We start from the raw sequence: 243,793 nt of genomic DNA, 5'->3' as shown, positions 1-243,793 counted from the left end.
TTCACACCACAGGGCAACCTTTCAAGGCAAGGTCATGGTGCTGCCACACCATCTCTCAATGGATGGGTCTGAGGACAAAAAGTTGCAGCTTTTGTACAAAGGCAGTCTCAGTTCAATATAAATGGATGGAGGGAGATTGTGGAGCACAGTCCTTATGACAGGACAGTGGGGTGGGAGGAAGTTTTGTTTCATGGTCTCTGTGTGTATATAATGTCTTCTGCAGTTTCCACAATATGCTATGCATCCGATGAAGTGAGCTGTAGCTCACGAAAGCTCATGCTCAAATAAACTGGTTAGTCTCTAAGGTGCCACAAGTACTCCTTTTCTTTTTTCTTTTTACAAATACAGACTAACACGGCTGTTACTCTGAAACCAGTCCTTATGACTATAGTCTAAACCTCAGGCAGAAGGTCAGGAGCTGCATCAGTGTCTGTAGTGACTGATCCCAGGAGCCTCCTTCCTCCCACATAGTACAACGGAACCCCCAGTCAGAGACACACACTGAACTTGGCAGGAAGGGGAAGTCACCCCCTTCCCCTTTGCAATGAACTACTCACAACCTATTCTTCATCCCCCTCCCGCCCTCCACAGCAATGGACTCGTCTCCTGCATATGACAGCAGGAGGGGAGGGGGCCAGCCCATTTGGACAGGGGGAGGAGAAGGCTGTGTGGTAAGTATAGGAAGGGGGGGAGGGGTTAGTGGCTTGGGTGCCGTGTTGCTATGGGGAGACCGAGAGACTAGAGGGAGGTGTTGCTGCTGCGCAGGGAGAGAGGGAGCAGAAGCTGCTGCTGATCGCTGCCACATACCCCTGCGGGCCTGCTGCCATATTGTGTCCACTCTCCCCCAGCCGCACAGCTTCATGACTACTGTGAGTATGGACCCCATTATTAACTGGGGGCGGGGGGGAGGATTTTGCTCCACCCCCCAGCAGAGAGATTCCCAGCCTATATTTGCGTGTGTTTTATTTTAGAATATCTGAATCTACAGAGAACATACATGTGGTTAAAGGATGAGCGTGTTTCCTGCTCTGAGGGGTGGCAGCACGGGGGGATCGCTGCCGTCTCTCAGAGGTGGGATGTATAAAGGGGGTTTGTTCTTAATTGGGGCTGGAAGGAAATTGTGATTCAAAATAACAAATGTGGGCAGGGAGAGGAGGTTTAACAGGGACAGGTGGGCTGTGGATTGGGGTTTGTCCCGCTCACGCGGCCGCACAGAGGACAGTCTATGTTTTAAAAGTGCTTTAATAAATATGGAGGGAGATGAAGCAGTTTGCTCAGGGGGCTGGTGCCTCCGGAGAGCTCGAGTGTGACTCGTGAGGGGAGGGAGCCTTGTTTTGTTTTCGCTGCCAGGGTCTGGGAAGAGGCCGGGGGCCGCGCGTGTGTGATGAGAGGGAGAAGGAAGGGCTGCTCGGCGGCGCGCGTGAGCAAGCGCACATGGATAGCGCGCAAAGGGGGAGAGGGTAAATAATGGAGGAGGTGAGGAAGCTGATGCAGATGACTTGGGGCTGCCTGGGTCGGTGTTCCACATGGGTCGCTTCCAGAGAGGCTGGGTAAGGTCCGGAACCCTCACGCCCGCCCTAAGACAAAGCATGTGCCGAGATCGCCCTCCGGGTTTGACATGAAAAGGGGACGCTCTCGCAGCCCCCCAACACTGAGGACGCGTGCCAGGAGTGCAGATCTGAAGTCAGCGCTGAGTGACTCCTGCGCAGCCCCCCCGATACAGTCATCCCTCCAGAGAAGAGAGACTTGCCGTAAAATGACCCCCCCAAAGGACGGATGCTCTCCTCCCTGTTGGAGAGTGAGGTTGGCAGCTGGGCTGCGTCCTGCAACTCTCTTATTGTTGTTGAACTGGTTCTTCCTTCCCCATATGCCCCCGTTTTCCTGGGGGAGGGGGAGGGGAAGAGGCTCTCTAAGGAGCATGTGGCTGGGAGAAGGTAGTGCGCCAAGAATAGCACCCACTGCAGTTCCTTATAGGTGCCTTTCCTGCCTGAGCCAGCCCGATGAGGAGAGGAGGTGTTAGCCCTCTTGCCCGTAAAAACATAACCTTCCCCAACTGCAGGAAGGGCCTCTGGCCTCCCCTCCCCACCCCGCGCGGCTCCATTAGCGAAGACAGCAGCTGATGCGTGCAAGGTGAGTTTCAGGCACCCGCCCCGGATTATGTGCACCTCCCCCATTTTGGTTGGGGTTGTGACAGGCACGTGGCCAGGAGAGCTGAGCCCAGCCCAGCAAGTCATAGGCATTTCTGGGAGAGTGTGTGTCTGTAACAACCCCGACGAAGAGCCAGAAAGTGCCACTCACCGGTTCCCATGAGCTCCAGAGAGAGGGAGATCGCCCCCCAATCTGCTGCTGCCGCCGCTGCCCACCGACTCCTGCGCGGCACCTTAGCCCTCGTTCTAGGTGTCTTCTCTTTTCTCTTGCCTTTTTGGATGAAGTACTTGGCTCACTGCTGAGATCTCTGCAGTGTTAGTTGCTCTTAGGAGACATTAGTGTGTATGGAGTGGGCTTCCTACTGCCCAACCCCCCTTTTCCACTAGGAAATTTTTTCCTGGATGTGATGCTCTCAAACTTTTGAGATACCTAAAAACATATTTCTTTTTGTCAGGGTTTTCAGATGTTTCTCTTAATCTGTTTTTAAGTATATAAAGGGGCTTTAAAAGCAGTATTGTGTATGTATATATATGTACACAAATTGTGTGTATGCATTTGTGTGTGTTTATGATAATAATGTTTGCATTGGTTGTTGTAATGAAAATGTTAGCCACCGTGTCTTAAATTAACCCAGAAAACTGACTGGCAGTTGATCAGATTGCCATGTTCTTCTGTGTTTTGTATCCCGTTGAATATGCTTTTGGGCACATTTTGAATAATGCAGTAGTAGTAAAATGGATTTCAGTTTTTCTTAATCCTCAGCTTTTCAACAGAAATAAATTAACACTGTTTATATTAAATTAAGGGTTTTACTCAAAACAACATGAAAAAATATAACACCATTTTACTGCACTGTGATGTATCCTGCTTTTTGGTGAGCATGGGAAAATCCTCTGGCAGAAGTGGGTTGGTTAAGGCAATGGTGCAGCTATGTTTAAAAAAAAAAAAAAAGTACAGAGGGGAGGGAACCAGGAGAAAGAATGCAATAGTCCTATACTGAGGAGGACATTGATACGAGAGTTCAAAACTAAATTAATAAATTGGTGAGTGGGGATAACATGCCCTCAGCATCCCATCTGAGCCATAACATTGGGGTTGTAGACTGTGAGTCAGAGATGTTACACTGAATGATTTTGATGGTGTAGGAAAAAATGTAACATCGCAATTCTGATCTTTGTTCCGGTTCAAACTTAACTAAATTATATGATGATGAAAAGTTTTGTTTTGTTCCTATAACTATATAAGCAAACTTAAGAGGGTATGGATTATTTTTTATAGCCAGTCGGAAACTTTTCCTTGGTGTCTGGTTGTAGGTTACTTACAAATATCTGCAAAACTGATATCTAATTAACAGCTAGAAGTGCTAAATTATATTTTATTTTATGGCTGTGAAGATAACCTGATTATGAACTGGTACAGTACTGTGTAATTGAATCAGCAGACAGACAGCATGAAAGAATGGCTTGAGAGGTGTGAACTTCCCCTGTTCTTCTCAGGGGTAGTTAACTTGCATTCTCTGGTCCTGAATATATACTCTACCCTGATTCTGCGACCTACTGGGGATACTAGTTGGTGGCTCCTCCATGGAGCTGAAAGCATGGGTGTTTGCCTGGTGCAGTTTACAAATTCACCCAACACCTGTCCCTTTTGGTGCATGAGAGAGACCTTGGCACACATCTGTGTAGGGTTCATCAGGTTGTAGCCTCTCCTTGCATCATCCAGAACCTCTTACTGAAGTTCTGACTGCACTTTTCCCCGCATCTTCTGATCTGTGCACACTGTATCTGTGGCCTCTACAATCACGGGACATCCTCCCCAGCCTCCTCTTGGCACTGGCCAAGGTGGCTATCCATCGCTCCAGAAGTAGGAAGTTGGGTGGTGTGCTCTGTGACTTTGGGGCCTATTCCTGGTCCCTTATCCAAGCATACTTCTGGGCAGAATTCCTCTGGGCAGTGTCCACTGACTCCCTAGACACCTTTGAGGAGCAGTGGGAACTGCTGGGGGATTCTCTGCTCGTTGTCCCCCTTCTGGATCCCGGATTTTCAACCTTCGACCTCACTCCTGCTCCCACTTTTTTTTCATCTGTTGTCCTCAGTAATCTATTGTAGCCTGGGCTTAACTGATGGTGTGGGCCTTTAGTTATGGGCAGGCATAGACCTGCCTGTCTCAGTAATTCAAATAGTACTGCAGCTCCCACTGGTGCTACTACTTGTGCAACCTTAGTTGTAGCACTAGGGGGAAATTCTTTACCCCCTGCTCCCTGGGGGGAAAAAAAAATCTTTAGTGCAAGCACAGTTATTGTACCCATACACACTAGTAATGCAGTTGTATTGGGGAACTTGGTTACAAAACAGCTATCCCAAACATAGCTAAAGCATGGTTTGGTCTAGACCAAACCATGCTTTGATGTGTCAGAGGACAGATATACAGTAGTTGAGGCCCCAACATACTTTCACTGTACCCCATAGCTAGGCTCTTGAATTTCCTCTTCAAAAATGCTATGTATTTGAAATTTCTGGGATGCTTCAACCATTCATTGCACTCACTTTGAATGCTGGCAGTGAGCATATCTTCTGGCCAGTGACTTTTCAAGAGTTGACCCTGGGCCTGCGATAGCTTAAAAACATTGAGAGCAAGTTTTATAGGACTTTCAAAAACTCTCTCTCCTACTTTCAAGAAAGACACATGATTAATTAAACTCCTATTGCTTCAGAGTATCAGCCACTGTTAGCACATCTGAAGGTTCATCAAGATGTACAAGTGAAAGTAGACAAATGAGAGCCATTGCACTGAGCTCTGCTTCTCAGTGAAATAGTATTCCAAACAAACAAAAAGAAACCTAAAAGTTCAGAGAAAGTGGGTGATACACAGGTAGTCAGCTGGGGAAGAGCAATGTCATGCATGAAATGATTACAAGTAGATAGACTTTAAATCATTTTCCCTTCTGGGACTCAATTATCTGCAATTGGAGCTGCTTTTATCCTGCAGGTGGGAGAATGGAACCCTTAATAATTATCAGTAAGGCCCAAAAGAAGCTTGCAGAAATATATACACACACAAAGTATTTAATTTATTTTAAACAGTTCATCTTTATCCCAAACCCAAACGGAAAGAGACAGAGGTAGTCTGAGGTTTCATTGCGGACAGATGAGAGAGGAAACAATGTTGGAAAAGCTTTCAGAATTCTTCTCACCTCTCTCTCCCCCCAGAGATTTTAAGTTCCTTCCACACAGACAATTAAACCATGCTTGCTGAACCAGTTTTAAATATGGTTTGCATAACATATGTAGACAGTGGGCCTGATTCTCCACTGCCTCGCATCAGGGTGATTTAAATCACTAGTCAGGAAGACTTGATTTAATCATGGATTTCTACATAAAAGTACATTCTGGTTGGTTGTTATAACCTTAATACATATTCGTCACAACTCAGAGATAGATGTAGGTTTCATTTTTAGAAGGTACACGCTTTACATTTTTAAAGTGATTTATTTTGAAAAAAAATCAGATTAGTTTTAGAGCTATATCAGAAAATGAATGATTGTTTGGTTATTTCATTTACCAAAGGTTATTGAAGCAGATATTCATGAAGTCATTGGGAGGTGAACTATCTCTGATTCTACAGGTTACTCGTTAACATTTGGGGGATTTTCTTGCCATGCTGTATTAGGAGGAGAACATCACCAGACAGACATTTAAATTATTTCATTTAACTAAAACAACAACATTCTGTATTCTGGATTTTTTCTTCAACAGCAAACATAATATAACAAAACAAGCATATGAATTTTTGAATTTAGTTAAACATTCAAGTTTTGTAAAATCAGGTTTGTTTTTGTTAAAATTGTTTTAAACTAAAATAGTTAAATGAAATATTTTTAAAAAACAAAACAAATTAAATTCACTATGTCAGCGATGTCAACATGAGAAACTTAAAATATTGGCTTCTGCAGCTAACTCAGTTGTCTTCACCTTCATTTTCCTGTTTGTTCGTAATCTGGAAAAGAAAAACAAGATTTTCTGTTTTTTTCAGGTCTCAAATGATTTCTCTATTTGGAATGAATTAGTCCAAAGGAAGAAAATATTCTTTCTGCACTGGCAGAAGAAGCTACTGCTGTTAAAAGTGAGATTATCACTTCAACAGTCTCTGAATCCAAGTGCTTAAGTCACTTCCACCATTTCACTGGTGGGACTTTCTTTAAAACATCATCAGCAAACATATATTTCTTGAATGGTTCATATTCCCAGACTGGGTCTCTTTTACATCCTGCTGCCATTATAGATTTTCCCTTCTAGTGAGAGAATGGTTTGGTAGATTTCAAATCAATGCAGGCTACACTCAGAAAGACCTCAAGACTTCTGGAATATGCTGCTCAAACAGTTTCACTTTTGTTTCTGCTGCCTGTCCCTCATTTCTCACATTTATCTCCAGACTTCTTCTCCTTGTCCAGATCTATGCTACCCCCAACAATCTTATATTCACTGAACTTTTTGAAACTTTGCACTTTTAGAGAGAGGTAAGGGATTGACTCTGTGTACACAAATTTGCAGAGGGAAAATAAGATTAAGGTCTGTTATTTCTCACCTCTATTTCTTTATTTATTTATTTATGTACTTAAAAACATTTTTGCTGTTAACAAGCATGTTATCTCTGGAGACACAAATCCACAGTGTGAGAACTGCAAAACTAAGCATCTCTGATGGTATCTTCTAGACTGAGCACTGAGTCATAGAATCAAAGAATATCAGGGTTGGAAGGGACCTCAGGAGGTCATCTAGTCCAACCCCCTGCTCAAAGCAGGACCAATCCCCAACTAAATCATCCCAGCCAGGGCTTTGTCAAGCCTGACCGTAAAAACTTCTAAGGAAGGAGATTCCACCACCTCCCTAGGTAACGCATTCCAGTGTTTCACCACCCTCCTAGTGAAAAAGTTTTTCCTAATATCCAACCGAAACTTCCCCCACTGCAACTTGAGACCATTACTCCTTGTTCTGTCATCGGCTACCACTGAGAACAGTCTAGATCCATCCTCTTTGGAGCCCCCTTTCAGGTAGTTGAAAGCAGCTATCAAATCCCCCCTCATTCTTCTCTTCCGCAGACTAAACAATCCCAGTTCCCTCAGCCTCTCCTCATAAGTCATGTGTTCCAGTCCCCTAATCATTTTTGTTGCCCTCCGCTGGACTCTTTCCAATTTTTCCACATCCTTCTTGTAGCGTGGGGCCCAAAACTGGACACAGTACTCCAGATGAGGCCTCACCAATGTCAAATAGAGGGGAACGATCACATCCCTCGATCTGCTGGCAATGCCCCTACTTATATATCCCAAAATGCCATTGGCCTTCTTGGCAACAAGGGCACACTGTTGACTCATATCCAGCTTCTCGTCCACTTTAACCCCTAGGTTCTTTTCTGCAGAACTGCTGCCTAGCCATTCGGTCCCTACTCTGTAGTGGTGCATGGGATTCTTCCGTTCTAAGTGCAGGTTCTTGTTGAACCTCATCAGATTTCTTTTGGCCCAATCCTCTAATTTTTCTAGGTCCCTCTGTATCCTATCCCTATCCTCCAGCGTATCTACCTCTCCTCCCAGTTTAGTGTCATCTGCAGACTTGCTGAGGGTGCAGTCCACACCATCCTCCAGATCATTTATGGAGATACTGAACAAAACCGGCCCGAGGACCGACCCTTGGGGCACTCCACTTGATACCGGCTGCCAACTAGACATGGAGCCATTGATCACTACCCGTTGAGCCTGACAATCAGCCAACTTTCTACCCACCTTATTGTCCATTCATCTAGCCCATACTTGTTTAACTTGCTGGCAAGAATACTGTGGGAGACCGTGTCAAAAGCTTTGCCAAAGTCAAGGAAAAACACATCCATTGCTTTTTCCTCAACCACAGAGCCAGTTATCTCGTCATAGAAGGCAATCAGATTAGTCAGGCATGACTTGCCCTTGGTGAATCCATGCTGACTGTTCCTGATCACTTTCCTCTAAGTGCTTCAGAATTGATTCCTTAAGGACCTGCTCCATGATTTTTTCAGGGACTGAGGTGAGGCTGACTGGCCTGTAGTTCCCAGGATCCTCCTTCTTCCCTTTTTTAAAGATGGGCACTACATTACCCTTTTTCCAGTCGTCCGGGACTTCCCCCGATCACCATGAGTTTTCAAAGATAATGGCCAATGGCTCTGCAATCACATCCGCCGACTCCTTTAGCACTCTCGGATGCAGCGCATCTGGCCCCATGGACTTGTGCTCGTCCAGCTTTTCTAAATAGTCCCAAACCACTTCTTTCTCCAAGGAGGGCTGGTCACCTCCTCCGATGCTGTGCTTCCCAGTGCAGCAGTCTGGGAGCTGACCTTCTTCGTGAAGACAGAGGCAAAAAAAGCATTAAATACATTAGCTTTTTCCACATCTGCTGTCACTAGGTTGCCTCCCTCAGTCAGTAAGGGGCCCACACTTTCCTTGACTTTCTTCTTGTTGCTAACATACCTGAAGAAACCCTTCTTGTTACTCTGAACTTCTCTTGCTAGCTGCAACTCCGAGTGTGATTTGGCCTTCCTGATTTCACTCCTGCATGCCTGAGCAATATTTTTATACTCTTCCCTGGTCATTTGTCCAATCTTCCACTTCTTGTAAGCTTCTTTTTTGTGTTTAGGATCAGCAAGGATTTCACTGTTAAACCAAGCTAGTTGCCTGCCATATTTGCTTTTCTTTCTCCACATCGGGATGGTTTGTTCCTGCAACCTAAATAAGGATTCTTTAAAATACAGCCGGCTCTCCTGGACTCCTTTCCCCTTCATGTTATTCTCCCAGCGGATCCTGCCCATCAGTTCCCTGAGGGAGTCAAAGTCTGATTTTCTGAAGTCCAGGGTCTATATTCTGCTGCTCTCCTTTCTTCCTTGTGTCAGGATCCTGAACTCAACCATCTCATGGTCACTGCCTCCCAGGTTCCCATCCACTTTTGCCTCCCCTACTAATTCTTCCCGGTTTGTGAGCAGCAGGTCAAGAAGAGCTCTGCCCCTAGTTGGTTCCTCCAGCACTTGCACCAGGAAATTGTCCCCTACACTTTCCAAAAACTTCCTCGATTGTCTGTGCACCGCTGTATTGCTCTCCCAGCAGATATCAGGGTGATTGCCATCCACAGCCTCAGAAACAACTCTGACATCGTAATCAAAAAGGCTGACAAAGGAGGTGCTGTTGTCATCATGAATAGGTCGGAATATGAACAAGAGGCTTCTCGGCAGCTCTCCAACACCACTTTCTAGAAGCCATTACCCTCTGATCCCACTGAGAGTTACCAAAAGAAACTACAGCATTTGCTCAAGAAACTCCCTGAAAAAGCACAAGATCAAATCCGCACAGATGCACCCCTGCAACCCCGACCTGGGATATTCTGTCTACTACCCAAGATCCATAAACTTGGAAATCCTGGGCGCCCCATCATCTCAGGCATTGGCACCCTGACAGCAGGATTGTCTGGCTATGTAGAGTCCCTCCTCAGGCCCTATGCTACCAGCACTCCCAGCTACCTTCGAGACACCACTGTCTTCCTGAGGAAACTACAATCCATCGGTGATCTTCCTGATAACACCATCCTGGTCACTATGGATGTAGAAGCCCTCTACACCAACATTCCACACAAAGATGGACTACAAGCCGTCAAGAACACTATCCCCGATAATGTCACGGCTAACCTGGTGGCTGAACTTTGTGACTTTGTCCTTACCCATAACTATTTTACATTTGGGGACAATGTATACTTTCAAATCAGCGGCACTGCTATGGGTACCCGCATGGCCCCACAGTATGCCAACATTTTTATGGCTGACTTAGAACAACGCTTCCTCAGCTCTCGTCCCCTAACGCCCCTACTCTACTTGCGCTATATTGATGAACTCTTCATCATCTGCACCCATGGAAAAGAAGCCCTTGAGGAATTCCACCATGATTTCAACAATTTCTATCCCACCATCAACCTCAGCCTGGACCAGTCCACACAAGAGATCCACTTCCTGGACACTACAGTGCTAATAAATGGTGGTCACATAAACACCACCCTATACCGGAAACCTACTGACCGCTATTCCTACCTACATGCCTCCAGCTTTCACCTTGACCACACCACACGATCCATTGTCTACAGCCAAGTTCTGCGATACAACCGCATTTGCTCCAACCCCTCAGACAGAGACAAACACCTGCAAGATCTCTATCAAGCATTCTTACAACTACAATACCCACCTGCGGAAGTGAAGAAACAGATTGATAGAGCCAGAAGAGTTCCCAGAAGTCACCTACTACAGGACAGGCCTAACAAAGAAAATAACAGAACGCCACTAGCCGTCACCTTCAGCCCCCAACTAAAACCCCTCCAACGCATTATTAAGGATCTACAACCTATCCTGAAGGATGACCCAACACTCTCACAAATCTTGGCAGACAGGCCAGTCCTTGCCTACAGACAGCCCCCCAACTTGAAGCAAATACTCACCAGCAACCACACACCACACAACAGAACCACTAACCCAGGAACCTATCCTTGCAACAAAGCCCATTGCCAACTGTGCCCACATATCTATTCAGGGGACACCATCACAGGGCCTAATAATATCAGCCACACTATCAGAGGCTCGTACACCTGCACATCTACTAATGTTATATATGCCATCATGCGCCAGCAATGCCCCTCTGCCATGTACATTGGTCAAACTGGACAGTCTCTACGTAAAAGAATAAATGGACACAAATCAGATGTCAAGAATTATAACATTCATAAACCAGTCGGAGAACACTTCAATCTCTGGTCACGCGATTACAGACATGAAAGTTGCGATATTACAACAAAAAAACTTCAAAACCAGACTCCAGCGAGAGACTGTTGAATTGGAATTCATTTGCAAATTGGATACAATTAACTTAGGCTTGAATAGAGACGGGGAGTGGCTAAGTCATTATGCAAGGTAACCTATTTTCCCTTGTCTCCCCCCCCCACCCCCCGACGTTCTTGTTAAACCCTGGATTTGTGCTGGAAATGGCCCACCTTGATTATCATACACATTGTAAGGAGAGTGATCACTTTAGATAAGCTATTACCAGCAGGAGAGTGGGGTGGGAAGAGGTATTTTTTCATACTTTGTGTGTATATAAAAAGATCTTCTACACTTTGCACAGTATGCATCCGATGAAGTGAGCTATAGCTCACGAAAGCTTATGCTCAAATAAATTGGTTAGTCTCTAAGGTGCCACAAGTACTCCTTTTCTTTTTGCGAATACAGACTAACACGGCTGTTACTCTGAATCGTGAGAACCAGGGCCTGCAATCTAGTAACTTCCGTGAGTTGCTGGAAGAAAGCCTCATCCACCTCATCCCCCTGGTCCAGTGGTCTATAGCGGACTCCCACCATGTCATCACCCTTGTTGCTCACACTTCTAAACTTAATCCAGAGACTCAGGTTTTTTTTGCAGTTTCATACTTGAGCTCTGAGCAGTCATACTGCTCCCTTACATACAATGCAACTCCCCCATCTTTTTTGCCCTGCCTGTCCTTCCTGAACAGTTTATATCCATCCATGACAGTACTCCAGTCATGTGAGTTATCCCACCAAGTCTCTGTTATTCCAATCACATCATAATTCCTTGACTCTGCCAGGACTTCCAGTTCTCCCTGCTTGTTTCCCAGGCTTCTTGCATTTGTGTATAGGCACTTGAGATAACTCGCTGATCGTCCCTCTTTCTCAGTATGAGGCAGGAGCCCTCCCCTCTCGCGCGCTCCTGCTTGTGCTTCCTCTCGGTATCCCACTTACCTCATGGCTTTGGTCTCCTTCCCGCGGTGAGCCTAGTTTAAAGCCCTCTTCACTAGGTTAGCCAGCCTGCTTGCGAAGATGCTCTTCCCTCTCTTCGTTAGATGGAGCCCATCTCTGCCTAGCATTCCTCCTTCTTGGAACGCCATCCCATGGTCAAAAAATCCAAAGCCTTCTCTCTGACACCATCTGCATAGCAATTCGTTGACTTCCACGAGATGATGGTCTCTTCCCGGGCCTTTTCCTTCCAAAGGGAGGATGGACGAAAACACCACTTGCACCTCAAACTCCTTTATCCTTCTTCCCAGGGCCATGTAGCCTGCAGTGATCTGCTCAAGGTCATTCTTGGCAGTATCATTGGTGCCCACGTGGAGAAGGAGGAAGGGGTAGTGATCCGAGGGCTTGATGAGTCTCGGTAGTCTCTCCGTCACGTCGTGAATCCTAGCTCCTGGCAAGCAGCAGACTTCTCGGTTTTCCCGGTCGGGATGGCAGATAGATGGCTCAGTCCCCCTGAGGAGAGAGTCCCAGACCACCACCATCCGCCTCCTTCTCTTAGGAGCAGTGGTCGTGGAACTCCCAACCCTAGGACAGTACATCTCATGCCTTCCAATCGGCGGAGTCTCCTTCTGTTCCCTTCCCTCAGATGTATCATCTAGTCCACTCTCCGCATTAGTACCTGTGGAGAGAACATGAAAACCGTTACTTACCTGTATCTGCGTTGCTGGTACATGGACGCTCCCCTTTCTTCTTCTGCCAAATTTCTTCACCGTCCTCCTGTCCCCGCAGTGCAGCCTGCTCTGAATCTTCAGAACGTTGTGTTCGTAGAAGCATATCCTGACGTCTGTCCAGGAAATCTTCAGTTTCTCTTATGCAATGCTGGGTAGATAATTGTTTCTCCAGACCTTGAACCTTCTCTTCCAATATGGAGACCAGCTTGCACTTTGTACAGACAAAGTCACTTCTGTCCTGTGGAAGAAAGACAAACATGGCACATCCAGTGCAGGTCACAACAGCTGAACTCTCCCCATCCATATTACCTTCCTTCTACGAGCTTCCGCAGGAGTTGTAGTAACTACTCAGAGAAGCCAGAAAGATGTAAGCCTCAGTGGGCTCTCCCCAGGCAAACTCCCCCTGTTAGTCTCTCTGCTGTTTGCAGCTCAGCTGGTTCACAGCTGACTTGCTTTTTATAACAGTCTGGCCCACTCAAGGCTCACCTGGAACAAAGCACTCCCAATTCACGCTTTTCAAACAGCCAATCAAGCAGATGGTCAAACTGTCCCCACAACAGACACTCAGATACTCACTAACACAGCCTCGTCAATGCAGCCCTTAGCGTACCTCCTCTGAGGCAGATCCCAGGCAAACTCCCTCTGTTAGCCTCTCTGCTGTTCGCTGCTCCCATTGGATAGATAGAAAGATTAACCTAAATGATCTATACAGAAGCCCCTGGAACTATATAAGATTGGGTCCCTATTCCATGGACTATTGGAACACATTTACAAAACTTTTCTTAAACTTTCCATGAATATATTGTTTCATACTATAGAATTAGAATTTATAATCTCTCTTACGTTATAGCTCAAAGATATCTCATCATGGATCTTAATTAAAACTATCTTTAGATAGGCTTTTTTCCTCAAAAAGCATTTTATTAAAAAAATGTAATTTGAATTAAAAAAATCATGGATTTTTATCCACCCTGCCTTGCATCCGGTCTAATCATTTTACACTTGTGAAGAATGGATGTTTAAATGCTATTGAATCAGAGTGACAGGGCTTGATTCTCCTTCACTTACGCAGGTGCAAATCAAGAATGATGCCATTGGAGTTACACTGTTGTTAATCAGAGGAGAATCAAGTTTGTAGTATCTGGCCAGGTTAGCATGGATCTTTGTCAAATACATATGATCTTAACATCATTTCTGTTTTTGTTTTTTAGTTTAATCCCACTTTAAAAACACATTTAGTCATAAAGAGGAAACTCCTTTGTGCCTGAACTAGTTTGTAACACTGTTTGGTCAATATGGATGGGGACAAATGGTGTTTTTTAAAGTGTTCAATACTAAGCCCTGATTCCCTGTTGACTTGCACCATATCATGTACGCTAGTGCAAAAAGAGTGTAAAATGCTGCCATTTGAATAATGGCTCACTTTGCACTGTTGAAAATGACTACACAAGGTGCAGGGCAACAGAGAATTGGGCCACGGTCTCTGGCTTTGGTAGGGAACTGCAGTGGTATTGGCAACACAGAGCACTGGTGTAGAAAAGATTCCTGCTGCTTCAACTGTTTTTAACATGGTGATGTTTAGACTTACCCTGGGTAGGTTTAAATAACTGTGTGGCTGTTGCCATAGGCAACTGTGCCTGACTCGGGTGCTCAGACCTGGTCTATATTAGAAAACTTGCACTGGTTTAACTAAATAAATTTTAAATCAACCTAGCTCAACCAGTGCAAATCCCTAATAATACAGAGGCAGTGAAATTAAACTTATTTAAGCAAGAGTTAGCTTGCAATTTACGGACACAAGATAAACTGATTTAAACCATTTTAACGTCTACTTATGTGTATCTACAACAGGGGTTTACACCAGTCTAACTAGATCAATATATTTATATTTGGTGCAGTTTTTCTAATATAGAAATGCTCATTGTCTTGCTACTACTGGTCGAGCAAGGAGGGGAATTTTCACAAATCCCTGGTGTACTAGTCTCTGTTCTTTCACAACCCAGCTGTAATATTTAAAAACATTGACATATATTTGCTTGGCTGAACATGCACAGTGTACTAGTCGGGATTATTCTATTGCTTTGATTGTTCATCTCTAGTGAGAGCATTTAGAAATCTCTGGTAAGGCCTCTGGAGAGTTTGTGTATGTGATGAGTGAAAGAAGTTCTTGCTGTACAAGGTACTTGGGAGTGTGGGAGTTCTGGCATAATATCCTGACTCTAGCTTCTCCCACTCTTACACAAACGAGAGGCTTTTGGTTTCTTGCTTTTTATTTTGTATTACATTTGAACTACCTAGAAACGTCTCAATTTTTTCCCCTTTTTTTAATGCAGTTATAAACTTAGCTATAAAATTACACCTCACAGTTTCAAAACACTTCATAAACACAAAGCCTGATTCATGATAGGTGCTGAGCATCCTCAGCTCCCACTGGAACTATTGGGAGTGAAGGATACTGAGCACAGTTGACTCATTGGCAAGGCTGTAAGAAAGTTTTTTGATTTATTTGTTTGTTTTTGGTTCAAAAATTGCAACCACTGTTTGTTGAAGTTGTGGTTATGGTGTGGTCGGTTCAACCTGGCTCATGGGGTTGTACCACCATTCAAATTTGGCCTGGCTGTGCCTCCATCATGATGGGCAGGTGTATGTAGAGGTGCCCTCAAAGCAGAGAAGTAGTGTAGTAACAGGGTAGGGAGCCCCTCAGGACAGAGAGATGAAGGGTGCAGGTGTGGGTGGGGAGGTGGGGAGGTGCAGGACCTAAACTCTTGTTTTGTAAATTCAAGAGGGGCAACCGTCTGATGTGTTGTGGTATAGACCTACAGGCCTTTCATCCCCCCAAAATAAAGATTATCAGCTTATTGGGTGCAGCAGTGTATATTACTTAATTTATATTAGCTTTTAGCATTAGTTTAAGTTTCATCCATTTTATTTCATTTGGCTGCACAGGTTTGGGACAGTTGTTAATCCATGTGGTAGTATGTATATGTTGGTATAAAAAGATATTATAATTAACTGTCTTGTATTTCCATTTCTGATTTAGCACTTGGTGAGCACATTAACATAGATAGATCTGCTTTGTGTGCTCCCTGCTTGACAGTTAATAAAAAGGTGTTGTGTAACTTCCTGTGCAGAAATTGTATTGTGCTTTTTCACTTAGTGAATCATATAGCATATCTGCCAGTCTTTACAGTTTATATGCAAGTATGCACTTGTATAAGTCCCGTCCATAGCCAGACTTCACAAATTATGAATTTTTATTTTCGAACGGTCACACAAAGCTTCCCTGTATCAAGAGAAAGATCCACAAGGAAAGCAAGAAGCAGCTAAGAGACTTTTTTCATTTAGAAGTGGATATTTACGAATTATGTATATCCCTATATTACAATAAATCCACTTCCCATCATATTTTCAATTTTGCATTGTGGATGTAATCATACTATATAACACAGTACATTATATGTCAGGGGTTCTCAGCCTTTTTCTTTCTGAGGCCCACCCAACATGCTATAAAAACTCTATGGCCCACCTGTGCCACAACAACTGTTTTTCTCCAAATAAAAGCCAGGGCCGACGTTAAGGGGTAGGAAACAGAGCAGTTGCCCAGGGTACCACGCCACAGGGTACTAAGTTGCTCAGGCTTCAACCCCAGGTGTTGGGGCTTGGCGCCCCGGGCTGCAGTCCTGTGCAGTGGGGCGTCAGCTTTCTGCTGTAGGCCCTAGTGAGTTTAATGCTGGCGATGCTTGGCGGATCCCCTGAAACTTGCTTGCGGCCCTCAGGGGGCCCCGGACCCCTGGTTGAGAACCATTGATATATGTGATGAGAAGTGTCTGATTTGTCTTTATCACATTAGGTAAAAGTGTATAGTGTATCCCAGGGTACACACAAAGTATAATTTAAGTCAAGTGAGATAGAATTGGCATGTGGTAGTAAATTACTCACTACAAAAAAAAATGCTGCCTGATGTCCAATGGTGTCTTTATGACCTTTGAGTACTTTGTCTCCTTTCTCTACAACATCATAGCTTCAGAAGCACAAACATACTGGAACATATTTTGTCTTGAAAAGAACTGACGAGTACTATTTAATGCTGAGTGCCCAGATGTCTATGACTTGGTAACTTGGGAAGAGTAGCTATTGTGTTGTAAAGGGTGGACATGTTCATGTTCCGCATGGTGAGTATTGTACAGGAATCATTTTAGAGAAGTTAGAGTCAGAGTATATGGGAAACTTTATACCAGAGATCTCATCACATGATCTTACAATAGGTTTTCTTTCCCTTTTCTTCCTATTGTATGAAGTTGTTTGGCTTTCAGATCAGTAGAAACTAGCTCTCTTTCAGTCCATAGCTCAATTTTTATATGAGGTTAAGACTCTTTTTATTAAATGGCGGGTATCTTATTGCTTCAGTATTTTTCCAGACTTTTGTGTTCTCTGCTGAGATTAAATTTCAAATTCTTCTAATGACAATGGGGTTTCAAATCAGTTCTTGCTGTTAGCAAAGTGCTAATAAGGTTTCTCTGGTCAGTGTGGACAGGGATGACTGAGCCATCTTGTAAAACAGTCATTCCCATCTACACTGTCCAAAGAAACTGTATGCATTCCTTATTATAGGGGTAGTCAGTTATTTTTTGTCAAGGTCCAAATTTCTTGGTCAAGGTATAGTCAAGGCCCAGACTCCAGAGAAAATAATAATAAAACCAATAATGATGATAATCAGTAAATAAAAAGATTTCAGGGTCTGTTCAAAAGTGTCTCGCAGTCCGGATTTGGCCCACGGTTCGCCTATTGACTACCTCTGCCTTATTAGCTGAAATGTCTTTAACATGATTTTAATTTGGGTCCATGAGGGGCCTAAGGATTCTTAATTCCTATGATTAGCATTTTCAGCAGTCTTTGACAACTGTTATCGTGCTTTAAGTGGTGTTGAACTTGGTTTGCCCACATTAGCGGGACAGGTCAACACAGTCCAAAATGTCTTTCAGCAACATCATTGACTATGCTTTGATTTTAAATTGGAACTACTGTGTAATCCATTAACAGTGTTGCCTCTGGTTATATCACGAGTTGCTCCTTGATCCTTGTACTGTCAGATATCTATGCTCACACATCACTTTCTGTGTCAGCATTCCACCATTGCATCTGATGCTGCCTTGCTACTATGTTCTTGCTGTGGTGGACCCTATAGTGTGTAACTTGCTCCGTCCTCCTATAAAACATAATCTTTTGTACCTTCCCACTGTAGCACCTCTAAGCTTTGTTTTTTCAAAGTTATTTTAGCGCATTCCCTATATTTACTACCTAACTTTAGTTTCCTGTTTAAAATGTGGGCCTCTCATTTGTTGTTGTGATCGCAGTTTAGCAGGATGGTATTTTATTATGTTGTTTTTGTATGCTATTATACAGCCGCCAAAGTGATTTTAGGATACTTTCTAAAGAAAATTCAGTGATTTAAAACCCACACCTAGTGGGATTAGAGTGCAGCAGCAGCTGGTGGGCGCAAGTAAGCCTGTTGCCAAACAGCATTGGTAGCCTCTACCACAGACAGTCAGTTTGACCAAAAATAGTCAGAATGGTAATAGGCAGCTTTTCATTCTTTTCAGAGTTATTTAATCCAAATACAAACTGTATTCTTCTCTTCTTCTTTGGTGCCTTTTAACCATGTTGTATGAGAAGTATAGGATATCATTTTGTATTTTCATAGCTTAGCTTGATTAATGCAAGTGCTTTTCTCTTTGCCTTGAGAATACTGTATTTACTATATCTAGCTTTCATTCTAAATTGAGATAGCGTAACTATGTGAGGCTTCATCTCCATTTTACCCAGAATGTAGTGGCACTGGTGGAACTGTTTCCTCTTGTAAATAATTTGGTTTATTTTTTACTAGGTTTTGTTTACATTGACTGGCATAGCTATTTAGTTGGGGATTAGGTCCTACTTTGAGCAGGGGGTTGGACTAGATGACCTCCTGAGGTCCCTTCCAACCCTGATATTCTGTGATTCTATTCTGGAGTAGTTTTCCCCATGTGGACACTCTGTTCTGGAATAATTATTCCACTCACAAAGTGGAGTAATTATTCTGGAATTAAATCACTTTTATTTTGGAATAGATGTCCACATGGGGGAGTTATTCCAGAATAGCTATTCTGGTCAATTTCTCGCATGTAGGCAAGGCCTAAGCAAAGTTACAATCTCAAATCAAGAGAATTTAAATCATTAGCTGTATGAAAATTCTATTAGTGCTAAACAAAACAAAAAAAAGGTAAATTTTTCTCTAATACCAGCACCATTTCACTTTAATCATAGTTCTTTAGTCTGTTCACCTACGTTAATATGTTTCTGATACGTACTTTATTTTGTATGCATGCGACAAAGAGGCCCATTGGTGATTCAATACTGTGTCAGCAACTCTTGTGGTTCTTGACTTATTCATCACACCTAAATACTATTGCCATAATCTATATCTAAAAGGTGTGATGTAAGATATTATTAGAAAACTAATTGTGTAATGTATGTATGGGGTGTGTACAATGTTATGCATATGTGCTAAAATTACGTTCTCAATTTTGGCAAGCAATGTATGAGCACAGTCTGCCTTGGACAAAGGAATGTGTATTTGTTTGGCTGACCAATCTGGTAGTTAGGCAGTGGCAATGAAGGCACATTTACATGAAAGATAAGCAAAGCTGTCAGCCTAGCAAGTGGGGGAGGTTGCTTCTTAGCTATAAAAAAGGGGGTCTGAACCTCAAATAAATAACTGAGTGTACACAATATTACTGTATTATAAAAGTACATCAAGTAAGATCTTTTATGAAAGCTGATGACACACTGGTGATCAACATCATTGTAAAATGCCTGTGTAAACACTATGTGAGGAATTATGAATACTCAGTGGTAGGCATTAAAGCAAAGGTAGTCAGTTATTTTTTTGTCAAAGTCCAAATTTCCTCGTCAAGGTATACTCAAGGTCCAGACTCCAGAGAAAATAATAAAACAATAACAATAATAAGTAAATAAAAAGATTTCGGGTCCATTCAAAAGCATCTGGTGGTCTGGATTTGGCCTGTGGTCCACCTATTGACTACCCTGCCTTAAAGTCTGTGAATAAAATGTTTAAATCAGGCACATCAGAGGGAGTTAGTGAACAGGTTTTCTCCCAGACAACAGGGAAGGTAGCTGTCTATCTGTCTCCAGTGAAATTAAGCAAGGAGTGACCTGAAACAATGGAAGTGCTATTTACATATGAATCAGCAGGGAGATGGGATGTCCACAGGAAGGAAAGAACGGCATGAGATTATCTTGAGTCTGGGGACAAACCAGTGAGTTTTGGAAGATAATATAATGACAGAGAAGATACCATCTTGGCCTCCGTCACTTGAGGGAATGAAGAGGCCAGAGCTCTTGAGATTGCAGAAAGATGAATTCTTCAGCCAAGGTGGTTGAAATCTCCGGAAATTGATTATAGATGAGAAACCTGCTTAGGCAAAGATTGTAATGGGCTCAAATTAAGTTTTAGTCTTAGAAGTGTATTCCTTCTTTTGTTTGTTTGTAACAAGGGACATAATGGTTAGTCAGCTGGCTGTTGGTGTCCAGGCTGTGAGCCACAACAACAGAGCATTCAAGACACCAGAGGTTACAGCGCAGGCAGTGACACAATGACATACTGATCTAGATTGCACCCCCAGAGCATGACAATGGCTACATTACCATTGCGTGCCATAGAAAGCAATCTGTGGTAGAGCAAAGTTCTAGACAGATAAACAGTGTTCTTGACACTTACATTGATAGTAATACTGTGCACTAGGAAAAATACTAGCTTGAATCAAAACATGTCTAAGGATGTATCAATACTAGTGATATAAGTGCTGTTGTCTATGTTTTTAGCTGTTTTCTATTTATGCAACTTTCAAAGTGCAGTCTGAAGCTGAAAGAAGTATAAAATTTAGTTCAAAGAATTTGTAAAAGAGAAATCCAAACATATATCCTGTCTTGGAACCAGAGGTGTTTGGAATGCTGTGATTAAAAATGTAACTAAAGGAAGACCACGAAGGATAGGAAGAAAAATTATGCCTGTGTAGCAGTCATTTGAAAATGGAAACCAATGCAAGCTTTGTGGCCTCAGTAAGCTCTGTTTGTAATGCCGTAGTTTTTTCTGGTATTGTTAAAGTGCTACTTAAAAAAATTATTCTCACTGCAAGGTCATTTCAGATAAAATTAGAGCTTCATGCTTTCAGATAAGGTTCAAGTGGAGTTCTGATATCTGTGTTTAAAAAGGCTTACAAGCTGTTAGCAAAAGAGATAGTATGACATGTTGTAACATTGGGCAATTGTTATTGCTACACTTCAGCTGAAATATCAACAAAAGAATATTCAGTATTGTTTTGAGGCTATCCTGGAGAACTGTGTATGATAGGGATATCTTGGAAATGAAATTAACAGTATTTTTTTTTTCAGTGCAATGCGCTCAGGTGGCACAGTTATATAACTATATCTATGGCTCCCATCTTTTAGTTTTTATTCTTTTACTGTGGGACATGCAGAATTTAAGAAAAGTGACTACTGTAGTATCTTTTCAAATGTCTTTTTCTGTTACAAAAAAAATCAAAATTATTTGTTTTTATAGTAATTTAGTTTTAATTGCTTACTGTTTATGGTGTTTGCTTACTCTTTGCCTTTTTAGTTTCACTGTTCAATCTGATAGTCCATGTCACTTTCCATTCCAATCAGTTACATTTTCAGGTTCTAATGCACATGGAGCCTGATCCAAAACTAATTGAAGTCTGTGGGAAAACTCCTGTTGACTTCAGTAGGTTCTGAATAAGGCTATGGGCAATTTTAAAATAAATAGCCCTGATCCTGCAATTCGTGTGCTGCTTCACTATGATGCTGACCCGCACATAACAAATTACAGGATTGAGCCAATGTTTGCAGCTGAAATGTTGTCAGGGAATGTTTATTTAAAATACCAGTTTCATGGACATTATTGTTTTGCCTTTTAAATCATGGAAACATTTATATTTTGTTTTGATTTGTAAAAATAAACATACAAAACCTAAATCTTGGGCTAAATTTGAGCTGCCTGTGTCCCTGTAAGGTCTCTCTTCTTTCTGATGCAGAATTTTGTAATCATTTCATGCATCTCTCCTGATACTGGTTCTCTTTCAATTTTGTGCTCAGTTTCTCAGTTTTAATTTTACATCAAGGAGTGGAAGAAGACTGGGAAGAGACATTAAAAATGAGAGAAATTTGAAAATATTTTAGTGAATAACTGGAAAACCTTTATTTTATATAATATCCAGTAAATTATGGGAAGAAAGAGTTCCTCCCCACATACGTGAAATGAATATTGCAGAGGTTTTGTCCAGTCACAGGGAGACATTCAAGGCCCCTCACCCCACCAAAATAGACTTGGTTGTCTGATTCTAAAACATATTACAAACTGATTTTAATAAATTGTATCTCCATCTTTAAAGTACCTGATATGCCTTTTTATTTAAAAAGAAAATATCTATTTTGTCTCTGTATGCTGTCCAATGAGAACAATTATTTGGACCTTTTGTTGTAATGTGTTTTGCTGAAGAGTGCAGCTGCATACATTTTTCATTTGGAGACAACGGATCAGTCACATGCCGGGGTGCCTAAATCTATTACCAAGAGATAGTTTTATCCCTAGGAGACCATAATGCCTTAGTTGTCTTGGATACATGACATCATATAGCACTGTAATCAAATATAGACCTTCTGCAGTGCATTTGGGATTTAAATCTGACCTCAATCTGAACAGCAGTTCTTGTGAGATGCACAATACATTGTATAGACAAAGGAAAATGGGAGGGGAGAAGGAAATCAAATCAATTAATTAAATAATTAACACACACACACACACCCATGTTGGGCTGTTGAAATACTTTGATCAGATGAATTCATTGTTTTAACTTTTCCAGCTTCTAAAAATAATGTTTTACATAGCTATGCAGAGATTTTTTTTTTTGACAGTACTGTGACTCGTCTGTCTATTTGTAATGAAGGAAGATATTGAGTTTGTCCTCTGCTATTTGCATGTATTTCCAAGTATAGGGGTTGTGAGTAGTTTCACTTATTCCTACAAGGCCTTATCTACACACAGTTTTTGTACTGCTTTAAGGATGGCTATTTGAAACGAGGATAGTTAAAGCAGTTACAACCTTTTGTGTGGACACAGTTATACCAATAAATTTAGGGGAATAAGCAATAATAGTACACCTCTACCCGATATAATGCGGTCCGATATAACGCGAATTCGGATATAACGCAGTAAAGCAGCTCTCCGGGGAGCGGGGCTGCTTTACCTTGTTATATCCGAATTCGTGTTACTGCAAATGGTTCCTCTGCGCCCCCCCCTTAATTGCTGCGGCCCCCCCCCCTCAGCTTACCTCTGCTCTGCCTCTGCCTCCTCCCACGAGCGCGCCGCTGCTCTGCTTCTCCCCCTCCCTCTGTCCCTCCCTCCCAGGCTTGCCGCGCCAAACAGCTGATTCGCGGCAAGCCTTGGAGGGAGAGAGGGAGAAGCGGAGCGGTGGCGGCACGCTCAGAGGAGGAGGCAGAGTGGAGGTGAACTGAGGTGGGGGGGCACGGGGAGGGCTGCAGCAAGTAACCGGGGGGGAGGGCGCAGAGGAACCGCTCCCCACCCCAGCTCACCTCCGCTCTGCCTCCGCCTCCTCCCCTGAGCGTGCTGCTGCCGTGCCGCTTCTCCCCCCCGCCTTCCTTCCTTCCTTCCTTCCAGGCTTCCTGGGCCAAACAGCTGATTGGCGAAGCAAGGCTGGAAGGGAGGGAGGGAGAAGCGGAGCGGCGGCGGCGCTCTCAGAGGCGGAGGTGAGCTGGGGCGGGGAGCGGTTCCTCTCCCTACCCCGATATAACGCTGTCTCACCTATAAGATGGTAAGATTTTTTGGTTCCTGAGGACCGCATTATGTCGGGGTAAAGATGTATAAAGATGTCTTATACTGGTATAAGCTTAGCTTCCATGCTAAGGGTTATACTGATTTATCTATTAAGGTAAAAAAAAATAAAATAAAATAAAAAATCACATCCCCTCACCAAAGAAACTTCATAGACCATGCCTAAGAATAGTGGTGTAAGTTAGGCTTCATGCACTCTTCAGCTATAAATGAGTCCAGGGCATGGTTAAAATGCTGCTGTCCTTTAACACAGTTACAGCATGGTTCAAATTCTAGCTGATCTGGGACCGAATTATATCCTCATTAGGCTAAAGCCTTGGATGATATACAGTAGAATTTTTAACTTTCAGGGGACAGCTGCATTGTAACCAAGTCTCTTGACTCATTTATATTAGTTGTATACATGGGGCCTTACTCGCATCAGTAGTTCCATAGGAATAAGTGGGTGTACTCATATGAGTAAAGGTTTCCCTACCCTTGGGTGTAAGTATTCTCATAGACTCCTAGATTTTAAGGTCAGAAGGGACCATTATGATCGTCTAGTCTGACCTCCTGCACAACCCAGGCCACAGAATCTCAGTCACCCACCCACTCCTGTAATAAACCCCAAACCTATGTTTGAGCTCAAATCATGGTTTAAAGACTTCAAGGTGCAGAGAATCCTCCAGCAAGTGACCCGTGCCCCACGCTGCAGAGGAAGGTGAAAACCCCCCAGGGCCACTGCCAATCTGCCCTGGAGGAAAATTCCTTCCTGACCCTAAATATGGCGATCAGCTAAACCCTGAGCATGTGGGCAAGACTCACCAGCCAGACACCCAGGAAAGGATTCTCTGTAGTAACTCAGATCCCACCCCATCTAACATCCCATCACAGGCCATTGGGCATATTTACCGCTAATAGTCAAAGATCAATTAATTGCCAAAATTAGGCTATCCCATCATACCATCCCCTCCATAAACTTATCAAGCTTAGTCTTGAAGCCAGATATGTCTTTTGCCCCCACTGCTCCCCTTGGAAGGCTGTTCCAGAACTTCACTCCTCTGATGGTCAGAAACCTTCATCTAATTTAAAGTCTAAACTTCCTGATGGCCAGTTTATATCCATTTGTTCTTGTGTCCACATTGGTACTGAGCTTAAATAATTCCTCTCCCTCCCGGGTATTTATTCCTCTGATATATTTATAGAGGGCAAATCATATCTCCCCTCAGCCTTCTTTTGGTTAGGCTAAACAAGCCAAGCTCTTTGAGTCTCCTTTCATAAAACAGGTTTTCCATTCCTCGGATCATCCTAGTAGCCCTTCTCTGTACCTGTTCCAGTTTGAATTCATCCTTCTTAAACATGGGAGACTAAAACTGCACACAGTATTCCAGATGAGGTCTCACCAGTGCCTTGTATAACGGTACTAACACCTCCTTATCTCTCTGGAAATACCTTGCCTGATGCATCCCAAGACTGCATTAGCTTTTTTCACGGCTATATCACATTGGTGACCCATAGTCATCCTGTGATCAACCAATACTCCGAGGTCATTCTCCTTCTCTGTTACTTCCAACTGATGAGTCCCCAGCTTATAACAAAAATTCTTGTTATTAATCCCCAAATGCATGACCTTGCACTTTTCACTATTAAATTTCATCCTATTACTATTACTCCAGTTTACAAGGTCATCCAGATCTTCCTGTATGATATCCCAGTCCTTCTCTGTATTGGCAATACCTCCCAGCTTTGTGTCATCCGCAAACTTTATTAGCACACTCCCACTTTTTGTGCCGAGGTCAGTAATAAAAAGATTAAATAAGATTGGTCCCAAAACCGATCCCTGAGGAACTCTACTAGTAACCTCCCTCCAGCCTGACAGTTCACCTTTCAGGATGACCCGTTGTAGTCTCCCCTTTAACTAGTTCCTTATCCACCTTTCAATTTTCATATTGATCCCCATCTTTTCCAATTTAACTAATAATTCCCCAGGTGGAACCGTATCAAATGCCTTACTGAAATCGAGGTAAATTAGATCCACTGCATTTCCTTTGTCTAAAAAATCTGTTACTTTCTCAAAGAAGGAGATCAGGTTGGTTTGGCATGATCTACCTTTTGTAAAAGCATGTTGTATTTTGTCCCAATTACCATTGATCTCAATGTCCTTAACTACTTTCTCTTTCAAAATTTTTTCCAAGACCTTGCATACTACAAATGTCAAACTAACAGGCCTGTAGTTACCCGGATCACTTTTTTTTCCTTTCTTAAAAATAGGAACGATGTTAGCAATTCTCCAGTCATACGGTACAACCGCTGAGTTTACAGATTAATTAAAAATTCTTGCTAATGGGCTGGCAATTTCATGTGCCAGTTCCTTTAATATTCTTGGATGAAGATTATCTGGGCCCCCCGATTTAGTCCCATTAAGATGTTTGAGTTTGGCTTCTACCTCTGATGTGGTAATCATAGACTATCATAGAATCATAGAATAAATCAGGTTTGGAAGGGACCTCAGGAGGTCATGTAGTCCAACCCCCTGCTCAAAGCAGGACCAATCCCCAACTAAATCATCCCAGCCAGGGCTTTGTCAAGCCTGACCTTAAAAACTTCTGAGGAAGGAGATTCCACCACCTCCCTAGGTAACGCATTCCAGTGCTTCACCACCCTCCTAGTGAAAAAGTTTTTCCTAATATCCAATATCCTTAAACCTCCCACACTGCAACTTGATACCATTACTCCTTGTTCTGTCATCAGCTACCACTGAGAACAGTCTAGATCCATCCTCTTTGGAACCCCCTTTCAGGTAGTTGAAAGCAGCTATCAAATCCCCCCTCGTTCTTCTCTTCCGCAGACTAAACAATCCCAGTTCCCTCAGCTTCTCCTCATAAGTCATGTGTTCCAGTCCCCTAATCATTTTTGTTGCCCTTCTCTGGACGTTTTCCAATTTTTCCACATCCTTCTTGTAGTGTGGGGCCCAAAACTGGACACAGTACTCCAGATGAGGCCTCACCGATGTCGAATAGAGGGGAATGATCACATCCCTCGATCTGCTGGCAATGCCCCTACTTATATATCCCAAAATGCCATTGGCCTTTTTGGCAACAAGGGCACACTGTAGACTCATATCCAGCTTCTCTTCCACTGTAACCCCTAGGTCCTTTTCTGCAGAACTGCTGCCTAGCCATTCAGTCCCTACTCTGTAGCGGTGCATGGGATTCTTCCGTCCTAAGTGCAGGACTCTGCATTTGTCCTTGTTGAACCTCATAAGATTTCTTTTGGCCCAATCCTCTAATATGTCTAGGTCCCTCTGTATCCTATCCCTACCCTCCAGCGTATCTACCTCTCCTCCCAGTTTAGTGTCATCTGCAAACTTGCTGAGGGTGCAATCCACACCATTCTCCAGATCATTTATGAAGATATTGAACAAAACCGGCCTGAGGACCGACCCTTGGGGCACTCCACTTGATAACGGCTGCCAACTAGACATGGAGCCATTGATCACTACCCGCTGAGCTCGACAATCTAGCCAACTTTCTATCCACCTTATAGTCCATTCATCCAGCCCATACTTCTTTAACTTGCTGGCAAGAATACTGTGGGAGACCGTGTGAAAAGCTTTGCTAAAGTCAAGGAACAACATGTCCACTGCTTTCCCCTCATCCACAGGGGCAGTTATCTCATCATAGAAGGCAATTAGATTTGTCAGGCATGACTTGCCCTTGGTGAATCCATGCTGACTGTTCCTGATCACTTTCCTCTCCTCTAAGTGCTTCAGAATTGATTCCTTAAGGACCTGCTCCATGATTTTTCCAGGGACTGAGGTGAGGCTGACTGGCCTGTAGTTCCCAAGATCCTCCTCCTTCCTTTTTTTAAAGATGGGCACTACATTACCCTTTTTCCAGTCGTCCGGGACTTCCCCCGATCGCCATGAGTTTTCAAAGATAATGGCCAATGGCTCTGCAATCACATCCGCCAACTCCTTTAGCACTCTTGGATGCAGCGCATCTGGCCCCATGGACTTGTGCTCGTCCAGCTTTTCTAAATAGTCCCAAACCACTTCTTTCTCCAAGGAGGGCTGGTCACCTCCTCCGATGCTGTGCTTCCCAGTGCAGCAGTCTGGGAGCTGACCTTCTTCGTGAAGACAGAGGCAAAAAAAGCATTAAATACATTAGCTTTTTCCACATCTGCTGTCACTAGGTTGCCTCCCTCAGTCAGTAAGGGGCCCACACTTTCCTTGACTTTCTTCTTGTTGCTAACATACCTGAAGAAACCCTTCTTGTTACTCTTAACATTTCTTGCTAGCTGCAACTCAAGGTGTGATTTGGCCTTCCTGATTTCACTCCTGCATGCCAGAGCAATATTTTTATACTCTTCCCTGGTCATTTGTCCAATCTTCCACTTCTTGTAAGCTTCTTTTTTGTGTTTAAGATCAGCAAGGATTTCACTGTTAAGCCAAGCTGGTCTCCTGCCATATTTACTATTCTTTCTACACATCGAGATGGTTTGTCCCTCTAACCTCAATAAGGATTCTTTAAAATACAGCCGGCTCTCCTGGACTCCTTTCCCCCTCATGTTATTCTCCCAGCGGATCCTGCCCATCAGTTCCCTGAGGGAGTCAAAGTCTGCTTTTCTGAAGTCCAGGGTCTGTATTCTGCTGCTCTCCTTTCTTCCTTGTGTCAGGATCCTGAACTCGACCATCTCATGGTCACTGCCTCCCAGATTCCCATCCACTTTAGCTTCCCCTACTAATTCTCCCTGGTTTGTGAGCAGCAGGTCAAGAAGAGCTGGTTCCTCCAGCACTTGCACCAGGAAATTGTCCCCTACACTTTCCAAAAACTTCCTCGATTGTCTGTGCACCGCTGTATTGCTCTCCCAGCAGTTATCAGGGTGATTGAAGTCTCCCATGAGAACCAGGGCCTGCAATCTAGTAACTTCTGTGAGTTGCCGGAAGAAAGCCTCATCCACCTCATCCCCCTGGTCCGGTGGTCTATAGCAGACTCCCACCACGACATCACCCTTGTTGCTCACACTTCTAAACTTAATCCAGAGACTCTCAGGTTTTTCTGCAGTTTCATACTTGAGCTCTGAGCAGTCATACTGCTCCCTTACATACAGTGCAACTCCCCTACCTCCATATCCTCATTCCCATTTGTCATCCTGCCATTACCCCTAAGCTCCTCATTAGCCTCATTAAAGACGGAGGCAAAGTATTTGTTTAGATATTGGGCCATGCCTAAATTATCCTTAACCTCCACTCCATCCTCAGTGTTTAGTGGTTCCACTTCTTCTTTCTTTGTTTTCTTCTTATTTATATGGCTATAGAACCTTTTACTATTGGTTTTAATTCCCTTTGCAAGGTCTCACTCTACATGGCTTTTGGCCTTTCTCACTTTATCCCTACATGTTCTGTCCTCAATAAGGTAGCTTTCCTTGCTGATCCCTCCCATCTTCCACTCCTTGTAGGTTTTCTGCTTTTTCTTAATCTCCTCTCTCAGATGCTTGCTCATCCAGCTTGGTCTACAACTCCTGCCTATGAATTTCCCCCCCTTTCTTGGGATGCAGGCTTCTGATAGTTTCTGCAACTTTGACTTGAAGTAATTCCAGGCCTCTGCTGCCTTTAGATCCACAAGTTCTTCAGTCCAATCCACTTCCGTAACTAATTTCCTTAATTTTTTAAAGTTAGCCCTTTTGAAATAAAAAACCCTAGCCACAGATCTATTTTTGTTTATCCTTCTGTTTAGTTTGAACTGAATTAGCTCATGATCACTTGAACCAAGGTTGTCCCTTACAACCATTTCTTCTATGAGGTCTTCACTACTCACCAAAACCAAATCTAAAATGGCATCCCCTCTTGTTGGTTCAGCAAATACTTGGTGAAGGAATCCATCAGCTATCGCATCCAGGAAAATCTGAGCCTATTATTATTACTAGCACTTGTCCTCCAGTCTGTATCTGGGAAGTTAAAGTCTCCCATGATCACACAATTCCCATTAGTATTTACTTCTTTAAAAACATTAAAGAGGTCTCTTTCCATATCCAGATCAGATGCTGGTGGTCTATAGCACACCTCAAGCACTAGCATTGGGGAGGCTCTAGTAGCTTTCTTCCCCAGTGTGATTTTTGCCCAGACAGACTCCGTCTTATCCATTTCATCACTTCTTACTTCTTTACAGTCTACCTCATCATTGATATACAATGCTACTCCACCACCTTTACCTTTATTTCTGTCTTTCCTAAACAGCACATACCCATCAATACCTGTACTCCAGTCATGACTACTATTCCACCATGTTCCTGTTATCCCTGTAATATCTGGTTTCACTTCCTGCACCAGTAACTCTAGTTCTTTCATTTTGTTACCTAGGCTCCTCGCATTGGTGTACAAACATCTTAATTTTTTCTGTTTGGCTTCGCTCACATTCTTTACCCGATAAGGCGCAGACATTCTGCTGCCAGTATTACCTATTAGACTGGTATGTACACTACTCTTCCTCCTTATGTCCATTTTCCTACCCACGGCTGTATCCTTTCTTACTTCGTTTTCTTCCCTCTCAATGTTAAAATCCGGCATGGAGATTACTTGGACATCTCCCACCCATCTCTCCCAAATTCCTAGTTTAAAGCTCTCTTAATCAGTTGTGCCATCCTCCATCCTAGAAGTCTATTTCCTTCCCTACTCAGATGAAGTCCATCCCGAGAGAACTGTCCTCTGTCCATGAATGCCTCCCAGTGGCCATACATCCCAAAGCCCTCCTTATAGAACCACTGCCTGAGACATCTGTTGATCATCGTAATCTTGTTATACCTTTGTTGCCCTTCTCTAGGAACAGGCAGAATCCCCCTGAAGATCACCTGAGCCTCGATTTCCTTAAGCGTCTTCCCCAGCCTGGCATAGTCTCCCTTGATACGTTCCAGCGAGAATCTAGCCGTATGATTTGTTCCCACATGAAGGAGAATCAGTAGATTCTTTCCCGCTCCCGTTAGGATCCTCTTCAGCCTCAGGTCCACATCCCGTATCTTAGCACCCGGCAGACAGCACACCCTTCTGTTCTGTGGATCAGCTCTGGTTATAGGCCTGTCTATTCTTCTCAGTAAGGAATCTCCAATCATGTAGACCTGCCTTTTCCTGGTGATGGTGTGATTCTCTGGTTTATCCCCTGTTCCCTCTGGCTGCAAGTCCTCTTGATTCCTATTCTCTCTTGTAATCCTCTGCAACCCATCCTGTATCCTCCTGGGGCTCATATTTGGTGTTGTTATCTCCATTGACTCTTCCCCTCTTCCTATAGAACTAGCTGCTCCTCTCTTCTTCTTTGCCCTCCCACCTTCAGTGACCACCTGCTGTGCTCCTTCTTCATTTTCCAACTCCGCAGACCTGTTCCTTAGCTCTATTTCTCCTTCACTAGCCTGTCTTTTCTTCTGCCTGGTTCTCTTAGTCACATGCTTCCACTATCTACTTTCCTCACCCAGCAGTCTCCCCTCAGAGTTCTTTGGTCCTGCTTCCATCTGCAAGTCTGAGCTTTTCTCTTCAGTCTCCTCATGTCTTTGCTCCATCATCTGCTCAAACCCCCTTCCAATCTCAACCAGAGTTTCCACCTGCATTTCCAATCCTCGGATCTTTTCTTCCATCAGCTGTATCAGGTGGCACTTCATGCAGATGAACCTCTTTTCAGGTACCCCCTCCAGGATCATGTACATACCGCAGCTTCCACCGTCCAGTCATCTTCATTGTGCCTTCTACTACTTGGGTCTCTACCACTGCTGCCTCTGTGTCTGTCATCGCCTTCTCAGCTAAATCCTGTTAGTCTGGGAAACACAAACCAAATCAAAACACCACCACTCACAGCAAAACAAACCCCCAACGAGCACCACAACACTGCCAGAACACCACACACTCCCTTCACTAGCCTGTCTGTTCCTCTGCCTGGTTCTCCTAGTCTTCCCCCAAACTCCCCTTGCAAACTCCCACTCAAACTCCCCTGTTTACAGCTCTGTTTGCTGGCTCCTTTGCCACTGCAGCTGTCTTTTTTAATATTAAAAAGGATAGCAAAGAGATAGACAAGTTACAGCTCTGTCAAGAAAATGTGTCAACACAAATCTGTAAGTTTTTTTCTTTTGTTTTGTATTTTTTAAATCCTACAAATGTTAGGCCTTGTCTACACTGCAGAGTTTTGTCGGCAAAACTTTTGTCAATGATCAAAAAGCGCTAAAAGAAAATGGATGCTGTGTGTTCACACTACGCTCCCTCTGTCAGCACAGTGCATCCACACTTGGGGCACTAGCATCGACAATGAGAGTGTTGCACTGTGAGTGGCTATCCCACAGTTCAGCTTGCCATCATCTGTTGCTAGGTCTTGTGGGAAGGTGGAGTGGATCGCAGCACATCATGGGTCTGGGCTTAATGTCCCATGATGCATTGCTTTCTGTTCCAGCATTCCATGTGCTTCCATCTTTATGGCATTTTTCAGTGGCCCTTGTTCGCTGTTTGTCCTGCCATCTCTGTGTGAAAGGATGGATCCCACACTGCTGTCCAATCTCTGCTAGCTGTCAGTAGTAACCCATCGCGAATGGCAGTGCAGTTCAGCGTGAAGTTCCTAACTCAACAGTATTCACAGTTGCCTGACATGCGGTCTGACATGGATAGGAGCAACATTTGATTACTTTTGGCATTCATGGAACAGCTGCAAATGGTGGATCGTCGCTTTTGGGCTCAGGAAACTAGCACTGAGTGGTGGGATCGCGTCATCATGCAGGTCTGGGGTGATGAGCAGTGGTTACAGAATTTTCTGATGTGGAAAGCCACCTTCCTGGAAGTGTGTGTGGAACTCATCCCTGCCCTGTGGTGCAAGGACACCCAAATGAGAGCAGCTGCTCACGGTGTAGATGCGCATGGTGATTGCAGTGTGGAAGCTGGCAAATCCAGTCTGCTACCGGTCGGTTGCACATCAGTTTGGAGTCGGGAAGTCTGCTGTTGGGGCTGCATTAACACAGGTGTGCAGAGCCGTTAATTGCATTTTGCTATGAAGGACTGTGACTCTTCGCAATGTACATGAAATAGTGGATGGCTTTGCAGAAATGGGCTTCTCTGACTGTGGAGAGGCAACAGATGGCACGCATGTTTAAATTTTGGCCCTGGACCATCTTGCAATGGAGTACATCAGTAGGAAGGGATAAGGAGGGAGGGATAGCTCAGTGGTTTGATCATTAGCTTCCTAAACCCAGGGGTGTGAGTTCAATCCTTGAGGGGGCCATTTAGGGCCCTGGGCCAAAAATTGGGGATTGGTCCTGCTTTGAGCAGGGGATTGGACTAGATGACCTCCTGAGGTCCCTTCCAACCCTGATATTCTATGAAATCTATGAAAACCACAAGCGTTTCACTGACCTCAACGGGGAGTGGTCCGGAAAGGTGCATGATGCACGTATCTTCAGGAACACCAGCCTGTACAGAAAGCTGCAGGCAGGGACTATTTTTCCAGACCAGAAGATTACAGTGGGGGATGTTGAAATGCCCATAGTTATCCTGGGCATACACCTTAATGTAGAAGCATGACTGTTAAGTACACGCCCGGCATGAAAACAGTATAGAAAAATACGCCTCTAGTAACATACCAATCACTTTCTCACTGACTCTTGACAAGCACACATGTTGGCGAACACCCCAAGAATGGTGAGTTTACCCCAGGGCATGAGGCATTCTACATGAGGAGAAAAGCAATATGAAAAGGTTGTGGTGCAGTCAACTTGGGACAATATTCTAAATTTTCCCACCCTTTTCCATCGGTGGGGGTCATTGTAGCAGATACCTCACTCCTGAGAGGAAGCAAGGGTGCATCTACTGCATGCTTGTGGCTTCGGATCCGGTCCCTATACTGCTTGCCTGTGTGCTGCTTTGGTCCCTGCACAAGTGATTGCAGAATGGTGCAGGACAGTTTCCTTCAATGGGGGAAGGAACAAAGTAGCTCTGCCAAAGAATCTTTGTTAGAGTTGCCGAATACCTCTAGGAAAAAGTTTCCTAGAGATCTCTCTGGAGGATTCCATGAAATCTTGGTGTGCCTCAACACCCTGTTCTTCCATACTAGTTAGCTGCACAGGGAAATGTCCAGCACACAGAAACACAGCTATCTATGTACATTTCTGTGTCCTCAGCCCACCTCCGCACTACACAAAGCAAAACCACCCAATTTGTACAGGTGAACACAGACCCAAATCCTTGGATCTTAAGAACAATGAAAAATCAACCAGGTTCTTAAAAGAAAAATTTTAATTAAAGAAAAGGTAAGAGAATCACCTCTGTAAAATCAGGATGGTAAATACCTGACAGGGTAATCGGATTCAAAACATAGAGAATCCCTCTAGGCAAAACCTTCAGTTACAAAAAGACACAAAACCAGGAATATACATTCCATTCAGCACAGATTATTTTACCAGCCATGAAACAAAAGGAAATCTAATGCATTTCTAGCTAGATTACTTGCTAACTAACAGTTTTCAGAGTAGCAGCAGTGTTAGTCTGTATCCGCAGAAAGAAAAGGAGTACTTGTGGCACCTTAGAGACTAACAAATTTATTTGAGCATAAGCTTTCATGAGCTACAGCTCACTTCATCGGATGCATGCGGTGGAAAATACAGTGGGGAGATTTCTATACACAGAGAACATGAAACAATGGGTGTTACCATACACACTGTAGCAAGAGTGATCAGGTAAGGTGAGCTATTACCAGCAGGAGAGCAGTGGGTGGAAAAACCTTTTGTAGTGATAATCAAGGTGGGCCATTTCCAGCAGTTGACAAGAATATCTAAGGAACAGCGGGGGTGGAGGGGAATAAACATGGGGAAATAGTTTTACTTTGTGTAATGACCCGTCCACTCCCAGTCTTTATTCAAGCCTAAGTTAATTGTATCCAGTTTGCAAATTAATTCCAATTTAGCAGTCTCTTGTTGGAGTCTGTTTTTGAAGTTTTTTTGTTGAAGAATTGCCACTTTTAGGTCTGTAATCGAGTGACCAAAGAGATTGAAATCAAAAATATGTTTATTTTCTCCCCTGCCCCCCACTGTTCCTCACACGTTCTTGTCAACTGCTGGAAATGGCCCACCTTGATTATCACTACAAAAGGTTTTCTCCCTCCCCCCCCACCCCCGCCAGCTCTCCTGCTGGTAATAGCTCATCTTAAGTGATCACTCTTGTTACAGTGTGTATGGTAACACCCATTGTTTCATGTTCTCTGTGTATATAAATCTCCCCACTGTATTTTCCACTGCATGCATCCGATGAAGTGAGCTGTAGCTCAGGAAAGCTTATGCTCAAATAAATTTGTTAGTCTCTAAGGTGCCACAAGTACTCCTTTCCTTTTAACTAACAGTTGTAAGGCTGCATTCCTGATCTGTTCCCGGAAAAAGCATCACACAGACAGACAGACCCTTTGTTCCCCCCCGATTTGAAATTATCTTGTCTCCTCATTGGTCATTTTGGTCAGGTGCCAGCGAGGTTATCTTAGCTTCTTAACCCTTTACAGGTGAAAGGGTTTTGCCCCTGGTCAGGAGGGATTTTATAGCACTGTATACAGAAAGGTGGTTACCCTTCCCTTTATTTTTATGACATGCCCCCCAAATCACAGATAGGGTGAAAACACTGTCTGTGATTTCTTCCTGGAGCGCTAGGAGAAAACAGAGTTAATAAGACACATGCACCTCTAAATATACTACCAATTGTATAAAGACTAACAATATTTTCCACATCTCAAGGACGATTTTAACCAGTTGATTCTGGGAAACTTTCACGGGAGAGTGCATCAGCCACTTTGTTAGAAGCTCCTGAGATGTGTTGCGTTGTATGTCGAAATCAAAATCTCAGAGAGCTAAACTCCACTGATTAAGTTTTTTGTTATTTCCCTTGGCGGTATGAAGCCACTGTAGCGCAGCGTGGTCGGTTTGCAGGTGGAAACGCCGTCCCCAAACGTATGGGCGTAGCTTTTCCAGAGCGTAGACAATTGCGTAAAATTCATTTTCACTGACTGACCAGTTGCTTTCCCTCTCAGACAGCTTCTTGCTGAGAAATACGACAGGATGGAACTCTTGATTCGGTCCTTCCTGCATTAAGACTGCTCCCACACCACGCTCGGACGCATCTGTGGTTACTAGGAACGGTTTGTCAAAGTCTGGGGCCCTTAGCACAGGGTCAGATAGGAGTGTCGCTTTAAGCTGGTTAAAGGCCTTCTGACACTCTTCAGTCCACTGAACTGCATTTGGCTGTTTGTTTTTGGTTAGTTCTGTCAGTGGGGCGGCGATTTGGCTGAATTGCGGTACAAATCTCCTGTAATATCCGGCCAAGCCTAAGAAGGATTGAACCTGTTTCTTTGACTTTGGGACAGGCCATTTTTTGATAGCATCCGCTTTGGCCTCTAGGGGGTTGATAGTTCCTTGACCCACCTGGTGTCCAAGGTAAGTCACTCTGTTTAGGCCTATTTGACACTTCTTAGCCTTAACAGTTAGTCCTGCCTCCCTTATGCGCTCGAAGACTTTTTGTAGATGTTCCAGGTGTTCTGCCCAGGAATCCAAAAATATGGCCACATCGTCAAGGTAGGTGACTGCATATTCTCCCAATCCCGCTAGGAGACCATCTACAAGTCTTCGGAAGGTGGCAGGTGCATTTCGCAGCCTGAAAGGGATACATTAAATTCATACAGCCCGACGTGTGGTGAAGGCTGACCTTTCCTTGGCGGATTCATCTAGCGGTACCTGCCAGTACCCCTTGGTTAAGTCCAAGGTAGAGATGAACTGGGCCCGTCCCAATTTCTCCAATAGTTCATCTGTGCGTGGCATTGGATAATAGTCTGGGCGAGTTACAGCATTTAGCTTATGGTAGTCCACACAAAAACGTATCTCCCCATCTGGTTTGGGAACTAGAACCACTGGAGATGCCCATGCACTGCCAGAGGGGTGGATTACACCCATCTGTAGCATACCCTGGATCTCCTGTTCTATAGCAGTTTTAGCTTCAGGAGACATTAAGTGTCTAACACTGGCTCTAATTGGGTGAGCATTACCTGTGTCAATGGAGTGGTATGCCCGTTCAGTCAGTCCTGGGGTGGCTGAGAACGTCGGTGCGTAGCTAGTGCACAGCTCCTTGATCTGCTGTCGCTGCATACACCCAAGGGTCATGGAGAGGTTCACCTCTTCCACGCCAGCATCACTTTTCCCTTTGTAGTCGACACCTTTAGGCCACTCAGTGTCATCTCCTCCCTGGGCTGTAAACTGACAAACCTTTAATTCTCTGGAATAAAAGGGCTTTAGAGAATTAATATGGTACACCGTAGGCTTTCGGTTGGAGGTGGGGAATGCTATGAGATAATTAACAGCTCCCAGGTGCTCTTGGACCGTGAATGGCCCTTCCCACGATGCTTCCATTTTATGGGCCTGGAGCGCCTTTAAGACCATGACCTGATCCCCTACTTTGAAGGAACGCTCTCTGGCATGTTTATCATACCAGGCTTTTTGCTCTTTTTGAGCAACCTGTAGGTTTCCTTTAGCAAGGGCTAAAGAGGTTCGGAGGATGTTTTGTAGGTTGGTTGCAAAGTCCAGAATGTTAGTTTCTGGAGAAGGTGTAAACCCCTCCCATTGCTGCTTCACCAACTGTAATGGCCCCTTAACCTCGTGGCCATATACAAGTTCAAATCGTGAAAACCCTAAACTGGGATGGGGTACAGCTCTGTAGGCAAAGAGCAACTGCTGCAACACTAGGTCCCAATCATTGGAATGTTCATTTACAAATTTTCCTATTATGGCCCCCAAAGTTCCATTAAATTTCTCCACCATGCCATTTGTTTGATGATGGTATGGGGTGGCAACCAAGTGATTCACCCCATGAGATTCCCAAAGGCTTTCCATAGTTCCTGCCAGGAAATTAGTTCCTGCATCTGTGAGGATGTTGGAGGGCTAACTTACCCTGGCAAAAATGTCTGTTGGTGCCTGGCACACACTTTTAGCCCTGGTGTTGCTTAGAGCTACTGCTTCCGGCCATCGGGTGGCAAAATCCATGAAAGTCAGGATGTACTGCTTTCCTCTGGGTGTCTTTTTCGGAAAAGGACCCAGAATATACACAGTTACTCACTGAAATGGAAACTCAATGATGGGGAGTGGCTGTAGAGGGGCTTTGACCTGGTCTTGGGGTTTTCCCACTCTTTGGCACACCTCACAAGACTGGACATAGGTAGAAACGTCCTTGCCTATTCCTTCCCAGTGGAATTACTTTCCCAACTGGTCTTTGGTTCTGTTCACCCCAGCATGGCCACTAGGATGATTGTGGGCTAAGTTCAAGAGCTTTTCCCAATACTTAGTTGGAACTGCCAACTCTCTTTGAGGATGCCAGTCCTTTCTGCTGGGCACAAGGAGGGTTTCCTTGTATGAGTCCTCCTTCTACAAGAAACCTGGACCTATTGGAAGAGCTGAGAGGCGGTGGGTTGCTCCGTACCACCGTCCAAGCTCCCTGGAGGCTTCCATCCACTTCCTGCTTCCTGGAACTGTTCCCTTGATGCTGGAGACATTAGTTCCTCATTGGATTGTGGACCTAGGCTTGGTCCCTCTGGAAGCGATGCAGGTGATGGGGCTGTTTCCGTTGACAGTGAACCGCTCTCCGCTGGTGCACTGTGTTGGGGTTCAGGCTCCGGCTGAGCCTCTTGTGTAGGGTTATCTGCTGCTGCTGGTACAGGTTCGGTGGGGCCCTCTGGTGTTGGGGTTGCAAGTACTGGATTCAGTGCTGGCTATGGTTCTGGTGCTGGTTGTTCTGCCGGTTCTGGTTCTGAGACTGGCTCTGTCTGGGTCTCTGGGACTGGATCCACTACTGCTGTTGCAGATGTTGGCATGGGGTCCAGTTCCATCAGCTCTGACCGGGTCCTGGTAGAAGTTTCCGGAACAGAGCTAGGTGTGACAGCTTGCTTAGCCCGGCTGCGCGTGACCATTCCCACCCTGTTGGCTAGCTTCACACGATTGGCCAAGTCTTCCTTCAACAGCATGGGGATGGGATAATCATCATAGACTGCAAAAGTCCACGTTCCTGACCAGCCCTTGTACTGGACCGGCAACTTGGCTGTAGGCAAGTCAAAAGAGTTTGACTTGAAGGGTTGAATCGTCGCTTGGACCTCTGGGTCGATTAAATTGGGGCCCACTAAGGAAGCATGGATAGCCGACACTTGTGCTCCGGTGTCCCTCCACGCGGTGACCGTCTTCCCACCCACACTCACAGTTTCCCTCCACTCTGAGGGTATGTGGGAGGTATGTGGGCCGGAGGACCTCTGGTGTGATTCCGGTGCAATGAACTGTAATCTGTTGGGGTTCTTGGGGCAGTTGGCCTTTACATGCCCCGGCTCGTTACATTTAAAACATTGTCCAGCTGATGGGTCATTGGGGTGAGGTGGGTTGCTGGAGAACAGTGTGGCGGGATGATAAGGTGTCTGGAGTGTTCCTTGGTGTGTAGTTGGGGCCTTGGGCTGCCCCCGGTAGTAGGGTGTAGTCTGAGCTTGTCCCTTCTGGTATCCGCTCCAACTGTGACCAGGGTTGTTTCTCTCTCCTCCCTCTACCCGTTCTGTTCCGGTTTGCCACACCTCTCTGTCGGTCTGGGACTGCTCGTATTGATCAGCATAAGAAGCAAGACTTTCTGCTGAGTCCATTTTCTTATCCCATAAACATTGTTTTATATCCTCCTTGGAGATATTCAGGAATTGCTCCTGAGTCATCAAATCACACATTCCTCCAAAGTTAGTTACACCCCTTCCTTTGACCCATTTATCTAACAGATCCTTCATGTGGTTTATATAAGCCACATTACTTCTTCCAGGTCCTCTCTTAAGGGCTCTAAATTTTGCTCTGTAAGTTTCAGGTGTAACTTGAAATTGCTTTAAAACCAAATCCTTGAATTTATTATAGTTAGAAGCCTCATCAATAGGCATCTTATTGAATATGTCCAGAGCCCTTCCAGTCAATTTTGCGACCAATGTGGTCATCTTGTGAGCTTCAGGAATTTGATGGAGTGTGCACAGTCTCTCAAAGGTGAGACAATATTCAGCAATATCACTGGATTAATCATACTGTGGACATAGTCACTCTCATTTGTGGATTGTTGGGTAAGGATTGTTAGGGTTATCTGGTATATTCTGCTGAGCCTTTGCCTTCTCCATCTCCAGTGCATGCTTCCTCTCTTTTTCCTTCTCCTCCAGTTCTTTTTCCCTTGCCTCCATAGCTCTCCTGTGGGCAGCCTCGTGGGCTTTTTCTGCCTCTTTCGCTGCCTCCAGTCTGGTTAACTCCAGTTTGTGTTGTGGCTTGGTTTCTGTAATCCTAGCCTCTCTGTTTTTTACTAACTTTACACCCGAGAGTTAGAAGGAAAACCACAAAACAAAACCAAAAAACCTGGCTTGTAAAATTTTGCTGTGCTGTAATGTGATACCTATATTCTCTGATAGCTATTCTCAGTGTACAGAAAAATCCTTTAAAAAAAACCCTAACACCTCTGTCTCCAGGCAAATAGACAGAAAACCCTCTAGCTGCTCTGAGCTTAAAAAAAAAAAACCCTCTTCAGGTCTGTGAAAAACTTGTGAATTTCCCTGCAGGAGGTTAACTACCCTGCCTTTAGGTAGAGAAAACTCCAGCTCAAAAAAGAAAAATCCCTTTGTTATGCCTGCTGCTCTGTCCCCCAGGCAGAGACGCAGAATTTACAGCTGCAATCCTCTTTTACAAAACCTTTTAAAATCCTGCTGTGCTTCTGGTTCAAAATGATCTCAAAATGATCTGAAAAAAATCTCAAAATGATCTCACCGCTCTGCCACCGTGTCAAGGTTCCTTCCCCACTCTGAACTTTAGGGTACAGATGTGGGGACCTGCATGAAAGACCCCCTAAGCTTATTCTTACCAGCTTAGGTTAAAAACTTCCCCAAGGTACAAACTTTGCCTTGTCCTTGAACCCTATGCTGCCACCACCAAACGTGTTAAACAAAGAACAGGGAAAGAGCCCACTTGGAGACGTCTTCCCCCAAAATATCACCCCAAGCCCTGCACCCCCTTTCCTGGGGAAGGCTTGATAAAAATCCTCACCAATTTGTACAGGTTTGAACCCAAACCCTTGGATCTTAAGAACAATGAAAAATCAATTAGGTTCTTAAAAGAAGAATTTTAATTAAAGAAAAGGTAAGAGAATCACCTCTGTAAAATCAGGATGGTAAATACCTTACAGGGTAATCGGATTCAAAACCTAGAGAATCCCTCCAGGCAAAACCTTAAGTTACAAAAAGACACAAAACCAGGAATATACATTCCATTCAGCACAGATTATTTTACCAGCCATTAAACAAAAGGAATTCTAACGCATTTCTAGCTAGATTACTTAATAACTAACAGTTGTAAGGCTGCATTCCTGATCTGTTCCCGGGAAAAGCATCACACAGACAGACAGACCCTTTGTCCCGTCCCGTCCCGTCCATCCCATCCGTCCGTCGTTCCCCCCCCCCCCCCCGATTTGAAAGTATCTTGTCTCCTCATTGGTCATTTTGGTCAGGTGCCAGCCAGGTTATCTTAGCTTCTTAACCCTTTACAGTTGAAAGGGTTTTTCCTTTGGTCAGGAGGGATTTTATAGCACTGTATACAGAAAGGTGGTTACCCTTCTCTTTATTTTTATGACAGGTCCACTTTCCACTGACTCCAGCCCTGCCAAAGTATCTATGGGGCTCTTGGTGGTGGAGGTGGGGTTACCGCTGAGGATAGCTCCAACTCCTTATAGAAATGGCATGTGTTTGGCCCAGCACTGGAGCAGTGATTTACATCCCTTGCCTTCTGGTATGCGACCTCAGCTCCTTGATCTTTACTCTGCACTGCACCATGTCCTGGTCATAGCCCTTTTCGCACAAACCTAGAAAAATCTGCCCATAGGTATTGAAATTCCTATGGCTGGAGCGCAGCTGCGACTGCACAGCCTCCTCTCCCCAAATACTGAGCAGACCCAGCAGCTCTGCAGTGGTGGAAGCGGGAGAGCGTCTGCTGTGTGGAGCCACCATTGTCAGCTAAGAAGACATAATGTGAGCTCTCCATGCCGAGTAAACAGGAAGTGGAATTTCAATAATTCCCAGGGCTTTAAAGGGAGAAGGGTGATGGTTGTTTACCTGGCTGCAGGGCAGTGGAGTTGGAACTGCTGACAAGAGTGGCCAGGAGGGGCATTGTGGGACACCTTCCGAAGGCCAATTAAAGTGATAAAATCAAGCACAGGGTCTACACTGGCACTTCGTCAAAAAAAGTTTTGTGGAAAAAGTCCTATGTCTTTCTTCGAGATGGTTTCGAATTGTCGCCAAAAGTGGCATTGCATTGTGTACACCTCCAGTGTTTTGCCACCAAAAGCTTCCTTTTGCCGCCAAAACTTTGCAGTGTAGACAAGGCCTTAAGAAAGTCTTAACCCTAACTTCTTTATAGTTGTATGACCTGATTTGTCTTGCACCTCATGTTGTAGCCATTTACAGCTGGCTGTACAAAGTGGGTGAGCTCTGATTTTCGGTGAACATTATATATGCATTTTATGCAAAAGTAAATGACTAAACAAAGTGTAAGGCTCATAGTTTATATGGGGCTTTATGTATGACCATAGTGTGTTTGAATTCATTACTTGTATGAATATGTGTGCAGACTGGGCTGTTGTTTCATAAAAGTCAAGCATGTGCATTAAACAAAGAAAATAATTAATTTAAAGTAACAAAGTTGTGTTTTCATGCATATTTCTTCAAGAAAATTACTCTTTACAGGAAATATAGTGGTGTTGGATATATCTGCAATTTGATGAAAGGTAACTTTATAGTGCGGGTAAACAGTACAGTAATCCACTCTGAAAATAGCAAACACTATATTGAATGCATCTGTATCTAACTGAACCCACATGTAAAAAAACAAAAAAACAACAACCCCCAAACAATGACAACAAAAAACACCCTTAAAACTGTTTTTTTTTGGTAACTTTGGTTTGTATATAAAAGTTTAAAAAAACAAAATGCCCTTATCTTCTGTATTTAATTGTGGTTCTGTTTGTTTTTCTTCAGTGCGTGAAAAACGGAAATGAAAAATCATATTGTATCACTTTTAAAATAGAAGCCATTCAAGACACATGGTTCATAGTTTCTGTATGTGAAGTCTTATGGAGGAAATACTATCTATTATCTTTGTTCAATATCTTTATTAACGATCTGGAGGATGGCGTGGATTGCCCCCTCAGCAAGTTTGCAGATGACACTAAACTGGGAGGAGTGGTAGGTATGCTGGAGGGTAGGGATAGGATATAGAGGGACCTAGACAAATTAGAGGACTGGGCCAAAAGAAATCTGATGAGGTTCAACAAGGACAAGTGCAGAGTCCTGCACTTAGGACGGAATAATCCCATGCACCGCTACAGACTAGGGACCGAATGGCTCGGCAGCAGTTCTGCAGAAAAGGACGTGGGGGTTACAGTGGACGAGAAGCTGGATATGAGTCAACAGTGTGCCCTTCTTGCCAAGAAGGCCAATGGCATTTTGGGATGTATAAGTAGGGGCATTGCCAGCAGATCGAGGGACGTGATCATTCCCCTCTATTTGACATTGGTGAGGCCTCATCTGGAGAACTGTGTCCAGTTTTGGGCCCCACGCTACAAGAAGGATGTGGAAAAATTGGAAAGAGTCCAGCGGAGGGCAACAAAAATGCTTAGGGGACTGGAGCACATGATTTATGAGAAGAGGCTGAGGGAACTGGGATTGTTTAGTCTACAGAAGAGAAGAATGAGGGGGGATTTGATAGCTGCTTTCAACTATGTGAAGGGGGATTCCAAAGAGGATGGAGCTCGGCTGTTCTCAGTGGTGGCAGATGACCGAACAAAGAGCAATGGTGTCAAGTTGCAGTGGGGGAGGTTAGGTTGGATATTAGGAAACACTTTTTCACTAGGAGGGTGGTGAAACACTGGAATGGGTTACCTAGAGAGGTGGTGGAATCTCCTTCCTTTGAGGTTTTCAAGGTCAGGCTTGAGAAAGCCCTGGCCGGGATGATTTAGTTGGGGATTGGTCCTGCTTTGAGCAGGGGGGTTGGACCAGATGACCTCCTGAGGTTCCTTCCAACCCTGATATTCTATGAGTCTATGCTTTCCTGCAGTCTTGGTCGGTGCGCATGCTCTCTGACAGTGTAAGCGTCCATGCATTCAGCTGGGCCCTGTCAGTCTCAGAGGAATGCATCAAATCACAGAACATGTCTTTCCTTGTCTGCTTTTTTCGCCTTCTAATCTGGGACAGCCTTTGTTCTGATGTGGAAGATACACTCACAGACAATGTTGCAGCTGCAAGGGAAAACATACATTGTTGAAAACACAAGGTTAACTCTTGCAATGAATGAAACACCTCACAGCAGTAAATACATTCCTTGAGGTACACGGCCACATTTTGTCTTTTGAAAGAATCGTCTACCAGTAAGGGACAACACATGGCAGAGCGCTGGGCAGCAGATTTAGGTTTGCAGGTAGGCATGGTAAGCACACAAGAAAGGATAGACGGTGTGAGGGCACACCCGAGGACATTTTTTGGTGTGGAAACTCTTGGGACATAAACAGGCTTTTCCGGGAACACCCTTTGCGTGGCTGTACTGGCTGCCACTGTATTCCAATTGTTTACCTCCAATTAAACATTAACCAGAATTGCATTTAACCTGTGTAGTATGATTACAAGTGTGCACTCACCAGAGGTGCCTTCCCCGCCACCACTGTCCTGCAACAGTAGGTCCTGGGAGGGAATTGGCTCCAGAGTTAGGAAAAGGTCCTGACTGTCGTGGAGAATGGCTCCTCCGCTTGCTGCGCATTCTCCTTCTCCTTCTCCTCCTCATCAACAATGTCCTCCTCGTTGTTGCCCGTGGCCGCCTGGGGCCCCTGGGAGGTATCCATGGAGAGTGTTGGGGTACTGGTGGGGTCCCCTCCTAGAATCGCATGCAGCTGCTCATAGAAGCGGCATGTCTGTGGCTCAGAACCAGAGTGACTATTCGCCTCCCTTGTCTTCTGGTATGCTTGCCTGAGCTCTTTTATTTTCACATGGCACTGCTGTATGTCCCTGGTATAGCCTTTGTTGCCCATGCCCTGTGCGATTTTCGGAATAGATGTCAGCATTTCTTCTGCTGGTTCGGAGCTCTGCCTGCACAGACTCTTCTCCTCACACAGCAATCAGATCCAGTGTCTCCTGTATGCTCCATGCTGGACCGCATTTGCGGCCCTGGGCAGTGATGGTCAGCTGTGGTGGTGAGCTCTCCACGCTGATCAAACAGGAAATGAAATTCAAAAGTTCCCGAGTCTTTTCCTGTGTACCTGGCTGAAGTGCAGTGGAGATGAAATTGCTGTCCAGAGCAGTCACATTGGAGCACTCTGGGACACCTCCTGGAGGCCAAACCCATCAAATTACACAGCGTTGTGTCTACACTACCCCTAATTCGACCCGGGAAGGTCGACTCTAGCGCTACTTCTCTTGCCGAGGTAGAATATGGGTGTTGATTTTACAAGCCCTTTAGGTTGGCGGAATGGGCTCGGTAGTGTAGACATGCACATTATATATTCAACCTAATGCGGCAAATGTTGATCTAATGCCATAGTGTGGACCAGGCCTAGGTCAACCTAAGTTTTAGGTATAGACCAGGCCTATGTTTGATTCAGTCTCTTGTACCTCGTGCTGGAAGTATTGCAGCAGCAAGTAGATTTAGTCTGAGGAAAAGCCTGTGAGACTAACAGTGAAGACTGAACCAGTGGAGTAAAGCCACTTTAGGTACCAGTGTTGCAGTGTGTCCATACTGTAAGGATGTTTTAGTTGCAGTTTTGGCCCATGTCCATACTTACACTGTACTACTGCCCTCTGAGTACCCGTGACACAGCAAAACCAGCACAGCTTCCTGAAGCAGTGGCTTCTGGGACATCTTGAAAGCCTTCTTTGACCTTTTCTCCCATAATTGCCCTGATTTCCAACTCCCAGAATTCTCTCAGTACTGGTGCCATTTCCTACCGTCTTCTTAAAGTAGAGGATGGAGTGAATTCACTGTTCTTGCCCTTTAGGGAGAGGGTTTCTGTTGGAACTTTTGGAAAGCTGTCACAAAGCTACTTAAAAAAAAATAATCTCAAATTTCTAGAATTTACTATGAAACTACTTTGAAAGTTTCTAGTTTCCAGTGCTTTCAAAAGGGAAATCTGACTCTCTCTCCTAATTTGGGTTATATTGGGTCTCTGCTGGGAAGTATTTTTACAATGCAAAGAGAGCTTCAGTTGTTGAATGGAGATCCTGAAATAGTGACAGCAGGAGGTTGGACTAGATGACCTCCTGAGGTCCCTTCCAACCCTGATATTCTGTGATTCTATGACACACTAAGGATCTGCCAAGGATCCAATTTGGGGATATCGTCTGTGACCCCTTGATGTTATAGTCTGTTCCTTATTTGGTGGCAGGTTGCTATATAATGTAATGGTATATCTACTTTATTTTTCTTTTCTGTTATGGTCACACACAATTTTTCTTCACTGTTTTTTTTTAATGGAGAGTCTTTTATAATTTCTGATAATTGGAGGAAATGACTTTCTTAAACTCTCCAATATTTTGGACATTGGAATGGAAAATATGTCATCTTCAGTTTCTTCTCTGTTGCATTGGTTACACAGATTTTCATTTCTTTTCATGCTTCATTTTGTCTTCCATTTTCCATCTCTAGTGGAATAATTCTATATTTGGTAAAAGTCTGCCTTAGTTTTTCACATTTAACTGGTGAGATTGGGTTGTGTAGCATTCTGTTTTGTTTTCAGTAGGGCTGTCAAGCGATTAAAAAAAATAATTATGCTGTTAATAATAGAGTACCATTTATTTAAATATTTTTGGATGTTTTCTACGTTTTCAAATATATTGATTTCAATTACAACAGTGAATAATATTTGCACTGTAAAAAAGAAACAAAAGAAATAGTATTTTAATTCAGCTAATACAAGAACTGTAGTGCAATCTCTTTATCATGAAAGTTGAACTTAACAAATGTAGAATTATGTACAAAAAACTGCATTCAAAAATAAAACAATGTAAAATTTTAGAGCCTGCAAATTCACTCAGTCCTACTTCGTGTTCAGCCAATTGCTCAGACAAACAAGTTTGTTTACATTTGCAGGAGATAATGCTGCTGGTTTCTTGTTTACAATGTCACCTGAAAGTGAGAACAGGTGTTCGAAGGGCACTGTTGTAGCCAGCTGTGACATTACGCTCCATATTCTTTATGGAAATACGCTTATGATATGGATATAACATAACTGAGATCATAGAATCATAGAATCATAGAATATCAGGGTTGGAAGGGACCCCAGAAGGTCATCTAGTCCAACCCCCTGCTCGAAGCAGGACCAATTCCCAGTTAAATCATCCCAGCCAGGGCTTTGTCAAGCCTGACCTTAAAAACCTCTAAGGAAGGAGATTCTACCACCTCCCTAGGTAACGCATTCCAGTGTTTCACCACCCTCTTAGTGAAAAAGTTTTTCCTAATATCCAATCTAAACCTCCCCCATTGCAACTTGAGACCATTACTCCTCGTTCTGTCATCTGCTACCATTGAGAACAGTCTAGAGCCATCCTCTTTGGAAGCCCCTTTCAGGTAGTTGAAAGCAGCTATCAAATCCCCCCTCAATCTTCTCTTCTGCAGACTAAACAATCCCAGCTCCCTCAGCCTCTCTTCATAAGTCATGTGCTCTAGACCCCTAATCATTTTTGTTGCCCTTCGCTGGACTCTCTCCAATTTATCCACATCCTTCTTGTAGTGTGGGGCCCAAAACTGGACACAGTACTCCAGATGAGGCCTCACCAGTGTCGAATAGAGGGGAACGATCACATCCCTCGATCTGCTCGCTATGCCCCTACTTATACATCCCAAAATGCCATTGGCCTTCTTGGCAACAAGGGCACACTGTTGACTCATATCCAGCTTCTCGTCCACTGTCACCCCTAGGTCCTTTTCCGCAGAACTGCTGCCTAGCCATTCGGTCCCTAGTCTGTAGCGGTGCATTGGATTCTTCCATCCTAAGTGCAGGACCCTGCACTTATCCTTATTGAACCTCATCAGATTTCTTTTGGCCCAATCCTCCAATTTGTCTAGGTCCTTCTGTATCCTATCCCTCCCCTCCAGCGTATCTACCACTCCTCCCAGTTTAGTATCATCTGCAAATTTGCTGAGAGTGCAATCCACACCATCCTCCAGATCATTTATGAAGATATTGAACAAAACCGGCCCCAGGACCGACCCCTGGGGCACTCCACTTGACACCGGCTGCCAACTAGACATGGAGCCATTGATCACTACCCGTTGAGCCCGACAATCTAGCCAGCTTTCTACCCACCTTATAGTGCATTCATCTAGCCCATACTTCCTTAACTTGCTGGCAAGAATACTGTGGGAGACCGTGTCAAAAGCTTTGCTAAAGTCAAGAAACAATACATCCACTGCTTTCCCTTCATCCACAGAACCAGTAATCTCATCATAAAAGGCGATTAGATTAGTCAGGCATGACCTTCCCTTGGTGAATCCATGCTGACTGTTCCTGATCACTTTCCTCTCATGTAAGTGCTTCAGGATTGATTCTTTGAGGACCTGCTCCATGATTTTTCCAGGGACTGAGGTGAGGCTGACTGGCCTGTAGTTCCCAGGATCCTCCTTCTTCCCTTTTTTAAAGATTGGCACTACATTAGCCTTTTTCCAGTCATCCGGGACTTCCCCCGTTCGCCACGAGTTTTCAAAGATAATGGCCAAGGGCTCTGCAATCACAGCCGCCAATTCCTTCAGCACTCTCGGATGTAACTCGTCCGGCCCCATGGACTTGTGCACGTCCAGCTTTTCTAAATAGTCCCTAACCACCTCTATCTCCACAGAGGGCTGGCCATCTCTTCCCCATTCTGTGATGCCCAGCGCAGCAGTCTGGGAGCTGACCTTGTTAGTGAAAACAGAGGCAAAAAAAGCATTGAGTACATTAGCTTTTTCCACATCCTCTGTCACTAGGTTGCCTCCCTCATTCAGTAAGGGGCCCACACTTTCCTTGGCTTTCTTCTTGTTGCCAACATACCTGAAGAAACCCTTCTTGTTACTCTTGACATCTCTTGCTAGCTGCAGCTCCAGGTGCGATTTGGCCCTCCTTATATCTTTCCTACATGCCCGAGCAATATTTTTATACTCTTCCCTGGTCATATGTCCAACCTTCCACTTCTTGTAAGCTTCTTTTTTATGTTTAAGATCCGCTAGGATTTCACCATTAAGCCAAGCTGGACCTCTCCTGTAAAGATGTACTCTCCTTAAAGATGTACTTTATGCAAGATGAATCATGTAAGGTATCATTGGAAAGGTTATGATTTACTGAATGTGTTTATCCAAATTGTATGCATGCATCATTTTTGTATCTGAAGCTGGGAATATTGACCATGTCTCCGCGGGGACGAGGGATAGCTCAGTGGTTTGAGCATTGGCCTGCTAAACCCAGGGTTGTGAGTTCAATCCTTGAGGGGGCCATTTAGGGGTTGGTTCTGCTTTGAGCAGGGGGTTGAACTAGATGACCTCCTGAGGTCCCTTTCAACCCTGATATTCTATGATTTCAAATGTGCTATGTCGGATGAGGCTTATTGAAAAAATGCACACAAGCTTAAGGATTACCCCAGGAATTGTGTGCAATAGAAACCTCTCAGAGACAGCTCTACACAGTGGGAACTGTTTGACCAAGGTCACAGCAAAGAAACTTTTCAGCAAGTGGGGGGAAGATATAAAAGAGGGACAATGACAACATGAAGGACCTCACTCTCCCTACAACAACATACTTGAAAACACCTGAGGAACAAAGACGGAACTGTTGGAAGTGATGGTCCCAGGCTGGAAGGATTTTTAGCCTGTGTAAGAAAACCTGGGAAAGCCAAGGCAATTTATGCCTTAAGAATCTGCCAGCCTGTTTATCACTCAGTGTGAGAATTTGCTAATTTATATCCTACCTATCTAGTGTGTTAAGATCAGTTTGTGGCTTTTGTTTATTTACTAAGGTAATCTGCTTTGTTCTGTTTGCTATCCCTTTAACCACTTAAAATCTACCCTTTGTAGTTAATACACTTATTTTGTTTATTATTAAACTCAGTTTATGTTATTTCTAACTCGGGGGGGGCAAGAAGTTGTGCACATCTCTCTTCACATTGAGGAAGAGGGTGGATTTCTATGAGCTTGCGCTGTGCAGATTTTCTATACAGTGCAAGACAGTATTATTTTGGGGTTATCTCCCAAAAGGGGTGTGCACGTGAGTGCTGGGGGAGTCCTCTCACACAGAGCTGATTTCAGTCTGTGTCTGCAGCGGCGTGTGGCTCTACCTATATGTGTGTGCTGCAAGAGGCCAGAGACCTTAATTCAGCAAAGCAGGGAGTGGGAACCTAGGTTGCTCGAGCAGGAGAGGCTCAGTGAAATCCCAGTATATCAGGTGGCATCCCAGAAGGGGGGGGGGTCCAACCCGTCACACCACCGTTGCAAGATATTTATGTGCCAGGTGCGCTAAAGATTTATATGTCCCTTCATGCTTCAGCTATCATTCCAGAGGACAGGCACCCATGCTGATGATGTGTTCTGCTTGATAACGATCCAAAGCAGTGCAGACTGATACATATTCATTTTCATCATCTGAGTCAGATGCCACCAGGAGAAGGTTGATTATCTTTTTTGGTGGTTTGGTGGTTTGGGTTCTGTAGTGTTGCTCTTCTAAGATTTCTGAAAGCATGCTCCACACCTCATCCCTCTCAGATTTTGGAAGGCACTTCAGATTCTTAAACCTTGGGTCGAGTGCTGTCTCTGTCTTTAGAAATCTCACATTGGTACCTTCTTTGCATTTTGTCAAATCTGCAGTGAAAATTTCTTCAAATAAACATGTGCGGGGGCATCTTCGAGATTGCTATAACATGAAATATATGGAAGAATGTGGGTAAAACAGAGCGGGAGACATACAGTTTTCCCCCCAAGGAGTTCAGTCACAAATTTAATTAATGAATTATTTTTTTAACGAGCGTCATCATCACAGAAGCATGTCCTCTGGAATGGTGGCCGAAGCATGAAGGGGCATATGACTGTTAAGCATATCTGGCACGTAACTACCTTGCAATGCTAGCTACAAAAGTGCCATGCGAATGTCTGTTCTCACTTTCAGGTGACGTAAATAAGAAGCGAGCAGCATTATCTCCCGTAAATGTTTGTCTTAGCAATTGGCTGAACAAGAAGTAGGACTGAGTGGACTTGTAGGTGCTAAAGTTTTACATTGTTTTATTTTTGAGTGCAGTTATGTAGCAAAAAAAGTCTACATTTGTAAGTTGCATTTTCACAACAGATTGCACTACAATACTTGTATGAGATTATTTAAAAATTACTATTTATTTTGTTCATTTTAACAGTGCAAATATTTGTAATAAAAATAATATAAAGTGAGCACTGTACACTTTGTATTCTGTGTTGTAATTGAAATGAATATATTTGAAAATGTAGAAAAACAAAAAATATTTAAAATAAATTTTAATTGGTATTCTATTGTTTAACAGTGCAATTAAAACTGTGATTAATCACAGTTAATTTTTTTGAGTTAATCACGTGACTTAACTGCGACTAATCGATAGCCCTGTTCTTGCATGTGACTTGTACTTTCATGCAGTAGATCTTTAAGGTCTAGTGGCTTGAGCATCGTTCAGTTTTGAATAAGGTTGTTGGTCAAGTTAGTGTTGACGCCTGGGAGTAATGGCGTATAGGAGTAGATGCACTTTTCATTTGGATATAAGTTCTGTTCCTCTAATGCTTTGCAGTGAAAGAAGGGCATGTTGCTTTAATTGAGGTGGTACCAAAAGTTTTATATTACCTGTACTTCAATTAGTATCTGTACTTCAATTAGAAGAGGGTGTGAGAGGTTACCCCTGGGGTGTCACCTGGAACTGCGGTACCACTGAGCCCCCCGACCCACCAGCCTAGGCTCCCTTTACACTGTACTGCTATGACCATCCTGCACTTTCATCAGCACACATACAGGTAGGGACATACTCAGCTGCAGTTACATGCAGACACTGTGACCAGCCCTGCATGGGAAGGCTCTAGCTAGAGAACTTCCCAGTTACTCAGGCACCCACCCCCTCTGGAGTGCAAATCCAAAATTATATTGTCTTGCACTGCACAGGGAACTGTAAAGCATAAGCTCATGAAATTCACCCCCTCCCTTAAAGTGGAGAGGAATACATAACAGTTTTCTGCCCTGAGTTATGACTCCCACACCCTGGTTTTAGACAAAGCAAAAACAAGTTTATTAACCAGAAAAGATAGCTATTAAGTAATTATAAGGGATAGCAATCAGATCAAAGCAGATTACCTATTAAATAAACAAAACACGCAAACTAAGCTTAATATACTACATAGATTGGATATAAATAGCAATTTCTCACCTTAAGTGATGGTACAAGCAGGCTGTAGATTCTTAAGGGGCAAGCTGCAGTTGCTTACAGCTTCGAAATCCCAGGTGTTTCATTCACAGGCTAAAAATCCCTTTAGCTTGGGTCCAGTACTTCCCCCAGTTCAGTCTTTGTTCCTCAGGTGTTTCCAGGAGTCTGTTTGGGTGGGGAGTCAGTGAAGAACCAAGATGATGTCACTCCCCTGCCTTATATAGCTTTTGCATATGGCAGGAACCCTTTGTTTCAAAGCTTGGTTCCCACGCCAGCCAGTGGAAAAATACTGATATCCAAAGAGTCCGGCACTAGGTGACTTGGTCACATGTCCCTGTAGTGTCACAGTAGCCATCACTCGGATGCTGTTTGTAGTGTCCTCAGGGAGGGCCCCCTCCCTCCCCCTCCCCCCCCCTCCCCTCCCGGGAGATAAGCTTCTTCTAAGGCCTATTGCAGTGGTTCTCAAACTTTGGTACTGGTGACCCCTTTCAAATAGCAAACCTCTGAGTGCGACCCCCCTTATAAATTAAAAACACTTTTTTATATATTTAACACCATTATAAATGCTGGATGCAAATCGGGGTTTGGAGTGGAGGCTGACAGCTTGTGACCCCCCCATGTAATAACCTCGCGACCCCCTGAGGGGTCCCGACCCCCAGTTTGTGAATCCCTGGCCTATTGTTTTCTCCTAATGGCTCATTAACCTGAATGGACCCTTCCCAGCCAGCCATCTAGACTGAGAGCCTTTTGTCTAGTGGGCATTCCCCAAGTGTAAACGCATTTGAAATATAGATACATGGTCAATATTTATAACTTCAGATAAAAAAATGTTACATGCATACAAATAGGATAATCATATTCAGTAAATTGTAACCTTTTCAATGATATCTCAGATGAGCTATCTTGCATAAAATACATCATAATATGCCATAATCTATCATAATAATATTTCTATGAGGAATATGGGGTGTAGTGTCACAGATGGGAATTTTCTTGTTAGTTTTCCTCTGTAGTTGGTGCTTCTGAAATTCCTATTGCATGCAGTATAATTGGAGCATGGTAAGTATAGGGCTTTCCTTGGGGTTTTACCCTAATTGAGGTATTTGGTTATTATGGTTGGGCTCTAGAGTTGGCACTCATAGAGTGTGCTGGACCTATGTACTTCCACTCAAAACATACTGCAGATTTTCTCCACAGATAGTCATGCATGGCTATGTGACATCAACATTTCCACTCTGCTTCTCTAAAATAAGGGCAATCAAGTGGCTATGCTTGTCCTTGAGGCAACATGCTAATTTCTTTGTTGATAGGATTTCTCATGTCTCATCACTAAGGCTAAGTTTTTGTTACAGATATTTTTAGTAAAAGTCACAGACAGGTCACGGGCAATAATAAAAAATTCACGGAAGTGTGACCTGACTGTGGCTTTTACTAAAAATACGCAAGACAAAATGAGTAGGCTGGGCAGCTGGGGTGGGGTCTGGGAGCTCCAGGGTCCCCCCGTTGCAGCTGGGAGCTGCTGGGGTCCCCCTGCCACCTGCAGCGGCCAGGAGGTCCAGGGGTCCCTCTTGCTGCCCGTTGTGGTTGGGATCCCCCCTGCTGCCGGCAGCAGCTGGGAGTGGTGGGGGTCCCTCTAACCACCTGCAGTGGCTGAGAGTTCCATGGATCCCCCCTGCCACCCGCAGTGCATGGGAGCATTGGGGATCCCCCCCGCCACATGGGGCGGCCATGAGCAGCGGATATTCCCCCTCCCGCAGGGTCCCCCTTGCCGCCCGCAGCGGCCGGGAGCAGCAGATTCCCCCTGCCGCCCATGGTGACCGGGAACGGCAGGGGAGCTGTGGGGTTCCCCACTGCCACCTGCAGTGGCCAGGAGGAAGCCCTGCAGCTTTCTGCCTCCGCAGGCGGCAGGGGACCCTGCAGCTCCCAGCCAGCGCTGGCTGAAGTCATGGCGGTCTTTGGAAGTCACGGATTCCATGACTTCCATGATCTCCATGACTAAATTGCAGCCTTTCTCATCACAGTTTGTTTAAGGGCATCCTACCAGTTTCTACCTATCCTCTGATTAACCAAACAATATGTAAGATTCTGGTATGAGTATTCCTTGGTTAACGTTCATTTATTTCAGTTTCTGAGGATCACTTCTATCTTTTATGATCCTGCATCTGCTTGTGAAACAATGATGGGTACAATAATCTTTCTTACAGGGTCTGGAAAACGTCATGTGGCAGCGTGGGTTCACGGTATGATGACATTTTGACACATCATCAGTTGTTGATGCAATATGAATCATGCTGAATTTGTCTCATTGCACAAACTGTAAGAAATGGCTGTGCTAGGAGTGAGTTTTAGTCTCCATAATGATTAAATCCATGGCATCTTTGAGATTTTCAGTAAAGCTATGTTGTCTACTGTGAAAGTCAGGTTGTATGGGTGCAAGAGGGTGCTAAAAGGCAGATATATTAGTCCCAGAATGTTAAAGGCCTTCTTCCCTACTAACTGAGAAGCGGTTACCACAGGTCAATTAGGGACAACTGAATCCAATTAAGGGCTGCCTGAAGCATTTAAAAACCCTCCTTCTCTGGTGAGAGAAAGGGAGAAGAGAGACAGAAAAACAGCTGCCAAGCTAGTGCAGCAGGGAAAGAAGCTGCTCTAGGCCATGTCTACACTACGAAAGTACTCCGATTTTACAGAAGTCGATTTTTGGGAACAGACTGTATAAAGTCGAGTGCATGCGTCCACACTAAGCACATTAATTTGGCAGTGTACCGTGACAGTACCATGGCAAGCGTCGACATTCCGAGCAGTGCACTGTGGGTAGCTATCCCACAGTTCCTGCAGTCCCCCCTGCCCATTGGAATTCTGGGTTGAGCTCCCAATGCCTGATGGGGCCAAAAATTTGTCGCAGGTGGTTGTGGGTAAATGTCATCAGTCAGCCCTCCCTCCCTCCGTGAAAGCAACAGCAGAAAATCATTTTGCACCCTTTTCCCTGGATTGCCCGAGCAGATGCCATAGCACGGCAAGCCTGGAGCCAGTTCAGCTCACCGCAGCAGTTATGACCATTGTAAACACCTCGCGCATCATTGTGCAGTTTATGCAGAACCAGCACCTGAAAAACCAGGCGAGGAGGTGACGGCAGCATGGTGATGAGGACATGAACACAGATTTCTCTAAAACCGCGGTCCCCGGCAATTTGGAGATCATGGTGTTACTGGGGCAGGCTCATACCATGGAACACCAATTCTGGGCCAGGGAAACAAGCACAGAGTGGTGGGACCGCATAGTGTTGCAGGTTTGGGATGATTCCCAGTGGCTCCGAAACTTTTGCATGCGTAAGGGCACTTTCATGGAACTTTGTGACCTGCTTTCCCCTGCCCCAAAGCGCAAGAATACCAAGATGAGAGCAGCCCTCACAGTTCACAAACGAGTGGCAACAGCCCTGTGGAAGCTTGCAATGCCAGACAGGTACCAGTCAGTCGGTAATCAATTTGGAGTGGGCAAATTTACTTTGGGGGTTGCTGTGATCCAAGTAGCCAACTCAATCATTGAACTGCTGCTATCAAAGGTAGTGACTCTGGGAAATGAGCAGGTCATAGTAGATGGCTTTGCTGCAATGGGATTCCCTAACTGTGTGGGGCTATAGACGGAACCCATATCCCTATCTTGGGACCAGACCACCAGGGCAGCCAGTACATAAACGGCAAGGGGTACTTATCAATGGTGCTGCAAGCAGTGGTGGATCAGAAGGGACGTTTCACCAACATCAATGTGGGGTGGCCGGGAAAGGTTCATGATGCTCGCATCTTCAGGAACTCTGGTCTGTTTAAACGGCTGCAGGAAGGGATTTACTTCCCAGACCAGAAAATAACTGTTGGGGATGTTGAAATGCCGATAGTTATCTCTGGGGACCCAGCCTACCCCTTAATGCCCTGGCTCATGAAGCCGTACACAGGCATCCTGGACAGTAGTCAGGAGCTGTTCAACTATAGGCTGAGCAAGTGCAGAATGGTGGTAGAATGTGCATTTGGATGTTTAAAGGGTCGCTGGCGCAGTTTACTGAGTCGTTTAGACCTCAGCGAAACCAATATTCCCATTGTTATTGCTGCTTGCTGTGTGCTCCACAATCTCTGTGAGAGTAAGGGGGAGACATTTATGGCGGGGTGGGAGGTTGAGGCAAATCGCCTGGCCTCTGAATACGCGCAGCCAGACACCAGGGCGGTTAGAAGAGCACAGCAGGAAGTGCGGTGCATCAGAGAAGCTTTGAAAACCAGTTGGCAGTGTACTGTGTGACACTTCTATTTGTTTCTCCTTGATGAAAACCCTCCCCCTTGGTTGCCTCTAAATTCGCTGTAAGCCACCCGCCCTCTGCCCTTCGATCACAGCTTGCTTGCAAAGGAAATAAAGTCACTGTCGTTTAAAAACCATGTATTCTTTATTAACTGATTATAAAAATAGGGAGATAACTCACAAGGTAGCCTGGGTGGGGTGTGGGAGGAGGGTAGGAGGGAAGGAAAAGGCCACTTCAAAACTTGTTGAATGACAGCCTTCTGTCCACTGGGGTGGAGGGCCCGGAGCCTTAATTCCCCTTAATTCCCTCCCTCCCCCTGCATTCTTGGCTGTCTGGGTGAGGGGGCTATGGAAATTGGGGGGGAGGGAGGGCGGTTAAACACGGCTGCAGGGGCAGTCTGTGATCCTGCTACCGTTCATGAACCTCCAACAGACGCCGGAGCATGTCCGTTTGATCCTGCAGTAGCCCCAGCATTGCATCATGCCTCCTCTGATCTTCCTGCCACCACCTCTCCTCATGTTCATCGGCCACTTTCCTGTACTCTGCTATTGTGTCCCTCCACACATTCTGCTGAGCTCTGTCAGTGCCGGATGACTGCATGAGCTCAGAGAACATTTCATCGTGCGTGCGTTTTTTTTGCGACCTTATCTGAGATAGCCTTTGGGACGGAGGAGGGAGGCTTGAAACATTTGCAGCTGCTGGAGGAAAAAAAAGGCAGTGAAGTATTTAAAAAGATACATTTTACAGAACAATGGCTATATTCTTTCATGGTGAACAACACTATTCACATTACATAGGACATGTGATTTTGGTACAAGGTCGCATTTTGCATCTTATATTGAGTGCCTGCGGCGTTGGTGTTAGAGATCACACACACAGTGCCGGGCAACAGAATTCGGCTTGCAGGCGGCCATGGTTAGCCGTAGTCTTTTGGCTTCTGCAACCTTCATAACATCAGCGCCCTCCTCTCCCATATCAAGCAAATCACGTTGAGTTGGCCATTTAGTGCTGCGGTTTTTCTGTTAACGTGCAGCAGCAGAAACCAAACTAACCACCCCCCCATCCAATTCTCTGGGATGATTGCTTTACCCCTCACCCGACTGCGTGGCTGGTATCAGGGAAGATCCCAGCTAGCCAAACACAAATAGCTCAGCGCCAATGCCCCCCTCTCCCCCCCACTGCTTGGTTAACCGCGGGGAGGATTTCTTTTCAGCCCACAGGCAAACAGCCCAGTAGGAACGGCCACCTCTGAATGTCCCCTTAATTAAATTCCCCTATTTCAACCAGGTTACCATAAACGATATCACTCTCCTGAGGATAACACAGAGAGATAAAGAACAGATGTTGCTTGAATGCCAGCAAACACCAGGACCATATGCTGCCAGGCTTTGTCATGCAATGATACCAGATTACTTGCTACTAGCATGGCATGGTAAAGTGTCCTACCATGGAGGACGGAATAAGGCTGCTCTCCCCAGAAACCTTCTGCAAAGGCTTTTAGAGTACCTCCAGGAAAGCTTCATTGAGATGTCCCTGGAGGATTTCCGCTCCATCCTCAGACATGTTAACAGACTTTTCCTGTAGCTGTACTGGCCATGAATGCATCCCAAGTCCTCAGGGCTACTTAATCATTAAAAAATGCTTGCTTTTATTACATGAATTATATTTACAAAGGTACACTCACCAGAGGTCCCTTCTCCGCCTTAGTTGGGTTGGGAGGGTATTTCAGTCAGGGTGAAAAAAAGATCTTGGCTGTCAGGGAGAACAGTGTTCTGTGTGCTTTCCTCAAGCTCGTCTTCCGCCTCCTCATCTTCCCCGTCCATAAAATCCTCAGGCATGGCGGAGAGTACCCCATCATCGGAGTCCACGGACAGGGGTGGGGTAGTGGTGGCAGCCCCCCCTAGAATCGCATGCAGCTCAGCGTAGAAGCGGCATGTCTAGGGCTCTGTCTCGGAGTGTCCGTTTGATTCTTTGGTTTTCTGGTACGCTTGTCTGAGCTCCTTAAGTTTCACGCGGCACTGTGTTGCGTCCCTGCTGTAGCCTCTGTCCCGCATGGCCTCGGAGATTTTTTGAAATGTTTTGGCATTTCGTATTTTGGAACATAGTTCTGATAGCACGGATTCCTCTCCCCACACAGCGATCAGATCCAGTACCTCCCATTCGGTCTATGCTGGAGCTCTTTTTCAGTTCTGGGACTGCATGGTCACCTGTGCTGATGAGCTCGCCTGGCCAAACAGGAAATGAGATTCAAAAGTTCCCGGGGCTTTTCCTGTACACCTGGCCAGTGCATCCGAGTTGAGAGTGCTGTCCAGAGCAGTCACAATGGTGAACTGTGGGATAGCTCCCAGAGGCCAGTACCTTCGAATTGCGTCCACGCTAACCCTAATTCGAAATGGCGATGTCGATTTCAGCGCTAATCCCCTCTTTGGGGAGGAGTACAGAAATTGGTTTTAAGAGCCCTTTATGTTGAAAAAAATGGCTTCGTTGTGTGGACAGGTGCAGGGTTAATTTGATTTAATGCTGCTAAATCCGACATAAACTCGTAGTGTAGACCAGACCTTAGGGTGAGAGGCTATGCTCCTTTCCATAGGGGAAAGAGTGAAGCCTGAGTGCCTGTTGGGGGAAGGACTTACACCCCAGGACAACCAACAGGATGACACCCTGCACCAGTGGGGAGGCAGGGTAAGGTACCCCGCTGGGTTTTTTGCTTTATGAGACTTCTTTTCCTTTTTGGTTGGTGAAGGACCACCTTTAGGCCTACCCTGAGGCCTACCCTGAGAATATGACCAAGGGAGCTCAGAAGGGGGAAGGCAAAACCCTGCCTGGGGTGGGGTTGATTACCCCAGGCCCACCATTGCCAGAGGGAGAAGTGCTAAGTCTGACGAGACGAAGGAGGTGTCTTGCCACGCTACACTTAAAATGTGACAGTAGCATAGCTGTAGCACTTCAGTGTCAACACTTACTACAGAGATGGGTGGGGTTCTTCCATTGCTGTAGGTAATCCACCTCCCCAGAAGGTGGTAGCTTGATCGACAGAAGAATTCTTCCATTGACCTAGCGCTGTCTACACCAGGGGTTAGGTCAGCTTAACTACATCTCTCAGAGCAAGGGTGGGGAGTGGGGTCGGGGGCTTGCTCCACTCCGGCGCTCCAGGCAGGGAGTGGGGTCGGGGGCTTGCTGGCCAGATTAAAAGGCTTGATGGGCTGGACGTACGGCTCCCAGAAGCAGCGGCATGTCTCCCCTCTGGTTCCTACATATAGGGGCAGCAGGGGGCTCCACACGCTGCCACCGCCCCAAGCACCGGCTCTGCAGCTCTCATTGGCCGGGAACTGCGCCCAATGGGAGCTGCAGGGGCAGCACCTGTGGACGGGGCAGTGCACAGAGCTGCCTAGCCGACTCCGCACCTCTGCATAGGAGCTAGTGGGGGGACATGCTGCTGCTTCCGGGAGCTGTTTGAGGTAAGCGCCGCCCGGAACCTGCACCCCTGACCTCCACCCGTGCCCCTGCCCCAGCCCTGATCCCTGCCTGCTGAACCCCTCAGTCCCAGCCTGGAGCCCCCGCCTGCACCCCAAACCCCTCATCCCCAGCCCCACCCCAGAGCCCGCACCCCCAGCCGGAACGCTCATCCACTCCCCCAACACCCCAACTCTTCTGCCCCAGCCCAGATCCCCCTCCCATATTCCGAACCCCTCTGATCTGACCACAGCCCCCTCCAGCACCCCAAACCCCTCATCCCTGGCCCCACCTCAGAGCCTGCACCTTCAACCAGAGCCCTCACCCCCTCCTGCACCCCAACCCCCAATTTCATGAGCATTCATGGCCCGCAGTACAATTTCCATACCCAGATGTTGCCCTCAGGCCAAAAAGTTTGCCCACCCATCCCAGAGTGTGGATTTTTCACACCCTTGAGAGACATAGCTATGCCAATGTAACTTTTAAGTCTATATCAGCCCTAAGAGTACTATTTGTCTGTTGGTTTTGGTGACGTCTATACACTTGCCCACTAAGAACTAGACTAAGGATTTATATGCACTATAAAATTTTACCAAGTTTGTAACCAGGTTTTCTCTTGGTTATCTTGATGCATGGTTCATTTCCAGACACACAGTTCCTAATTGCAGGTGTGGAGTGTTACAACCCCACTGTCGAGCAGGGATGTAGCAGGATTGTTGAGGTGGAACCACATTCTAATATGACTTTGGAGATGGGAGTAGATCTGTAACAGAGCTGGCCAGCCCTGCTAGTTCCTAGGTTGTCTTTGGGGGAGTACATCCCAGGTACATTGAATGATGTGTTACAGGAAGCACTCTGGTCATACCAGAGACTAACCAATTTATTTGAGCATAAGCTTTCGTGAGCAACAGCTCACTTCATCGGATGCATTCAGTGGAAAATACACTGAGGAGATTTATATACACACAGAACATGAAAAAATGGGTGTTTATCATGCACACTGTAAGGAGAGTGATCACTTAAGATGAACTATTACCAGCAGGAGAGTGGTGGTGGGGGGGGGGGAGAAAACCCTTTGTAGTGATAATCAAGGTGGGCCGTTTCCAGCAGTTAACAAGAACGTCTGAGGAACGGGGGTGGGGGGAGGGGTGGGGGGAAGAGGGGGAATAAACAAGGGGAAATAGTTTTATTTTTTGAATTGACTCAACCACTCCCAGTCTCTATTCAAGCCTAAGTTAATTGTATCCAATTTGCAAATTAATTCCAATTCAGCAGTCTCTCGTTGGAGTCTGTTTCTGAAGTCTTTTTGTTGAAGGATAGCCACTTTTAGGTCAGAAATCGAGTGACCAGAGAGATTGAAGTGTTCTCCGACTGGTTTATGAATGTAATAATTCTTGACGTCTGATTTGTGTCCATTTATTCTTTTACGTAGAGACTGTCCAGTTTGACCAATGTACATGTCAGAGGGGCATTGCTGGCACATGATGGCATATATCACATTGGTAGATGTGCAGGTGAACGAGCCTCTGATAGCATGGCTGATGTGATTAGGCCCTATGATGGTGTCCCCTGAATAGATATGTGGACACAGTTGTCAATGGGCTTTGTTGCAAGGATAGGTTCCTGGGTTAGTGGTTCTGTTGTGTGGTATGTGGTTGCTGGTGAGTATTTGCTTCAGGTTGGGGGGCTGTCTGTAGGCAAGGACTGGCCTGTCTGCCAAGATTTGTGAGAGCGATGGGTCGTCCTTCAGGATAGGTTGTAGATCCTTGATGATGCGTTGGAGAGGTTTTAGTTGGGGGCTGAAGGTGACAGCTAGTGGCGTTCTGTTATTTTCTTTGTTGGGACTGTCCTGTAGTAGGTGACTTCTGGGTACTCTTCTGGCTCTGTCAATCTGTTTCTTCACTTCAGCAGGTGGGTATTGTACTTGTAAGAATGCTTAATAGAGATCTTGTAGGCGTTTGTCTCTGTCTGAGGGGTTGGAGCAAATGCGGTTGTATTGTAGAGCTCGGCTGTAGACAATGGATCGTGTGATGTGGTCTGGGTGAAAGCTGGAGGCATGTAGGTAGGAATAGCGGTCAGTAGGTTTCCGGTATAGGGTGGTGTTTATGTGACCATCGCTTATTAGCACCGTAGTGTCCAGGAAGTGGATCTCTTGTGTGGATTGGACCAGGCTGAGGTTGATGGTGGGATGGAAATTGTTGAAATCATGGTGGAATTCCTCAAGGGCTTCTTTTCCATGGGTCCAGATGATGAAGATGTCCTCAATGTAGCGCAAGTAGAGTAGGGGCATTAGGGGACGAGAGTTGAGGAAGCGTTGTTCTAAGTCAGCCATAAAAATGTTGGCATACTGTGGGGCCATGCGGGTACCCATAGCAGTGCCGTTGATTTGAAGGTATACATTGTCCCCAAATGTGAAATAGTTATGGGTGAGGACAAAGTCACAAAGTTCAGCCACCAGGTTTGCCGTGACATTATCGGGGATAGTGTTCTTGACGGCTTGTAGTCCATCTTTGTGTGGAATGTTGGTGTAGAAGGCTTCTACATCCATAGTGGCCAGGATGGTGTTTTCAGGAAGATCACCAATGGATTGTAGTTTCCTCAGGAAGTCAGTGGTGTCTCGAAGATAGCTGGGAGTGCTGGTAGCGTAGGGCCTGAGGATGGAGTCTACATAGCCAGACAATCCTGCTGTCAGGGTGCCAATGCCTGAGATGATGGGGCGCCCAGGATTTCCAGGTGTATGGATCTTGGGTAGCAGATAGAATATCCCAGGTCGGGGTTCCAGGGGTGTGTCTGCAGATTTGTTCTTGTGCTTTTTCAGGGAGTTTCTTGAGCAAATGCTGTAGTTTCTTTTAGTAACTCTCAGTGGGATCAGAGGGTAATGGCTTGTAGAAAGTGGTGTTGGAGAGCTGCCGAGCAGCCTCCTGTTCATATTCTGACCTATTCATGATGACAACAGCACCTCCTTTGTCAGCCTTTTTGATTATGATATCAGAGTTGTTTCTGAGGCTGTGGATGGCATTGTGTTCTGCACGGCTGAGGTTATGGGGCAAGTGATGCTGCTCTTTCACAATTTCAGCCCGTGCACGTCAGCGGAAGCACTCTATGTAGAAGTCCAGTCTGTTGTTTCGACCTTCAGGAGGAGTCCACCTAGAATCCTTCTTTTTGTAGTGTTGGTAGGAAGGTCTCTGTGGATTAGTATGTTGTTCAGAGGTGTGTTGGAAATATTCCTTGAGTTGGAGACGTCGAAAATAGGATTCTATACAGAACTGTATCATGTTCGTAGGGGTGGAGGGGCAGAAGGAGAGGCCCCGAGATAGGACAGATTCTTCTGCTGGGCTAAGAGTATAGTTGGATAGATTAACAATATTGCTGTGTGGGTTAAGGGAACCATTGCTGTGGCCTCTTGTGGCATGCAGTAGTTTGGATAGTTTAGTGTCCTTTTTCTTTTGTAGAGAAGCAAAGTGTGTGTTGTAAATGGCTTGTCTAGTTTTAGTAAAGTCCAGCCATGAGGAAGTTTGTGTGGAAGGTTGTTTTTTTATGAGAGTATCCAGTTTTGAGAGCTCATTCTTAATCTTTCCCTGTTTGCTGTAGAGGATGTTGATCAGGTGGTTCCGCAGTTTCTTTGAGAGCATGTGACACAAGCTGTCAGCATAGTCTGTGTGGTATGAAGATTGTAATGGATTTTTTACCCTCAGTCCTTTTGGTATGATGTCCATCTGTTTGCATTTGGAAAGGAAGATGATGTCTGTCTGTATCTGTACGAGTTTTTTCATGAAGTCTTCTGCTGGTAATAGCTCATCTTAAGTGATCGCTCTCCTTACAGTGTGCATGATAAACACCCATTTTTTCATGTTCTGTGTGTATATAAATCTCCTCCTTGTATTTTCCACTGCATGCATCCGATGAAGTGAGCTGTAGCTCATGAAAGCTTATGCTCAAATAAATTGGTTAGTCTCTAAGGTGCCACAAGTACTCCTTTTCTTTTTGCGAATACAGACTAACACGGCTGCTACTCTGAAACCTGGTCATTCCATCACACTGTCCCCACTTTGCTATTGCATTGAATTCCCTGATACGAGGGGTGAATGGAATTCTTGAAAATTCTGGCATCATGGAATTTGCCAGGCCAGCCTGTGTTAACTCATTTAAACAATATTGGTATGCTCAATGCCAAATATCCACAGGATAGAAAGATTTGAGGTTGTAGAACACAGTGGTGTTTTGTAGGGAACAGAGAACAACCAAATAGGCGCTGCACTATTGGTGGAATCTGGATTAGTACAAAATTTCCAGAACCCTGCGTGCTGTGTGGTTCGGCATGGTCTTGAAAATCATCTACAATCCTATATCGCCTGGTGCTAGCATCTGAGGCGATATGGGATAGCTGACCAGATTTTCCTAAAATATACTGTTGCAAACTCTTTGTGCATCTTGGTCATGTGGACAGGCAAACACCACTGGATTATGGTTGTGCTAAATTGTATTAACTGAAACCATGTCTGATGGGTGCATCAAAACACCGATTCACTGGACATGATCCCATCTGTAGTGTAGAGGGGCCATAAGATCACAACTTCACTTTATAGATAAGGCTTTTTGCAATTTAAGTCTTAAGGGGGGAAATGAAAACATTTATAAGGAGGGTTAATTATAAAATATATATAAAATAAATGTAATTAAACAGTTAATGGGAGAACTGAACATATTAGAGACCACTTATTCAGACCACGTCTCTCATTTTGTTGTGCAGAGCCACTTTACAGAAGTTATCTCAATATAGCCACTCCTGTTGTATCTAATAAGGTATAGCAACTTCCAAATAGTTAGCATAAGTTCAGTAATGAGGACCCAGTCAGAAACCGGTGGGAGTTTAACACCTGGTTGAGACAATTTCACAAAGATTCAGATGGTCCCAGGCTTTGGATAGCTATACCCCAACACATTTATAAATGTATTATAGTTAAGGTTGCGTGTCTGTCACGGAAGTCATGGATTCCATGACTTCCTGTCACCTCCGTGACTTCTGCAGCCACCGGTGCGACTGGCCCTGGGGCTGCTCAAGCAGATCAGGCAGCTCCTGGGCCAGCTGCACCGGCTGCTTCTGGGGCAGTTGGGTGTGGAAGGGGGCTCAGGGCTGGAGCAGGGGACTGGGGTGCGGGGTGACGCTTACCGAGGGGGAGAGACTCCTCGGAAGCGGTTGGCATGTCCCTGCAGCTCTGCACACTGCCCCTGCCAAGAGGTGCCTCCCTGCAGCTTCCCTTGGCTACAGTGGGAGCTACGGAGCTGGAGATTGTGGCGGGGGCAGTGCACAGAGACCACCCTGGCCTTCTCTCTCCCTAGGAGCTGTAGGGACATGACGGAGCCGGTAGGGAGCCTGCCAGTGTCGCTGCCCCCCCTCCCAGCACCATTGGGGGTCCCGGGCTGTGCGTCGCTCTCCGCGGTGCCCCCAGACCACCACCCCAGAGCACCTGCAGCCCCCTCGGCCCAAGTTTTAGTTTGAGGTATATAGTACAAGTCATGGACAGGTCACGGGCGGTAAACTTTTGTTTACTGCCTGTGACCTGTCCATGATTTTTACTAAAAATACCCATGACTAAAATGTAGCCTTAATTAAAGCTACTGAGCAGGATAGAGGAGATACAATACTGAATTTCCTTTGGTTTTGTTGGCTTAGTGGCTGCAGTTGGATAAGATTTTTAAGACTTATATTGATTTATAATTGTTTTCTTTGTTATAGACAAGTAAAATTAAATGGGTCCAGTAACTGGGATGACTCCAGATAAGAAAGCTGAAGCACCTGGAGCAGAAAAGGCTGCAGGATTAAGACAGATTTACAGAATGGGAAGCTTGCCTGAAGCAGTTGATGCTGCTAGGCCGAAGGCCACGCTAGTGGACAGCGAATCAGCAGATGATGAGCTCACAAATTTGAACTGGCTTCATGAAAGTACTAATCTTCTAACATACTTCAGTCTTGGAAGTGAGGGTCTTCCAACTGTTAGTCCTATATATGACATTGAGGGTGATAATGTGCCATCTTTCTCACCATCCTGCTACCAGAATCTGGAAAAAAAATCAGCCACTTCCAAACCTCCTTATTCCTTTAGCCTTCTCATTTACATGGCTATTGAACATTCTCCTAATAAAAGTTTGCCAGTCAAAGAAATCTACAGCTGGATTCTGGAACGCTTCCCATACTTTGCCACAGCACCCACAGGCTGGAAGAACTCTGTTCGACACAATCTTTCCTTGAATAAATGTTTCCGAAAGGTGGAGAGAAGCCATGGCAAGGTGAGACGTATGGAAAAAATGTATTTAACAGATATAAAGTGTATTAGGAAATAGGCTGTTTTTTTTGTTTTTAAGGAATTTTGGGGGGGGGTGTATAGTACTAACATTAGATATACTTGTATATTGAAATAATGTTTTACATGTATAGCTTTTTCCTTTTGCAACTCCAAATGCAACTTGGAAATGTCACTTGTGATAAGGTGCATGTATTTTATTTCATACAGTATTTTTATTTAGCAATGTCATAAGCAGAGCGGGCAGTGACAGCTGTAGTTAAAGTTGCCTAGCACTTTCCTTAGACGGCCCTGTGTTCAGTTGCCTATAACTTTGCCTTACAAGTTTGGGCTAAAATTTCAGGCTCAGGATGTTTTTTGTTTGTTTGTTTTAAATTTCAACAAAAATAGCTCAGTTGTTTCTGAAAACTAGGTTTGGAAAAAAAAAATGTTTTGCCTATGTCAAAAAATTCTTGAAATTCTCATGCTTCCAGGCTTTGGAATCTTTAAACTGGTGAGGGGGCTTCCTTGGTGCTGGAGAGATGTGTTTTGCTGTCCTTGTGAAAATCCACCCAAACATAGCTGAGTTACAAGCCCCTGAGAAAAAAAATCACTTGTTTGCATGTGCTCAGTTGGGGATTATTAGCATATGACAGCTAAAATCTGTGAAGATTCTGTTTACAGTGAGCATGGTCTGTCCTAGGAGCAGGAGTTTCTTGCAATTGATGCTCCCAGGAACGAGGGATGACTGTGGTAACCTCTAGAGCAGGAATATTGTTTCTTTTATCTTCTCCATGCTCTTCCTGCTGACATTCAAACAGTGTGGAGGAAACTGAAGAAACAGCCTAACTGATATAGAGGGGTGAGGAGCAGAGAGAAGAACCAGAGGCAGGCTGGGAAAAGGGGACAGGACCTGGCAGGAGGAATAACAGTGACAGGTTGGCAGGCACAAGAGCCAAGGGTTTAAGAGCAGAGCCTACAGGAACAGAATGGGACAAGACACAAGAGTCTGTGACTACTAGACTGCATTGTCCTCCAGAACCTGAAAATAGAACCTAGGATACCTTATTCTGAACATTCTTCTGTTGTCTAGCAAATAGCTGTGAACCTCATGGTAATGTGAGTATTACATCCTTGTCTACCAAGCGGGTAGAGGTCTGTGCTGTGGACCTAAACTTCTGAACCCTGTTGATAAACCATGTAGTTAGTATGGCTTCACATGATGGAATTTCTGTAGTCAGAGGTCCTGTGGGAGGGAAAAAGGGAGCTAAATTAAAGTTGCCCAGTCAGTCTTAATTCTGGCATTTCTTAATTTGTCAGTGCTTGACTTTGCAACCTTATCATTCTTTTAACATAGCTTTTTTTGCATGTAATCATATGATTTACTAACATTCATTTTCAGATAAAACGTCTCTTGCTCAAATTAGTTTGCCTGTGTTTTTTGTTCTATGCTTTTATTTCTCAGCTTTCATTTATTTCAATATCTGCATCATTTTCTCCTTGTTCAAGTGGAACACTAAGAAATATTTCAGGTTGCTTCAGATCTAGTTTCAGTGCAATCTTAAATCACGAAGTGAATTAGTAAAGTTTCAATATTTTCTTACTGTTAATACTAATAGAAACCCTCCCCCCATAATTGAAGATGCTGTCATTTTAATGAAAAAATTAAAAATCCCTAAATTAACACATTTTCTCTATAAAAGGCAAATCAAAACATAATTGCCATTTACACTAGGAATAGTGTCAAGTAATCTAATGCACAGAACAGTAAGTAAGGGTCCACTTTTCTTTCTTTTTTGAAAAAAGGCCGTAGGAGAATAGGCATTATTCAGAAAAATGTCTGTCCTGAGCCACGTGACCAGTGATTTTTGTTCCACAGGGAGCCAGCTCTTGACTAGAGAATTATCCTCTATTTACTGGACCCGGGATTCTCAAACTTCATTGCACCCCGACCCCCTTCTGACAACAACAATTACTACATGACCTCAGGAGGGGAGACCAAAGCCTGAGCGTGCCTGAGCCTCCAGGTTGAGGGGGGGACAAAGCCAAAGCCTGAGCCCACCATCCTTGGGGGCCAAAGCTGAAGCCCAGGGGTTTCAGCCTGAGTCAGGGGACATGTAGTCTGAGCCCTGCTGCCCAGGGTTGAAGCCCTCAGACTTCAGCTTCAGCCCCAGGTGGTTAGGGCTTGTGCTTTGACTTTGGCCCTGGGCTCCTATAAGTCTAAGCCAGTCCTGGCAACCCCATTAAAATGGGGTCGCAACCCACTTTGGGGTCCCAACCCACATTTTGAGAACTGCTATACTAGACGACAATAGTTTATGTCACAGAATTCACAATGTTGAAATCCACATTGTGACAAACTATCTGGCATGGTTAACAATCTCTGCTTGGAAAAGGCCTGTACTTGAATAAGTAGTGATGCTTCAGACAAGTACTGAAGTATGTTGAAGGAGCTGTATTGCATGAAGAAGCTAGAACATCATCTGCTCCCACTATGCCTGACTTTAATTGAAATAGTCCTTCACTTTCACAAGCACCAAATTTGCATTTAAAAGACATAATTAAAAAGTTCACTGATTCATTCCTACCTTGCTGTGCTGTGATATTACAATCACCACAGAGTGCTATGAGAGAGCTTAGACTTGGACTGTGTATATTGAGTCAGGTGAGTGTCAAACTGCACACAAGTGATTGCATTTACTACTGTGGACACTACCTAACTGAATGTTATATACATACATGCAAACAACCGCCTCCAGGCTCCCATAATTCAGTAGTGACTGTGATGTTACCAAATGGCACATGGAGGTAGATTGCTTGGGGAGCCAGCTGGTTGTGGCAGAGGAGGATGTCATGCATTTTAAAAGAAGAAAAAATAATCAAGTCCATCTATTGTTTGCTTCTTAGACTAGTCATTGGAAGCATTAAGAACATATGTTTAAGATTATTGTCCTGTTATATTTTAAACACATACATATCAACTTTAATCATAGCAATCAAACATGGAAGGGGAAGCTTGTGTCTAATTTCTCTTCAGGGGATCTAAGATGAAGGCCTACAGGTCATGCTAACTAAATGTTGACATATTACAAATGGAACTAGAGGTGACTGACAAAATAGTAAGATACTTAGGATTCTGGATGCTTCTTTGATTTCTGTCCATCAGCTCAACAAAGTTGATGGGGCTAAATGAAGTCCTCCCACCACTTTCTGTCTTGTACCAGCTTCATGGCTTCATTCATCTTTAAACCTTTTTCTGTGTCATTCTTCACCGTTTCTATCCAGTGCATCCTCGGTCTTCCTCTAATTCTAGTTCCTTGTACTTCGGTATATATTGCCATGCCATGGTATCCTTTCCAGGACCATTCCTGACACGTGTCCAAACCATCTCAGTAATCTTTCTTGAATCTTCTGTAACCGCGTTATTTCTTGCCCTAGCCATTTCCTTATCACTTTTTTATTTTGTTCTGTCTTGAAACTCACAGTATTTTCTCCTCAGCTAGATCATTTGTGCAATCAATATCTTACATTCATTGGCTTACCTCATATTTCAACGTTCTGACCCATATGGCAGTGTCAGCGTGACAGTTGTCTCATAGACACTTATCTTTGTCTTTATCAAAATGTCTTTAGTCTTCCAGATATTACAGAATTTTCTCAGTGCAGGAGCAGCTAGTTTGATTCTTATTTTAATATCCTCTTCGCAGTTCTGATTCTTTGATACTAATACTCTAAGGCACACAATTTTTTCCACTTGTTCTAGTTCTTTGTCGCTGGCAGTAATTTTTACCTCTTACTCTTGTCTTCCAGTTACCATAGTTTTAGTCTTATCTGTTGATCTTCACTCCAGATTTTCTGCTATCCAAGTCTACTTTGTCAGTTATTCTCTGTATCTATTACTTGGTCAGTGCTATCAGTTCTATATCATCTGCAAATCTAAGATTGACCTTCCACATACCATGACTCCTCTTATTTCATCTCTCAGTGCTACAGCCATTGCTGCTTCCAATACCATGTTGAACAAATCTGGTGTTCATCCGTGTCTCACTTCTGTGGTCAACCTGAACCGTTCCATTAGCTTTCTGTTTACTTTAATCATACTCATTGACTTTCTCTAGATATTTTCTGTCAGCTTGATCATTTTCTCAAGGATGTCCTACATTCTCAAGACTTAGCATGTGGAGAAAAGGGTTATGGCATCGAAAGCCTTTTTACAGCAACTTTGGCATCTATAATATGTTTAGTTTTGTTCAGTATACTACTGTGGTATCCGTCTTCATCTTGGTCTAAATACAGCCTGTTCCTCTGCAAGCGCAGCATACAAATACCTCTTAGAGTAACTCTACACTGCAGTGTAAGCCCATGCTTGAGTCCGGGCTTAAGGAAAACCTCCCTTGCATCTACACTGCAATTTTGCTAACCCAGAGCTCGGACTCAGGTTCCCAGGACCCTGCAGGGCTGGAGAGTCCAAGCTGTGTTGCTTTGCAGTGTAGACACAGCCCTGCTTCACTCAGATCTCAGGAGTCATCCAGAAGTATCCAGCAATTCCATGGGACAACTTCCTTAGTCCTCTCTATCCCAACAATCTGCAGTCCACACTACTGAAAATGGAAGTCACACCCCCTTTGCAAACGGCAGAAGCTCAGGTCAACATTAACCCATTCTGTTCTGATCACCGATCTGCAAGCACACGATCAAACATCCTCCTGGGTTTGCAATGGAGAGAGAGCTGATCAAGTCCTTTGTAAAGTGATCTGCTTCCTGGTAAATGGCAGGGCGGGCAGTAAAGTTTTCCCACAGTGCACCACAGTCCTAGTGCTAGAGTGGTCACATTCTGGGGAATGGCACTAGGGAAATGGATATGGTTACTTTGACTCAGGTCTGAGCAGTGCAGTGTGGATGCCAGAGCCGTAGTTCAAGCATGGGTGAGAAAATTCTTAACCTAGAGTTAAAATACAATGTAGATGCTCAAGCCCGTATTTCCCTAACATGGATCAGCTTACTACAGTCCCATTAACCCTGGGCTTACATTGCAGTGTAGACATACCCTTATTCTCCTCTGCAGTGTCTTGGTGAAAGCTTTTCCTGGCACACTCAATAAGTTGATTCCTTAGTAGTTCTTTGACACTCTCATTATCACCTTTTTTATAGATCTATACTATTATAATTACCCCCATGTTTGGCACTTGTTCTTGCTTGTAAATCTTGTTGACTTGCTTGTGCATTGCCCTTATCATGTATTCCTCACCTGCTTGCAACAGTGCTGCAGTATGTTGTCACTTCCTGGCACTTTTTCCTTTTTCAAACTTCCTGTTGAGATCTTTACTACTACTAAGAATTCCAGTTTCTGCTCTCCCTCATTTATAGTGGGAAGCTTTTCCAGGACAGTTTCATCTACAGTTTTATGCATGTTGCACAACTCTTCAAAGTATTCTTTGCATCATTTATACTGTTCTTGTTCATCCTCAATTTTTTGCCCCGCCTATCTTTCACTGCTGACATCTTCCACTTGTGTCCCACTCAGTTCTCTTATCTTGCAATACAACCGCAGTGTCATGATTCTCTTTACATATTCTTCTGCTTCTTAGCATTGTTAAGTTATCTAGTAATTTCTCACTCAGCTTTCTATTTTATCTCTCTGGTCAACCTATTGTATTCAGCTTTTAGACTTGGGTTTTCCTTTTTATTTTCCTTCAGATTCCTATGCTTGTCACTCACCTGCAACTCAACTCCATCTATTATACACCTTGTTTTCATCATTTAGGCTTTATAGCCCAACACTTATTGATTTGCTCTTGTAATCCCATCTTTTACGCCATCTCTTCAACGTTCATTTTCCACATGGCTGTTTTGTATTTTCCCCCTCATATCTGGCTCTTTCAGTTTGTCATAGAATCATAGAATCATAGAATATCAGGGTTGGAAGGGACCCCAGAAGGTCATCTAGTCCAACCCCCTGCTCGAAGCAGGACCAATTCCCAGTTAAATCATCCCAGCCAGGGCTTTGTCAAGCCTGACCTTAAAAACCTCTAAGGAAGGAGATTCTACCACCTCCCTAGGTAACGCATTCCAGTGTTTCACCACCCTCTTAGTGAAAAAGTTTTTCCTAATATCCAATCTAAACCTCCCCCATTGCAACTTGAGACCATTACTCCTCGTTCTGTCATCTGCTACCATTGAGAACAGTCTAGAGCCATCCTCTTTGGAACCGCCTTTCAGGTAGTTGAAAGCAGCTATCAAATCCCCCCTCATTCTTCTCTTCTGCAGACTAAACAATCCCAGCTCCCTCAGCCTCTCCTCATAAGTCATGTGCTCTAGACCCCTAATCATTTTTGTTGCCCTTCGCTGGACTCTCTCCAATTTATCCACATCCTTCTTGTAGTGTGGGGCCCAAAACTGGACACAGTACTCCAGATGAGGCCTCACCAGTGTCGAATAGAGGGGAACGATCACGTCCCTCGATCTGCTCGCTATGCCCCTACTTATACATCCCAAAATGCCATTGGCCTTCTTGGCAACAAGGGCACACTGCTGACTCATATCCAGCTTCTCGTCCACTGTCACCCCTAGGTCCTTTTCCGCAGAACTGCTGCCTAGCCATTCGGTCCCTAGTCTGTAGCGGTGCATTGGATTCTTCCATCCGAAGTGTAGGACCCTGCACTTATCCTTATTGAACCTCATCAGATTTCTTTTGGCCCAATCCTCCAATTTGTCTAGGTCCTTCTGTATCCTATCCCTCCCCTCCAGCGTATCTACCACTCCTCCCAGTTTAGTATCATCTGCAAATTTGCTGAGAGTGCAATCCACACCATCCTCCAGATCATTTATGAAGATATTGAACAAAACCGGCCCCAGGACCGACTCCTGGGGCACTCCACTTGACACCGGCTGCCAACTAGACATGGAGCCATTCATCACTACCCGTTGAGCCCGACAATCTAGCCAGCTTTCTACCCACCTTATAGTGCACACCATAGATCTTAGTTCTTCGCACTTTTTCAGTTGCTCTCAGCCTCAACCTCATTGATGCCAACAACATATGATCTGATAACAGTGGCAAATGATCTATACAACACACTCAATTTTCATCTGTGATTCATACATGCAAAGTCTATCATGTTCTTTGTTTGGCCATCAGATATCCAAGTCCAGTTTCTCTGAAGCTTTCTTGTTGAAAAAGTGTGTTAGTTATCACCAGGTTGTTACTTAGGGAGATATTTAGTAGCCATTCTGCACTTTCATTTTCTTGAACATATCAGAATCTGCCTATCGTTCAGAAATTCCAATTTGATCCTACTTTCTCATTAATATCTCCCATAACCAACAATACATTTTGTCTTGAAACCTGTTGTATTGTTTTCTGTAGCTGTAAAATTAGTCAGTTTCTTTCTTGCGCGCTGCTGAGGTCGGTGCAGATACTTGTACTATTATGACTGCACTGGATTTGATTCTGAATATTGCCTTTAGCATATGGAGAATTTGTGGGTTAAATGCCATAAGATCCTGGCTTTCTTTGGCTTTAGCCCAATGCAATTCCATCCTATGTCTTCCATCTTCTTTTCCTGAAGTCAATATCCTGTGTTAATCATGGTAGAATTCTCCTTGCCTTCCCATCTCGTTTTGAATCAACTGATGATTTCCCACTCCTGTCTTTTCAACTCATGCGTCATTACCCTAAGTGCTCCAGCTTTGTATAATGTTCTTACATTCTATATTCTGATCAAGGCTCAGAGCCTTTGAGTTCATCACGTAATTCCATATTCTGTGTATTTTTTTTTTTTTATTGCATAGTCTTTACCCCTGCTTTGGTTTCTGCGTTGAATGCAGATTTGGTTTGTCCGAATGATTACTGAACTGGCATGCTTTTGTTTTCTTTTCCATTCTTCATTCAGTTTCTATGCTCCAGTATTCAATAGGTGTTTGACCACAACTCCTTGGTTTTTTGTGGTTGACCAATGTATCATAATCTGTCTGCAATGCTGCTCTAAAGCTATTCACTAGCATGCTCCAGCACCGTTTCTGCCAATGTTATATTTTGGAAGTTGTATTACCATCTTTGTTGTAGGAGACTTCATGCACTTGGAAGGCCATACACACCCTTTCACTAGTGATCACCACTAGCTGATCTCTCTAGGTTTAGTATGCCAGTTGAGGTAAGATTCTGGGGTGTGGTACTGCAGGGCACATAAGAACAGCCATACTTGGTCAGACCAAAGGTCCATCTAGCCCAGTATCCTGTCTTCCAACAGTGGCCAATGCCAGGTACCCCAGAGGGAATGAACAGAACAGGTAATCATCAAGTGATCCATCCCCTGTTGTCCATTCCCAGCTTCTGCAAACAGAGGCTAGAGACACCATCCCTGCCCATCCTGGCTAACAGCCAGCTAATATCCTCAATGAATTTATCTAGGTGTTTTTTAACTCTGTTATAGTCTTGGCCTTCACAACATCCTCTGGCAAGGAGTTCCACAGGTTGACTGTGCATCGGGTGAAAAAATACTTCCTTTTTTTTGTTTTAAACCTGCTGCCTATTTGATTTGGTGATGCCTAGTTCTTGTGTTATGAGAAGGAGTAAATAACACTTCCTTACTTACTTTCTCCACACTAATCATGATTTTATAGACCTCTATAATATCCCCCCTTAGTTGTCTTTTTTCCAAGCTGAAAAGTCCTAGTCTCGTTAATCTCTCCTCACATGGCAGACGCTCCATACCTCTAATAATTTTTGTTGCCCTTTTCTGAACCTTTTCCAATTCCAATATCTTTTTTTGAGATGGGGCGACCACATCTACATGCAGTATTCAAGATGTGGGCATGGATTTATATAAAGGAAATATGATATTTTCTGTCTTATTAGCTATCCCTTTCATAATGATTCCAAACATTCTGGTCACTTTTTTGACTGCCACTGCACATTGAGTGGATGTTTTCAGAGAACTATCAACAATGACTCCAAGATCTCTTGAGTGCTAACAGCTAATTTAGACCCCATCATTTTATATGTATAGTTGGGATTATGTTTTACAATGTGCATTACTTTACATTTATCAACATTGAATTTCATCTGCCATTTTGTTGCCCAGTCACCCAATTTTGTGAGATCCTTTTGTAGCTCTTTGCAGTCTGCTTTGGACTTAACTATCTTGAGTAGTTTTGTATCATCTGCAAATTTTGCAACCTCACTGTTTACCCCCTTTTCCAGATCATTTATTCATATGTTGAATAGGACTGGGCCCAGTACAGACTCCTGGGGGACACCACTATTTAGCTCTCCATGCTGAAAACTGACCATTTATTCCTACATTTTGTTTCCTCTTTTAACCAGTTACCAATCCATGAGATGACCTTCCCTCTTATCCCGTGACTGCTTACTTTGCTTAATAGCCTTTGATGAGGCACCTTGGCTTTCTGAAAATATAAATACACTGGATTCCCCCTTGTCCACATGCTCAGAGAATTCTAGTAGATTGGTGAGGCAAGATTTCCCTTTACAAAAGCCATATTGACTATTCCCCCAACAAATTATGTTCATCTATGTGTCTGACAATTTTGTTCTTTACGATAGTTTCAACCAATTTGCCCGGTACTGAAGTCAGGCTTACCAGCCTGTAATTGCCGAGATCACCTCTGGAACCATTTTTAAAAATTGGCGTCACATTAACTATCCTCCAGTCACTTGGTACAGAAGCTGAGTTAAATGATATGTTGCAGACTACAGTTTGTAGTCCTGCAATTTTACATTTCAGTTCCTTCAGAATTCTTGGGTAAATACCATCTGGTCCTGGTGACTATTACTGTTTAGTTTATCAATTTGTTCCCAAACCTCCTCTAATGACACCTCAATCTGGGACAGTTCCTCAGATTTGATACCTAAAAAGAATGGCTAAGGTTTGGGAATCTTCCACACATCCTCAACTGTGAAGACCAATGCAAAGAATTAATTTAGTTTCTCCACAATGGCCTTATCGTCCTTGAGTGCTCCTTTAGCATCTTGATCATCCAGTGGCCCCACTGGTTGTTTAGCAGGCTTCCTGCTTCTGATGTACTTAAACAAATTTTTGCTATTACTTTCTGAGTCTTTGTCTAGCTTGTTCTTCAAATTCTTTTTTGGCCTTCCTAATTATATTTTTACACTTCATTTGCCAGAGTTTTGCTTATGCTCCCTTCTATTTTCCTATCTAGGATTTAACTTACACTTTTTAAAGGATGACTTTTTGCCTCTCACTGCTTCTTTTACTTTGTTATTTAGCCACGGTGACTCTTTTTTGGTTCTCTTATTATGTTTTTTAATTTGGGGTATACATTTAAGTTGAGCCTCTATTATGGTGTCTTTAAAAAGTTTTCATGCTTGCAGGGATTTTACTTTTGGTGCTGTATCTTTTAATTTCTATTTAACTAACCTCATTTTTGTGTAGTTCCCCTTTCTGAAATTAAATGCTACAGTGTTGGGCGGCTGTGGTGTTTTCCCCACCACAGAGATGTTAAATTTAATTATATTATTGTCACTATTGCCAAGCAGTCCAGCTATATTCACCTCTTGGACCTGATCCTGTGCTGCACTTAGGACTAAATCAAGAATTGCCTCTCCGCAGGGTTCAAGGACTAGCTGCTCCAAGAAGCAGTCATTTAAGGTGTCAAGAAACTTTATCTCTGTATCCCATCCTGAGGTGATATGTGCCCAGTCAATATGGGGATAGTTGAAATCCCCCATTATTATTGATTTTTTTTTTTTAATCTCAATAGCCTGTCTAATCTCCCTGAGCATTTCACAGTCACTATCACCATCCTGGTCAGGTGGTCGGTAATATATCCCTACTGCTATATTATTATTATTAGAGCATGGAATTTCTATCCATAGAGATTCTATGGTACAGTTTGGTTCATTTAAGATTTTTACTTCATTTGATTCTACGCTTTCTTTCACATATAGTGCCACTCCCCAACCAGCATGACCTGTTCTGTCCTTCCAATATATTTTGTACCCTGGTATTACTGTATCCCATTGATTATCCTCATTACACCAAGTTTCTGTGATGCCTATTATATCAATATCCTCATTTAATACGAGGCACTCTAGTTCACCCATCTTATTATTTAGACTTCTAGCCTTGGTATAGAAGCACTTTAAAAACTTGTCACTTTTTAGCTGTCTGCCACTACGTGATGTAATGGAATGAGACTTTTTTTAATCTGACTGTTTCTCATAAGATCCTACCTGTATTTTATCATCTTCCATCCTCTCCTCCTTACTAGGACATGGACAATCTCCTTTAGTAGATCCTCCCCTAAGGGATGTCTCTGTCCGAACCACGTGCTCCTCCGCACCTGTCGGCTTTCCCCCAGCCCTTAGTTTAAAAACTGCTCTACAACCTTTTTAATTTTTAAGTGCCAGCAATCTGGTTCCATTTTGGTTTAGGTGGAGCCCATCCTTCCTGTATAGGCTCACCCTTTCCCAAGTTTCCCCAGTTCCTAAGAAATCAAAACCCCTCCTCCTTACACCATCGTCTCATCCACGCAATGAGACCCTGCAGTTCTGCCTGTCTAACTGGCCCTGCGCGTGGAACGGGAAGCATTTCAGAGAATGCTACCATGGAGGTCCTGGACTTCAGTCTCTTACCCAGCAGCCTAAATTTGGCCTCCAGGACCTGTCTCCTATCCCTCCCTATGTCATTGGTACCTATATGTACCATGACCACTGGCTCCTCCCCAGCACTACACATAAGCCTATCTAGATGCCTTGAGAGATCCACAACCTTCGCACCAGGCAGGCAAGTCACCATGCAGTTCTCCTGGTCATCTCAAACCTAGCTATCTATGTTTCTAATGATCGAATCACACATTACTAATACCTGTCTCTTCCTAATAACTGGAGTTCCCTCCCCCAGAGAGGTATCCTCAGGGGGAAAGGATACCACAACATCATCTGGAAGGAGGGTCCTAACTATGGGATTGTTTCCCTCTGCTCCAGTTGGATGTTCTCCTTCCCTGAGGCTTTCATCCTCCTCAACAGCACAGAGGCTGTCAGACAGGGAGTGGGACCATTCTACTGTGTCCCGGAAAGTCTCATCTATGTACCTCGCTGTCTCCCTTAGCTCCTCCAGCTCAGCCACCCTGGTCTCCAAAGCCCGTACACGGTCTCTGAGGGCCAGGAGCTCCTTGCACCGAATGCACACCTATGCCACCTGCCCATAGGGCAGGTAATCATACATGCTTCATTGAGTGCAATAAACTGGATAGCCCCCACTCTGTTGTTGGACTTCTGCCTGCATTATCTTTTTACTCCTGAAGTTAGTTCCTTTGTTGAGGTTTTGTTTCTATCGAGGTTTTTTGTGTGGCTTAAGTTTAATGAAGGTAACGTGTATCTAGCCCCCCACTCCACCTGTAAACTCCCTCGCAAAACTCCCCTGTTCGCTAGCTCCTTTGGTGGCTTAGGAGCGGGCTTTTTAAAGCCCTGGTCTTCCTGAGTAGCCCTGGCCACTGGTTAAGGGCTGATGGATGCTAAAAGGGCTTAAGGGATCAAGGCCTCGTTAAGAAGCTCTCAGCCTTGCCTAGCAGACTGTTAGGCTCAGCACCCACACAGTCAACACATGGTCCGCCAAACTAACAGACCACACAGTATAGTTCAGTCCAGCAGCAAGCACACCAGAACACACATACACACAGACAGACAACAAACTTACCTGATGGGTCACGTTATTGCTCCTTGGAGAAGTCCCTTGCAAAACTCCCCTGTTAGCCGCAGCTACTTGGAGCCACTAATGAGAGTTGAGGTAGTCACCGTAACCAACTGCAAGCAGACCATCACTTGAGGGTATGGTTGTCTAATATGCAGAGGTACTATGTTTTGAACTCACCCCATACATCCCTTGTGTACCTTGTGCCTAGTGTGTGGTTTTTTTCCTTAAAACAAAGATGTCTCCAATCTGGAAAATCTCTCACTTCAGTAGTCACCAATCACACCTTGAATATCTTGCATATTGGCAGCAGGAACTGCAGATGGTCTGATTCTTCTCTCGCCCTTGTGCAAATCAGGAGTAATTCCATTGAGTCAATGGAGTTATATTTGTGTAAAACTGATGTGAGAAGAGAATCAGAATTGTTTTCACTAGTTGTGACCTGTCTAGTTGGAAAGATGAGATTAAAATTCAGAAAAGATTTTATCATTCCCCAACAGAGAGAGCATACAAATGTATTCCACAGGAACATTTTCCCCAAGTTCCTATGAATTCCACAGTTTAGTAGTCTCCAGAGTAGTGAAAGCATTTAAAAGAACAGAACAGGATTTTCAAAAGCATCCACTTTCCAACAGTTATCCAACGGTAAGCATTAAAACTACAACTGAGAGGGGAAATGATTTTCCTGTCCCACAAATATTGAGACATCAAAAATGTTTCCCATCCCAAATCAGGACAAAAGTCAATCCTGAAATTTTTCACAAATTACTGATGAAAAAAAATTCCTAATCAGGCCAAGCAATACGTTTTGTTTCCATAATTTCAAAATGTTTTGTTTTCAGTCATTTTAAGTCTTTCTGAGTGTAGATTAAGTAACATTTTGAAATGAAAAGTCATGGTACCTCCCCAAAATGAAACATTTTGTTTTGAAAATGTCAAAATGCCCTGTTTTGACAATCTCAAAACGTCTTTGATTGGGAGATTTTATGAAACCAGCTGTTTCCTGCGAACAGTTTCAGTTTTGACAAAATGACATTTACGGATGAGAAAATGTTTTGAATGGGAAAAATCCTGACCAGCTCTAATTAAAACTCTTGTTTTCTTCTCCTCTTTATGCTGGGATCATACTGTGTGCGGTTGGGGGAGAAAACTATGGTGGTACTCTTCCAAGTTCCTCCCTCCAAATAAGCTCCACCAATGAGAATTGCCATTCTCAGTATATTGTGCAGATGTTCAAAATATGATCATGCACACTGGGCTCCTTCATCTCATTGTTCTTTTCGTAGGCTACTTAGGCTTGGCTTTCCTGTGGGACATTTCATACCAGGCTACCCCATGGTAAGGCCACTGGGTACTACTTGCGCTTGGCTCCATCTGGGAGACTTCACATGTCTTGTGGGTTCTGCTAGGCACTTTGGACTTGGCTCCTTCCTGTCTGGTGGGGTGGTGAAAAGTGGTATCTCCTAAGCCCACTCACTGACAGTGCCAAAATGAGGTGTCACACACAGTATATTGTGCAGATCTTCAGAATAGAATCCTCCCTCTCCTTTCATATGTGCTTTGATGACCAGTGAAATAGTTAATATTATAGTTAATATAATAACGTTATTATCACTGGGTCTCTGAGTTAGGACCCCCAGAGATGTTTCAGATACTGCAAATGCAAGCAGATATCATGGCATCAGTTACACTCGGTTCATGTTTTCAAGGCTATTTCAGCAACCAGAATAGCTAGAGACTCTTTTTTTTTAAATGGAAGGCTTACATTCTGCAGAATAAGAAGGTAGCATGAAAGAGGTGCTGGTATGCCATACCAGTGTGTACCCTCAAAATTTGAGCCCTGCCTTCATGTCCCAAAATCTTCACAGTGGGCTCTTCTTCCTCTTGTATATGCTTGGAGACAGACCAGGCTTAGAACATTGGGCTCAGCTATATAATCATTACTTTCGGAACCCTACCCATTATTCTTTCCGACAAGGTTTTAACTGCAATGCTGTGATTCTTTTTTTTACAGAAATTATGTTCTTCTAACGGAGCAAGAAGCTGCTTTTTCTTGATTTGTTGTCTGATGCCTTTCATTTCCTGCCTCCCACTCTTCACAAAATGTTGCACTTCCACAAACTCCCTGCAGCCCTGTATAGAGAACAAAGTCTGTCATCTGCTGAGATCCTTAGCTGGCTCATGAGACCTCTGGCACATGGAGGAAGGCACAAAATTGCCCAAAATTGGTTAATGGAGCATCTGAATTAGACATCTGGCTTCTACTGGGGTTCTCTTAGCAATGGTTCAAAGAGTAGTGGCCCTACTGTTACCACTTACTCAACCAGGAGTGAAGAGAAAGCAGCACACCAGCTTCTCTCTAGGGGCAAGTGATTTATCAGGACTCAAGGGCACCTGTATTCCTTCCCAACTAGCCAGAAGGAATTTCTCTTCCTCCTTCTGCTTCAAACATCATGTGGTGTATATATTTGTTTTTCTAGGTACAAACTGGAAATATGCCTCTATTCATGCTTTCTAATTTAGGTGTGACTATTCCAGCAGCCTGCTCAAACAGTTCTTCATCACCTAGTGGAGTCATAGTGTGCCTTTTCTGTGGCTGGTAGTTGATGCTGTGGGGATAGGTTAGCAGTCCTATTGCATCTGATTTGGTGACTCATAAATCTATGTATGTATATGAATAAACAGAAGAAGTTGGGTAGATATTTCTGCTTTTCATTGCTCATGTTCTGCCCTGGCAGCCATCCAGATCACTCTTTGAGAAACATTGCCTGCTCTAGGATAGCACTGCAAAGTATATTGTGGGATGGTTGTAATTGTATGTTATGCTTTTCTCAATCTTTGAAATTGGAAGAATTGATATTGAAAGTTGTGCAGTTAGGGGACAGTTAAGTGTCTGCAGTATGGTTTCAAATAACAGCCTGGTTTGTGTTGCCATGGCAGCATTTCCTTTCTCTTGGTGTGCTCATGAGCTGTTAGTAAAATGAGACAAGGCTATTTTCTTGCTGATCTGGAGGAGTGTGTGTATTCTGATGTCTGCAAAGAAAAACCATCTACTTCCTCTGCCTTTATTTACTCACCACTGAAAACTTGTGTGTTTTAGCGCATTCATGGTGATATAATCTAAATTAGTTGAAGTATATTGGAATGAAACTAACTACTTTTGAGTTGCAAAGAGTCCTGTGGCACCTTATAAGACGTATTGGAGCATAAGCTTTCATGGGTGAATACCCACTTCGTCAGATGCATGCCTTTTGAGTTGTTTTTATAAACCAGATTTGCAGTGTATAAGAGGAACAATTCAAGGCTGTGGAAAGAGGATGTATGTATTTCAAATCTGCTCTGCTAAAATATATTAAACATTTTTGGGGGTTTATTCTGATAATTTTACGTAAAAAGTCGTCTGTCTTAGTTGAGCCGAGCGGATGGATTTCTCAACTGAAATATATTTGGCTTAATTTGATTACAGTTGAGTGTCTTTTTTCAGTTTGCAGTTGTGGCTCTGGGCTTGATGCTCCTCTCATGCCAGTGGAGGGGGAGCTAAAGCTGGCAAAGAATGGGGAGGGTGCTGTAACAGATCACTGGGCAAGGGATTTCTCCACACCTGTCAGGCAGCAGGCCTGAGAGGGAGACTTTGACAGAGAAGCCGCAATAGGGAAGGGCTGTGAAACCCTGGAAGAAGGCCAGAAGACAAGGGCTAGACATTAGGGTACGTCTGCACGGTAGCTGGGAGGTGTGGTTCCCATCTTGGGTAGACTTGGCTAGCATACTAAAAATACCAGTGTGGATGTTATGGTACTAGCAGCAGCTCAGGCTAGTCACAGGAGTAAAAACCTTCTTGTCTCCCATGGATCTGAGCCCTGGAGATTAGCCCCAGCCAGTGCTGTAGCATCTACACGGCTACCTTGGCTGGGAATCACACCTCCCAGCTGCAGTGCAAGCATACCTTATGGCAGGGATTCTCACAACAAATTTTTTGGTGGCCTCAGAGTGCTGCGATCAACTCTCACCGGTGGCCGCCTTGACACTTTTTTCCTAAAATACTTAATTAACTATAGGAAAAACAATTAAATATCCAGACTCACATCCAAATCATTGTAATTCATATTTGTAGAGTTTTTTGGCAAATTAATGCTTCCTCCCTCGTTGCCTCCCCATCTAGGGTTTAATGGGTCCTGGGGCTTGCTGTGAAAAGTGATATTTGTATATTCTTAAATATAACAGCACACTTAGCCCTGGTCGACACTATGAGTTTAAGTCGAATTTAGCAATGTTAGATCGATTTAACCTGCACCCGTCCACACGACGAAGCCATTTACTTCAACTTAAAGGGCTCTTAAAATCGATTTCTGTACTCCTCCCCCAACGAGGGGATTAGCGCTGAAATAGACCTTGCCGGATTGAATTTGGGGTAGTGTGGTCGCAATCCAACGGTATTGGCCTCCGGGAGCTATCCCAGAGTGCTCCATTGTGACCGCTCTGGACAGCACTCTCAACTCAGATGCACTGGCCAGGTAGACAGGAAAAGGCCCGCGAACTTTTGAATCTCATTTCCTGTTTGGCCAGCGTGGCAAGCTGCAGGTGAGTGCAGATCTCATCAGCAGAGGTGACCATGATGGAGTCCTAGAATCGCAAAAGAGCTCCAGCTTGGACTGAATGGGAGGTACGGGATCTGATTGCTGTATGGGAAGACGAATCTGTGCTATCAGAACTCCGTTCCAAAAGACGAAATGCCCAAACATTTGAAAAAATCTCCAATGGCATGAAGGACAGAGGCTATAACAGGGACCTGCAGCAGTGCCATGTGAAACTTAAGGAGCTCAGGCAAGCCTACCAAAAAAAACAGAGAGGCAAACGGCCACTCGGGGTCAGAGCCCCAGACATGCCGCTTCTATGATGAGCTGCATGCCATTCTAGGGGGTGCAACCACCACTACCCAACCCCTGTGCTTTTGCTCCATCAGTGGATTATCACGCAACAGGGATGCGCATTTTGGGGATGAGGAAGACAATAGCGCACAGCAAGCAAGCGGAGAAACCGTTTTCCCCGAGAGCCAGGAACTGTTTCTCACCCTGGACCTGGAGCCAGTACCCCCTGAACCCACCCAAGGTGGGCTCCCAGACCTGCCAGGCGGAGAAGGGACCTCTGGTGAGTGTGCCTTTGTAACTATCATACATGGTTTAAAAACAAGCGTGTTTAATGATTAATTTGCGGCCAGTACAGCTACTGAAAAAGTCTGTTAACGTGTCTGGGGATGGAGCGGAAATCCTCCAGGGACATCTCAATGAAGCTCTCCTGGAGGTACTCTAAAAGCCTTTGCAAAAGGTTTCTGGGGAGGGCAGCCTTATTCCGTCCTCCATGGTAGGACACTTTACCACACCAGGCCAGTAGCATGTGGTCTGGAGTCATTGCATAACAAAGCATGGCAGCGTATGGTCCCGGTGTTTGCTGGCAGTCAAGCAACATCTGTTCTTTATCTCTCTGTGTTATCCTCAGGAGAGTGATATCATTCATGGTCACCTGGTTGAAATAGGGGAATTTTATTAAGGGGACATTCAGAGGTGGCCATTCCTGCTGGGCTGTTTGCATGTGGCTGAACAGAAATCTTCCCCGCTGTTAGCCACACGGTGGGGGGAGGGGTGAAGCCATCATCCCAGGGGAATTGTGTGTGTGTGTGTGTGGTGGGGGTGTTAGTTGGGTTTGTGCTGCACGTTAACCCAAAAACCGCAGCGCTTCCTTTTCAATTGCCAACCCATTTTAAATGGCCAACCCAACGGCTGTTTGGTATGGGAAATGAGGGCGCTGCTGTCTGAAACCATTCCCACATGTTATGAAGGTTAAAGAAGCCAAAAGACTGTGGCTTACCATGTCTGCCTGCAAGCCGAATTCTGTTGCCCACCAGCCCTGCGTGTATGATCTCTCACACTAAACCGGCAGACCCTCAATATAAGAGGCAAAATGCGACCTTGTACCTAATGCACATGTGCTATGTACTGTTAACAGGAAGGTTCACCCTGAAAGAGTCTACCCATTGTTCTCTAAAATGTGTCTTTTTAACTAGTACTCTCCCTCCCCCCTCACAGCTGCAAATGTTTCAACGCTCCCCCTATCATCTCCATCCCAGAGGCTAGCAAAGATTAGAAGGCGAAAAACACGCACTCACAATGAAATGTTCTCTGAGCTCATGCAGTCCTCCCACACTGAAAGAGCTCAGCAGAATGCGTGGAGGCACACAATGTTAGAGTCCAGGAAAGCACAATATGAACGCAAGGACAGGTGGCGGGTTGAAGATAATAAGTGGTGAGTTGAAGATGATAGGTGGTGTCAGCTTGCTGACAGAAGGCAGGAGTCAATGGTGAGGCTACTGGAGGATCAAACTGATATGCTCCGGTGTATGGTTGAGGGGCAGGAAAGGCAGCATGAGCACAGACCCCTGCTACAGCCCCTGTGTAACCAACTGCCCTCCTCCCCAAGTTCCATAGCCTCCTCACCCAGATGCCTAAGAACACGGTGGGGGGCCTCCGGGCACCCAACCATTCCACCCCAGAGGACTGCCCAAGGAACAGAAAGCTGGCATTCAATAAGTTTTGAAGTGCAGTGTGGCCTTGTCCTTCCGCCCTCCCCTCCTCCCTCACCCCACTTGGTGCTTCCCTCCTCCCCCACCCCTCCCGGGCTACCTTGGCAGTTATCCCCCTATTTGTGTGATGAATTAATAAAGAATGCATGAATTTGAAGCAACAATAGCTTTATTGCCTCTGCAAGCAGTGATCGAAGGGGGGAGGGGAGGGTGGTTAGCTTAAAGGGAAGTAGAGTGAACCAAGGGGGCTGGTTTTCATCAAGAAACAAACAGAACTTTCACACCATAGCCTGGTCAGCCATGAAACTGGTTTTCAAAGCTTCTCTGATGCACAGCGCGCCCTGCTGTGCTCTTCTAACTGCCCTGGTGTCTGGCTGCTCGTAATCAGCGGCCAGGTGATTTGCCTCAACTTCCCACCCCGCCATAAACTTCTCCCCCTTACTCTCACAGATATTGTTGAGCGCATAGCAAGCAGTAATAACGATGGGAATAATGGTTTCGCTGAGGTCTAAATGACTCAGTAAACTGCACCAGTGCGCTTTTAAACGTCCAAATGCACATTCTACCACCATTCTGCACTTACTCAGCCTATAGTTGAACAGCTCCTGACTACTGTCCAGGGTGTGTGTGTATGGCTTCATGAGCCATGGCATTAAGGGGTAGGTTGGGTCCACCAAGGATAACTATAGGCATTTCAACATCCCCAACAGTTATTTTCTGGTCTGGGAAGAAAGTCCCTTGCTGCAGCTGTTTCAACAGACCAGAGTTCCTGAAGATGCGAGCGTCATGTACCTTTCCCGGCCATCCCATGTTGGTGAAACGTCCCTTGTGATCCACCAGTGCTTGAAGCACCATTGAAAAGTACCCCTTTCAGTTTATGTACTCACCGCCTTGGTGCTCCGGTGTCAAGATAGGGATATTGGTTCCGTCTATCGCCCCACCACAGTTAGGGAATCTCATTGCAGCAAAACCATCCACTATGACCTGCACATTTCCCAGAGTCACTACACTTGGTAGCAGCAGCTCAGTAATCTCGTTGGCTACTTGGATCACAGCAGCCCCCACACTAGATTTGCCTACTCCAAATTGATTCCCGACTGACTGGTAGCTGTCTGGCGTTGCAAGCTTCTAGAGGGCTGTCGCCACTCCCTTGTGAACTGTGAGGGCTGCTCTCATCTTGGTATTCTTGCGCTTTAGGGCAGGGGAAAGCAAGTCGCAAAGTTCTATGAAAGTGTCCTAACGCATACAAAAGTTTCGCAGCCATTGGGAATCATCCCAGACCTGCAACACTATGCAGTCCCACCAGTCTGTGCTTGTTTCCTGGGCCCAGAATCGGCGTTCCACTGCATGAACCTGCCCTATTACCACCATGATTTCCACATTGCTGGGGCCGTACTTTGAGAGAAGTCTGTGTCCATATCCTCATCACTCTCCTCACTGCGCTGCCATCGCCTACTCGCCTGCTTTTGCAGGTTCTGGTTCTGGTTCTGCATATTCTGCTGGCTAATATGCATGGTGTTTAGAACAGTCATAACTGCCTGTGGCGATCCGAGTGGGCTCCATGCTTGCTGTGGTATGGCATCTGCAGGAGAGCAGAGTGGCAGCAGAAGCGGTGGGCGGATGATGATGCTGACAGCAATATGGCGCCCGCACAGAAAAAGGTGTGAAAACGATTGTTAGCCGTTGCTTTCACGGAGGGGGAGCCTGATGACATGTACCCAGGACCACCCGCGACAATGTTTTTTGCCCCATCAGGCATTGGGATCTCAACCCAGAATTCCAATGGGCGGCGGAGACTGCGGAACTGTGGGATAGCTACCCACAGTGTAACGCTCCGGAAGTCGACGCTAGCCTCGGTACTGTGGACACACTCCGCCGACTTAGTGGTCTTAAGTGGGGACACACACAATAGACTGTATAAAATTGAACTCTAAAAAATCGACTTCTATAAATTCAACCTAATTTCGTAGTGTAGACATAGCCTTAGTAGCTGCGTGGAAGGCTATGAAAAGTGATAAGTGATATTAACAAACATACAAGTATCACTTTTCACCAAGAGCTAGTAAGTCTGCTGTAAAAAAATTATACTTGCATGTTTACTATCACTTTTCTCAGCAAGCCCCAGGACCCATTAAGCCCTGGATGGGGGGGCCAAACGGGGAGGCAGCAGGGACCAGTGGCAATGGTGGGATGGATGTGGGGCCGGGGGAGGAAGCAGGGGCCTGGGCAGGGGGTGGGGGGCTGGGTGATGAGCCCCAATGTCGCATGGCCAGAGCCCGGGCCTGGTGTCTGTTGCCAAGCGGCCAAGGGTGGGGCTCAGTGCCTAGAGCTAGGGACCGGAACTGCGTGGCCAGAGCTAGGGATCAGAGCCCACTGCTGCACAGCCAGAGCTGTGGGTCAGCACCCGGGGCTAGTGCCTCCTGCTTCATGTTTAGAGCCTGGAGCTGGGTGCTGGAGTCCAGGGGTGCATGGCTGGAGCCTGGAGTCAGCGCCTGGGGCCAGCTCCCACCACCGCGTGGCTGGAGTCCAGGAACAGAGCTGTGGGTCGGTGCCTGCTGCCGTGCAGCTGGGGCAGGGGATAAGCACCAGGGGCTAGGGTCGTGTAGCTGGAGACCGGGGCCAGCACCCACCACTGCACAGCCGGAACTGGGGGTAAGAGGCCGACTGAAGCTCCAGAGCCAGGGGTTAGCACCCAAAGCCCTGTGGTTGGAGCCCACTGCTGTGCGGCTAGGCTGGGGATTGGTGCCTGTGGCCAGCGCCTGCCACTGTGTGACTGGAGCCAGTGCTTGCAGCCATACAGCTGGAACCAGGGGCTGGAGGCTAGTAGCCGCTGCCCTGAAGTCTCGTCGCTGAAGCCATCCATCCAAACCCCCTCCCCCACCCAACAAACCCCCTCCCCCACCCAACTCACCTTGCTCTTGCCACATTGTGCCCCACCTCTCTCCAGAGGCGGTGCAGGGCAGTGCATCTGGGAGCAACAAGGAGGGAGGGGGAGGGGCCGATGCTTCCCCATCACCGCCCAGGAGGCTGTTGTGGCCACACGAAAAGCCTGTGATGGCCGCATTTGAGAAAAGTTGCCATTGAGACTGACTGGGGTGCATTGTTTTGAATCATTGTTAAACAAAAAGTGTCTGAGAAGAGGACTGGAACTGTGCAGTCATTTGGAGCATGATTTCACAATCAGATTGCAATTGTGCTTCAGCCACAGAAGACAAAAAGCAGTGGTAACTTACAGCTGTGAATTCACAGGAGAAAAGGCCCTTTTGATGAGAGATTCTATTCTAAGGTCTTAAGTTATTCCAGAATAGTTATTTCTGATTAATTCCACATGTGGACACTCTTATTCCGGAATAAGAGTGTCCACATGTAGAATTAATCAGAAATAACTATTCCAGAATAATCAGAAATAGTTAATCAATTTTAAATGTACACCCTGTTTTATCCCAGATTATTTTTTATGTGTAGACAAGCCCTAAGAAACACTGTTTTATCAATGAGGTGCTTTGGACAAGAAAAGGTATCCCCTGGTATGATATTACCATCAACCCAAGGAGTCTCAATACTGTCCTGAAATGTGCAGACTGGCCTGGGAGATTTTTGCCTTTATAAAAAATCCAAACATTGGTAATTTTAAAAGCTTTCCATTTAGTTTGCTTTACCCTGCTACTATGACGATTTGAATTATAAAAGTGACAAATGTCACTATTTTTAAAATTTTTTTTGCACACATGCATTTTCTTTTTCAGACTGCCCATCCTTATTTACCCTAGATCTTAAAATGAATCAGCAATTCATTTGTTTGTTTACACTGACAATAAAATTTTCCATTTTGGTAGATGTGAAATAAAAGTTATGATCACATTTCAACAAACATAGCTGTAGCCTCAGCAGAGGTGGAAGGTCACACACATCCTCCTCCTGCAGTGGAGTGTGACCATCACAGCCTAATTAAGACCTAAGACCTTTTAGGGTTTGTCTTGACTAGGAAACGTGGTCAAGTTTAGATAGGATTTAGGTAACATATGTATATGCTCGCTAAGTCTGACCTAAACTCATCCTTTTTCCTAGTATAGATATAAAGTAACATCTTTAGCTTAAGTTTTATCTAGCTTGTGTTGTAGCCTAGGCAGGAGGAAATAACTGTAGATGTATCTTGGTAGTATTGGTTAATGCTGAATGCTACTATGTACAGTCCTCGGGTTTTACAGAAGATTTCTTTTGCGCTGTGAAGTTAATGTGTGTGTCTTTAAAAGGCCAAGATCTGATTTCATTGACCTGCATTCTAAAAGCTAAGGAGTACTTGTGGCACCTTAGAGACTAATAAATTTATTTGAGCATAAGCTTTCGTGAGCTACAGCTCACTTCATCGGATGCATTCATGGAAGATACAGTGGGGAGACTTATATACATAGAGAACATGAAACAATGGGTGTTACCATACACACTGTAACAAGAGTGATCAGGTAAGGTGAGCTGTTACCAGCAGGAGAGTGGAAGGGGGCGGGGAGCGGCGTACCTTTTGTAGTGATAATCAAGGTGGGCCGTTTCCAGCAATTGACAAGAACATCTGAGGAACAGTGGGGGGGGCGGGGGGGAATAAACATGGGGAAATAGTTTTACTTTGTGTAATGACACATCCACTCTCAGTCTTTATTCAAGCCTAAGTTAATTGTATCCAGTTTGCAAATTAATTCCAATTCAGCAGTCTCTTGTTGGAGTCTGTTTTTGAAGATTTTTTGTTGAAGAATTGCAACTTTTAGGTCTGTAATCGAGTGACCAAAGAGATTGAAGTGTTCTTCGACTGATTTTTGAATGTTATAATACTTGACTTCTGATTTGTATCCATTTATTCTTTTACGTAGAGACTGTCCAGTTTGACCAATGTACATGTCAGAGGGGCATTGCTGGCACATGATGGCATATATCACATTGGTAGATGTGCAGGTGAATGAGCCTTTGATAGTGTGGCTGATGTGATTAGGCCCTATGATGGTGTCCCCTGAATAGATATGTGGACACGGTTGTCAATGGGCTTTGTTGCAAGGATAGGTTCCTGGGTTAGTGGTTCTGTTGTGTGGTGTGTGGTTGCTGGTGAGTATTTGCTGTCTGTAAGCAAGGACTGGCCTGTCTGCCAAGATCTGTGAGAGTGATGGGTCGTCCTTCAGGATAGGTTGTAGATCCTTGATGATGCTTTGGAGAGGTTTTAGTTGGGGGCTGAAGGTGATGGCTAGTGGCGTTCTGTTATTTTCTTTGTTGGGCCTGTCCTGTAGTAGGTGACTTCTGGGTACTCTTCTGGCTCTGTCAATCTGTTTCTTCACTTCAGCAGGTGGGTATTGTAGTTGTAAGAATGCTTGATAGAAATCTTGTAGGTGTTTGTCTCTGTCTGAGGGGTTGGAACAAATGCGGTTGTATCGTAGAGCTCGGCTGTAGACAATGGATCGTGTGATGTGGTCTGGGTGAAAGCTGGAGGCATGTAGGTAGGAATAGCGGTCAGTAGGTTTCCGGTATAGGGTGGTGTTTATGTGACCATCGCTTATTAGCACCGTAGTGTCCAGGAAGTGGATCTCTTGTGTGGATTGGACCAGGCTGAGGTTGATGGTGGGATGGAAATTGTTGAAATCATGGTGGAATTCCTCAAGGGCTTCTTTTCCATGGGTCCAGATGATGAAGATGTCCTCAATGTAGCGCAAGTAGAGTAGGGGCATTAGGGGACGAGAACTGAGGAAGCGTTGTTCTAAGTCAGTCATAAAAATGTTGGCATACTGTGGGGCCATGCGGGTACCCATAGCAGTGCCGCTGATTTGAAGGTATACATTGTCCCCAAATGTGAAATAGTTATGGGTGAGGACAAAGTCACAAAGTTCAGCCACCAGGTTTGCCGTGACATTATCGGGGATAGTGTTCCTGACGGCTTGTAGTCCATCTTTGTGTGAAATGTTGGTGTAGAGGGCTTCTGTGTCCATAGTGGCCAGGATGGTGTTTTCAGGAAGATCACCGATGGATTGTAGTTTCCTCAGGAAGTCAGTGGTGTCTCAAAGATAGCTGGGAGTGCTGAGGAGGCCCTACGCTACCAGCCCACCTTGATTATCACTTCAAAAGGTCCCCCCCCCCAGCTCTCCTGTTGGTAATAGCTCACCTTAAGTGATCAACTCTCGTTACAGTGTGTATTGTTTCATGTTCTCTATGTATATAAATCTCCCCACTGTATCTTCCACTGAATGCATCCGATGAAGTGAGCTGTAGCTCACGAAAGCTTATGCTCAAATAAATTTGTTAGTCTCTAAGGTGCTACAAGTACTGCTTTTCTTTTTGTGAATACAGACTAACACAGCTGCTACTCTGAAACCATTCTAAAAGCTGGAGTGGATGAAGTGATCAGTAAAGTAAGGATCAGTTTCCTTCCTATTGGTGACATAGTATACAGTTCTTTCAACTGGGTCTTTCACATCTGTACCCCATAGATGCAGCGCCAGATTGAAATTCACATTGATTCGCACTGAGTCGTGAATCTGAGCACAGTAGTTACTTATTGCTCCACAGGCAGTGCCATAAAGAAACTGATTTAGGCCCGTGTTTAGCACAAGTGAAGCACAGGTAAAGTTATATCCTGTTCAGAATAGGAATACGGTATGTAGCAATTGAATGATCGCTAGGATGAGTTTTCAGTGCTCCATGAGTGAAGGAGTGGGAACCCTCAAGGAAGGAAGAGGAAGCCAAGTAGGTGGGTCCTTTGAGGAGTAGGATGGAATGGAATGAGCCAGCAAGCCAACCCAGGAGCAGTTCTCAAGAGATGAGCCCCAGAAGAAAGCTGGGAAAAAGAAGAGGCACCTAGCACAGTTGTTGCAGAAAGCCAATTTTCAAATAAAATTATGGCGCAATAACAGGGTGGATTTGATTTAAATCTCTTGTCAGGAAGACTTGATTTAATCATGGATTTCTACATAAAAGTGCATTTTTGTTGGTTGTTATAACCTTAATACATATTCTTCACAACTCAGAGATAGATGTAGGTTTCATTTTTAGAAGGTACACACTATATACATTTTTTAAGTGATTTATTTTGAAAAATTTTCAGATTAGTTTTACGGCTATATCAGAAAATGAATGATTGTTTGGTTTTTTCATTTACCAAAGGTAATTGAAGTAGATATTTATGAAGTCATTGGGAGGTGAACTAGCTCCAGTTCAACAGGTTACTCATTAACATTTGGAGGATTTTCTTGCCATGCTGCATTAGGAGGAGAACGTCACCAGACAGATATTTAAATTGTTTTATTTAACTAAAACAATAATGTTATTTATTCTGGATTTTTTTCTTCAACAACAAACATATAATATTTTAACAAAACAAGCATATGAATTTTTGAATTTAGTTAAACATTCAAGTTTTTTAAAATCAGGTTTGTTTTTGTTAAAATGTTTTTTAACTAAAATGGTTAAATGAAATATTAAAAAAAAACCACCCAAAATTAAATCGATTATGTCAGCGATGTCAACATGAGAAACTTAAAATATTGGCTTCTGCAGCTAACTCAGTTGTCTTCACCTTCATTTTCCTGTTTGTTCATAATCTGGAAAAGAAAAACAAGCTTTTCTGCTTTTTCAGGTCCCAAACGATTTCTCTATTTGCAATGAATTAGTCCAAAGGAAGAAAATATTCTTTCTACATTGGCAGAAGAGGCTACTGCTGTTAAAAGTGAGATTATCACTTCAAACGTGTCTGAATCCAAGTGGTTAAGTGAGTTCCACCAGTTCACTTGTGTGACTTTCTTTAAAACATCTTCAGCAAACATATATTTCTTGAATGGTTCACCCTTCAGCTCTGAAGTTTATTATAGTTGGCATTATGGAAGGATGATGGCTATGATATGGACATCCAGCAAACTCCTCCTCTTCAGCAGTTAAGGTTTGACCCTGGCATTGAGAATATTTGCAAGAAAATGAGCTGGAGATAGTGCTTGTCCCATTCGTTTTTTCAATGCTTGTAATTTAAGGGTATGTCTACACTATGAAATTAGGTCGAATTTATAAAAGTCGAATTTTTAGAAAGCAATTTTATACAGTCGATTTTGTGTGGGTCCCCACTTAAGACCATTAAGTCGGCGGAGTGCGTCCACAGTGCCGAGGCTAGCGTCGACTTCCGGAGTGTTGCACTGTGGGTAGCTATCCCACAGTTCCCACAGTCTCCGCCGCCCATTGGAATTCTGGGTTGAGATCCCAATGCCTGATGGGGCAAAAAACATTGTTGCGGGTGGTTCTGGGTACATGTCATCAGGCCTCCCCTCCCCCCACCTCCCTCCTTCCATCCGTGAAAGCAACGGCAGACAATTGTTTCGCACCTTTTTTCCTGGGTTACCCATGCAGACGCCATACCACGGCAAGCATGGAGCCCGCTCAGCTCACCGTCACAGTACGTCTCCTGGGTGCTGGCAGACATGGGACTGCATTGCTACACAGCAGCAGCTCATTGCCTTGTGGCAGCAGACTAGTAGCTGTCCTCGTCGTCTCCTGGGTGCTCTTGGCCAGCCTTGGTCAGGGCACCTGGGTGGACATAAGTGCTCCTGGCAGACCTCGGTAATGTCTGTCATGGGCACCTGCACATAAATGGGAGTGACTCAGGTCATTCTCTTCTTTAAGTTTTGTCTAATAGAGATTCAGTCCTGCCTGGAATATTGGCAGAGGGATAGTTCAGTGATTTGAACTTTGGCCTGCTAAACCCAGGGTTGTGAGTTCAATCCTTGAGGGGGCCATTCTGCCTCACGATACTCTCCCAGCCACCAGCACTGTCTGCTGCCTTGCTCCCCCCCCCCATGAAAGCAATGGCCGACAATCATTTTGCGCCTTTTTCCATGCGTGCGCCATATTGCTGTCAGCATCGTCATCCACCCGCCACTGCCACTCTGCTCTCCTGCTCACGCCATACCATGGCAAGCATGGAGCCCGCTCAGATCACCGCGGCAGTTGTGACCGCTCTATACACCATGCGCATTATCATGCAGTATATGCAGAACCAGAACCTGCAAAAGCAGGCGAGTAGGCGACGGCAGCGCGGTGAGGAGAGTGATGAGGACATGGACACAGACTTCTCTCAAAGTACCGGCCACGGCAATTTGGCCATCCTTGTGGCAATGGGGCAGGCTCATGCTGTGGAACACCGATTCTGGGCCCGGGAAACAAGCACAGACTGGTGGGACCGCATAGTGTTGCAGGTCTGGGACGATTCCCAATGGCTGCGAAACTTTCGTATGTGTAAGGGCACTTTCATGGAACTTTGTGACTTGCTTTCCCCTGCCCTGAAGCGCAAGAATACCAAGATGAGAGCAGCCCTCACAGTTCAAAAAGCAAGTGGCGACAGCCCTCTGGAAGCTTGCAACGCCAGACAGCTGCCAATCAATTGGAAATCAATTTGGAGTGGGCAAATCTACTGTGAGGGCTGCTGTGATCCAAGTAGCCAACGAGATTACTGAGCTGCTGCTATCAAGGGTGACTCTGGGAAATGTGCAGGTCATAGTGGATGGCTTTGCTGCAATGAGATTCCCTAACTGTGGTGGGGCGATAGACGGAACCCATATTCCTATCTTGACACCGGAGCACCAAGGCAGTGAGTACATAAACCGAAAGGGGTACTTTTCAATGGTGCTTCAAGCACTGGTGGATCGCAAGGGATATTTCACCAGCATCAACATGGGATGGCCGAGAAAGGTAAATGATGCTCGCATCTTCAGGAACTCTGCTCTGTTGAAACAGCTCCAGCAAGGGACTTTTTTCCCATACCAGAAAATAACCGTTGGGGATGTTGAAATGGCTATAGTTATCCTTGGGGACCCAGCCTACCCCTTAATGCCATGGCTCATGAAGCCATATGCAGGCACCCTCCTGGACAGTAGTCAGTCAGGAGCTGTTCAACTATAGGCTGAGCAAGTGCAGAATGGAGGTAGAATGTGCATTTGGACGTTTAAAAACACGCTGGTGCAGTTTACTGCGTCATTTAGACGTCAGCGAAACCAAAATTCCCATTGTTATTACTGCTTGCTGTGTGCTCCACAAGATCTGTGAGAGTAAGGGGGAGAAGTTTATGGCAGGGTGGGAAGTTGAGGCAAATCACCTGACTGCTGATTACGCACAGCCAGACACCAGGGCGGTTAGAAGAGCACGGTTAGGGTGCGCTGCACATCAGAGAAGCTTTGAAAACCAGTTTCATGGCTGACCAGGCTATGGTGTGAAAGTTCTGTTTGTTTCTTGATGAAAACAGCCCCCTTGGTTTACTCTACTTCCCTTTAAGCCAACCGCCCTCCCCTCCTCCCTTTGATCACCACTTGCAGAGCCAATAAAGTCATTGTTTCAAATTCCATGCATTCTTTATTAATTCGTCACACAAATTGGGGGATAACTGCCAAGGTAACCCGGGAGGGGTGGGGAAGGAGGGAAGCATTGGGTGGGGTGGGGGAAGAGGGGAGGACGGAAGGACAAGGCCATACTGCACTTCAAAACTTATTGAATGCCAGATTTTGTTGCTTGGGCAGTCCTCTGGGGTGGAGTGGTTGGGTGCCCGGGGGCCCCCCCCCATGTTCGTAGGCGTCTGGGTGAGGAGGCTATGGAACTTGGGGAGGAGGGCGGTTGGTTACACTGGGGCTGTAGCGGCGGTCTGTGCTCCTGCTGCCTTTCCTGCCCCTCAACCATACACCAGAGCATATCAGTTTGCGTTTTTTCCAGCTTTTAATCTTTGATAGCCTCTGGGACAGAGATGATACGTGGAGTGATGAAACATTTGGAGCTGCGGGAGGGAAAAAAGGGAGATTAGTCTTTAAAAAGAGACATTTTAGGGAACAGTGGGTAGAGTCTTTCGTGGTGAACCAAACTGTTAACATTATATAGCATGTGTGCTTTCTTTATAAGGTTGCATTTTACCTCTTATAGCGAGGGTGTGCCGGTATGTGTGAGAGATCACACATGCAGGGCTGGCAGGCAACAGAATTCGGCTTGCAGGAAAACATGATAAGCCACAGTCTTTTGGCTTCTTTAACCATCATAACATGTAGGAATGGTTTCAAACAGCAGTGCCCTCATTTCACATACCAAGCACCCGTTGGGTTGGCCCTTTAAAATGGGTTGGCCATTTAAAAGAAGGGGCTGCGGTTTTTGGGTTAACGTGCAGCACAAACCCAACTAACACCCCCACCACACACACACACACACACAATTCCCCTGGGATGATGGCTTCACCCCTCCCCCCACCGTGTGGCTAACAGCGGGGATGATTTCTGTTCAGCCACAGGCAAACAGCCCAGCAGGAACGGCCACCTCTGAATGTCCCCTTAATAAAATTCCCCGATTTCAACCATGAATGATATCACTGTCCTGAGGATAACACAGAGAGATAAAGAACGGATGTTGTTTGAATGCCAGCAAACACCGGGACTTTTCCAATCGCTGTACTGGCCGCGAATGCATCCCAAGTCTTCAGGGCAAATTAATAAGTAAACACGCAGGCTTTTAAACCGTGTATTATATTTACAAAGGTACACTCACCAGAGGTACCTTCTCCGCCTTCTGGGTCTGGGAGCCCGCCTTCGGTGGGTTGGGATGGTACAAGATCCAGGGTGAGAAACTGTTCCTGGCTGTTGGGGAAAACGGTTTCTCCGCTTGCTTGCTGTGCTTCAACCTCCTTCTCCTTATCATCTTCCTTGTCTCCAAAATCCGCATCCCTGTTGTGTGAGAGTCCATTGACGGAGTCCACGCACAGGGCTGGGGTAGTTGTAGGGGAACCCCCTAGAAAGGCTTGCAGGTCTTCATAGAAGCGGCATGTCTGGGGCTCTGACCCGGAGCGGCCAATTGCCTCTCTGGTTCTTTGATAGGCTTGCCTGAGCTCCTTAAGTTTCATGCTGCACTGCTGCGGGTCCCTGTTATAACCTCTGTCCTTCATGCCCTTGGAGATTTTTTCAAATATTTTGGCATTTCGTCTTTTGGAACGGAGTTCTGGTAGCACGGATTCGTCTCCCCATACAGTGATCAGATCCCGTACCTCCCGTTTGGTCCATGCTGGAGCTCTTTTGTGATTCTGGGACTGTATGGTCACCTGTGCTGAAGAGCTCTGCATGGTCAACTGTGCTGATCAGCTCGCCATGATGGCCAAACAGGAAATGAAATTCAAAAGTTCATGGGGCTTTTCCTGTCTACCTGGCCAGTGCATCTGAGTTGAGAGTGCTGTCCAGAGCAGTCACAATGGAGCACTCTGGGATAGCTCCCGGAGGGCAATACCATCGAATTGCATCCACACTACCCCAAATTGGACCCAGCAAGGTGAATTTCAGCACTAATGCACTCGTCGGGGAGAAGTACAGAAACCGGTTTTAAGAGCCCTTAAAGTCGGAAAAAATGGCTTCGTAGTGTGCACAGGTGCAGGGCTAAACCGATCTAACGTTGCTAAATCCGACCTAAACTCGTAGTGTAGACCAGGGCTATGTCTGGCATTGCATATTTCTCTTTTTAAGATCTCGATCAGTTCCTTCCAAATTTCAACAGCATCAGCAATAAAACAGCTATTTCCCAGCATTTTGTTCAAGGCTACAGAAATAGGCTTCAGGGTACTCAGCATGTGTTCAACATTTCTCTTAAGCCGAATGTTGAGAACTTTGGCTGTGACAGTGCCATCTATTTTTTCACGATTTTGTTCACAAACTGTCATCAGATTAGGCCAGTTCTTGATATAGTGCTCAAAACAGTCCACTACTGAGTTCCATCGCATGTCTTGTGGGAAAGTTAGCTTGGTTCCTCTCACTTTTTTCAGAGCAGCTGCTGCAAAGTGGTTGTTACAGAAGTATTTTGCAATTTCAAAAACATTAGCCTTTATTTCTGGAACACTGAAGTCTTTGTCTAAGAGGTGCATCAAATAAGCACTGCTACCACGTTATTAGCTTGCAACTCTCTTCTAAATTTCTTCTCATCTTGGATACATTTGCATCATTGTCTGTGACCAAGCTGCGTACTAGATATTTGAATTTTTTTTCACAGTTTGTTATAGCGTTTACTGCTGCTACTTGTAAGTATTCTGCTGTGTGTGCATTTCCTGATATATCAATTGCTTCTGTAAGGAAGACATTCCCTTCTTCTGTTGTCGCGCAAGCACATACAACAGGATCATTGTGGACATTGCTCCACCCATCAAGACTCAGGTTAACAATTTCACCCTCTAGAGCTTTTGCACACTGCTCAATTTCTCTTTCATACAGTTCATCCAACCTGCGACATCTGCTCTGTTGGGTAGACTGTATCCTGGTCTTAATGACTGAACCATGTTAATGAAGTGTGAGTTCCCAATCATATGGAAAGGAGAGTTTGTTGCATAAACAAACTGGGCAATTTTTTCATCAGTTACCTCTTTTTGTTATCAGTAATGTATTTTTTTGTAATCTGCTGGTTCTTATCACAAATTTATTTATGGTTGTTTCTGGATGATGGAGATTTTTTTTCTTTTTGCTACAGGTGATATACTGTGGCTATGTGACATACATGATGTGACTGAAACACTGTCTTTGGCAGATAACTGAAACTATAGAAGATGATGGTGATCTTGAAGGTGGATAGTTTTCAGAATCCTGTATGTTGAGGATGGATTCTCCTAAACAAAATAAGTCAATGCAGTTATTTAATTATTATTACCATACTACTCATTTAGTATTACTCATTGCATTCGCTGACACTCAGTACTACTTTAAAGGTGAAGTTGTAAAAGAAAGATCTGCTTATTTCTGCCATTTATTTCTATTTATTTTTTATCACAACTGCATCTAAAATGATAGTACCAACTATATTTTTTCCTCAAACATGAGAATTCAAGAATAGTCCAGAAGGAAGACAGGCAGTCCTTAAGGAAGAAGTATGAAATAAAAAAAGTTGACCAACCTGAAGATCCTGCGTGTTCAGACATGTTCCTTTCATCATCTTCAATGCAGCTTCCTCCTGAGAAGGAGCACTTCTCATGATGATGTTTCATTCGGGCAACCAGGCCTTGCATTTCTTTGTTGCACTGTTTGCATTTTGCACGCATGCCTGTCTTACCCACAGGTAGAGGAACTTCATTAAAATATTCCCAAACTGGGTCTCTTTTACGGCCTGCTGCCATTATAGGTGTTCCCGTCTAGTGAGAAAATGGTTTGGTAGATCTTAAATCAATGAAGGCTACACTCAGAAAGACCTCAAGACTTTTGGCATATGCTGCTTAAACAGTTTCACTTTTGTTTCTACTGCCTGTCCTTCCCTTCTCACATTTATCTCCAGACTTCTTTTCCTTGTCCAGATCTATTCTGCCCCCAACAATCTTCTATTCATTGAACTTTTTGAAACTTTGCACTTTTAGAGAGAGGTAAGGGATTGACTCTGTGTAAGGAGATATCTTTGAGCTATAATGTATCTTAATTAAAACTATCTTTAGATAGGTTTTTTCCTCAAAAAGCATTTGATCAAAAAAATCCGGTGTTTTTTTTTTAATTGATTTTTATCCACCCTACGCAATATACTCTTATTAAGAGGGTGGGTTCAGCCAGTTAGGGTAATCACAGCTGTGGTGGGGTTAACTGGCTAATAGTCTATTTAAATACAAATATCTAAAGAAAAAAAGTTGGTGTATTTCTTATAGTTTTCCCACTAAGCTTTGTTGCAGGGTAAAGAATAGTATCCAATAAAAAAGGAATTTTACAGAGAGCAACGTTCAGAGGCATCTGTTTGTAGGGCATTTCAATAACTACTAAATAACACTCAGTTTTATTTCTGATTTTTTTTCCCCTAATTCATAGTTCAAGCTCTTTTTATAACAAAATATTTAATCTTATGAAAAAAGCCCAATAACTTAGATCCCTCCATGAGTGGATGCTACACTGGTGCTTTCTAAGCCTTGACAATATTTAATTGTCAAGAAACATTGATAAAAGCATAGGAGTGGATCCTCAGCTGGTGTAAATAGTTATAGGCCCACTGAAGTCAGCAGGCATATGACAATTTACAAATGCTGAGGCTCTGTCCTGTGAAGTTTGACTCTTCATTCTGAAACATTTTCCTCATGTATTGACAAGATTACCTCTATTTTCTCTTCTGTCCTAAAATCTAGAACTGCTCTAATGCAAATATTTAATACCCAACATGTGAGAATGGCTGTCTGGTATTATGCATTTTCTGTTCTTCTTTTTACAAATTAATACAGAATCATTTATATTTGTTATCTTTTATTTTTTTTGCTTTATCCGCCTTCCATCATCCGTATGCATTAGTGGCTTTTGTAAGATTCTGCTAGATTTCTCAACAACAAAATTTGGCACTGCTACCCTCCTAGCTATGACATGTTAGCTCACTGGGATAGGGTTGCTTTAACTCTCACTATATGATTTGTCTCTTCTATATTAAAAGAAGCAACAAGCCTGACTAATAGCTTTCCCCTATATGCAGTCAGTGGGCAAAGAAGCTTTGGGAGGAGTAGAGCATGTTCTCTCCTGCTTAGTTTTTTGATATGTCAATTTGAATAACCTGGAATGTATAACAAAATAGTGGTAACACTGCTGGGCTTACAGGTACTGCCAAGTAGGATACACCAAGTTGTCAGGATTTCAGGTTTTGGAAACATGGGACCACAATAATCCACGGAGTAGCTGGTTTCCAGACATGATACTTTGTCACTAAGCTATAAGCCACAGGGAGTCATTGGCCTTGTCTGATTGGAAAAAAAAACCACCTTTTTTTCCTAGTCCAAATTCAATCAAGCTAGATTAACTCAGTTGAATTAACATCAGTATAGGCTCATTGTGATGGGCTATAAAAAAAAACCCGGGCAAGGAAAGGGTTAACGAGCTGCTGTGGGCTCAGTCATCCCAACCATGCCATAGGTATCAGGTTTGGAGGAAGAGGTTAAAAAGGTAGAGTCCAGCTCATTTGGGAACTGGCTGGAAGGAAGAGCAGACCTCCAGGTCTCTCTGCGAGAAGCCTTCTGGGGTCAGGAACTGCTTGAGATTGCTGCCAGCCAGTCTTTCTCTGAGGGAAGATAGGCCTGATGGAGGACTTTTATTTTGATTTGCTACCGGTGCCTTCCTTGTCATTGCTGGGAAAGACTGCTGCACGTGTTCCCCCCATTCCCGCCCCCCAAAAAAGGGGTGACAGCCTAATAAAACACTTTTGTCTTGTACATCTGACTGGGGACCAGCAGTGGTTGTCCACAAGCTTAAGTGCAACTCTGTTGCACGAAGTTGAACCCCTTTAGTGATTTTAGATGGTTGAGTTAGTCTAATTTGATCTGCTAAAATCTAAGCTGTGTCTATATTGATGTTAAATGTCGGGTTCATTCAAGCTAAGGTCATTTGACTGAAAAAAGTATTTTTCCCCAGTCTTGACAAGGGCATGGACTTCAGTGTAGAAGAAACTGGCTGTTCACGTTTTTGATTTATTATAAAATACCATTCCAACCAGAAAGCAAAGATGGGGGAAGATGAGACCACAATGTCATCAGAGTATTACTGAAGAGTCCTAAGAGATGCAAGAGCCTTCAGAACTGAAACATTAATGCAGAAGCAGTTATTCAAATAAAAAGAGGAATGGGGCCTGGGGTCAGTTTGACAGTGTTTGTGTTTCTGACTTCCTGGAATTCTTAATTTCCAGCCAGACTCTGTGGTGGTTGCCGTGGTTGCAGGAGCTACTCTAACCTAACCCTTGCTGCTTTCACTTCATTTAAGGTTTCAGAGTAGCAGCCGTGTTAGTCTGTATTCGCAAAAAGAAAAGGAGTACTTGTGGCACCTTAGAGACTAACAAATTTATTTTACTTCATTTAAGGACATGTCTACACACTGAGGCTTGGTCTACACTTAAAAGTTAATAGCTTCATCGGGCAGAGGTGTGAAAAACCCCACCCTTGCGAGTGACATAGCTATGTCGACAAAACCCCCAGTGTGCACACAGCTACGTGGATGGAGGAGTACTTCTGTCAACATAGCTAACATCATTCAGGAAGGTAGTGTTCCTACATCAGCAGAACTCCTTCTGTAGGTATCAGCTGTGTCTACACTAGAGTGCTATGCAAGTATAGGCTGTGGGATGTAGACGTGACCTGAAAATAAACTATTCTGATATAAGCACCTTTTATATTGCTGTAACTACATCCCTTATAATTGGGGGATTGTACTGTTTTAACTCTGTTTCTAACCCGTATAGCAGTACAAAAGCTGTGTGTAGACCAGTCCTTACATTCATGCACACTCCTGGGATGCTGACTTCCCTTGCACCTGTCAACCCAAAAATGATTTTGTTTTGAAGGTTAGAAGAAAACTGAAAAGCTTTTCTCAGTTATGGAGCTGTTAATTCACACATTTGTTTTTCAGAATTCGTTCTCTCTTTTCTCATGTGATAAATCAAACATGACTTGTTTTTGGAACTTCCAACATGCTATGCATTTAGTCCTCACTAAAACCATGTGACTTGGATGAATTTGAAAAGACTGGCTAAAACGAAGAAAGTTACAAACACATTAAACCCCAGTCCTTTTTGGATACTTATCTTGCAGTTTTTGCTAATATGATTCTACTAATATGTACATTTACTCACCTTCCTCATGCCAGCCTCTTCTGACATACTACCTGGGCTCATTTCACACAACTCCTACATCGCTAGAGTGCAGGGGAGAAAGGAGGGAATCCCAACTTTGGGACCCTATTTCTGGAGTGAGGATAGAAAGGGGGCCCATATCGCCGCCCCTCAAATGGCTGAACAGCCTTTCTGCAAACTTACAAAAATATTTAGCATGGACTGAAATAAAAGTTTACAAGTTCTAGCTGAGAAAATGGTGAGGGAAAATGGGTTTAGAATGGAAATATCTTAGCCTAAAGTCAGTGTTGTTGATACAATGGATGTTTAATATTAGTATTGTAACAATGGAGTCCTCTATGGCTTGTTTACTAATTTCTCCTAAATCTTCTAATTCACACTGCTATGTTTCCCCCCTCCAGGTGAATGGAAAAGGTTCATTATGGTGTGTTGATCCGGAATATAAGCCAAATCTTATACAAGCACTGAAAAAGCAACCTTTTCCCTCAGCACTTGCATTTTATACCCCACCGGCATCACCACCGAGGTAGGCAAATTTTCCGTTACAAGTATAGCATTAAGTTATGGTAAACTTTCCCAAAGAACACAACAGCCTGGGCAACTGATGACCCAAAAAAAGTCGTTATTTGAAAAAAAAAATGGGGTGACCAGTCATGCCCCCCAAATTCTGTTGTTTCCTGACATGGGAGTGGAGAGGAATGGAGGTTGAGGGTTGGGAGAAAGAGACAAAATACTGCATGGAAGGGAGGCTAATAGATTGAAAATGACTAGTGGAGAGAAGGAGCTGAATGGGGCTCAGGGAGGGAAGTGGGCAGAATGGACAAGGAAATGAGAATCTAGTGAGTCTAGATTTTCAGGCTGATACATCAGGACACCTGTCTCATGAGAAGCATTTGATATCTGCGGGGAAGGAGGGAAAGTGTATGAAGCAAGTTGGCAGGAAGGAGGGCTCCCTCTCCCGAAAAACTGGGACACCTTTAAGAAATGGGGGTGGAGAGAACCATTTTTAACCCTGTGTATTCTGTTCTCCCCTAAACTCAACTCATAACTATGTTTTCTATCCCATTCTTGCAAGCCCAGCATCTTTTTTGGGGGGCGGGAGGGACGGCAAGGGACAGAGGTTAAGGGGGGTGAGAGGAAGGCTGGGGCCATTGGTTGTTTGCCTCCTGCTTAGTCCTAACTTTTATTTTTTGCTCCACTCCCTCTGTCTGTATGTCCTTTGTTCTTAATCTCCTGGACTTTCATTTGGGTTGGTTTGTTTGTTTTTACTGCTTGTCTTCTGCTGGTTCCTCTTCCCTTTATACGCACCCTGTTCTCTCTCTACTCTCTCTTTCTCCTTGTTCTTTCTTCCCAATGTGACTCTACCAGGGACGTAGCTAGGAGCAGCACAAAGAGGAGCTACTGCTATTAGCAAGTCTTTGGGCTGCCTTTCAGCTATTTTCAGGTTTGTTGGGAGTGGATATCCCTTCTTTTCTCACTAACAGCTTGATGTGGGGGTCAGCAGCTGTCTGAACATCTGTGGATAGCAGTGCTGCAGAGTGCTTTGGAGAACAGGCAATCCTGGGTGACTAGATACCCTGGGTTTTGTGTAAGTGGAACAAAATCCCAGTTTCAGTGGAACTAACCATGACTAGCCTGGAATGTCTGGGCATTTTAAACTTAAAGAAAGGAAGCTAGAAAAAATAGTGACTTATTGAAAACACTTATTTGCTGACATATCTACAAAGGAATAATCCATAAAGAAACTATTTCCATTCATGTTGGAGGACTTTTATATGTTCAGACTATTTTAAAAAGTAAAATACTTAAAAAAATTAAATTGGGAAAATAAAAAATTATATTTAACAGTGTGTAAATTAAGCTGAGGATTGTAGATGGTTCAACTCTAATGAATAAAGAGAAATATTTCAATATTACTTTCTGGTAGAACTTATAATTGCTAGGTCTACCACAAAACTCAACCTGGTATTTTACTTTTAAATGAAACTGCTACACTGACCCTTGGATTTAACACCCTAATGCAAGCATTTAAAAACATGGCAGTGAATAAAAAGCTTTGCACAGCTTCATGGCTTACACTTGGGTTTTGTATTCTCTTATTTACAAAAGTGGTCTCTAACCTTCTAGCTGAGTTAAGCCATATGTGATCATTTTTCAGTTTGAAAGAGCCCGAGGGAAGAATTTGAAGCTATTGTAAGGCACTTGAAAAGTGTATTTGGCACTTTGGGATATTCTGAACTTGTTAAAAATAATCAATTTTAAAGTCTACTTTAAAATATGTAAATGCAAAGCACTTTTTTATAATCTATAGCTGCATTTATTTAGAAAGAAATCACCATTGGAATAAAAACATTAATAAAAATCACTGCAGAAAATTTGAGTACTATTTAAATATTCAAAACTAAGTGTCATAATATGGTTAAAAGAAAAGCAATACTTGTGGCACCTTAGAGACTAACAAATTTATTTGAGCATAAGCTTTTGTGAGCTACAGCTCACTTCATTGGATGCATGCAGTGGAAAATACAGTGGGGAGGTTTATATACACGGAGAACATGAAACAATGGGTGTTACCATACACACTGTAACAAGAGTGATCAGGTAAGGTGAGCTATTACCAGCAGGAGAGCGGAGGGGGGCGGGGGGCGGCGTACCTTTTGTAATGATAATCAAGGTGGGCCGTTTCCAGCAATTGACAAGAACATCTGAGGAACAGTGGGGGGGCGGGGGGGAATAAACATGGGGAAATAGTTTTACTTTGTGTAATGACACATCCACTCTCAGTCTTTATTCAAGCCTAAGTTAATTGTATCCAGTTTGCAAATTAATTCCAATTCAGCAGTCTCTTGTTGGAGTCTGTTTTTGAAGTTTTTTTGTTGAAGAATTGCAACTTTTAGGTCTGTAATCGAGTGACCAAAGAGATTGAAGTGTTCTTCGACTGATTTTTGAATGTTATAATACTTGACTTCTGATTTGTGTCCATTTATTCTTTTACGTAGAGACTGTCCAGTTTGACCAATGTACATGTCAGAGGGGTATTGCTGGCACATGATGGCATATATCACATTGGTAGATGTGCAGGTGAATGAGCCTCTGATAGTGTGGCTGATGTGATTAGGCCCTATGATGGTGTCCCCTGAATAGATATGTGGACACAGTTGTCAATGGGCTTTGTTGCATGGATAGGTTCCTGGGTTAGTGGTTCTGTTGTGTGGTATGTGGTTGCTGGTGAGTATTTGCTTCAGGTTGGGGGCTGTCTGTAAGCAAGGACTGGCCTGTCTGCCAAGATCTGTGAGAGTGATGGGTCGTCCTTCAGGATAGGTTGTAGATCCTTGATGATGCGTTGGAGAGGTTTTAGTTGGGGGCTGAAGATGATGGCTAGTGGCATTCTGTTAATTTCTTTATTATTTTCTTTCTCTTTGGTCACTCGATTACAGACCTAAAAGTGGCAATTCTTCAACAAAAAAATTTCAAAAACAGACTCCAACGAGAGACTGCTAAATTGGAATTAATTTGCAAACTGGATACAATTAACTTAGGCTTGAATAAAGACTGGGAGTGGATGTATCATTACACAAAGTAAAACTATTTCCCCATGTTTATTCCCCCCTTGACCTCCCTCCACTGTTCCTCACACATTCTTGTCAACTGCTGGAAATGGCCCACCTTGATTATCACTACAAAAGGTCCCCCGCCCCCCCGCTCCTCCTGCTAATAGCTCACCTTACCTGATCACTCTTGTTACAGTGTGTATGGTAACACCCATTGTTTCATGTTCTCTGTGTATAGAAATCTCCCCACTGTATTTTCCACTGCATGCATCTGATGAAGTGAGCTGTAGCTCACAAAAGCTTATGCTCAAATAAATTTGTTAGTCTCTAAGGTGCCACAAATACTCCTTTTCTTTTTGCAGATACAGACTAACACGGCTGCTACTCTGAAACCTATAATATGGTTAGTGGCCTTTTCAGGCTTCTTGTTGAAACAATGGCAATTGAAAGGACGGTCATTAGACTCTAGAAGGTGATGTGTTTTACAAGAGCTAGTATTTTTGCATAATGGGCATGAGCTTCTCTGTAGATAAAATTTGAAGTGAAGGCTCTGTCCTAAAAAACCTTTATTCATGAGTTTTTTTTTTGTCTTGTTTGCAGAGTCAAACCCTAAATTCATAAGGACCTGATCCTGCAGACACTGAAGTAGGAGTAACTTCATTCACAGTCCTCATTGACAACAGCGGGGACCACATAAGTGAGAAACTTTACTCCAAATGCATAAGTATTTGCAGGATCAGGTCCTAAATTTGTAGCACTTTTGTTGTTTGTAGTTTTTCTTTTTCATTGAAGCCAGGCATCAGTCACACACTAATTATGTTAGTTATTGCACATAATGTGAAATACTGGCCCTATTGAAATCTATGGCAAAATTCCCATTGACTTCAATAGGTCCAGGATTTCACCTCAGGCTTTATTATTGCATATTTTTTTTTCTATTAACAAAATGTTTGACATATTTCCTTCTGTCTTTTAACATTTTTTCTTTTTAAATTCCCTTTAAAAAAAATTACATTTCTAGGCCTCTGACCTGTGCAGGAAAGGGATGCATTCATCCTTCCTTTTTTCTTAGCCTAAGTTTTGGCTATGTCTACATTACAAATTTAACTCAGCTTAAGTTATGTCAACCTACAGCCACTGCTGTAATTAAACCACCTTGCATGTCCTCACTATGCTCCTTGTGTTGGCGGAGCACATCTCCAGTAGCAGCTCTTGCATCAATACAGAGAACTGTGCACTGTGCGTAATTAACCCTCTGTGCAACTGGCGCAGGATGTTTTTAATGCCTCATGGGGGAAGGTTCAGTGTCACATGGTGCAGGTTTCTCAATTCCATCATTCCAGGGGTATCCTACTAAATTGCCAGCTACTTTTCAAATGCCCTGGTAACCTGCAAGCCAACCATCTCTGTTAGAAAGCATGGATCCTGCATTTCTCTTCAATATTGTGCTGTGTGTTATGAACACAAGGCTATAAGAGGAGCTCAGTGGGGGGCTATTTGGCTGAGGGATGTGTTATACCAATAAAATAAAAACCAGCAGGATCTTGTTAAAGGGGAAAAGGCAAAATGCCACATTTATTGTGAATACAGAAAGAATCATAGTAAGCAGTCAGTTATAGATATAACATTCCATTCAATTTCATATTTATTCACACATTCATTCATACACACACACACACACAGGTTCTGCAAGGTTATTATCATAGTTACCAGCCTTAGAGTTGCTTGGGCCAAGCCACTGGCCAGGTGGCCTGGACACGAGGAGGGAGCAGGGCCTTGTCAGATGCCCATCTGATGCTCCTGGAAGTTGGGTTGCAGAATCAGACCCCAAAGTTCTCAGTTTCTAGAGTCCATTTTTATAGGAATTTATTCCTATGCCAGTCTATGGGAATTGCTTCATCATGCTGTTGCTGAATCAATCAGCCGATGGCACATTCCTGACGGCTCCGTGCTGCCAGATGTTATCTTGTTCTTTGTTTCTCCCATCCTTGAGTCTGTTGGGTGGATTCCAGTCTGCCCTCCGGGGGTCCTCTGGTTGTTTCCACTTGACGCCTTCTTCGGCCGATGGACACTGGATTCTTAGGCTGGCACCTCCCTGATCATTCATTTATTATCCACACCAAGCATCCATCCACATACATCCGCTATCTCTATTTTAATCACAATTGTTAACAAAGCGAGATAAATACAACAAAAGGGCGGGGAATCTCTGTGTGCTGTTTCTGTTGTTACAAAGTATTGCTTTGAGAACAGACTCTGTTTTAGGATGTACTAACACAATTAGCAGCTTGCAAGTTTCACACAGAGAGGGAGAGAAACAGTACCAAAAACCAAGAGACCACTTAATTAGTAATACCCTGAAATTTAAACTATGGTGAATCAAACTCATTTGTGATTTTAATACAGAACTTCTTTAATATGATCCAACAGATGCTGTGAAGGAACATTTTAACACTGACGCAGAGTAATGTATGTTCCTGTAGTGTGCCGAGTCTGGCATTGTTTGTTTGCACCACGCTATAAATCGTGTATGATTGCTGTGTGTGCCCAACTCTTATAATGCGTGTGAACCTATTGCTATTGTCTTGAATGTTAGCAGCAGCCACGATGTGATGGAGAATAATAAAGATAAATTCAGTTTCCAAAAGTAGATTTTTATTCCACACCCATGCAAACATACCTATGTAATACTGAGGTAAACTTCATACATGCAGGGGAAACTTTCGTATCTCTAAAGGGGATGGAAGAGGGAATTCACAAGCACATACACCCAGCTGTGAGAGCCTCCTTGGGGTATGTGCAGCTGTCCTGTTTAATCTCCCAGGGGGTGGAGTGCCTTAGGTATTTCTGTGGCCCCGGAAGATACATGGAATGGGCAGGTGGGGATGGGGGGAAGGGGAATGTAGGGAGGTCCTTGCGATTCTCTCCCCCAGCTTCCCTGCAGTGATTTCTCCCCACAGACTCAGGAAATCCACCTTCTCCGTACTCCAGGCAGCACCATGTTTGCTGCATGGAGCTGGCATGCTCATCTGGGCAGTCGCTATGTGCAGAGCCCTGCAACTCCACGGATATCCATTTTATATCATTTTTGTGGATCATGGATTGGATGTGGATACAAATTTTGTATCTGAGCAGGGCTCTAGCTATGTGAGCTCTTCACACTGAGCAAACAGGAAGAGCAATGTCAAAACTCCATGGGGCTTTAAAAGGGGAGGAGCACATATCTGTGTACCTGACTGCAGGGCAGTGGAGATCAAAACAGTGATCAGAGCAGTCACGGTGGCCATTGTGGGATACCTCCTGGAGGCCACTTAGGGTGACGTAAGCAATGCAGTATCTACACTGACGCTGCGTCATTCTAACTAGGTCGTCCTAACCTCTGTGCTGCTCGTCAGCATAGCAAGAAAGTTAAAGCAACAGGAGGAGCATTGCAGTGTGTACAACTCCATAGTTCAACGTAAGCTGCCTAATGTTGGCTTAACTTTGTAGTGTAGAGAAGCCCTTAAATCTTAATCCAATAGTTCTTACAGAGCCGTGGTTTAAGGCATAAGTAAATATTACTCTTAAGTTTTATTGTGAACAGAGTAATTCAGATATTTAGCTTCAGCTGTTATTTCAGCAGTAGTGCAGCAATGAAGTAGTTTCTAAATAATAGCAATAATTAATAAACATATATACGGCATTAGTGAGACTAGTTCTTGAATAATGAGTACTGTTCAGGTGTCGGCATTTTTAAAAGGATGTGGAAAAATTGGAGAGGGTGGAGAAAATGTCTTACAGTGAGAGACTTTGAGAGCTCACAATCTATTTAGTTTATCAAACAGAAGATTCAGAGGTGACTTGATTACAGTGTATAAGGACCTTCACATGGAGAAAATACCAGGTACTAAAGGGCTCTTTAATCTAGCAGAGAAAGAGAGAACAAGAACCAGTGTCTGGAAGCTGAAACCAGACATATTGAAAGAAGAAATTAGGCACAAATTTTTAAGTGTGTGATTAATCATTGGAGAAAACTAACAAGGGAAGTAGTGGATTCTCCATCACTCGATGTCTTCGAATCCAGATTAGATGCCTTCTGGAAGTTATGCTTTAATCAAACACAAATTGTTATGCTCAGTACAGGGGTATCTGAGTGAAATTTAATGGCCTCTGGTATCCAGCAGTTTAGACAAGAAGATCAAATCATCCCTTCTGGCCTTTATGAATCTAATTGCTACTTTTATTAGTGAACAAAATATACATCTATAGTAATGCCAAACAGAATGCTATTCTCCCCCAACCCCCACAGCTTAATCCTATTTTCCTATGAAGAGAGAGAAAATGATGGTTACTGTGCCAGAGGAAGCCCCAGATTTCATCAAGAGGGCTTGTATTTGTAGTCAGTAATATTTTAGCATTGTTCACTTGTAGTCCCAAAAAACATAATTGTAGCCTTTTAAAATTTTGGTCAGCTTCTGATCTACAGACCCTGTTTTTAGACATAAAACTTTGGTACAGTAAATGATTGGTATAAGTGATGTACTTTGTTTCTGTGAAACCTGTTAAGCAAGTTGAGAATACTGAGTATGGCCAGGTTACAGGTTTCAATATGTGCATTTTGCCTTTGGGTTATGATGATCACCTAGATCCTGATCCTGCAAACACTTAAGCATGTGTATAGCTTTTCTCGTGTGATTAGTTCCATTGAAGTCAAATTATGTGTGGACATAGTGTTTGCAGGATCTGAGCCCATGTGAAAGGACAGGTTGCTATATTTCTTGCATACTTGCCACTTCATCTTTATGTGAAGGACTGTAAATCAAACAATGTTGTGTAGATCCCTTATTTTCCTGCTGATAACAGTTGTGATTTTCCATTCTTTGAATAAATTCTCCTTGTTCATCCTCTCCCGCCCCACAGCAACCCATCCAGACAAAAAATTGAAATAGCTGTGTTTGTTTATAGAGCTAAACGATTATGTTTTCTTGGATGGTGAATGTGACAATTTTCAGTGCCAATGAAAATGAGACTGATATCAGTAACTACAGCCAAATATAATGCAGGCTAGCAACGTACCAGTTTCCTTACACACCTCAATTAGTGCACTTTTGTCCCTGATCTGCTGCACCATTGCTATTCTAGTTTTGAAACCCTCCTCAGCGGAGACCGTTAACTATGCCAAATTGAATTGTGATTATATGATGAGGATGAATCTGCAGTGGTGATTGGACTAATAACAAAAATATCATGGGCAGTGGCGGATTACTGCACGTGCCCAAGGGTCTATGCCTAGGGGCCCCAGCAAATTTGGGGCCACTGGAAAAATCTACCCCGCCACAGCCCCAGGGGTAGTGGTGATGGAAAGAAGAGAGCAGGGTCATGGGGGAAGAGGTAGAGTGGGGTGGGGCCATGTGCGGAATCGGTGCAAGGCTGCGGAGGGAAGGGGTGGAACGAGGCGGGGCCATGGGCAGAGCAGTGGCAGGGCTTCAGGAAAAGGGTGGACTAGGTTGGGACTATGGGAAAGGGGTGGAACAGGGGTAGGGCTGCAGGTAGAAGGGGTGGGGCAGAGCCACGGTTCTGGTGCCAGGGTCCCCCCATTTGCTCTGGTCCAGGGCCCTATGAGACTTTAATCTACCTCTGATCATGGGCATGCCACACGAACAGATGATTCCAGAGCTGTAAGGACGTGCGCAACCAAAGGAATGAGACAGTCATAAATAAAAACATTAATGTCAGCCAAAGGATTCAATTGAAATTAAGCTCAATTCGAAGAAATAAATACATTTTTAAAACAAAAATCTCAGATAGAACCTGTAAAATGGAAAAAGCCCTAGAGAACTAACAAAATTTAACATAAACTCATCTAAACATTATGGCCAAGATTTCCCAAACTGGATACCTAAAGTAAGGTCTTAAATCTGTAGTTAGCTATCTAAAATTGACCTGATTTTTAAAAGTGCTAAGCAACCAGCAGTTCCCATTGATTTCATTAGGATTTGTGGGTGTTCAGTACTTCTGAAAATAAGGTGGATTTAGAAGTACTTCTGAAAATACTGCCTAACTTTTTAGGCACCCAGGTTTTTTTAATCTTTAATCATGGCCCACGCTCACTGCAAAGTTCTGATTATACACTGGGCTTGAAAAATCTATCATTGCCTACTAACCTGAGGTCAAATCCTTCTACGATGGTAAATAAGACCAATGCTCCATGCAATTTGGAGGAATAAAACAGTTGTGCACTGTTTGTTGTATGCGGTATTTAATTGCAACATATTGCTAATCAAACTTCTTTTGTATACATTTTTAATGAAATTTAACATACTACAAGGGCTGGTTGAGTATCAAAAATATTTTCTGAATATACGACTTGATTAATTTCACTTTCTGTATTTACTTGATTAATTTCACTTGTATGTATTGAATAATGTATTCACAGAATAGTATATGGCCAGCTTTAGAGCTGGTCAGGTAATACAAAAAGTATCTGTCAAATAATTGTATTTGACAAATACTTGTGAAATTTGTAAATTAATGTATGAGTCAAGTCCTGTTTAAGCAGCTCTGCTTACTACATATCTTCCCCCCCACCACTCCTTTTCTTCCCTTGTTTTTCTCTCATTTTTGTCTTTTCTGTAATATTACAGTGTATCGCTTCCTGCATTGTCTTCAGTGTCTGAGACCAATATGAAAGATGGGGGTGGAGGAGTGCACAATATCCAAAGGCAACATCTAGGAGACAAGCCAACCTCCCCTCACCTGTCCATGGACCCCGTTTGGGGGCTTACGTGTCTGATTACATTTGAAGGCCCTCTCCTCTGCTCTCCATTTCCTTTGGAAAAAGAAGTCTCTCTGTTCCTTCCTTCCACTGTAGTCTTCTGGCTATTAGTGTGTCTGGGAGTCCTTTGCTTTGCCCCACTTCCAAGCCTCCTGGCTGCTGTGAAGGGAAGAGGCACATATCTGTGTTGCTTTACTGCTCCCCAAGCCTCAGGTTTTGAATCTTCCTCCCCAGTCAAAAGTTCCATTGCCTGCTTTTACTTCTGTTCAGAGCTTTCTCTAGCAACTGCAGAGTGACTTAATGACTTAATTCGTCATTGACCACTGCATTTTGATTAGCAGCAATGAAACCGACAGAACTCTTGACAGTCTTCATTTAGTTGCAGCCTGGCAAAATCCTTAACAACAGCAGAGGCACCTGGGTTCTGGACATCACTGCACTGATTTACACTTAGGTCATATTTAGAAAGTTTTCTTCGCAACCATACAGGCTAGAGCTTTTTTAAAAATGTTAATGAACACCTAGAATCTGCAGAAGTTGATGGCTGGCCAAGCAAAGTTTCCTAATCACCCCAAAGCGAGTGGGCTTTTTTGAGTCCTGATTATAAATCTATATAATACAGTAATCAGACTGGCTTGCTTACCATCTAGCTACCAAAGTAGTAGAAATTGTGGGGCTTCCTTGGCTTACCTCTCCTATTTTAATGACTTTTTTCTTTTAACTTTGTGGTATAGAAATTTCTTCACTTCATCTATTCACAGTATATTAAATTTAGTACTATTTATGGCTTTAGTAAAAAAATTTTTCTTTTCAGTAGGTCATCCTGTCCTCATTACTTAACCTCAGTACTTAAGCAGAATCATGGCCGGTCTTTCAAAGGTAATTATGGCATTAATTTTCTGTATGTTTTGCCCTCCCACAATGCTATTCATATTAAGAATAAATTCTAGACTGAAATGTGCAGATGGACGTTTTTCAAAGTGTACAAAGACTCTTTCAGAAAAGTCAGTTAATAGAGTGCTCCTTAGTTGTACTAGTGTGTCTTTGGTTTAAACTGATTTTGTTCTTTTAGTAAATCCATCACAAGAGCTATTTTTTAAAAAAATTTACATTTTGTACTTTGGTGTAATTACACCAATGTGTGCACTGTTATAGTGATATGGGCATATGCTGCGCCTTTATGACACAAGGATGTCATGGTGTAAATAAATCTAGAGTAGCCTGGTTAACGCTGCCATCCCACCTCCTAAATGCTCTGTGCAGGATATCCTGCTTTATGGCTACTCTTATGGCTATGTCCTGCAAAGCTTTGTGTATTAAATTCTGCTTGTCTGTTCTCCTTGTTTTCTATTCTCTATGACAGTGGGAGAAAAACTCTTCTCTGGTATAGCCCTGAGTCTGGTTATTTATGTTGTAAGGTACAGAAGTATCTGAAGATTTATGCCTAAAGTCATGATGATTAATGTGGTAGCCAGAAGAGCCCTATAGCTGCACCATGGGCCAGCACATCTCTCTGCAATGTCAAAAAATGTTGGCTTTTACCTTTCAGAGCAGAGAAACTGCATTTGGATAAATCATGGATCTATCCCACAAGGCAGAGGTGCAGGATTACAGTTTCCTATGGTCTACTCATGAGATCCATAAAATACTATGGGATCCAGATGTGAGTCTCACAGTTATGCAAAGGAGGAAATATAGCATATCTATCTTTTGCCATCCTGGTGCTGAGAAGGGGTTCCACTCTTCGAGGAGCCAATCCTCCTTCATGGCCTTCTGTACTCCAACAGCCAGTAAGGGCAGAGGATGATTTGTAATAAAAGCATGTGATGGTCCCCCTTGCAGTCTGAAGAGTACAGGGCTCTGTTAATGACATAACAGATTATAAAGATTCCCCTCCCTATGTATCCGAGACACGCCATTTCCTCTGCACCACTCCTTAACACGGGCTGTCCTTCTTTCAAAGGTCCCTTCCCTTCTCCTTTATTTTATTTTCAAGGGAAATTTCATTTGCCTTCAGATGAAGCAAATTCTAACAAGAAGCTGACTTTTGTGTCTGTCTTTACTGTGCAATATCTGGGGGTTTTGCCCCTCTTTTTTTTAAAGGGAGGATTGTGCATCAGTCTTCATTGACAAGTGGGTGTTAACCATGGTGAACCTGTGTGACACTTACTACACTTTCAAGCCAGCCTCAAGGGCATAGGAGGCTACCATCCCTTTTATTCAAGAAAAAGTTTACTCCACTGTCTTGTTTTTTGTTTCCATTGGTACCATAGAACCTGTCACCAGACCAAATAGGTTTTAATGTATTTATTGGCTCTAGATACGGCTGTTGACATCTTAGTATGTAACGCTCTCCCAGATTTGCTATCCAGATTATAGCTCTGTTTTCCCAACTGAATTAGTAATTAAATAAATATTAGAGCACATAAGCTTCCTTGCAATCAGTAGCTCTTATAATATAGATCAGGGGTCAGCAACCTAGGGCACGTGTGCCAAATTGGCACGCGAACTGATTTTCAGTGGCACTCTGCTGCCAGGCTGGGGTTCTGTCTGCCGTACCCCTGCCAGCTGGGGTTCCGGCCACTGGCCCCACTCAACCCGTTGCCAGCCTGGTATACCAGCCACTGGCCCCGCTCAGTTCGCTTCCGGTCTGGGGTTCCAGCCGCTGGCCCCTTGCCAGCCAGGGTCCCGGCCGCTGGCCCTGCTCAGCCCACTGCCAGCGAGGGGACATTGGAAAACTCAGCAAGGAAAAGCAAGGGCAAGGATCACACTAAACTGATAAGATCTGCATTTTAATTTTAAATGAAGCTTCTTAAGCATTTAAAAAACCTTATTTACTTTTCATACAACAATAGCTTAGTTATATAATATAGACTTGGAGAGAGAGACTTTTTAAGAAGGTTAAAATGTAATACTGGCACGCGAAACCTTAAATTACAGTGAATAAATGAAGACTTGGCACACTACTTCTGAAAGGTTGCCGACCCCTGATTCATAGATTCATAGATATTTAGGTCAGAAGGGACCATTATGATCATCTAGTCTGACCTCCTGCACAACGCAGGCCACAGAATTTCACCCACCACTGATATAGATACACCTTTAAATCACCCCCAAAAAAGGTAATGGAGAGAGATTGGAAGGGCCTGAATGAGCACACTGTTAAGGATTAACAATATGTTTAGCTGCTGTTAGGGCTCAACAGTGTAATACAATTTTTTTCCCTTTCCCATGAGGACATAGAATTTTTTTTACCTCACAACCCTGTTTAAGCATAGTTATTTTTGTAGAGCGGATAGCACCTAAAAGACACTTCTAAATGTAGTCATCCTTCTGTGTGATTTCATAGAATCATAGAATATCAGGGTTGGAAGGGACCTCAGGAGGTCATCTAGTCCAACCCCTTGCTCAAAGCAGGACCAATCCCCAATTAAATCATCCCAGCCAGGGCTTTGTCAAGCCTGACCTTAAAAACTTCTAAGGAAGGAGATTCTACCACCTCCCTAGGTAACACATTCCAGTGTTTCACCACCCCCTTGGTGAAAAGGTTTTTCCTAATATCCAACCTAAACCTCCCCCACTGCAACTTGAGACCATTACTCCTTGTCCTGTCCTCTTCTACCACTGAGAATAGTCTAGAACCATCCTCTCTGGAACCACCTCTCAGGTAGTTGAAAGTAGCTATCAAATCCCCCCTCATTCTTCTCTTCTGCAGACTAAACAATCCCAGTTCCCTCAGCCTCTCCTCATAAGTCATGTGTTCCAGACCCCTAATCATTTTTGTTGCCCTTCGCTGGACTCTCTCCAATTTATCCACATCCTTCTTGTAGTGTGGGGCCCAAAACTGGACACAGTACTCCAGATGAGGCCTCACCAATGTCGAATAGAGGGAAACGATCACGTCCCTCGATCTGCTCGCTATGCCCCTATTTATACATCCCAAAATGCCATTGGCCTTCTTGGCAACAAGGGCACACTGCTGACTCATATCCAGCTTCTCGTCCACTGTCACCCCTAGGTCCTTTTCCGCAGAACTGCTGCCTAGCCATTCGGTCCCTAGTCTGTAGCGGTGCATTGGGTTCTTCCGTCCTAAGTGCAGGACCCTGCACTTATCCTTATTGAACCTCATCAGATTTCTTTTGGCCCAATCCTCCAATTTGTCTAGGTCCCTCTGTATCCTATCCCTGCCCTCCAGCGTATCTACCACTCCTCCTAGTTTAGTATCATCCGCAAATTTGCTGAGGGTGCAATCCACACCATCCTCCAGATCATTTATGAAGATATTGAACAAAACTGGCCCCAGGACCGACCCCTGGGGCACTCCACTTGACACCGGCTGCCAACTAGACATGGAGCCATTGATCACTACCCGTTGAGCCCGACAATCTAGCCAACTTTCTACCCACCTTATAGTGCATTCATCCAGCCCATACTTCTTTAACTTGCTGACAAGAATACTGTGGGAGACCGTGTCAAAAGCTTTGCTTTATGGCTGTTATGAGAACTTCAGTCACTAGTGGCTCGAAGTCTGAAAAGATGTAAGCTGTACTGCTACTGGAAACTAATGGAAATTCATTTTAAGTTGTGTGTATTTGGATCTGAAAATTCTCTGTTCAAGTCCCTGCAGAGTCCGAACCTTCCTGTTGGATATACTCAGTTATTGATCTGAACCGCATTGTCTTGACTCTAATACATCTTAATATGTGTCCACCCGACACAGTATGTATGCCAAGTATGCAGTGCACTTCAATAGCCCTGTCATTTATAGAAGACTCTCTCTGATGCTGAAGTGAAGTATTTTATCATCACTAAAACACATTGTGATTTGTTCTGCAATGGTAGTGCTAATAAAGTCACACCCTCATCCTCACTACATAATGTGTTAATTTTTGGTCATATAACAGTCATGTAGGTTTTGGATTCTTTACCACATGGACAAAAAAGAAATGTTAGTTAACTATAAGTGCATATTATGCCTTTCTGGTAGCCATTTCCTCATCCCAGCAGGTTCTATCTAACCTGTCCATCTAGGTTTTGATGAGTGCAGTATAACAAGGGTTTGGGATCTTGCACTCGCCCTAACCTGTAGACTTCCTGTTCTAAAAAATTAGCCATTAGGATAATCCAGCTTTCACATTCAAAGGTAGTGTTATTGTTACATGTAAATGGTACATCTTTCACCTTAGTTTATCTCCATCTAAGGCCAAGTATAATGTTGGCACTTCATTTCTCTCTAGATAGGGAAAGCGGCCTCTGATTTCAAAACATCATATTCTGTACAGTGGTTCCAGAAATATACTAAAACCACCATATACAACAGGCTCTCTCTGTAGGAATCCTAGTACCTGAACTAGGATTCATACAGAGAGAGCCTGTTGTATATGGCTGAATTCAGGGCTTGACTGATCAATAATAAGGCATATTCCACCAGAGGTTTAGTGTCCTGAGCAAGAAGGAAATGTGTCTGTAGAGGATCTCTGCTGATTGCAGTTTTGGATGGGGGAGGGGTGTTAAGTGACTTATCCTGGATCTTGAACTGGCTGGCTGCCAAGAAAATATGTTGGTTCTTAATTTTTTTTTAGCTATATAGGAATAACCTTAAGTGCTCGTCTCACATTCCAGTATGAGGCACAACTGACTTAATAGAATCTAAGCAGGAATTTAGTGATGTAGCAGACTGGGGCAGATTAAATAATCCATTTTTTCAGTTCTGTGTGGGGCTTTAGGCAAATGAAATGGGAGGTTAGTTTTAATTTTCAGCCACAGACCACCAGAAAAGTTAGTCCGGACTTTTGAGGATAGATCAGCTAGCTGCTTGTTCAGCAGGCAGCATTAAATTCCATTCATCCAAACCAGGTTTTTGGTTGTCTCATGATGCTGGACAAAGGATGTTTCCTTGCCTGTCTGCTGAACAGCTGTTGAGCCTTTTCTGCACACTTTCTCTAGCACAGTGGTTCCCAAACTTGTTCCGCCGCTTGTGCAGGGAAAGCCCTTGCCGGGCCGGGCTGTTTACCTACTGATCCGCAGGTTCAGCCGATTGTGGCTCCCAGTGGCCGCGGTTCACTGCTCCAGGCCAATGGGAGCAGCAGGAAGCGGCGCGGGCCGAGGGACGTACTGGCCACCACTTCCAGCAGCTACCATTGGCCTGGAGCAGCAATCCGTGGACACTGGGAGCCGCGATCGGCCGAACCTGCAAACGCGGCAGGTGAACAAACCGGCCTGGCCCGCCAGGGGCTTTCCCTGCACAAGCGACGGAACAAGTTTGGGAACCACTGCTCTAGGGAATAAAGGATAGACATGTTTGCTCTAAGTATCCCAAGGGCTTGCTGTAGAATAGAATTCTGTATCTCACTCTTTTTTAAATGACTGTTCTGATGTGCCCAATACAGGTTTGGGATTGCTAGTAAGAGACGATGAAAACTGTTGATGGGGGGATGATGTATTTTGACCCACTCCCACACAAAAATAAATAAACACTGAGAGAAATCTGGGGGCGGGGGGCATATGACCCCGCTTTCTCCCCCCAATGCATCACCTCTGATTTTAGTCATTCCAATTTGATGCACCAAGGGTATCAAGAATTTGTATCAGTTCTAATTGAATTTCTACATATCGTACAACAGTTCAGAAAATCCTCTCTGTTAGAGGCAAACCATTAGTGTTCCCTGGGTCTTAGGAGGCAGCTGTTGTTGAGACTGAAGACTTCTTTTAGTGTGTTCTTTAGCCATGGTGCTGGGGAAGCATAAATTTGGGAAAGTATATTGCAGCAAGACAGAGCAAGCCAAAATACGTTAGTGGTGACCTGAAGAGCTGCTTGCAAGGTGAAAGAAAGAACTGCAACTCATGAGTTCTGCATTGGGGTACTGAGATGCAGAAACCATGCTCGCAGGTAGTTCTGTCTTGAACTAATGTTTATAGCTCCTTGTAATTTAACAAAGTGGTTTTTATATACCAACATCATATGCTAAAAGAAAATGTCTGGCAGCAAGTGATAATTCTGAACATTTCACTTCCTGATCAAGATAATGGAGCAAAATAATAGTTACAACTTTTTTTGTCTGTTGGTTACATAAGATCTGTAAATTCAGTGGTTGTGTTGCTGCCAACATCATTTTGGAAAGGAAAAGAATAAAAATCTCATGAGCAGTAGGCAGACTGTACAGGATTTTGTTTTAGCATTCTCCCATTTTAAATGGGAAATGTATTTTAAGTGAAAAATGTATATGTTCTATAGTTAGCACTGAAAACAGAAGCTTAATCCCCCCTTCCTGAAATAGTATCAGGCTGGCTTTCAGGGCCTTCTGTGAAGTGAATTCTAAGAAAAGCTTTGTAAATGCATAGACATCTTAGTAATTATCCAAATTGTTATACGTGATCCCAAACATGACTGTGTTCTTCCTAAAAATTAAGCTGAATTCATCACTGGTCATGGAGAAATTTGACCCAATGTGATAATTTATTTTCCTCTTGAAATGTAAATATATAACTCCCATGTCTAAGGATGATAGCTGTTCATTTAATAATAATAATTAGTAATAGTATTGCCATCAGGAAAAACAAAGAGCCATATGAGCTGCTGTGTACCACCAGTTCAAACTTCAACAGATGGTTAACAGGGGAAAACTCTGAGTAGCCAGCTTCTCTTCTCTTCTCTTCTCCCCCATAAAGGTTCCTTTCCCAGGCATTGCTCCCAATACATTTCACAGTCCACCACTCCCCATACATGCTTACTCCCACGATGTGTTCTCCCTCTGTGAGACACCCAGGGTACTTCATAGGGGGTTCCCACCTTCGAAACACCTTGTAAACCTCATACTATAAACAGGTGCTCATAAACCCTCATACACTTTGAAACCCTCATACCATAAACAGGTGCTCTCCTTTTGTCTGACTCGTGCGCCATACAAGAGAAATGTGTTTCTGATTCTGTTATGCTGCTGAAAAAAGATCAGGGAGGGAATGTCTGTAAAAGGCCCATTTATTGCTTTCCTCTGCTTAAAATACATTTAAGATGCCCTGAAATAGCGTAGAATAGGACAGACATACAGAAACCTTTTCCACTAAATATTTGCAAGGCATATTTTTGGAAAAGTGTGGTGTAAATAAAGAGCAAGATGAGGAAATAGACATAATTTAGTTTGATTTTGATTTTTAGATGGAGTAGTTCTGAGTAGGTGGATCACCATCAGGAAAAGGTGTGCTCAGTAGCTCTAGTGAGAACACAAGGTGGACTATAAGGTGGATAGAAAGCTGGCTAGATCATTGGGCTCAACGGGTAGTGATCAATGGCTCCATGTCTAGTTGGCAGCCGGTATCAAGCGAAGTGCCCCAAGGGTCGGTCCTGAGGCTGGTTTTGTTCAATATCTTCATTAATGATCTGGAGGATGGCATGGATTGCACCGTCAGCAAGTTTGCAGATGACACTAAACTGGGAGAAGTGGTAGATATGCTGGAGGGTAGGGATAGGATACAGAGGGACCTAGACAAATTAGAGGATTGGTCCAAAAGAAATCTGATGAGGTTCAACAAGGACAAGTGCAGAGTCCTGCACTTAGGACGGAAGAATCCCGTGCACTGCTACAGACTAGGGACCCAGCAGCTAGGCAGAAAAGGACCTAGGGGTTACAGTGGACGAGAAGCTGGATATGAGTCAGCAGTGTGCCCTTGTTGCCAAGAAGGCTAACGGCATTTTGGGATGTATAAGTAGGAGCATTGCCAGCAGACTGAGAGACGTGATCATTCCCCTCTATTCGGCATTGATGAGGCCTCATCTGGAGTACTGTGTCCAGTTTTGGGCCCCACATTACAAGAAGGATGTGGGAAAATTGGAAAGAGTCCAGTGGAGGGCAACAAAAATGATTAGGGGACTGGAGCACATGACTTATGAGGAGAGGCTGAGGGAACTGGGATTGTTTAGTCTGCAGAAGAGAAGAATGAGGGGGGATTTGACAGCTGCTTTCAACTACCAGAAAGGGGGTTCCAAAGAGGATGGATCTAGATTGTTCTCAGTGGTACCAGATGACAGAACAAAGAGTAATGGTCTCAAGTTGCAGTGAGGGAGGTTTAGGTTGGATATTAGGAAAAACTTTTTCACTAGGAGGGTGGTAAAGCACTGGAATGGGTTACCTAGGGAGGTGGTGGAATCTCCTTCCTTAGAGGTTTTTAAGGTCAGGCTTGACAAAGCCCTGGCTGGCATGATTTAGTTGGGGATTGGTCCTGCTTTGAGCAGGGGGTTGGACTAGATGACCTCCTGAGGTTCCTTCCAACCCTAGAGACTAATAAATGCTCAAATAAATTTGTTAGTCTCTAAGGTGCCACAAGTACTCCTTTTCTTTTTGCGGATACAGACTAAAACGGCTGCTACTCTGAAACCTTCCAACCCTGATATTCTAGGATTTTATGATAACAATAGCTCTTTCATTGTGAGCAGAGAGCTAATTACTAACCCAGCTAATTCTGATTCCAGTTAGTAAGTTTAGTTGTTTTACAGTACTGTCCAGTGTTGTGGTTGGGCTCTTCAAGAAACTGATGATTTCACTCTGCTGTCCATAGGACAGAATTTCTACAGCTACATGTGTAATTTTGAGATAAAGCAATGCTGTTTAATTATTTTTAGGTCTTCAGTTGCCCATTTATTCTGTATACCTTCATGCTCTGTAGATTGAAGAATTCTATAATTTTTTTCCTTTGGTATCTCTGCTTGGGTGTTCCATTTGACTTGTGGGTAACGTGATGGATATTGCAAGGAAAGCTCTTTGTGTTGCACTAACATAAAGATGCTACTCATCCATGTTGAATCTCAGTGCTGCATTTAACTAATGCAATTCTACAAACATGTAGTTTGTAGAATACGTTCCAAGGCTGCTTAAGGCAGATCTCTGTTGTGGCAGATGGCTAATCTTTTTCTTTGTATTGTTATGAATAGCAATTATTCATAGATAAATATAACATTGCAGCCTGATCATACGTACAGAAAAATGCCTGATGTGAGGCTACTCTTCCTTGACTTCAGCTCTGGTAATGTACATTAGAAATGTACATTATAATATTTGTTTCACCACTAAAATACACTGTGATTTGTTCTGCAATGGTAGTTCTAATCGAGTCACGTTCACTCATGCTCATGAGCTAATTTTTAAGCACACAGCAGTCATGCCTATTTGGGATTCTTTGACACATGATTCCAATTTCTTGGGTGTCCAACTATAAGTGCACATTATTGTTGCTGTTGTTACTTTTTAACAGGATTTCTTGTTCTCCACTCCACCCCAGAATGAAACCTAACTTTTTGCTACCTCTCCTTTACAGAATCTGATATTGATGCTGCTACTGCAATGATGCTGTTAAATACTTCCATAGAACAAGGGATTTTAGACTGTAAGCATAAACAGTTTTACGCATTGTTTTTTCCTTCACTGAAAGCTAAAAAAATTATAGCTGAAAATTTCAGAAGTGAGGTATGCTCTAGCTCAGTGTTTCTCAACCTTTTCAATAGCAGTGAGCGGCTTGCTGCCTTCCTATACCGTGTCAGGGAGATCTCGGGGACTGGCGCTGGTCCATGGACCAGTTGTTGAGAAACTCTGCGGCTAGCTTATAAATGGTAGGGAGGCAGTAGGGTGGCCATCCTGCAGATTCAGCCCCTTCTGCCAACATTCCCCAGTTTTACAGGGACCCCATTTCTGCTTTCTTACATTAGTCTGGTTGCCTTCTGTCACTCCATAGTTGGAGACACTATACTTCTAGCCCGCTTCTCTACCACTACTATTCATATTCAGGATTTGCTGAATATCAAGATCTTCTAGTATTCAGTGTTCGTTAAATGTAAACTATGTAAACTAAATACTCAGTTTAGAAATCTAACCTTTGCACATCAGTCGGACAGACTGGGATGGTAGATTTTAGTTTGAGCTATTTTGCTTACTTATACATCTTTGCTTTCAATAGGTGAGAAGGCCCAACCTCTCGAGGTGCCCAAGAAGAGGAGTTATGGCAGTGCATTTAATCATCACAGTTCCATAAATCTGCAAGAGAATAATTCTGCAGCCACTAATATTGATCCAAAGGAGGATCACAATTACAGTGCTAGCAGCATGGCTTCACAATGTTGTGCATCTAGGTCCAGCATGTCTTCCTTGTCCTCTGTTGATGAAGTGTATGAATTTATCTCAAAGACCAGCCATGCAGAAAGCGATGGCAGTGAAGGATTTCATAGTGAAGTGGATACGGACATTGACTATGAAGACGACCCTCTTGGAGACAGTGGCTATGCATCACAACCTTGTGTAGATACCTCTGACAAAAGTAAGCCTAGCAAGAAAGCTCTCAAGGAGTTATGTCAAGAAATTGACGAGGAGCTGAAAGAGGCAGCTGGGTCTCTGCTCCACCTGGCTGGAATCAGCACATGCTTGGGTTCCCTAATAAGTACTGCAAAGACCCAAAGTCAAAAGCAGAGGAAAAAATAGTAATGCTTGTTAGTGTGACTATATACATATATTTTTTTTAAGTGTGGCAATACTCTTCTACTTTTATCCTTCACAAGGAAGATCAAAGCCATAAGAGGACTTTTTTATTTTTTGATGCTAATTATAGTTTGGCCCTTTATTTTTAAATCATTGCTTAGAAAATATTTTATTTAACCGTTTCAAATTAGGAGAGATGCATGACAAGTGAAAATCTAACTGTATACTTTTTGATGACCAGTGATTGAATATTTGACCATTTACAGAGGGATGCATAGGTTCAGTTGCATGTTATGGGTGAAGTTTACCTCTGTGCAGGCCTACTCCACATAGGAGTGAATTTCACCCTATGTGAGGGGACACAATTTCCCCATCTCCCTCTCCAAGACACAAATAACTTTCACTGGTGTATCAAACAGTGGGAAGCTGCCACTGCACATGTGCCACTTACCATTTTCCCCAACTATTGAATACACAGTAGCTGTTAGCTAAAGGTTTTTGCTGTTTTTGTTTTGTTTTTCATGTGTAAAAAATACTTGTTAAGAAACATAAAGTTCATGCTGTCTCAATCCACAAATGAAGTGGAGATTCTAGATAGCTAAATTGTAAATGACTGCTGGAAAGAACTTTGGGATATGTTTAAGAAAAACATAATATAATAGTTTCCTTTAAGATTAGGAAAACTGAGTTAATTACATTAAATTCTAAATACACTTTGTGCATTTTAATATCTGCTACCGTAACTTTGGTCTAAGTCTACTGATTACTGTGCTTCTGCTTCATGCTGTATGTACCATTTTAGCTTCCTTTGAACTACAGTGTATGTCCAATAGCATGGCATTCTTAGGGCATACACTGTGCCTCATGGTGGTCTCTTCATATTTGGGGGTGAAGCTCCTTAAAATTCATCACCTTTGCAATAATAACCTTTAGAACCCAAACATGTTGTGGACAAGAATGTTATAGTAATCGAGTGTAATGGATTTGTTTAAAAAGCTCAGTCTTGACTGCTTTAATCTTAATGTAGATGGTGGCAATCTTTTAGTATTTTGTGCAAAAGAAATGGGTACACAGACATGTTAGAATAAGTTTAACAGTAATAATAAGTAAGTATAAGAATGCCTTAAGTATGTTTCAGCATGGTATAAAACTTAACAGAGGTCATTTTACCCGTGTTTGAGAGGCAGTGTGATGTGCCATGAATCTGTTTAGCTCATACGTTAAGCTACTGCTTTCAATAAGTGTTGGTCAAGATGGCTTAGAATTAGAATCAAATACTGTATACCCATATATGAAACCGTGTCCAGTGTTTGGTTGTCCAGAACAATGCTGGATTCAACAAAAAGAAATGAAGCTAAACTGTTACTAATGGGATGATGTTTTTCTGGCCACTTGGATCCAAGGTTCTTAGAGTTTGGTGTTTTCTTATTTGTCAGTTTCTCCATGTATCCTGCCCGTATAATTATCCTTTCCAATTTAAGTATTCATACAGCCATGCTGCTGAAGGCCTTCTGTTCTAAGGTTCTGTTCCAGTGCTTGTTGAAGATAATGGAGATACTCCAATTGACTTAATGGGCTTTGGATCAGGCCCCAAGATATTCAAGCATCTACATAGCGTTTCTTTGATATTTAAATCCAGTGGCTTTGAGAGGGCTCCACTTTTAGTTTTAAGCATAAAAGTAAAAAGAAAAAAAAAAGAAATCTGTCTCTCTGGCACTGTGACTGTGTGCACACAGCCCTAGTCCACCTTTACTGAAGAAAAAATGGTATACAAATGTGCTCCATTTTGCATCTCATTTGCATCTCTTTTAGATGTCTGGAGCAATGAATTAGCTGACCGTATCTGTTATTGAACAGATAATGGGTGAAATTAATTATCTCACAATTGAAAAACAAACAAATGATTAATTACAAACATGGGATTTCTTAACACTGAGACGTACGTGTTGATGCTTGACATTTCTTTCACTAGTGTTTGCCAATATACTTTTTAATAGAGTTTGATACAACACATGTTCAGTATAGCAATGTAAAAGTAATGATTATTATATCAATATAAAAATAATGATTCAACTATGGAGAAGCATCATTAATATCCCCTTGAAATTCATTTAAGTTTTGTATATCTCAATTTTTTAAAATTCAGCACTATGGAATAAGTGTCGTATTAAGCTCCTGATAAAGTCAATCACAGCCTATCTGTTAACCCTAAATATTCAAATATTGGAAATTGTATTCATACTCATTTTCTTGCTGTTTGCCTTGGTAAGACCGTTAACCTGTTCAAATCTTATCCTTCATTTCCCAACAGAATCAATGTTTTCAAAATAAAGATTCCATACTAATTAGGGGCCTGACTGTACCACTTTTACACTAGAATCAGTTGTGCTACTCAGCATGAGTGAGGGTGTCAGAATTGGGAGATAGGTTTATAATGTATTTTAGTCTCCATATGCAAAGACAGAGCAATAAAATCATTCTGTAATTAACAAAAAGTTAAGGGTGCAATTTGCACTTTTCACATAAAACCTAAATGAACGAACTGGGAGATATGGGGGATTGGAATCCTCCCTTCTGAGCAAGCAGTAGTAGGGCACAGGACACTTGTACAACTGCTTTGCACCCATTGCTACAGTCTGTGCTGCACTCCCCACCAAGTGCAAAGGCAGATGGTTCTTTACTTTACTCACCCATTGACCACATTCCCACATGTCCCTGTATTAATCTCAGTGCTGTGTTCCAGCAGACAGAAGGGCTGTGGTGTCCTCCTGCAATCTCTTGCTTCTCAGATCTCAACATCTCTCGCTGCAGAGGATGTGAATGTCATCCTAACTGTTCAGTTGTGGATTACCCTTCTTTTATATTCTCCTCGGATAGTTTCATATCCTTTCACTTACACACCTCGGGGTCTGAGTTAGACCATGGTGTATACAGTATAAATTGAAGGGTGTTTTAACTGCTTTTTCAGTGACATTATATAAAGAGTTCATACCAAATGGTCAGTTTAACTATATTTTAGCAGCTGTTAAAAGGGTAGGGAAAGTGTTAATGTCACTTGCAATTTTTAATTAAAATGAAGACGTGTATGAGACCTGTTTATCAGGGAGGCTATCCTATTAAATACTGATGTGAATACTGTACAAAGCTGAATCAGTCTTTCAAATTCCAGTACTAAATTATTGCTTCTGTGAAAATCACAGCAAATGTTTTAAAATCCAACTTTTAAAAATGGCAGTTGCAAGTTATTCAACTTCTTTGTTAGGCTAAAAAGTGAAAGCTTTGGTTAAAGCAAAGCATTCATACATATTAATAATGGTGTAGTCAAAATATTTATCGAAAGAAAAAGTAGAGTATTTTAAATGTTGCACCTGCCATTATCTTAAAGCACATTCTTCGCATCTAACTGCCAGTGCCATTATCAAGACTGTTTTATAAATGTACATTTCTTCAAACTAAGTGCATAATTTAAAGTATTATGTTGCCATCATATAGTGATATAAGACATTTTATAATTGCCAATTCATTGTAACTATTATTTATTTAAAAGTGAAATTGTAAGAGTGCTTTCTGATCAAAGCAACTGGAGTTGTTTTAAAATACTTCCTTTAGCTTGTTTTCTAATGTAGCATAAGAAATGTCTTGGGTTTATTTAGAATAACTCTGCCAGTAGATGACCAATCCGAACCCATTTCTCCCCCCCCCCCCCCCCCCGGTTCAGTCCTTTACTGATTTTAAAGACAATTTACAGAAGTTTAGTTTTTTGTATTCTAACCTCTGTTAATTAAAATGTTTATAAAGTTTATTTTTACCAAAGAGATGCAATTCAATATAAAACATTGCAGAATAAACTTTGTTTTATAACATTTGTGACTGGTCATTTTCTGCACATTTTTCATGTATGTGATTGAAGGGGCTTATATACAAATAAACAGCATTAAGAATGGGAAGCAGCCCAGTATTATCTATTTTTCCACAGAGATACAGGGCCTGTTTTCGTGAGGGGCTGAGTGCCTTTGACTCCCATTCAAGTCACTGCCTCACAGGATTGGCCCATTTAAAAAAAAATCTTTGTAATTCAGTCTAGGTCTCTGCTTAGTTATGAAAGTCACTCTCATATGGAAATAAGTTGTACCACAAGTGAACTCTGCCAACACATCAAAACATTCACTGTCTGTCTAACTCCTCCTTGATAACTGAACCTGTCTGAATCCACTCCTGTGGTGAAATCCTGGCCCCATTGAAGATTATGAGAATACTGCTATTTGACTTTGAGACCAGAACTTCACCCCTAAATTCTGGAATTTAAGACTATTTTGAGGTCACTGGTCACTACAATGAGTATCACTTCATCCCTTTCCCTGCTCTACTTCTATGCCTTGCTCAAGAGGTGTACGTTTTGCTTTTGTACACAAGGTATTTGTTTAAAATATTTACTTAATTTTAAAAATATTTGCAGATAGTAGCAATCAGATGATCCACACAATTATGAAATAAATTGAATATCCCCAGTTGGCTATGCTAGTTACTCACAGAACTGCCATTGAGTGCTTGGAAGATACATTATTCCTTAATAAAACAATTCAGTTTCTCCAAGGGTCATTGACTTATATCCCCCTCAGGGTTTGTGATTTTTGTTTTGTTTGGTACTTTTCCAGTTTTATCTAATTTTTCTTTCAGTATGATGATGTTCAAACTCTGGCATGCCCTACTTTTCATGGGGCCCTGTGCAAAGCAATATGCAGTAGCTCACTCCTTTTTCTCCTTCCTGCTGTCCCAAACCACTTACTCCTTTGGGCTCTGACTCCTTACTAAAATTAAAAATGGATTCTTACTCTGCCTGACAGCAGGGGTGTGTTTTGTGAATAGGGTGACGCCCAAAGAAAGAGTTGCCTGCACCCATAACCAAGCTTCTCATATATGCATTCAACCCTGTTGATCCATGCCCTGAATTCTGAAATGTACTGTCCCCTCTCCCTACTTGAATGTCTTACTGCATGTTCCATTTTTATCCTAAGACACTGCTTCATACCACAAGATGAAATCAAAGTTGCTAATGTATTAATTTAACTTACTCCATCTTAATATTTCCCCCTTTAATCTACAAGAGACTAGCCTGCTTTTTTGATTAGAATTGTTTTATTTTTGAACTGTGCTAATAAATGTGAAAATTTCATTAAGCAAATCAACTAGAAGCTTGGGTTACATCATGTAAAGAAATTGGTCTTAGAAACTATAGTAGGATGGAATCTTAGCTTAAGAGTGAACTGCTTCAGCACCATCATGAAAGTCTTGAATCTAAATGTTATAATTAAAAACCTAATGAGATACTCTGAGTTATGAGGGTCTGGTACCATCATGGATTCCATCGACATCCTAAACCTCAGGAATGCCAGAACTTAATGATGGATTTTTTTTTCTCTTGCAGACATTGGTTTATCTCTTTTCTATTTTCCCCCCTGCATGTAATTTATTAAATCCCACAAATGAAATTAAAGCTCTACTGTCTTTAGAAATGTTTTATTCTGATATTTTAAAGGAGTGATATGCAATAAATGTGAGTCTTAATTTAATCTAGTAAACCAAGAGAGATGTTCAGACTCTAAATCACAAATTACACAACATCCCAATGCCAATAATGCTTGTTGAGCTGTAGTGTTAAGTTATCTGTTAGCTGACAAGAGTACTCCTTATATTCTCTAATTAGCTTAGGTGAAACAACAATTATATATAAAGTATTAGTGGTGTGTGTGTGATTGTCATTCGGTGGTATCGTAGAAAAGAACCTTAACTTCACTATTAAATTTCCCAGGGTCTTTTTCCTTGGGTTTAGTTGTAGATTATGCTCCAGTCTAAATAATCACAACTTTTTAACCCTTATACAAGGTGTGATTATGAATATTTATCATGAAAAGGGAACACTTAGATGATTTATTAGTTTCTTAACACAATGAATCTTAACCTGGAATCTAGTAGTTCGAGTAGTGTTCCTAGGGTGCCCCACTGTAGGTTTTTCTGCACCTCTAAGCAGAGATTTTGGATAGCAGTGTCTGTTTGACCCACACATGCATTCTCTCTCCTTTGTGGTCTGCCTTGAGACTATCTAGCAATGCGTGGCCACCTTTGGTCTTGAATGGTGCGAGCAGTTGTCCCTTATCTGCATCATTAGTAAAAATAGTAGTTATTTGCACTCTTTTAGTTTAATAATTAGAATTTTTGTTTCCCCTATTGGGAATAAAAATAAAGTAAAAAGAACTTTTCGTTCATGTTTCCTGCCCTTTCAGGGCGGGGGGAGAATCACCCCTACAGGGGTGCTAGCTAGTCCGGACTTTCTGTTTTTTCCATTTAAAAAAAAAAGGGAAAGAAGACAAAAAAGAAGAGTGGACTTTTCTTTTGCATTGCTCGCTTTTGGAGGTTGATAACCCCACCAGGGGCATGCCTGGCTCCCCCAGTTTCACGAGGTGCCTCTCCTGCAAGGAAGCAATTCCGGTAGCAGACACACACTCTCACTGTGTCCGGTGCCTGGGAGAGACACATATCCCACAAAAGTGCACACTCTGCCAGCAGCTGAAGACAAGGTCTTGGGGAAAAAAAACAAGCTGAAGTTAAAACTCCTTGTGATGGAGAGTGCATTTCAGCCACCAGCTAACTCTGGTGCTGAACTTTCTCCAGGACGCACATCATCCCCAGATCCTTCAATTTCCAAGGGCGTAGAATCACGAAAAAAACCCAGCAGATTCCCCCCATAAAGGCTCGAGAAAAAGGTCTCCAAACCCCCAAACAGAGTCTTTGGCCAGTCAGAGGGTTCCCCGGCGCATTCAGCCCCTTCGATAGCAACGGCACCAGCGGTTCCGAAACGCGGTACCCAGAAGCATCAGGGTTCCTCCGCTATCAGCTCTGCCACAACGCCTAAAGACACCAGGGGCTCAGGCTCCAAGGCAGCGGTGCTACCTCCTACTGAAGAGGATAAAGACCACACCACCTCAGAAAGACCAGCACTGGTGAAACCATCAGTACCGAGTGCAGCAAAGCTCCTCACACCAGAGTGTTCATCATATAAGCAACTGGCAGTCCCACTCAACACCAACACTCCTCCACGGTACTGAGTGAGTTGACAGTACTGAAAGAGTTCTGGGACCTGGTGATCGAAATCCCCATTACTTTGTACCAGGGCCCCATACCAAGCAGATCCCTAAGCCCGGAATCACCCATGGCACCGGGCCATTTACTACAAACACCCTGGTCAGCACCACTCTTACATACTGATATGTCTGACAGTGACCAGGAGGATGTTATTTCCCTGGCTTCTCACCGTGGCCCGCCGTCACAGTACCAGGGACCCCCACAGCTCCACCCTCATGCCGACCCTCAACCTAGGTACAGGCCTACTTGGGTACCCTCGCCATCCATGCCCTTCCTTCCCCAGTGGCCGTATTGAGATCCTGGGGTGATGTACAGATCGCACATTTCATGGGCGTCCAATGTCTCTCTCAGAGTTAACCAGACCTTCTCCTACAGCTGCACTGTCTAGAGCCCCTGAACCGGAGGAGGAGGAAACTTTTGAAGGATATGAAGAAAGGCTCAAAAAGGAGGCTACCCTCCACCAAACTTCTCCTTCTTGTCAACAGATGAGGCTTTAATGCCCCCCACCCCTCACCCCACCACTAGCTGATGTTTTTTAAACTTTCAAGATCTTACTAAGAGGGCGGTGGATGAGCTGCAAATTCCCCTGCAGGAGGGAGCAGATACACATCACAAGCTGGTGATATTCTTCACATTGCCTCCTCATCCCAAATCACCCTCCCAATAACAAGTTGCGTCTAGATCCTGCCAAAATCATCTGGCAGACACCAGCCTCCATCACACCAACCTGCAAGAGAGCCGACAAAAATACTACATCCTTCCCAATGAGGCAGAACTGTTTCAACACCCTCACCCCAACTTGATCATAGTAAATGCAGTTAATGCATGTGGCAAGAAACACCATGCCAAGTTGACTCCATATGACTGAGATTGGAGAAGGCTAGATCTCTTTGGAAGGAAGGCGTCTTCGTCAGCAACACTGAAATTCAGGATCATGAATTACCAAGCTAAATATGATTTTATTAATTATGGGAAACTCAGTGCTTTCACTGAATATTTACCAGAGGTGCAAAAAGAGCAGTTTCAGTCCATTCTCAGAGAGGCCCAGTTAGTGACCAGAACTGCACTACAGATGGCATTGGATGCAGCAGATACAGTGGCCCACTCGGTCTCCATGGCAATGGTAATGCGGTGGGCTTCCTGGCTACACTTTTCCAGGTTAGCCAAAGAGGTACAGACAATGGTTGAGGTTCTTGCATTGGAAGGGCCCAAGGTCTTTGCTGATAAGACCAATGTCTCTCTCCACACCCAAAAGGATTCCTGGGCCACATTATACTCCCTGGGAATCTAGTGTGGGACAAAAGAGAAGATATGGCTCTCAACCACAGCACAGGTCACGACCTCCTCAGTACCCACTGTCACAGTGCTACTATGAGCCGCAGTGTTAGAGGTCCAGGGTACAAAAGTGGAAGCAGTCAGCATCCCAATTTGTGACCTCTCCTACCGCCTCTTCTAGGCATTTTTGATGGGTTGGGTGAGGGCCCAAAAGCTAGTCTTTGCATCACCAGCTACCATCTATCCACCTACCATGTCCCTTCGGAAATCGCCTGACCCTCTTTCACAGCAATTGGCAGAACATCACCCCCGACAGATGAGTCTTAAAGATTATTTTGGAGGGTCACGCCATTCAATTCACATCCCTCCCCCGTTCGCACCTTCCTTCCCTGTCCCTCTTCAGGGACCTTTATCACAAGAACCTCTTTTGCCAGAAAATAGATCACCTGTTATGCCATAGAATAGGTCCCATCGCAATTTAGGGACAAGAAATTTTACTCCCATTATTTCCTGATCCCCAAGGCAAAGAGAGGTTGGAGGCCCATCCTAGATCTAAGGACATTAAACAGATACACAAAGGCACAGAAGTTCAAGATGGTCATGCTAGCTGCCAATATTCCAGCTCTAGAGCAAGGAGATTGGTTTTCGGACCTCAGCCTACAAGATGCCTACTTCCACATCTCAATATGACTGTCACACAGGAGATTCCTAGGATTTACCTTTGGGCGGGACCATTATCAGTACAGGGAGCTCATATTTGGCTTCTCGTCCACACCCAGGGTATTCTCCAAGGTTCTCTCCAGCGTAGCAGCACACATGCAAACATTGGGCATTATCTACCCAAACCTAGATGACTGCCTCCACAAGGCCCCCACATTACAGGACACCATATGTGCCACCTAATGATCATGTGCACGTTTGCGCAACTGGGCCTACAACCCAGAAATCAACACTCACTATGGTACAGAGACTGGAGTTCATTGGAGCACATATTTACCACCCTCACAAGTCTAGAGACAGTCCAGGACAGCGCACAAACATCGGCCAGGGCCTGCCTACAGCTGCTCAGCAAATGGCAGCATCCACCTCCGTCACCCTGCACACCCAGTTGTTCATGAGGTGTCTACAGATGCGGCTCAGATCTGTCTATTCCCTGAACAAGGACAGGCTAAGCAAACCGCTATCAATACCTTCCACTGTAAAGCACTCTCTGAACTGGTGGAAAGACCCCTCCAATATCTGAGGTGGTGTTCCATTCATGCTGACTCTAATGATAGATGCCTCCCTAATAGGCTCGGTAGCCCATCGACAATACGTCAAGGTTCAGGGCAAGCGGTCTCCCACAGAAGCAGCCTTCCATATCAATCTGTTGGAGTTAAGAGCTGTGCACACTTTCTCCTATTCATCAAGAACACAAAGGTCATGATGGACAAAATAACCTTTATGTTTTACATCAATCACCAAGGGGCACCAGATCTGCCTCCCTCTGCACAGAAGTACTAAAACTTTGGAATTGCTGCATCCAACAAAACATGCTCATCTCAGCTGTCTACCTACCTGGCATACAGAATGTGATAGAAACTTTTCTCATGACCACAAACGGGAACTGAACTCAGAGGTGCTTTGCGACATATTCTCCCTTTGGGGAACCCCGACTATAGATGTCTTTGCTATGTACCAGAACAAGAAATGTCCTTGCTGTTGCTCCAGAGCAAGCCTGGGGAAACAGTCCCATGGGATAGGGACCTTTTATACACCTTTCCCCTGTTTCCTCTACTATCTAAAGTCATGTCGAAAATACAACGAGACAAAGTGAGAGTTATTCTGATTGCCCCCTCCTGGTCAAGACAAGTTTGGTTCCCCTACCTGGCACAGATGGCACTACGTCTATGGTTCCTCTTCAGCCCAATTCCTCACCTTCTCTCTTCACCCTAACATGCAGGTCCTCCACCTCCAGGTTTGGCTCCTTCTTGGTTCCAAGACTTAAAGGAAGAATGCTTTGACAAGGTGAAAGATGTGTTGCTACACAGCCCAAAATTGACCACTCGGCATATTTACCTGCAGAAATGGAAGTGGTTCCAAATTTGGTGTGATTCTAAGCACATAAACTCAACATTGTCCTCTCTCCCTCTCATTTTAGCCTTAAAATGTCAAAACTCTCTCTGAGCTCTCTTAAGAAGCAGCCTTGCATCTTGCAGCTGTAATGGCCTTTCACTGTCATGTAGATGGATACTTGGTGTTTGCCCACCTACTGACGCACGGATACCTTATGGGCATTGAAAATCTCTTACTGCATGTGAGAAGACCCACTCTAACGTGAGATGTTAATCTAGTTCTCAGAGGCTTGACTAGACTAGACTGCCCTTTGCACCCAGGGTGACTTGCTCTCTCTTCCACCTGTCCACGAAGACAGCATTTTTGATTGCCATCTCTTCAGCTAGATGCGTAGGAGAAATAGCGGCCCTGATGGCACACCCGCCACTCATGGTCTTTTAAAAAGACAAAGTAACACTGAGGCCGCATCCCAAGTTTCTCCCTACAGTAGCCTCCGTCTTCCATATGAATCAACAAATCACCTTCCTGTTTTTTTCCCAAAACCACATCATGACAACAGGGAAGCAATTCTGCATATGCTAGACATTACAAGAGCGCTAGCAAGCCCTGGCCAAGTAAACTTTAGGATGTCTCCTAAACTCTTCCTTTCATTTGCGGAAAGATCCAAATGTTCTGCAACATCGGCTCAAAGATTATCCAAATGGGTCTCTGGTTGCATTAATCACTGTTACCAGGGGCGCAACCTGTTGCTTCCATCTGGAGTCTGTACACACTCCACGAGGTCAATCTCTACCTCAGTCACATTCCTTAAAGATGTCCCTATCTCCAAAACTTGCAGAACAGTGAGTTGGGCCTCTGCCCATACTTTTGCGGAACACTACGCAATCACCGGAGACTTGGCCTCTGATGCTGTCATAAATATAAAGGGAAGGGTAACAACCTTCCTGTATACAGTACTATAAAATCCCTCCTGGCCAGAGGCACAATATCCTTTTACCTGTAAAGGGTTAAGAAGCTCAGGTAACCTGGCTGGCACCTGACTAAAAGGACCAATAAGGGGACAAGATACTTTCAAATCTAGGGCGGGGGAGAAGGTTTTTGTCTGTCTGTTCTGTGTGCTTGCTGGAGAGAGATCAAGAAAGCAAGCAATCCAACTCCATTAGAATTAGTAAGTACTAGCAAGGAAATGCGTTGGTTTACTTTTGTTTTTTGTTTTTACTTTTGTTTTTTCTGTGCTGAGGGGAAGGTGTATTCCTGGTTTTCTTTTTGTAACTTTTAAGGTTTTTGCACAGAGGGAAATCCTCTGTGTTTTAAATCTGATTGCCCTGTGAGATTAGTTTCCCTTCTAATTTTACAGAGGTGCTTCTTTTACCTTTTTTCTTTCTAATAAAGTTCTGTTTCTTTTAAGAGTCTGACTGATTTCTCTATTGTCCTAAGACCCAGGGGTTTGGGTCTGTGATCACTTTGTAACCAATTGGTTAGGATATTATTCTCAAGCCTCCCCAGGAAAGGGGGTGTCAAGGGTTTGGGGGGATATTTTGGGGGAATAGGAACTCCAAGTGGTCCTTTCCCTGGTTCTTTGTTAAATCACTTGGTGGTGGCAGTGTACCCTCCAAGGGCAAAGAGTTTGTGCCTTGGGGAAGTTTTACCCTAAGCTGCTAGAAATAAGCTTAGTGGTCTTTCATGTGGGTCCCCACATCTGTACCCTAAAGTTCAGAGTGGGGAGGGAACCCTGACAGATGCCATCTTCGACTCCACAGTACTCTCTGTAATAACAGACTATAATCCAACGCTCCAGCCCCCATGGGGGATACTGCTGTGGAGTCACCTACAGTGAAGCACCCATAGCGACACTACTTGAAGAAGAAGAGGAAGTTACTCACCTTGTGCAGTAATGTGTGTTCAACATGTGTGTCCCTAGGGGTGCTCCGTGACCTGCCCTTCTACCCTCTACTTCGGAGTTCTCAATATGGGACTCTGTGGTAGAGAAGGAACTGAGAGTGGTGTGCTCACGCAGCACTAGATAGCCTCGAGGCAGACCATGAGGGAGGGAGAGCGCATGTGTGGGACGAACGGACCCTGCTACGAAAAATCTCCAATTAGAGGCACGGGCGCAGACACAGTTACAGTGGAGCACCCATAGGGACACACATATCAAAGAACCATTGTTACTGCACAAGGTAACTTCCTCATACTGTTTTAGACCTCAATCCTGCAAACACTTAAATATATGCTTAATTTTAAGGACATGAGTAATCTGAGTTCACTCATTCAATGGGACTGCTTCCATGCTTAGAGTTTAGCATGTGCATAATAAATATTTGCATGATCTGGCACTTATACTCTAGTACTGTGACAAAAGATCAAATAAGCAACATACTAGGTTAAATCAAATACATAAAACTTATGTATCCATTCATAAAAAGCTGATACCAAGTAAACATGTTTTGGAAAAACACTAAGGGCCAGATTTTTAAAGGTATTTAGGCACCTAGCTGCTTTTTAAAATCCAACTAGGTGCTTATCTGTATCTTTGGGTGTGTAAATACCTTTAAAATCTCCCCCAAAGTGCTTTGCATAATTTTTAAAGGCATTAAAATAAATTAAAGCTTCAATTTGTGTTTCTTATTAGTAAAAGGTATCAATGGGCTCCTAATAGCTTTACATCTTCAAATCCGCACCAACAGAGTTATTTCTAACAGCAATAGGTTTCAATTATCTGAATTCTATATCTCCATCTATGGATCTTCTGACTGCTAGTCAGAAAGCTGCAGCCTCCAAACACATTGGAAATCCACCTCAAAGAGTAAGAAATATACCTTTTATTGGCTATGTTATAGGTAAATTGAAAAGATTAAAAATACCCCTTGAGTTGTTAAGGATGGCTGTGGAAGAGTTGCAAAATGACCCACTCTTTCAAATGTTTTGCCCCTCTTAGTGTTAGCCCTTTCCAAAAGCAAACAATGCTTGGGTGATGCTTTAAATTTAAAAAAAAAAAAGAGAGAGAAAAAATTATTTCCTTATACCTACAAATATAACAATCTTGGCATTGATTTCTGTTACATAAACTGCTGCCTTAAAAAAAGTCACGATTCCATTGTGCAGCATGATGTCACCTCAACCCAATCATAACCTGTTTTCTCTGAACATAATGTTAACTCCCCAGAGAAGTATCCAGTGAGTGACAGCAACATCCCATGCAGCAGTTGCTGGGCAACAAGATTCAGCTTTCAGCAAGATCTCATTCTAAAGCATTTAACCCTAGAACTGTCAGGGCAAATTATTTCTGATGTGGCTATTATTCTCTGCTGATTGGTTCTTTTAGAGGGCGTCCTAAGAATTCCATCTGTAGAAACAAACTCCAATTCTGATAGAATTGCTCTTCAATTAATAATTTCAAGCATCTCATTGGGAAGTATTCTAAAAAACCTACCAAATGGATTTTGGTATGGAATTTCAACTTCAAAATCTTACTATGCAATCTTCCTGTCTTCTTTATTGTCATTGGACCAATGGTCAGAAGCACAATTTCTAAGGAATCACATTTTTAAAAACAATAACTGGGTATGAATAATAGTAGCTGGTAATAAAATTAATATTTAATTATTTCTAATTAATGTTACTGTGTCTTCTCAATCCTAAATTAATTTTGGTATAAATAAACTAAAGATTAAATAGTCTCTTATCTAAAATCATTCAGGTGAAAATTTGAAATACAGTTTTGTATTCTCGGTAATTGTAATTATCAATAGGCTGTAATTAATACACACTGCATTTGCTCAATTGCTCAAAAAAAAAATGGAATTGTCCACTAATTCTCAATGAGCATTCCTTTATTTCACCCAAGTTTGTTAACCTTAATGTCTTTTCACATTAATACAAAACTGCCCGTTGGAGGTGGCCTTGAAGGCTGTTGTCTCATTTAACAGAGAAAAATACCTCCCAAATATGACTAATCTTATTTTCTCTGGGCCAGTTATTCCATACCTAAATGTAGGTGCACTCTTTTGGTTCTTAACTGCATATGGTATATCATTCATAAGCTCAAATGATGTAGCTTTTGGAGTTCAGTGCCAAAACTATGGTCATGAGCTTTAACATCAGATACATATTGCTGCGGACTCATAAAAAAAATGCAGAAGTTGTTTCTTAAAAAATACACAAAGGAATTACTGGAGGTTGAACTGATTGCTTAAAAAGTATTTAAAATTGTATTTTCTCAGCTTTGAGACTCGCTGTTGTGAAGACTCAAACCCAACACTGCATTGCTTTTGATGCCATGTTTCCCATGATACTAAGCCTTTATCGACAAAAGCATACTTACCTATTTAACCCCCTGGATTGCAATGCTACCCTTGCCCCCTTCAATCTCCCCACTGGCTTCCCTTCTTCTATTGCATCAAGTTCATATTTCTTGTTACCGATTTCAAAGTTCTACTTGACACTGTCTCTCCTTACTTATCTGCTCTTTTCTGATTCCATGTTGTTCCTGCCCCGTGTTCCTTTAATGAAACATCCTTCTCATGCAAACATCTCTACGTTTGTACACACTAGGCTCTATGGAACACTCTATTTGAGCTCCTCCAAAAGGCCCCCTACCCTTTCCATATTCAAGTCCCTACTTGAAGACCATGGGAGTGTCTATGGAAAACTTACTAACAATGACAAACTAGAGTAATCTGGGAACAGTTTACATGTCCTATTTAACATACATATATATATTCTGTTAATGCAATATATATATTGTATATCCTTTGCCCCTTCCCTCTCACTGTTTGCTTATTTGTCTCTTTGGATGGTGAGTAACTTGGAGCAGACAAGATGTCTACTTTCCTGCTTAGAAAACCCTACCATGTTGTGAATGCTATCAAAAAGACATAACTAAATAACCCAGGTGAGTAAAGATTACTCACACAGGAGTTTGTAGAATGGGATCCATAGCTGGTGCCAGTTAAAAGAATGTTCTATTAACAAACCATATTGGTTTTCAATGAATCATAGAATATCAGGGTTGGAAGGGACCTCAGATCATCTAGTCCAACCTGCTGCTCAAAGCAGGACCAATCCCCATTTTTTGCCCCAGATCCCTAAATGGCCCCCTCAAGGATTGAACTCACAACCCTGGGTTTAGCAGGCCAATGTGCAAACCACTGAGCTATCTCTCCTCCCCGATGAGATTTTCCCTCTTTATCAAAGAACATTTCAAAATTGGAGACATCAATTTTTATAACATTTCTCCTTTTTGTTTTTACCTCACCCCATGAAACTGGGTGACTTGTCTCACTGAAAATAATAAAAATCATGTAGGATTGTTGTACCTCTTTTCCTATCGCCAACGAAGCTAATGAGCTGGAGATTTTGAGTGCAACTGGCATCACTAGTATGTGTTTCCCAAAGTGTGGGTGTACCCTTTAAGGGGAAGGGCATGAAAGACTAGCAGGGGGTGCAGAATATGTATAAATGGAGATTGGTAGGCCTTTAACAAAACATGACGGGGCTACAAAGCAAGGGGAGGCTAGAGGCACATGACTGGTTTCAATTTCCTGAGAGAAGGTCGGGGGCAGTGGAGGCAGCTTAGCTTTCACAAGTTTGGGAAACACTGACTTCTGCAACTGTTACAATTTTTGTTGGTGTCTCAAGATCTCAGTTGCCCCCTCTGCACCACAACCCATGCATTCTAGTGGAATAATGAAACTGTTCAATGGAGATGAGTCCTAAGTGCTGGACAAAAAATACTTTCACATGAGCTGTGAAATCAGATACAAATCACCATGGGCAGTTTCATGATCAGAATTGAATGCAAAAGTCATTTGTTCATCTTGTCTTTCCCTGGTAATTTCTTTACACGCAGACACAACTCACCCAGTCAAATACATACCAACACCCTGTATAAATGAATCAAACTATTTCTCCTACAGGCTGGAAAGAAAGGAAGGAGCAAAGTATTTACAAAGTGTGAATGTATGTGTGCATCATACTTATATTTTTAAAAGCACGTGGCTTGATTTTATAAAAACAGAATGATCAGGTTGGGAAAGACGTAAAAGGCATTACTCAAAAAAAGATTTGTTTTAGATTCATCATGAGAAAGTGCACATATCCTGCTGTTCAAACTTGTTGTTGCTAAGATAACAGAAACAAAACATGAGTTTAGGGTGTTTGCTGCATCTGTGGATGTGGCTTGTGCATTTTCTTATCAGAGTCTGATCACTGAAGATGGTATGTTTCCAATAATTTCTGGAATGATTATTAACTTGCATTACCTACTTTGTCTCAAATCTGGAGATCTGAGTGTAGTAAAATGAGCTCACCCACGATCTTTGTAAATAGCTGCTGTTGCTAACTGTGGAATGGGTTGAACCAATCACTTATTAACGTGCTTGTATATTTTCTCCTCCTGTTCTGAAAATCAAGTTGCCAAACTTGGGTAAAAGGCTCCCCCTAGTGTGTTAATGCTAAAAGCAGATTGTACAATTTATAGGACAAAATGCATGTTTAAATGAGAGTTTTTTCATTTTTATGCCTTGCTGTAGATTTTGACTAAGGTTTTACATAATAAATTAATTTTATTGAGGCAAAAATACCAGTTAGACTTAATGGAATACACAGTGTGACATTGCATTCCATATGCTTTATGAAAATATGCTTGGAATGTGAATACAATGTAACTGGAATATGCTTTATGCAAAAGATCTCTTGTAAGGTATCATTACAAAACTTACAATCTACTGAGTGTGTTCATCCTATTTGTATGTATGTATCACTCTTGTATCTAAAACTAGAAATATGAAGTTAACTCTGAGGTCCTATTGTAATTATGCAAAGTGTGGGCCATTAATAGTGGTTTAGAATCTTGATGGCATCCATTGACTAGGACAATTGGCTGTAGATGGTTTATTTACCTGCAAGCCTTCTTGTGGACCTGGGGGCCAGCCTGTGGGTAATGAAGAATGAGGTCCTACAGTGACATGTGACCATGTCACCTGATATTGGAATCCATCTTAAACCTGGTGCTTTTCCATTTAGAAGGAAGGGTGGGAACCCAGAGAGAGTCAAAGGATTCCCGCCTTGTGCCAAAGCTATAAAAAGGAGTGGAACATAACAAAGAGGGCGGCAGTCATGAGAAATCCTCTAGTTACCACCTGGGCTGGAACTAACAAGAACTGTACCAGGGGAAAGGATTGGGCCCAGACTAAGAAGGAGTCTAGTCTGTGAAAGAAGCTTATTGGAACGTGTCTGAGGGTGAGATTTACCTTTATTCAGTTTCTTAATATATTAAACTTAGACTTGCGTGTTTTTGCTTTACTTTACTTGGTGACTTACTTTGTTCTGTTATTACTTGAAACCACTTAAATCCTACTTTTTATACTTAAAAGTGATTTTATTCTGTATTAATTAACCCAGAGTAAGTGATTAATACCTGGGGGAGCAAACAGCTGTGCATAGCTCTCTATCAGTGTTATAGAGGGTGGAGAATTTATGAGTTTACCGTGTATAAGCTTTATACAGAGTAAAATGGATTTATTTGGGATTTGGATCCCACAGGGAGCTGGGTGTCTGGGGCTGGAGACAGGAGTACCTGCTGAGTGGTTTTCAGTTAAAGCCTGTGGCTTTGGGGGCGTGGTTCAGACCCTGTGTCTGTGCTGCAGCAGGCTAGCATGTCTGGCTCAACAAGGCAGGGTTCTGGAGTCCCAAGCTGACAGGGAAAACGGGCTCAGAGGTAGTTCAGCACATCAGGTGACAGTCCCAAGGGGGTCTCTGTGACCAAACGCGTCACACACAGCTCTTTGTAATTAAACATACATATTTGGTGTTGAAAATACACATCTAATTTGTTCATACCAAATATTTTCCAAATGATGGTGTGATGTGTTCCCTATAAATATATATTTATTTCACACATGGTGACAGTATCCATGGGTTAAATTCCCTTATTTCTGCACCAATATCATAACCAACTTTATGTTATGGCAGTGATGGTCTCATATGCACCCTCCCCACTGATTCTTCTCACCTAAGACTTATTTTCACATCTAATCCCTGAGGATTGTTTAAAAAAATGCTTGATTTTTCGAAGAACCTGCCTGTCAAAAAGGTTTTCGTCTTTCTCCCGACATGCAGATGAGGTAAGGCAGGGTTGGCTCTCTGCAGGCCAGGAGAAGGGGCAACTTTTAATGCCCTCTCCCCCCCAGCTAGGACCACCTGGGGCCAGCCAGGAGCCCTTGGCTCCAACCATGGCCATATGCCAGGTGAGAGAATGAGCCCAGCCTACCCACCCTGATTTTGGACGTTTTAAAGTAGTGTCTAGCTAGCAGGCCCCACGGCTCCAATTTCACTGTGTGACAAAACTGGGATCTCTTGAACTTGGTGCCCTTGTACAATTGCCTCCCTCCTCTGGTCAACCCAGTATATTTCCCCCCTCCCTGCAGTGGCTGAAACATGCTGCTGCCCAGGTCACGGGGATTGTGCACACGCAACTGAGGCGCTGCCCCACAGGCCCGTTCATTACGGGATGGGGGCGGTGGGGCTCCCTGGTCCAGGGCGGGGGCCTCGACTACACCCGGTACCCGCCCCTCACCGGTTTTATCAATGGGAGCTGGTCGGCTAGATACCGGTGAGAATCCAGCCCCCACACACCTCCAGCCTCTAACACTGAACCCTCTCAAGTCACCCACTGCACGCTCGCGGGCTAGCTTCAGCTCAGCGTTGGGATGGGTGCGCGGCGTCAGAGCCCTCGGGCCCCGCCGCTCCGTTGTCTATTGGCCTTGGTCGGGCTCCGTAGCCCCGTTACGCGTAACCTAGGGGCGCGTGTGAGGCTGTTGCCATGGTAACGATGGCGCGCTCGCACCTTCCCGTGTCACGTGACCCGCACTCCGGTTTCTCTGTCTGTTGTAGGCAAGCTACGGAGGGAGAGGGTAGCTCGTGATCCGCCCTCGCTCCGCCATCTTGGACTTTGCGTCAAGATGATGGCGTCGAGGAGGGAAGTCGGCCTCACCCCGTAGTCTAGTGTGAGATTGCGTGGTGACGTTAGCGCGTTCTCATGTCTAAACGCGGAAGTGTGGCGGTACGGACGGGGCGTGGTTGCACCGCGGCGACCGTGGGCAGTGGTAGCTACTAAGGAGCTGTGGGGCGATGGCGGCGGGTGCAGAGCTGCCCGGGAAGTACCAGAAACTGGCTCAGGAGTATTCGAAGGTACTGGGCGTGAGACACCGTGATGCCGATACTCTTCCTCTATCGCGATACTCTCCAGATGCCAGCACTGATACTGGGACGGTAGTGCGAGAAACTGCTAGCAGTTACTCGTATGTAAGGCATTGTAAAAAACCTGCTATTTGATGTAATTTGTTACCAGTAGCAGCTAATTGTTACCATTAGCAGTTACTGATACCTAAGGTGGTTCTTATTTGCTGACTTGTCCTAATTTGCTAAAATTTGACAATAGAGTGGGATGGAAGCATAAAGTCTTTGGCTTCCAAATGACCCTGCCTGGTGTACATATCAATTATCTCTTAATAGAGGATCGTAAAAAGTGGTGAGGTCATTTAAACATAATTTATTTTGCAGCTTCATTTATGGCGCTAACACTGTAGCATTCTGACATTGATTCTTGTGCCCTAGTGACCTGTGGGTTCTATTCATTTTAGTGGGATGCGGGACATCTGGAGGAGAATTTAAACTCTTAATTTCCTTAGGGTTTGCTTCTTTAGGGGGGAGGGATAACTCAGTGGTTTGAGCATTGGCCTGCTAAACCCAGGGTTGTGAGTTCAATCCTTGAGGGGGCCATTTAGGGATCTGGGGCAAAAATTGGGGATTGGTCCTGCTTTGAGCAGGGGGTTGGACTAGATGACCTCCTGAGGTCCCGTCCAACCCTAACCTTCTATGATTCAGTATACTTCTGTGCTGGTGTGATTTCTGACCATTACAGTTCATCAAGTCAGCAGGCAGGCACAGGCAGTAATGCACTTGTCCTGTTGCCTTGACTGAGAGGTTTCTGATCAAAGGGAGTGTAGCTTCCAGGAAGCTCCTGGGGTAATATCTTGTTGGAGTTGAAAGGGCTTGTTCAGAAAGAGATTTTGCAGTCTGTAGTGTAAAGATGAGCCAGATGGGTTTGTCTCCATGCAGGTATATTTTAGTCTTTGGGGACTGGGTAGAAAGGAGTATTTTGAATTTCCTATTTCCCTTACTGAGGGCCATCTATGCTCACCTGAAATTTTTCCTGGCAGTTCCTATCTATTTATTACAGGATCAAAATATGGCTGCCATCACACAGAGGCATTATTGTTGGTGGAGGTGAGAAGAGGGCCAAGAAGTCCTTTCCCTCCCACACACACTCCCATACATGTGGAAGCCATACTGTTGCTGCTGCCTAAATACCCTGATGGCAAACAGGTAGGGGCAGAAGGCACTGCCAGCTATACTGAGCACCCCAGAGGAGCCATGCACTGTGTGGAGTGTATTCTCCTACACCTATTCTGTAGTGGTGCGGGAAACCCTCATTCCTCAGTGCTCCTGATGGCCCCAGCGCTCAAGAAATCATAAGTGACGCTTTAGCTGTATGACCAGATTCTTAGGAAACATCCTCACAGTACTTAATAGATAACACTTGATACCAAACACATTTCTGAAGTAGAGAGGACGAGGCCCACGTTCCTATCTTTACAGGACTGTTTAAAAAGCATTTTACAAGCTGAATTTTAGGGCTATTGCATGAAAAACCCTTAATGAGCATTTAAAAATAAATCTCTATTAGTCCCTTTCCACTAGATAGTAGGTCATACAGTCTGTTGGTAAAGAAATGTACTATAAGGTGGGTAGAAAGTTGGCTAGATTGTCGGGCTCAACGGGTAGTGATCAATGGCTCCATGTCTAGTTGGCAGCCGGTGTCAAGTGGAGTGCCCCAGGGGTCGGTCCTGGGGCCGGTTTTGTTCAATATCTTCATAAATGATCTGGAGGATGGTGTGGATTGCACTCTTAGCAAATTTGCGGATGATACTAAACTGGGAGGAGTGGTAGATACGTTGGAGGGCAGAGATAGGATACAGAGGGACCTGGACAAATTGGAGGATTGGGCCAAAAGAAACCTGATGAGGTTCAATAAGGATAAATGCAGGGTCCTGCACTTAGGACGGAAGAACCCAGTGCACAGCTACAGACTAGGGACCGAATGGCTAGGCAGAAGTTCTGCGGAAAAGGACCTAGGGGTTACAGTGGACGAGAAGCTGGATATGAGTCAGCAGTGTGCCCTTGTTGCCAAGAAGGCCAATGGCATTTTGGGATGTATAAGTAGGGGCATAGCGAGCAGATCAAGGGACGTGATCATTCCCCTCTATTCGACATTGGTGAGGCCTCATCTGGAGTACTGTGTCCAGTTTTGGGCCCCACACTACAAGAAGGATGTGGATAAATTGGAGAGAGTCCAGCGAAGGGCAACAAAAATGATTAGGGGTCTGGAACACATGACTTATGAGGAGAGGCTGAGGGAACTGGGATTGTTTAGTCTGCAGAAGAGAAGAATGAGGGGGGATTTGATAGCTGCTTTCAACTACCTGAGAGGTGGTTCCAAAGAGGATGGTTCTAGACTATTCTCAGTGGTAGAAGATGACAGGACAAGGAGTAATGGTCTCAAGTTGCAGTGGGGGAGGTTTAGGTTGGATATTAGGAAAAACTTTTTCACTAGGAGGGTGGTGAAACACTGGAATGCGTTACCTAGGGAGGTGGTAGAATCTCCTTCCTTAGAAGTTTTTAAGGTCAGGCTTGACAAAACCCTGGCTGGGATGATTTAATTGGGGATTGGTCCTGCTTTGAGCAAGGGGTTGGACTAGATGACCTCCTGAGGTCCCTTCCAACCCTGATATTCTATGATTCTATGAAACATAGAATGCACACACAACATTGAGAGTAGTGCAAAACATTATAAATAGTATTTAAAATACTTATAAATTCCTTTTGAAAGCAAGCTCATAGGCAGAAAATCTACCATTGTGCTTTATACAGACTTCTGCTTTTGTCACTGTTACATTTATTAAGAAACAAGATACCACCACAAAAATTACACTCAGGACCATGGTGCTCACATCACCTCATTGCTCTCTGATTTAATTTTTGAGACATTTTCTTGAACCTTTTCCCTCACTGTTAAAACCTAACTTGTCTTGTCTTGATTGTGTTGTCACTTCTCAACAGCTCAGTCACTCTCATTACTGCAAGGTTATTACAAAAACAAACCAGTTTTTTTAGCAGCAGGGTGGATTTGATTTAAATCACTAGTCAGGAAGACTTCATTTAATCATGGATTTCTACATAAAAGTGTTTGGGCCTCAGCATACAATGCCAAACCAAAGCTTCCCAAAATACAGTGCAGTGGACAGTGATGAGTTGCACAGTGGTATATCTATTCATGGTGCACCACACTCTGAATTGATACAAGTGCTTCTGGTGAGTACATTCACTGCCAAGACAAGGAGTCCAATAGATATGTGCACAAGTGACATAGTAACCGTAGCGAGTCTATGTTGACATAATTTGAGTTAACATACCCTTGTAGTGTAGATATGGCTTTAGGTATATGAAATGTTTGGGAGAGGTAACAGGAATTTCCTAAGGTGCCACAAGTCCTCCTTTTCTTTTTGCAGATACGGACTGACACGGCTGCTACTTTGAAACCTAAGTATGAGAGTAGACCAAGATTCGTTCAGGTGTTTAGGCTCCAGCTTTTTGGAACTGGCCTTATTGCACTCTAAAAGCTCAGGAACCAAGAGGCACATAAGAACAAAATATCATGTATTTATTAAAATTTCTTGACTTCAGGGTGTATAACTCATGTTTTTAGAATTTTTGTGGTTGTCAAGCTATCTGGGGTTGTAGATGTGTTCATTATGTTTTGAAGGCCAAAATTATAAATGGGTTCAACAAAGAATTAGATCAGTTCCTCAGGATAGGTGTGTCCACTATTAGCCAAGATAATCAGGGATGCATCCCCATGCTCTGGGTCTCCCTAAACCTCTGACTGCCAGATGCTGGGAGTGGACAATGGGATGGTTCGCTCAGTGATTGCCTGTTCTGTTCATTCCCTCTGAAGCACCTGGCACTGGCTGCTGTCGGAAGACAGGATACTGAACTAGACAGACTATTGGTCTGATCCATTATGGCAGTTCTAATGTATAGCAAAAATTACAGTAGATTTTTGCCTTTGAGAAAGATGTTACATGAGATAGTATACTGCCTTTATTGAATATTTGAGAATCAACTTCAACACACAAGCAATGGCATGCGGGAAAAACACTAAGGGAGGTTTTTTTTGAGAGGCAAAATAACAGTTACAAAAGGCAATCACTGTTCGTAGATTAAATGAAAACAAAGTTTTGAGACCAGGCCAGAAATTCAGTCAGACTGGAAGTCAGATGATCCAATAGAATAAACTTCTCTAAAAATAAGAAGAAAAAGTTACTTATAAATTCGAAATTAGAAACCGCAGTAAAAAACCTAATGCAATAATAAATAATAAACATAGTGCGATAATAGAAACACAGATGTCATTGCTAAAACTACTAGCAAGTACTTATTGAAAATATGTATAAGTATTTGTTGTTAAAATATAAATTAAATAGTCCAATGACATGCATTTGCACAATAACAAAGCTAAATGGTGAAGTGCTAAGAGGAATTCAGGGAATCCCAGCGGCAGATAAGTCAAATTTGTGAACTGCTATGAGACTTTATGCAATCAGGTACACTGATAAGGGATTCTTTATTTCTGAGGGGTTATATGTAAAATGTTTCACTGAATTAAGTCTCTTGCAGCACCTCAGTAGGTTACATCAGACAGAGCAGCTGCAGTGACTAGGCATTGCCTGTGCCTTTAAGGAAAGGGATGTCATTGGGATGCCTGTGCCTTTAAGAACGCAGCCCTGGGAAGCCCATGCTAAGAGGTACTGTTTGTGGGAGGGGAAATAAAAAAGCCCCTCTGTCCCCCCACCCTATTTTGTGCAAACACTGGTGTCTCAGTTCACCAGGGTAACTGTTACCACCTGTGCTGGGGTTGTCACCCTCTGGCAGTGCCTCACCCCTGGGCTTTACCCTGGCTCCTTTTCTCCCCCCATCCCTGATTTTGCCCTTCAGCCCCTATCCTAACCCTGCCTCCAGCTGTTTGACACCCCCCCCCCCATACCAGTCAATTTCCGCCCCCTGCTCAGACCCTGGCCATCCCTCTCCTCCGATTTGCCCCCTTTAACTCCTTTAAAAAGTAGTCTGCAGAATCCTATGCCAAGTAAGAGCAGGGTGAAGGCCAGTGGCTTCAGCAGATGTTACTGAGCATACTCAGTGCACCCTAAGTAGCAAATTCCTACAGATAGCAATGGTGTAGTGCGAGAAATGGCTGCTGTAAACTGCTGATCTGAAAGTAATATGCAGCTCTCACATAGCAGATTCACATTTTCTAGTATTGATACTGTGGCTCATGCTCCAGCACTGGCCCACTCATAATCTTCCTGGCCCTTCCTGATGCCTTGGAGCATGAGGGAGAGTAACACTGCAGTCAGGGATTGAAAAATTCATTGCTGTGATATGGACATTTCTCGTTTAGCGTCTGAGTTTGCATTCCTTGAAGGAGAGGAAGAGCTAGAGAGGGCTGGGAAGACACAGTCCCTGTTTTCTCTCAGTTTCCTACGATTTCTCAAAGGGCTGTCCTGCTTCCTGGAGAGAGAAGCTAGGGAGCCTTGCCTGCAGCAGAAGGGAATGGTAGAGCAAAGCCCAGGCTGCTGGTTATCAATGGCAATGAAACTGGTTGTAGCACTCCTTCCTTTTCCATCCCCACCCATTCACCTGTCATAGGTATTTATTTGATGGGGGTGTGCTTGTCTTCAATCCCCACCGCCATACTTACCCCTAGTTGGATGGACTGAGCTTCCTTTCTGCTCAGGCTGGCAGTGGTGGGTATTCACTACGAGTGTTTGTCCTGCTCCACCTTTTTGCAGCACTTTGGAGATAACTTTACTTGATTCCACCCCTACTCCAAGGTGGCTATAGGGTGCCCTTAGTGTTTTCTTCTGCCTTACAGCTGCCCAAGTGGTTACTCACTATTACCTCTTTTCACCTTCTCGCCTCCACTGCTGCTGCCGCTAACGTGAGGGAACTCTAGGGAGCTCTTTTAGACATCCTAAGGGGGAATGGTACTCATTTTCTAAAGTGCATGCAGGTCCTCCAGTTAGAGAGAGATCCCATATTGGGTTAACAGCACTGAGCCTCCATTCTGTGTAAGAAAGGACAATTGGGGGGAAAGTGGATGCTGCAGTTCACGTGCAGGTTCTGGTAACATCTATATAGGAAGCGGCAGTGCTCAGATATTGTGCTTCTTAGCAATAGAAGTGTTTGGCAGCATATTCTTGCCAGGTTTGACGGTTTGTCTCTAGATTCCATTGCTGCTGTCCACCTGAAATCACACTGCTTTAGTGGCTGCTGTCAGCAACCATGAGCTGCAAAGAGTCTAAACCAGTCACAGACAATGTTCCCTCTAATTTTTTACGTCCACGTGGGGAATGAATTTTGTTATGTGCACCAATATTGAGGTGATGAGGGGGCTGGGGCAGAGGGTTGGGTGCAGAAGGTGAGGACTCTGGCTAGGGGTGAAGGCTCTGGGGTGGGGCTAGGGATGAGAGATTCGGGGTGCAAGAGGGAGCTCAGGGTTGGGGTGAGGGGGGTGTGGGCTCTGGGGTGGGGACAGGGATGAGGGGTTTCGGGTGTAGGGTGCCCCGGGGCTGTGGCGGGGAGAGAGGACTCCCCCCCAGCCCTCTCTCACCGCAGCAGCTCGGGGCCAGGGGAGGGGCACCTCTCCCTGGCAGCTCCGGAGGTCTTTGGCCGGGCTGGGGCACGTGCGTGGCCCTAAATAGCCTTATAGGGAACTTAGGTCATAGATCTGTGACCTATATCCTTATGATGCTCTGTTCCAGAAGTGCTGCAAGCTGAAATTAGCTTCAGAATTGTACCCCTTGCAGAAGCATTTTAGTATTACCACCTTCTACTGCTGTCCTACTGTATCTTAGAAATTAGAAATTGCTCAGGGAGATATTGTAGGGAATTTAGTGCTTTGAGCCTCAATTTTTTAGGTTCTAGTTTGTTTTGTGAAAGAAGCTAATAAGTTGAATGTTTAAAAAAAGGAGGGGAACAAAACATTCCAGCTACTGGAGTGGTTATGACTAGAGTAGGGTGAAAGTTTTTTGTTCTTTGGATTTATAGTTTATTTGCGAAAACATGCAGTATTGGGTCAACAGAAACTGTTTGGCCTTTTTTTCTTTTTATTTGAGACTTAAATGCCATTCACAAAATGACAGGAGGAGAAGGAGGTGCCCTCCTTTCTAACCTTAGCAGGCCCAGTGACTATTCATTGTCATTCATAGTGGCAATTCATAGTCATTTTAGTGTAGTAGTTAGGGCACTCACTTAGGATGTGGAAGACCCAAGTTCAAGTCTCTGGTCCAAAGACTATTTGGATGTTGTCTACATACAGAATTTTGTCGACGTAAGTTACGCTGATGATCAGAAAACGGAAAAAATTAAATGGCTTGTGCACGTTCACACAACTTTACTTCTGTCGGCGGAGCACGTCCGCAGTTGGTGTTCTAGCATCAACAGTGAAAGCAGTGCACTATGGGTAGCTATCCCACTGTGCTACTCGCTACCTTCTGCACCTAGAAGTTGTGGAAAGGCAGAAGGGATCGCGGTGCATCATGGGTGTGGGTTAAACATCCCATGGTGCGGTTTCGTGTGTCCCATCGTTCCATGGGCTTCCGACTGTGTTGCATTGTATTTTTCAACAGCCCCGGTTTACTATGTGCCTGCCATCTCTGTCTGACAGGCTGGATCCTGCACTGCTCTTGACTGTTGTCACTGTTATGAACGCATCCCAGCTGGTTATGAAGTATATCATGAGCACCCACTCTCAACAGGAATCAGAGGTGCATGACCTGCTGTGTGCCATGGGAAGAAACAACACCAGATTACTTTTGGCATTCATGGAGCAACTGCACACACTGTACTGTCTCTTCTGGGCTCGGGAAGCAAGCACTGAGTGGTGGGATCCCATTGTTAAGCAGGTCTGGGATGATGAGCAATGGCTGCAGAACTTTTGGATGCGGAAAGCCACTTTCCTGGAACTGTGCTCACTGCAGCCAGGGACACCAAAATAAGAGATGGCCTCTCGGTAGAGAAGCACATGGCAATCAGTGTGTGGAAGCTGGCAACTTCAGACTGCTACTGGTGAGTTGCAGTCCCTAACTGCGACGGGGCAATAGATGGCACACAATTCTCAATTTTGGCCCTGGACCATCTTGTGACAGAATATATCAATAAAAAGGGTTGCTTCTCTATGGTATTGCAGGCACTTATGGATCACAGTGGGTGTTTCACTGACATCAACACAGGGTGGTCCAGGAAGATGCATGATGCACACATCTTCAGGAACACTGGACTGTACAGAATGCTGCAAGCAGTAACTTTCTTTCCAGACCAGAAGATTCCAGTGGGGAGGGGAGTGTTGAAATGCCCATAGTGATCCTGGGAGTCCCAGTGTACCCCTTACTCCCATGGCTCATGAAGCCTTATACGGGAAACCTGGACAGAAGCAAGGAGCGCTTCAACAATAGGCTGAGCAGGCGCAGGATGACCATAGAATGTGCCTTTGGCAGATTAAAAGCATGCTGGTTCTGTCTTTATGCCAGGTTAGACCTAAATGAGGAAAATATTCCCATGGTCATAGTTGCCTGCTGTGCGCTCCACAGTATTTATGAGGCTAAGGGTGATAAGTTTCCCCAGGAGTGGAGCGTGGAGACTGATTTTGAGCAGCCAGATACCAGAGCTGTTAGAGGGGCACAACGTGGGACTATTTGAATCAAGGAGGCTTTGAGGCACCATTTTGACAATGAGCACCAGCAGTGTCTTGTTCTGTACAGCACTCTGCTATGCTTTGTTAACTTGCTGCCTTGCATGAGAATTTTGATGATTTCTGGCTGTGATTTGTAGTCAGCAAATGATCATATTCCCACTGTGTATTAATTCCACCAGCAACCACTGTGTGTAGAAGACAAAGATTGGGGTTATCTTTCAGAGAGTGTTTTTATTAAATACCAATTAACAACACACACACAAAAGGCTTGATGGGAAGGGAGATAACAATGAAGGTCCGTGTAGGCTCCAATAGCTGTGTGCATCATTTTCGAAACTGTCCGAAGGGGTGGAGTGAACAGTGTACCGAGATGGGCTGAGAAGTTTCAAGGAATGTGTGGGAGGACTTTGGGGGGGGGCATGGAAAGCAGTTCTGTATCAGCTGCACAGGGGGCCGAACACAAATGTATTCTGCCTGCTGCATGATTAGGGACTTCAACATCTCCGTTTGCTCCTCTGTCACTTTTATCATCCGCTCCTTGCCCATTAAAATTCGATCCTGGCTTTCCATTCAGTTCTGTCTGTCTATTTTATAATTTTCTTTTAAAGTCTCTCTCCCTGCTCTAATAAAAGGAGGACTTGTGGCACCTTAGAGACTAACAAATTTATCTGAGCATAAGCTTTCGTGAGCTACAGCTCATGCTCAAATTTGTTAGTCTCTAAGGTGCCACAAGTCCTCCTTTTCTTTTTGTGGATACAGACTAACATGGCTGCAACTCTGAAATCTCCCTGCTCTGTGTTCTTGTTTTTTGGTCTCTGAGGATTGGATCACCTCTCGAAACATGTCCTCCTTTCTCCTCCTTGTTTGCTTCCTTATATGACGGAGGTGCTCCGCCAGTGTGTAGGGCGTTCCCCTCAAGGCCACCTCTGCGGAAGCACAAGGAACAGTAAACAGAAGCATGATTGTTATGCATGCACAGCATCGAATCATTATAGTACGATGCCCCTCTTCTAAAATATGACTCAGTTTCTCACTGTCCCTTGCAATCACACAACTCGGTGAACATCTTAAACATGGTGAGTTTGGCTTGGGGGAGAGGAAGGACACTCAAGATGAGGCCAAGGGTCTAAGTGGTTTTTTTAAGGGCATCAGTACAGGCGACTAGGGACAATACTGTAAATTCTGCCACCATTTTCCACAGGCGGGGGTCACTGAAGTCGATATCTCACTTCTGAGGGATGCAAGAGTGCATCTTCTGCATATGTGTGGCTTCAGACCGGTTACCTATGCTGCTTGCCTGTGTGCTGCTTTGGTCCCTGCACAAGTGATTGCAGATTGGCGCAGGAAAGTTTCCTACAATGAGGGAAGGAACAAAGCAGCTCTCGCCAACAAAGCTTCAGCATAGGATTGACGACTATCTCCAGAAAAGTTTCCTAGAGATCTGTCCAGAGGATTCTTGTGAAATCTCGGTGTGCACTAACACTGCTCCCCAGGGCCCCCACTGTGTAGCTGCACAGGGGAGTGTGAAGCATACCCAAACAGAGCTAGTTTTGTACATGTCTATCCCATCTGCTAGAATATACAAAGCAAAGGACAGCTCTACCCCATATAACCAAGCAGCATGAACTGAAAAAGAACATTTACTAGAGCTCTCCTCTTCATCACGCGCACCAGAGATGGACTGCTGGGATTGGCTACAACCCTCTAGAGTGGAAAAGATGTCCTGACTTGCCATGCCACCAGGTCACCCTGCTGTGTGCTCCACGTCGTCCTCCAACTTGACCTCCTCGTCCACGGCTTTGTCCTCTGTGTTGAGGCCACTGTCTCCAGCCCTACCGAAGTCTCTACAGGGCTCTTGGTGGTGAAGGTGGGGTCGCCACCGCGGGTGGCATCCAGCTACTTATAGAAGTGGCAGGTCTTTGGCCCATTACCAGAGTGACGGTTTGACTCCCTTGCCTTCTGGTACACCTGCCTCAGCAGCTTTATCTTCGCACGGCACTGGTGTGTGTCGTGTTCGTAGCCTTTGCCCAACATGCCATGAGAAATCTGACTATAGATATTGAAGTGTTCCTACGGCTGGAGCGGAGCTGAAACTGCACAGCCTCCTCTTCCCACAGTGTCAGCAGATCCAACAACTCAGGTGTGTTCCAGGCAGGAGAGGGTTTGCTGCGTGGACCTGCTGTGATCAGCTGGGAAGCTGTGATGTGAGCTGTCCACGCCAAGCGAACAGGAAGTGGAATTTCAAAAATTCCTAGGCCTTTTAGGGGGGAAGGTTGGATGTCTATGTACCTGGGTGCAGGGTAGTGGAGTTCAAACCACTGACCAGAGCGGTCAGGATGGGCATTGTGAGACACCTCCTAGAGGCCATTTACAGTGACCTAACCAAGCGCAGTGTCTACACTGTTACTTTGTCAATACAACTTTGCTGCAAAAAGCTTTATGCCTCTTGTCAAGATGGTTTTATTTTGTGAGCAAAGCAGGAGAGGTTTTTGTAGGTGGAAGGAGCTTTGTAGTTTGTACACCTCTACTGTTTTGTTGATGAAAGCTGACTTTTGTCAATAAAACTCTGCAGTCTAGACAAGGCCTTATTTATAAAAAGTGGAACACCTTCAAGAGGAGTGATTGAGGGCTTGTTTTCACTATGGCACTAAGTCAATGTAAGTTACGCTGTTTCAGTTACATAACTGAAGTCGACGTAACCTACATCGACTTACAGCAGTGTCTACACTGCTCTCCCATTGGCATTGCTTCTGCCTCACATTGAGGTGGATTACAGAAGTCGATGGGAGAGCACTGTCCTATTGACTTAGCACAAGGGTAGGCAAACTTTTTGGCCTGAAGGCCACATCGGGTTTCTGAAATTGTATGGAGGGCCAGTTAGTGGAGGCTGTGCCTCCCCAAACAGCCGGGCGTGGCCTGACCCCTGCCCCATATCTGACCCCTCTCCACCCCCCCCCCCCGGGATTCCTGCCCCATCCACCCCTGCCTGCTCCCTGACCGGCCCCGGCCCTGGCCCTCTGCCACTGACTCCCCCCCCCAGGACTCCTGCCCCCATTCAACCCCCCTGCCCCCTTACCTTGCTGCCTGGAGCACCAGTGGCTGACGGAGCTACAGCTGTGCCGCCTACAGTACCAGGACAGGCAGCTGTGCCACCCAGGTGGAGCCAGCCACACCACTGCGCAGCACAGAGCACCGGGTCAGGCCGTGGCTCTGCAGCTGCGCTGCCCGGCAAGAGCTTGCAGCCCTGCTGCGCAGAGCATTGCGCCAGCGGCGCAGTGAGCTGAGGCTGTGAGGGAGGGGGAACAGCAGGGGAGGCTAGCCTCTTAGGCCTAGGAGGGTCCCGCGGGCTGTAGTTTGCCCACCTCTGCTATAACTTATATTTGACTAAAGCACAACTTCTGTCAGCTCGTGGATCATACTTCAGTTAAGGATAGTAGACATGCTCCCTGTGCCAGTAGCTGTGAGGGGGGAGGCATAGGAACCTGTTATATTGGCCCTACACCTGCTGGGACTCCCTGTGCTTGGGAAGTTCCCGGTAGGCAACTTGCAGGTGGCTTCCTCTCTCTTTTGGCCCCCTAAGCAATTCAAAGGGAGCATAATAGGCCCACAGTATTAATTGTTGTCTCTTGATCTTTTGAAATGTTCGGCTGTCAGACAAAAGTTTAGACATCAGTATTGCTTTGTGAATTCACCCCTTTTGTGCTTCAGCCAGTGACTTTCTCAAGTGCAGTGCAGACCATTTTAATTCATGTCTGCAGCTGTTGGACTCAGCCACGTCAAATTAATACAAACTACTGGTGAACAAACCTGAATCAGAGCCGTTATCAAGGAATGGAAAGATGGAACGATCCATGCCTTTATTATTAATGCTTGAGAGGTGATACTCTGAAAAGTGAATAGAAAAATGTCATTGTGGAGCTCCATCTTTGTCTCAGTGATTTCCAGCTCAAACTAGCCAAGGTCATAGTAAAAAGATGGGAGTTTTTTGGCAGTCTGCAAACTCATCCTGAGATGTTAAGTCAAGCTGTGTTCTCTCTGGCTTATGCTTCATTACCAGTGTCACAGGTTTTGTAATCAGAATGTAGTTAACAATTCTGTGGAAACATGAGGTGGCATAGAATCCTGCTGACTCTGTTAGCTGTGTTGGTTCTGTGGTGTGAACAAAAATAAAGTTGTTTTAAAAAAAAAAAAAAAAAGAGGGCAAAACAAAACTTATTTTTGTCCTGAAAAGAAGCAGAAATATATACAGGGAGTAGGTTTCTTTAGTAAAAAGGTGCCATTTTTGTATAGTTGCTCTTCAGACTATAACCACGCTTTAAAATTGTCCTGTTACTAAGATGTATATTTCTTGTTTAAGAACAGTTTGGTTGAGAGTGAAGTTCATAGAAGGTAAAATGACTGACTTGTTTTCCAAAATGTAAAACAATAGAATTGGGTTATGCTGGTTTTAAACTTTTTTCAATATTACAACAGTATATCTGTAACAGAACTAATATGGCCTGCTTAAAAATGCACATATTTAGTATTTTCCTAAACAAAGATAAGTACTCTTGCAGGTTGTTAATGAACACTTTGTACGTTTGTTATTCCTGGCTGGATTAATAATTTGCACCTCTTGTTTTCAGCTTCGAGCTCAGAATCAGGTGCTGAAAAAAGGTGTTGTGGATGAGCAAGCAAATTCTGCTTCTCTGAAGGTACAAGTTAAAAAGTCTTCTATTTAATTTCACTCAGTCTTGTCAAACTGTATGATCAGATGGTGAAATTTTGCAGATCTGCTTTGTGGTTAAGTGGATGTCACTAATTGTGACAAAGGATTGATTTAGTAAGAATTTCCCATCTGCAACTATTCTGCTTCTGATGCTGTGTGGTGGGCATTTACAGTACAGTCACCAGGAAGTGTCCATCTGACTCTGTAAAAGGAAGAAGTACCCACTTGCAGCAAGCTTTGAGTAGACTTAAGGAAGCTAAACTCTTTTGCTAAAAACAATCCATATGTGCCTTTAGGTTGTATACAAATGAACAAAGCAATTTGTGTTGAATTTTTAGATTTTGTATAATTACTGTTATTCCTTTGTGGGTGTTTTTGTTTGGTTTTTTTGTTTGTTTGTTTGTTTGTTTTTGTTTTTTTTTGTTTTTGTTTTTTTTTTTTGGAATATTAGTCACACTTTTATAAAGCTTGTGCTGAAATCATAGTGGATTGTTGAAACTTTTATGCTAATTCAGGAACAACTGAAGATGAAGGACCAATCGTTGAGAAAACTGCAACAAGAAATGGACAGTTTGACATTTCGAAATCAACAGCTTGCAAAGAGGGTGGAACTGCTTCAGGATGAACTTGCCTTAAGTGAAGTCAAGGGCAAGAAAAACAAGGTAGGCTTCAAATTAAAACAATTTACTTAAAGAAAAATGTCCTGGCTTTCCATCTCTGGTCTTGTTTTTAGCAGCATCTTAGTAAGAAACATAAAACAATGTCCTTCACTTCTTCTTTTCTACCTTTCTATCCCCACGTATATTTTTGCACCAGGTACTGTATGGGAACTTCATAGCGGTAACAAATTGGTAGAGCGTTGCTGCACAACTTGATAGTATCTAATAATAAAGACATTTAATTTAAAATAAATGAACATACGTTGTAAAACAAGCAGTAGAGAATGCCCTGCATTTAGTGCGTATACAATACAAACCTAATGTTTATCAACTTGTCTCTCTCTCTCGTCCCTTCTAACCCTGTGATTCTTTGCAAATCTGTAAACTGTGTGGACCGTGGTTTCCCATGATTTGATGAGTAGGAACATAGGAATTTATACTCCAGTCTATCTGGTCCAGTATCCTGTCTTTGACAGTGGCCAATACCAGATAATTCAGAGTCAAGTGTAAGAATCCTGAAATAGATAAATGTGTAGGAATCTGCCCCCTCTGCAGGTTAAATCTCCGACTGATTTTTAGTAGATTTACTTAATCCCTGAAGCATGAGATAAATATCCTTTCCAAAATTTGTATCGTTAATTGATAATTCTGTATGAGTATCAAGAATATTCAAGTTGATATCTTGAGTTGATACAGTTTACTTAGAATTCTGTAAGGTGTATGAATATTTAATTTTTTCCCCTCCAGTGTGCATTGTACATTTGTCAGCATTAAATTTCACTTACTTATTCCCTTTCCACATCTTTAATAAGTATATTAAACAACACAGAACTTAGTACAGAACCTTAAGTCACCCCACTCTGAACTTCTTGCATGATAACTGACCTTTTATTCTTATTTGTATCTTTCTGTTTCCTAGCCAGTTTTTGATTGAAGACAGTACTTTGACTCTCACCCCATGACTATTTAGGTTCTTTGGTAGCGTCTTCTGCCAGGATGGATTGACTGAAGTCATCTGTTTTGTATTTGTACTTTTTAGTTTATTTTCTAGACAAAAGTTGATTCTCATTAGTTGGTAATTATTAAAACATGTTGATTTGCACCTGAATATAGCCTTTTCACTAAATTTGGTGCTGCTTTTTACTAACCAGAATACACTATATTATGCACACTTATTTAAGCAATTATATAGCTTAACTTACATTTATTCAGAGTGTTAACAGTTACATTTTTTAAAATGGTGAATGGTGCATTTCTTATTTACTAGATTCTTGTTTGACTCAGGACTTGTGTCAAAGCCTGTTTGGATGGAAATTCAGATTCAATTACAAATGCACAAAACCAGCATTTTAATTTTTGTATTGAATAGAACTACTTAAGAGTGCTGAAAACAAAAATTAAAATTAACCTTGTTAAACAAAGGAAATATCTGTAGTTAATGAATTGAAGTGATTGTTTCTGGTCAACATGTCCTTCAAGATTTTTACAGATCGTAGAGCTCACCCTCTCACAAGTAGTTTTATTCATAGATTGAAAGAGGAAAACAAGCTTTTCTGCTTTTTCAAATCCCAGTTGATTTTTTTAACGCTGACTGAACTGGTCATTTGAGCTGAACTCGTTAAATAAACTCAAATGAAGAAAATATTATCTCTGCACTTGCAGAAGAGGCTATTGCTTTCAAAAGTTGGTTTAGCACATCAACAAACTTTGTTTCCAGGTGCTTAGCCCACCAGTTTAGTGTTTGTCTTCCTGTAAAGTTTTACAGCAAACATCGCTTAGTATTATTTTTGTATTTAATTTACATAATCTTAATAGATTATAATAAATTTAGGCTTTACCTTATGCTGTCAGTTTTAAAAACCATTGGCTTTTATCCACCCTGTCTTGTACGGAACCTCGTCAAAGGCCTTTTAAAGTCTAAATGAACTACATCAGCTAGTTTTCCTTCAGCTGTTACTTTATGGACACCTTCAATAAATTCTAAAAGTTTAGTGAGACATGATTTTCCTTTGCTAAAACCATATTGCTTAGACCTATCATACCATAATCTTCCAGATGTTCTTTTCTGCTTCTAATTATCATTTCAACCAGTTGGCCAGGTACAGATGTAAGGCTTTACTGGCCTCTAGTTCCTCAGATCACTCCAACAGCTTTTTAAAAACCTTTCCTATCCTCCAGTCTTCTGGAACAGTGGCTGTTTTTAATAGCAGCTTAGCCATTTCATCGTTAAGTGTCTTCTTATCTTTCGGATATATACAATCTATGCCTATTGGCTTATCGCTTTTCAAATTATTAGTTTGCTGCAGTAACTCTTCTGAAACCTGAATTTCTGAGAGTAGCTGATCTTCATAATCAGAAAAGAGCAGGTCTGGGGTAGGTGTCTTCTCAGTGGTGAAAACTGAGACAGAGAAATCACTTAGCTTCTCATCAGTGTCCTTTTTGTCCATAATTGCTCCATTTAGCTCTGGTGATTCAACAGACACACCAATTCTTTCACAAGCTCTGTGCTTCTGATACACTTAAATCTATTTTTATATCTCTTGTTGTTTGCTCCTCAAAATGCATTTTGGCCCTTCTAATTTCCCTTTTACTTATTGCCAGGTGTGATTTATGGCTTCTGTCAGTTCAGACTTCCAAATTTTGAAGGATTGCAGTTTGGTTCTACTACCTTCTCAGACCTTACCATTTACGTTGCCTTCCAGGTTCCCTTTTTGTTCAACAACAGGAATGTATTATGACACTCCATTATTGTTTAGTTAAGTAGCATCCATACCACTTCTTAAGGCTTTTACTTCCCTTACTTTTTAAAGCCATTTTGACTAACTACATTTTATTGAAATCTTCCTTTCTAAAGTTCAGTGTCACTGTCACTTTTTGGTAACCTGTCTGCCCCAGGATATAGCACTTAATTGTGTGGTAGTCGCTGTTACTCAGTAGCTGAGATACTGTCACTATTTGGATTAGCTTCTGTGTCAAGAGTAGCCTCACCTTGTGTGCTCTAGTTGTTCCAAGAAGCAATCATTTAGTGTTAAGAAACTATTACTTGAAACTTTGTCTGAGTATGCCATTTCACCAGATTAGGCCTATACGGTTTTACAAATGCTGTGACTGAATTTTTTGAGTAATGACCAACTCATTTGGTGTCTCCTTACCTGTACAAATAATATATTTAATGCAGTTTGTGCATGCAGTTGTCATTGTCCAAATTTAGAGATCTGGTGCTGTCTTTGAACTTGTGTTTTAATACAAGTGATATATGTAGTTAGTAAGAAATATTTGGAATAACTGAATTTTAGAGATGTTAATCATAGTCTGTGTGCTTCTATTACTGTGGAAATGTGAATAGACCCAATTCAAAGCTGTGTAAAGTATGCTTACATGTTGGGAATGGGTGCCCTGTAAAACTGCATGCAATACATGGAAATTTCTTAATTTTTGTCAGAAAAGTGGAGAATCTTCATCTCAGTTGAGTCAAGAGCAGAAGAGTGTCTTTGATGAAGATCTTCAAAAGAAGATAGAGGAGAATGAACGATTACATATACAAGTGAGTAATTCTCAAGGAATTTCTCTTCTGAGGTTAGAAAGCTGGTTATATGTGAACTGTAATGGAGAAAATGAGCAGTAAAGCATCCAAAAACCACTTTGTGTGGTAGCTCAGATCTCAAAAGTGGCCTGTGAGAATAGTGGATTAAATTGACGTTTTTTAATGATCCTTTGAAGCATCAGACCACACTAACTGGCACTGCTGTGCATGTGTTTAAATTCACTTTTGATTGCAAAATGGCAGAATAACTTAATTCTGTGTCAGATTGTTTTACTCCTGGGGTAATTCTGCGCTACTGCACAATGCAGAATTTTACAGAAATGTGTTTTGCACAGATTCCGCCCCGCCCAGAAGTGGGCTGTAGTGCTGCTGGCCACCACTAGGGGCCACTGGACCTGGCAGAGCCCAGCTCACATATAAGACACTGTGGGGGATGGGTGGGGAAGAGTAGAGGGTTCCTAGCAGCTGCAGTTCCTCACATGCCCTGAGGGAAGAAGACCAAGGTGCGCACTGCAGGAAACCCCCCACAAGCTGGGACTGAGCATTAGGCTATTTCCATCTCTGGATCCCTGGGCTTGGGTGGGGGGGGGGGAGGAGGTGGGAGGAGAGTGGGTGTCTGGGCTCTGGGGGGGTAGGGAGGCTGGTGTGTGGGCTGTGGAGGGCCACAACTGGGATCTGCCGGGGAGGGCTTGTGGGTATCTGTCTCCCTGGCTGGGTTCTTTCGGGGGGGGGGGGGGGGACACAACATAAAAACAGGAATTGCGTTGTCAATAAGGGTTCCTTTAACTTTCTATTCCTGGGGGAATTTTTGTGTGTTTATATTATCACAGACATACTTGCTGACAGGTATTTTGAAATAAATTACCTAAATAATTGAAACTGGTGTGATTAAGTAGTGTTATTTTGACAAATAAGATTTGCAGAATTTTAAAATATTGTGTGCAGAACTTTTAATTTTTTGGTGCAGAATTCCCCCAAGATTATTATTTAAAGCTGCTACATTCTGAATAGTGTATTACAATACAGTGGACAATGGTCCTTTGGTGTTCCAAGATTTATAGTCCTCATGAGGCAGTCTGATGCTATGTTGATGAGGGCCACATAAGTAACTACAGAGTAAAGCGGCATAAGAACCTACAGCTTGTGAAAATCTGCCTTCACTAGTAAGAGTCTATGGTGTCCATATGAATTGACATAATTTACAGTATTGGATTAAAAGGACTATTTCGGATAAGAAAATTCCTTTTTCTCATTTGTAGTTCTTTGAAGCAGATGAGCAGCACAAACGTTTGGAAGCTGAGCTGAAAAATAGACTTGAGATTTTGGAAACAGATGCTGCCCAGCATCAAGCAGTGGTGGATGGTTTAACCCGGAAATACATTGATACCATAGAAAAACTGCAGAATGATAAAACCAAATTAGAAGTAAGTTTTACAATCATACTTACTAAAATGCCTAAAAAGTTTTGGAAATAAAACATTTTGCATGTATTAGTACTTACATTATGGGGTTCTGTTCTTTTTACATAAAGATCAAATCTCAGACACTAGAAAGAGAAGCTAAGGAGTGTAGATTTCGAGCGGAAGAATGGTAAGTTCTTATCATATGTTAAAAATAAATTTTCTTTAATTTTTCTTAAAGTAAACCAACCAGAGAAGTGATTGCTCTGCATTCCTACAGCAATCTTACACAGCTGTTATATACTCATTCTGGTAAAACTGAGAGTTACTTAGTGCTCTGTTACTTTCATGTCACAAGTAACAGTAGTACACGGCTATCAAGGCCACTTTGATTTTATCTAGGAAGAGGAAATAAATTGATCTCATCTCTACATGTTGATCAGCTACTGTGTTCTCCTAGAGATCTCTCTATCCATTCTCCTTGATATCTGACAAGACAGCAGCTCTTGCACATGTTGTTAAAATCCTGTTACGCAGAGCTCTTTAGTTCAGTGTTCTTTTTTTCAGCAAAAATGCTAGGTAGTTGTGAAAAATTGTGGAATTGTTATTTTAGAGGGATATTGTCATCTTAGAAGAGACACTTGTCTGAAATGTTGTAACTTGTATAGTTACAAGTAACACCTGGAAATAAGTTTTTACAGAAGTTAAGTTATTGATGGCGTGTGTGTACAATGTCTCGGTAGAATCTTTTACTGTATGGTATTAGCAGTGATCAATGTTTGTCTCATAGACTTGTCTTTGTTAAATTCATAACAGCTATTACATTTCAGTTGAACAAAATACAGGTGAAGGCTCATCTGAACTGAGTAGAAATATGAATAATTATTTTTACAGAGCTCTTTGCTTTGCAGTAGAGGCTACTAGATTATGGACACTAAATATAGGACTCTGAAATTCTTGTGGCACTTCTGTAACAATTATGCAACAAATAAATCTATTTTGTAGCTACCTGAATTATCCACTACTCACTCAATGTGGGATGAAATAATGCAGGTTGTTTGACTTGGAGAAGTAAAAGGATTCTAAACATGACATACTTTGGAACTGAATTAAGTTTTCATATAGTGTATGTAATACAGTTTAGAAATAATTTAAAGGCTACTTTGACAATAAATTGACTCTTGGAATGCATTATTCAGCCCTCTGGCTTTCTGTGCATCTCTCATTGTATTGGGAGGGGGAAATGAAGAACTTTAAAATCCTGATCACGTTAAATGTCAGTCCTGCTGTGCCTATCCTGTGTCTCCTTACTCATATTTCGCTCTTTTGCTCTTTTAAAAACTCTGGAAAAATGTGGACAGTATTAAAACACGGGACCACAGCTTAAGGTATAACTGAAATGTTGTTGATTTCCTTAAACAAGGTTTGTAATGTTACCCTGTTTTTCTACCCAGCCAGCAGCAGTTAAAGAACCTTCATGCAGATTTGGGTATGCGATTGGATGACTCTTTATGCATAATCAATGAAAAAGTACCTTTCAATGACACAAGTAGGTATTTCATTGATTCCCCCCACTCCCCTTAAAATTGTCTTAATTTGGGCATTCCTGTGGAAAGAGTGACCACCTTGTGAATGAAACAGCTATTAGGCCCCAAAAAACCAGGAAGCTGAACTGTCTCCCATTACAGCTACTTGTAGTGGTGCTTTATATGCTCGATATATGTAATGTTTTTAGGTGGCACTTCTGTTCAAACTTAGTGGTCTTTAAATATATAAAGCCATTAATTGTGTGGTAAATACAACTTAAAGCTCTATATAGAGGGTGTCTTAAACTCTCCTATAACCTACCATCTGATCAACTTAATTTGGACAGAATATTATAAAAAGAGAGGATAATTCTGTTAATTTAGCAAGGCCCTCCCATGGATGGCTCTTTAGGCAGTCATATTTAAGAGGGTTCTGTTAGGCAAGGAGAGTACAGTTGTTAACATAGGTCATTGCTTAGATGGGAGGAGAGTACTACCTGGAAAAAAAATCTCAATGTCAAGTGGCAGTTTCTCAAATGCATAATAGCCTGGCTTGAGGATCCCACAGAAAAACTTGATGCAGTAGTAGTGGGCAGTGTCTCAGCATCCATCACCCCCAGTGACATGCTAAGCCACTCTTTTGCCAGGATATGTCCTAGCTGGAAGTACTTACTGGTGTTACTAACATACCAATTTTCAAGCACATAACAAATGAAACACCCAATGAATTAACAGTTGTAAATGTAGACTTCCTTTTCCCATGAATAATCTGTCCTTGGTTAAAGCCGAGCAACAAAGGCAAATCTAAACTGAACTCTGCATATCCCAAGTAAGGCCCTGATTTCTCACATTCTCTAGCATATCCAGTAGTGGGTTTCTTCCTTTCCCCTTGAGTGTGGAGACTGGACTGGGCAGGGTTAGGAACCTGGACTTGGCAAGGTTAGGACTACATTTCTCTCTTGACACTACCCACAATTCGCTGCCTCCCAGTAGAGCAAATAGCAGGAAGCAGCCCTCTGTTTGTAGCAGACCCTTTTTACTTTTTAAGATGGCTTCACAACTGTACCTTTTTATCCCTCCAGGTCCAGATATTCAGCCTAACTCTCTTTGCTGAAAAAATACTTTGGGATTTTGACATGGAATTTGACCTGAGTCAGCCTTCCCCTTCTCTTCCCTTCCCCTGCCACAGCTGCTGCAAAGTAGCCAAAAAGAAAAAGGACAAAGTGTGGGTCAGAAAGTGCTCAGCTTCTGCATCTCTCCTGTAGCTTCATGTTGAAGGGGCAGTTGGCATGCTTTACTAGGCTCCCCAGCAGAAGGGGAGTAATGGTCTCAAGTTGCAGTGGGGGAGGTTTAGGTTGGATATTAGGAAAAACTTTTTCACTTGGAGGGTGGTGAAACACTGGAATGTGTTACCTAGGGAGGTGGTGGAATCTCCTTCCTTAGATATTTTTACGGTCAGGCTTGACAAAGCCCTGGCTGGGATGATTTAGTTGGGGATTGGTCCTGCTTTGAGCAGGGGGTTGGACTAGATGACCTCCTGAGGTCCCTTCCAACCCTGATATTCTATGATTCTAAGGGAGAGAGCCCAGGCAAGCAGAGGAGAGCAGAATTGTCCTAGAATGTTTTGGAGGATTCTCACCTTATCCTAGGCAACGTATGGCCTGGGTCACAAAGGACTTCTTGGTCAGGCAGCAGGTTACCCTCTGTTCCCCATAGAGCAGGTCTTGGTGCTTAAAGAGAGTGAGGAGAAGAAGCAGCAGCAGTAGTAACAGAATTGCATTGAAGGGCTTTTGCCTATCCTTTGAGCCATCATCCACAGTGGAACAAGTAATGGGCTTAGTAAAGTTAGCTTCCCAAACCTTGAAGTCGGGCTCTGGCTCCTTGGCAGCCTGGTGGGAAATTTGCTGAGGAACTGGTGACCTGGCTGCTCCACAGCTGTGTTTGTCGGCTGCCACGGGTTAGTGGAATGCCCAGGAGATGGGAGCCCTTGCTTCCAGGATGCCCAGCAGCTTGTCTGGTGCGTTGCCATGAAGCCAAAGTTCCCAGGGAACATATTTTGTTTTGGAAACATCAAAACATTCACTTAGTGGGGACATTTTGGTGGTCCTGTAATGAAATATATTACAGAAATGTAATTTCCTGCAAAAATTTTTGAAGTTTTTGGCCTTTTTGGCGGACACATCTTTTCCCCAAAACCTTAGATTTTTTTCAGAGGTGAAATTCACTTTCCTGCCCAGTCTACTGCTTATTCACCATCTCATGCTTTGAAAACAGTTCTGGCCTTGCTCTCCCACGTCAGTGTTGCCTAAACTGAAATCAGTTGTTGCTCTCTTTAACATTTGGACATGAGATATATTTGTCATGTGTTTCTCTTCAACGCATGCATGCTCTTCTTATTGAGGTCTGTGATATCTTTGATGGTTGGGCTTCCAAAATGTGACATTAAGCCTACAAGGGGAGCTTAGAGTTTTCCCTCATGATTTCTCTTTTCTCATGAGATTAGGTCAATTGGCACAAATTGCCAATTTGTAATCCCACAATCTGGCACATAAATACCTTGCAATGCTGGCTACAAAAGTGCCGTACAAATGCCTGTTCTCACTTTCTGATGACATTGTAGATAAGAAGAGGGCAGCATTATCTCCTGTAAATGTAAACAGACTTGTTTTCCTTCGCGATTGGGTGAACAAGAAATAGGACTGAGTGGACTTGTAGGCTCTGAAGTTTTACATTGTTTTGTTTTTGAATGCAGTTATGTAACAAAAAGTCTGCATTTGTAAGTTTCACTTTCACAACACAGAGATTGCACCACAGTACTTGTATGAGGTGAACTGAAAAATACTATTTGTTTTGTTTATCTTTCACAGTGCAAATATTTGTAATCAAGAATAAAATACACTTTGATTTGAATTACAATACAGAATATTTTTTATATATATATATATATATATATATATATATAAATAAAATATGTAGAAAAACATCCAAAATATTTAATTTCAATTGGGATTCTATTGTTTAACAGTGCGATTAATTGCGATAAATTTTTTTGAGTTAATCTCATGAGTTAACTGCGATTAATCGACAGCCCTATTAAAAATCCAGAATTAGAATGAAAGTGCCATTTCAGCCATAACTTGGTCACAGTAATGATGCTAATGTGGGGACATTCAATGTGACTCCTTCTAAAATCAAATGATTTTTTGTTCAGGTATATACTGTTTGGTATCCACTACAATTTTTGTTTAAAATAAACAAATTTGGCAAACTCAGTGACGTTGCAGTAATGCAAACTAAACATTAAATTTCTCAGATTTCATTGTTAGACAGCCACAAGAAGTTAATGTAAAAACATGACTCTGTTATTTGTATGTGTAACTGTCAATTTTTGGCTTGTAGGATCTAGTCAATATAATGCTCTTAATATACCATTACACAATAGAAGATGTCAGGTAAGTAATACCCTTACATGGCTTAACCTGTAAAAGTCTATTGTGTTTATTTTTACATAAATGAAATATGAATGTTGAAGACAAAAATGTAAATATCCTATTGAGCCTGACTCTGAGCAATAAGCCAGTAGGCTATTTCGGCTGCACTGTTTTTATTATTACACTTCAGTGCAATTCCCTCCTCAAATCCTCTTCATTTTACAAAAACACAGGTCATTCAAGTTCCACTTCTGTGCTCTGAGCAGGCCCAGTGGAGGAGTGCTATGTTGCCCAGAGGCCTCACCCTCATGTATCATAAAGTTCTGGATCAGAGCAAGTCCACTTGCAGTTGACTGGTGGTTATACTGCTATTGTTTTTGGGTGGTGCTTTTGTTGAGGATGTGGGTTGATGCTGCTTCCATGGCCCTTCTAGGGTCATGGAAGGGAAGAGGAACCACTGGATGTAGTATGAAGGTTCCTGATTGCAGCATGCAGGGATTCCTTTAGAAAGATTAGTATGACTGCCCTCTGCTCTTCAGGAGCATCTCTGAAGAGAATGGGCTCATTCACTGTCTCTGTGGCCATAGCCAAGCTGGGAGTGAATAGATGGCTGCCACTGGCCTGTTTTGTGATGGAGATAGTCTAGCGCCGGCAATTGCTGAGTGGTAGGGCCTGACTGAACTTGAAGTGGCCTGTGGGAATATGGTGTCAGTCAATCTCTGACCCTGCCTCTGGTACAGAAACAGATCCATATTGGTTGGTCACTAATCTACAGTCTTGAAAATCTGTTTTCAGGGCAGATTTTTGCACCTGTAGTTTTAATGCATTAATGAGGTTCTGCTGTAATTGCACTGGTTGAAATACACAGGGGACACCAAAATAGGAGGAGGAGAGTGGAGTGTTTGGGGTAGGTTAGGGAAATAGACAATAAAGAAATGTATGAGGTACTATCTTTGGGGAGACTCAACAAACAGTGACATTTTATAACCTAGATTTTGTCTAGACAGGACAGAATAAGAAAAAAAAAAATGGGGTGGTTGGTAATGAGTTCTGAAGGTAGGGTCACAGGACACATCTACAGTAAAGCACCACCAGGAAACTAGGTTACATGAAAAGGAATATACTGTCTTAAGTTAAAGACTTTTTAAAAAACTATTCTTGAGATATTATGTGCAATTTTGTAGTTGTTTTAAGGTCTCCATTTAAATAGATTGTATTTGTTGTAACTGAAATATACCAACTGTAACTGTTTGTGTTAAAGCTGAAGTTGCGAGACATTGCTGGTCAGGCTTTAGCTTTCATTCAGGATCTTGTGGCTGCTCTTCTGAACTTTCATACTTACATGGAACAGAGAGTCCAGATTTTTCCAATTGATTCTGCCACGGATACTATATCGCCATTAAATCAGAAGGTAAACTTGATTTTTCAGTTAATATTGTACAGAAACTTGATTACCTTTTATACTTTGGCCTGTTCCTGATCAGAGGACATCTCCTCTGATCACTCTCATGGGAAACACCTTATCCTTCCCTTATTAGAGAAGCATTAAGAATTTCTGAAGGAGCAGTCTTTCTTCAGAGGGTCACTGCTTTGACAGGAATCTTTTGGGTGCAAGAGAGGGGATGGTTGTAAAGAATCCTGTTTTTCCCCCTGCCTGTGCTTTTAGTACATGAGCAATGCAATAGTCAAAACAAGGCTCTGCTAGAAGCATAGAAGCCAAACTAAATTGCATTTATGAAATAGCCAACCTTCAAATATCTAAGTATTACACTACCTGAGAGCTGTCCTTTCCTTTTAATAGATGCTATAAGAATATTTTGAGAAATGGAGGAACATGAGGATGAGAAGAATGTGAGGACTGAGAAAGGCCTAGTTAATTGTATACATTTACATCTCAGTAATAGGAAACTAAAAGGGAATAGAATTTAGAAATGTTAGAGGTACAAGTGTTATGGTTCACATAAGATTAACTTTTGGACTCTGTTCCCAAATTTTTCATTGTCTTACTGTCTGATCTTGGGCTACCTGTCTGTTTAACCATCCTTATGTTCTAGAGGGATTATAAAGCTTTGTGTCCATACAGTGCTTTGAGCTATTCTTAGGACTTGTCTACACTGCCAATTTACATCGCTGCAACTTTTTCTCGCTCAGGGGTGTGAAAAAACACCCACCTGAGCGCAGCAAGTTTCAGGGCTGTAAAGCACCAGTGTAGACAGTGCACCAGCTCTGGGAGCCACACCCCTTGTGGAGGTGGGGGGGTTTTTTTGTTTGGTTTTTTTTTTTTGAGACCACACAAGCCATGTTAAAGCTTTAGCATTGCCAGTGTAGACTAGCCCTTAGATGGAAGGGGCTGTATAGAAAAAACTACTACTACCTTCAATAAAATCTTTTCCTACAGCATAATACATTGTTCAGAGTTGTTGAGCATATTCCATGTGATTTGTCTGTTTCTTTCTATGGGACAAAGCTCAGAAAAGAACTTTGTCTACCACACTTTGCTATAATCCAGAGCTGTTGTTGCTCTGAGATGTTGGTCCTAGAACTTCAGTGTCTAGAATAGCACTTAAATGGTTGGACAATCCAGTTTACTTTTGACTACTGTAATTGTGGAAGGTTTTTCCATTCTTTAGCCTTCTTATCTAATAGTTTGGATTTCTAATATATTCCAAAGTATTTAACTTTTATCTTAGTACCCAAGCTATCAACTTCTCCACTCTTAAGGTCGCTAATACTGTTGCTAGTACTGTTAATTAAATAGCTCTGCACTTCGACGTACAAGAATTAGCTTTTTAATAATTGGTTCTGTGGTAGATTTCAGGAGCAGAACAGAAAATAGATTACAAAGTCAGACACGTTTAACATCAGATTTACTTGCATTCCTCTATGTACAGTGCAGTGTTAATTTAACTTCCAAAGTGCAGTTATACTCTGAAAAGTGACTGTGTAGTAACAGCACAATCTTTCATAGATGATCTGCTCCCTTTGTATGTTCAGTGCCATATTTACTGACTTAAATGACACATTCTTCCTTTTTACAAATCCTTACACCACTGCAGAGGCAACTCAGCTGAGTGTGTAAGCTGTTTGTACTTGGTCTTCTACATCCCAAGAATTGTTGACATTCCAGTCACTTACACCTATGCAAACACATTGAAGACCAGGGCACTATACTGATATCTTTGGGGGCCTAGTGCCCCACAGAACCTTTCTTGGTGGTGATATGACGGCAGATAAGACCCAGCTTGACTCTGAGTCCATGGTGAATTTGCAGAGCTGACTATTGGAGAAGAAACTCATTTTTACTTGTGAATTGAACACATTTGGTTTGAAAATCATTGAAACACAAAATGGCATTTTGCAATGGCCCCTTGTCTAAAATTGCTGTGCAGAGCAGGTCTGCATAATTCAATTTAAGTGAATTTAGTAGTTGTGTAAGTTTCCAGCTGGACAGTTATGAAGCCTGATATTTTTTTATTTATCCACAGAACAGAAATGGCGTGGGCAATGGCGATGTAAACTATCTCAAACTGGTTTCAGAGTAGCAGCCATGTTAGTCTGTATTCGCAAAAAGAAAAGGAGTACTAGTGGCACTTTAGAGACTAACCAATTTATTTGAGCGTAAGCTTTCGTGAGCTACAGCTCACTTCATCGGATGCATTCAGTGGAAAATACAGTGAGGAGACTTATATACACACAGAACATGAAAAAATGGGTGGTGTTATACACACTGTAAGGAGAGTGATCACTTAAGATGAGCTATTACCAGCAGGAGAGCTGTCCAATTCAGCAGTCTCTCTTTGGAGTCTGTTTTTGAAGTCTTTTTGTTGTAATATTGCGACCTTTAGGTCTGTAATCGAGTGACCAGAGAGATTGAAGTGTTCTCTGACTGGTTTATGAATGTTATAATTCTTGACATCTGATTTGTGTACATTTATTCTTTTACGTAGAGACTGTCCAGTTTGACCAATGTACATGTCAGAGGGGCATTGCTGGCACATGATGGCATATATCACATTGGTAGATGTGAAGGTGAACGAGCCTCTGATAGCATGGCTGATGTGATTAGGCCCTATGATGGTGTCCCCTGAATAGATATGTAGACACAGTTGTCAACAGATATGTGGGCACAGTTGGCAATGGGCTTTGTTGCAAGGATAGGTTCCTGGGTTAGTGGTTCTGTCGTGTGGTATGTGGTTGCTGGTGAGTATTTACTTCAGGTTGGGGGGCTGTCTGTAGGCAAGGACTGGCCTGTCTGCCAAGATTTGTGAGAGCGATGGCTCGTCCTTCAGGATAGGTTGTAGATCCTTGATGCGTTGGAGAGGTTTTAGTTGGGGGCTGAAAGTGATGGCTAGTGGCGTTCTGTTATTATCTTTGTTGGGCCTGTCCTGTAGTAGTTGACTTCTGGGAACTCTCCTGGCTCTATCAATCTGTTTCTTCACTTCCACAGGTGGGTATTGTAGTTGTAAGAATGCTTAATAGAGATCTTGTAGGTGTTTGTCTCTGTCTGAGGGGTTGGAGCAAATGCGGTTATATTGTAGAGCTTGGCTGTAGACGATGGATCATGTGGTGTGGTCTGGGTGAAAGCTGGGGAGGCACGTAGGTAGGAATAGCAGTCAGTAGGTTTCCGGTATAGGGTGGTGTTCATGTGACCATCGCTTATTAGCACCGTAGTGTCTTGTGTGGACTGGTCCAGGCTGAGGTTGATGGTGGGATGGAAATTGTTGAAATCATGGTGGAATTCCTCAAGGGCTTCTTTTCCGTGGGTCCAGATAATTAAGATGTCATCAATATAGCGCAAGTAGAGTAGGGGCATTGGGGGACGAGAGCTGAGGAAGCGTTGTTCTAAGTCAGCCATAAAAATGTTGGCATACTGTGGGGCCCATGCGAGTACCCATAGCAGTGCTGCTGATTTGAAGGTATACATTGTCCCCAAATGTGAAATAATTATGGGTGAGGACAAAGTCACAAAGTTCAGCCACCAGGTTTACCATGACATTATCGGGGATACTGTTCCTGACTGCTTGTAGTCCATCTTCGTGTGGAAGGTTGGTGTAGAGGGCTTCTACATCCATAGTGGCCAGGATGGTGTTTTCAGGAAGATCACCAATGGATTGTAGTTTCCTCAGGAAGTCAGTGGTGTCTTGAAGATAGCTGGGAGTGCTTCAGATGTCAAGAATTATAACATTCATAAACCAGTCGGAGAACCCTTCCGTCTCTCTGGTCACTCGATTACAGACCCAAAGGTCGCAATATTACAACAAAAAGACTTCAAAAACAGACTCCAAAAAGAGACTGCTGAATTGGAATTAATTTGCAAACTGGATACAATTAACTTAGGCTTGAATAGAGACTGGGAGTGGATGTGTCATTACACAAAGTAAAACTATTTCCCCATGTTTATTTCCCCACCCCCCACTGTTCCTCAGACGTTCCTGTTAACTGCTGGAAATGGCCCACCTTGATTATCACTAGAAAAGGTTTTCTCCCCCACTGCACCCCCCGCTCTCCTGCCGGTTATAGCTCATCTTAAGTGATCACTCTCCTTACAGTGTGTATGATAACACCCATTTTTTCATGTTCTATGTGTATATAAATCTCCTCACTGTATTTTCCACTGAATGCATCTGATGAAGTGAGCTGTAGCTCACGAAAGCTTATGCTCAAATAAATTGGGTAGTCTCTAAGGTGCCACTAGTACTCCTTTTCTTTTATCTCAAACTGTTCACAATTGGCACCTCTGGGTATAACTGCAATGCTGTGAACGGGGTCCTAGTGGGGAGCCAGCTGTGGTCACTCAGTTAGGGTGAACTGCGAAGAATGGGGCAGACAATCCCAAAAAAACTGGTGGATATTCCCAATACCTAGATTCACCAAACTAGCACAAACAGCTTCTTTACTACCTTACTGGTTACTCAGAAGTCCAAACAACACAGTTCCCTTATAGTGATCCAGCCTCAGGCCCCCATCCACGTACCCATGTCAGATATGATGAAAATTTCTGTAAATCTTATTTCATCATATAAAAGAACAGGTTCTACCAATCCCAAAGGATCGGACACATTACCTCCCAGGTTATGTTTCAGATCTTACCCAAATACATGCTACTGCCAATTCTTATTAACTAAACTAAAATTTATTAAAAAACAATAGAGAGCATAGTTAAAAGATCAATATACTTACAGACATGAGTTCAATTCATTGAGGTTCAGATTCATAGCTTGAATTACCATGGCTTCAGTCAGAATTTGTAGAATAAATTGCTTAAAAATTCTGTGTTGTCAGTACAGTTGAAAGCCGGTGTTATTCTTATGCATCATCATGGGTTCATAACCTAATAAGAATGCACATCTTAAAAGCACTGTTGTTCTAAAGGAGACCTCTTTGAAGGGGAAGTTGTCATAACAGCTTTTTTTAAAGGGTTCTTAATGAAGCTTTGCTTTTAAGGCAGCTCATTACTTTTCTGTAAGTGAGCTTTAGGGAGATAGAGGTTCTGACTGCTGTGCGTAGCCATTTAAAAATTCCATCTTCCTTTTCTAAGGGATTTGCTCCAGTATCCCTGACCAGAATTTGCTTCCAGTGTCATTTCCTCTCCAAAATAGTGCAGGGTATGGTGCTTTTCAGAGATGGCTGCCCATCAGTAGGGGTGTATACCTTTTGTGAAGCACTTTGGGATCCTTCACAATGACAAGTGCTATATTAATGTTAAATATTCATCTGTCAGCTTTGAGCAGTTTGTAATCTTTACTAGCAAGCGCCACTTAAACATCTTTGTATTCAGTTCTCACAGTATCTTCATGAAAATGCATCCTATGTTCGCCCTTTGGAGGAAGGAATGCTTCACTTGTTTGAGAGTATTACAGAAGATACTGTGACTGTGCTGGTAATATTTTTGATCATATTTTTTCCTGATGAAAAGTAAACCTTTACTGTGCAAATAGCTCTTAAATCTGGTTATCTTTTCCTTAGGAAACAACTGTGAAATTGAAGGTCTTTTCTGAACATTTAACTTCCTACACATGTTTTCTCAGGAAGATTCTTCCTTATCAGTTAAAAAGGTATTTTTCTCTTGAAATCTGTTAAGAGTTCTAGCTTGTATTACCAACCCCAACTCCTGAAAAGTCATTAGCCCACCCCCAAAACACCATGTAATTGGCTTAAAAAACATGAGATTAAAAAAATATATATTTTAGGGTGTTCTGTGCTTTCTGGCTTTTGAGGCAGTAGGCAGCATTTGGGACACACTTGCCAGGTTTATTCTGCAACCATGAGGCCTAGAAACTTACATTTGAAAAAAGAAAGCTGAGGTTCTCATAGTTGCAGCCGCTGTGAGTTTGAGAAAAATAACAAATATTGTGAATCTTATGATTAAATCCATGAGATTTGGCAACTGTGGAATCACTTCATGAGGTTGTTTACTGAAATCATTGATTTCCTGGGTCTGCCCCAGGCTTGGATATTTGTCATGCAATACTTATGGCATCTTCGAATTTGTACCTGTAAAACAAAGCCACATGCCTGTCCCCTTTGCAGTTTGTCTTCTTTCTCTCCTTATTCCTGTGAAGATCTTATTTCCTGCCCCATTGGGTGGGTTGGAAGGGATATGGATTGTGCCGTCAAAATAATACTCAAAACTGGGGTATGGGCTAGGAGGTATAGAAAGGAGGAGATGGTCTTGTCCTACCCTGATCCCCTCCCCAAAAACACCCTTGATCACTTTGTGGGATAGGGAAAGGGACAGATGGATTATCTTCAGCTTGATAGTTGATAGTCCTCTCCCCGCTGATGGTTCTGTAATTTGTCTTCCCAAGAATGCATTTTCTCATTGTTTCCTTGTACTCCCACATCTATCTGTATCCATCTGTTGTCTCTTGTTTTATACTTAGATTATAAGATCTTTGGGGCAGGACTGTCTCTATTCTGTTTGTACATTGCCTAGCTCAGTGGGGTCCTGGTCCATGCCCGAGGCTACTAGATGCTAAGATACTACAAATAATAAATAAGTCATTAACAGCAAAGAAAATGAAGTACCAGTATGGTGGGTATTGGAATGGAAAAACCTCTTTTTTCCATTATTCATAGGTTATGACTAATCTAAAATTGTCTAAAGTACTCCTCGTTGATCCATGTGCTGGGGAAGATCAACACAGCCCTTGTAAAGGGAAATCATGCCTCATCAGTCGATCAGGATTCTTTGAGGGTGTCAGCAAGAATGTGGACAGGAATGATCCAGTTGATATGCTGTACTTGGACTTTCAGAAAGCCTTTGATAAGGTCCCATACCAAAGGCTCTTGAGCAAAGTATGCAGTCATGAGATAGAGGGAAGGTCCTCTCAATTATCAGTGACTGTTAAAACATAAGAAACAAGGGGTAGAAATAAATGGTCAGTTTTCACAATGGAGAGAGGTAAATAGTGGGCTTCCCCAAGGAGCTGTACTGGGACCTGTGCTATTCAACATATTCATAAATGATACCTGGAAAAAGAGGTAAACAAAAGGTGGCAAAATTTGCAGGTGATACAAAATTACTCCAGATAGTTCAGTCCAAAGTTAACTTCGAAGAGTTACAAAGGGATTTGACAAAATGGCAGATGAAATTCAGTGTTGATAAATGCAAAGTAATGCACATTGGAAAACAGCATCCCAACTATGTGTACAAAATGAGTGGTAACAACTAATTTAGACCCCATCAAGAAAGAGATCTTGGAATCATTGTGGATATTTCTCAGAAAACACCTGCTCAATATGCAGCAGCAATCAAGGTTCTCCCCCCCACCCCCAAAAAAAAAAAACCAAAAACAAAAACAAACCCAAACAAACAAACTCAAAAACCTAACAATGTTAGGAACCATTAGGAACGCCATCTATAATAAGACAGAAAATATAATGACACTATATAAATCCTTTGTTTTCCCATGCCTTGAATACTGCATGCAGTTCTGGTCACCCCATCACAAAAAAGATATATTAGAATTTGAAACGATCTAGAGAAGGGAAACAAAAATGATTAGGGTATGGAACAGATTCCATATGAAGAGAGATTTAAAAAGACTTGGAATGGTTAGTTTAGAAAACATACGACTAAGACGGGGATATGATAGAAGTTTATAAAATCATTAATGGTGTGGAGAAAATGAACAGGCAAGTGTTATTTACCTCTTTATGTAACACAAGAACTAGGGGGTAACCCAATGAAATTAATAGGCAGCAGGTTTAAAACAAACACAAGGAAGTACTTCTTCACACAACACACAGTCAACCTGTGGAAACACTTGTTGCCAGAGGATGTTGTAAAGGCCAAAAGTATAACTGGATTCAAAAAAGAATTGGATAAGTTCATGGAGGATAGATCCATCAATGGTTGTTAGCCAAGGTGGTTAGGGATGCAATCCAGGCCCTGGGTGTCCCTAAACCTCTGACTGCCAGAAGCTGGGATTGGATGAGAAGGGATGGATCACTTAATTGCCCTGTTCTGTTCATTCCCTCTGAAGCATGTAGCATTGGCCACTGTTGGAAGACAGGGTACTGGGCTAGACCATTGGTCAGACCCACTATGGCCCTTTTTATGTTCTTATAAAGAAATAAAATTCTCAGCTCCTTTTTCTTTCTCGTTGCTTCTCTGACTCAGAATTTAAACAGCAGCTGAAATGTTTATCCTGTTGATTATGAAAATTATGCATTTGTTTGGCAAGATACTCACTACTTTAAAAATAAATTAATATATTCCTAGTTTGGAAGAAGAGTGTGAATCTTCTCTTTGCACAGCTGCTTTAAGAGCCAGGAATCTGGAGCTCCACAATGATATGAAGAAGATTACTGCAGTCTTTGAGAAGTTACACGTATACATTAGTCTTATTGTCTTACCAAGTAAGTGTCCAATCTACTGGAATATGAAGGATGCTAATGCTTCCTGGTTTTGAACCAACAATATGCAAATATGAAACAAAAAAATAGGTCTTCATGGGACATAATAATGCACTGGCTAAGCTATAGGTGTTGCATGTTAAATGCTGTTTACAGAAAAAAGATGAAATGGGCTATGAGCTTTTGTAGTATAATTATCATTTGTTCCTTTGTCTTCTGTAGGCTTTTTAAGCCAGTATGAGAGCATTCAATCTTCAATTATTAGGTCAGAACCTTCTTTCACTTCCTCATCACCACCAAAACAAACAGCTTCCCCTCTCACAAACAAAATACCTTATAAGTTTGTTTGGATTGTATCTTTCTAACTATCGTATGTAAGTGAAACACAAAAAATCACTTAAACATCAGTTTAATGCTGTAAAATAAACATTGAAATATATAGTGGCAAAGTAAAAGAAGCCGCAAATGAGGTGTAACTGATCACTGAATTGACCCTAACATTTAGAGAAACAAAAAGGCTCCTGGTAAAAATAACCATTATCTTGGATACTAAAGGATATTGCAACAGCTGTGTAGATTTCACACTACATATTGAATTGATTTTTTTCCAAACCAAAATACTCTGGTGTAATTGCAATGTCTGAGCAAAATCTAAAAAGTTTAGACGTCTGACTTGCTTGGTTCAGTTAACAGAAGTCTTGCTTCCTCAGTGCTAAATATAAAACCTGCAAATATTTCCACCATTCAGAAACCAGATTACTTTCAGGGTTTGATATATTTTTAAAATTGATCATTGAATGTAGACTTGTCAACTTTTTTGCTTGGTTTTTAGGTATAAAACCAGAAGGGCTGCTTCGGACAAATTACAGTTCAGTATTCACACACATTGCTGCAGGTCTTCATGGATTTCATAATGTTATGAAAGGTGAGAATAAACGAAGGGTAAGCAATTTAAAATGGGCTATATCTTAATTATGTTGGATGCCTGGTTTTGAAAGTGAGGCTAAATATATCTACCTCCAGTAATTTAGCTTGTAAAGGGTTACATTAAAGGCCGAAAGACCTAAAATTAGACCACCCAACATAATTTTAGTTTGCAGGTTTGTGTACGCCTATCGTGGTGCCTCCACTGTTCTGGCTGTCGCCTTCATTCTTGTTAGTAGGCAGGGTATTAAAATAGACAATAATAATGCTCTGGGTGCTTCAGAGAGCAGGATTCTTCTGGTTTCAGTGCTTGGCTCGCTCTAATGAAACTGACATGTAGAGTGGAAGGACAGTGAAATGTACATGTTTTCTCATATAGAATCATAGGATTAGGAAGGACCTTGAGAGGTCATCTAGTCCAGTCCCCTGCATTCATGCCAGGACTAAGCATTATCTAGACCATTCCTGACAGGTGTTTGTCTAACCTCTTTAAAATCTCCAATGATGGAGGTTCCACAACCTCCCTAAGGAATTTATTCCAGTACTTAACCACCCTGACAGGAAGTTTTTCCTAATGTCCAACTTAAACCTTCCTTTGCTGTAATTTAAGCCCATTGCTTCTTGTCTTGTCCTGTCAGAGGTTAAGAACAATTCTTCTCCCTCCTCCTTGTAACGACCTTTTATGTACTTGAAAACTGTTATGTCCCCTCTGTCTCCCGTTTTCCAGACTAAACAAACCCATTTTTTTAATCTTCCCTCATAGGTCATGTTTTCTCAATCTTTAATAATTTTTGTTGCTCTTCTGATACATCCCAGAATGATTGTTTGTTTTTTGTTTTTTTGCAACAGTGTTACACTGTTGACTCATATTTAGTTTCTGGTCTGCTATGGCCCCTAGATCCCTTTCCGCAGTACTCCTTCCTAGGCAGTCATTTCCCATTTCCCATTTTGTATGTGTGCAACTGATTGATTGTTCCTTCCTAAATGGAGTACTTTGCATTTGTCCTTATTGAATTTCATCCTATTTACTTTAGACCATTTCTCCAGTTTGTCCAGATCATTTTGAATTTTAATCCTATCCTCCAAAGCACTTGCAACCCCTCCCAGCTTGGTATTGTTCGCAGACTTTATAAGTGTACTCTCTATGCCATTATCTAAATCACTGATGAAGATATTGAACAGAACCGGACCCAGAATTTATCCCTGTGGGACCCCACTCGTTATTCCCTTCCAGAATGACTGTGAACCACTGATAACTACTCTCTAGGAACAATTTTCCAACCAGTTTTGCATCCACCTTATAGTAGCGCCATCTAGATTGCATTTCCTTAGTTTATGAGAAAGACATGCAAGATAGTATCAAAAGCTTTACTAAAGTCAAGATATTCCATGTCTATCGCTTCCCCCCCCCCCATCCACTCCCATATGAAATATATCTGTATGTGCATGCTCATCGTCATAAACATCCCAGCTGATGGAGAGTCTCAACCATCTGATACTGGAATTTTCCTAACAGTTTTCTCCGTGGAGGGGATGGAGCTGGGGGTTTTCTCTGAACTAGAATATGTATAATAAATGAGAAACTTGAGAGGTGCTCAGCTTTGACACTGTCCCGCTGACTTTTTCACAGAAGGTATAATTTAATGATGTATAGAAGACATCACTATATTGTGCAAACAAACTGTATTGTATTTGACTTTTTTTATTAGTGCTAGTTGGTAACTAATCGGGGGGGGGGGGAATTAATTAAAATTTTTAAATGCCTTTACAAAATGCTAAACCTGTTAGAACTCTTTCTAGAACCAAGACTATTGAGATTATTGGTGCGAAAGGAAAAAAGGTAAATTTAGTTGACTTATTTTTGTACTGTAACTCTAGTCAACTGTATAAATATTATTTGCATTCTATAATTGTCAATGAGATATTTCCATTGTTCAGTCTGTTAGCAATATTTCTGCAGTTTAGTACTACATACTGCAGTTCCTGTTTTTAAAAGTTGGTTCTACTGGAGATCATTAGTTCAATCGTAATTTTGTTTTCAATACGCACTTACAAAATGGACAAATTATCATTGAAGCAATGACGGACACAATAGGTTTACTGGGCACCAGAAGATATGTTATTGAAAGAGACTAACATGAAGATTCCTTGCTGAACAAAAATAACCACGAAGAGGAGGAGAAATTGTTGCACCATTAGGATGGTGAAAAGCTGCTGAGATGTTTTGGGTTTCATATCATATATATATATAGTTCATAAAAAGTAGCCAGGTGTCGAAGTTGGAAGAGTCTTTTCTAGCATGTATTTTTTTCCATAGCACAGATTTGTCACAACAGTCCCTCTTTTTAGTGCTCGTGAGCTGCTGCAACCTTGAGAAATTCATTTAGGGTCAGATTTTCAGAAGTGCCCAGCATCCACTAGCTCTTAATTGATAGCAATTAAGGGTGGGGTATAGGAAAGAATATTATGTAGTATTTAGACAATTAACATAACGTAATTGTTTTCCTTTAGAGATTTCCAAGCACTACAGTCAGAAAGCTGCCTTAGAATATGAGCTTCCAACAGCCACACAGAAACTTATAACAACAAATGACTGCATCTTGTCCTCAGTAGTGGCTTTAACAAGTGGAGCAGGCAAGGTAATTTGTTTCCTAGCCAAAATCTAATGGTGTCAACCTAAATTAGTGTTTAAAATCTCTCACTTTTTCTCCAAGATTTAACTCATGTGTGGTATCTTGAGGTCTTTATAAAGTATGTAAAGATTAAGGCTGTCGATTAATTGCAGTTAACTCACGCGATTAATTGTGATTTTAAAAATTAATAGTGATTAATCACACTGTTAAACAATAGAATGCCTATAGAAATTTATTAAATATTTTGGATGGTTTTTCTGCATTTTCATATATTGTATTCTGTACTTTAATTGAAATCAAAGTGTATATTTTTATTACAAATATTTGCACTGTAAAATGATAAACAAAAGATAGTATTTTTCAGTTCACCTCCTACAAGTACTGTAGTTCAATCTTTGTTGTGAAAGTGCAACTTTCAAGTGTAGATTTTTTTTTTGGTTACATAACTGCACTCAAAAACAAACAATGTAAAACTTCAGAGCTTACAAGTCCACTCAATCCTCCTACTTGTTCAGCCAGTCGCTAAGACAAACAAGTTTGTTTACATTTACAGGAGATAATGCTGCCATCGTCTTATTTACAGTGTCACCCGAAAGTGATAACAGGCATTTACGTGGCACTTTTGTAGCTGGCATTGCAAGGTATCTATTGTGACAAAGCTCTGTCCTTGCCTCCGTGGGTCCCGCGTTTCCCGGCGGATTTCGCTAGCCTCAGAGGCTCACTGTGACCCTCCATGTAACCCTTCTCTCTCTAGAGACAAGGGTCACAGTCTATTGAGCCATTTTCATCATAAGCCAGCGAGGGAGGTGAGGAGAAGTTATCCTTCCTTGCACAGTCTCTGTTGTCTCCCAGTCTCGGTGATTAATCAGGGGGTAAAGGTGGGGGGGCGGGGAGCCCGGGCCCACCCTCTACTCCGGGCTCCAGCCCAGGGACCCTAATAGTATCAGCTATGGTAGCTGACCAGGGAAACATGTTATGTTTCTAAAAGGGCTACTTCCCCCTCAGCAGCCCTCACTTCCTCAAGCTCCACTTCACCGTTACCTCAGGGCCTCCTTCCTTGTGCCTGATATGGTGTGTCCTACTCAGCCTCTCCAACAACGCAACTTCCTCCCACAGCTCCTGACATGCGCACCCACCTGACTAACTGGGAGGCTTTTAACTAGTTTCAGCCAGCCCCTGAATGGCTTCAGGTGTCCCAATCAACCTAGCCTTCTCCCTGCCTTCTGGAAAGTTCTTAATTGGCCCCAGGTGTCTTAATTGACCTGGAGCAGCTGCCATTTCACTTATCCTGGTACCAGGAATTTGTTTAGCCTGGAGCTAATATATCTATCTCCCACTACTTTTCCATAGCCATCTGGCCTTGCCCCATCACACTATGTGCTAATATGCTAAACATTTGTATGCCCGTTCATGCTCTAGCCACCATTCCAGAGGCCATACTTCGATGCTGATGATGCTTATTAAAAAAAAAAAAATCGGTTAATTAATTAAATTTGTGACTGAACTCCTTGGGGCAGAATTGTATGTGTGCTCTGTTTTACTCACATTCTGCCATATATTTCTTGTTATAGCAGTCTTGGTTGATGACCCAGCGCATGTTGTTCGTTTTAAGAACACTTTCACTGCAGATTTCACAAAAAGCAAAGAAGGTATCAATGTGAGATTTTGAAAGATAGCTACAGCTCTCGACCCAAGGTTTAAGAATCTGAAGTGTCTTCCAAAACCTGAGGGGTGAGGTATGGAGCAGGATTTCAGAAGTCTTAAAAGAGCAACACTCCGATGCAGAAACTACAGAACGTGAACCACCAAAAAAGAAAATCAACCTTCTGCTGGTGGCATCTGACTCAAATAATGAAATTGAACATGTCAGTCCGCACTGCTTGGGATTGTTATCAAGCAGAATCCATTATCGGCATGTCCTCTGTACTAATGGTTGAAGATGAAGATACATATGAATCTTTAGCGCATCTGGCACGTAAATATCTTGCAACGCCAGCTACAACGCCTGTTCTCACTTTCTGGTGACATTGTAAACAAGAAATGGGCAGCATTATCTCCTGCAAATGTAAACAAACTTGTTTGTCTGAGCAATTGGCTGAACAAGAAGTAGGACTGAGTGAACTTGTAGGCTCTAAAATTTTACAGTTTTATTTTTGAATGCAGTTTTTTGTACGTAATTCTACATTTGTAATTCAACTTTCATGATAGAGATTGCATTACAGTACTTGTATTAGGTGAATTGAAAAATACTATTTTTTGTTTTTTTACAGTGCGAATACTTGTAATAAAAAATAAATATAAAGTGAGCACCGTACACTTTGTATTCTGTGTTGTAATTAAAATCAATATATTCGAAAATGTAAAAAACATCCATAATATTTAAATAAATGGTATTTTTATTGTTTAACGGTGCGATTAATTGCTATTATTTTTTTAATTGCTTTACAGCTCTTGTAAAGATCTGATATATTCTAAAATTTCTAGATCCATTTTTAAAAAGCTATTTGCATATTAGTTTGCTAATGTTGTGATACATCGCAGTACTGCCGAAGATACATGCTTAATAGGGGAGCAGGCACAATTGCGAATGATCTTTGTTTAGTTCATGCCTGTGCAATATGTGAGTTTTGTAAAGCCCCTAATAAATTTTGTACTTGCAGTTTTACTATGAACTTCAGTTCCATGACTATTTTCTCTTTTGAAGTAGCTCTTTTGTTGTTTCTGCCATTTTTTTTTAATTTAAAGTAAAAATCTTTCTTGACCTGTCTAGATTGCCTCATTCTTTAGCAACAACTTAGACCACTTCACAGCTTCATTGAGCTATGGGCCTAAGGGAGGGACAGAGTTCATGAGCCCTCTATCAGCTGACTGTATGCTCCAGTACAAGAAGAAAGCAGTTGCCTACATGAAATCTTTAAAGAAGGTGTGTGTGTTCAGCTAACATTTACATTCAAGGAGAGAAGGCAAAGGATAGTGTCTAATTCAGTTACCTTAGACAGTAGAATCCTCTTAATCAGGATGCCATATGGAATGGACTTTCCTCCCCCATGAAACAAGAATTATTGGTTATCAGAACCATTTTAATAGTACAGTAGAACCTCAGAGTTGCAAACTCCAGCGTTATGAACTGGCCAATCTCATTTGGAACTGGAAGTACACAATTGAGCAGCATCAGAGACCAAAAATAATAAAAAAGCAAATACAATACGCTACTGTGTTAAACGTAAACTGCTAAAAAAATAAAATAAAGGGAAAGCATTTTTCTTCTGCATAGTAAAGTTTCAAAGCTGTATTAAGTCAAAGTTCGGTTGTAAACTTTTGAAAGAACAACCATAATGTTTTGTTCAGAGTTACGAACGTTTCAGAGTTACGAACAACCTCCATTCCCAAGGTGTTCGTAATGCTGAGGTTCTACTGTAATGCTGTTGTCTGCGGGGTACGGGTGGCAGAGCACCCTGGTTTGAGAGCAAGTTCTGATCTTAACTGTTTGCCCAGTTTCACCAGTAGGGTCAGCTGCAAGGCTGCTAGAAAGGTAGCCCACCTGTGTATGTGGTTTGTTCTTTCCATAGGAATAGCCAGGAACATACATGTGGAATGTGAACTTTACTGTGTTTCTTTGAAGGGACTGGCAACGGTTAGAGAGGGAAACTGACAAAAACAGTATAAAGTGGAAACACACAATTTGTATATAAGGATGAAAAAGTGCTTTGCAAACAATGAACCCTGCTAAACAAAAAGATTCAAGCACCACTAAATCTCCCAAAAAAGCTTACATTGATTCCTTGGGGGATGTCCCAGTTAAGCAGACTTCAAACATGTCCTAAGTGGCATGTGTAATGTACTAATCATCTTACAAACCACTTGGGTCTCCAAGGAAGGCATTAGCAGATAGGGAAACCAAATGAAAGAAATTTTAAACATGCGAAGCAGAACTCTTCACCTTGTTTTTAGCAAGGTGGGGGGATTTGATAGCTGCTTTCAACTACCTGAAAGGGGGTTCCAAAGAGGAGGGATCTAGCCTATTCTCATTGGTCTCAGATGATAGAACAAGGAGTAATGGTCTCAAGTTCCAGTGGAGGAGGTTTAGGTTGGGTATTAAGAAAAACTTTTTCACTAGGAGGGTGGTGAAGCACTGGAATGGGTTACCTAGGGAGGTGGTGGAATCTCCTTCCTTGGAGGTTTTTAAGGTCAGGCTTGACAAAGCCCTGGCTGGGATGATTTAGTTGGGGATTGGTCCTGCTTTGAGTAGGGGGTTGGACTAGATGACCTCCTGAGGTCCCTCCCAATCCTGATATTCTGTGGTGATTCTAAGGACAGTGGGGAGGCAGGGAGGAGGAGAACAAGAAAAGAACGTGGAAAATATATAACCTGATTTACTGTGAAAGTTTTTGCTGTTTCTTTGGTTATAGCCCTGTTCAGATTCAGTGCCTTATGAAGAGGCTTTGGCCAATCGCAGAGTTCTTCTGAGTTCCACAGAAAGTAGAGAAGGTCTTGCACAGCAGGTATTCTTGTATATATGTTGACAAATATGTGTTTGCACACTGTTTTTATTAGAAAAAAGTGTTATGTCTAAAGGTCACACAGACTAACTCAAATTAGTACATGTTATAGATACATCTAAAATTTCAAGTTTTTATCTGTAAACACTGAAAGATTATACTTCACCATTTCTGTAATTAGTTGCAAGCTGATCTATAAAATCTGTTATTAGGGAGAACTTGTCTTGAGCCTTCCTCATTTGAATGTCTAGTTCACATTTCTATAGTAGGAAGACAGTCGTAACCTCTTAGTAAAGAGAATTCTGGAATTATAGATGTGGGATGGAAAAGGAAATTTGATTTGGTTTGAGCCTAGCACAAACTACAAAGACGGAAACTTGTGCCCAGTCACTAAAATGAGGTTTGCATGCGCTTCTGAGAAGGAAGAACTGATATGACAACCTAATTACTTATCACCCACTTGAAGTTACATTTTTAATTAGAATGTTGTCATTGCACCACCAAATACTGAAACCCATTTGACAAAGTAAATAAAGGGCTGTACAATACTTTGATTCAGGATGAGTATCTTATTCCTTAGAATGATACGCTGCACTGTTATGCAAGAAATTATCAGAGGGGTTGTTACTTGATAAAACAAATGGCCCTCCTCAATTTGAGACTTCAGATTGGATTGTAGATTTCCCATTTGTTCACTTTACAGTGAACAGTAAGTTTCTGTATTATGGCCAAACAGTATCCAGAAAGAGTGGAGTTTTCTTTCCCATAAAACAATACTTTAGAATAGGCCACTTCAACGGCAGCATTAAGCTAATTTTCCATTGTAAACATGAGATCAGATTATTTTTTTTACAGAATACTTAATTTGGCAAGAAACGCAAAATGTATGCAATTTAGTCTAGTATGTGTTTAGCTTTTCCTGTTCAATTTGGTCATTTCTTGCTCTCTGTTTTTTAAAGAAATGATCTTTTGGACATTGTACTATTTCTCATAACTTTACTTTCCAGTCAACTGTGTCCTCCTTCAGTTCACAAATGTGTGTTTAGCTCTTATTCTCAGATGTATGGTGTGTTTGATCTGGCATTACCATTCTTATTGTATTCCTGCATTCAGGAGGTAAGATTATGTAGAAGTATATTTATCTAAAGGGATTCTTAATTTAAAATCCATCTACTATTTGATTACTTGGAATTTAAAATATGCATTCTATGCATCTTAAATGGTCACTAGCAGGAAAAAATGAATTACGAAGTGTCGCAGAGGATCTGTAAGCTGGGAGAAGCTCTGGGGCAAGAGGAAGCTAAACAAAGTTTAATTTGTTCTCTTGAGAGCCATATGCTGAGTATATGTCAAATTTCAGAGATTCGGTAGTGGCTAGTTTGGATAGACTGGGGCCAAGCTAAAGCAGAGGCTAACCACATTAGATCAGCAGTTCTCAAACTGTGGGTCAGGACCCCAAAGTGGGTCGCGACCCAATTTTAATGGAGTTGCCATGGGTGGTAGGGCTCAGGCTTTGGTTTCAGCCCTTGAAGGCGGGGCTCAGGTTACAGTCCCCCTTCCCCAGGGCTGAACCCCTTGGGGTTCGGCTTTGGCCCCCTGGCCTGGGGCACCGGGGCTCAGGCAGGCTCAGGCTTCGGTCCCCACTCCTGGGGTCTTGTAGTAATTTTTGTTGTCAGAAGGGGGTCATGGTGCAATGAAGTTTGAGAACACCTGCTCTAGATATTAACTACCTGATCAGTTCAGAGAAATCAGTAGGTTGTTTATGAGCTTTTAACAAATGGAAAAGATCTTGTTTAGAGTGTACTAGGGAAGAGGAGTTTAAATGAAATGTATGTGAAATTTTCCAAGACTAAATATTTTTCTATGGTTCTTGAGGGATTGCAGCCCATAAATTTAATTTGTATTTTGTTTATTGCCATTATTTTTGCAACGTTTGTTATCAGTTCGCAAATCTTAAAGCTGTGAAATGGCTGGCTGGAGCCAGGCATTCTGCTGTTCAAATTTCCACACACAGTTCTTCTAATCCTGACCTACAACTACTCTGCTATTCTAGCCCTGGATCCCCCTTAATAGAAGATTGCCAATTGTGCCGACTATTGTGATGTGAGCATTTATCCAGTAGGGACCAACTGAAACCATTAAACACATTCTACTTGTGACCGAAGCATATTAAACCTAGAACTTTGGGCCTTTAGGCATTAACCTGCTGTACCATCTAATCTCATTCACTTACTTAGACCATATGTCTTCGGGTAATTCTTAATTTAATTTCCAACACTTCACATTCTACAGTTCAAACACTGTTAACTTTTCCTTAAGGTCCAGCAAAGTTTGGAGAAGATTGCAAAACTGGAGCAGGAAAAGGAACATTGGATGCTTGAGGCCCAGCTAGCCAAAATTAAGTTAGAGAGAGAAAACCAGAAGCTAAAGAGCTCACTTAGTGGACAGTTGATTGAGCCTATGCCAGAAAATTCTGTTCTGCTGAATGCAGCTGAACAAGAGAAGGAAGAAGCCATAAAAAAGACTTCAAGGGAGCCTGTTAAAAAGATGAGTCTGGTAAGTGACTTTTTCCTCAGATCCTTTTATTTCTCAGTGTGTGGTAATGTTTGATCAATGGAACAATATCACTGGAGGTTTTAATTATGAAATCATCTAAATTAAATTTAAAGCAGTTTTGAGTCCAAATCAAGTTGACAGGTGATGTCTCCTGCAGAATGGAGGCCTTGGTGATTTGTTTTTTGTATTTATGGTTTTTTTTAGACACACCTGTCTTGTTCTGCAACTTCATTAATATTACTTATAGGTCCACAAAAGTCACATTGGCAGGAGATGTAAAGAACTGACTTTGTATATTTTGATTCTGATTTTTAGAAAGCTGATATCCTGCAAGAGGTAACTTACTTAGGGTTGTCCTGAAATATTTACATTTCTCTTACAGACAATATTTTTAGACTACTTAAGCACAGTTGGAAGATACAAATGCTGCTTAACCTGTAATATATCAAATTCATGATCTGCTAATAAATTTTAACTAGGATAGCTTCCTTGAACTGATGATGTATATTTGTTATATTGAATAACGTAGACCTGTGATTACTTATAACAGTTTTATAGCTTATAACAGAATTAACTTTCTTTGCCTTTTGGCATGTCCTGTTGTTCAATGTCGGTGGCTCATGTTCTTTGTCTCCAAGCATTCTTGTCAAGTGTGTCTTCCAAGCTGAAATTAACCTTTCTCATGTTCTCCTTCAGTGTCTTGAGCCACCTTTTTCTAAGTCTTCCTTGTGGTCTTTGTCCCATAACTACTAGCTCTTGTACTCTCTGGCAAACATCTCACATGATACAGCTATCTCAGTCCATACTCCCTCACCTTTTCCAAAATGGCGGCTACCTGCATCACTGCTTGTACCATTTTATTGCGTACCCTATCAGCTCTTGTCTTACTCTGCGTCCATCTGAGTATTCTCATTTTGGCAGTGTAAAGTAGTTTTTCTCTTCCTCATTGGCCAGCATTCTGACCCATACTTCAGGGCTGGCCTAATCATAATCTTTGGCCTTTAATTTACTTACAAAATTCCTACTGCAGAGAATTCCTGTCAACTTGGTCCATTTATACCAAGCACTCTTCATGTGGCTTCCAACATCTGCATCCACATTCCCATCATGGCCCAACACTGAACTGGGGTATTTAAATTATATATATATAATATAAGATCTCTTCCTTTAGTCAGGAAGTGATTTGATCTGGTACTTGTTGGCACCGCTTCTCTATGTAATTAAGTCTCCCTCTCTCTTGACAATCAGGTCATGGATTCTGGCTAAACCTAAGGTATCCTCACCAGCTTCATTTGTGGTTCCAAAGCCTCATCCTCTGTGATGGTTGTCATAGCCTTCACTATGTTCTCCCCATGTCTGTTGAGATCTGCTCCGATAATCAAGTACTCAGCTTGTGGTATTTCACTTATTTGGTCCATCTTGATCTGGAATTCCTCCTTTTCCTAAATCATAAAACTGACCTGTAGTGCGCATCCACATATAACATTAAATATTTATTCTAACTTTTATTAGCTGGTCACTCTTCCTTTCGACCCTCTCCATTTTGTCTCTTGGATACAAGCAATGTGCACTCTTCTTCTTTTCAGTGTCTCAGCTTCTTCTCTTGATTTCACATTCCTTATTCCCGCATCTAAAGAAGCCATATGTAAATCTTGGGCTCGCTTCTTTAGCCCCGTGAGCCCAGAATGCTGTAGCCTTTTCCCATTTTCCACAGCTGTTGGGCAAAGTGGTTGCATGCTACTTCTGGGGGATGCCCTAGCATTTTACTGATATACTACTTACTTGAAGATGAAGACCCATAAAGTATGTTTGATAAGTAGGCTTGGCAGAATTCAGGGTTTTTTTTAATATAATTTATAAGATCAGTTGACTTTCTTTGAACATTTTTTAATTTTTATCAATTTAAATTTTCAGTTGTGGGAAATTGAAGGGTGTCATGATGGGATGGAAAATTTATTTAATGACAGTTTGAGGTTCAAAAAGTTAAAACTTGATGACCTTTAAAACACACATTTTGAGATGTGATGCTGACAATAAGTAAATGTGTATATATTCCAGGCACAGTTTTGTTTGGCCTGTAGCTTCTGGGATCATTTCTGTGAGCCTTCTAGTTTCTTTAAAGGTGTGTCATTGGCTCTAGAAGTTCCATCTTTATCTTTGACAGAACCTTTCCTACGTGGCTGGGCTAGCATGGGTTAAAGAAGATGTTTAAAAGCAGAAAGTAACAATTAGGAACATCCTCTGGAATCTGACATGGAGGCCTGGTGCATCTTTATTGGGACAGAACTATGGGGAAAGCAACAAGAGAACAACCTCCAAGATGCTAGGGCTCTGCAAAATAGACGAGAGGACAAACAAGTAGGCTTAAAAGTTACCCTAAAAAAAGTTAAGCAGATGCATGCTCTGTGTTGTGCCCAAATGGAAGAAGCTCTGCATTCATTACCTTTCCATAGCTGTCTCCAAGTTTCACTGGTTTTCCCTGTCTTTCAGCCTCATCTGTGTAAAGTATGTTCCTAAACTGCATTTGCATCCTAGAATAAGCCTATCTGTGCTCATGCCAGCTTTTGAACACTTAGCTCAGTGGGCAAAGGGGAACAGTTTAGAAATACTCATTTCTACAATGTTTAACTCTCGTCATTAGGAAACAGTAGCTGACAATTGAAATAATTGCTATTGGAGAGTTGGGTGATAAATATTCATCAATAGACTTCATTTCATTTTCACCACCTATCCTACCACAGCAGTCTCATCCAGCGTGTCAGCCTTGTTAACAGTAGAAATACATCTGTCCAAACTGTGGCAGTATGTTTAACAAATTTCCACTTTACAGTTGTGGACAGACTCAGTCATGGATACGACACAGAAGCAGACTGAAGTGAAAAAGGAAACCTAGAATTTTGTGTGCTGCAGAGGAAAACCTGGTTTAATGTTAGTTTAAAAATGGTTGTATATGGAGTACTTAGTGAGTAGGAAGAAGAGAAACTACTTCCAAGGTGAAGTAATTATGAAACCAGATGTTGGTCCAATAAAAGACTTCACCCACCTTGTCTCGCTAATACCCTGGGTCTGAGACAGTTACAACTACACTGCATACAACAAATTGCATTGGCAGTTTGTTTGAATGAGAGAGATCACAGAGAAAAATATTTTAATAGGAGTTCTAAGAAATTCAAGATGGACTTCATTGTCACCAAAAGAAGGCGCTAAGGAAGTATCTTAGTACAGTGGAACTTGATTTGTCTATTTCTTGCAATAAATTGTGAGAGATATTATAATCAGTCTGACTAGTAGTATTGGCTAATGTTAGGTGGGATCATTCTTCGCTTGATCCTTGGTCTGTGTAAAGGAAAATTAAAAAAAATTCATTAGTTCCTTGGCTAGTCAGCAGCTAGCTTCATAACTCTGCACAAGGTTTCCATAAGTATTTGGTTTAGCCTTTATCTATACTGAAGGGAAAAATCCTTAAGTATCCTGGATACTGTAACTATTTGTAAATTCTCACTGTGAAATATTAGTAAATACTGTGCATCTAGTATTCTGGTATAATTTAATTAGAAAATTTTACTTCTAAAAAGTTAGTTTAGTGTTGCACCCTCACAAATTGCTCATGTATGAGCAAAGTCTCATAACTTGTAGCATTCTTTGAGATTTTAAATTTAAAAAATTTAATCACCTTATTGCTTTTCTTTATAACTAGGTGTCAAAGTGACCTAGTGGAGTGGAGTCTTGTTTTACAGTTGAGTTTTTTATTTTCTCCCTTGTTCTAGATTGGAATGTTGACCATGACTACTGACAACAAAGAGGTACTTTATGACTGTTATTACATATCATTATATGTAATAAAGATTTATACTATGTATAATTCAGAAAGTACTAAAACTTGTGCATGACCAAGTTACTCTGTCAGTTACTTGGAGACCCCTGGAGTAATTCAGTACAATGTGGTAAGAATGAATTCTTGCGCAATAACTTTTCCCTAAGACTATCTGAAACTCATCATTTCCTATTGGTAAGGCTAAGGTTTAGTCATGGGTATCTTTAGTAAAAGTCATGGACAATAAACAAAAATTCATGGCCTGGTGATCTGTCCATGACTAAATCTTGGCTGTTCTGGGAGGCTCTGTGGGGAGAGGGAGCAGCTCTGGGGTGCCCGCTGGTGCCAGGGTGTGTGTGCGCACGCACATGCGTGTGTTTGGGGTGCCTGCTGGTGCTTGGGGTGGGGGGGGGCAGGGTGTCAGCGGCCCGGGAATGCCGCTGGTGGTGGGGGACGAGTGGCCCAGGACCACTGCTGTTACTGGGGGGCCGGTGCGGCTGGTCTCAGGGCCACCCAAGGTGCTCAGGCAGCCCTGCGGTCAGGCACACCAGCAGGCTACAGAAGTCGGAGATCCCAGAAAGTCACAGAATCCGTGACCTCCGTGACAGACTTGCAGCCTTACCTATTGGTGGTAATCCATGCTTCATTCTCCAATTTGATCTAACTCTGACAATAGCTTATAGCTCTGGTTTTATTCAACAGACATGTTCAGATAAGGAATTAAACAAGATGTGAGCTGCACTCTCAAATTATCAAATTATCTCTGTAGCTTTAGAAAGCGTAGCTCTGTATTCATGTACTTCAGTGACATGAGCTGGATTCCAAACCTCAGATTGATTAATAATCAAAGGAGGGTTGAAGCAGCAAAAACCCACACATTTATAGGCCTCTCCTAACTCCTTCCCTTTCCTTTCTCCTTTGTCTTTCAGTCCAGTTTATGGGGAATTTGCCTGGATAACCTCTTCCTTACTGCTCTAGTATGCATTTTAAGTGCCCTAAAAATATACTATTCTTTATTTAAACAGATGATTAGACCAAATAAAACATGACTGGCAGTCACACCAAATGTTATGTTTTAGTGGTACTAAAGAAGTAAAGTTAGCATTTCTTATCACAGCATGAACATTGGGCTAAGATGCAATGTTTTCCTCTCTCTGTGATCCTTCAGAGAGCAATTCCGTTGACATGAACTGTAAGAAGAAAAGGCATACTTGTGGCACCTTAGAGACTAACAAATTTATTTGAGCATAAGCTTTCGTGAGCTACAGCTCACTTCATCAGATGCATTCAGTGGAAAATACAGTGGGGAGATTTATATACATAGAGAACATGAAACAATGGGTGTTACCATACACACTGTACAGAGAGTGATCACTTAAGGTGAGCTGTTACCAGCAGGAGAGCGGGAGGGGGACAGGGGACCTTTTGTAGTGATAATCAAGTTGGGCCATTTCCAGCAGTTGACAAGAACGTCTGGGGAACGGTGGGGGGAGAAATAAACATGGGGAAATAGTTTTACTTTGTGTAATGACCCATCCACTCCCAGTCTCTATTCAAGCCTAAGTTAATTGTATCCAGTTTGCAAATTAATTCCAATTCAGCAGTCTCTTGTTGGAGTCTGTTTGAGGTTTTTTTGTTGAAGAATTGCAACTTCTAGGTCTGTAATCGAGTGACCAGAGAGATTGAAGTGTTCTCCGACTGGTTTTTGAATGTTATAATTCTTGACGTCTGATTTGTGTCCATTTATTCTTTTACGTAGAGACTGTCCAGTTTGACCAATGTACATGTCAGAGGGGCATTGCTGGCACATGATGGCATATATCACATTGGTAGATGTGCAGGTGAACGAGCCTCTGATAGTGTGGCTGATGTGATTAGGCCCTATGATGGTGTCCTCTGAATACATATCCTTGCAACAAAGCCCGTTGCCAACTGTGTCCACATATGTATTCAGGGGACACCATCATAGGGCCTAATCACATCAGCCACACTATCAGAGGCTCGTTCACCTGCACATCTACCAATGTGATATATGCCATCATGTGCCAGCAATGCCCCTCTGACATGTACATTGGTCAAACTGGATAGTCTCTACGTAAAAGAATAAATGGACACAAATCAGACGTCAAGAATTATAACATTCAAAAACCAGTCGGAGAACACTTCAATCTCTCTGGTCACTCGATTACAGACCTAGAAGTTGCAATTCTTCAACAAAAAAACCTCAAACAGACTCCAACAAGAGACTGCTGAATTGGAATTAATTTGCAAACTGGATACAATTAACTTAGGCTTGAATAGAGACTGGGAGTGGATGGGTCATTACACAAAGTAAAACTATTTCCCCATGTTTGTTTCTCCCCCCCCCCCACCCCTCACTGTTCCCCAGACGTTCTTGTCAACTGCTGGAAATGGCTCACCTCGATTATCACTACAAAAGGTCCCCCCTGCACCAGCTCTCCTGCTGGTAATAGCTCATCTAAGTGATCACTTTCATTACAGCGTGTGGGGTAACACCCATTGTTTTATGTTCTCTATGTATATAAATCTCCCCACTGTTTTTTTCCACTGAATGCATCCGATGAAGTGAGCTGTAGCTCACGAAAGCTTATGCTCAAATAAATTTGTTAGTCTCTAAGGTGCCACAAGTACTCCTTTTCTTTTTGCGAATACAGACTAACATGGCTGCTACTCTGAAACATGAACTGTAAGGTTACTCTAAAAGCTGTTGGAAGATGAGATGGGGTTTAAGTGCAGTGAATGTTTCTTTATAAAAGACATATTAAGCCATTAGACTTAGCTATATAAGAATTCTTTAAAATAAAAGTCTCTGTCTAGTGTGAACCTCAAAACTTAAATGAAAGAGGGTGCAAATGTAGTATGACAGTTGCCCCAAGCTGGTAATTCATTGTTGTCTACAGGAAAGTGTGGCATTTCTGCAAAAATTTAAAGTCGGATTTCTTTAATCAAACTTCTGAAAATGCACATGCAGTTTTGAAAATGTGGCTCCTAATGTCCACGGGCTGCTAATGTCCTGGCCATCTTTGAGAATTCCGTCTTTGCTGGAGAATCCAAGATAATAATTGTGTGGTGAGAAGGGGACAGTAGGTAGTCCTCAAGGATTTGCATCCTCACTAGAAATCCTTTAATGTAAATTGTCTGTTGTATATTCTACTCCTTGCTCAACTCCTCTACATAAAATATAACCTTGAGTTTTAGCATTGTTTTTCAGAAGACTCAAGTTAGTAGTGTTGCACAATATCTGATAAGACTGCTTTTATTTTATAAATGTGTCTGCTCTAAGAAGTGCCAAGCTCAATCAAATTTTACGTGCTTTATAAATAGTCTATCCGATTTGGACAACTTGCCACTTAGAAAAAAAACTTTTTCCTGTATAAAGATCTAGGTTATGGCTTTAGTTCTAGTAAAGATAAAGTCATGTTAATTGTTTGATCACATGAGCTCTCACTCTTCAGGCTCTAGATAAGTCCCGTGAAGACTTGATAAAAAATCACTATATGGCAAGGATAGTCGAACTTACGTCTCTCCTACAGCTGGCTGACAGCAAGTCAGTACATTTTCATGCTGAGGTGAGTATCCAGTCAATCTTCTGTACTGAAAACAGTCACTCCTTTCTGAACTTTCTATAGATCAATGTTAGGAACGGCAGACTCCTACCAAAACACCATGGACAATCTATCCGATAATTTGTTCCTGCAGTTTGGTTGGTTTTGGGGTAGTATTCATAAAAGGCTGTACTTGGCTTTGTGTTGCATCAGTTTCTTAATTTTTAATAATTGCTCACTTGTTAATCAGTTGCATTTGGTAATAAGAAAGCACATTGGTTTTAAGTCGCCTAGATATAGGTTGTTATACACCTGTATTATTGCTGGCTTTAGCTACCAAACTATATAGAATTGAATTTAAGTCCTTGCCTTAATGCCGGGTGGGGCAGGGGGAGATACTGAGACTTGGGCAGGAGAGGAGAGAAGCTGGCTCCAGGCTGGGAAGGAGATTCCTGGGGTTCCTACCTGGGCCTTATCCAGCCCCTCTGGGTCCCACTCCCCAACCCAATCCCTGCACTACAGCAGCTGCTCCCTGTTCCCCAGCCCAATCCTGGTCCCCGCAATGGCCGCTCTAGCCCCTCTGGGTCCCGTTTTGACACGCCCTCCTCCTTGGCATGTACGAGTTAACACAATATTTCTGTTGCAGGGGTGCTAGCCCCCGCATGCTGTTCCACTGCCCTGGCTTAATGTGACAAACTACAGTAATTTCAAAGAATTTAGTAATTTGATAATGAAGTACTAGAACTAACCTCTCACCTAAAAATTGTAGAATGTTGTACAATTTGGCTTGCTTGACTTCTTTGCAAGCTGAGAACTGTTTTCAAGCATTTGTTGCATTTAATTTTAGAATCCGATAAATGCTCTTCAGTAGGATGAGCAATTTTGCCAGAAACACCTGCAGAACATGCCCCATATTTGGTTAGATTTGCTTTGTCAGCTTTAATGTGCACAACTGTTATTGGCACGGCAGATAATGAGATAATGTGAAAGAACCATCCTTCCACACTGACATTTAAGCAATATGTGCATGTGCATGGCATCTTGAGATCTCACTTGTTTTTCTTTTTATATTTTCTTCAAACAAAATTAATAGATCCTTCTGATCTCAGATATTCTTTTCTACCAATAGTGCTAAAATGTAAGGTGCTTGTCTATAAAATAAATAAAACCTGAAACTTTAGTTTTTTATAATGTTAAATTACTGTTTAGCTTGTGAAGTTTTGTATAAAAGCTTATTTCTGTAAACCAAAAACTTTACATTTTGAAAGGCCCAAACTTTTAGATTTTTAAAAAAACCCTGCATCAAATAATTTGCTATGTACAATACTCTCCTGACTAACTGATTTATTTTTGTTTTCTTTGATAGTGCCGAGCGCTTGCCAAAAGATTATCATTAGCTGAGAAGTCTAAGGAATCACTAGTGGAGGAGATGAAATTAGCTAGTCAAAGCATCAGTAGATTACAGGCAAGTGAAATGTTAGCTAAGCAATTTGATGGACACACTCCATAAGATAGTTGAGGGTGGAAAAACATAAAACCCAATGTACGTCCCATGCTAAGTGTGAGAACTGTCATGGCATGTGAGTAGAATTGCAGACCAAACCCACTAATGCACATGTTTAAAATTATCAAAGATTGAGTATCAAATGGGGTATGTCTATTTTAAAAAATAGAGAAAATACTTAGAGTAACTGAGATACCATTTTAATGTAAACATATCTTGTGGAAATATTGTCCCTTTTACCCTTTATTATCCTTGTTTGTATTTTGCTTCCAAAACTATGGTTAAATCCCAGCTGCTTGGCTGGGGGCAAAACATTATAATGTATATGCATCTACTGTCCCTTCTCTCCTCTTGCCACACTGCGTTTTAATAGGCTGGCTGAAGAGGAGAAATTGACAAGGTCCTTGCTCAATGAGCGCTTTAAAATAGAAAAGTCAATTTCACTTCATACAAGAACTTAACTAGCAGAGAGACTGTGAATATATGTAACACTGTGTCTCACACTTTCCCAGTAAAACCCAGAATCGTAAATGTACATTGGGGCATCCTCCCTAGCAGCTGGGATTTTTAAGACTATTTCAGCCTTTACTTTTTTTTTCCCCTGAAAGACTGATGGTGTGTTGTTATAAAACCCACATGGCAACTTAATAAAATAAGTAATTTTTAACCATGGTTATCAGACTGTGGACGTGTCAGTTTTAGTTCCTTGAAAAACTGCTCTGCAAAAATGCACCGCGCACCATTTGCACTTAAAATCCAGAGAACTGAACCAAGATAGCTGAGAGAATGAGAAAAGAGAAAATTGTAAATACATAAGTAAACAGGAACTTAGAGAGGTTTAACTTTCTGACCTCCCTCTATATTCAGTGAGTTCAAACCAGTGCTAACTGTAATGAGAAGATGATTCTTTACTTTTTAAACAAACCAACATTTTTGGCTTGGAAAAGTTTTAGAGGAAGGAAGCTATTTTTCCATATGAGTGGTAGTTGCCACTGTGTAGTATTCCTTCTGGCTTTGAACCATCTCATTTAATTTCTCCTTCACATCATCATAGTCCTCTTTATCATTGGGTAAGTTGGGAGGCTTCTTAATTGAGATGTGGAATATAAAATGAATCCCATAATTTCCTTTTTAGATACTTCATCAGTAAACTCACAATTTTACTAAAAAGCAGCTTTGTGATTGAGACCATCTAGTAATACAGAACCATGAAAGGGGGTGACAGTTTGTCAGGGTTGCCAATACAGGACGCACATACCCATGACTCAAGAGATGGACAGGACCTATTCAGTAGTGCAATGTGAGGCCTTTGCATTGAACAATGTAACCACGTGGCCTGCTTTTCAATACAAGTATTAAAGATAAATGAATTATCTATGAAACATTTTAATTCTTTACATCCCTTGAATTTGTACTGAGAGCACAGTAAGTAGCCATCACTTAAAACAGTGGTTCTCAACCAGGAGTATGTGTCATACCCCTTAGGGTACACAGAGGTCTTCCTAGGACTACATCATCTCATCTAGATATTTGCCTAGTTTTACAACAGGCTACATAAAAATCACTAGCAAAGTCAGTACAAACTAACACTTCATACAGACAATGACTTGTATATAGAGCAGTATAAACTATACATTGAGATGCAAGTACACTATTTATATTCCAATTTATTTATTTTGTAATTACATACTAAAAATAAGAAAGTAAGCAATTTTTCAGTGTGTTCTGTGACGCTTTTTTGTATTTTTGTCTGATTTTTGTAAGCAAGTAGTTTTTAAGTGGGTGTAACTTGGGGGATACGCAAGACAACTCAGACTCCTGAAAGGGGTTCAGTAGTCTGGAAAGGTTGAGAGCAACTGATTTAAAACAATAATAAGCACGTGGCTGTTATCAGGCTTTCAGTTAATGATGACAATACCGGAAATTGCTGAATTTGAGTAGAAGAATAGGCTCTCTAACATTTGTGGTTACCCTAGGAAATACTTCATGCCACCTTGTTCCCAGTCCTAATATTGACATTCCTAAAGTCATATAGCTATGGCCTAAATTTTTTTTAAATGCACCTTGTTCTATAGGTAATGCACATCTTATTCTCTCAAACTTGCAAAGGTGACTTTGCACAAGTTTTATGATAGTGACGCCCATGAAAAAATACTTTCTTTTAGCTTTTTGAATGTCACTTTATATGCCTCTATCACATCTGAAATATAAAAATATCTTTCGTGTATTTCAGATTGATGTCAAACTGATGATGTACATCTGAAACAGCCTTACATTGATCTTTGGCATTCACTGCAGCAAGATAAGATTTTTAAATAAAATTCCATTTGACTTAGTGCAGTCCTCATTTACTACTACTTGAAGATTACATCACATATAAAAGGAGAACAATATGGTAATATTGTCAACTAGCTGCCCATTTAGTGTTCTTTGGCATATGGCTAGTGGACTGCCATTTTGCCATCCGTTGGAGTAATGATTACAATGGTAGACTTTTATTAGTAGCTGTTAAAGTACTTGACTTCTGATGCAAAACTTTTTTAAATTGCTAGTACTATGCCTAACCTCCATAAACAAGACCAGTAGGATAGAAATTATCCACAAATTCTCCAGTGACTTAATGAATCACTGTATGATTTCAAGGTATTAATGATGTGACATGATTGTGCAGCCCAGACTCCCATACGAGAGTTCCCTTGAATTCAGTGAGCATTCTAAGCATGAGAGAGGATATGGTCCTGCAGCCCTTAATCTTTAACTGTTACTTTTCTTACGTATTCAGATACCACACTGAAGACTCTGTATATACAGATATTTAATATTACTGTCCTTTAGGGCCCAGTTCTATCTTCCCATGTTCTTAATGGAGGTTTTGGATCACCTATTTGAGTTTATTAGGATTTCTATGCATGGTATATTTTCAAGACCAGGATTTATGTAGTGTTTATCTGAACTCTTTTCATTGTGAAGTTCTTGTAAGATGAAATTTGACAATTTCTCTGGTGGTGGCAAATAGACATAATTATAAAACTGAATTCCTTCTAAAACAGTGCACCCTCAGTACATATCTGTAAAGATCCATATACCTTCCCAAAAAACCTCACACAAACTATTCATCCACAATTATCTAACAAATTGTTGTTTTTTTAAAAAGCATACTGGCTGGCGCACAGTTATTTTTAAACATATAGTCCTGAATGTTAAGCAGAACTTGATAAATAAAAACAATTGCACCTGGGCTGGAAACTGGGTTTTAGCCTCAGTGATTTTTGTCCCATGTTGTTAAACCCTTAGTTAGATGATGATCTATAAAATAAGTTTTGGGAGGTGATAGTGGGGGAGAGTGAGGGATGAAATTTTAAAGATATAAGAAAACTACCGAGACGTTTTTCCATTTAAATTTTTGCATAGTTGCTTTTCTCCATAAAGAAATTGCTTAAGCGCACACGTTTGGTCAACCTAGCAGCTTTGTTGGACAACTTACATGTCTGCATGAGCAATATGCTACTGTAATTTTGGGCAAAGCTGAAAGCTACTGTTCATTCACTCCGCAGGATGAGTTGACAACCACCAAAAGAAGCTATGAAGATCAGCTAAGTATGATGAGTGACCATCTATGCAGTATGAATGAAACCTTATCTAAACAAAGGGAAGAAATTGATACACTAAAAATGAGTAAGGTAAGTTACCAAGTGTTGTATTTTACTTTGGGCATGGTCTGCAGCCTGGGTTTCTGCAGGCTGCAGTGATATAAGCAGTAGCAAGTAGAGTATCAAGTTACTAGCTCATTTTTATTCTGAGCCACTTGGCATGAAAACCTCAAGCCCTATCCCTACTGATCCAGGTGAATGAGAGTTTTAGAACCTAACTTGGAATCTGGAAATGACTGGTACTCATAAACTATGTCGTTCCCTGCACTCTTAACTGTGGAGAGCTTATTACATCCTCCCCACACCAGATTAGGCTTCCAAAGGGGACTTCTTATAAGAGCAGTACCATTTTTCAGCTACCTAAAAATAAAACATACTGTTAAAAAACTGCACATGGAGGGATGATCAGGAAGGTGGAGGAGATCAGAGAGTCACACTGTAAGCATTCATTTGTGGATATTCTTTATGGTCACTCCTCCATAGTTACAATATATTGTGTTTAAAGCTGCTATTCTTTCTCTCATCCCAATGATCCAGTTGAAAAGTTAACTGCTCTTGTTTCTCATTGTTTTCACACATAGAATCATAGAAGATTAGGGTTGGAAGAGACCTCAGGAGGTCATCTAGTCCAGCCCCCTGCTCAAAGCAGAACCAACACCAACTAAATCATCCCAGCCAAGGCTTTGTCAAGCCGGGCCTTAAAAACCTCCAAGGATGGACATTCCACCACCTCCCTAGGTAACCTATTCCAGTGCTTCACCACCCTCCTAGTGAAATAGTGTTTCCTAATATCCAACCTAGACCTCCCCCACTGCAACTTGAGGCAATTGCTCCTTGTTCAGTCATCTGCCACCACTGAGAACAGCCAAGCTCCATCCTCTTTGGAACCCCTCTTCAAGTAGTTGAAGGCTGCTATCAAATCCCCTGCCTCACTCCTCTTCTCTGCTGCAGACTAAACAAGCCCAGTTCCCTCAGCCTCTCCTTTTAAGTCATGTGCCCCAGCCCCCTGATCATTTTTGTTGTCCTCCGCTGGACTCTCTCCAATTTGTCCACATCCTTTCTGTAATGGGGGGCCCAAAACTGGATGCAGTACTCCAGATATGGCTTCACCAGTGCCACATAGAGGGGAATAATCACTTCCCTCGATCTGCTGGCAGTGCTCCTACTAATGCAGCCTAATATGCCGTTAGCCTTCTTGGCAACAAGGGCACACTGCTGATTCATATCCAGCTTCTCGTCCACTGTAATCCCCAGGTCCTTTTCTGCAGAATTGCTGCTTAGCCAGTCAGTCCCCAGCCTGTAGCGGTGCATGGGATTCTTCTGTTCTCAGTGCAGGATTCTGCATTTGTCCTTGTTGAACCTCATCAGATTTCTTTTGGCCCAATCCTCCAATTTCTCTAGGTCACTCTGGACCCTATCCCTACCCTCCAGCATAACTACCTCTCCCCCCAGCTTAGTATCATCTGCAAACTTGCTGAGGGTGCAATCCATCCCATCATCCAGATCATTAATAAAGATGTTGAAGAAAACCGGCCCGAGGACCAACCCCTGGGGTACTCTGCTTGATACCGGCTGCCAGCTAGACATCAAGCCGTTGATCACTGCCCCTTGAGCCTGACAATCTAGCCAGCTTTCTATCCACCTTATAGTCCATTCATCCAATCCATACTACTTTAACTTGCTGGCAAGAATACTGTGGGAGACTTATCAAAAGCTTTGCTAAAGTCAAGGTATATCATGTCCACCGCTTTCCCCATATCCACAGGGCCAATTATCTCATCATAGGAGGCAATCAGGTTGGTCAGGCATGACTTGCCCTTGATGAATCCATGTTGACTGTTCCTGATTACCTTCCTCTCCTCCAAGTGCTTCAAAATGGATTCCTTGAGGACCTGCTCTGTGATTTTTTTGGGGGACAGAGGTGAGGCTGACCGGTCTGTAGTCTAAATACCAGAAAGTGAAATTTAATCCATTTCAATCTAAAACAAAAATAAAATTAGTCTGCTGAGCAAAAAGTACAAAACAGATCTAAAATGGACTTAAGCTATTTTAATTTATCTAAGATCTCACTGTTAATACAGGTAAATCTGTTTTAAATATAAATTGTAACAATAGTGTCCCTTTAACAATGTTACTTTAACAGGATCTGAAGTCATAATACCATCATAATACAGAAGCACAAGGATGCCCTCTTGGTTGTCTCTCCTTTTGTGGAGACTATTTGTGCCATTTTATAACTTTAAAAAATCCCTGTGGAAAATAGTCACTGCACAAATGCTGTAATTTGCTTATTAAAATAACAATGTCTGAAACATTTGAAAAGTAAAGAACACCCTCCTTCCCCCATAACCGTAGGTCCTCAAGCAGTAACTTGACAATTTCACTTAAAATGAGGCCCTTTTAAATATGGAAGCATGCCAAAGTGAAAGTTATACATTTGGGGAGGGTTTTGTTTCCCAGTCAAAGCAGCAAGAAATAACAAAGCATCAAACTCTCTGCCAACATTTAACCAGTTCTGCTTAAAACAATTAAATTATGAACTCCTGCAAATAGACATGCATTTTGAAATTACTGACATCCTATTAATGGAAAATGATACATTTAGAACTCTTCTCCAGACTGTGCTGTAAATATCCTGTTTAAAACCAGCTAAAATATGATAAGGTCGCTGTTTTCTTAAGAAAAATTGATATAAAATAATTCCCAGTATTTATTCCTTTGGATAATTATCCTGTACAGTTTTTATTAGAAACAAGTACCATTTACTGGTAAAAACTCACTTGCCTTCACAGCATTTGAATGATGGTATAATCCTGAGAACATGGACACAATTCCAGTGCCTTTCTTCTAGCTTTTAATTAGAATAAAATATTTGTGGTTTTGATGACTATGAAAGCTGTAATCCTTTCTTCCCTCAGTTATAACAAGTGTAATGGGAATTTATAGAGTAGATACAAAATTTTAAATACAGAAGCTTTCTTTTCTTCTTTCTCTCTTTGAAATTTAATGACTTTTTTTCTCCTATGTTTCATTTTCTTTTGTAATGTTTTCTCTGTATAGGTAGTGATTTAGGCATCAGATTTGCTCCTGTTTGTTATTTTCATATGAATTATGTTCTCCCGTGCATTATTTGTTTTTCACTACAGGGAAATTCCAGAAAGAACAAAAGTCGGTAGTTTACGGTCAATCGGCTGTCTTTCAGATGTTGCTACTGCTACACAGAATTGCAGATGCTGAAAATTCAATGTCACCCTCTTGAGCTAGCTCTCAAAAGGAAACAGAGATGGTTTTGACCTAGTAATAAGTCATTTGGTGCCATATATGAATTTGACACGTTTAGAACTTGTAACCACTAAAACAGACAAAATTTAATGTTGGCAGTTAAAACAAAGAATTTTCACCCCATGATTAACTTGCATCAGAATTCCCTTAGGTGGTTTTTACTGTGCACTTTTTGAAATTAGATTTTAATGTAATCTAATAAAGTTTATGTATATTTTCAAATTCAAAATATGGGTTAAACTTGGTATCCGTGCGGTAGTGTGTTTCTGGATAAAATGTTTAAACTGTCAGCATTCATACATGCTATTCTTTGCTGTTCTTTTAAAAAAAAAAAAAAAAAAAAGTATCCAGATTGATTTGAAAATGTAACGTTTCTGGCCATGCAAGTTGTGCATTTTGTGTAAATTTGTTGTTACCTCCTGCTCTCATATCTTCTGAATTAGTTGGGATGGTTGCTTAGGGAAGCTGATGTCAATAAACTCAAACTTAAAGTGAACTGGCTCAGTCTTGTTTGGGGTATATGCAATACTGGAAACTTCAGTTTCTCATACTTGGATTTTGAACTTGAGAGGACAAGTAGCTCAATCAAGAAGTGCCCATGAAACTGCATTAAAGACTTGTTGGGGAATTTTGTTTGTATTTTAAAATGTGCTGGTATAAAAATTTGCTTGTAAAATCTAGAGCAAAAAATGAGCATAAAATGTTGAAAAGGAACAAAGATTTTTTTGTTAAAGTCCTGTGTCTCAGCAATGTAACAGTGCACAGAGTAGGCTGATCTACTGCTCTCTAGAAGTTATTAATTCATAGATGACTTAAACACTGAATTTGCAAAGTAGTTAAAACATTTTATGGTATTATGAAGAAGTTTCCCTAATGGACTTACTTTTAAAAAAATATCTGTTTTATACTTGTTTACTCATAATTGTAATTTATTTAGGAAGACTGTAAATCTCTCATAAGATTTTCAGCACAGTCTAATACCACAGAGGTGGGCATGAAACGATTTTCCCATCCCTCCTCTATTTTCATGAGTTATCATTGAAACGAAGCTGAGACCTTTTGATAAATGAGAGGCTACCCTAGAACAACCTGGTTGTTTAGCGCATTCATGTGGGCAGGGGAAGACCTGCGTTCAAGTTTCTGCTCCAAATTAGGCACAGCAAGGATTTGGACCTGGATCTCCCACATCCCAGATGAGTTCCCAACCCACCAGGCAATTGGCCATTTTGGAATGTGGTTGGTCTCTCTCCTGTTGGAGCTTTTCCACTTTGAATAAACATTGGGTCAGAGAAAGTGACTCTGACTCTCTAGTTAGTGATTATGGCTCCCACTGGGCAAGTGGGAGAATCGGGTTCAAGTCCTTGCTCTAATGAATATTTTATTTATGCCAAGTGGAACAGGAAAGATTGAGACCTCAAGCCCAGAATAGCAATGAACTGTTTTGATGAATTGCATTTTCCAGTGAAAAAAACATTGTCACATTCCCAACCAGCTCTAACCACAGGTTTCCACAGCATAGTGTCTGACAAAAATCAGTGTTAAATGCTTAAGACTGAACTTCTATTCCATAATGGATAATATGGCACTTATCTATCCTAAATGCAAGATTCACTTAGATGTGTATTCTGAGTCCATAATAAAAAATAAAATCCAAGTCACAAATTTGCTATTGCTGAGGTGCCTTTTTTGAGTGTACTTGTCTAGACTGTGTACTGCCTCTTACCAGCAGCTGTTTTAAGGATAGCAAAGTCCTCAAGGACAAGCACATAGGAAGAGCTATGTTCCATCAAGATAACAAAGCCCGTTGCCAACTGTGTCCACATATGTATTCAGGGGACACCATCATAGGGCCTAATCACATCAGCCACACTATCAGAGGCTCGTTCACCTGCACATCTACCAATGTGATATATGCCATCATGTGCCAGCAATGCCCCTCTGACATGTACATTGGTCAGACTGGACAGTCTCTACGTAAAAGAATAAATGGACACAAATCAGATGTCAAGAATTGTAACATTCAAAAACCAGTCGGAGAACAGTTCAATCTCTTTGGTCACTGGATTACAGACCTAAAAGTTGCAATTCTTCAACAAAAAAACCTCAAACAGACTCCAACAAGAGACTGCTGAATTGGAATTAATTTGCAAACTGGATACAATTAACTTAGGCTTGAATAGAGACTGGGAGTGGATGGGTCATTACACAAAGTAAAACTTTTTCTCCCTCCCCCCCCCCCCCCCCACTGTTCCTCAAACGTTCTTGTCAACTGCTGGAAATGGCCCCACCTTGATTATCACTACAAAAGGTCCCCCCCCGCCCCCCCCCGGCTCTCCTGCTGGTAACAGCTCACCTTAAGCGATCACTCTCTGTACAGTGTGTATGGTAACACCCATTGTTTCATGTTCTCTGTGTATAAATCTCCCCACTGTATTTTCCACTGAATGCATCCGATGAAGTGAGCTGTAGCTCACGAAAGCTTATGCTCAAATAAATTCCTTAGTCTCTAAGGTGCCACAAGTACTCCTTCTCATATTTTTAGAAGTAATCTTGACTCTGAATTGTTCCTCCATGTTGTAAATAGAGTAGCACTGAGAGGCAACATATGCTTGTCTTCTTTCCTTGAAGATGCCTTGCAGTGAGACATACCTTAGTTGCCCTGTTTTGGGTCTCCAAATCAAATCATTACATTTATGTTTTATAGTGTTTATGTCACTCACTGTTTAATGGAGGTTGCACACATAGTCGCACTCAAACATCCTTTCTACTTTCTTAAAACTTTGTGAAAAGATCCTTTGAACTTTCCCAAGCTTAAGCTCTGCCAGAAGGTGATGTTTTTGGAAAGTTTAATCAAAAGGAGCATTGAAGATTGAGGTTAATAAAAAATTGCTTTCACATTATTAAAAAGCCACCCAAACTTTTTATTTGTGATCTAATAATCTGAGTGACAAAGGCATATTTTTGTCATCTCTATTTAATTGCTGTAATACACCCTCTGGGGTGACAACTTTGAAACTGGAGTTAATGCTGCTGTGCAATAAGCAGAGTTTCATGTTAGCTGCATATTCCATTCTTCTTCGAGTGCTTGCTCATGTCCATTGCATTGTAGATGTGTGTGCTTGCCACATGCATCAGTGCTGGAAGTTTTTCCCTCAGTGGTCTCTGTAGGGGACCGGCTCTGGTGCCCTCTGGAGTGGCACATGTATGCGCCAGTATAAGCAGCGCCACCAGCTCTCCTCTCCCTCAGTTCCTTCTTACCGCCAGTGATGGTGCTGGAATGTCTCCTTGCTTTGGCAAGCTTTCCTTCTCAACTGTGTCTAGTTGTGATTCTCGGTATGTAGCTCTTAGAAAGTTTTTTAGTTTATTAGTTCCCTTAGTGCATAAGTTAAAAATAGTTAGTCCCTTACAGGACTTAGCCTAGGGATGGAGCATGCCCCAATCCCTGGGCTTCAAGCCTTGTGATGCCGCAAAAAAGTATGCCAGTCAGTGATCCCCATCAAAGCTGTCTGAAGTGTTTGGGGGAGACCCACGTGAGTGACAAGTGTCACAGCTGTAAAAGTTTCAAGCCATAAACCATAAAGGAGCGGGGCATTCAACTTAGAGCGCTTCTTGTGGAGTTGGTCCTCTCACCAGCCTCGGAGCCGGCTAGAACAGACTCCGCTCCAAGCACTGCGGCATTGGTGCAGTGTGCGCTGCCAGCACTGGCCTCTGACTGGCGCCAATCCCCATCCCTGGTACTGGCTAAAGAGCAAAGAAAGGCCAGGAGAGGGCATTCTCCTATGTCCCATGAAAGGGAGGAGAGAGAGCCAGAGGAGAGCAAAGACCCAGGTGGGGCAGTTCCTCCCCTCCGGACGGTGGCCAGGCTCCAGCACTCGAGCTGTCGAGCCCCCTTAAAAATCCGCCCGGGAAGCAGCAGAGGCATGTGGCACCTGGCTGTGCCTTTCAAACCAAAGGCCTTTCAGGCTGCTAAGGATGTATAGTCCCTTCCTGTGCCTCCCATGCTGTCTAGCAAGATGCCCTATTCGAGGGGTAAACCCACCCTGGGACCTTTCCAGCAGTCCCCATCGGTGAGGCACCATTCCCTGATGCAGGGGGTGTCCCACCAGTGCTTGCCTGAGCAGTGCCGCCAGACCCCCCTGGATTGGGGGGAGGGATAGCTCAGTGGTTTGTGCATTGGCCTGCTAAACCCAGGGTTGTGAGTTCAATCCTTAAGGGGGCCATTTAGGGATCTGGGGCAAAAAAAAAAATTGGGGATTGGTCCTGCTTTGAGCAGGGGATTGGACTAGATGACCTCCTGAGGTCCCTTCCAACCCTGATATTCTATGATTCTATACCTGTCAGGGTGCCTGGCGTCGTTCTCCAGACTCCAGGCAGCGTTCCTCTGGATCCAAGCACTGATTGCTGGCTGTCTGGCACAGACCTGTGGAGGTGCGTCACCAGTCCCTAGAGTCCTGACACTGGTCCCTGGAGTGTTTGAGTCAAACCCCAAATTTGGGGTACCACTCTAGAGGGTAGAATTTTTGCTGCTATGGATCCCCACAGGCATATTGATGTTCTCCTGAGCCGAGACTTTGATTCTCTCGCTCCCGTTCCCAATCCCAGTCCACAGAGTGGCACCGCTCTCAAAGCATGAGGCGTCGATTGCTAGGGTACCGCTGCCGATCCGCTGAATGCTGCTGCCAGTCACTGGAGGCACGGCACTGAGAGCAGTCTTCCTGGTACAGCTGACCAGTGGAGACCCATGGGGAGAGAGGGGTGACGGGAATGGGGTAGATAGACAGCTTTGGTACTGGCGTGGTCCCCTGACAAGTCTCCCTCCTCAGGCTCAGAGAGTGAGGAGGAAGATCTTCCTGCAGGCCAAGGCCACCCACCAGGGGCATTGATATTCCCATCGGACCACCAGTGGTTTTATGGCCCCAGAGCCAATGGATGGCTCCCTGGCAGCTATGGAACCCCTGGGGGTTTCCCCAACCATCACAGGGGCACCGATCACTCTCAGGGGCATCTGAGAAACAGTCGGCAACAGTCTCCCGCCTGCCCCCGGACTCAGAAGCGGAGTCAGAGCAAGGTCACCTGGGTCAGCCAGCCTTGGTTGAGGCTCCCCTGGTGGAGGCTATGAAGTTGGCATATGTGCCGTTACCTGCCTCCTCATCCTCTTCGCCTGATGAGGCAATAGCGGGACCTTCCCACACGGTTCTCCAGGACGATGTAAAGGCTCACCAGGAGCTTCTAAAGAAGGTGGCTGAGGATGGCATCTAACCTGCAGTTGGTGGCTGAGCAGTTAGCAGAACCCTCCAATTTCATGTTTGATGTTTTAAATGCAGCAGCCCCCTCCAAGGTAACACTGCCAGTCCATGAGGGAGTGTAAAGCTGATCAAGGCCTTGTGGCAAACCCTCTCCTCCCTGCCCCCATCTCCAAGCGGGCAGAGAGGAAGTATTATGTCCCTGTTAAGGGATTTGAATACCTATATAGACCCCCTGCTCCAAGGTCACTGGTCGTATCAGCCTACTTGGCCATTATGATTTTAACATTTGGCAGTCCGTGGTCAAGATTGCGGACTCACTACCAGAGGAGCCCAGGATGGAGTTCCTGGCTACTCTGAGGGCAGAGCTATGGCCAGGGCAGCCCTCCAAGCGGCCTCAGATGTGGCGGACTCCGTGGCCTGGACCACGGCCTTGGCCATTTCTATGAGACACCTGGTTGCAGTTGTTGGGCCTGTCGGTGGAGGTTCAGCAGTCCATCCAGGACCTCCCCTATTGACGGCCTGGCACTGTTCGCAGAACAGACAGAAAGCAAGTTACATGGCCTGAAAGACTCTAGGGCTACCTTGCATTTGCGGGGCCTTTACATGCCAGCGCCTGTGAGAAAGCGGTTCAAGCTGCAGCAGTTCCACAGGTTTGGGGGCCATTTCCGAACAGAGCCCTTCCACAGAAAGGGCAAGGGCTCAAGCACCAGCAAGGCCAACAGCTGGTCCCCTCAGTTCACTCAAGCTCTACCCACAACTAGCCAGGTAATGAGCAGGCATTTTGAGGGTGCGCTCAAGGGCGACCTTCCAACCTGTGTCCTGGATCTAGCACCCCTGCTTTTTTCCAACTGCTTGTCTTCCTTCCTCCCTGCCTAGGCCTCTTATAACATTGGACCAGTGGGTCCTCAGCACCATAGCAGGGAGGTATACCCTCCAGTTTACTTCTATCCCCTCTTCTCCCCTCTCCCTCCCCATCCCTTTTCAGGGACCCTTCTCATGAGCAACTGTTCACTCAGGAGGTGCAAGGCTTTCTGCGGGTGGGGTCTGTGGAGGAAGTCCCTCTGCCCTTGAAGGGGAAAGGGTTTTACTCCCACTATTTTTTGATCCCAAAGGCCAAGTGGGGTCTACGCCCTATCCTCGGCCTGCTGAGCCTCAACAAGTATCTCAAAAAGTTGAAGTTCCGTATAGTCTTCCTGGCTTCCATCATTCCTTCCCTGGATCTGGGAGCCTGGTACACTGCCCTTGATCTGAAAGACGCTTACTTTCACATATCGATATTTCATGGACACAGACAGTGTCGAGATGTTGCAAGCTACTTGTCAAGTTCTGGGCCTGTTAATAAATGAACAAAAACCAATGTTTATCCCGGTCCAAAGGATAGAGTTTATCAGACTGGTACTCAACTCTACCCAGACAGAGCATTCCTGCCAGAGGCCAGGTTCAAGGCAATGTCAGATCTGATTGCCAGTATCACTGCCCATCTGCTCACCACTGCCCAGGTCTGTCTCAGACTAGTGGGACACATGTCAGACAATATACGTGCATTCTGCCATGTGAGACTCAGGCTGCATCCCCTCCAGGTGTAGCTGGCGTCAGTCTACTGCCCGGCCAGACATCACCTAGACAAGGTCATCACGAACCCACCGCGGATACTTGCCTCCCTGCAATGGTGGTCCAACCCGATTCTGGTGTTGAAACGCGTGCTGTTTGCGAGCCCACAGGTCTCCCTGATTTCAGATGTGGTTCGACCTCAGTCAGATAGAGCCATAACCCAGAGCAAAGGATACTGTATTTTAGCATTGACTACAATAAAACAGGAAATGCTAGAAGTTGTCTCAATGTTGTTTTGAAATGCACTGAGTACTGCTTCTGGTGACTACATGGAGACAAAGCCAAGTATTGATTGGATTTGGGATTGAGAAGCTGTGGGTAACCAGTGGAGATAGTGTAGTTTGGATCTTTTATTCTGGACAGCTAACACATGTCACTCACCATTTGAACATCTCAAATAGCGTACTTCAAAAAGTAAAGTAACTGTCTAACTTGTAATTCAACACTTGTATTTCCACACGGCTATGCTAATACATGGTTGAAGGGAATCTCAGTCTTTGAAACAGACTTGCTGCAGAGGGTTTAATATCCTGGTATACTTCTGGAAAATTATTGGGCAAACATAAAGCACAGTCAGTCTGTGCATATTATTGGGAAAGAAATGATCAGGGAACAGAAATAGTTTTCATATTAATTTATTTCAGAGCAGTGGTTCCAAACTCTTTCCATCACACCTCCCCTTAACCCTAATGGAATCTGTCCAACCCCACCCCATCCCCGAGAACCGAGGTCAGGAGCAGGGCTAGAGCCAGGAGCACAGCCACAGTCGGGGTGGGGAGTGGGGTCTGAGGCCAGCCCCAGGCTCGGGGCAGAGCAGGGTTGGGTGGCGGTCCCCACAGTTTGCGGGACCACTGTTTTAGAGCCATTATTAATGTTCAGAAAAGGTGAATGCAGTTCCTAACTATTCAAAGTTAAATAAAATCTATTGCCAGACTCTCAATGTACAATCAGTAAGATAAGTCCTGGGAGCACTTTATAGTTTAAGACAGGCTTTTTAAAAAAATCCTTCCCTAATACTCATTTAGTACCAATAGAAAATGTTTTTGGTTCCATAGGTACTAATGTTCTTTTGTGTGATATAGTGTACTTATTGAGATTTAGGTTATTGCCTGATTGAATGGATTGTGATTCATGTCCTGAGAGCCTCCTAATATGCATTACACAGTTTATTACATATAAGTAAGTCTGCGAGCCTGTAACGGAAGACATGGCTTCTGTGACTTTCCGGGACCTCCATGACTTCTGCAGTGGTCGGTGCAACTGGCTCGGGGACCGCCCCAGCAGCTCAGGCAGCCCCTGGGCCAGCTGTACCAGCTGCTGCTGGGGTAGTCTCGGGCCACCGCGCCCCACCCCCAAGCAGCAGCAGCAGTCTTGGGTGGTCGCGCCCCCCTGCCCTCCCCAACAGCAGTGGCAGTCTTGGGCCACCGCCACGCCCCCTCTCCCCAACAGCAGTGAGGGTCCGGGGCTGTGTGCCTCCCCCCAGCAGCAGCAGGGCTCCTGGGCTACCTGTCGCTGGCCCCTCCTCCCTACCTCTCCCCCCCCCCAGCAGCAGCAGTAGGAGTCCCAGGCCATGTGCCGCCCCCCCAGCAGCAGTGGGGGTCCTGGGCTGTGTGCTGCTGCCTGCTCCCTCATCCCTCCCCACAGCAGCATGGGCCTCCTGGGCTGTGTGTGGCAGTGCCTCTGGGCAGGCCCCCTCCCAAAGCACCCGCAGTGCCCATGGGCCGCCCCCTGCCCCAGAGCACCCAAGATTTAGTTAGGGGTATATAGTACAAGTCATGGACAGATCACAGGCCGTGAATTTTTGTTTACTGCCCGAGACCTATCCATGACTTTTACTAAAAATACCCATCACTAAAACATAGTCTTACATATAAGTGTTTTGATTGTTAGTTGAAATCACAGAAATCTAAAATTGGCCATATCAGGTCTTGACAGAAGTGCACTTAACATAATGGTATGTTGCAAGAGACTGGTTTTGTGCTTTAAAAGTATTGCAAGTTTGCAAGAGATTGTTTGTGTTAAGAGCACTGTTTTAGTATTTTGGGACAGTTCTGAAATGCTTCATGTACTTGCATTTGGAAAACAGCGATACAGTCACTATTTCATGCTTTTAATACAAACATTTTCCAGTTGAGTGGCTATAGTCCAGCATTTTTTTTTTTTTTTTAAAAAGAGGATATTATCTTTTAGGAAATTTCTCCCTCATGATTTTTTTTAAATTATCTGAGTGAAGTCTGTATCATTAAAGTTTCAAATAATGATTAAATATCTTAGCTATTTTTAAATGGTTTAAAAACTTAGAGCAGTAGGTCAGAGAGGATTACCTGCCTGCAAGATTAAATTTTAAGCCTTTTTTTTTTTTTTTGAGGCAGAGACTCTTAGATCATCAGAAGCTATGGTGAGGTATGTTCACCAGTCTTTAAATAAAATAATTGCATGCCACCTGCCTACTTGATTTAAATCAAAGTATAAACCTTAAACCTATATGATCATAAGACAGACTCTTACCTAAACTTGTGTTTATAATATATTTTTTGCTAGGGCTGTCGCACAATTAAAAAAAAAACAAACTAATTGCATACCATTTATTTAAATGTTTTTGGAAGTTTTCTACATTTTCAAATATTGATTTCAATTACAACACAGAATACAAAGTGTATAGTTCTCAGTTATCATGAAAATTGAACTTACAAATGTAGAATTATGTACAAAAAAAAAGCATTAAAAAAATAAAACAATGTGAAAGTTTAGAGTCAACAAGTCCACTCAGTCCTACTTCTTGTTCAGCCAATCACTCAGACAAACAAGTTTGTTTACATTTGCAGGAGATAATGCTGCCCACTTCTTGTTTACAATGTCACCTGAAAGTGAGAACAGGCATTCTCGTGGCACTGTTGTAGCCGGCATCGCAAGATATTTACATGCCAGATGCGCTAAAGATTCATATGTCCCTTCATGCTTCAATCACCATGCCAGGGGACATGCATCCATGCTGATGATGGGTTCTGCTCAATAACAATCCAAAGCAGTACGGATTGACACATGTTCATTTTCAGTATCTGAGTCAGATGCCACCAGATGGAGGTTGAGATAACTGGCTCTGTGGATGAGGGGAAAGCAGTGGACGTGTTGTTCCTTGACTTTAGCAAAGCTTTTGACACGGTCTCCCACAGAATTCTTGCCAGCAAGTTAAAGAAGTATGGGCTGGATGAATGGACTATAAGGTGGATAGAAAGTTGGCTAGATTGTCGAGCTCAACGGGTAGTGATCAATGGCTCCATGTCTAATTGGCAGCCAGTATCAAGTGGAGTACCCCAAGGGTTGGTCCTCGGGCCGGTTTTGTTCAATATCTTCATAAATGATCTGGAGGATGGTGTGGATTGCACCCTCAGCAAGTTTGCAGATGACACTAAACTGGGAGGAGAGATAGATATGCTGGAGGGTAGGGATAGGATACAGAGAGATCTACACAAATTAGAGGATTGGTCCAAAAGAAATCTGATGAGGTTCAACAAGGACAAGTGCAGAGTCCTGCACTTAGGACGGAAGAATCCCATGCACCGCTACAGACTAGGGACCGAATGGCTCGGCAGCAGTTCTGCAGAAAAGGACCTAGGGGTTACAGTGGACGAGAAGCTGGCTATGAGTCAACAGTGTGCCCTTGTTGCCAAGATGGCCAATGGCATTTTGGGATGTATAAGTAGGGGCATTGCCAGCAGATTCAGGGATGTGATCATTCCCCTCTATTTGACATTGGTGAGGCCTCATCTGGAGTACTGTGTCCAGTTTTGGGCCCCACACTACAAGAAGGATGTGGAAAAATTGGAAAGAGTCCAGCGGAGGGCAACAAAAATGATTAGGGGACTGGAACACATGACTTATGAGGAGAGGCTGAGGGAACTGGGATTGTTTAGTCTGCGGAAGGGAAGAATGAGAGGGGATTTGATAGCTGCTTTCAACTACCTGAAAGGGGGTTCCAAAGAGGATGGATCTAGACTGTTCTCAGTGATAGCTGATGACAGAACAAAGAGTAATGGTCTCAAGTTGCTGTGGGGGAAGTTTAGGTTGGATATTAGGAAAAACTTTTTCATGACGAGGGTGGTGACCCACTGGAATGGGTTACCTAGGGAGGTGGTGGAATCTCCTTCTTTAGAAGTTTTTAAGGTCAGGCTTGACAAAGCCCTGTCTGGGATGATTTAGTTGGGGATTGGTCCTGCTTTGAGCAGGGGGTTGGACTAGATGACCTCCTTAGGTCCCTTCCAACCCTGATATTCTATGATTGATTTTCTTTTTTTTTTTTTTTTTTTGGTGGTTCAGGTTCTGTAGTTTGTGCATTGGAATGTTGCTCTTTTAAGACTTCTGAAAGCATGCTCCACACCTTGTCCCCCTCAGATTTTGGAAGGCAGTTCAGATTCTTAAACCTTGGGTCAAGTGCTGTAGCTATCTTTAAAAATCTCACCTTGGTACTTTCTTTGCGTTTTGTGAAATCTTCAGTGAAAGTGTTCTTAAAACGAACATGTGCTGGGTCATCATCCAAGATTGTTATGAACATGAAATATATGGCAGAATGCAGGTAAATCGGAGCAGGGGACCCACAATTCTCCTCCCAAGGAGTTCAGTCACAAATTTAATTAGCACTTTTTTTTTTTAAACGAGCCTTATCAGCATGGAAGCATGTCCTCTGGAATGGTGGCCGAAGCATGAAGGGGCATATGAATATTTAGCATATCTTGCATATAAATACTTTGCAATGCCGGCTACAAAGGTGCCATGCAAATGCCATTTCTCACTTTCTGGTGACATTGTGAATAAGAAGAATTGGTGAGGTGAATTGAAAAATACTATTTCTTTTGTTTTTCATTTTTGCAGTGCAAATTTTTATTTGTCATAGAAAATAATATACACTTTGGTTTCAGTTACAACACAATACAATATATACATACATAAATGTAGAAAAACCGCCAAAATATTTAATAAATTTCAATTCGTATTCCATTGTTTAACCGCGCGATTAAAACTGATTAATTGCGATTAATTTTTTTAATCACGATTAATTTTTTTCAGTAAATTGTGTGAGTTAACAGCCCTAATTTTTGCTAATTCCTCAAAATCTTCCATAATCCCAATGGCTCCAAATTGAGATAGCACTGTAGCTGGTGTTAAAACATCTGGTACAACAGAACTCAACCAGAGATAATCCCAGTCTGAAATATTTATTTGTAAGCCTGATTAAATGCATTGGTTTATATAGAAAAGGGAATGGAAAAATGTTCATTAAAATAGTGGAGAGTTTCTACCTTTTTCTATACTAGCAAACTTCATAGCTGTAATGCATCAGTGCTGGAAGCTATAGAGTAGCCAGAGAGCAGGTGTTTTTACAACCACGTCTAGTTTATTTCAGTAGCAATAAGAGGCCCCATTGTACAAGGCACTATACAAACACATAGTAAGGGAAAGTACCTACCCTGCAGTGCTTACAATCTCAACAGACACTGGATGGGAAGGGAAGGTGAGGAGCAGAGAAGTGAAGTGACTTACCCAAGGTCATACAACAGGTTAGTGGCAGATGCGAATAGAACCTAGGCCTCTTACCTTTCAGCCCAGTGCCCTATCTGCTGGATCATGCTGCTTACCACCTTGGTACAGGAGTATGTGCATAATTTTTTCCCATATAATTTAAACTATATGTAAACTACATAAAACCACGCACTGCAGGCTCTGGGCAAACTTGACAAACCCTAATACAGTTCCTACATAACACTCTACAGCTGACCCACTGAGAGCACTACCCCAGCACCCATGGATATAATAAAAATTAATCATAACTCCTGCCAGCACAACCACTACCAGAGTTCCAATCTCTCACTGCTTGGGATAGATGACAGGGTATTAAGCATGCTGGGCTCTGTCCGTACTGCAGCTACCCCTTTTGCTACCACTGGTGCTGCTGCACAGCTCTGAATTAAGATTGCAAAATTCTCTAGGGGAGAGCTGCATCCATCCATAAAATAAATTAATTTTTGTGTCAGGAATTGGCACAAAATTCAAAATAAGTTTGAAGTAAAAATATTCCTGTAGAATCTTTTCCTTTAAATCTAAGATGGGACTGAAGAAGGTTTTTGGAACATTGTAAACTAAAGTCTAATAGGGACTATGGAATCTACCAAATGGAAATTTGCTCAAGGCAGTTCTCAATATTTGTATTGTACTGTGTGCATCGGGCAGATTTATGTCAATACTAATTCAGAATCCCTTCTCCCTTAAGCTTTAAATACAAACTCTTACATCACTGTACTGTTGCAGTTACAATTTTAAGACCTGCAAAATACAAGTTAAGATTTTCCTAGTTACCTTAATTTGCCCACATAGGCATATTCAGTTATGTAATTGCAACTCCCAGTGAAGTCAGTGCACATTGTTGGAGCTGAAGCAAGTTCATGTTATTTCTTGCACGGTATTAATTCTTTGCAAAGTACAGTTATACATGTAATGTGGGTGAGTCCAGGCTACTGTGAGAATCTATAGTTCTTCAAGTGATGTCCCCCTGGCTACTCCACTGCAGGTGTTGTAACATCCCTGTGCCCTTGATTGGAGAATTTCAGCAGCAGTGCCCATCCAGGTTCCCCATACGCCATCCCCATCTCTTGGTGCCATTGGGGCCTCATCCGGGATGCATGCCCTAACCCCCTCAGTTCCTTCTCAACTGTCTTCGGCCTGCATCAGAGCTTCCAGCAGTCCCACACAATTAGCTCATAATAAATAGCGTTAAAACAGAATTAAGATAGTTTATTTAGCACAAGATTAGTCAGTAGTTAGTTACTTATCTCTTCCCCATTCTGCTCTAGTTAAAAAAAAAAATTTCTCTTAGAATAGTTGGTGTTCAACCCAGAGTGAACCACCATTCTTCTATGATGCCTGGTTCACTGGGATTCTAGCGCTGCATGTCCTGCACGGAAGTTATGCTGGTGTCGGCTGGACACTCACAATGTGTTTGCTGCTTGGGTGAGATGCACATTCCCCAAAAATGCACTCACTGCAGCAACCTGAAGGCTCGAGCTAGGGACAGGGGACTTATGACTTAAGCTGATCCTAATGGAAAAGTCTCTGCAACTGGCCTCAGATGCAGGACAGCAGACTCCTCTGGACACAGATCTCTGGAGACCTCTCCCTTCACTCCAAGTAAGCTCATTTCTCTATACAAATCAATGAGGAAACAAGCAACAACTTCTCCTCAGAGACATATGACCAAGAAGAAAGTCTCTGGCCAGATAGCCGCAGTGCAGTCGGTACTGAGGAAAGCAAAGTACCTATGAGACACCGGGATCCTCTGGCACCACCCCTACGATGGCCTCCGCTGATCCCCAGCACTCTGGTGCAGAGTTGAGAGGCAAGACCAAGTGTACCAACTCCACCACGGCACCGTTCACACCGCTGAAGGAGATGGCCCCGAGACCCTCAACACAGGCTATCCTGCCTCCATCTGCTCCACCCGCCCCATTGGTGGCAACGACAATGGTGCCATCGGCACTGCCAACTACAGTAGAACCTCAGAGTTACAAACACTAGAGTTACCAACTGACCAGTCAGACACACACCTCATTTGGAACCAGAAGTATGCAATCAGGCAGCAGCAGAGACCAAAAAAACCAACAACAAAAACCCCCCCCAAATACGGTACAGTATTGCGTTAAACTACTAAAAAAAAAGGAAAGCTGCATTTTTCTTCTGCATAGTAAAGTTTCAAAGCTGAATTAACTCAATGTTTAGTTGTAAACTTTTGAAAGAACGATAACATTTTGGTCAGAGTTATAAACAACCTCCATTCCCATAAGGTGTTTGTAACTCTGAGGTTCTACTGTACGCCAACAAAGTCATCAGCACCATCCTCCTCAGTACCGAAACTACACCACTTCCTTCCTCAGAAGAATTTATTAGTGTCCCCAACACTGGATTTGCCACTCTTTGGCACGGACGCTTCCCTGGTGCGCATAGTGCTAGGGCACCCCGTCTCACCAGTAGCTCCTCTATGCTCAAGCAAAGAGGAAGAGGGTATTTTTTCCTCACACCATTCCTCTCCTGTCCGACAGGTGGCAACCTCTGGACCTCTATGTTTGAGGTTGTGTTATAGACAGGACATCCTGCCCTGGTATGGGCACCCATAGATGGCTGCACCCATGCCGTTTTCTACACAATGGCCCAACTGGGACCCTTGGGACTCTTACAGAAGGCATTATAGCAAGCCCCCGAGTCCCTATAGGAATGGAATTAGATCACCTCCACCACCATTGGTGACTGTAACGTCAGAACCCCATGAGAAAACTGTCAAGGACCAGGAGAAGAGTACAGAGCGGGACACCACACTAAACACCAACAACTCCTCTTCTTCCCCGGACGAGGCCATAATGTCTCCGCCACCAACGATTTTAAAGAATTTCAAGAACTGGTTAAATGTGTGGCTGATGGACTAGCAATACCTCTTGAAAAGGTACCTGTCATAAATATAAAGGGAAGGGTAACCACCTTTAAAATCCCTCCTGGCCAAAGGAAAAACCCTTTCACCTGTAAAGGGTTAAGAAGCTAGGATAACCTCGCTGGCACCTGACCAAAATGACCAATGAGGAGACAAGATATTTTCAAAGCTGGAGGGGGGAAACAGAGTCCTCTCTGTCTGTGTGATGCTTTTGCTGGGACCAGAGCAGGAATGCAGATCAGAACTCCTGTAAAGAGTTAGTAAGCAATCTAGTTAGATATGCATTAGATTCTGTTTTGTTTAAATGGCTGATAAAATAAGTTGTGCTGAATGGAATGTATATTCCTGGTTTTGTGTCTTTTTGTAACTTAAGGTTTTGCCTAGAGGGATTCTCTATGTTTTGAATCTGATTACAAGAGCAATCACCATGGTTAAGAAGCTCTGAGTCCTTAAGTCAGGGCAGGGAAAACCCAGGAGCCAAGTGGTTCTGAGCCCTTAAACAGGGGCAGAGCAAACACAGTAGTTGGATGTCCTAACTTCGGCAGAGAGCTGACAAATGAAATGCAGGCTTCTTGACCTGGAGAGGCGAGGCTGCCACCCCAGGGGTGGGGTAGTGGGGGGCCGGGCCTGACCCAGGGCCCTAACAGTGGAGGAGTATTCTGCCACTGGGTCAGTGGGGAATCCAGATGCAACACACCAATTCTCCTTCTGCCAGTGCTACAGTCAGAATAAAGTCGGCTGTCCCTGGACCACTTCCTCTCCTTCCCTTGGCGTGTATCTGAACCAACAAGGCGTCATCCTTCTCCAGGCAGTCCTGGTAGTTCCGTGGCAGCCACAGGTTCCCTGGTGAGCAGGGCATTGCTAGGCTTGACAGCAGATTTAGCAGCCTGGAGCGAGTAGGATATGTCTGCCTCCCTCAGTGTCTCAACCCCAACTTAGCCGGAAGCTCTGCCCTTTATACTTCCTGTTCCATTTACCTACTTCTGGTGGGAGGGGTGAGGCAGATCTGGCTCTGCCCACTTGGGCACAGAGGGTGGTCCCTCCTCCTCTGGGTTGGTGGGAGGCCACACCGCCTCACTACAGTCCCCTTGAGAACTCAACCAAAATTTGTACCTAAAATATCCTCTTCCTTCCATATAAACTAGCCGATCCATCTTCCTGCATTCTTTCCAGAACCTCATGGGAGCACGCAAGATGCTAAATTACATACACTGGATGTTAGATGCACAATAGCATACTACCTTAACAGAACCAAGTCCTTCCAGAAGTCTCTGAAGCTTATTCTTTCCATCATGGAGCATTCCAAAGGATCCACTATCTCCACGCAGTGATTATCAAAATGGATCTCAGGGTGCATACACCTCTGTTACCATCAAAAGAACATGCAACCCCCATTGTGGATCAGAACTCATTCTACCAGATCAATAGCATCGTTAGTGGCCTTTCTGAACAATGGCCCACTCATAGACATATGTAGAGCTGCCACCTGGGCTTCTGAACATATATTCACAAAACATTATGCAGTTGCCCACAGCTTGGGATTGGATGCATCGCTGGGTCTAGTAGTGTTTTCTTCAATCATTCCAATAACTCCGAAGCCCCTTCCATCCTCAGGAGGACACTTCTCTACAACCACCTGAAGTGGAGCACCCACAGGGACATCACTCGAAGAAGAAAAGGTTATTCACCCTGTGCAGTAACTGAGGTTCTTCGAGATGTTTGTTCCTGTGGGTGCTCCACTACCCACCCTCCCCTGCTGTACTTTGGAGTTCAATTTATGGACTCTACAGAAGAGAAGAAATTGTGGGTGTGGGGGGTTAGGTCATGTGCCCTGGCTGAGGTACCAACAGCACCGTGAAACCAGGGACAGCACATGCATGACCCAGATGGGCACTGCTGCTGAAATTCTCTGATCAAGGGTGCAGGGACACACCAACACATGAGGTGGAGCACCCATAGGGACACACTTCAGAAGACTGCACAGTGTGAGCAACTTTCTCCTTTGCAATTCCTTACTTGTGTTGAAAACTCTGATCTTAATGTCACTTAAAGATAAGATTTAATATTTTATTTCCCGGATTGTTAAGAAGTCTAATATTTTCTCTCTACTGCTTTCACCAGTTCACACTTGTAGGACCAAGAGCTTGCCAAATGAAGGAGCTCTACAGTGAAACAGCAATGCAAAACCAGCTCTTATATCAATGCTATGTGTATACACATTATTCCATAACTCCAGAATTAGTATAACTTATTACTTCACAGCACTATGGAATTTCTTTTTCAAATTGACTTGGAAACTAGTCCACAATAACCAGTCACATGTAACGTTTTCCTTGTAAAGTTCATCTGCTACCGAAGTAAGTGTGTGTGTGTGTATATGTATATGTATATATATATATATATAAAATAAACATATACAAAAAAAAGACGTACTCCTGCTGTAAAAAGACATCTTTCACCACTTCCTCCCACAAAAGTAAAGAAATGAGGCACTGGAATTTGCCTAAACGCCCCTCTCCCCAAAAGGCCTCCATCTTTCCTTGGAGAGCAAGGACAGAAGATTTCAGCCAGAAAAGAACTTTTTGAAAAGTTATAAGCATGTGATAAATGTAGACCAGAAATGGGAACTTTAATGTATCTTTAACTGCAGCTTTCTCTATAACCAATAGCTACAATTTTGAAGTATCTGCTGAACCTAAAACCCATCCTCCTCTTTTGTTCAGAAACTCTCACATTGTATGCTGTATTTGTAGTGCCCTATATTAGATAGGATATCTGTAATTTAACAAGTATTCAACCATAAAAATACAGTAATTTCACCAAAATAGGTTGTTGGTTTTTTTAGCTTGAGAAGTCTGAAATTTTTTTCAGTTCAAGTAAATGCAAAAAGAACAAATTCCCTTTTTATATTACAGGCCAAGCTAGGAAGATCAACAGCCTATGAGGCCAGCTGTATCAACAAACTCTGAATCTCTAACTAGGAGAGCACGATGAATGCATTTTCTGCCTATCATGCTTGCTTTTTGTATGCAGTTTATACTGTCTGACTCTCAGATGTACAATGAATACACTAAACTTGGAATTTTAATTGAAATAGCTGTAAATGAAAACTGAGTTAATTAGATCTTGGGGTGAGAGAAAAGTGTTGAACCTGTGTTTGCTTTGTTTCTTATCATAGAATATTAGGGTTCGAAGAGACCTCAGAAGGTCATCTAGTCCAATCCCCTGCTCAAAGCAGGACCAACACCCAATAAATCATCCCAGCCAGGGCTTTGTCAAGCTGGGCCTTAGAAACCTTTAAGGATGGAGATTCCACCACCTCCCTAGGTAACCCATTCCAGTGCTTCACCACCTTCCTAGTGAAATAGTGTTTCCTAATATCCAACCTAGACCTCCCGCACTGCAACTTGAGACCATTACTTCTTGTTCTGTCATCTGCCACCACTGAGAACAGCTGAGCTCCGTCCTCTTAGCAGCCTTCAACTACTTGAAGAGGGGTTCCAATCAAATTCCCCCTCACTCTTCTCTTCTGCAGACTAAATAACCACAGTTCCCTCAGCCTCTCCTTGTAAGTCATGTGCCCCAGCCCTCTAATAATTTTCATTGCCCTCCACTGGACTCTCTCCAATTTGTCCACATCCCTTCTGTAGTGGGGAGGGGGGATCAAAACTGGACGCAGTACTCCAGGTGTGGCCTCACCAGTGCCGAATAGAGGGGAATAATCACTTCCCTCGATCTGCTGGCAATGCTCTTACTAATACAGCCCAATATGGTGTTAGTCTTCTTGGCAACAAGGGCACATGGCTGACTCATATCCACTGTAATCCCCAGGTCCTTTTCTGCAGAACTGCTGCTTAGCCAGTAGGTCTCCGGCCTGTAGCAGTGCATGGGATTCTTCCATCCTAAGTGCAGGACTCCGCACTTGCCCTTGTTGAACCTCATCAGATTTCTTTTGGCCCAATCCTCCAATTTGTCTAGGTCACTCTGGACCCTATCCCTACCCTCCAGTGTATCTACCTCTTCCCCCAGTTTAGTGTCATCTGCGAACTTGCTGAGGGTGCAATTAATCCCATCATCCAGATCATTAATGAAGATGTTGAACAAAACCGGCCCCAAGACCGACCCCTGGCGCACTCCGCTTGATACCGGCTGCCAACTAGACATCGAGCCGTTGATCACTATTGTTGAGCCAGAAAATCTAGCCAGCTTTCTATCCATCTTATAGTCCATTCATCCAATCCATATTTTTTTAACTTGCTGGCAAGAATACTGTGGGAGACTTACCAAAAGCTTTACTAAAGTCAAGATGTATCACGTCCACCTCTTTCTGCCAGTTATCTCATCATAGAAGGCAATTAGGTTGGTCAGGCATAACTTGCCTTTGGTGAATCCATGTTGACTGTTTCTGATCACCTTCTTCTCCTCCAAGTGCTTCAAAATAGATTCCTTGAGGACCTGCTTCATGATTTTGCTGGGGACTGATCTTTACTTTGATCTGAGTTCACAGTTAAGACAGACGTTATCTCTCTGTTTGGAAATTTGTCCCAGTTAAAGTATTTGAGAGCATTAAAATAAAAGGGAAAAGATGTGGGGAAAACAGTTAAATATATACCTAGAAATCAGTGTTTGCCCTCAGCTGAGGAAATTATGGACAAAACAATTGTGTTTAAACTCTTCATAGTTCTATCCGTATGCTAAGTGATGAGCTTCACTATTTTTTTTGTTTGCCATATAGTATGCGTACCATTTTATGAAAATGGTGCTTAATACACTGCAAAACATTTTAAGATTAATGAATGAAAGTAGCAATATAAATTGACATCGTAATTTTAGCATAGCTAAATCTTTAGAGAACAATTTTAACAGATGCCTATAACGTTATGCGCTACAGATGCCCAAGTATCATTCAGTGCATTTGGTTAAATGGTGCTCAAAATCTATTTACTATAGAAATAATCTTATTTTATTTGATCTTTAAATGTTCTGCATAAACTGTTCATTAAAATAAATTGAGATTTTCTTTTGAGGAACTCTAAATAATTTTTGTTTTTTTCTGCTTCAGTCTATAGTTGTTAAACAGTATGCTGTAACTCTACAGAAATATTTGGGGGAATGGTAAGAAACAACGAGGGTGACCAGATATCCCAATTTGATAGGGAGAGTCCTGATTTTTGGGTCTTTTTCTTATATAGGCTCCTATTACCCCCACCTCCTTGTCCTGATTTTTCACACTTGCTGTCTGGTCACCCTAGGAATGACATAATCTTATTGGGACCGAAGAGGCGAGGACAGTATGCAGTTTCACTGGAGTTTCTGCTATCTGCTTGTAGTATTACTGTTTTGGAGAAATCTGCTTACTTTCCACTACTTATTTGATAATCATACTCTCTATTATTGATGTATCAAATGGAAACCAAAGAACTTAGTAGCAGCTTACCCACAACGAGTGGTTTGTATCACCATTAGTTTCTCCCTTCTCATCACCTTCCTTTCTGATGTTTATCAGCTTGAAGCAGCATTCAGAGCCTCTGCACATATAAAGTTGTCAGGGTTTCCTCCCCACTCTGAACTCTAGGGTACAGATGGGGGGACCCACATGAAAGACCCCCTAAGCTTATTTCTACCAGCTTAGCTTAAAAACTCCCCAGGCACAAATTCTTCCTTGTAACTTGGGTTTAAGTAACGCTGCCACTACCAAGTGATTTAACAAAGAACCAGGGAAAAGGAACACTTGGAGTTCCTCTTCCGCCAGCAATCCCCCCGAGCCCTTACACCCCCTTTCCTGGGGAGGCTTGAGAATAATATCCTAACCAATTGGTTACAAAATGATCAGAGATCCAAACCCCTGGGTCTTGGAACAATGGAAAAAATCAGTCAGGTTCTTAAAAGAAGGATTTTATTTAAAAAAAAAAGTAAAAATCATCTCTGTAAAATCAGGATGGAAAATACTTTACAGGGTATTCAGATTCAAAACACAGAGGATTCCCCTCTGGGCAAAACCTTAAAGTTACAGAAAACAGGAATAAACCTCCCTCTTAGCACAGGGAAAATTCACAAGCAAAACAAAAGAGAAACTAATCCGCCTTGCCTGGCTTACCTATACTGGTTGCAATATTGGAGACTTGGATTGGGATGGGTTGGAGAAGATGGATTTCTGTCTGGACCCTCTCAGTCCCAAGAGAGAACCCCCACACAAAACAAAGAGCACAAACAAAACCTTCCCCCCTCCCAAGATTTGAAAGTATCTTCTTTCCCCATTGGTCCTGTTGGTCAGGTGCCAACCAGGCTATTTGAACTTCTTAACGCCTTACAGATTAAGCAGGAATTCTAGGCTACCCTTAGCTGTATGTTTATGACAAAAGTGCAGGCTTATATCTGCCTCAATTGAGGAAAAATTTGATACACTCTTAGACAAATGCTGACCTTGATAAGGAGATGGGAGTTTTGAAGATGTTAGGTGGAAAACCCTGAGAACTGGTTTGTGTGGAAGCTGACCAGCAGACAGAAGGATTTACAAAAATACATGAAAAGTGTATGAGAGGAGACATCAGAGAACTAGCAAGAATTTTTAGTTTCTTGACTTTTCTGCTGAAATGGGAAGTATAAAACTTGTTTTTTAGGCCAGGACACTTGTGTGTTTGTGAAAATTGACTCAGAGGAACTGTCATTCTCCATTGAGATGCTATAGAATTCCATAATGAGAGCAATTAGGCAGAGATGGATTAAGGTTTCCTGGGGCCCTGTGCCAGAGCAAGTGGGGGGCTCTGTGCCACCCCTTCCACATGCAGTTCTGCCCCTTCTACCCACGGCCTCACCCCTTTCTGCCCCTTCCCCAGGCCTGCCTCTGTTCCACCCAGAATTCCCCCATTCCACCCCCCCACACACACTGCAGCCCCCAAGCTCGGAGAAGCTCTGTCCCCGCTACTTGCCCCTGGGGCCACAGTGGGAAGTGAGAGCTCCTCCAGTCCTAGGGCCGCAGCAGGGGTCTGGGTGCTGGGGCTTCCACCGCCACCCCCCACACTTCTTCCGGGGACCAGGGTTGGGGCACTGGGGCTTCTCCTGCTGTGCCCACCTGGCGCTTCTGCTGGATAGCGGGGCCAGGTGCGGGGGCTTCCCCTGCCACCCCATGGCTTCTGCCAGGGATGGGGTCAGGGGGGCCTCTGGGGCTTCCCCCATCCCAGGGCTTCTGCTGGGGAGTGGGGTTGGGGAATGGGGGCTTGGCAGTTAGGGACAAATGCTGGCACCTTCACTATTATGTGATTTGACAGTGGATGGCACAATAAGGGTGTTCTCTTACCAATTTTGCTGTTTCATGGCCTGAGTCTGGAGCCCTAGGATTGGCAGTAGGTACATTTTCTACTGACAAAATAATTTGAAATGGGAAACAATCAAAAGCATTTTCTAGTTTGCAAAATTAGAAATAATATTTTGAGGAAAAAGCCATTGTATGGTGGGAGGAAAGACAGCTAGCCTTTTGGGGAAAAAAGGCAAGTTGATGTATGTGCCTGATTGTAAACATTTTTCTTCCCATTATCTTCTGCAATTATGCCCAAGCCTGTGTACTAATCTGTCTATATTGAAATTTCATTCCTAGAAAAAGCATAATCTTAAATTTATACCTTTAGAAACATTGCAAATTCATGGCACCTTAGAGACTAACCAATTTATTTGAGCATAAGCTTTCGTGAGCTACAGCTCACTTCATCGGCTGCATACTGTGGAAAGTGTAGAAGATCTTTTTATATACACACAAAGCATGAAAAAATACCTCCTCCCACCCCACTCTCCTGCTGGTAATAGCTTATCTAAAGTGATCACTCTCCTTACAATGTGTATGATAATCAAGTTGGGCCATTTCCAGCACAAATCCAGGTTTTCTCACCCCCCTGCCCCCCCCCCACAAACCCACTCTCCTGCTGGTAATAGCTTATCTAAAGTGACCACTCTCCTTACAATGTGTATGATAATCAAGGTGGGCCATTTCCAGCACAAATCCAGGGTTTAACAAGAACGTCTGGGGGGCGGGGGGTAGGAAAAAACAAGGGGAAATAGGTTACCTTGCATAATGACTTAGCCATTCCCAGTCTCTATTCAAGCCTAAGTTAATTGTATCCAATTTGCAAATGAATTCCAATTCAACTGTTTCTCGCTGGAGTCTGGATTTGAAGTTTTTTTGTTGTAACATTGCAACTTTCATGTCTGTAATAAACCAGTCGGAGAACACTTCAATCTCTCTGGTCACGCGATTACAGACATGAAAGTTGCAATATTACAACAAAAAAACTTCAAATCCAGACTCCAGCGAGAAACTGTTGAATTGGAATTCATTTGCAAATTGGATACAATTAACTTAGGCTTGAATAGAGACTGGGAGTGGCTAAGTTAATTGTATCCAATTTGCAAATGAATTCCAATTCAACAGTTTCTCGCTGGAGTCTGGATTTGAAGTTTTTTTGTTGTAATATTGCAACTTTCATGTCTGTAATCGCGTGACCAGAGAGATTGAAGTGTTCTCCGACTGGTTTATTACAGACATGAAAGTTGCAATGTTACAACAAAAAAACTTCAAATCCAGACTCCAGCGAGAAACAGTTGAATTGGAATTCATTTGCAAATTGGATACAATTAACTTAGGCTTGAATAGAGACTGGGAATGGCTAAGTCATTATGCAAGGTAACCTATTTCCCCTTGTTTTTTCCTACCCCCCGCCCCCCAGACGTTCTTGTTAAACCCTGGATTTGTGCTGGAAATGGCCCAACTTGATTATCATACACATTGTAAGGAGAGTGATCACTTTAGATAAGCTATTACCAGCAGGAGAGTGGGGTGGGAGGAGGTATTTTTTCATGCTTTGTGTGTATATAAAAAGATCTTCTACACTTTCCACAGTATGCATCCGATGAAGTGAGCTGTAGCTCACGAAAGCTTATGCTCAAATAAATTGGTTAGTCTCTAAGGTGCCACAAGTACTCCTTTTCTTTTTGCGAACACAGACTAACACGGCTGTTACTCTGAAACATTGCAAATTCAGTTAGTTATAGCATGCATTGTCCTTGTCCATAGAGCCAGGGGCGGGCGGGGGTGAGGGGGGAGAAGAGACACGACAGGGCTCAGGACGGAGGGAGCTTGCTAGCCGCAGCTGCTGCCTCAACTTCCTGACCTACTTAAAAAGGCAATGTACTTAGAGCGGGGTCAGCATACTTAAGGGGCAATGCGCATCTCTTGCTCTCACACAGGGTGCGTGTCTCTCTCTGCCATGCTGTCTCCCCTCCCTCCATTCATGCTGCCTTGTAGAGTGTGAGGCTACATTAACAATGTGTTAACCCTTGAGGGCTCAGCCGAATGCTAGTTCATCATTTAGCAGTAAGGTATTCCCTGGGAAATATCCCACCCTCTAACTTCACCACCTCAACAAAGCTTCACAGTCATCATTGCTGTGTAAAGTATTAAATTGTTTGTTTAAAACTTATTGTGTGTGTGTGTGTGTGTGTGTGTGTTTGTGTGTGTATAAAAATATATATATAGTTTGTCTGGTGAAAAAAATTTCCCTGGAACCTAACCCCCCTATTTACATTAATTCTTATGGGGAAATTAGAGTCGCTTAACATCCTTTCACCTAAAGTCTCTTTTTTCAGGAACATAACTACAGCATTAAGCGAGGAATTATTGTACTTTATATATTTCAAAGTAAGAAATAATTTGAACTCATAAATCTTACTCAGTTCTAAATGAACAGTGGCTACTTGACTAAAAGACAGACAACACCGATCAGGGGTTTTCTCATTGTTCAGTGGAAATCTCTTTTTTTTATATATGTATCTCAAAATGTTAGGATACATAATAGATTAGATTAGAGGCCTGGAAAATCGTACAGATGAAGCGACATTGAAGACTGATTGTTTAGTTTACTGAGGAGATGAATAGGCAAGGATAGGTCAGTGGTTTACAAATTGGATGCTCCTTTTTACTTTTCTTAAAATACAAGGAGAAAGAGGATGCCAAATGAAACTGAAAGGTGGCAAATTTAAAATAGACTTTTTTTTTTTAAATTTACTTTTACACTTTTCACTATCAACTATGAAATTCATTGCTATAAGATATCATGGAGACCAAGAGCTTAGCAGAATTCAAGAGGATTTGACATTTATATGAAAAATAAAAACCATACACACTTACATTAGGATTAAAAACAATTTGTATGACTTATACACCTTCATACTTCAGTGAATAAAAGTAGTTGCTCACTGATGGGGGTGAGGAAGAAACTTCTAATGTGGACAACATGCCCACAGGAGAATATCTTGTATGTTTCTCTGAAACATCTGATATTGGTCACTATTCAGCTGGTCACTGAACTTGATGGAGCTGTGATGGGTTTCCCCCAGGTGCCACCTGGAACTGGGGTATCACTGAGCCCCTCTGACCCACCAGCTGGGCTCCCTCTCATACTGTGCTGCTGTGACAAGCTGCAAAGCCCTCCAAGCCTGCACTTTCACCAGCATTCACACAGGTAGGGACACACCCAGCTGCAGTTACATGCAGGCTTTCCAGCCACCAGCCTTGGACCCCAGAGCAGTCCTGTCCTGCCCTGGTCAAATCTGGCCAATATATGGGTTTAAACACCCGGTCCACCTCTCCCTCAATGTGAAGAGGAGCACGAACACTTGTGGTAACCAAGCGGAGATTTTCCCCTTAGTCAAACGCACACTGGTTTGGATTAAAACATAAAATAAGTGTATTAACTACAAAATGATAGATTTTAAATGATTCATAAGTGATAGCAAATAGATCGAAGCAGATTACCTAGTAAATAAGCAAACTGAGTTTAACATACTAGATAGGTAGGCTATGACTTAGCAAATTCTCACCCTGAGTGATAAAAAGGCTGGCAGATTCTTAAGGCACAAGCTGCCTTTGCTTTGCAGCTTGGGTTTCCCAGGTTTTCATACATAGGCTAGAAATCCCTTTAGCCTGGGACCATCACTTCCCCCAGTTAAGTCTTTGGTCCTCGGGTGTTTCTGGGTGTGTTGTAGGGAGAGTGAGGTACCATCATGATGTCATTTACCCCTTTTATAGCTTCTTCCCACTTGCTGGAAAGCTCTTTCACTATGACCTGGATCAAACAGTTCCTGTTGTGTAGTGCTATCTCTGAGAGGTTTCTTTTGTACACAGTTCCTGGGGTAATCCTTGTGCTTGTGTGCATTTCCTCAATAAGCCATTAACATTGTTTGGCCTTTATATGGTTGTACCTGAAAGACTGCTTGTGGGTGTTTTCAACCTCACAACATGTTTCAGTAACACATACATAGCCAAACTTCACCTACAATGATAACACATACAATCCAATGAGATATTAATGTCTAGCAGATCAAGATTTTAGAATGATACCTCGCAAGGCATAATTTGTGCAAAACATATCCTAATTATAGGACAGTGGTGAATAAGAGGGTGCCAGGGTGTCACAGGAGCACTTGTCTAATTCACTACAGTCATTCCTATTTTTCTATGTTCTATTTTCTGATCAACTTACCCAGTCCTTTCAGCATGCAAGAGGATATACCATTGCCACAATATCCACTGAAATCATGTTCCTGCAATGTTCATCTTCTTTCTTTTTCAAGTGCTTGCTCATACCCATTTCAATGTAGGTGTGCACATGTCATGTGCACCGTCGCCAGAAGTTTTTCCTCTAGTGGTATCTGTCAGATCGACTGTGGTACCCTCATGGCATGGTACATAGGCACCTGCCACCCCCTCAGTTCCTTCTTTCGGTCCACGATGGTCTCTGGAACTCTATTAGTCTTTTACCTACCAGGCAATACTCCTTAGTGTTTTTTCTTTTCTGTTCACTGTAAATAGAGTTTAGAGTAACAGCCGTGTTAGTCTGTATTCACAAAACGAAAAGGAGTACTTGTGGCACCTTAGAGACTAACCAATTTATTTGAGCATAAACTTTCGTGAGCTACAGCTCACTTCATCGGATGCATACTGTGGAAAATACAGAAGATGTTTTTATACACACAGACCACGAAAAAATGGGTGTTTATCACTACAAAAGGTTTTCTCTCCCCCCACCCCACTCTGCTGCTGGTAATAGCTTATCTAAAGTGATCACTCTCCTTACAATGTGTATGATAATCAAGTTGGGCCATTTCCAGCACAAATCCAGGGTTTAACAAGAACGTCTGAGGAACAGTGGGGGAGAGGGGAGAAAGGAATAAACAAGGGGAAATAGGTTACCTTGCATAATGACTTAGCCATTCCCAGTCTCTATTCAAGCCTAAGTTAATTGTATCCAATTTGCAAATTAATTCCAATTCAGCAGTCTCTCATTGGAGTCTGTTTTCGAAGTTTTTTTGTTGAAGGATAGTCACTTTGAGATCAGAAATTGAGTGACCAGAGAGATTGAAGTGTTCTCCAACTGGTTTATGAATGTTATAATTCTTAACATCTGATTTGTGTCCATTTATTCTTTTATGTAGAGACTTTCCAGTTTGCCCAATGTACATGTCAGAGGGGCATTGCTGGCACATATATCACATTGGTAGATGTGCAGGTGAATGAGCCTCTGATAGTGTGGCTGATGTTATTAGGCCCTGTGATGGTGTCCCCTGAATAGATAGGTTGGCACAGTTGGCAATGGGCTTTGTTGCAAGGATAGGTTCCTGGGTTAGTGGTTCTGTTGTGTGGTATGTGGTTGCTGGTGAGTATTCGCTTCAGGTTGGGGGGCTGTCTGTAGGCAAGGACTGGCCTGTCTGCCAAGATTTGTGAGAGTGTTGGGTCGTCCTTCAGGATAGGTTGTAGATCCTTGATAATGCGTTGGAGGGGTTTTAGTTGGGGGCTGAAGGTGACGGCTAGTGGCGTTCTGTTATTTTCTTTGTTAGGCCTGTCCTGTAGTAGGTGACTTCTGGGAACTCTTCTGTCTCTATCAATCTGTTTCTTCACTTCCGCAGAAGGGTATTGTAGTTGTAAGAATGCTTGATAGAGATCTTGTAGGTGTTTGTCTCTGTCTGAAGGGTTGGAGCAAATGCGGTTGTATTGCAGAGCTTGGCTGTAGACAATGAATCGTGTGGTGTGGTCAGGGTGAAAGCTGGAAGGAATGTAGGTAGGAATAGCGGTCAGTAGGTTTCCGGTATAGGGTGGTGTTTATGTGACCATCATTTATTAGCACTGTAGTGTCCAGGAAGTGGATCTCTTGTGTGGATTGGACCAGGCTGAGGTTGATGGTGGGATGGAAATTGTTGAAATCATGGTGGAATTCCTCAAGGGCTTCTTTTCCATGGGTCCAGATGATGAAGATGTCATCAGTATAGCGCAAGTAGAGTAGGGGCGTTAGGGGACGAGAGCTGAGGAAGCGTTGTTCTAAGTCAGCCATAAAAATGTTGGCATACTGTGGGACCATGCGGGTACCCATAGCAGTGCCGCTGATTTGAAAGTATACATTGTCCCCAAATGTAAAATAGTTATGGGTAAGGACAAAGTCACAAAGTTCAGCCACCAGGTTAGCCGTGACATTATCGGGGATAGTGTTCTTGACGGCTTGTAGTCCATCTTTGTGTGGAATGTTGGTGTAGAGGGCTTCTACATCCATAGTGGCCAGGATGGTGTTATCAGGAAGATCACCGATGGATTGTAGTTTCCTCAGGAAGTCAGTGGTGTCTCGAAGGTAGCTGGGAGTGCTGGTAGTGTAGGGCCTGAGGAGGGAGTCTACATAGCCAGACAGTCCTGCTGTCAGGGTGCCAATGCCTGAGATGATGGGGCACCCAGGATTTCCAGGTTTATGGATCTTGGGTAGTAGATAGAATATCCCAGGTCGGGGTTCCAGGGGTGTGTCTGTGCGGATTTGATCTTGTGCTTTTTCAGGGAGTTTCTTGAGCAAATGCTGTAGTTTCTTTTGGTAACTCTCAGTGGGATCAGAGAGTAATGGCTTGTAGAAAGTGGTGTTGGAGAGCTGCCGAGCAGCCTCTTGTTCATATTCCAACCTATTCATGATGACAACAGCACCTCCTTTGTCAGCCTTTTTGATTATGATGTCAGAGTTGTTTCTGAGGCTGTGGATGGCATTGTGTTCTGCACGGCTGAGTTGTGGGGCAAGTGATGCTGCTTTTCCACAATTTCAGCCCGTGCACGTCAGTGGAAGCACTCTATGTAGAAGTCCAGTCTGCTGTCTCGACCTTCAGGAGGAGTCCACCTAGAATCCTTCTTTTTGTAGTGTTGGTAGGAAGGTCTCTGTGGATTAGTATGTTGTTCAGAGGTGTGTTGGAAATATTCCTTGAGTCGGAGACGTCGAAAATGGGATTCTAGGTCACCACAGAACTGTATCATGTTCGTGGGGGTGGAGGGGCAGAAGAAGAGGCCCCGAGATAGGACAGCTGCTTCTGCTGGGCTAAGAGTATAGTTGGATAGATTAACAATATTGCTGGGTGGGTTGAGGGAACCATTGCTGTGGCCCCTTGTGGCATGTAGTAGTTTAGAAAGTTTAGTGTCCTTTTTCTTTTGTAGAAAAGCAAAGTGTGTGTTGTAAATGGCTTGTCTAGTTTTAGTAAAGTCCAGCCACGAGGAAGTTTGTGTGGAAGGTTGTTTTTTTATGAGAGTATCCATTTTTGAGAGCTCATTCTTTATCTTTCCCTATTTGCTGTAGAGGATGTTGATCAGGTGGTTCCGCAGTTTCTTTGAGAGCGTGTGGCACAAGCTGTCAGCATAGTCTGTGTGGTATGTAGATTGTAATGGATTTTTTACCTTCAGTCCTTTTGGTACGATGTCCCTCTGTTTGCATTTGGAAAGGAAGATGATGTCTGTCTGTATCTGTACAAGTTTTTTCATGCAGTTGATAGATTTTAACTCCATACGGCTAAATGCAGTGCCTTGCATAATGACAGGTTTCAGAGTAGCAGCCGTGTTAGTCTGTATTCGCAAAAAGAAAAGGAGTACTTGTGGCACCTTACAGACTAACCAATTTATTTGAGCATAAGCTTCGTGAGCTACAGCTCACTTCATCGGATGCATACTATGGAAAATACAGAAGATGTTTTTATACACACAATCCATGAAAAAATGGGTGTTTATCACTACAAAAGATTTTCTCTCCCTCCACCCCACTCTGCTGCTGGTAATAGCTTATCTAAAGTGATCACTCTCCTCAACGAGAGACTGCTGAATTGGAATTAATTTTCAAATTGGATACAATTAACTTAGACTTGAATAGAGACTGGGAATGGTTGATTCATTATAAAAAGTAACCTATTTCCCCTTGTTTATTCCTTCCCCCCCCCACTGTTCCTCAGACGTTCTTGTTAAACCCTGGATTTGTGCTGGAAATGGCCCACCTTGATTATCAGACACATTGTAAGGAGAGTGATCACTTTAGATAAGCTATTACCAGCAGGAGAGTGGAGTGGGAGGAGAGAAAACCTTTTGTAGTGATAAACACCCATTTTTTCATGGTTTGTGTGTATAAAAACATCTTCTGTATTTTCCACAGTATGCATCCGATGAAGTGAGCTGTAGCTCATGAAAGCTTATGCTCAAATAAATTGGTTAGTCTCTAAGTTGCCACAAGTACTCCTTTTCTTTTTGTAAATAGTGTGTAAATAGTTCAATTAGAGTAAGTTAGCAAGTAATTCGATAGCTTAGGGTACTTGTAAGCTCCTGCCCTGCGGGGCTAGCTCACCCGGGGCTCTGGGACATACCTCGGTCCCAGGGCTTCAAACAGCATGTAGTGTGCCACAAGCCCATTCCTGTATGTGACGTGATCGACAGCTACCTCATGTGCCTGGGAGAGGGCCATGTTCAGGCCTGTAATAACTTTAAACCCAGGACTAAGAAAGAGAGAGATAGTAGACTCGAATTTCTCCTCGTGAAGGCAGCACTTCGCCCCTCATCGGAGCGCCTGCCTGACCCGGCAGCAAATACCTCCTCCAACAGGAGCACCTGGCCTCCTTTAGAAAGGATCAGTGCAGCCTGAGTTCCGCAGCACTGACTACCCAGTACTGGCACACTACTCCGGCTACCAAGAAGTCAGTGCCAGTTGGACGGCACCACTCCCCATCCCTGGTACCGAAGAAAACAGACCAATGTGGGGTGATTCCCATTGAAAAAGGCTACAGGGAGAGGGAGATCCATGCAGGACCATTCTCAGATGGACTTAGACCAATCAATTCCGTTGACATCGGCCACGGAAAGGGGTCCATTGAGTCTGGTGCATATGGACTCCCCACCTATGGTGAGCCAGGGAGGGGACACAGCCCTGGCTGTACCAATCAACGCCAGAGGCATATGAGGCTGCGAGGAAGCTCCTGACTCTCCCAGCACTGCCACCTTCCCTGAACCGTCGTCCACCAGGGAAAACCCCAGCACCACAGGACCCCGTCCCATGGAAGCAACTGCCAGTTCTGGGCAAGACAGCAATGATGGTGAGACACCACCCTCTGTCTCACTCTCCTCTTGGGGCTTGACCCCATGTCTTTACTCGTCCCCCCGGCACTGATCATGGGCCAGGCACCAGTTGCAGGCCAGGAGCAGATCACCATTGCGGTGCCACTCTCCACTGTGGCACCTCTACATAGCACCGACGGGTACTGCACCTCCATGGTTACCCAGAAGTGGGTCCTTGGGCGCTGAATCACTGGCGGATTAATTTACCTCATGGAGTAGCGAGCATTAGGCAGATATTCGGTGTCCTGTACCTCCGACTCAAGGGCTAGTCCAGCCAGCATGGCCTCCAGCCCAATGGCAAATGCCACTCCAGTGGCCAATGTGGACTCCTTGGGAGGTGCAACTGTTTCAAGGCTCCCACATAGGGTGATCCCACTTGGCACCCTCAGAGGCATAAGTGCCCCCACCTTCCCCTTTGGAGAGGGGGGCAGAAGTTGGAGGCGGCCCAAGATACCCCCAAGAGGGAACCACCAGCAATGGAGGATGAGCAGGGCCCAGTGCCAGTCCAAGCCTCCTCGTCCTCTTGTCCTGATAAGGCAGAGGTGGGTATGGCCATACTGCCCATGCAGGACAATTACAAGACTCATCAGGAGCTCTTGCATTGGGTGGCACAGAATCTGGGCATCCAAGTGGAAGAGATAGTGGAGTCAGCCCTGGCGGACATATTGATACCCTCAGGACTGGCAAGAGTTGCCCTACCATTGAATGAGGCCATCTTACAGTCCGTTAGGACCTTGTGCCAAACCTCTGCATCCCTCCACCCCATGACGAAGGAGGTGGAGGGGAAGTACTTTGCTTCAGTCTTCACGGCTGAGGATGTTAGGGAGATTCCAAAACCTGAGCCGTCCTTTGTAGGTGACAAATCTAAGGAATTGTCACAGATTGAAGTGTCATTAGAGGAGGTTTTGGAATTAATTGATAAACTTAACTGTAACAAGTCATCAGGACCAGATGGCATTCACCCAAGAGTTCTGGAAGAACTCAAATGTGAAATTGCGGAACGCTTAACTATGGTTTGTAACCTGTCCTTTAAATCAGCTTCTGTACCCAATGACTGGAAGATGGCTAATGTAACACCAATATTTAAAGAGGGCTCTCAAGGGGATCCCGGCAATTACAGATGTGTAAGTACCGGGCAAATTAGTTGAAACAATAGTAAAGAATAAAATTGTCAGACACATAGAAGAACATAAATTGTTGGACAAAAGTCAACATGGTTTCTGTAAAGGGAGATCATCTATTAGAGTTCTTTGAGGGAGTCAACAAACATGTGGACAAGGGGGATCCAGTGGACATAGTGTACTCAGATTTCCAGAAACCTTTGACAAGGTCCCTCACCAAAGGCTCTTACGTAAATTAAGTTGTCATGGGATAAGAGGGAAGATCCTTTCATGGATTGAGAAGTAGTTAAAAAGACAGGGAACAAAGGGTAGGAATAAATGGTAAATTTTCAGAATGGAGAGGGGTAACCAGGGGTGAAAGTAAGTCTAGGGACTTACCAGTAGGGGTCTGGGCTGGGGCTGGCTCTGGCCCCCGGAAGGGGAGGGGCCTCGGGAGGAAGGGGGGGGCTGGGGGAGGTCAGAGCCAGCCCCGGCCCACCCTGTACCTGCAAGTGCCTCCTTCCCCCTCCCCGGGGTAACAGCAGCAGCTGGGAGCCCTGGGCAGTAGCGGCGGCCGGAGCCCTGGGCCCTTTAAATTGTCCCCAGAGCCCCACCGCCGCTTCCCCAGAGCTCTGGCAGTGGGGCTTTGGCAGCAATTTAAAGGGCCGGGGGCTCCAGCCGCTGCTGGGAGCCCCAGGCCCTTTAAATTGCACCTGGGGAAGTTGATCCACCCTGGTACAGTGCACGGGCTCTTGCTGGTACGCTGTACTGGGGCGTACCGGCTTACTTTCACCTCTGGGGGTAACTAGTGGTGTTCCCCATGCGTCAGTCCTAGGACCAATCCTATTCAACTTATTCATAAATGATCTGGAGAAAGGGGTAAACAGTGAGGTGGCAAAGTTTGCAGATGATACTAAACTGCTCAAGATAGTTAAGACCAAAGCAGACTGTGAAGAACTTCAAAAAGATCTCACAAAACTAAGTGATTGGGCAACAAAATGGCAAATGACATATAATGCAAAGTAATGCACACTGGAAAAAATAACCCCAAGTATACATACAATATGATGGGGGCTAATTTAGCTACAACTAATCAGGAGAAAGATCTTGGAGTCATCGTGGATAGTTCTCTGAAGATGTCCACACAGCGTGCAGCGGCAGTCAAAAAAAGGAAACAGGATGTTAGGAATAATTCAAAAAGGGATAGAGAATAAGATGGAGAATATCTTATTGCCCTTATATAAATCCATGGTACGCCCACATCTTGAATACTGCGTACAGAAGCGGTCTCCTCATCTTAAAAAAAAAGATATACCAGCATTAGAAAAGGTTCAGAGAAGAGCAACTAAAATGATTAGGATTTGGAACAGGTCCCATATGAGGAGAGATTAAAGAGACTAGGACTTTTCAGCTTGGAAAAAGAAGAGATTAAGGGGGGATTTGCTGGAGGTATATAAAATCAAGAGTGGTGTGGAGAAAGTGAATAAGGAAAAGTTATTTACTTGTTCCCATAATATAAGAACTAGGGGCCACCAAATGAAATTAATGGGCAGCAGGTTTAAAACAAATAAAAGGAAGTTATTCACACAGTGCACAGTCAACCTGTGGAACTCCTTGCCTGAAGAGGTTGTGAAGGCTAGGACTATAACAGGGTTTAAAAGAGAACTAGATAAATTCATGGAGGTTAAGTCCATTAATAGCTATGGATGGGTAAGGAATGGTGTCCCTAGCCTCTGTTTGTCAGAGGTTGGAGATGGATAGCAGGATAGAGATCATTTGATCATTACCTGTTAGGTTCACTCCCTCTGCAGCACCTGGCATTAGCGACTGTCAGCAGACACGATATTGGGCTGGATGGACCTTTGGTCTGACCCAATATGGCCATTCTTATGTGCCCCTGAAGGGATATGAGTATTTGTACACCCACCCCCTGCCAGGATCCCTGGTCATGGCTGCTGCGAACGAGCAGGAAAGACAAGGGCAGCAAGGACCCTCACCTAAGGTGAAAGAGGCTGGGAAACTGGATATGTTGGGGAGGAAAGTATATTCCATGGGAGGCCTCCAGTTGAGGAGACACTTCTAAGGTGTTAAGACTTTAATTCCTGGTCCACTCTTGCCATCAGAGACCAGATCCAAGTTCGCAGCCCTAACAGAGGAGGGCAAGGCTGTAGCCAAGGCATCTCTTCAGGCGGCCTTGGATGCTGCAGATACAGCAGCCTGTGCCACGGCCACAGCTGTAGTGATGAGATGGAGGTCTTGCCTCCAGTCTGCCCCATGAGGTCCAACGAACAATACAGGACGTGCCATTTGAGGGAAATTCCCTCCTCTTGGACGCCTGGCTTCATAGCCTAAAAGATTCCAGAGCCACTCTAAGTTGTTGGGCTTTCACACTCCAGAGCGCAAACATTACAAGCCACAGCCTATGAGCTAGTTTTACCCACTGCAACACCAGCAAAGATAGGACTTCGGCCGACGAAGCAACAAGGGCTTTAGGAGGAGGCATACACCTCATTGACCTCTATGTCTGCGCCCGCAAAACATCCAACAGGTTCTAAGCAGACCTTTTGAGGGTATGGCCAAGGACAGCACACAAGAGCAGAACCTGGATCTTGCCCCTAAGTTTCTGGACCATTTGTTCCACTTTTACCGGGCCTGGATCAACATCACTTTGGATAGCTGGGTGCTCCACATGGTAGAAGTGGGAATATACCCTACAGTTCATTTCTTTCCTTCCTTCCCAACCCCCATTTCCAGTCCCTCTTCAGGGACCCTTCTCACAAGAGACTTCTGGCCTAGGAGGTGCAGTTGCTCCTCAGGGTGGGAGCTGTGGAGGAGGTTCCTATGGAGTTAAGAGGCAAAGGATTTTACTCATGCTACTTCCTGATCCCAAAGGCCAACAGGCCTCTCAGACCAATCCTAGACCTGTGGCACCTCAACAAGTTCATGACAAAGCTGAAGTTCTGAATGGTCTCCCTAGCCTCAACTATCCCTTCCCTAGATCCAGGGGACTGGTATGCTGCCCTCGACTTGAAGGACACATACTTTCATATAGCCATTTTCTGAGGGCACAGGAAATACCTTTGGTTTGTAGTAGGCCATGAACATTATCAGTTCATGTTGCTACCCTTCAGCCTGTTGGCAGCTCCATGAGTCTTCACGAAATGCATGGCAGTGGTGGCGGCCTTCCTCAGGAGGTGAAGAATGCAGATTTACCTGTACCTGGACAACTGGCTGAGTTCAGAGACTTGGCGGAGGGGCACATGAATCTTGTACAGTCCACTTTCTGGAGATTGGGGCTCCTGATAAATGAACAAAAGTCAACTTTATCACCAATTCAGAGGATAGAATTCATAGCAGCAGTCCTCGGCTCAAACCAGGCCAGGGCCTCCATTCCAGAAAGCCATTTCAGGGCCATCAAAGTGATTTTAAATGGCCTGAGGGAATTCCCCATCATCACAGCAAGGAGCTGCTTGAACCTCCTGGGGCACATGACCCCTTGTACCTACGTGGTGCGGCATGTGCAGTGCAGACTGCAGCCTTTCCAGGTTCGGTGGTGGTGTTCGTGTATATTCCAGGATGTCACTCACTGGACAAGTTGGTAACACTTCCACCAGTAGTGATTTTTGCTCTCCAGTGGTGGCTGGACCAAGACACAGTGTGCACCAGTGTTCCCTTTGCAAGGCCGTCCCTTTGATAACGCTGGTCACCGACACTTTGGACATGGGATGGGGAGCTCACTTGGGACCCATCAGAACACAGGGACCATAGGAACCAGAGGAGTTAACCCTACATATTGATGTCAGAGAACACAGAGCGGTGCACCTAGCCTACCAAGCATTTCAATCCATCCTACAGGGCAAGTGCATATCAGTACTTACGGACAATACAACAACGTTCTACATAAACAAACAAGGGGAGCTCATTCCTCCCCCCTGTGCCAGGAAGGGTTGAGATTATGGGATTACTGTATAGCCCACTCCATTCACCTGGAGGCCTTTTGTCAAGGTTCCTTCCCCACTCTGAACTCTAGGGTACAGATGTGGGGACCTGCATGAAAACCTCCTAAGCTTACTTTTACCAGCTTAGGTTAAAACTTCCCCAAGGTACAAATTAATTTTACCCTTTGCCCTTGGACTTCCACTGCCACCACCAAACTTTATCTGGGTTCCTGAAAAAACGTAGTTTGGACATGTCTTTCCCCCCAAAATCCTCCCAACCCTTGCACCCCACTTCCTGGGGAAGGTTTGGTAAAAATCCTCACCAATTTGCATAGGTGACCACAGACCCAAACCCTTGGATCTGAGAACAATGAAAAAGCATTCAGTTTTCTTACAAGAAGACTTTTAATAGAAGAAAAAGTAAAAGAATCACCTCTGTAAAATCAGGATGGTAGATACCTTACAGGGTAATTAGATTCAAACATAGAGTTTGAATCCCTCTAGGCAAAACCTTAAGTTACAAAAAAGACACACAGACAGGAATAGTCATTCTATTCAGCACAGTTCTTTTCTCAGCCATTTAAAGAAATCATAATCTAACACATACCTAGCTAGATTACTTACTAAGTTCTAAGACTCCATTCCTGTTCTGTCTCCAGCAAAAGGGTCCTGCACTTAGGACGGAAGAACCCAATGCACAGCTACAGACTTGGGACTGAATGGCTAGGCAGCAGTTCTGCGGAAAAGGACCTAGGGGTTACAGTGGACGAGAAGCTGGATATGAGTCAGCAGTGTGCCCTTGTTGCCAAGAAGGCCAATGGCATTTTGGGATGTATAAGTAGGGGCATAGCGAGCAGATCGAGGGACGTGATCGTTCCCCTCTATTTGACATTGGTGAGGCCTCATCTGGAGTACTGTGTCCAGTTTTGGGCCCCGCACTACAAGAAGGATGTGGATAAATTGGAGAGAGTCCAGCGAAGGGCAACAAAAATGATTAGGGGTCTGGAACACATGACTTATGAGGAGAGGCTGAGGGAACTGGGATTGTTTAGTCTGCAGAAGAGAAGAATGAGGGGGGATTTGATAGCTGCTTTCAACTACCTGAGAGGTGGTTCCAGAGAGGATGGTTCTAGACTATTCTCTGTGGTAGAAGAGGACAGGACAAGGAGTAATGGTCTCAAGTTGCAGTGGGGGAGGTTTAGGTTGGATATTAGGAAAAACTTTTTCACTAGGAGGGTGGTGAAACACTGGAATGCGCTACCTAGGGAGGTGGTAGAATCTCCTTCCTTAGAAGTTTTTAAGGTCAGGCTTGACAAAGCCCTGGCTGGGATGATTTAATTGGGGATTGGTCCTGCTTTGAGCAGGGGGTTGGACTAGATGACCTCCTGAGGTCCCTTCCAACCCTGATATTCTATGATTCTATGAAAAGCATCACACAGACAGACACAGACCCCTTGTTTTTCTCCCTCCTCCCAGCTTTTGAAAGTATCTTGTCTCCTCATTGGTCATTTTGGTCAGGTGCCAGTGAGGTTACCTTTAGCTTCTTAACCCTTTACAGGTGAGAGGATTTTCCCTCTGGCCAGGAGGGATTTTAAAGGGGTTTACCCTTCCCTTTATATTTATGACACCTTTCATCTACCAGGCTCTCAGAACAAGCTGGCAGATCACCTAAGCAGATCCTTAGCCAATCAGCACAAGTGGTCCATTTGACTGGACATCTTGAATGCTGTTTTCTGGAAGTGGGGACCTATTTTCAACCAGGCTGAACAGGAAATGCCCCCCCCCCCCATTTTGCTTGTACCTGGGGTACAGCCAGGGCTCACTCTCGGACGCCTTCCTCCTTCCCTGGGGAGGAAGACTTCTTTATGCCTTTCCTTCCAGGCCTCTTAAACACAAGGTATTGCTCAAGGTCAGGAAGGACAAAGCCCGGATGATCCTTATAGCTCTGGTGTGGCCACACCAACATTGGTTCACAACCTTGCAAGGAACTTTCGATAGACACGTCAATCAGCCTTCCAGTGGTGCCGAACTTGATCTCCCAGGAACGTGGCCGCATGCTCTACCCAAACCTGAAGTTCCTCCACTTGATGTCTTGGAAGCTCTGTGGCTGAGTGAGGTTGAATGGGGGTGCTCTGCACCAGTGGAAGCTGTCCTTAAGGGCAACAGAAAGCAGTCAATTAGCACTGCCTATTTGGCGAAGTGAGAAAGGTTTGCATGATGGTCAATACAGAAAGGGGTCTCACCTATGGAAGCCCCACTGCCCCTTTATCCTAGATTATCTGCTTTACTTGAAGAAGAAAGGTCTTGCGGTATCATCCATTAGAGTTCACTTAGCTGCAATCTCTGCCAACCAGCCATTCACCAGTGGGTGGAAAGCATTCTCAAGCCCAATTTGCGCCCGGTTCTTGAAGGGCTTAGAGCATCTCTATCCATAGGTGCATCC

The 243,793-nt window shown here is 43.2% G+C and overlaps 3 protein-coding genes and 1 pseudogene across 8 annotated transcripts; 2 read left to right on the top strand and 2 right to left on the bottom strand.

The window, feature by feature from the left end:
- Nucleotides 1-566: 566 nt before the first annotated feature.
- FOXN2 (forkhead box N2) lies at nucleotides 567-128,348 on the top strand. 4 transcript variants are annotated; one of them, XM_074949450.1, is made up of 6 exons: nucleotides 567-671; nucleotides 65,516-66,066; nucleotides 103,286-103,410; nucleotides 114,004-114,068; nucleotides 123,498-123,566; nucleotides 124,134-128,348. In XM_074949450.1, exons 2-6 carry the CDS (start codon nucleotides 65,530-65,532, stop codon nucleotides 124,649-124,651), a joined length of 1,314 nt encoding a protein of 437 aa, XP_074805551.1. In that variant the 5' UTR covers nucleotides 567-671; nucleotides 65,516-65,529; the 3' UTR covers nucleotides 124,652-128,348. The 4 variants fall into 4 exon arrangements, with proteins under 4 accessions (XP_074805551.1, XP_074805549.1, XP_074805552.1 ...); XM_074949448.1 differs by lacking the exon at nucleotides 567-671 and adding an exon at nucleotides 725-869; XM_074949449.1 differs by lacking the exon at nucleotides 567-671 and adding an exon at nucleotides 1,159-2,130.
- Nucleotides 56,671-58,379, bottom strand: LOC141984564 (uncharacterized; annotated as a pseudogene).
- LOC141983916 (uncharacterized) lies at nucleotides 91,658-97,404 on the bottom strand. The gene is made up of 3 exons (XM_074946879.1): nucleotides 96,837-97,404; nucleotides 95,992-96,081; nucleotides 91,658-91,914 (listed from the first exon to the last, which is right to left on the bottom strand). Exons 1-3 carry the CDS (start codon nucleotides 97,402-97,404, stop codon nucleotides 91,658-91,660), a joined length of 915 nt encoding a protein of 304 aa, XP_074802980.1.
- A 15,664-nt stretch (nucleotides 128,349-144,012) lies between the features above and the next one.
- On the top strand, nucleotides 144,013-206,294 carry PPP1R21 (protein phosphatase 1 regulatory subunit 21). Of its 3 annotated transcripts, none has more exons than XM_074949445.1 (22): nucleotides 144,013-144,310; nucleotides 157,619-157,687; nucleotides 158,217-158,363; nucleotides 161,803-161,904; nucleotides 163,164-163,328; nucleotides 163,436-163,494; nucleotides 164,759-164,853; nucleotides 168,230-168,282; nucleotides 169,523-169,672; nucleotides 175,040-175,141; nucleotides 175,228-175,316; nucleotides 177,989-178,125; nucleotides 178,955-179,047; nucleotides 181,558-181,685; nucleotides 184,450-184,602; nucleotides 186,089-186,181; nucleotides 188,498-188,734; nucleotides 192,502-192,537; nucleotides 196,025-196,138; nucleotides 197,481-197,579; nucleotides 201,173-201,298; nucleotides 204,415-206,292. In XM_074949445.1, the coding sequence occupies exons 1-22, from the start codon at nucleotides 144,251-144,253 to the stop codon at nucleotides 204,442-204,444; spliced, it is 2,337 nt and encodes a 778-aa protein (XP_074805546.1). In that variant the 5' UTR covers nucleotides 144,013-144,250; the 3' UTR covers nucleotides 204,445-206,292. The 3 variants fall into 3 exon arrangements, with proteins under 3 accessions (XP_074805546.1, XP_074805548.1, XP_074805545.1); XM_074949444.1 differs by lacking the exon at nucleotides 144,013-144,310 and adding an exon at nucleotides 151,990-152,368 and having other exon boundaries at nucleotides 204,415-206,294; XM_074949447.1 differs by lacking the exons at nucleotides 144,013-144,310; nucleotides 192,502-192,537; nucleotides 196,025-196,138; ... (1 more) ...; nucleotides 201,173-201,298; nucleotides 204,415-206,292 and adding exons at nucleotides 151,983-152,368; nucleotides 190,899-191,062.
- The last annotated feature ends 37,499 nt before the right edge of the window (nucleotides 206,295-243,793 follow it).

This window comes from Natator depressus, chromosome 3, assembly GCF_965152275.1.
Source record: "Natator depressus isolate rNatDep1 chromosome 3, rNatDep2.hap1, whole genome shotgun sequence".
NCBI classification, from domain to species: domain Eukaryota; kingdom Metazoa; phylum Chordata; order Testudines; family Cheloniidae; genus Natator; species Natator depressus.
Note: the sequence above shows the minus strand (reverse complement) of the source record. Positions and strands in the feature narration are given on the sequence as shown.

Bases quoted from the DNA above. Each gene is read 5' to 3' on its own strand.
- LOC141983916 (XM_074946879.1), bottom strand. From the start codon at position 97,404: ATGCAGAGCTCTTCAGCACAGGTGACCATACAGTCCCAGAATCACAAA. The intron at 96,082-96,836 runs GTGAGTGTACCT...TCCCTCCCGCAG, and splicing joins AGGCGGAGAAGGTACCTCTG to CTCCAAATGTTTCATCACTC. The intron at 91,915-95,991 runs GTGTATGGTTGA...TATTCTGAACAG, and splicing joins ACGCAAACTGATATGCTCTG to GATATAACTTTACCTGTGCT.
- PPP1R21 (XM_074949444.1), top strand. From the start codon at position 152,072: ATGACCTGCTGTGTGCCATGGGAAGAAACAACACCAGATTACTTTTGG. The intron at 163,495-164,758 runs GTAAGTTCTTAT...TTTTCTACCCAG, and splicing joins AGATTTCGAGCGGAAGAATG to CCAGCAGCAGTTAAAGAACC. The intron at 188,735-192,501 runs GTAAGTGACTTT...CCCTTGTTCTAG, and splicing joins CTGTTAAAAAGATGAGTCTG to ATTGGAATGTTGACCATGAC.
- FOXN2 (XM_074949450.1), top strand. From the start codon at position 65,530: ATGGGTCCAGTAACTGGGATGACTCCAGATAAGAAAGCTGAAGCACCT. The intron at 103,411-114,003 runs GTAGGCAAATTT...TTTTCTTTTCAG, and splicing joins CCACCGGCATCACCACCGAG to TAGGTCATCCTGTCCTCATT. The intron at 123,567-124,133 runs GTAAGCATAAAC...TGCTTTCAATAG, and splicing joins AGAACAAGGGATTTTAGACT to GTGAGAAGGCCCAACCTCTC.